The sequence below is a fragment of the Gymnogyps californianus genome, chromosome Z (assembly GCF_018139145.2).
Source record: "Gymnogyps californianus isolate 813 chromosome Z, ASM1813914v2, whole genome shotgun sequence".
Classification (NCBI taxonomy): Eukaryota; Metazoa; Chordata; class Aves; order Accipitriformes; family Cathartidae; genus Gymnogyps; species Gymnogyps californianus.
The window spans coordinates 46,846,001-47,107,868 of record NC_059500.1 but is presented as its reverse complement, the minus strand read 5'-3'; the positions used below and the strand labels follow the sequence as shown (position 1 = coordinate 47,107,868).

Here is a 261,868-nt window from a genome sequence, read left to right as displayed (position 1 = left end):
CCTCACCCCGCTGGGAGGGGGGAGGGGGAAGCGGCTGCGTGGTGCTTAGTTGCTGACTGGGGTTAAACCACGACAGCAGGATATAAAATGCATAACATGGGACCAAATCTTTTCATTTAGTGGAAATGTTTATTACTTTTTGGAAAAACTGGCCTGAAGTGCATTATTGCATTAAAAACAAAATGGCCATGGAGATGTATCACTTTTGCGAAAATACAGCTGTGGAAGGTAAACACATAACGTATTACAATCAACATGAAATCAATAAAAAATGTATTTAGTTCAAGAAAAATATTAAATACTGCTACAGCTATTTCCATAAATTATGCACAAGTATTTTTTTCTAAACTGTAATCATTGTATGAGCTTAATCCTTCTACTGATTTAAACAGGTAAACTTCCTCACATTCATTGTATCTCCCAGACACACAAGTTCTTTCTTTCCTCTTGCAAAATAGTTTTTTATGTTTCCCTCTCAACAAAGAGCTGGAGATGCCATCCTGGGTGTCACAAACATTACAGAGGGGAAAAATAGAAGATGGTCTCTTCCAGATTTCTTACAAGGATAGAGCTGGTCTAGGTGTTTTATTCTCTTGTCTGTGTTAACAGATCAGTTGTCCACTCTTCCTCACAGAACAGTTACACTTGACTTAATCCATCAGGTTTTCAGGTTTTTTTGTTGGTTTTGGGTGTTTTGGTTTTTTTTAATAACAACAAATTGTTCTTCCTCACTCAGCCAGTTTCTTGATTATTGCACTGAGCAAAGCATAGTAGTAACATTGCATGATTCAGGACACAGTCTCCTCTAATCACCTGTCTTTATTGCTTAATTCAGAAACAAACAATTCATTAAAAGTAATGACTGGAAGAGGTAACTGAGTGATATGAAGCTGCAGCACAGATTGCTTATTTCTCTGCCTGTGGTTGAAGCACAGATCACTGTAACCTAGGATAAAAAGAGGAAATAAGTTTACAAAGCACAGCTGTATTTCCAAGTAGACCTAACACATCATTATTCTAGAAAGATTATCTGATCTTTGATTCCATGCAAGAAAGGAATGACTTAAAAGGTCATCTAGCTATATATGTATTCATTACAGGAGTGTAAGACTAGAGCTAAGCATATGCACAATTTTATGTCTTTCTGACACCTTTAAAATGCCACAAATTGCTTCCCTAATGGAAGTTTTTCATTTTATTTTATAATGCAACAGAAGAATGAAATGAATATTCGCTACCCCTTATGACATGAGTTCTTTTATCTCAGGCACCAAGGCAAGAGGTAAGTCTAAGTTCAGCCTACGTATATGCTGGGAAATGGAGCAGTGTGAGGGAACATCCCTGCAGAATATCAGAGGCTTTTGGCCTCTGATAACTATCCCATGTTAAATCACTTCATATAACCTTACACCAGCTTTCTCAAATCAAAATAACTAGTTCCTCTCAACATTTCATCTACTCTAGCTATCAGGTTTTTTTCTCCTTTAATTCATTCAAAACACACTGATTTTAACAAGTCAACATGCCACAAAGGAGTCCAAATGGGTTCAGCTTGTCACTGCACAAGATATCTTCCTCCCCAGCTAGTTTTACACTACTCATGTTAAAAGAAAATAGTTTTTCTCCATTATGCTTTCCATCACAGCTATAACTTGCCAGTCCTCTCCTTTATACATCTAAATTATTTCTTTGTTACTACTTTTTTAAAGCAAAAACTTCAAATATAGGCAAGATTGGATTCTCTGTTTTTATCCTAAGACCATGTGGCTGGCCACGTGCAGGCCTTGTGCTGTGATTGACAAAGGCAGGAGCAGCCAAAAGTGCCCATGCACTGGTCAGAAATGGGATAGTACAGGTTTAATACCATAGCTGGAACCACTCCACATGGGTGGATAAAGCTAAGAAATCTATATAGTTTTTTGACTACAAAACCTGCCATGAAGACAAATACCTTATACAGTTTTAAATGATTAAAGCAGTTAATTTAACTCATATGCTACGATTTCATTCACAATCACTATTACAGTCTGCATTAAGAAGTTAAGCTTTAACTTAGCCATGTGACCTTCCCATCTCAGCAGACCATTTCTTGGCATCCTGTTGACCTGTCCCAATCCAAGTTACTGTTTTATCTTATGCTGAGTAATTCACTGAAACCATTTGTGCAGTACATGCTTGCTTTTGCAAAGTATTGTTTCAAGAAGTACAATTTTACAAATAAGGTTATTAACTAATAGTTAAAAAACCCCTAAGTGGTACAAATTCAGTTTACCGGAAAAGAAATTAACAGAGCAGTCCTCAATGAAGTAGCAGCAAAGGGGTATTATCATAACCTACTCTTTAGAAGCACAGACGTAAAAAAGTTACTATTTCCATTTATGTCACTAAAGGTTTGTTACCTTAATTATAAAAACATATAAGAACATTGTCAGGACTTTTTTTTTCTGCTTAAAAAGGAGCAAGACCTGCAGTTCTTTTTGTAGGAAACTAAATTATCTCGGAGTATATTTACTTTCTTGTCTTGACAACTTGGAGATGAGCACACACTGGGGCTGTCTTTTTGCCCTCACCGAGGCTGTTACAGCTGGTGATGTGAACGGTCAAAACCACTGTGCATAGACAGGTTCTTTGGATGCTTTGCTGGAAATATCACATGATCTATCAGGTTGAATGGGCATTTACTCTGAAAGAGTGCTCAGACTTTAAACTCTTGAATACACATAGCATTCATTTTTTAATAAGTGAATTCCTAAAGAATTAGCAGACTATTCTGAGTGGCAACTGCCTTCTTAAAATGAAGGATCTCTCACATTCATTTTATAATGAGAAAAACCACAGGTGCTCAAGCTAAAAATGCTTTTCAAACCCTTCTGTTTATCTCAAAAAGCCAGATATTTTCAAAGATAGGTTTGCGTGGGAATAGTGATTTTTATGAAATCTAAACAGTATAAAGGCAGCCTTGGGGAACACCATGACAAAGGTCATAAAAAATACTTGAGCATATAAAATAAAAAAGGGAAAAATTAAATGCATATAAATATAGTCCTGAAAATGAACATAAAATATGAGGCAAATACATAAGGAAATGGGCAAATATGTAAGGCTTTTGTAGTTTTACAATTACAGAGACAAGCAGGAGGAGCTGGCTCACACTATTTTGGCAGGTCAGGACAGGCAGGGGTTGGTAGCATGCATTCAAAGGCCAGGGTTGGATTTCTCCCTTCTCTGGCATCACAAGGGTGACCAACACAGGATGGTGTCCCCTGAGAAAAAAGGTCCAAGGCAGCTGAATGGGGTAGTCTGCTCCTGGAGGTGGAGGGCAGGGCTGGAGGAGTAAGAAGAGGCCAGTGCAGAGACAGGCTGCTGAGCTGGGAGGTGGGAGAGGAAAGGGAACAAGCTGCAGCCTCACAGACATTTTAAAGGGGCCATGTTCAGGAGATGGGAAAGTGAGCTCCCTTTGGGGGACTCATGTCCCACTCTCCCCCAGCTGCTCCACTGCCCAAGGGGGCGAGAAGCTTCAGGCTGTCCTTGTTGACTTTGCTCTGCTGGAAGCAAAGGCAGAGTGGTGCCACGAGGCAGCTGTGGTGGAGAACGGCAGGGCTGGAGCAAGGGGCCATGCTGCTGCCTCCCGCAGTTGCAGGGTTGAGCAGGGAGGGTCAGGGCACCAGGGTGGACCTATGGCACTGAGGGTGCTCTTCCTGTCTGCTCCAGCAGTTTGGCATGGGGCCATCTTCCTTTTCTGATTTCTGTGCCCTCCTGTCTGATGCCTTGCAGGGTGTGTGCAGATCTGTCAGCTGTGAGTAGAAGGGATGCAGTTTTGCAAACTGGCCTTGGTTTTTGCCAGTGTCCTCCTTCCCCTGGCACAGTCATCATGGGGAAGGGGGGGGGGGGGGGGGGGGGGGGGGGGCGGGGGGGAGGAGAAGAGTTTTCTTTCTACCAGGAGGTAGCAGGAGATTGCATGCTAGTAGTAATGGGCACAAATGGGTGAGGAAAGATGAAAGGGCGAGTGTGATGGTTCCTCTTCTTGTCTTAGTGAAGTCTCGCCTTGAGATGCAATGAATACAAGAGGTGCAGGAACAAAAGGCCTTGTTAAAGTCTTCATGCTGTTCCCGTGTGGGTGATCTCTTTCCTCTTTGTGGCATTTCTTGTCATATTCCTTGCAGCTAACCTGGGGAAAGTAATCTGGAGAGTGTCCAGCACAGTTCCCATGAGCTGAGAGCAGTCTTGTGGAGCCATTGAGGCTGCCCAGAGAACTGTTGGTTGTTGACAACCTGGGTGAATGAGGAGAGATCTCCAGGGATGCTCCTCCATGGGTCTTTCACAGCAAGGGCTCTCCAGCTGCATCAGGCATCTTGTTTTTCCTGCTTCTGGTGCTGTGGAGTTGCGCCTTCTGGTGTGGGATTTGCTTGGCCTGCACTGTGGCCACCCATGGCTCCTGGCTCCCTATCCCTGAAGAAGCAGCCCCGCTCCTATTCTGCATGGGGAGAAAGATAGTCGGTCCTGTATAATGTTGTAGTCATTCTTTATGTTATCTAACAGGGAAATCATCATCTTGTCAGTATTGACCTAGTAACAAATGAACTATATGTGTTATGTTTTGCAGGACATTGCTCCTTCACAGCATTGCATTCTTCCACAGGTGGGATAAGAGGTTGAGAAGGTGAGTGGAATATTCTGGGGTTCAGGTCAGCTCAGAGAGCTGCAAGGAGCGGTGTGAAGTCCAGCTGGCAGAAAGAAATTAGTGGCATCCCTTGGGGATTAGTACAAGAACAAATACTCTTTAATGTCTTCCCCTTTGCAGGCAGTGTGGCACTACACCTTTTCTGCTTAAACAGCGGTGAACACAGTGTGGGGCCCCATTTGCTTCCCTCAACAGGCTGGAGAAATGGGCTGACAGGAACCTCAGGGCATTGATTTGACAAAAGCCAATGCCAAGTCCTGCCCCTGGAACACATAAAGCTGTGCAGCAGGACAGGCTGGGCTGACCAGCTGGAAGAAGCTCTGGAGAAAAGGTCCAGGGTCCTCTGGACAATATGGTCATGAGGCAGTGGTGCACCTGGGCAGCAAAGAAGGTCCCCACACACTGGACTGCATGAGCAAGGGTGCAGCCAGAAGCCCAGGGAAGTGATCCTGCCCTGTGGTTTGGCACTGGTGAGACCACTCTTGGAACAGCATTCCTAGTTTGGGCTCCCACCACAGGACAGACACTGATGCATGGGTGCGAGTCCAGTGGAAGGTCACCATGATTGCAGAGGGATGCAGGGCATACGTGGAGAGGTAGAGGATGTTGGGTACCTGCTACTTCTCTTCCTCACTCCCTGCAGGATCATGAACTCCAGAAGAAAGCCTGGGCACTACAGCTTAGGTGGGCCCTGACTATCACCTCCCCAGTCACTTCTGCCTCAGGGGAAGCAGCAGGTCCAGCCCTGCCCAACCCCTGCATGGCCTAGCCAGCACCAGTGCTAAGATGTCAGCCCTGACCTCAATGCCTTGCCCTGCCTTCCAGCACTTATCAGGGAGGTCACTCTTCCAAGGTGACCCATGCTCCAGTATGTGGACTGCTTCCTCCTTCAGGTGCTTCAGGAAGGCTTGTGCTTGCCATCACTCTCATCAGCTGCCCTGCTAGACTCCCTGCAGGGGACCTCACCCCTCCTGGTCCCTCCTCCAGACTGAGACCCCCAGGTGTTCACAGCCAGCTTCTCACCCCTGCACCAGAAGATCCCCACATGACCGAGCACCACCATCTTCAGTGTGCAGGGGATTTTGTCCTGGGGCCCTGGGGCAGCCCCAGCCCCAGTGCCCCACAGCAGGGCACCATGGGGCCCTTGAGACTTCTCCCCCACCAGTCCACCTTCCCTTGCTGCTTGAGGTCCTGTGGCCTGCAGCCAGGCAGCCGAGCTATGTATGGGGGTGAGTGTGGATGGCTATCAGTGTTTCCCCACAAATCCTGCACGTTCCTCCCCCAACTATCCTAATTCCTCTGTAAATCTTCTCTGCCTATGAAGGTAATATGGGTAGTCAGTATTTGGGGCCACAACAGCCTTGTGTGTGCAAGAGGCAGGTTGCTCCATGACGAGGTGATGCCCCAGGCTCAGAATCTCTCTGCAGGCTCATGGCATAACACTGACACAGGAGGGGGTGTCAGAGTTCCTTACATCCTTCTGCAAGCCCAGGACAAGACACAATGATGCCAGGCAGGTCCAGCAGACTCCACATCTCCCTGTGAGCTCAGGTCAGGACAGCTCGTGCTAGTAGGAGATCATCCCAGCTCCAGGTAACTCTGGAGAGGAAGGGCAGGGCACTTTCTCCAGTGGGGGACCAGCAGCAGCTTTGTCTTTCTGCAAGCTCAGGACAGAAGTCTTTGGGAGCAGAGGAGATCCACCAAGCTCAGACCAAAAGAAAACACAGTACCTCTGCTATTTGGGGCCATTACCACTCAGCCTGTCAGAGACCAGAAGGCATTTTCCCAGCATTCACACACAGACAACATCCTCCCGTCAGAAGCTCAAAAGGGCCTCAATAAACCCAAGAATCTTCCTGACCAAGAGGCAACAGCAGAGCCCAGGCCCTGATGCAGGGCGAAGCTGTTCCCATGGATTAAGCAAGGGTCAAGACAAACGCATGGCCCCTCGCTTCCCCTGGGGTGTGTTTCTCAAGTGCCCACAGCCCAGCGGCTTGGGATCTCAGCAACAGCCCAGGACAGTCACCATTTCTACCTGGCCTAAAGCCCCAGTGAGCACCAAGCATGTCGAAGTGTGCCTACAGCATGCTGCAGTACAGCTGCAATCATGGACATCCACACCATTCGCCACAGTCTCAGGGTGTTCTCCCTGGCCTGTAAGATACCTTTGTTTTCATGCTCCAAAGCCAGTGTTTACATTACAACTTAGTGAACAGAGGATGCTGGGATAATGTGTATTTTCGGGAAGGCTGGGGGTGGTTATTGAAACCAACCCCAACAACTGAACGCATTACCTCCTCCCTCACTGATTACTTCTCCCATCTTTTCTCAGAGAACATTCAAATAAAATTAGCCACTGGCCAGAAATTAAATGGCAGACTCCTCAACTCTAATTAGCTTCTTCAAACATGTAAATTGCAGAAAAGGCTGCTGGGCATATGGGGCAAAGACTAGCAGTGTACAGGCAGCATTTTAGTGACAGGCAGTCCAATTGGCTCCCCCTGCTCCCCACAGAAAACAGAAAGAGACCTCTGACAGCGCTGAGGGAAGTTGGGTGTCAGGGAGACTGCCCCTTTTCTCCCACAGCTCCCCAGTGTTTGCCTGCCCCCTTAGTGCTCCAGCCTGCATGCCACAATGTGCCACCATGGGACCCACCACTGGCCCTGGCCATGCAGCCACAGTCAGCAGGAATGGAACTGTGCCGGCACAGAGGTGTGCTGGGGAGAGGCATGGTCTGGCCGACAAGCACTGCCCCTGCACCAGGACCCCACTTCTCGGCCTCGCTCAGGCCAGCTGGGCATGGTCTGGCCGACAAGCACTGCCCCTGCACCAGGACCCCACTTCTCAGCCTTGCTTAGGCCAGCTGAGCCTTGCCCTTGGTGTCAGTGAGCGCTGCATACCACAACAGTCCTCTTGGCCTTGGTGAGATGGGCCAGTTGAACTGCTGCTGCTGCTCCAGGTGTGCTTGCTTTCTGGCTCAGGCACATGCAGAAAAACAGCCCAGGCTCCACAGCAACAGTGTTTCTCAGGCCCACCACCATCTGCTTTGCAGAGAGGCCTCTGGTCTCATGGAGCAGCGCCCAGTCATGTTGGGTTTAACCAGCAGCAGATCAGAACTAGTCCTCAGTGATTGTGAGCGCGTGATCCAGGCTCTGAAGAGTAAGGAGAGGCCACTTTCGTCTTCAGAGATTTCCTCGTCACCGCCCAGTTAAAGTAAGAGTATAAAACCACAGCTGCCTTTCCTCCTGACCGCTGGCCCTGAGACCTGGGGAAGTGATACCCTAGTATTTGTCTGAGGCCTTTGTGATACAGATGTTGGATAGAGCAATGCCCATGAATATGCTATGTTAATGGTCAGCAACCAGGATAGTACCAGTCAGCACGTACCCAAGGTAGTGCTTGTGGCTGGTTTGTGCCACTGGAAACTCTAGGCCCCCATTCCTCAGTCTCTGCCCCAGTGAAATGACTCTGCTGGGGAGGATTTGCTGGGAAGCCTCTGAGGAGGCAGCCTCAAAGTCAGCTTTCGTCGTTCCTCTCTGCAGACATGACACAACATTGCACCCTCAGCAATGGCTCGGTTTGGGCGAGCTGCAGGTTGTGAGCCATGGAAAGGAGGTGGCTAGGGATGAAGAGGAGGAGGAGGAGGAACTGAGCACAGAGTGCCTGAATTCCCTCATCCTCACCTAGCCCACCAGCTTCTGTGTTGCCACTTTCCAGTGAGTCTTGGTGCCACATCCCACAGCAGGGTTGGGTGGTCCAGTAAGGTGCTCAATGCCTGTCCTTTCTGAGGTCTGGCAGGCTCAGGTCAGGGAGTGGGACGTGAAAGGAGAGGTTTCTGAACATGACCATTGTACAGCCTATGACAGCTGGAACAACAGGGACTGGGTGCACAGAGGAGTGTTTCTGTGTGCTCCATCCCCTGGACAAAGTGATGCCTTTTGGTCATCAAAAACTATATGTCTGCTTTCACTTGGCAAACTTTACAACCAGTTAAACGTCTGTCACCCCCTCCCTGTTAGCACTTCAGTCCTCCTGAACAGCAGGCAAGGACACATCTGGAAGAGCTGGGTTGTCCACAAAATCCAGAGAGTTGTGGTGTTCCCAGCAGTGCTTGTCTATGACTGGGCCTCCCAACAGCTGTAGAAATCCAGGTTCCATCAACCCTGCCAGAGCAGGCAGCTTCCGGGTTATGTGCCAAGCAAACTTGCATTAGTCTGTTAACAGAACGCAGCTCTTCTCTGCCTTCTCTTCACCCCTAAATCTCATCGTGCCTGCCTAAGGAGACTGCTGGGGAAGAGCATGAAGTGAGTTTCCCACGGGTTTGCCAGAGATCAGGAGCAGAAGAAGAGGGACAGAACAGGAGACAAAAGAAAAATGCCAAATTTTTCTAAGCCTGAATCATGGCATTTCGCTTCACTGTGGATTTAGCCAGGAGTCCCAGCCAGCTCAAACCCGGTCACCAAAGCAGGCTCCTGCAGGTTTGCAAGGAGCTCTCACTGCTTAAAGTCAGAAGAATTCACCTTCAAGATCACTGCCAGCAGGTGCACAGACTGGCCTTCTAGGACAACATCACCTCCTTTGTATACAGCCTCCTTCAGCTGCCTGTGTGTCCCCTTGCTGGCAGCTAGCCTGAATATCCCCTTTGTTGATGGTCTTTTCATGTACAATATCGTAAGGATATTCTGCAGGAAACATGGGTGGGAATGAGAGGATAGTGGCTTTGGTGAAGATACACCTTCTGGCAGGTGGACTTTTCCTCAAAGGCTGAAGTAGGTTTGGATGGGGAGATGCTCTGCTTTCACTGGGTGGAATCCAGTTGCTGCTCCAAGTAGATAACATTGGGAGGAGCCTGATTTTGCCCAATCCACACTTGTGTTGGACTGGTGAACCCCACTCATTTCCCTGAGTCAGTCCTGCTTCCCTACAAGCGAAACAAGGTATAGGTCAAGACTTCACCTTCAGGTCAATCTGGTAAGAAATGTGAAGAGCAGCAAGAAAGGTTTCTAAAAGTACATAAATGGCAAAAGAAAGACTAGGGAAAATATGGGTCTGCTGCTGAATGGTGCATGGGACCCGGTGACAAATGACACAGAAAAGGCCAAGGTACTCAATGCCTTCCCTCCTCAGTGTTTACTGGTAAGACCAGCTTTCAGGAATCCCAGGTCCCTGAGACCCTAGGGAAAGTTTGGAGCAAGGAAGGCTTACCCTCAGTGGATAAGGACCAGGTTAGGGAGCACTTAAACAAGCTGGGCATACATGAAGTCTGCGGGGACGAGTGCTGAGGGAGCTGGGTGATGTCATTGCCAAGACCACTCTCAATTATCTTTGAATGGTCATGGCAACTGGGATACGTTCCTGAGGACTGGACGAAAGCAGGTGTCACTCCTATCATCAAGAAAGCAAGAAGAAAGATCTGGGGAACTCCAGACTGGTCAGCCTCACCTCAGTCCCTGGGAACGTGATGGAGCAACCCTGGAAACCATTTCTAAACACATGAAGGACAAGAAGGTGAACAGGAGTCTTCACTGTGATTCAGGAAGGAAATAATCATGCTTAACCAACATGATAGCCTTCTACAATGAGGTGACTTGCTTGGCATCTGAGGGGAGAGTGGATCCACCAGTGGATGTTATTTACCTCAACTTCAGTAAGGCTTTTGACACTGTATCCCTGAACATCTTCATAGACAAGCTGTAAAAGTATGTTAGATAAGTGGACAGAAAAGTTTATTGAATAATGCCTGAACAACACGGCCCAGAAACTTGTGATCAATGGAGAAAAGTCCAGATGGAGGCCAGTCAATGATGGTTTCTCCAAGGCTTAAAACTGACACCAATTTTATTCAAACTCTTGGTGAATGACCTGAATGGAAACTAAGCATCCCCTTCTGCTGTCAGAGGCAGAATGGTGTCTCTGTACAACACAGAGGGATTCTTCCTGGCCATGCTGACCCTGCCCCAAACATAGGGTGACAGGCAGCCTCTTCTCCTCAGCCCTTGCTGGCTCATTTAACACCAGGCCCCAGCGTACCCGGGGGCGGCAGGAGGGAACGGGAGGATCTCAGGCATCATTCCTGAGAAAGCTGTCCGCCCTGTGGTCAGGTGCTAGCAGCCTGTGAACGCTCGCCCTCCCGTTTTGATTCAAGCTCCTGGCAAAACCTTGTCGGGCGGAGTCATGCCCACAGCAGGGCAGCCTCCAGTTGCCTCTGCAGTGCAGTCGTGCCAGCATCATCTCCTCCAGCTCTGCTGCAGAGGAGCTCTGTGGGTGCATCCCAGAGGACTTTGCAGAGCAAAGCAGCATTGAACTTACTCTCATTTTCTCGAGAGCTGTGCCTGCAGCGTGCAGGCCCTTGCTGGGTCGCGCCCTGGGCCGCTTGAGAATGGGTGAACCTGGGGGAGGAAAAAGACAGAGCCCTGTTGTGCACTGTCTCCATGCCATGCGATCTGAGGCAGGCGGGAGCTGGCCAGCGCAAAGGCCCTGACTGGAAGACAGGCCTTGGGAAGGCTCCCAGGAGATGGCCCCACCGTGGCGGGAAAGGGAAGCAGCAGCAAGGCAGCCCAGGGCACGGCCACTCAGGCAAAAGCTCCGAACTGATCCCTGGCAGAAGCGCTCCTCCCACGGGCACACAGGCACCAGGACAGCGCGAGCTGCTTCCAGCCAGGCAGTCGTGGCCCATGTGGCTGAGCAAGGCCCTGACTTCACAGGGGCCTGGGCCCACGTGGTGTGAGGTCATGGCTGTGACATCACAAACGGGGCCACGAGGGGGCAGGAGATGGGCAGAGACCCTGCAGTTTTCCTCGCGCAGCCCATCCGCAGCCACCCCGGGCCCTGATCCCGGGGAGTGCTGGGGTTCAGCTGAGGGGCAGCACTGGCTCCCCTGGGAGCTCCCCTGGGAGCCAGTGCATCCGAGCCCCCGAGCCTTGTTGGGCCCTGTGCCAGGTGCCGCACATTGTGTCCCCTGGGCAGGGCTCAGCACTCCTAGAGAGCCCCCAGGAAACAGGAACGGAGGGTGGATGGAGGTTTTGCTCTTGCCTGATCCAACAGCTGCTTCAGGCAGCGTTTCTGCTCTTTGAATCTTCTCCTCTGCAAAGAAGAAGGGAAACTATGCATTCCTTTGTGCTGTCCGAGGTGGAATGGTGCCTCTGTGTAAGGCAGAGGGCTTTTTCCCAGCCATGCTGACCCTGCCTTAATGTCTGTCCCCCTGTACTGGGTCTGGCTGCGATGGAGTTGACTTTCCTCCTAGCAGCCCATACAGTGCCGTGTTTTGCATCTGTGGCTAAAAGAGCATTGATGACACACCGTTGTTTCAGCTACTGCTGAACAATGCTTACGGAGCATCAAGCTGTCTCTGTTTCTCACTCTGGCCCCTCGAGTGAAGAGGCTGGGGGTGGTCAAGAGCTTGGGAGGGGACAGAGCCAGGACAGCCGACCCGAATTGACCAAAGGGCTATTCCAGGCTGTGTAGCGTCATGCTCAGCGATAAAGACCGGCGCTGTGGTCTTTGCAAAGTAGCCGTTGCTGGGAGACTGGCTGGGCATCAGCGTGCCTAAGGAAGGTGGTGAGCGACCGCTGTTGCATGCCTTGGGTTTCTTCCCTCTTTCCTTCACCTATTAAAGTGCTTATATCCCGACGCACAAGTTTTCTCCTCTTATCTTCTTGCCAGGGCTCCGAGCAGAGCCCCTGGAGACCAGGACGGCCTGGGAAGTCCAAGTGACATTTTTTGGTGGAGCAGTGGGCTGCCAAGAGGGACATTAGCCGGTGCTCAGTGCAAAAGGGAGGCCCGTCGCTAGAGGCGAGCAGCTGGTAGTGCTGAAGTGGCCCCGTAGAGAGCTGCTGGCGGAGCTGCCCAGACAGGAGAAGTCCGAGCAGTCGGCTGGTAGGCACCACCTGTAATTCACATCACCAAGAGATCCTGCGATAGTGCTCAGGGCCCCACAGCTACGCCCCATTTCCCCTCCCTGCTGTGGCAAGCACGAAGACCAGGTTCCACGGGCTGCGGGAAGACCCCTCCACCCACCCCCCTGCACGGTGCCCCTGAGAAGCCCAACTTCAGCTGGGCTCTACTTCCCAAGTGATGGCCAGGTCTGGCACTGGCTGCCCCCCATACCTACATACGTGGGTCCACAGGCCATCTGGGGGGCTGTGCCACCTGTGCCAAGGCACTTTGTCCCTTGGGTGATTCCACCAGCACCACCCAACACCCTCGTGCCTGCCAGGTGCCCTCGTGCTGCCACCAGCCCCCCATGGCTGTCCTGGCCCCTACTTCCTTCTCCTGGTCCCCCAGGTTCCCAGAGGCTCCCAGGGGTTTCCAAGCTCCCCACACCTGGGACGCCCACCGCCCCAGCCCCCCCTGCCCCTGGGGACCCCTGGGGACCCCTGGGGACCCCTGACACCTCCAGAGACCTCCTGTCCTGGCTTCCCTGGCTGCTTCCAGCTGCCATCAGGCACCGGTGCCCCCTTCCCAGGCACGTGCACTCCCCTGATGGCTGCTCCTAGCCCATCGCACATTGCACAGGCCTTCACATGCCTGCGCCCTTCCACAAAGCCCCCACGGCTGGGCCGGAGCATCAGGGGTGCCATGTCCCTGGCAGGCCAGAGGGCTGTGCCAGCGGAGGCACCATGGGCATGGGGGGGGAGGGTGGGGAGAGCTGAGCCAGGATCCCCCCAGGGGTCTGGCTGTTCCTCGTGGGAGGGTCCTACACGTGGGTCTGCCACACCAGTGCATGCAGGGACCGGATGCCTGGCGGACACTGCCCTGAGCCGGTCACAGCCGGATCCAGCTGCTTCGGCAACGGACAAAACCGGCCCGCCACGCCAGACTCAACCAATCTGAGCAGCTTGTTGCACCTCTGAACCAATCAGAGGAGTTTCTCCCTGGTTATGCAAGGAATTCCTCATGGGCGGCATGTTGAACACCCCGCCCCCCCCCCCGCCCCCCCCCCCAGGTCTCCACACACCCACGTAGCCTTTGAGAGGGCCTGGGAAATGACATTGCTCTGCTCCACACTAGCTGCCACATTCCTCTGCTTGGGGTTTTTTTTTGGTTTTTTCATTTTTTATTTTTACGGTAGAAGGTCTCCTCATGCCTGGCCGATGGCATTCATTCCCATCATCTTCCCATGAACCTGCACTCGATAAATGCAGGTGTAGCCTGACCTTCCCCAGTTGCTCTGTATGACAAGTCTGATAAACTGAAAGGCTCTGGGAAGATCATTCTGCAAAGAAAACATGGCAAAAAAGACACGTCACTCCTGGAGCGTAAGGACCGGCGGGAGGCCCCGCGCATCTTCCTCTGCCAGCCTGGCCCTTGCTCCGGGAGGCGCAGCTCCCGCCCTGGCTGAGGGGACGGCTTCTCTCTCCTTCCCTTCTCCCACCAGGACCCCTGTGCCTCTGCAGAGCAAACGCCCAGCCTCAGAGAGTGGGCCGGGCTGCTGTGGAAACCTGAGGCTTTCTGGCCCGGCGGGAAATGGAGCCTGGGAAAAGTCCTGCTGCTGGGGCGAGGTGCTGGGTGTCCTCCCTGCCGCCGCCTGCCCAGCTCAGGCTCGGTCCCTGTCCCGCCACCCCTTCCCTTCGCTGCGGCCTCTGTGCTGGCAGAGTGGCCAGGGAATGCTCCTGCGCATGGGGTGTGGCAGCACCCAGCAGCTCCTTCTCCTGCCTCCCCAGCAGAGCCCAGGCCCAGGGTTGCCGGCCACCCTGCAACTACGTGGGGTGGCAAGGCCGTGGCTGGCTCTGCCAGAAGCAGCAGGCATAGGCGGGGAGCTCTGGGGACCCGCACGCCCGTGGGGCCGACCTGGGTCTCCCTCTGCTTTTGCTGCCCTTGCTTGGTGCTGCTCAGCCCTCCAAACCCTGCCACGTCTCTCTTGGCCAGGGTTGGGCCCGTGCCCCGGGACGGACCGTCCGCACTCCTTCTGCCACTGACTTGCTGGCAAACCTGTGCTTCTGCCCTGGCCTCTTGCCCACACACTCTTCCCGTACCTGCAGAGGGAAGGTCTGGGTCGGCTCTTTCTCTATGTCGTAGCTGAACGTCCCCAGCAGAGTTTCCCCTTCTCCGTCCTCATCCACTCCCTTGGAGAGAAAGCATAGGGGAGCAGGTCAGGCTCAACTCAGCCATGAGGAAACACACATGCCAGATCGGGCCCGCGACCCACCCCGTCTCCAGCGCAGTCTGGTGCAGGATGGGGTGCAGCTAGAGCTGTTAGGCCAAAACGCACTGAGCAAGTCTTAAGATGGGATGACACCACCCTGCACGTCCCCTGAAATGTCCCCTCAGGGCACAGCAGTGCTCGGGAGAGACCAGCACATGAATCTGAGCAGATGCGCAGAGACTAGCAAGTCCCCCTTACGGCTTTTCCCCAGCACCAGGTCCCAGTCCCAAGTGCCTGGCAGAGACTTACAGAGACGGTGAAATCTCGGGGGGCGCTGCTGATGTCCCCGAGTGCAGAGGACTTCTTCAAGGGGTGCTGCACAGTGATCGTGGTTGGTCGGACTCGTGCGGGCAACCTAATGACCACCTGGCTCCGAGACGCTTGGAAAGGCCAGCAGTATCCGGGGGAAATGTCCAGCTGAAAGCAGAGGGCAACGGCAATGGTTGGTGAGGGCATGACACGGCCTGCGCTGCTACCAGTGCAGCCAGAAGCACTGGCGGCACAGTGCCTGCGGGCTGTATTTGTGCTCAAAATGAGTGGCGTGTTGGGAAACGGACAGAAGTGCCCGGACGTCTTGCCGGCTGGGGAAAGAGGACTCGCTGAATTCCCCAGGAGAGGAAAATATCCATCATGAAACATCTGATACCCCGCACCTGAGTCAGGCCTATGAAGAAAGCTCTCTCTTTGCCCAGCAGCTCTGCATCTTCCCCTACCCCCGCCTCGCCCCATCTAAAAAGGGACGATCAGAGCTGGGGGAGGCAACTGGGGTCGACAGAATCATAGAATCATTTAGGTTGGAAAAGACCCTCAAGGCCATCGAGTCCAACTGTAAACCTAACGCTGCCAAGTCCACACCTAAAGCACGTCCCTAAGTGCCACATCTACATGTCTTTTAAATATCCCTGGGGATGGTCACTCAGCCACTTCCCTGGGCAGCCTGTTCCAGTGCTTGACGACCCTTTCGGTGAAGAAATGTTTCCTAATATGCAATTGAAACCTCCCCTGGCATAACCTGAGGCCGTTTCCTCTCGTCCTATCACTTGTTACTTGGGGGAAGAGACTGACAGCCACCTCGCTACAACCTCCTTTCAGGTAGTTGTAGAGAGCAATAAGGTCTCCCCTCAGCGTCCTTTTCTCCACACTAAACAACCCCACTTCTCTCAGCTGCCCCTCACAGGACTTGTTCTCTAGACCCTTCACCAGCTTCGTTGCTCTTCTTTGGATGCGCTCCAGCACTTCAATGTCTTTCTTGTGGTGAGGGGCCCTAAACTGAACACACACGATTCAAGGTGCGGCCTCACCAGTGCCTAGTACAAAGGGACGATCCCTTCCCTAGTCCTGCTGGCTGCACTATTTCTGATACAAGCCAGGATGCTGTTGGACCCAAGTCCAGGAAGCGGCACTTGGCCTTGCTGAATCTCATACAGTTGGCCTCGGCCCATCGATCTAGCCCGTCCAGATCCCTCTGCAGAGCCTTTCTACCCTCAAGCAGATCAACACTCCCGCCCAACTTGGTGTCGTCTGAAAACTCACTGAGGGTGCACTCCATCCCCTCATCCAAATCACCCAGATCAGAGAAGCTCCTTCACCCAGCAGTGACCGGGGAGGGTGGGCAGGATGCAGCAGCTCAGCTCAGCTCAGTTCAGCTCGGCTCAGCTCCTGGGGGAAGCTGCTGGTTTCTAGCGAGCCAAGCCCCATGTGAGACCTCAGGCGTCTGGCACCTGACCAGTGCCATGGGCTTCAGCAACACCACTGGCCTGAGGGGAGACGCCTCGGGGCTTGCCCTCAACCTTACCCGGGGGAAGAAAACCAGCACTGATGGTTTCTGCTACCGTACCTGCACAAAAGTATCCAGAGGGTTCAGATCACAAAGGAACCAGAACACGCTGCAGGGCCATGCATAGCTCCTGGGTGATCTCTGCAGGTCGATGGCAGCCCCTGAAGGGAGAAGAGAGCAGCTGACTGTCAGAGGCCCCAAGCTTGGAGGGCCTGGTGGCTGTAGGGTATTTCTAAGGCTGCCTGCCAGTCCTGCGCCCAGCCCCGTGCCCTCGGAGGTAAGGCAGGCGGGGAGGGGATCCCCGTGCACGGATCCCCATGCCCAGTGAGAGCATCTCTCTCACAGCCGCACACGGAGAAGGTCTGTGGGCGCTGGGAGACTGCAAGCCCCCGTGGAAGGGCAGGGGGCCCACGCTGAGGCCCCGCTGCATGGAGAGCAAAGGATGACCCGACCACTCGCTTTCAGTCCCCAGGAAACCTCAGCGGAGAGGGGGAGCACAGAAATGCTGGCAGGGGCATGCCAGGGGCACCTGTGAGGGGCCCAAGGGCAGGACTGGGGTGAGCCCAAGGGAGCCGCTCTGCCACAGGTGCGCTGTTGGGCCCTGTGATTTCCTCTCATCTCCCCCTGCCTCGGAGAGCAGAGTCTGCAGCGCGGCCTCCTTTTGGGAGTGCTAAGCAGGAGCCCAGCGCAACGAGACCTGCCTGCCCGCATCCTTACCTGCACTTTTCACAGCCCAGGAAGACATCTGGATGTTCTCTTCTGAAGGCATCGCAGACATTGCCATTCTCATGTCCTGAAGTTCCTGGGAAAGACAGAAATGAACACGGGAGACGACCACGTCAGCGACCGTTCAGTGTGACCATGGAGTCCTGGCACAGAGCAAAGGAAGGAGCCCGTGTCAGAAAGCACAAGACAAGGCTTGTCCAAACAGCTGCCAGGCTCAAAGCCTTCTGATGAGAAGAGCGAGGGCTCGGCAAGAGCATTTGTGTCCACAGCCGTAGTGCAGGTGTGGGTCTGGGCCCCACAGCCTCGTCTCCGCCTCCACCCTGTCTAGCTCAGCCTGGAGACGAGCTCAGCCCTGCCTGGGAGGGCACTTGTGTCTCCGTGCTCCCTGGGGCCAGGCCAGAACTACCAGGGGCCCCAGCGCACCGGGAGAAGGATTTTGGCAGTCCTCCACTGCCAGACATGGCCCAGTTAAACTGGGCCAGAGGAAGGGGCTTTATAGCGGAGAAGCTCAACCAGAAACCCCCGGTAAGGGATGGGTGGGTGGAGTGAGCGGGAAAACCCCACCAGCAGCCCCAGGAAAGCACCCTGTGTGGGGCCCTGCTTATCCCAGCCCTCTTTCCCAAAGCGCAGGATTACCTTCTTCACACGGCTCATCTCTGCAGCCAGGCACGCCACCTCCTTCCTCAGCTGTTGCACCTCCTGGGTTTGTTCTTCCAGCAGAGCGAGCGAGTTCCTGCAGACGCCAGGAAAGCAGATCTTGTCAGGGAGCTGCTCAGCCCCTCCCAGAGCCTCCAAGCTCGGAGACGAGCAGAGACACAGGTGCTTGAGCCCCTCTCTTCTTTCCCTGCTTTGCGAGTGCTTCCCTTCACCTCCAGCTTTAGCAAAAGGCAAAGAGAGAGGGAAAGGCACGAGCCCTGGACGCTACGCATGGGGGTGCAAACAGCACGAGGCCGGCTCCCACTAGCCCACCAAATGAGCTGCGGGCCAGGAGAGGGCTCTTACCGCACGGACTTCAGCTCGCCCACAGGCTGCTCCAGCAGCACCTGAAAGGGAAAGGCTCTCTGCTTGAGTCCCAGAGCTGCCGGGGCTTTCCAGAGCCAGCGGCTCTAGGAAGGCACAGCAGAAGCTGCTGCTGCTTCTTTGGGTCACGGCCTGGAGACGGAGGATTCGGCGATTTACCCAACCGCCGTCAGCAGTGCTCCTCTGCAGGACTTTCCCGTCCCACAACAACAGTCACTGACCTGTGGCACCTCCTTTGCCCACAGCATCCACACGGGCACCAAGGTCCCGAAGTAGGCACCAGCTGTAATTCACATCACCGAGAGAGAGTTACTTTACTAGCGTTTCTAATGCTCCCCGTAGTCACGCTGTCTCCTCCCACACCAGGGTGGCGAGAGGTTCGCCGAGAGGTTCGCTCCCTGCTGCGGTGCGCACCAACACCTGGCTCCACGGGCTGCGAGAAAGCCACCTCTCTGTCCCTCCCCCTGCATGGCACTGCCGAGGAGCCTCACTTCAGCTGGGCTCCGCTTCCCAAGCAATGCCCAGCTCTGGCCCTGGCTGTCACCGTCTCCGCTTCCTCCAGCACACCTCCGAGCAGGGGGCTACCGGAGCAGCCGTGGCACAGCAGCGCAGGAGCTGGGCCTGTCCCTGGCATGGGCTTGCAACCTGGCGCTCGTTTCCGTGAGAGAGAAAGACCGTCTCCAACCTCCCCTTCACAGCTGCACCGGCTGTTCTCTCCCGCTGCCTCTGCCCGTCTGCCTCTCTCACACACACGCCCCGATCACGCCAGCCAGGCTGAAAGTACATACAGCCTCCCCTCACAGGCTTGCAGGCTAAGCAAGTGATTCCCTTGGGCCGTGGCAGCTTCTGCAGAGCCTGTCCACAAAGGAGAGCTGCACAAGAGGAGGGACCTCTGTCCAAAAGGGTCCTACTGGCTGCGCTTCCTAACGCTGTGCGTGTGTGCAGCGGCCCTTGACCTGGCTGGCATCTGCGTGTAGGCAGCTCCCTGAGCTGCAGAAGCGGGAGGTTGGAAGGTGCCCACAGGCGTTCCAGCGCCTCTCCCTCACGCTGAAGCTGGCACCCTGCGCCTCTGTGCTACCACAAGCAGCGGCTGAATACTCACCAATAGCGGCTACGAAGATGAGGCACAGGATCATAAAGAGCCCGCTCCTCTTCTGGGTGATCTCTTTCCTGAAAAAGAGGGAGTCGTGGCGTTACCAGGGCTCAGGGACTGGGGCAGACCCCTGTACGGGGGCATTTTCACTTGCCAGCTGAGAAGCACCGATTCTGGAGGTCAGCTGCTGACAGAAAGCTGACAGAGCAGCCCCTTTCAAAAGGAACACGGTTTCTGTCTGCACCCTTCAACACTGCAGGCAGAACTTGCCAAAAGAAGCACTCCAAGATCACCTTCAGACACGGAGTTAAAATGATGCGGGCAAGTAAGCAGACCTAGCAAGGGAAAGCCGCTCTTTGGCAGCCTCTGCTGCACGCTTGCCTTCCCTTTCGCTAAGGCGGCAGACCTGGCTGCACTTGAGATGAAACACCTCTTGTTTTGGGCTGTTTCCACAGTGCTAGGCAGAGCAGCAAGCATTTACTGTCCCTCTCCTGCCACCCCCAAGGATCCGGCCCCTCTCCCCCCAGCCAGAGGCTGCTCAAGGCCACGGCAAAGCCTTCTCCTGCAGAGACTCGGCCCTGACCCTGAGCGCTCCACTACGCCCAAGGTACCTCCCTGGTGGCCGAGGTTTCGGCCACTGACACGCGCGCCGAGTGGGGCTGCCAAGGGATTTTGCTCTCGTTGCTTTCCAAGCAGCTGCCCCAGCCCTGGCAGCACCTGACCTGCTGCCAGCAGCAGCCACGCTCTCTTGGTCCGGAGCACTGCCAGCCTCCCCCTGACCCACCGGCACCCCTCTCCAGGTCTACATCAGACACGTGCTGTACTCACATGGTGGAGATGCAGGTGCTGAGGTATCCCTGAAGGGACACCAGGGCCAGCGCCAGACCGCCGGAAACGATCAAGACCAAGCCTGGCAAAGAAACCAAAGAAAAGCCTGAGGACCCTTCTTGAGGACACCCGTTGGGACGCATGTCAGACCCTGCGGGGAGGTGGGTGCTGGTCCCACGCCCTCCCTCCCCAGGGCCGTGGCAAGGGCACGGCCAGGGTTTTGCCCTGGAGAGGGGGCAGCTGGGTGCACTCTGGGAGCGAAGGACGGACGGACGGGCAGGATCCCCTCGTACGCACGGCACTGATGGCTCGTCCAGAGAATGAGGGTGGCACGAGGCTTTGGCCTCTGGGCTCCCACCATATGGGTATACCCCATGGTTGCTAGAGGATCCCACAAGGACGTGGAAATGGTAGCCAGTTCTGTCGCAGTCGCGTAGCTGAGATGGCCCCAGGCGTTCCTTGGAGCAGGATGATGCTGGCTCTGCAGGGCTGTCAGGCCCGGCCCCAAACATGGGGTGACAGGCAGCCTCTTCTCCTCAGCCCTCGCTGGCTCATTTAACACCAGGCCCCAGCGTACCCAGGGGTGGCAGGAGGGAAAGGGAGGATCTCAGGCATCATTCCTGAGAAAGCTGTCCGCCCTGTGGCCAGGTGCTAGCAGCCTGTGAACGCTCGCCCTCCCGTTTTGATTCAAGCTCCTGGCAAAACCTTGTCGGGCGGAGTCATGCCCACAGCAGGGCAGCCTCCAGTTGCCTCTGCAGTGCAGTCGTGCCAGCATCATCTCCTCCAGCTCTGCTGCAGAGGAGCTCTGTGGGTGCATCCCAGAGGACTTTGCAGAGCAAAGCAGCATTGAACTTACTCTCATTTTCTCGAGAGCTGTGCCTGCAGCGTGCAGGCCCTTGCTGGGTCGCGCCCTGGGCCGCTTGAGAATGGGTGAACCTGGGGGAGGAAAAAGACAGAGCCCTGTTGTGCACTGTCTCCATGCCACGTGATCTGAGGCAGGCGGGAGCTGCCAGCGCAGAGGCCGTGGCCAGAAGACAGGCCTTGGGAAGGCTCCCAGGAGATGGCCCCGCCGTGGCGGGAAAGGGAAGCAACAGCAAGGCAGCCCAGCCGCTTCCACCCTGTCGTCCTCTGCCCACTGGGCCCTGCCGCACCAACCTGCCCTTGGGCAGGCATCCCAGCGGCCCGTGTCGTTTCGGGAGAGGGCACAGGCTGCCCTCCTCCAAAGACCCCCACCTCTTCCCGAGGCCCCTGCAGCACAAGGGCCAGAGCCCTCCCAAAACTCCCCTGAGGCTGCTGTCCCCGGCAGAGACCCGGCAAGGAGAGGGCTGGGAGCTCTCCCACGGCTCTGCTAGAGGCTGCCCAGACACACCTGCACAGTGCCTGCGGCAGGCACCCGGAGACGGCTTGTGCAGGAGAGCAGCAGGGATATCCCGAGTCCCCTGGCCAGGACCCCGAGCCGGCGCCAGCAGCAGCACTGCAGGGGTTGGCCCCCAGGGTCAGAGGGGCTTTCAGCGAGTTTCCCAAGCCCCACGGCTGCTGCTCTGCGTATGGCCGTTGTTAGATTCCCCACCGCGTCCCCCGCCAGCCCCACGTTGGGCTCTGCCTGGGCTACCCCCCAGCTGAGGCCCCCAGAAGGAACAAATCCCCCCTATACATACCGATTCTCCGTGCCGCTGCCAGCTCTCCTGCTTGACGGGGCTCTCGGTGCCCCTCGTGATTTTGGGGAAGCCTTTCTCTGCCTCATGTTGGGGAGAAAGCAAGCTCTCTGGCAATCTTACGGTCCCTCCTTCAGCCCTAGGAGATTTGCCTGCCCAGGGCACGGCCACTCAGCCAAAAGCTCCGAACCGATCCCTGGCAGAAGCGCTCCTGCCACGGGCACACAGGCACCAGGACAGCGCGAGCTGCTTCCAGCCAGGCAGTCGTGGCCCAGAGTGCCATGTGGCTGAGCAAGGCCCTGACCTCACAGGGGCCTGGGCCCACGTGGTGTGAGGTCATGGCTGTGACATCACAAACGGGGCCACGAGGGGGCGGGAGATGGGCAGAGACCCTGCAGTTTTCCTCGCGCAGCCCATCCGCAGCCACCCGGGCCCTGATCCCGGGAGTGCTGGGGTTCAGCTGAGGGCAGCACTGGCTCCCCTGGGAGCTCCCCTGGGAGCCAGTGCATCTGAGCCCCCGAGCCTTGTTGGGCCCTGTGCCGGGTGCCGCACATTGTGTCCCCTGGGCAGGGCTCAGCACTCCTAGAGAGCCCCAGGAAACGGGAACGGAGGGTGGATGGAGGTTTTGCTCTTGCCTGATCCAACAGCTGCTTCAGGCAGCGTTTCCGCTCTTTGAATCTTCTCCTCTGCAAAGAAGAAGGGAAACTATGCATTCCTTTGTGCTGTCCGAGGTGGAATGGTGCCCCTGTGTAAGGCAGAGGGCTTTTTCCCAGCCATGCTGACCCTGCCTTAACGTCTGTCCCCCTGTACTGGGTCTGGCTGCGATGGAGTTGACTTTCCTCCTAGCAGCCCATACAGTGCCGTGTTTTGCATCTGTGGCTACAAGAGCATTGATGACACACCGTTGTTTCAGCTACTGCTGAACAATGCTTACGGAGCATCAAGCTGTCTCTGTTTCTCACTCTGGCCCCTCGAGTGAAGAGGCTGGGAGATGACGGAGCCAGGACAGCTGACCCGAATTGACCAAAGGGCTATTCCAGGCTGTGTAGCGTCATGCTCAGCGATAAAGACCGGCGCTGTGGTCTTTGCAAAGTAGCCGTTGCTGGGAGACTGGCTGGGCATCAGCGTGCCTAAGGAAGGTGGTGAGCGACCGCTGTTGCATGCCTTGGGTTTCTTCCCTCTTTCCTTCACCTATTAAAGTGCTTATATCCCGACGCACAAGTTTTCTCCTCTTATCTTCTTGCCAGAGCCCCTGGAGACCAGGACGGCCTGGGAAGTCCAAGTGACATTTTTTGGTGGAGCAGTGGGCTGCCAAGAGGGACATTAGCCGGTGCTCAGTGCAAAAGGGAGGCCCGTCGCTAGAGGCGAGCAGCTGGTAGTGCTGAAGTGGCCCCGTAGAGAGCTGCTGGCGGAGCTGCCCAGACAGGAGAAGTCCGAGCAGTCGGCTGGTAGGCACCACCTGTAATTCACATCACCAAGAGATCCTGCGATAGTGCTCAGGGCCCCACAGCTACGCCCCATTTCCCCTCCCTGCTGTGGCAAGCACGAAGACCAGGTTCCACGGGCTGCGGGAAGACCCCTCCACCCACCCCCTGCACGGTGCCCTGAGAAGCCCAACTTCAGCTGGGCTCTACTTCCCAAGTGATGGCCAGGTCTGGCACTGGCTGCCCCCCATACCTACATACGTGGGTCCACAGGCCATCTGGGGGGGCTGTGCCACCTGTGCCAAGGCACTTTGTCCCTTGGGTGATTCCACCAGCACCACCCAACACCCCTCGTGCCTGCCAGGTGCCCTCGTGCTGCCACCAGCCCCCCATGGCTGTCCTGGCCCCTACTTCCTTCTCCTGGTCCCCCAGGTTCCCAGAGGCTCCCAGGGTTTCCAAGCTCCCCACACCTGGGACGCCCACCGCCCCAGCCCCCCCTGCCCCTGGGGACCCCTGGGGACCCCTGGGGACCCCTGACACCTCCAGAGACCTCCTGTCCTGGCTTCCCTGGCTGCTTCCAGCTGCCATCAGGCACCGGTGCCCCCTTCCCAGGCACGTGCACTCCCTGATGCTGCTCCTAGCCCATCGCACATTGCACAGGCCTTCACATGCCTGCGCCCTTCCACAAAGCCCCCACGGCTGGGCCGGAGCATCAGGGGTGCCATGTCCCTGGCAGGCCAGAGGGCTGTGCCAGCGGAGGCACCATGGGCATGGGGGGAGGGTGGGAGAGCTGAGCCAGGATCCCCCCAGGGGTCTGGCTGTTCCTCGTGGAGGGTCCTACACGTGGGTCTGCCACACCAGTGCATGCAGGGACCGGATGCCTGGCGGACACTGCCCTGAGCCGGTCACAGCCGGATCCAGCTGCTTCGGCAACGGACAAAACCAGCCCGCCACGCCAGACACAACCAATCTGAGCAGCTTGTTGCACCTCTGAACCAATCAGAGGAGTTTCTCCCTGGTTATGCAAGGAATTCCTCATGGGCGGTATGTTGAACACCCGCCCCCCCCCCCCCCCCCCCCCCCCAGGTCTCCACACACCCACGTAGCCTTTGAGAGGGCCTGGGAAATGACATTGCTCTGCTCCACACTAGCTGCCACATTCCTCTGCTTGGGGTTTTTTTTTGGTTTTTCATTTTTTATTTTTACGGTAGAAGGTCTCCTCATGCCTGGCCGATGGCATTCATTCCCATCATCTTCCCATGAACCTGCACTCGATAAATGCAGGTGTAGCCTGACCTTCCCCAGTTGCTCTGTATGACAAGTCTGATAAACTGAAAGGCTCTGGGAAGATCATTCTGCAAAGAAAACATGGCAAAAAAGACACGTCACTCCTGGAGCGTAAGGACCGGCGGGAGGCCCCGCGCATCTTCCTCTGCCAGCCTGGCCCTTGCTCCGGGAGGCGCAGCTCCCGCCCTGGCTGAGGGGACGGCTTCTCTCTCCTTCCCTTCTCCCACCCAGGACCCCTGTGCCTCTGCAGAGCAAACGCCCAGCCTCAGAGAGTGGGCCGGGCTGCTGTGGAAACCTGAGGCTTTCTGGCCCGGCGGGAAATGGAGCCTGGGAAAAGTCCTGCTGCTGGGGCGAGGTGCTGGGTGTCCTCCCTGCCGCCGCCTGCCCAGCTCAGGCTCGGTCCCTGTCCCGCCACCCCTTCCCTTCGCTGCGGCCTCTGTGCTGGCAGAGTGGCCAGGGAACGCTCCTGCGCATGGGCAGCACCCAGCAGCTCCTTCTCCTGCCTCCCCAGCAGAGCCCAGGCCCGGGGATGCCGGCCACCCTGCAACTACATGGGGTGGCAAGGCCGTGGCTGGCTCTGCCAGAAGCAGCGGGCATAGGCGGGGAGCTCTGGGGACCCGCATGGCTGTGGGGCCGACCTGGGTCTCCCTCTGCTTTTGCTGCCCTTGCTTGGTGCTGCTCAGCCCTCCAAACCCTGCCACGTCTCTCTTGGCCAGGGTTGGGCCCGTGCCCCGGGACGGACCGTCCGCACTCCTTCTGCCACTGACTTGCTGGCAAACCTGTGCTTCTGCCCTGGCCTCTTGCCCACACACTCTTCCCGTACCTGCAGAGGGAAGGTCTGGGTCGGCTCTTTCTCTATGTCGTAGCTGAACGTCCCCAGCAGAGTTTCCCCTTCTCCGTCCTCATCCACTCCCTTGGAGAGAAAGCATAGGGGAGCAGGTCAGGCTCAACTCAGCCATGAGGAAACACGCATGCCGGATCCGGGCCCGCGACCCACCCCGTCTCCAGTGCAGTCTGGCGCAGGATGGGGTGCAGCTAGAGCTGTTAGGCCAAAACGCACTGAGCAAGTCTTAAGACGGGATGACACCACCCTGCACGTCCCCTGAAATGTCCCCTCAGGGCACAGCAGTGCTCGGGAGAGACCAGCACATGAATCTGAGCAGATGCGCAGAGACTAGCAAGTCCCCCTTACGGCTTTTCCCCAGCACCAGGTCCCAGTCCCAAGTGCCTGGCAGAGACTTACAGAGACGGTGAAATCTCGGGGGGCGCTGCTGATGTCCCCGAGTGCAGAGGACTTCTTCAAGGGGTGCTGCACAGTGATCGTGGTTGGTCGGACTCGTGCGGGCAACCTAATGACCACCTGGCTCCGAGACGCTTGGAAAGGCAGCAGTATCCGGGGGAAATGTCCAGCTGAAAGCAGAGGACAACGGCAATGGTTGGTGAGGGCATGACACGGCCTGCGCTGCTACCAGTGCAGCCAGAAGCACTGGCGGCACAGTGCCTGCGGGCTGTATTTGTGCTCAAAATGAGTGGCGTGTTGGGAAACGGACAGAAGTGCCCGGACGTCTTGCCGGCTGGGGAAAGAGGACTCGCTGAATTCCCCAGAGGAGGAAAATATCCATCATGAAACATCTGATACCCCGCACCTGAGTCAGGCCTATGAAGAAAGCTCTCTCTTGCCCAGCAGCTCTGCATCTTCCCTACCCCCGCCTCCCCATCTAAAAAGGGACGATCAGAGCTGGGGGAGGCAACTGGGGTCGCGACAGAATCATAGAATCATTTAGGTTGGAAAAGACCCTCAAGGCCATCGAGTCCAACTGTAAACCTAACGCTGCCAAGTCCACACCTAAAGCACGTCCCTAAGTGCCACATCTACATGTCTTTTAAATATCCCCGGGGATGGTCACTCAGCCACTTCCCTGGGCAGCCTGTTCCAGCGCTTGACGACCCTTTCGGTGAAGAAATGTTTCCTAATGTGCAATCGAAACCTCCCCTGGCACAACCTGAGGCCGTTTCCTCTCGTCCTATCACTTGTTACTTGGGGGAAGAGACTGACAGCCACCTCGCTACATCCTCCTTTCAGGTAGTTGAGAGAGCAATAAGGTCTCCCCTCAGCGTCCTTTTCTCCACACTAAACAACCCCACTTCTCTCAGCTGCCCCTCACAGGACTTGTTCTCTAGACCCTTCACCAGCTTCGTTGCTCTTCTTTGGATGCGCTCCAGCACTTCAATGTCTTTCTTGTGGTGAGGGGCCCAAAACTGAACACACACGATTCAAGGTGCGGCCTCACCAGTGCCTAGTACAAAGGGACGATCCCTTCCCTAGTCCTGCTGGCCACCCTATTTCTGATACAAGCCAGGATGCTGTTGGACCCAAGTCCAGGAAGCGGCACTTGGCCTTGCTGAATCTCATACAGTTGGCCTCGGCCCATCGATCTAGCCCGTCCAGATCCCTCTGCAGAGCCTTTCTACCCTCAAGCAGATCAACACTCCCGCCCAACTTGGTGTCGTCTGAAAACTCACTGAGGGTGCACTCCATCCCCTCATCCAAATCACCCAGATCAGAGAAGCTCCTTCACCCAGCAGTGACCGGGGAGGGTGGGCAGGATGCAGCAGCTCAGCTCAGCTCAGCTCAGTTCAGCTCGGCTCAGCTCCTGGGGGAAGCTGCTGGTTTCTAGCGAGCCAAGCCCCATGTGAGACCTCAGGTGTCTGGCACCTGACCAGTGCCATGGGCTTCAAGCAACACCACTGGCCTGAGGGAGACGCCTCGGGGCTTGCCCTCAACCTTACCCGGGGGAAGAAAACCAGCACTGATGGTTTCTGCTACCGTACCTGCACAAAAGTATCCAGAGGGTTCAGATCACAAAGGAACCAGAACACGCTGCAGGGCCATGCATAGCTCCTGGGTGATCTCTGCAGGTCGATGGCAGCCCCTGAAGGGAGAAGAGAGCAGCTGACTGTCAGAGGCCCCAAGCTTGGAGGGCCTGGTGGCTGTAGGGTATTTCTAAGGCTGCCTGCCAGTCCTGCGCCCAGCCCCGTGCCCTCGGAGGTAAGGCAGGCGGGGAGGGGATCCCCGTGCACGGATCCCCATGCCCAGTGAGAGCATCTCTCTCACAGCCGCACACGGAGAAGGTCTGTGGGCGCTGGGAGACTGCAAGCCCCCGTGGAAGGGCAGGGGGCCCACGCTGAGGCCCCGCTGCATGGAGAGCAAAGGATGACCCGACCACTCGCTTTCAGTCCCAGGAAACCTCAGCGGAGAGGGGGAGCACAGAAATGCTGGCAGGGGCATGCCAGGGGCACCTGTGAGGGGCCCAAGGGCAGGACTGGGGTGAGCCCAAGGGAGCCGCTCTGCCACAGGTGCGCTGTTGGGCCCTGTGATTTCCTCTCATCTCCCCTGCCTCGGAGAGCAGAGTCTGCAGCGCGGCCTCCTTTTGGGAGTGCTAAGCAGGAGCCCAGCGCAACGAGACCTGCCTGCCCGCATCCTTACCTGCACTTTTCACAGCCCAGGAAGACATCTGGACGTTCTCTTCTGAAGCATCGCAGACATTGCCATTCTCATGTCCTGAAGTTCCTGGGAAAGACAGAAATGAAACGGGAGACGACCACGTCAGCGACCGTTCAGTGTGACCATGGAGTCCTGGCACAGAGCAAAGGAAGGAGCCCGTGTCAGAAAGCGCAAGACAAGGCTTGTCCAAACAGCTGCCAGGCTCAAAGCCTTCTGATGAGAAGAGCGAGGGCTCGGCAAGAGCATTTGTGTCCACAGCCGTAGTGCAGGCGTGGGTCTGGGCCCCACAGCCTCGTCTCCGCCTCCACCCTGTCTAGCTCAGCCTGGAGACGGGGCTTCAGCCTTGCCAGGGCCTGCTCCTGGGAGGGCACTTGTGTCTCCGTGCTCCCTGGGGCCAGGCCAGAACTACCAGGGGCCCCAGTGCACCGGGAGAAGGATTTTGGCAGTCCTCCACTGCCAGACGTGGCCCAGTTAAACTGGACCAGAGGAAGGGGCTTTATAGCGGAGAAGCTCAACCAGCAACCCCCGGTAAGGGATGGGTGGGTGGAGTGAGCGGGAAAACCCCAAGCAGCCCCAGGAAAGCACCCTGTGTGGGGCCCTGCTTATCCCTGCCCTCTTTCCCAAAGCGCAGGATCACCTTCTTCACACGGCTCATCTCTGCAACCAGGCACGCCACCTCCTTCCTCAGCTGTTGCACCTCCTGGGTTTGTTCTTCCAGCAGAGCGAGCGAGTTCCTGCAGACGCCAGGAAAGCAGATCTTGTCAGGGAGCTGCTCAGCCCCTCCCAGAGCCTCCAAGCTCGGAGACGAGCAGAGACACAGGTGCTCGAGCCCCTCTCTTCTTTCCCTGCTTTGCGAGTTCCTCCAGCAGCAAAAGGCAAAGAGAGAGGGAAAGGCACGAGCCCTGGACGCTACGCAGGGGGTGCAAACAGCACGAGGCCGGCTCCCACTAGCCCACCAAATGAGCTGCGGGCCAGGAGAGGGCTCTTACCGCACGGACTTCAGCTCGCCCACAGGCTGCTCCAGCAGCACCTGAAAGGGAAGGGCTCTCTGCTTGAGTCCCAGAGCTGCCGGGCTTTCCAGAGCCAGCGGCTCTAGGAAGGCACAGCAGAAGCTGCTGCTGCTTCTTTGGGTCACGGCCTGGAGACGGAGGATTCGGCGATTTACCCAACCGCCGTCAGCAGTGCTCCTCTGCAGGACTTTCCCGTCCCACAACAACAGTCACTGACCTGTGGCACCTCCTTTGCCCACAGCATCCACACGGCAGCAGGTCCGACAGTAGGCACCAGTAATTCACATCACCGAGAGAGAGTTACTTTACTAGCGTTTCTAATGCTCCCGTAGTCACGCTGTCTCCTCCCACACCAGGGTGGCGAGAGGTTCGCTCCCTGCTGCGGTGCGCACCAACACCTGGCTCCACGGGCTGCGAGAAAGCCACCTCTCTGTCCCTCCCCCTGCACGGCACCGCCGAGGAGCCTCACTTCAGCTGGGCTCCGCTTCCCAAGCAATGCCCAGCTCTGGCCCTGGCTGTCACCGTCTCCGCTTCCTCCAGCACACCTCCGAGCAGGGGCTACCGGAGCAGCCGTGGCACAGCAGCGCAGGAGGCCTGTCCCTGGCATGGGCTTGCAACCTGGTGCTCGTTTCCGTGAGAGAGAAAGACCGTCTCCAACCTCCCCTTCACAGCTGCACGGCTGTTCTCTCCGCTGCCTCTGCCCGTCTGCCTCTCTCACACACCCCCGATCACGCCAGCCAGGCTGAAATACATACAGCCTCCCTCACAGGCTTGCAGGCTAAGCAAGTGATTCCCTTGGGCCGTGGCAGCTTCTGCAGAGCCTGTCCACAAAGGAGAGCTGCACAAGAGGAGACCTCTGTCCAAAAGGGTCCTACTGGCTGCGCTTCCTAACGCTGTGCGTGTGTGCAGCGCCTTGACCTGGCTGGCCATCTGCGTGTAGGCAGCTCCCTGAGCTGCAGAAGGGAGGTTGGAAGGTGCCCACAGGCGTTCCAGCGCCTCTCCCTCACGCTGAAGCTGGCACCCTCGCCTCTGTGCTACACAAGCAGCGGCTGAATACTCACCAATAGCGGCTACGAAGATGAGGCACAGGATCATAAAGAGCCCGCTCCTCTTCTGGGTGATCTCTTTCCTGAAAAAGAGGGAGTCGTGGCGTTACCAGGCTCAGGACTGGGGCAGACCCCTGTACGGGGGCATTTTCACTTGCCAGCTGAGAAGCACCGATTCTGGAGGTCAGCTGCTGACAGAAAGCTGACAGAGCAGCCCCTTTCAAAAGGAACACGGTTTCTGTCTGCACCCTTCAACACTGCAGGCAGAACTTGCCAAAAGAAGCACTCCAAGATCACCTTCAGACACGGAGTTAAAATGATGCGGGCAAGTAAGCAGACCTAGCAAGGGAAAGCCGCTCTTGGCAGCCTCTGCTGCACGCTGCTCCCTTTCGCTAGCGGCAGACCTGGCTGCACTTGAGAGAACACCTCTGTTTGGGCTGTTCCACAGTGCTAGCAAGAGCAGCAAGCATTTACTGTCCCTCTCCTGCCACCCCAACGCCCCTCTCCCCCACAGAGGCTGCTCAAGGCCACGGCAACAAAGCCTTCTCCTGCAGAGACTCGGCCCTGACCCTGAGCGCTCCACTACGCCCAAGTACCTCCCTGGTGGCCGAGGTTCGGCCACTGAACACGCGCGCCGAGTGGGGCTGCCGAGGGATTTTGCTCTCGTTGCTTTCCAGGCAGCTGCCCCAGCCCTGGCAGCACCTGACCTGCTGCCAGCAGCAGCCACGCTTTCCTGGTCCGGAGCACCGCCAGCCTCCCCCTGACCCACCGGCACCCCTCTCCATGTCTACATCAGACATGTGCTGTACTCACACAGTGGAGATGCAGGTGCTGAGGTATCCCTGAAGGGACACCAGGGCCAGCGCCAGACCACCAGAAGGCTCCCAGCCCACCTCCCTCCTCTGCCCACCGGGCCCAGCTGCACCAACCTGCCCTTGGGCAGGCATCCCAGCGGCCCCGTGTCGTTTTGGGAGAGGGCACAGGCTGCCCTCCTCCAAAGACCCCCACCTCTTCCCGAGACCCCTGCAGCACAAGGGCCAGAGCCCTCCCAAAACTCCCCTGAGGCTGCTGTCCCTGGCAGAGACCCGGCAAGGAGAGGGCTGGGAGCTCTCCCACGGCTCTGCTAGAGGCTGCCCAGACACACCTGCACAGTGCCTGCGGCAGGCACCCGGAGACGGCTTGTGCAGGAGAGCAGCAGGGATATCCCGAGTCCCCTGGCCAGGACCCCGAGCCGGCGCCAGCAGCAGCACTGCAGGGGTTGGCCCACAGGGTCAGAGGGGCTTTCAGAGAGTTTCCCAAGCCCCACGGCTGCTGCTCTGCATATGGCCGTTGTTAGATTCCCCGCCGCGTCCCCCGCCAGCCCCGCGTTGGGCTCTGCCTGGGCTACCCCCCAGCTGAGGCCCCCAGAAGGAACAAATCCCCCCTATACATACCGATTCTCCGTGCCACTGCCAGCTCTCCTCCTTGACAGGGCTCTCGGTGCCCCTCGTGATTTTGGGGGAGCCTTTCTCCGCCTCATGTTGGGGAGAAAGCAAGCTCTCTGGCAATCTTACGGTCCCTCCTTCAGCCCTAGGAGATTTGCCTGCCCAGGGCACGGCCACTCAGCCAAAAGCTCCGAACCGATCCCTGGCAGAAGCGCTCCTGCCACGGGCACACAGGCACCAGGACAGCGCGAGCTGCTTCCAGCCAGGCAGTCGTGGCCCAGAGTGCCATGTGGCTGAGCAAGGCCCTGACCTCACAGGGGCCTGGGCCCGCGTGGTGTGAGGTCATGGCTGTGACATCACAAACGGGGCCACGAGGGGGCGGGAGATGGGCAGAGACCCTGCAGTTTTCCTCGCGCAGCCCATCCGCAGCCACCCCGGGCCCTGAACCAGCAGTAGCCCAAAATTCATGTGATTCATAAAAAAACTGTGTTAGACAAGACAGTATCAATATAGTGTGCTCTGGTACATCTGGATAAAAGAAGTGATGGGCCTGGAGCCTCTATGTGGGGAAAACAGCACCATGATATCCTTGTAGTAGATACCTCAGGAAAACATTTTTTACTATTAAATCTTTGTCTGACTTTGAACGAGTTGGAGTCTAATTGTAGAAGATGGGAAACCTTGCAGAATTTTTAAGAAATCATCCAAATTCTTTTCCACTGGGATATGTATTTATAATATAACTGAGGGACTACAATTAGCTTTCACTCTATTTATGCACAATTATCATGGTTTAACCCCAGCCAGCAACTAATTACCACGCAGCTGCTTTCTCAGTCCTCCCCGCTCCCTTCCAGTGGGATGGGGGGGAGAATTGGGGAAAAAAGGTAAAAGTCGTGGGTTGTGATAAGAATGGTTTAATAACTAAAGTCAAATATAATACTAACAATTATAATAATGAAATATAATAGTAGTAATAATAATAGTAATGAAAAGGAATATAACAAAAAAAAAAAGGGGGAAAGAAAAAGAAGGTAAAAAAGAAACAAAACTGAAGGGAAAAAACCCCAGTGATGCACAATGCTGTTGCTCACCACCCACTGACTGATGTCCGAGCAGCGATCTGCCCCTCCCAGCCAACTCCCCCCAGTTTATATACTGGGCATGTCATTCTATGGTATGGAATATCTCTTCGGTTAGTTTGGGTCAGCTGTCCTGGCTATGCTCCCTCCCAGCTTCTTGTACACCTGCTTGCTGGCAGAGCATGGGAAACTGAAAAATTCTTGACTTAGGATAAGCACTACTTAGCAACAACTAAAACATCAGTGTGTTATCAACAGTATTCTCACACTAAATCCAAAACACAGCACTGTACCAGCTAGTAAGCAGAAAATTAACTCTATCCCAGCCGAAACCAGGATAATATCCACCCCTTATTCTATACTATTTACACCATGTCCAGATCCCATAGTTTCTCATACATTTCCAATTAATCACCACCACTTTTTCTGCCTTTTAATATATACACACAGATATCATTCCCGCAGTCTATGGGCCATCTCTATCCAATGTCTGTTGAGTTCATTCAGTCCATGACTTTGGGCTCCATCTGTCATAACAGTCTGTCTGGGCAGGAGGGATGATGCAAAGTCTGCTCAGTCAGCAGAACAGGATTGGGCTTCAGTGTGGTGAGGCGGGCGGGTGACATTGGGCGCAGCAGGAGGATGGTGTGTAGTGTTGGATTGTCGCATGCTGAAGTCAGTCCTGGTTCCATAACTACTGCACTTTGCTCAGTTTTATCAAAGTTCATTTTTCATTAATCTAAGTAATTCTTACTGTAATACCATTAATATAGCATATAACAACTATAATAGTGATGACATACAGTGGCAGGATTATATAGCAATCAACATCATACAATTTAATCTATTGGCTGTTCTCACCTAAAATCAAATCCACTTGAGGCACACATCGGACTTCCCCATCCTTCCGCATCACCCACCAAGTGCACCCAGGTCCTTGACCAAAAGCAGTCTCAAAATGGGTTTGCCTTTGCCTGAGGCAGGAGTAACCCAGACTGTCTTCCCTAGCATATTTTTCATGTGCACTACAGGAAATTTATCCCCTTCTACAGTACGTAAAAGTTCTGATTGGGCAGGGCCAGCTCGATTGGCAGATCCTCTAGTGTTGGCTAACCAGGTGGCCTTTGCTAAATGTGTATCCCAATGTTAAAGGTCCCACCACCCATTGCTTTCAATGTAGTCTTTAACAATCCATTGTATCGCTCCATTTTCCCAGAGGCTGATGCATGATAGGGGATGTGATATACCCACTCAATGCCATGCTCTTTAGCCCAGGTGTCTATGAGGTTGTTTCGGAAATAAGTCCCGTTGTTTGACTCAATTCTTTCTGGGGTGCCATGTTGCCATAAGACTTGCTTCTCAAGGCCCAGGATAGTGTTGCGGGTGGTGGCATGGGGCACAGGATATGTTTCCAGCCATCCGGTGGTTGCTTCCACCATTGTAAGCACATGGCGCTGGCCTTGGCAGGTTTGTGGGAGTGTGATATAGTCAATCTGCCAGGCCTCCCTATATTTGTAATTCAGCCATCATCCTCCATACCAAAGAGGCTTTAACTGCTTGGCTTGCTTGATTGCACTGCATGTTTCACATTCATGGATAACCTGTCCAATAGTGTCCATGGTCAGGTCCACCCCTCGATCATGAGCCCATCTATATGTTGCGTCTCTTCCTTGATGACCTGAGGTGTCATGGGCCCACCGAGCCATGAATAATTCATCCTTATGTTGCCAGTCCAGATCCACCTGAGCTACTTCAATCTTAGCAGCCTTGTCTACCTGTTGGTTGTTTTGATGTTCTTCAGTGGCCAGACTCTTGGGTATGTGGGCATCTACATGACGTACTTTCACAACCAGGTTCTCTAGCCGGGCAGCAATATCTTGCCACAATGTGGAAGCCCAGATGGGTTTACCTCTGCGTTGCCAGTTACTCTGCTTCCGTTGCTGCAGCCATCCCCACAGGGCATTTGCCACCATCCATGAGGCAGTATAGAGAGCACTGGCCACTTCTCTCGTTCAACAATGTCTAAAGCCAGCTGGATGGCTTTCACCTCTGCAAACTGACTTGATTCACCTTCTCCTTCGGCAGTTTCTGCAACTTGTTGTATAGGACTCCACACAGCCGCCTTCCACCTCCGATGCTTTCCTACAATGCAACAGGACCCATCAGTAAACAGGGCATATTGCCTCTCATTTTCCGGCAGTTTATTATACAGCCGGGCCTCTTCAGCACGTGTCACCTCCTCCTCTGGTGATATTCCAAAATCTGTGCCTTCTGGCCAGTCCGTGATCAATTCCAAAATTCCTGGGTGACTGGGATTTCCTGTTCGAGTTCGTTGTGTGATCAGTGCAACCCACTTACTCCATGTAGCATCAGTTGCATGATGTGTAGAGGGGACCTTCCCTTTGAACATCCAGCCCAGCACTGGCAGTTGGGGTGCTAATAGGAGCTGTGTTTCAGTACCAACTGCTTCTGAGGCAGCTTGAACTCCTTCATATGCTGCTAATATCTCCTTTTCAGTTGGAGTATAGCGGGCCTCAGATCCTCAATATCCCCGACTCCAAAACCCTAGAAGTTGACCTCCGGTCTCCCCTGGTGCTTTCTGCCAGAGACTCCAGGTAGGGCCATTCTCCCCGGCTGCAGTGTAGAGCACATTTTTAACATCTGGTCCTGCCCGGACTGGCCCAAGGGCTACTGCATGAACAATCTTCCGTTTAATCTGTTCAAAGGCTTGTTGTTGCTCAGGGCCCCATTTAAAATCGTTCTTCTTCCAAGTCACTTGATCAAGAGGGCTTACAATCAGGCTGTAATTTGGAATATGCATTCTCCAAAAAACCAAAACGCCTACGAAAGCTTGCGTTTCCTGTTTACTAGTTGGTGGAGACATAGCTGCTATTTTGTTGATCACATCCATTGGGATCTGACGAGTCCATCTGGCCATTTTATTCCTAAAAACTGAATCTCCTGTGCAGGTCCCTTCACCTTACTTTGTTTTATAGCAAAACTGGCCTTCAGAAGGATTTGGATTATTTTCTTCCCTTTCTCAAAAACAACTTCTGCTGTGTTGCCACATACGATGATGTCATCAATGTATTGCAGGTGTTCTGGAGCTTCACCTTTTTCCAGTGCATTCTGGATTAGTCCATGGCAAATGGTGGGGCTGTGTTTCCACCCCTGGGGCAGTTGATTCCAGGTGTACTGGATGCTCCTCCAAGTGAAAGCGAACTGTGGCCAGCACTCTGCTGCCAAAGGGATTGAGAAAAATGCATTAGCGATATCAATTGTGGCGTACCACTTGGCTGCCTTTGACTCCAGTTCATATTGAAGTTCTAGCCTGTCTGGCACAGCAGCACTTAGCGGCGGTGTGACTTCATTCAGGCCACAATAGTCTACTGTTAGTCTCCATTCTCCATTAGACTTTCGCACTGGCCAAATGGGGCTGTTAAAGGGTGAGTGAGTCCTGCTGATCAGCCCTTGGCTCTCTGGTCAACGATTCAGCGTGTGGATGGGAATCAGGGAGTCTTGGTTGGTGCAATATTGCTGCCAGTGCACCGTTGTGGTAGTGATTGGCACTTGTTGTTCTTCAACCCTCAGCAACCCCACAACAGAATGGTCCTCTGAGAGACCAGGCAAGGTGGACTACTGTTCAGTTTCCTCTGTCTCCAAGGCAGCAATACCAAAGGCCCACTGGTACCCTTTTGGGTCCTTGAAATACCCTCTCCTGAGGTAGTCTATGCCAAGGATGCACGGAGCCTCTGGGCCAGTCACAATGGGGTGTTTTTGCCACTCATTCCCAGTTAGGCTTATTTCAGCCTCCAATAGAGTTAGCTGTTGAGATCCCCCTGTCACCCCAGAAATACGAATAGGTTCTACCCCTTTATAGCTTGATGGCATTAGGGTACATGCCATCGTCCAGGTCATAATAAACCATCTCCTGCATGGCTAATTCCCTCAGGTACTGGATACCTTTCTCCATGGTAGTCCACTTGCTTGGATGACATACATCTTCCTTGAAGGGATACCTTGCCCTCACGCCTGACAGAAGTCACCTCCAGAGGCTAAGGGCTTGTGTCTTTTTTCCAATCGCTTTGTCAATGCCCCCTTCCCTAGAAAGGGATCCCAGTTGCTTGCCTCCCCTACCCTCTAATTCCAAGCTACTGGCTCTGTTATCCCAGCATCAGAGCAGCCAGGTGATAATGTGCTCGCCTGGATGACAACGGCTGAAGTCTTTTCACATATCTCGCAGCTCACTCAAGGATAGGGATCAGGTGATTTTCTCTGCTTCTGACTCTTCCTCCTGTTCTTGTGATGACCCTGGTTCACCTTCATCCTTCGCTAAGTGAGTCAATTTTTTTGAGTATTCTTCTGTACAGGGGCAACTGATACGGGCATGGGTTGGTCCTCTGGTTCAGCTGCAGTGCCTGTCACGGGGGTTGGAGTAACTGTAGTGCCTGTTGCGAGGGTCGGAGTGGCTGCAGTACCTGTTGCTGGCACTGGAGTGGCTGCAGTGCCTGTCGCTGGGGTCAGAGTGGCTGCAGTGCCTGTCGCTGGGGTCAGAGTGGCTGTAGCGCCTGTAGCCAGGGTTGAAGTGGCTGCAGTGCCTGTTGTTGGAGTTGAAGTGGCTGCAGTGCCTGTCATTTTGTTGTCAGATCCAGAGACCTTCTCTTCCCCTTGAGGGTACTGAATAGTGTCGAACAGGGCTCGGTAGGCATGGGCCAGGCCCCAGCACATTGCAGTGATTTGTGTCTCCCTGGAATTGTCGGGCTGACAGCATACTTTTTCCAAACATTGTACTAGTTTTTCAGGATTCTGCACTTGTTCAAGGGTGAAATTCCAAAATACTGGAGGTACCACCGTCCTAGGCATTTGCCCATGCTGCCCTACACACCCTGCCACTCATGACTCTCCAGCCTTGCAGCAGATCTCTGGGTGATCCTCTTAAATAGTTGTTTAACACTGAACAAGACCTGAACCACATTCAGGAACATGCTAGTTCCTAGCAATAGGACCATGTTAGTTTAACATTCCAAGGATATTCAAAATTTTCAGAATTCTCAAGCACTACTGTAATTAGCCTGGAGGAGAAGGGGAAGGTGAGGGAAGGTGTCTCCCCCATTGATTGGCTCTCCAAGGAGAAAAGGTAAAGGGTGTAATTATTCATAGTTTCCGCTAGATAGCTCCCGAGGTACGGAGATAATGGCAATGCTGAGTACAAATACTGGATTAGTCCCATGACCGATAATTTTATCGTACCATAAACCAGTGTTACATAGTACAGCAAAGCGAAAACCTTAATCCACCTCCCATGGGTGATAAGCAGCAGCACAGGGACTATATATGGCAAGTAAGGTGATACATAACACAACTCTAAGAACGAGTGCCACAACTCTAAGAGCCAATAAATCAACATTGTGACCAGCGACTATTAAACTAATACAATGAATACTTATAACAAATTCGTGTTAACACGCTCTGCTCAGATCTGTCGTTATCTCAACCCTTTGGGCCCCACATTGGGCGCCAAAAAGGACTGTTGTGGTTTAACCCCAGCCAGCAGCTAAGCAACACGTAGCTGCTCCCTCGCACCGCCCCCCGCCCCCTTCCAGTGGGATGGGGGGAGAATTGGGGAAAAAAGGTAAAACTCGTGGGTTGAGATAAGAATCATTTAACGACTAAAGTAAAATGTAATACTAACAATAATAATAATGAAATATAATAATAATAATAATAATAATAATAATAATAGTAATGAAAAGGAATATAACAAAAAAAAAGGGGAAAAAAGAAAAAAAAAAGAAAAAACCCAGTAATGCACGATGCAATTGTTCACCACCCACTGACCGATGCTCGAGCAGCGATTCGCCCCTCCCAGCCAATTCTCCCCTGTTTATATACTGGGCATGATGTTCTGTGGTATGGAATGTCCCTTTGGCTAGTTTGGGTCAGCTGCCCCGGCTATGCTCCCTCCCAGCTTCTTGCACACCTGCTTGCTGGCAGAGCATGGGAAACTGAAAAATCCTTGGCTTAAGATAAGCGCTGCTTCACAACAACTAAAACATCAGTGTGTTATCAACATTACTCTCACACTAAATCCAAAACACAGCACTGTAGCAGCTACTAAGAAGAAAATTAACTCTGTCCCAGCCAAAACCAGGACAACAATATAACTGGAAGCCTAGTTGTCTACCAGGCCATAATCCCTTACACTATGCTACCTGGAATCTTTTGTGTGGTCCCTCTGTTGATCTTGATAAAATCCCCATTCTAACATTAAGTCAAGGCCACAGATTAGGGTACAGAAACTGAGGACACTTGTCCTTCTGTATTTCTGCAAATCCCACAGTTAGTAAACTCCCTCCTTCAGAAATGGGAAAACAATCCCCCAAAATGTTTGTATTCTTACCCTCAACTTATGTAACCACTAAACAACCATGCAACCGTGAAATAAACATAGCTAAAATACATCAATGGTGCTCTCTGTAGGCAAATTCAGTTTTACTGGCCTGGGAAAATTCAAGCTCACTACTACCTTGAAGTAGGTCAGGGACCTTGGAACTGTTTTGGGATCAGTAGAAACAGCAGGAGCAACCCTGAATACCATAGAACTTGAAGTTGTCTGGAGTTAGTCAGGCTTGGACAACTTAGCAGCCAAACCATACAAAGCCAAGTGACCACTAAAGCTGCTTATCATTAGAACCATGTTAAAACTTTCAGAGTAACTATCCAGCCTTTGCAAAAAGTGAAAATATCCTAAAGGCTTTTACCAACAACACTGCCTCTGCTATTGCATGTACTAAAATGCAAATCTTTGCTGTTTCACAGTAGGAACAATAAACACTATGGGTTAAATCTGAAAAGTTCTGCAGTTCTATCAAATTCATATTCTGAATGGTGTCCTGAATGTAAACCGCTATTTAAAAAAATTATGTCCTCCATACATACATGCTCTATACCCCAAGATACACTGGAACACCCTCTTTATGAATATGTACCTGTTCCATTAGTCTTAAGAAACCGCATTCAGGCTCCTCGAAGTCTAGCTCACTGACTAACCAAATGACAATCATCTCAGTGATTCTCTTTGATCACTAAAGAGTGCCAACAATGGGGACAAAAGAAATGGATGTGCACCCAGTGAAACACCTTTCTAGATTCCTGTCCTCAAGGAGTCTAGGATGCCTCTGGAGTCACAGAGGCATCTCAGAATGCATGAACTGGGTTTCCTTTCAGATGAAACTAAATCATACAAAGATAATGCTTCAACTGCTAACAGGTATTCAGTTCATGGGACCAGACTAGGGATAGTCCATGGTTAAAATGGTGCTGAAATACATCAGGTATCATCAGGTCCCCATAATCTGCTGTTTCACTCACTATTTAGTTCAGTGTAATAGGTTCTGTTCCTGTTGGAGCATATTACTGGCTATTGTAGACATATCATAAGGGAGCTTCATTTTCAGCTGACACTATCTTGAATCAAGAAACCAAGGACAAGATAACTGCTCCCATAACCCTCTAAATTAACAGTTGTAACCAAGTCAAATAATAACTTTTTAAGATTTTCATTATTTGAACATCCCTGTAAAAAGCACAGACCATAATCTTGTAATGTGCTTTGCATAGAACAAGCTATTTCACTGCAATACCTGTATCTTGAAGTTTTATAAGCATCCATAGTGATTTCAAGGCAATTTCTAGAGAAGCCTTGTACACTCTTAAGATGAGTTACATATGGTTTTCCTCAGTTACTGCAATGCACACATCCGAAAAAATAAAAGATTGCTTTTAAGTTCTTGAGATGCAGTCTAGACATTGTAAAATTAACATTCATATCAGATGTAATTCATCAGAATACACGTCTGAAGCTACTATAAAGCTTTTGGAAGGGATAAAGTGCCATGTGTTTATCTATCAGGAAATAGAGCAAGCTCTTATCAAAAGTAAGAATGATACATGGCAGAATTTATTCCCTACTAAGGTTTCTCCTTCCTTCTTTTCAACAGTTTTGTGGAGCTTGGGAGTATGTTATGTACTGAGCCCCTGTACCTAAAAAATAAATCAGTGCTACCTGCTCTGATGTCTCTTAACTTGGCACCTGAACCTTCAAAGGCAGCGTAAACATACTGTTTGCATGACTAGCCTCTGATCTCTGGCTGGTAATCAGAAGTTAAGTGTTTGCAGGTGGCTATGTGGTTGCACCAGCTATTTTAGCTTTTTAATGATGAGTTATACCAAACATGTCAAATTGAAACAGGGCAAACTTAGTTTTTGTTTTCCTGTAATAGTGCCTGTCCTGGTTTCGGCTGGGATAGAGTTAATTTTCTTCTTAGTACCGGCTACTGAGAAGAAAAATTAACTCTATCCCAGCTGAAACCAGGACAATGCCACATCAGATAAGCATTATTTTCTTTTTAACACTAAAACCCCACATCCCTCTTTTTAAGTGATGCAAGAAGCCCAAGGAAGTTTTAAGTGTCTTAATTTTGTCTGCAAAATAGTATGAGCAGTTATTAAAATAAAATCCAATTTAAATAAACATTCCACTGTCTTGAAAAGTAGGTGGACCTCTGTTTTTCCCTACATGTTTTAGTATCTTTGAGACAGCAGAGGCCTTTGGAAGTCCACTGCTACAGTGAGTTCAGATTATTTATGATTTCTTAATCTGTTTGGCTAGCCCAAGTAAATCAGTTGTGTGCTGAGGAGCTCCAGAAAGATTTGGAATCTTTACTGGGATCTAGTGGAGATCACACAGCTGGAATACAGTCTTTTAGCTCAGCATTAGACTGTTTATCTATTTTTTTAAAAAAAGTAATCATTATTTGAAGCCACAAAAAGTATCAATCCACAGATAAAATGCTGCTGACATGCCTAGAACAAGTACGTGTGGTTAGACTCATGGCAAAAAAACCAAAACCAAAACCAATCCAACAACTTGTTTGATGAAAAATCCCTGCATCCACACAGTTTATACTTCTGCTTCTGACTACTCTTCATGATAGTTAGCTCAGAAGTCAACACAACCTTCTACAGGCAGTAGTTGCAGGTAAGCAATGACAGAGTGCACAAATATGCAAGTGTTAAATCACATAGAAAGACGGAACATTTGTCAGCAATCAGATAACCTAACTAGTAGGAAGCTGGATAGAGTCAAGCGTTATAGCAAAACAAAGTCACGTTTCTCTGAAGTCACTGGCTTTGTATCTTGAAGGATTTACCATGTTCTAATTCATCACCTGACCCTTCTTATCCCTTTTATTTTGATGGATTTCTGGTATTTTAGAGCAACTGCTGAGATAAAAATGTCCTTGAAAATAAGCATGTATACTCTGAAAGGGCTTAGATTTTCTAGGTTAGGTTTTGACACAGCAAAGGATAGTAAGGATAGACAGAATTTAAATACCTGACTACAAGACTCTTGTAGTCTGAGGCCCATAATAATATTCACCACAATACTTGTGGAAATGCTACTGCTTTTCCCTAGCTGGGCACAGTTGCGCTGACAGACTTGGCAGCATCTTATAATGCTTCTGCACTAAATTCCATATCCTGGAATGAAACAAGGTTGAAATCCTCTGGTAAAATTACTGCCTACAAACATGTTCAAGGGGAACTAGCAAAGCAAATTCGGTGCCGGTTAAAGAAGTGCAATTCCATTGTTTGTTTTTTTATACCAGCAGTGAACTTATGCATGTCAAACAGCACAAGAACAGGGCCAGCTCATAAAAAAGAAGTTTGACTCTATTGAACATAAGTCATAAATTGTAACTGCTAACTAGTACAAAAGCCAATAAATTAGGACAATAGAAAAAGACCTGTTTTGTCTTCAGCATTATATCGAGGAAAAGACAAAGCTGATCATTCCAAGACCAATGTCTATTCTGTGGATGCTGAGATTTGTTTCCCTTGGGACTCAGAGGGAAAGGAGGATACATTAGCAATATTGCATAGACTTTCAGCACCCTACAGAACACTTGAACATTCTTCCAGAGTTCAGACACCCTGATACGGCAATGAGTGTGAAAGCTGAACATTTCTCCCTTTAAACTCCTTTGTTAGACTGTGAAGGAGTAGTACTTTCTCTGCATTACATGGCACCTTAAAAAGTCTTCTGAAGTGAGGGAATCAACATCTATCCCTAAAAATTTGGTTGAGCAAAATAAAGCCACAGTACTAGAATTGTTTACAGACTGGATTACAGACTCAGGAACTGGTTGGGAGAAATGGCTCAGTCTTCGCTTCCGATTTATTCCCTCATCAACTTTGAGTCAACCCACCAGTCTACTACCAACCCTCTGGACCACTCTTTCTCCGTAGGGATAAAAAGAAAAAATATGCAATCCCAAATTATTTTCTCTCGCTCTTACACCAAAGAAAGCAAACAGATGAGCTTCACATCAACACTTAGTTTTATGTGTCACCTCCACTGCAGAGTTGCTCTGAAAGTGTATTTCCTGATGTTTGTAGAGCTACTCAGGAGCAAGCAGATATTAAGGCATAGCAGCTTGATTGGGAAGCACTGCATTTCAGCAGATGCTTCCCTCTAGATTATTTCCCTAGAGATAACCGAGGCATTCAAGTGCACTGAGGATTTTGTTTTAAATTATGAAATTAAACAAATATATACTTTTAAATACTATTTGTTGACTGGGATAAAGGGTAGGGTATCCACATAATGAATACCAAGGAGAAAAAAAACCCACAGAATCATTACACACTAAATAAGAACTGTCCATGAAATGAATGAGTCAAGGATCTTGCGTTGTGGTGGGGAAAATCACACTGAAGAACTGATGATCATGACGCTTATTTTAGCTTATTACACAACCAAACTATAAACTACACTCTAATATAGGCAGTACTTAATAATTTCAAAGATAATAGTTGTGATACTGAAGTACAGATGAACCCACATCTGAAAACATATAGCTGGAACAGAAAAAGTTTTAATGCTAACATTCTCTCCAGCTGAATGTAAAAAAGGCTTAATGAAAGTAATACATCAATATTTTTATATCTATTTTTATATAATCTGAATGTATATTTCTGTATTTTGATATATTTCTATTCACTTATATTTCTATATATTTATATCAATTTTTGTATTTATATCTTTAACATCTTTATCAGTGATCTGGATGAGGGGACGGAGTGCACCCTCAGTAAGTTTGCAGATGACACCAAGTTGGGCAGGAGTGTTGATCTGCTTGAGGGTAGAAAGGCTCTGCAGAGGGATCTGGACGGGCTGGATCGATGGGCCGAGGCCAACTGTATGAGATTCAGCAAGGCCAAGTGCCGCTTCCTGGACTTGGGTCCAACAGCATCCTGGCTTGTATCAGAAATAGGGTGGCCAGCAGGACTAGGGAAGGGATCGTCCCTTTGTACTAGGCACTGGTGAGGCCGCACCTTGAATCGCGTGTGTTCAGTTTTGGGCCCCTCACCACAAGAAAGACATTGAAGTGCTGGAGCGCATCCAAAGAAGAGCAACGAAGCTGGTGAAGGGTCTGGAGAACAAGTCCTGTGAGGGGCAGCTGAGAGAAGTGGGGTTGTTTAGTGTGGAGAAAAGGACGCTGAGGGGAGACCTTATTGCTCTCTACAACTACCTGAAAGGAGGTTGTAGCGAGGTGGCTGTCAGTCTCTTCCCCCAAGTAACAAGTGATAGGACGAGAGGAAACGGCCTCAGGTTGTGCCAGGGGAGGTTTCAATTGCATATTAGGAAACATTTCTTCACCGAAAGGGTCGTCAAGCACTGGAACAGGCTGCCCAGGGAAGTGGCTGAGTGATCATCCCCGGGGATATTTAAAAGACATATAGATGTGGCACTTAGGGACGTGCTTTAGGTGTGGACTTGGCAGCGTTAGGTTTACAGTTGGACTCGATGATCTTGAGGGTCTTTTCCAACCTAAATGATTCTATTCTATGATTCTATTCTATGGTGAGCAGCACAAGTTTCCTCACCTGAGATACATCTACTCCTTTGCTTCAACAAGAAAATTCTACTGTTTTTGGTTTCAGAGTGCATTAGAAAACCATCTTTTCTATCGCATGAGCAAAAATAAATTTCTCTATGACCCTTTCAGAAATTTTTATTCTATATAGCAGAATTAAGAATAAAGGGCAGGAATGGGGAGGCAGAAATTAATACTCTAAAAGGTAAGTCTCTTGCAGGTAGCCCATAGTTCTGCATCAGTTTTCTTTTAAATCACAACAAATTTTGAAACGATGTTCAGAACACTGGGAAGCAACATCAACAGTGACATTTCCCAGTTACTTGAACAGCAGAAGATGAGACCCTGAACTGAACGGTGTACTGCTCTAAGTATACTCATGAAAGTCAGAGACTCTAGAAGACTAATACCATTCAAAAGAAAAATAAGATACACAATGTTTGTCTAGAATATATCCTTTATTATTTGCAGTCTGTGTAAATTTTAATACATGATTGAATTTCTACATCATTTTCTCTGTTTAAGCACATCCTGGTCTTTTCCAACAACCCAGTCACAATTGCACCTTTATTATCTACAGTCAGTATTTATGAAATATTGCATATGCATCTATGAACTTAGAAAAATAACATGCAAGGGAAATTGTTACCATGAAACTGATAAAAAAAAAGGTAGGTAAAACAGTCAATCCCCTTTTAGTGTGTTATGGCTTTGCACCAAGTATCAGAAGTCAAAACAAACCGTTTAAGATGGTTCTTGTTAAAGGCACTTACTGTTCTTCAAATACACTTTCAAATTTAGTTCTATTGCATTAAGAAGCGTATCTCTTGGATGATACTTGCATAACACAGCAGAATAGTCCAAAAAGGCAGCATTAATAGAAGGGAAAAAAGGTGGTTTATGTTAAAATATGAAAATACTAAGAATTAACACAAACTTTCAGGATTTGGTCCTTATAAAACAGGCAACAGCATTCAGGCAATAGTGATTTCTTTTCTTAGATGCTAACAAAATAATATCCCCAAAAATGAACTCTTCCAGTTCCAGCGTATAGATATGTCTAAGTCGAGTAGCGTACCCTCTAACACCACCCCCAATAAAAATATAGCTTTTCAAGACTAACTACTGCTCCACTTTGGCTGTGAAGGAAGAAACCTCACTCAAAAGAGCATTACACATGCACATACTAGCAAGCCTACAATTCTGTGTCTCTGTATCTGGATGGCTGTCCATAATACCCCTTCTTAGAGTGGTCTGATAGCTGCCGACGGTACTCCTCCTCCTCCTCTGCATCGCTGCCGTAGCTGCCACGGTTCTCTAGGTAAGGTCTAATAGGAGGTTTCTGGGGTTCTGGAGGTCTGGAGCTAACACAGCAAGACAGGGAAAGAGAGAGAGAGAGAATGTTTACTTCCATTCTGAAAAGCTGAAAAATAATTATACTTAGTATTGGCTTTATAGCCACGTACAACCTAGAAAGGCACATGGAGCAAATGAAACCCCTTCTAGCCCATAAAAAATTGCATGGCCATGGTAAGCCTATCTGGAGAGGCATCTTATTTCCATCAAGCTGGAGCCTGATGTTCAGATTTGATCTACTCAACCTAACTGGAAGAATGCCAAATTTAAAATTATTAAACACCCCAGTGCACACCACACACACATCAAGACCTTTACAGCACTTTACTCCCTGAACAGAGAGGTTTTCAGCCATTCCTGCTACCCCAACTGCCATTTTCCTCAATTATTTTTGCACCAGATTCTTTCTATGCCTGCTGCTTCTTTTGCATCCCCAGTTTTCTGTCTCAAAGTCTGAAGACTTACGTGACATTTCTTAAATTGACAGCCTTCTCTCCTCACTCAAGGCTCTCACTAGGGCTCCTACCCTTAAAAGTGGGCAGAAATAACCCACACATTTGCTTTCTATACACTGTGGTGCTACCCATTCAATCTGACACTAAGCAGATACACAGAAATAAAATCTGCCAAGGAAGGGCATTTTCTCAGTTTCAAAAGCCACAATTTTTGCAATCCACACTGTACAAAACTAAGATGTTATCCTCTTTCCATATTGCCCCAATGCTTGAACAGTCCCTCTAGGCCAATCATTAACATTCCTGTAAAAAGGGAACAGCACTGATTGCTGTATGTAAGCAAACCCTCTGCATATGTGGTTAAAGATTACTTTTCACTACTTCTAAAAAGCTTCCAAGGCTATATAAAAAAGTATGCTTTTCTGAACCCACCAAGAAAACTTGAAAATAATCACTTCAGGTTTTCCATTTTTGCATTTTAGATTATATACTATGATATCAAAGGATTTGATTCATTAGGAAAAAAAAAAAGTCCCATTTCTATTGGCTATTACTAAGTGGCAAGAAAAACTTAGAAGTCCTGCACAGCAGAAAACAAAATCCATCATACAGTGCGTTAGCTCTTGCATAGGTGACATATTTCAAGTCATAGAAATATGCAGTGTGTAGGGTAAGATGACACAATGGTCAACAAGTCCAGAACTCACTGAATTTTAATGAAAGACTACTACTTTCATGAGACTTGATGGGTGACCTCAGGTAAGTTTCATCCTCAGTTTCCCTACTCACACAATACACCTGTAACTGAATAAGCATTTAAGTAATTAAGTGTTACTAAGTAATTAAAACAGCAATTACTTCTTAGGATAGACTAACAGTCATCAAGTATCTAGCACTGGAAGAATGGACATCAGAGGACATGAATGCAGAAAAGCTTCTGAGTAATACTGACTGGGGCAAAAAACTGGCTCTACAAATATTTCAGGAAAAGAATATAGTGTTTCCTCCTAGGTAACCCACATACTATGAATGAACTAAAACAAAAAATACCCTGACAACCAAGAAGAGTTCACGGAAATTTCACCCCACCTTTACAGTAATCTTTGAGGCACAACAACAAAGCGATATACCAAGGCAGGGTTATTTGCATGAATAAAAAACTGGCAAGATCAGTTTTCCTCCCGCTGGCAAAGTAAACAATCAAGACAGAATGCTTTAAACTGGATACACCTTACCTCATAGGCTGGGGCCAGTTCTGTTCTGACTTCTGTGTTTTGACAGGGACAGCATAAATATCCGGGTGCTTCTGGGCTATTTCAAGCTTTAAAAGAAAGTAGGAGAAAATAACTGTCCTTTTTAAGTCTATCCATTAGGGATCCTAAACTGTAGATCTAGCAGGTCACAGCTACATCTGAAACAATTAAAGCACAAACTGATAACTGATCTTACTCATATTCCCACAATTATATAATCTTTCGCTAGAGTAGTAATTCAAAGTGCACGTGAAAACAATGGATTGCCAAAAGCAACAGGATTATTAGAAGTCAGCTTTCTATAGTTACAATAGAAAGCCTTAAAATATGTCCTCTTTTATATCGAAATCCACACAATGGTATGTCTGTATGTGTGGTTTCCCAAACTTCTCCCCCCAAAAGCAACACAATGCAAGGACATGATTTTCATTTTCAGGATGCAGGCTGTTCTATATGCGGGAAAGCACAGCAGGGGGAGAATGCATCTCTTCATACCCTGGCATTCTGGGCCTCTTGTAGCTCTTGCATTCTTTGCATCCTCGCCTTATGATCCATCTCCTCAAATATTTTTACTTTCCTCAATACAGATTTTGGAGTATTTTCTTGTTCGCTTCCTTCCTCTTCCAACTTTGCCTCCTCCTCCTCCTCTGCAGGTGGGGCTGCTGGCTGAGAGTTTCTCAGGATGGGACGCGCAAAGGCAGGTTTCACAGAAACAGTTGGTGGTGCTGCTTTAGCTGATACAGTTGAAGCCTCACTGCTGACAGCAATGTTACTTGATTTGGAGTCATAGTTCTTGGGGGAGTCATATAGATCCTCTTTGTTTTGTAACTTTCCCTGTAAGTATGAAACATGCAGACAAAGTTTACATCAGCAACTTCATAATTTTAATTTCAAATGAAGGCTTTTATCTGAAATTAATCATTTTGCCTATGTATTTACCAGTGTCAATCTTCATCCAAAATAACACTTGAAAGGTACTTGAACTGCTGCAACATTTTGGCCATATGCTCATACACTACACATCAACCTATAGAAGACTAGCACATTTACATTTGTTTCTCTCATTTGTTAGGAATTACCAGAACTACAACGTGTGTTAGGGGACAGCACAGAGAAAACTGACCTCCCAGATGATTTGTCAGTACTACCTAATGTAGAATATTACTACCAGGAGTTTAGAAGTGCACAGGACCCAAGTCTGTTTTCTATTCCATCTTTATTTTCCTTACTCATGTCCTACTCTGCCCAATCTCCATTGTCAAGGCATACCTGAATGTATTTTGAATACATGCAGTATGTGCGGGCACCCGTCCTCATATAGAAAGGACTTTGGGGTCAGGGGAAATCAGGAATTGCTAAACTAGAATTTGGTGTCCAAACATCGGTAATTTTTTTTCCCTGCATCATTCCTGAGCAAGGTTTGAATAAACAGTTAACATCAATTTCTAGTGATGGAGGCTGATTTCAGAGGTGGTAGGTTCTGGTTTTGTGCTTCACAATAATGGCCATTAGATATGCTTTTCCTGATGATTAGCCTACATTTGTTCTTGCTGAGCTAAAAAAGTGCCTTTCAATTTGTTAGCAGACACAAAAAGGAGTCTACTTTCTTATTCCATATAGAGATCACACATATTTGAAGAGAACTGTTATCCTTTAAGTTTTCTCTCTGCTTGATCCTGCAACACCTTCAGTCATTCCTTCTCTCCATTTACAATGTTTTCTAGTCTCTGATCATTCCTATTGCTCTTCCTAATGTGCCACCCTGGAGAGTTCTCCAGAAAGAGGAACTTTGTATTCAGATTTGTTTCTAAAAGTTTACCTTGGGTGGTTCAGGCTTGAATGCTGGAGGTGGACTCGGTTCTCTAAGGATCTCCCTGCTACCAGCTTTTCTCAACTGAGCCCTTGGTTCTGGACTAAATTTTTTTAAACTCTATGAAAGAAAATAAGAGATAAAATCACTGCAGTATCCAGTAATTCAATCATTTTTTCTCTCTCTGAAGTTTACTATTTAGGGAACAGTAACCAGGAGTCAAATGACTGTCAGCAACCTGACCACAATCACTGCAGATGTAACTGCAAAGTTCAAGGTGATGAGACATCATCAGGAAACCTATAGAGTTAGGCAGAAAAGCAGAGCTATTATTATTTTTGCTCTACACAGTGTAGCTCTGGAACACTATCAGACGTAAGATAAAGCTGCAGTTTAAAAAATGTCATTTTTAAGCCGTACATACAGGGCTTTCAGAAAGTCCAAAGTACAGTCTTGTTGAAAATCCAATCATCTCACCTCCTCATGATGCACAGGTTCAGAGGACCGGCTAACAGATGAAATCCTTGGTTCATCCAAGGGCTCATCAAGTTCATTGTCAGTGTATGCACCTCCTTCTCCATCTGTATCCTCTAGGTCACTGATCAGCCGACTGTCACAACTCAAATAGTCAGCACCCATTGCAGTAAGGTAAGACATACGATCATCTGCATCATCTTCCATGCCATCCATCTAGAGAAAAGTCAGTAAGAATTAAGGAACAAAGATTAATATGTAAGAATTAGAGTCTAGTTAGGTCTCAACATCATGCCAAACAACTCCTTAAGAATGACTTTGCAGAACTGAAAGAAACTCTAATGCAGAATCATAAAGGGAAGTCCTGTAAAAGTTTATCGCATTAGTGATGAAAGCTCCCAAGTATAACAGAAAGAACAATAATAAGTAATTTTTTGTTACCAAGACAGACATCAACTGACTACTTGTCTAACCTATCCAGCATTGGCAAACAAAATTTTGAACAATTTTTACTGGCAAGATATTTATCTTGAGACATCTGTATAGCTTAGTACAGTACAGACTGACTGCTTACCTTTCCTTCTGATACCCATACTGCTTCTCCTTGCTGTTGCTGAATTGTATCTTTCAGACTACCATACCAGCTATCGTTGGCTGAATTCAAATTGATAGTGGCTGTAAAAATTGAAGGAAAAAGTCTATATACACAGCAAATGCAATGTGATCCTTTATCCAGTCTTTGCTGTTCAACACCTTTGTTTTAATTATGTGAGAATGTTAAATAGCCATTTCATTTAGATCATTGACAGAAGCATGGTATTTTTATTTTATTGTTTGTCCATTCCCCAAGCTTATTAAATCGCTTATCTTTTAAGGACAGTACACCGATTCACAATTTCTTTTGTATTAGAATTTGGCAGAACAAAGAACTTTGAAAAAAGTCAAGGAAGGATTGCTCATGACCATATCTTCACACCCTTTTAGTTCCAGCCTGCATGAGTTAACATGCAGAGTACTAAGTGAATGTCTCAAGACTCACACAGTCACATCCACTACTCTCTTGGTAAGCAGGTTAGACACACATTCTTCCTTACCTGTAAAGAGGTGGGAACAAGTTTTCTTCAGTTTGTTTGCTTGCTCATAAAGTTTTCTTGAGCTCTTGTTAGATGTGGAACATAGCCTTTGTCTCATGGTTTTCACACCCTGCTTACTGTCTGGGTTAAAGAAGACCACAATTGGAAACCACTGGGTATAATTTAACAGGTCCACTGCTTTAGGAGTCACATCCAACAGAGCATGTTTATCCTGTTAACAAGAAAGCAGTCAGCGTGCTGCTTGTGGGGAACAAGAGGAGGTGGCTTGAACATGGTATCCTAGGAAAACCAGGATATTTTTGTCAAATAAGACCACAACTTGTTGGATTTTTTCCCCCCAGTTGTATCACATTCAGAAGCCATAGCAGGCAGCCTTTTTCTTTCAGCTCCATTTTTCTGAACTGCTTTTGCCTGAATGTCCACATTCTTACGTTAACTAACTCTCATGTTAAGTAAAACGCACTTATTCCACTTTTTTTTTTTTTTGTTAAATAGGCAGTGAAAGTTAACTAGCTTTTCTCTCTACCTGCCCCTACCACAGCTTCCACTACCACAACTATTCTGGGTGCTATCTGTGATCTTTTATCTACACTTACTAGCTGAGGCAAATTTCACTTTTTTCATTTAATACATTCCTTCTTAGCTACTTCTAGTGCAAAGACGAATGGGATTTTCAGATGTGTGCTTCAGTGGGGCCTGAGCTCTGAACAGACTTCTGTGTGACATTCTAACCTCTCTGGCATCAATTTTATTGGGCTCAGGGCAATAAGCTGCAGAGTACATTCTTTTTGCCTAAGTTTTTAGGCTTCTTGATTACCACCTATTTACTTGATCTCGAAACAGTATTATAAAAAGAGTCAATGCAGTCTCAGTAGATGCCACTTAGCAATCATAGTCACTTCCTGTTCAGTTCAATAGTAATAACTCTGAAGCAATCTAAAACGCTGTTTCTGATGACAGTAAGAGCAAGTAGAGCACTGCATGACACTAAAGCCTCCATGGCAAATTCAGAAAGCATACAGTAAAGCACAGATGCCCCTCTGTTCAAATTTAGAATGGACTAAGGAAGGAGAATTTAATTTCTAATATCAGGTTCACCCTTCCATTTGGAGGAGAGCTATCAAAATTATAAAAATTGTTGCTGAACAATTTCGAAACAGCCCTATCATTAAGCCAAGTCTGCTTATTGCAGAAATAGATGCAGTGAAGACTTGAGGACTCTGCAAGTTTTAGGAGCGAACAAATCAAACAATATGCCTTTGAGTGTAAGCAATTTTCACAGAGAAATACTCTACCTGCTCAATGATTTGCCTCACAGTGTTCAAGCGCACCACCCCAGTTGACTTCTCTGAACCTGCATCTCTGGTTCTGTCTCTGCAAAGACAACATTTCAGCTTATCTAGAGTGGCCAGGCAGCTGTGATTATTAAGTTATCCATTCCCTCAGTTAAGGATGATAAGGAAGCTAGGAGGACAACTTACTTGCTGTCTGGTACAGGTGAGGCAAATCATTTGACAACTTCTCCATAGCGACATCTGCAATAGGGCCAAATATCACCACAGGTCTCTTAAAACCAGCTGAAAGAAAAATATTTGGAGAAAAGATAAGTCTGATAAGACTGGTTTTATACGTAAGTGAAGTGGCACGACAAGATCCTCAATTACTATGCAAGGTTATGAATAAGTTGAAGATATTAAAAAATAGATTTTAAAAATTTTATTTCTCAAAAGTTTGTGCAACAGCATAACTCATACAGAAAGCTATTTTTATCAGCTGAGAAAGCAAGAGATTGTTTTAATTTAACAGCTTCCTTATTCCATCTAATGAAGATGTATTGAGAGGATTCTACATTCTGAAAACATACAGCAGATCTTCAGTAATCTTTCCATCCAGCAAAACAGCATGAACCTTGACCCAGTGGGTTTTGTGTGAATAAAAATACAAATGCTAAACCAGCTGCAGGGCAGCTTGAAGAAGCAAATAAATGCAAAGTTCTGTTATGCTTACATCAAAACAAGTGCAAACACAGTCCTCATAAGTTAATGGGGGAATGTCATTCTATTGCTCAGTCTTCATCTTGACATCTGGGAGCTCCTTTAAAATACTTTCTACTATTTGTATTGTTCCACAATACTCCCATGTGTGAACACCCAGAAAATCATCTTGACTTGCTCAACATCACTAGTAATATAGCTAGTTTAGAGTCACAGAGACGGACCACATTAACCTTGATTACATTTGGATAATCTGTTGAAAATACTTGGGTTTTATTTGCTCAAGGTAATGTTAAAGTGGTATTTATGAGCAAGCTAAAGATTGTGATTGATCTCAGGCATATGGATTGTACTTTCAGAGCTAGCCAAGGGGAAGCTGAGGAAACAAGAAAACCCCGCTTGTTTCTTCCTTTTTTAATTTTAAACCTTGAAATTGGCACGTGCAATTTGGAGGCAAAGGAGAACAGCAGCAGTTTAAAAACATAAAAAGCTTTTTTCTTAGAGTAGTTAATAGCATCCAGAAATCTGCATTCTGAGAAAAACGTTATCCCTTCCTGTTGCTCAAATTTAAGATTGAACCCAAGTTGTTCGAAATCACTTACTTAGCTGACCAAACATTTGGACGCTAAACCAGACAGCAATAAATGGGCAGCGGGCTCACAGCAGTGTCACTTACCCTCACGCAACTGAACTCGCTCATAAGCTGGGAATTTTGTGCTCACAGATACAATAGCGGTCAGATCTTCACGACTCTTCCTCAGATTCTTCTTCACTCCAGATCGCTGGCCACGTGTTCTCCAGAAGTCTGCCCTATCGCTTGAGCCATCTTTTTGGGCATTCTGAACACTGGCCATCTGTTCAGCTCTGACAGAGAAAGCACAGAGTTCATTTGTACAGAACTAGTCAAAGAGGGCAAAGGTGTTTTCACTGAATAACAACGGATTTTGAATTTGCAACAGGTAATTTGCCAGACAGACAGCCATGAGTGGAGGAAAGAACAGAGAAGTCCAGGTTCTTTTGCCTTGGAGCAGAGCGTCAGAACTATGTTCTCACTTGCCACAGCTACAAGATTGCTGGGCAGGAATCAGTCCTCAGGTCTTAAACTGATAACTCACACAAGCATAAATAAAAGAATGCAACTGCAAAGAGGTGGTGAGAGAGTGCAACTCAGAACTGAAGGCCTAAGAAATTACTGTCACTATTCTCTTCTCCATTAGGCCTTAGAAGTTAAGTCACTACAGCATAGAAACAAAGGCTGGTTTGGTCAGATCAAATAACAGAGAGGACAGAATGTACTAACCAGGAAAGAGGCAGGGAGTCACATAAGAAGCATATTTCAGGAACTTCTGTACAATGCAGTTGTGAGCTTTTTTCCTCCATCTTAAAGTCACAACCAAGCTTATGAACTTAAAAGCTACAGTCTAAAAATACCCTGGTTTTTTTCCTGATTAATTTTAATACTTTTACTCATTGTGCGTATTTGAACATTTACTATTGCCTTACATGAATTTTGACTAGGAAAGCATATTTAAGCAAAACACATTGCTGTGGTTCACTCAGTATTTCACACAAAAATAAGGACTACAGCTACCAAGAAATATTAGCCTTGAAATAAATTCTTGAAACATCTTCTGTAAGGATATACAAAAGAAATTAAAGCACTGAAGTTCTTTTAAAAGATTAATCATCAGAGTATTCTTGCACACAGAGTCATGAGCGTCCTAAGGTGTAGAGACTTTTTGTTGGTTTTTTTTTTTGTTTGATTTGATTTGCTTGGGGACGGGGTGGGGTGGAAGGAGAAGAAAGGGGGGAAAAAGGCAAAAAAGGCAAAAAATAGGATCCTCCACCCATTTTCTAGAAGAGGAACTGAAGCAGCTAATGGTCGAAGCTTGGCTGATTGCTGAGACAGGCGCTCTAGGTCTGTCGCAAATACCAGATCTAGTACGTAGGTAACACCATCCTCTCCTCACATAATGCCATGGTTCTAAAATCTACAGTTTTACAGGCACAATTGTTGTGAAAGTAAAGACAAAACAATTTATTCATTCTTGTAAGGGGAAAAAAGAAAGGAAGAAAAGTATGACATAGGAAGCAAAAATAATTTGGGGGGGGGGGGGGGGGGGGGGGGGGGGGGGGGGGGAAACTTACTTCTAACAATGGGTAAAGACAGGATGCCACCTTACCTGCTCTTATTTGGAATGAGGCCCTTTTCCAACTCATTTCCAATTCTCACAGCCAGCCAGTTTCCCAGTTTGCCATCATACAGTGTATCAACTACTCTAAAGATCTCCCCTCTGGTGAATGCTAGGCTTTGTGGTGACTCTTTTTCACACTCAAAGTGGCTCCTGATGAAGAATGAATCTCCTCTGCCACAGGCCATGATGTCTCTGTAGACTAAAACAGGAATTCCCCTTTAGTTTATATTTTTTTACACTTGAAAGAAAGATTAAGGTGTCATTCTGGAGAACAGTTTTGAAATTCTTCCCCTCCACTCAAAAAGATGCAAAAAACCAGCCTTCGCGTCCACTGCCCTACACACACATTATCAAGAGCGTTCTATACTTGTACACGTACAACCCTTACAGCTCTGAGGGAAGGAGGTACTTGCACCTTTCCAAAGCAAAAGGCAGCTCTGGTACTTCAATATTAGAGCAGGCCGTGTCTCCAAAAGGAAAGCAATAGGCTTTGCTCGCTCCTCAGTTCATCAACAGAACTGTCCATTTGCTGCTATCTGAATCCCTTATGACTGCCAAGGCACAGCAGCAAAGGAATGCTAACAGCAGATCTTGGGCCAGCTGCTGCTACAGACAGAAGAGCAGAAGGAACAAGCAGTATATTGCCACTCTTCAGGATTAAGAAGAGATGCTATTTGCTAATAATGAAAGAGATGGAGAAGTGCTCTGAAAAACATATCACACGTGCACATCTGTATGACCCTCGTGGTATGCAATACAGCTATCTTCTAAACTACTGAAAAGGAGGGTAACTAAAATGCTATCAAGAGTAAGCACAAGAGAGGTTATTTGTGGTTTCACTGACAAAACAGAGCTTAAAGGCTTCACGAATATACACACATTTTTTTCAAAGAACCTACCTTCATATTTGCTTTGAGCCAAAATTGTCACTGTTTCACCTTTGGGAATTTCTAAGAGATACAAAACAGCATCTTCCCGAACAATGCCTCTGAAGTCTTGAGTGTTCACCTATATACAAAAAAAAAAAAAAAAAAAAAAATTACACCTGAAAAATCAACAATAAAAGGAATAACCAAAGATTTTTGTTTCACCTAAAAAATCTTAAATATTCTCTTCCCTTATTATTTTTTTTTAAGTCAATATGGATGTCTGTTGCCATAAGGAGTATTTTATTCCAGCCATTAAAAGTAATCTTTCTGAAATAACAAGGTCCTGGATGTGCACTGCTAGATTGTTTCTTCTACTTCAACAGGCTCCAAAAGGCCTTCAAAATCAAGGTTATCACAAGTGAAATGAGGCAGAAGAGAAAATTACATTAGCTTCCTATTTGAATTTGCAGAAAAAAAGGAAAATGTAAGAGGACAAAATGGCATAGATCATATAATTCAGAAACTGGAAAAATAAATCACTGTTACCCAAGGAAATTGGAGAAAGATGAAAGAAGAAAAAAATATGCCGGCCTCAGTTTTTTTCCCCCTCCAAGACTAGGAAGAAGCATTGTACAGAAAATTTATTCTCCCATCTTGGTGCATTTTTCTTGATTAATATTTCTCCTACCTACCCCTTCCACAGAATCTTAAACAAACTAAAGCTTGATACACAATTCTCCTTCAAAAACTCATTTCAGTAAGATTCCTCCACTACACATACACACTTCCAAAGCAATAACTTGACTTCCTAAGATCATAATTTCTTCCATATTTCCACTAAGAAGCAAACCAAAAAATACAAAAGTGATTTGCATTTCAGGGACACATTCTTATACTCATACCTTAAGAATCTGATCTCCTTCCTGCAGTCCCTCCTGATCAGCTGAGGTGCCTTCTTGAATTCCAGCAATAAATATCCCTACATCATTTCCACCAGCCAGTCGTAGACCCACGCTGTCCCCTTTCTTGAATCTCACCATTTTCGTATTAGGACTACAAGAATTACAGGCAGAAAAAGGAAGTAAGGACAGATGCTAGGCATATGACAATAACAGATTGTCAAGAGAAAAAAACTGCAACCCTTTCAACAAAATCGTATTAATAATATTCTTAGCCCTTTTCTTCCACTACATAGGCTATATTTACTGAGGTAACTCTTCAGTAAGGGAAGGAAGCAGAGAATTTGCATTTTTCAGAGTGGAAACTGAACTAGGAAGAGCAACTAAGTGGCGTACACAGACTTGACAGAGCAGGAAAACAACGCCCTGTTCCTGAAGTCCCAAAACAGTTCCCTAACTATTGGATCCTCTCTCAGATAAGCAGCTGTGTTTTTTGTGAAAACAGCCTGAGTTATAAGTAATCATACTTACTGTTTTTTCCTCTATAGCTTGAGAGCTGTCATATGAATTAGATTTGTACCTATTTTCTTTGAAGTTTAACGTTTGTTAGACAGAAGTCTTCAAGTTTTCTTGTAATGAGAAATATTTCCAAGTATACTCTACTGGTGTGTTAACAATCAGTCCTTTCATATTGCAGTGGGAGAGGCTACTGGACTAGGTTCAGCTTTTTTGCTGTCAGAAAAGCTGTATGCCTGCCTGACCTTCCAACACAGAGGACAGTACTTATCTGTCAGCCTTTCTCGGTAATACCCTAAGCCTGTATTATACACTCCCTTCACCAAAATAATCACTTGATTAATTTGCACATCAGTGACAACACATGCAGGGTCCAACCCAGAAAAGATCTGAGAAGAGAATCCATTTGAGAAAATACTCCAAGCTACAGAATATCTTCAAAACCTTATCTTCAGGCTTCTCCTTACAATATCAGTGCTTCTCTCCCTTCAACTTCTGTATTTGGAAACTCTCAAAAGAAAACATGTAAGTTGATTTCCTGTTAACAGATTTTGCAGCTTTTAGGATCTTAATTGTTAAAGAATCAATAGTACCAGGTTCCATCTGATCACTTATAAAAATCATCACCACCACCCCACCACCCCCCCAATAAACTTTGTAAGCAATATTTTGTTCATTTCTAAGCAGAGACTAGAACTGCGATATGGACTGCACAGGCTTGGATTTGAAGAAAAGACACAAATTTCTGTACAGAAGCTTCCAGCTTGTACAGAAACACACATATGTTTGGCTTTGTCTTACAACAAGTCTGTTCACAAATTAAATAGAGGACATTCTCTTCATATCTTAATATTTCAGGGAAGGGGAGGGTTGTCTTTTGTGTACGTATAAAATAACAGAAGAGCTGCAAAATACATTTCCATAGAATTGCACGGGATAGAATGGCCCTCTGCTCAAAGCAGGCTGTTTAGGGCCTTGACCAGTTATGTTTCTGAGTACCTCTGGTGGTGGAGATACCACAACCTACAATGGAAAGCTGTTCCAGTGGTTAACCACCCTCATAATAAGAAGTTTTCTTCTTTGTATCAAGTCAGGATTTCCTATGTTCCAGCTTGTGTCCCTTGCTCTTCGTCCTGCTGCTGTACCCCTCTGAGAAGAGTATGGCTCTGTTTTCTCTACACCCACTACCCATTAGGCTGTTGCAGACAGCAATAAGATGTCCCTTCAATCCTCTCTTCTCCAGTCTTAACAAAACCCAGTTTTCTTGGTCTTCTCTCACACATCATACGCTGCAGCCACCGACTCCCTAGACTCGCTCCAGTGTGTAAATGTCTTTCTTGTCCTGGAGAGCCCCAAAATGGACACAGTACTCCAAATACTATCTCAAAGTGCTAAATAGAGCAGAATAAAAATATACCATACCCAGAAGCACAAGGTGTTCTATACCTTCCATGTAGAAGGCAATTCTGTATCTTTCAGGCAGATACTTCTAAAACTAAGTTTAACTGAAATATGGTCAGTTAGAAGCCATGTCATCTCTTCTTGGCATTAAGCTATAAAGGGAGTATCACTCCAAATGGGCAAAACCCCCCAAAACCCATGCAACCAAGAACCAGGTACAGGTCACTGGAAGAACACTGAGTGCAAGAGAACATGGCAAGTGCCACCTTACCCATATATTGCTTCATCTTCAGGACTGGGTTTAAGAATCGTTCTTGTAACTGCTTTTGGTTGAGACACTATATGTAAAAGCCAACAGAAGTTACTGAGCTATTAAAAAAGTTATAAATGGCAGCAATTTTTAGCTATCAGATCACAATCAAACCCGTCCATGCCAAAGACTAATACAGACTTAAATGTCAAGCATCTCTTTGACTAGAATTGATTTACTTCTCTTTTTTTTTTAATTCTTGAAAAAGAACAAAAAGGTCAAGGGAAGGATACACAACTCTTTCAGGCAAGCCAGATCAGACTTCAGGAATAGCTTCATTTGGCTGTTTAACGCAATAGGCTATGGTAGATGCTCTAGGAGAGTACTTGCTTTTTGAGGTGGTAATTCTAATAAGCAACTGTCTTCAAATAATCCCAGGTGCTTCTTCTCTCTCTGCACCACAAAGCAAAGACTCTTCTCTGTGTGTCAGGATGCAGTTGACATGAAGAGTATACTAGATATGTCAACATCATTGGGGGAGTAGACATTCTGTGGCCAGGGGGAAAAAAGCAACCAAAAACTTGAAACTCTGACCTGCTGGGTCATCTTGGTACTTCAGTTCTTTCTTTGTGTCTACAACTGTAACAGCAGGAGTAGCAATGTCACCCGTCGATTTGAATGGTGTAGGCATTGCTCCCATCCTGGACATCCTACTGGATGGATCATCTTTTGCACTAAAAGAAAGAAGAATAAAATACGTGTAGTGAAATCAGATAAGAATGCCATGTATTTTAAGAACTTCTTTGACAAGCATTAAAAAAAAAGGACTAGAAAAGACCATTTCTTACTTTGGTTTCTCTTTCAGCTTTTCATTGGATGAATGCGAATCTAGGTCAGAATGATGTAATCTGTCATCTTGAGGGGAGAATGATCTGTTTGACTCTATTTCAGAAATGTCTGTAAAGAGAGCAGCAAATCAAGAAATGCAGAATTTGTTTAAATTATCTGCACGTCTGATCACCACATTTATTTACAAAGCTATCACATATAAGATATGCTGAAGCTTTAAGCCTACTCCCATTCCAAGTTGGATTTGACTAGGGTTCAAAAAGTGCTCTAGGCCTTTTAGTGCTTCTACCCCCCATCCCCCCCCAAATATTTCAGGAAGGTTTCACATAACCTTTAGGAAACACACTCACATCACACACAACTACTTTGAGCATACCATAGACTCATTAACTAGTGTCAGCAGCCTTTTATTTGAGGTCTCATGGAGGTTCCCAAACAGAAGACCACCTTCACATTAACAGTCCTCACATCATTGCTTTTCAGTGACAAAAGAAACAGAGTAGCCCTCGGACTTGAACCGTATCTCAGTCTTCACAGTAAAACCTACAAAAAGTTGCACCCAGTATTCTGACACCAGAGAAGCAAATACCTTGCACTACATCATGTAACATCCTGCTCCCTCAAACATCCTGAGCCCTTCCCAAAGCAAGATTATGTTTAGAGATACAGCTCATACACTGTGAGACATCATTTGTACAGAATAGATACCGGAAATAGAAACCAGTTGTCCAGGGGCATTTAATTTCCTCTTGTCCTGACATTTTTTCCCTCCCACTGAATGCCGTCATGAATGTTAATGCCCTCAGAAGGACAGACCAGTCCAATCCACTTGTTTTTAAAACTGAAGTCTTTTATTAAAGCAACTGACTTGCTTGTTCTGAGAAGTAAGATTGATTTTGCCAGACCAAAATTGCTTCTTCTATCTCTGCCCCTGCCCAAAATGTAATTATATGATTACTACAAAATTCTTCTTTCACCTAAAGGAAGTGGGCTTGATACTTAATTGGCTATTACTTAGATTTGTTTGGGTTTCGTTTGGTGTTTTGTTTTGTTTTTTTTAAAGAACCTAGTACCACTCTACCACAGCAAAACACTATAAGTTCCATTCTGTCCCTGCACAGAGTCCAGAACTTTTTAATCCACATTAAACCTCACCATCCATTTCTGAGTCACTGTCGTTCAATGAAGGAATGTTGAGCAGTGTCTGCTTTCTGTCCCTGAGGACAACCAGCTGGAGCTTCCCCCGTGACTTCTCAATCAATTTTCGGGCATCAGCTAAAGACATGTTCTCTGTCACTGTACCATTGATCTGGACATAAAAAGGCAACAATAACACTACAAGTAAACAAACAAGTCCATATTGTGCTCAAGTTTAATAATGAACTTGACTATAACATGACTTACTCCAGAGTAACCACTATAACAAGTTCCTGCTAAACTGCCAGTAGTATAACCAGAACAGACCTTGAGAATGATATCCCCTTCATGAAGGTTGCCATCTTTGGTTGCTAGGCCAGTACGGGTCATTTCTTTTATGAAGATCTGACTTCCAAGCCGGAGACCATATTCTGGAATCAGGGAAATAATCCACTGTAGCTTAGAAGATGAGTGAGAATGCATTTTTTTAAAACTACATAGTGTACATGCAGCACAGCCCATTACACCATGAGAAAAGAAAAAGAAAAAAAAATGTGGACCTAGTAAACCCACTTAACCCTAGGCTAACTCTCCTATTTCTGTGCTGTCACCACAGTAAGAACAAACAGCAGTCCAAAACCAATCACAGATGGATGATTAGTCTGCACCTTCAACGGCAAAACAATGCCTTCATTCTGGAGGTGCTTATTAACATGCTGGACTAGATTCTCCCTCTGTATCCTATTTTGCATGGTGTAGAGAGGGAAAAGGGTCAAAAAGCACTAATAGAAGAGCTGGGTTTTTTACCAGTTGCTGCATGCTGACCCTGTCCTATCTGTACCCCAGAAAGTGTGTCAGTTGTTTCAGGCAAAGGATTTTTTTTTTCCTTCCCCCCTCTGGCCCTTTTTTCCCTTTGATACAAGTTACTTAGATCAGTATATTTACTACTTAAAAAGAAAGGCAACACTCTTAAAACATGCACATCCTACGATGACAGAACAGGAAAGAAAGCTATCTGCTTTAAAAAATCACCACATTTGAGTGAGTCTGCAAAGTACCCATATGAATGGCAGAAATTATTATGGAATTACTAGCTACACATAAAACTTAACAAAGACACTTCAAATTTCTCCTTATTTGTATACCTGCCTGTATTATCTTTACAAGTGGAAAGATTATATGCGGGGAAGAAGAGGAAGGAGGGAAAGGGATCCTTGCCAGAGTCAATGAAAAAAGAGGTTAGCTCCTGCATACAAAGTTTACATGAGCAGAAAATTCTTACAAATCACAACAGGGCAGATTAGGAAAAAAACCAACCACCCACAAAACCCCCACAAACAATTCACTATACCCCCCCCAAAAAACCCCAAACAGAAAAGAATGCACAACCTAATCTCAGATATGCTTTATAGCACGAGAGTCTTCATTTCACAGCACACGGAAGATCAGGCTTTTGGCTTTCATTTACACACTCCAATACTCAGCAAGGAAAGGCCATTTCAGCTGTTGCTATTTCAGTATTCTTTAACTACATTCTGAAGTATTCAGAACCAAACAATCCTTGGAACTAATTTAATTATACTGAAGGGAAGAAGTAAGTGCACTATAAAAGGTAAATAAAGTCTTTTCTTCACCCTTTGTGGCTGACCCATTTGTAGATGTGCCAAGTGCAATCTGAATCATGATCAGATCCATGTTTCCCACCAGAACCAGAAGAATAGGGCAGAGAAAATGGAAAACCAAAGGACACAGTGGTTTGAAAAGACTGAAACAATGTAGGTGAACAGTTCTTTGTTCAAAGGTAAAGTTCAAGGTGCTGGGGGAAAAAGCACCCCAAACCAGCCAGGAAGAATGAAAGCACAACTTAAGCGATCAGTTAGAAAACTCAACATTTAACCTGTAAAAGCAGAGAATATCCAGCTCCTCTCCCTCCCCCACCAAAATAACATGCTGTATTAAAAGTCAATTCCTCTCCTCCCCTACTATACCTACCTTCATTATGTCTGCCTTTTGTTAAGAGAACACTGATTGGTCCATTCTGATCCTGTGGTCCTATGTACTCAGGTTGATGCTGTATTTCAGGCGAAGGACTTCGGGAACAAAGCCTGTCCCGACTTCGACTCCTCGCTTCCCTCCCGTATCTAGGATCAGGTTGAGATCCATGACTATAGCTGGGTGGGCTGTAGTCTCCTCTGTAGTCCCGTTCATAGCCACCATCCCTGTCAATGCTCCTTCCCCTGCTCCTATCTCTTCTATAGTCTCGATCCAAGCTCCTGTCAACGCTCCTACCACGACTTCGATCACGGCTGTAGCTGTATTCCCTATCACGGTCTCTGCTTCGGTTACGCCCTCTGTCTTGTTCATCTCTATAGCTCTGATCCAGGCTGTTTCCCCAGCTTTGGCTGCGCCCTCCATTACCACTATGCCAGCTTCTGTCGCTATAGCCACTTCGAGCACTTTTGCCATCAAATTCTGCATGGTCATCCATTACATCTAAAGCTCTGTCCTCGTAGTCAAGGGAGGGGCTTCTCTTCAATGCAGCAGCCTGCACTCTTCTTGGTCTTTTCACTACCTGTTCAGTGCAATACGAAACAAACAAACAAAAAACCCTCCAATGGTCAGAATGTGAAATTCAACAGATGAATATTCTTCACACTTCAAACAGAGGTTGGGAATTAAAAAAAAAAAAAAAAAAAAAAAAGAACAATGTTCTATTTCTAGAACCAGTAAATTAGATTATTTAGATGTGCAGAAGAAATACTTACTAATTGGGAGGATAAAGAACAGTAGGAGCATTGGAAAAAAAAAATCAGATCAGCAACCACATTGTTTTACCTCTGCAAGAGTGTGAGTAATGAATACTTTTTTCTTTTTCTAGATGACTTCTACAAAATGTGACAAGCCCCCAAAAGAGAGAGTTGTAGATGCCTCTCTCAACTAATGAAAGCCAATCTGGACAGCAAATTCTTGGACAAGGTCTGTGTATGCAGGACATCATTTGCCTCACATAACTTTTGTTTTTTGCAACTACCACTCATTATTCAGTAAAATTAAAGACTGAGGACATACATTTTATTTCCAGTTTTTCAACCGGATAACTTTGTGACACTTGTTTAATTTCCATTTGTTTCACCTGTAGAAACTATGTCTTTGCTTTGTTTTATTTACTTTGTACATTCCATTGGGCAAAGGTTTGCTTTGCTTTATGCATTTATAGTATGCTTCATGGAAGAAAACCAAAATCTTGACTGGTTACACAGGTACATACCACTGTAGAGTGAATACATTTGTAATCTACTTACAATGGTGGCCACTTTTCCACTTTTCCTAAGCTGCTGGACTGCAAAAGAATGTGGAACATTTTCCATTGGGGTCCCATTAACTATGACCACCCGGTCATTTTCTCTGGAAGAGAGGGGAGAGGGGGGAACAAAAACCAAAGGATTTAAGAGGAGTCTTCACAAAAACAATTTGCTTAAAAACTGTGTTTGTTATACAAACACTAAAATACCTGAATACCAGAAGAAGCTTTCAGTATGTTTAAAAATTAGACTTAGGGTTCCAGTGGGTGTCTTTGTACATGTACTATGTCCAGCTTAAGTACCTTGCCATAATGTCAAAGATTATGTTGTTTTTTAAAGAATATTTGCAATGACAATTAGGACTTTTATTCTTTTTTTTTATTTTTAGTTCTTTCAGAACTCCTAGTCTTTCACACCTAGTGCTAGATTTTTTTCACACCAACGTAAGAATTTCAAGAGAGCTTCAAACTGCTGCAGTCATAGCAGTATTCAGACAAATCTTGACAAGTACCACTCTCGTACACTTTTCTGAAAGACTGGTATTCAGGTCCCATCTACTCTGAAGAAAGATGACTGAGGGGAAAAAAAACCAACCAAACTGTAATACACAAAAAGTCCTCCCTGCCCTAAACCACAGGCCAAAAAGATTACTAACTTGTCTATTCAGACCTCCTGCATGTCAAATAGACCATGAAGACTTAACTCAGTCACCCCCAGGAGACAGCCCTGTAACACATGATTAATTAAAAACCTTATCTTCCAGAAAGGCATTTCAGCATAAAAAGTACAGGAGATTAAAAAAAAAAAAAAATCTACCACTCCTCTTATTAGTTTATTCTGGTGACTACTCAGTTACTAACCTTACAGTCAGAGCATTAGCTCAACCAATTACTGGCTACCATGCTGTTTTCTGCTAGATAAGAGATCTTTAGTATCCATTATTTCCTCTTCACTGTAATCAAGTCACATCACAATCTGCTTTTTAAATAAGAAGATTACATACTTTAAGCCTCATTTTGTAAGGCACTTTCTCTAACTCCTGAATTATTTTTGTGCCCCTTTTCATACCCTTCCAATTCCGTTTACTGAATGAGTATGCCAGAACAGTATGCTATACTCCAGCATCAGTTTCATCTGGGCTTTATGTGAGAGTTAAAATAGCCCTCTTCACAGTCCATACATCCAACAACAGTATCAAACAATGTGGTAACACTACATCAAGAGCTCCCACCTATTTATGCTCACTCTACCCTAAAAAGGATTGCAGGATTGCAATTCCCCCACACTCTGAAGGTTAGGCCTATATTCCTTGGTTTGTTGGAGGAACAGCTTTGCATTCAGTTTTCTTTAGAATGTGTTGTGTCTGAGTGGGCCCAAATTGCTTGCTATTGCCTTGTCATTACCAGTTTACCTAGGATCTTAGGTAATTTGTGGACATGATTTTATCCCCAAATCACAGGTGATTATGGAACAGGATGGATGATAGTGGTGTTGTGCAGGGATCACTGCTATGAAATGAAGGTTTATGTTGAGAATGGTTTGTTACCTGCTTCACAATGATCTTTTTATCCAGTCCTTCAATAACTACTCCCATGTCAGCCTTTTTACTATCTCAGCAAAAATTCATGTTTGGCAAAATGGCCAGAACCTACTCTTTTGAATTACTATTACTGTACAACTTCGGCATTCTTCCAAATTGTCTAGTCCTCATCAGGTATTTCAGATCAAAGTATGAAAAACTGATGAGCAGTGGGCTAGAAACTGTTTCTCTCAGCCTACAGACTTAAAATTACTTGTCCATTATAGATGCTGCCTCACCAAGGATGATGTTACCAGGAGGACTACTGAAACACTTTATTTCCATATTTTTTTCTTTCAAATATAAAATAAATATTTAGCAAATACTTCTCTTTCTCTTCCTTTCCCCCATTATTGCTCCTGACACCTTAGGAGTGAAGACTGTTCTTTGGGCTGGCTTAAGCCATTCTCTTGAAAACTAATGATTGATCACTAAATATATTTCCTGGAGGAAGAACAGGGAGAATGTTTTAAGATACTAAGTATTTCTACTTTAAAAGAAATGAAATCTTACGAGAAACATACTGAACTATAAAAGCTTTTCAACACCACTGAAATTTAATTTCTTACAAAATAGCAAATAAACACACCTCCAGGTGGAGTCTGTTTGTTTTTTGGGTTTGGTTTTGTTTTTTTTTTTTTTTATAATTTAAAACAGACATCTAGGTTTTCAAGAGGGCATCAAATATTGACTGGATTAAATCACCAGGATTTCAACCAAGCCTGTCTGAAGGTTGATTTATTCTGCAGCCATGCCCCTCAAAATATGCCAGACACAGAAATAAGAAATCGCTTACTGAAGTAATCCATCTGCTGGACCACCCGGGAGAACATCTGAAATGACTATTGATGTTTCACCATTTTCAAAATGAGGGTTATCTCTGCCGCCAGAAACTGCAATCCCAAATCCTCGTTTTGAATCCTTTACAACAACAAAAAAACAACAAAACTCAATTCCATCCATAGGAATTTTGATAGGGAGAAAGAAGAGTAACATGAATGTTCTTGTGACAGCACTCTACCTAGATATTATTTAAAATACGATAGTTGCATGCAAAGAGTTGCAGAAATACACAGCACCTCTAGATTTAAAAAGGAATGCGTTTACAAATCCATGTAACAAGACAACATGTTCCCGTGTTCCAAAACCTCAGTCTACAGCCTTGTGATGGTTAGTAATTACACAAAGGACTCACTAACTTAGCCTGCATTTTGCTCTACCATCCCACTGGTTATTTGCACCAAATTTATTGTTAGATACATCTATTTTGTTAGTGATGCATGGGAAACTGGAACAGCTTTTCCAGGATCTCATCTTCATTATGATTGCTATCTAGTTTTTGTAATAACTATTTACTCCTCAATCAAACTAAAAAAGATCATGGCTGATTACAAAAAGCAAGCAGTGAACTTGTGAATTCTCTACAGTTATCCTCTCTCACAATCAACTATTTTAAATATGCAATTCATATTAAACCTGTCATCATAGAAATATCAGATCCATAAAACCCCTAAGATGGCATTCATAAAATCAGGGAAATACTTAATAAGGTGCAAAGGAAGCATGTCTAAAACACTACACCTGAGAACTGTTAGCGTAACTAAACTGCAGACAAGAAGGTGTGCACAAAACCACACATTTTGTTAAACACACAGGCTTAATTTTATCAGCTATTTAACATACACCTCCCATCACTATAAAATACAAATTATGCTACATTTAAACAAAATGTTTTAACATAGTGGCAAAGTAATACAACAAATACAAGTGGTGCCTTTCCCCCAACTCACACTCAGTGTGTGTAGTTCATCACATGCCAGTTTGTGTTCCACTAATGTCAATATTTAGTGGTTATTTCTTTGAGGAGGAAAAAAGCAATGTTTTTTTCAATTTTTTTTTTTAAACAGCACTTCACTTGCTGCACCTTAGTTTTACAGGAATTAGTTTGATGCTTCAAGCCAAAACAATACAGCATTCAAAATAATGGTAAAATTCACTGGTAGTGGCCGATGCAGCAAGTCCAATAGCCCTTTGCCACTTCAGTAGTATAAGCCTGTCTCTGAGGCAAAGAAGTAATGCTCATTTACACAATATTCAAGATCTGAAAAGCTGGAAATTACAGGGACTAAGGTCTGCTTCTGCAATGTTTCTCCTGTCTACCTCTGTAACCTGAAAAACAATCCTCTCCCAACAATTCAGCATATAAAACAGGTTCTGTAGGAAAGATCGCTATTTTAACTCAGGTCATCAAGTTGAGTTCATTGCAGAACATGTGAAAAAACATAAGCGGTGCAGGCTGCTCACTGAACCCAGGTCATCAGAACAGCTGGGAAGACCACCACCACCGCTGCCAAAGCCCACATCCTGTACCATGGTGTGGCAGGCTAGCCATTAGAGAACTCAGAAACAAGTGGTCCACTTTCTTTAACTCAAAATGACTTTACATAATGAGATACTGCCTCTTTTCTTAGAAGAATTGTTAAAAGTGATATCTATAGTCCATGTATATTAGAAATTTTGATGACAGTAGTTTTCCACTAGATTCTTCCCTGGTAGATATTAAAATATGAAAAAAAAAAAATCAGTGGAATCATGTTCAGTGATTATTATAAAGCTTGGATATTAACCACAACTGCTTGACAGAACCATCTGCTTTGTTTGTAAGGTTATTCAATGATGAATTTAGCTATGTGGCTGGCATGTGGTATATTATGCTGTCATTACAAAGACTAAACAGTAGCAAATATAGCACTTAAATTGTTAATTTAATTTACTCTTAACATTAAAGAGTCACGCTATTGTATAAGTAACTAGCAATTAAGCTTTAAAATGAAAAACATATCTGATTTGGACAACAAATTAATCCTATTCTAGACTCAGATATGCTAATAGCATCTATTGTAAAACATATTTAGACTAAACCAGTGCTTGAATATTTGAAAACTAAAAATATAACAGGCACTCACTCACCTTTTGTAAGGTCACAGTGTACTGTTCCCATATCAGCTCTTCCATGCCTGGGGCCTGTTGCACACAGAAACCAATTAGTAAAACACAAAGCATACAACTATCTAAATTAAAATGTGAAATACCCCATTAAAACACAGGTATAAAAATAACATGCATATTCTAATAATTTGGTAGAGTTAGTATGAAATGTATGTATTTCAATTAATGATTATTTTTCTTTAAAAAAGGCAAAAAATATTAATAGGTCTGGGGTCATAGAATCCCTTCACATTTCACCAATTTAACAGCTCATTCTGATTTTCTGGAAAAGTCTCATTCAGCAAAAGCATTTAATTCAGATCACACTAGCATTATATAGCCCCAACTCAAATAACACACAAAATACTTAAGGAAGACTTCTCCATTCCAGTATGCAATAAGATTAGCAGTTGAAACTGAGGTTTTCAAAATGAACTAGCCTCCAGATCTTTTGCTTCTTGTTCATATGGATTTAACAAAATGTTTCATCCACTATGAATTACGTAACTGAGTATTTAGGTTCCCTGCAAGAAATTAAATTTTACAGGAAAACACAGTGTATCACTATATAGCACTGGTATATCCATTTCTGTAACACTTCTCAGAAACATTTTTTTTCTACTTTTCCAGTTAAAACTGATCCTGAACTGATCAGTTTATCTTACATGATATAACCTGAAATCTTTCCAACATCACAGCTTAAAATATAATACAGAACAATCACCCAGCTGTGATGCATCATATAGTACACAGCCAGCCCCTTCAGTGCCTGCCCTGTAAAACGAGGAGAAAAATGAGCCACAATATTTGACGCACTGCAAACATTTCAAAATGCAAAGCATCCATTGTAGAAGAAAAATCCAGGCATTGCATGAGTACATGCATGTACATACTCAAGCCATAGGTTAATTTGTTTTTACTGCTAAAAGTGGTCTTTTTGGGAAGCTAAGAGTTTGCTCAGAAAACAGAAGTTCAGACAGAAGCTCAGTTTTGACTTAACGGTCTTTTTAAAGGCATTAAAGGGATTAGTAGCAACTAAACTCCAAAACAATAGACAGAGAAGTATCACAAGAAGGGTATGCCTGTACTTTAAAGCATCCCCCGTATTTCCAGAGTAAAAGTCTTCTGGCAGTACACAACTGTTTAGCAAGTTATGGATTCTGTTTCTTGAATGCAAAGAACCCCATGATGTATTCTTCCAGTGGATTCTGAGCACCCCAAAGAGGAACTAGGTTTACATTTTCCATTGCACATTCACTGTACTGAAAAACAAACTTAAAACATTAAGTCCTGCTCAGAGTTCCTGTGGAAATACAGAAAACATTCAGCATTCTTACCAGGAATTTTACAACACTGAAGTGTTAAATTTCCACTGTTCTCCCAGAAAATGAACAATGCTCTCCAGTTTCCAGAACCTTTTGGGTCTAATTAATTTAAAATAGCTGGAGGAGATGATAGCTTATATTAAAAACAGTACAAGTAAGTATTTCTAAATTTCTACTCGTCTAGATCACACAAGAATGAGTGGCATTTATAACTGTTAGTATTAAGACATATATGTTGTGGATTACTCTGCTGAAGCACGTGGTGAAATTATTTTATCTGATGTTCCCATTTAACCAGCTGGCATGTCTAACCCTTCAACTAGCTGACCCTGAACTATCTCACTACATATATTCCCTTACACAGAGAACCTTCCATAAGTACCAAACTTCTCCTTAACTAAGTGCTTTTTCTGAGCTGCTGTGACACTGCAGTAAATAGAAGTGACTAGACTTGCTCGTCTGACATGTATGAAAATGCGTAAACAGTTTACCTACTACTGACCCTTGGCTACACCATCACTGTCCTGCTTTTCTATATGATATTTTTAAGCTCTGCAGAAAACCAGTCTGTGCTAAAGAAGGGCCTCAGTGTCATTTAAATTCCAGTTGACTTCACCGAAGAAAGTTTTAGAAGTGAAAGACAGTATCAAACGATGGGTAAAATTTAAAGGACAAGCAGGTGGGTTCAAATTTTGTAGAAGCAGGGGAGATGGAAAATCTTTTTCATCCTTCTTACCGTATAAAAGCCTCAACAACTTACCCTTGTAACAAGAACATCACTTAAATTCAGTTTGCACTGTATGCAGTTTTTACCAATACTACCTCCCAGCCTAGAATACTGAGTCCAGCTCTACACAGGCAAAATAGCAAGGCAGGCAGGATGCAATCAACAAAAGCTTAATACCCGTGGGGACAAAGAGTAGCATAGTTGCTTTACTCTTCCAGAAACTCCTACACCAGGTCTTTCAACACACTACCTACTAAAGGAAGGCCTGAGAAATGACTGCTTATTCAGTACACCACCGCAGAAAAAGGACTGAGGAAAGCACAGTAAAGATACTGGGGATGGATTTATGGGTATGAAACAGGTAAGCTTACAGGAATTTCCTTCCAGAAAACTAGGCCTCCCGTGAGCAGTGGCACAAGTAAAACCTTGTGCACAATTGGAGAGACGCATTGTGTAGTAAATCAAAGCACCGTAAACTAACAGGGTTAAGTTTATTTTGCTCTGACAAATAAGTCTCATGGTATCTGGTCACAAAAATAACTAATAAGAATGGAAGAGAAACTACTGCCTACAGACACTACTATTAAGGCCTTGCAAGAAGTCGAGCCTATAATATCATCTCATCTGTGCCTAGAAAAAGTTCCTCATAGTATCAGTGACTGTTTTGGGTACTTTCTGTGTAAATTTTGTCGGTTTATTTTTACCTTGAAACTGTTACTGAACATTAAACAAAAGGTAATTAAATAATTCACTTTTAAATTTTTAAGTATTTGTTAAAGTAATACATTTTTAGAAACTGTTCCTTGGGAAACTCTCTCCCATCTGCTGTATGCTATATGAGTGAAGGAAAGTACACTAGGTACCTGCAAAGCTGATTTTGTGCAACGTAATTACCAAGACAACAAGACTAGTTCTGCCATACTGATAAAGCTATGCAGGCTTTGTAACACAGTTCAGAAAACTGAATGGTCACCTTGGAAGCCCATAAGGCACAAAACACATCTGTACTCCCTCAAATCTCTAAGCAATAATCTCTTTAACATTATAAAATGTACTGCTGCTTGCCATTGCCATGATGCTAACCCATACTGACAGATTAATGGAGAAGACAAGACTGAGAGGGAGGGAGAGACTACAAATGTTGTAAAACATCAGTTGAGGACTTGCTCAAAACTAAGATTGAAGTCTCCACCACAATCGCAAAACTCCTGTATTCCATGTCTAATAATATGACTCTCCTGTGAATCCATCAAGTGATAGGTTACAAAAAGCCTCCACCACCTTGCTAATTTCTTCATCTGTAAGGAAAAACAAAGGGATCCTGTGCATCCCTTATAGGATCGAAATTTCACTGCAAGATTGCACACCAAAACACTGCAGAGAGAAAGGCAGCCAAAATGGTGAAGAACCCCACCTCCAGTTACTAATAGTAACTGTTTTGCAAGTCTACCCAGGTTTCACACAGATAGCAGGCTACCTGCAGTAAATGCAAATTACTGTAATTAGCTAGTCTAAATTCATTAGTGACTAAAGTCAGTCCATTTCTAATTAGAACACTGTAGTCAGGATTTGCGTAAATCTGCCTAATGCTCATATACCAAAATGGCAGGTGCTTTCTACATACCCAAAATAGACTGCTTAACAGAATCTTTGGCAGGAAACTAGTCAAAGTGCTAAAATCATCTCTGTGCTACGAACAGGCAGCTGTTGTAACTCTCACTGACAGTCATCAGAGATTTATGCAATTGCTTGCTACTGAGAGATCACCAAAGACAACTTCATTCACACTGAAAGAAGAACAAAACCAGAAGACCTGCCACAACAGTTATCTGGCTATAAAAGTGAGTTGGAGAGGGGAGGGATATACGAGGGGAGGGGGGAAGAAAAGACCTGGAGCAAGATGCAACGAAAAGCAACTCACGTGCCCTTTCAAAATCCCCAACTTTTTGACTGCATGTGACCACATTCTCTGCAGAGCTTGAGCTGTCTTCATTGTTGCAGGATATAATCTGTGAGGGGACGCCGCACATCCCCGTCTTTTCATCTGTTTCCACCACTCAACACGGTTATGTAATTCTAATACAATAGTGGCCTACATACTCGACCAAATCCTGCCGTCAGTTTCACACAGAAACACATCAAAACCACAGTAGGGAAATCTACCAGGAGTTTAACTCTCACTTTAAGAGACCCCAGGAAAAAGGACTACTGTAATCTTACGGTTTTTTAAAAAAATTAAGTGTCAGAAACAGATCGATATGTAGCAAGTTATTCTTCTTCCAAGCACATACGGGTTCACCCCACCAGGAACCTACTTGAAACTTTAAAGAAAAAAGGCTTAAGAAGCACAGTGCAGATTATTTGAAAATTCATATTCTGACTATAATATTTTATAGTCGAAATTACCACTTGACTCCATTATCTTGAGTAACACTGTGGTTTAGCAGCCTCTATCAAGTCTTAACAATTTAACTGCTGAATCCAGGAAGTCCTTATGCAGAAATAACTGTATACATGTGAGTAACTTCTTCAACTGCACGTGTAAAATTACATATAAACACTTACAGAACTGTGGACTTGGCTCCAGCAAGCAAAAAGGGAAAGAGGAACGAAATTATAATAGCCACAAATAACAGACACTCCCTCTGCCCTCAAACATTTGGTAAGATATTTGAAAGAATGATAAGCTAATCATACAGCCAAACAGAAGACTTTATTGGAAAACATGTCAAGCTATCAGTTCCATCTATGCTGCATGAATGCTGTGAAATTTAAGCCTTAAGCGAACTTTTCCCCTAGACTTAATGTAAGTAAGTTTCACAGGCAGTGAACAGATAGGAACACATGCCAGGTTCAGTACACAATGCTAACCAAAACCTCCATCTGTAGAGTGCATTTTTCATTAGTGGAACGATTTTAACTGCTGAAGAGTAAGAATTCAGGCAGCAGTGGAAAATGTGGAGGGTTTTGGGGTGGGGTGGGGGTGTGTTAGGTTTTTCCATTTAAAATCAAGACTGAATTCAACGTCCTGTGTTTTCACTGTGACCCCATCTCTGCACTAGCCAGCAGAACTAAGATGAACACAGGCTTGCACCTTCAGTGCTGAGGGTGAACACCGTTCAGCTTGCACCAAGGGGGTCCAGGAGAAGCGCACTGACACCAGCCTCTGACTGGGGCTTCCCACTTCCAGAGCACACCTGTGGATGTAAGTAGTTTAAGACTGTCATTAGAGTTTGGTCAAAATAGTTTAGAATCTCCATCAATATTTCTAAAGAAAAAACTCACTCCTCTGAACAGACTCACATTCACAGCTTCCAAAGCGGTGTTTTAAATTTATTTATTTTTACAAAAACAGCAGGAAGCAGAAACAAATGTAAGGATGTATTTGGGACCTCTCTAGCCTTGTCTGAGCTCTCCTGCTTTTGTCCTCCTTGCCCTGACAAACCTTCAACAGCACTCCAAATAGAGAAGTATCACCAAAAAGACTGTAATGACATGGAGAACAAAAATGGCAAAACATTGTCCATGAGCTGTAGTGGTTATAACAGCAAGGACTCTTCTTCCTTGGTTTTGGACTGTCTTTTCTTTAAAGGAAAATGACAAAGACAGATGGATTGAATCCACCAAAATTTAAAACGAACCTGAAAAGAAATTTAAAAAAAATAATCAGGAAGTCTAGGAATGTTACTGCAGATTTTCTTGCACAGTCAGAACAGGAGCTGTGAAGAGACGGATGAGTTAACAGAAGGATTTTGCATCTGGATATTTAATTTTGGAGGAAAACAATTTCTCCAGGATAGGAATTCCTCTATTCAGTTTTTTAAAGTGAGATAGTTTAAAAAAAAAAAAAAAAAAAGATTTTTTTTCCAACAAACAAGCACTGTCCCAGACACTGTCTTTTCACCTTACCTGCGTGCCTCTTTACAAAGGGTAAAGGAAACTAAAGCCTAACTTCACCCCCAGCACAAGATTACAGACGCAATTACAAGCCTTTCACATTTCACATCTGTTACCTACAGGCATTTAAAACTGAAACTCTTTTTGAAAGCAAGCTCAACTCCAACGAGACACACACCCCCTGGTTCTTTGTGGGAGTCTATCCAGACAATAAAATGTTTGTGAATCATGTGGGGAAAAATAAATTGAAAACTAAGCATGACGATCTGTTCTGTAAACTGAGACTGTGAAAAGAAAAGCAGAGCTCCCAGAAAACTCAACAGAGCAACCTCAGAATGTCACAACAAAGCCTTACAGCAGAAGGCAGTATCTCTCCACTCACCCAGGTGAAGAAAGAGCTTCCATACCTCAGCATGGTCTCCCCAGCAGAAAAGGTCACTGGAAGTCTTACACCTAGCACTGCCTGTTTTGATCGCTTCCTCTCTAGCCAGCGAAGAAAAAGGGTGTTTCCTCACATATAATCTAGACAAGTCTGTGTAAGTAAGCAGAAGGGAAACCTGAAATGGTCTTGTTGGCTCTGTTATGGAACTGACACAAAAAAGGTCCTTTCCCGCCCCCTTCATCTGCTACCATGGACTTAAGCATAAAAACCTTGAAAGCTGAGTCCAGGTTTTCCCTAAAGACAGACTCCTATACTGAAGATGATCAAGGACTTCAAGTTTAACTGAAAGTTACCCACCTGTAAAGGATGGGGACAGAGGCTCTTCTAGCCACTGATATGAGCAGCCAAGTGGAGGGACCCCAGAGCTGCATCAAGATGTCAGCAGCATACCTGGTCTCAAAGACCAGATACGTTATCAGAGGATTCAGAAACTGCCCTCACATGTCACCTGCCTGCATAAAGGCAACTATGACAGACAAAATGGGATGGCCCTAGGTTTACAGGCATTCAAAGACACTGATCCACTTCAATTTCTGGAGGATCCCCAACAGATCCCCTCCATAGACAGTGGAGGCTTAGTGAAATGAGAAGCAATCTGTACATCAGTGTGTGGTGTGAAGGTCCACACCTCCTCTTTCTCAGCTGTAGGCCATAGCCTACTAGGCTATTAAAGATGACTATGAAAAGATGATCATGTAACACAAGCTGCACATTCAGAACCTGCCAAGTATTCTTAACATAGTGAAAAATGACTGAAGAGGAACAGGACCTTTACCAGGCCCTTCCCCTGCAGTAAGGAAGGATGCTCGAGCCACTTCGAAGTAAGAAGGCTCCGACTGAAGTGTGTTCATGAAGTATCTGCATATGGTATGGCAGCTCTTTGATTAGGATCTAGGAGAATGAGAAAAACTATTTACCCATGGATCTTTTACAGTACAGCCAACATCTCACAAAAGAGGAGGTACCTCGTTTTCTACCAATAAATGCTCTAATTCAGAGAAGCATTTCCTACTTTTTGTGTAGGAAATACTCCTGCACCAATATAGCAAAAGAGCAACAGATCGTCCTGATGAAACAGGTTCCCAGAATGATGAATGGCTCAGATTAAAGGAAGAGAAGTGATAAAAAATGGTTTGCAAAAGATATCCACTAGGAGTAACATGCAATTGCTCTTCAACAAGGCAGAAACTCCTTTGTTGTTTTTTTTTCCTCCTAGGGTCATGAAGGAGAAACGCATATAAGGGACAACTCCATGTTAAGAGATCATCAGTTCTACTTTAATATTCGAGTAAAATCAGGACAGTTGTTAACATCAAGATGATATTATCAGGATGCAGGAAGTTTGGGGGAAAAAGAGAAGTCACATACTGTACAGGTAAGTTACCTCTGCACTGGAATGACAACTTTTGAAGGAGAAAAAAAAATTTCATGTAGAAGTGAGCTGTGCAGACAATTCTTTCCTCCCCTTCCCTCCAATGGAGAATTATCAGTTCAATATAGCCTTTGCTTTCTCCCAAATTACTTGACAAGAACAGATACCTTGCTAACAGAGCAAAGGTATTTTGCTTGTAACAAGCACATTCATCAGCAGCCTCGTCTAGTGGAAGGTGTCCCTGCCCCATGGCAGGGGGGTTGGAACTAGATGATCTTTAAGGTCCCTTCCAACCCAAACCATTCTACGATTCTATGATGTATTATCAGACTTTGTGCAAGAAACATTTTTTTCCAAAATGCATTTAGAAGCAGTAATCTCAAGATAAGGGTTGTCTAAAAAGACCTATTTAAAGAAAATACAAACTGAGCATAACGTTTCTAATCATTTGTTCTTCAGGGATTTGATAAGTTGAATGTCATTACACAGAACCACAAACAACTGTTTTTAATGCAAAAGAAGTGAGGATGTCAAAAACTTTTCTTAATCATATTTCACTTAAAAGTTACACTATTCACTTGCTATAATTTGCAAATTCTATCTACAACAGCACTGGCAAATGCTACATAACTACAACATGCCTATTCCAGGCATTCAAAGACCAATCTTCTTAAGTTGCCTGAACACTTTTAAAACCAGCAAATGAGAACTATTTACTAGACAATAATTAAGGTTTTTTTTGTTTTACTTCTTTCAGGAACAGTTTGAATCCAGCACGACAGCAACACCCACAGTCATTACTGAACACTGTGCTCAGCCCTATTTCACTACGAATTTTGCTTCCAGTTAGCAAAACTACTCCTTCTTAAAAAATACCCAGTGCCAAAGCTGTCAGCTGCAGAGCCAAGAGCATAATTCAGGCTTCTTGACTTCAAGTCAAGTGGCCTATCCACTGAAACATGTTATGCAAGGAAGCAAACACACAGATTTCCTCCATTTCTGTCGAACAGAAGTCTCACACCAAAACAGCCCCTGTAACAGGAAAACAGGGATCAACCTTCCGCCAGTGTGGGAATTTTAGCCACAATTTTAGCTAACAGATGGGGAAAAATTCCAGGGTGGCAGAATTTGCATTCATTTCTACCTCTCGTTGCACTATGACCTCTAAATGCCTTCCAGACTGCAAACTGAACTAGAATCCAGTCCTATGCAGAACTGAGGAGATGAAGGGCAACAGCACTGTTCACCAGACTGTTGAGAATATTAATCGACAAACATATCCAGGTCTCATTCGCACTGTAGCCCTGTTACTAACATTCACGGCATAATGCCCCAGATTTTCTAGTGCACAAAAATTGTTTAAAAAATAAGCAAAAGGAGATGGAAAAAAATTTGCACACACACACAGAAGATCTCCGCTGATCTGGAGCTTTGACAAGTTGTGTGCTTTTTAATTCAAAATACATCACTTAATCCAGCTCATCGCATGCTAATGACAAAACGATGCTGAAATGTAAAGAAGGATATCACACAATCTGCCCATAATACCAGTCCCTGCACTAGCATTCTTTGAATGGTTCACAGTGATGAAATAGCATTCCCAGTTGAAAGCGGCTTTGCAGAAATTTGCCCAAGCACAGGAAAAAACACATCAAAATAGAGGCATGGGATTTGAGTTTTTCAAATATTTAATTATTCTGCAATCCCAAAAAAATAAAGGGAATAACAAGTAACCTGAACACTGAAAAGAAGCCAGTAAAGAATGTGGCATTAGGCGTCCTTTTGCTGGATTAGTGAGTAAAGCACATAATCTCTGAACAGTTTTATTTGTTTCAACTCTGTATTAAAGAAACACCTAAATAAAACTGGGGAGGCTATACGTATAAATATCTGAGTAAGGCATACACTACTCTCTTTGGGGGGGTGGGGGTGTAGAAATCAACTGTTTTTCAGGGAGATTTTTTATCTGTCCATGCCAGTAAGACACTGCCTAGGAAAACTGTGTTTCCTATATATTTAAAGCCAAACATTTACCAATTATATGGAACACTTCCAGAATGCAGGACAAGCACTTTGAAAGGAAGAAAGGAGAGAATCAAGATTTTCTTAAAACATTTTGAGTTCAAGTCACTATTCATCTTAGAAATAGCTAATAAAAAACCAAGGTGTTTTTTGTTTGTTTGTTTGCTTGCTTTCTAGATGCTGCTTTCTTCTCAGGCTCATTAAAGTTTCCTTCCCTCTAGAAACAAGCACCTTTGGAAGGTTCACAGAAGACCAACACCCCTTTTCATCTTTGCAATGCAGGTTTCTCTTCCCAAACACACATCTACCTCACAGGCTGGGTATGGTTTCACAAGATACGAACTAAACAACAACTTCCTTTTGACCATAACAATTTCCACACTCCTCCTGCTCATTTACATGCAGCCCCTTGACTCACTCTATGCATTCTGCTGTTTAGCTCTTCAAAGCAAGCCACAACAGCTTCCTAAAGTATCAAAAAGCTGCTCATCTTTTCCCACTGGATTACTCTACCGCCATTTCTGTGAGCTGAACTGGCTTGCCAAGGAACAGCTCAATACCAGGAGATGAAGCAGAAGGAATGTTAGAACTCTGAACCTAAGATCAACTCAGCCACCAGATGAAGCTTCACCTTCGAGGATGCACCAGGGCCGGAAAGCTAGATTTCATTAAAGGGACAGATTAAAGATATAATCATAGAACCATTTAGGTTGGAAAAGACCCTCAAGATCATCAAGTCCAACCGTAGACGTAACACTGCCAAGTCCACACCTAAAGCACCACTGCCAAGTCCACACCTAAAGCACGTCCCTAAGTGCCACATCTACATGTCTTTTAAATACCCCCGGGGATGGTCACTCAGCCACTTCCCTGGGCAGCCTGTTCCAGTGCTTGACGACCCTTTCGGTGAAGAAATGTTTCCTAATGTGCAATCGAAACCTCCCCTGGCACAACCTGAGGCCATTTCCTCTCATCCTATCACTTGTTACTTGGGGGAAGAGACCAACACCCACCTCGCTACAACCTCCTTTCAGGTAGTTGAGAGAGCAATAAGGTCTCCCCTCAGCTTCCTTTTCTCCACACTAAACAACCCCACTTCTCTCAGCTGCCCCTCACAGGACTTGTTCTCCAGACCCTTCACCAGCTTCGTTGCTCTTCTCTGGATGCGCTCCAGCACTTCAATGTCTTTCTTGTGGTGAGGGGCCCAAAACTGAACACACCCGATTCAGGGTGCGGCCTCACCAGTGCCTAGTACAAAGGGACGATCCCTTCCCTAGTCCTGCTGGCTGCACTATTTCTGATACTACTTCTGCTATTGGCCTTCTTGGCCACCTGGGCACATCGCCGGCTCATACGGAGGCAGCTGTAGACCAACACCCCCAGGTCCTTTTCTGCCGGGCAGCTTTCCAGCCACTCTTCCCCAAGCCTGTAGCGTTGCATAGGGTTGTTTTAACCCAAGTGCAGGACCCGGCACTTAGCCTTGTTGAATCTCATACAATTGGCCTCCGCTCATCGATCCAGCCTGTCCAGATCCCTCTGCAGAGCCTTTCTACCCTCAAGCAGATCAACACTCCTGCCCAACTTGGTGTCGTCTGCAAACTTAGTGAGGGTGCACTCGATCCCCTGGTCCAGATCATTGATAAAGATAGTAAACAGAACCGGCCCCGATACTGAGCCCTGGGGAATACCTCTTGTGACTGGCTGCCAACTGGATTTAACTCCATTCACCACAACTCTTTGGGCCTGGCCATCCAGCCAGGAGCAGGGAAATAAAAGCAACACAGAAAAAACTTTTAATGGAAAAGACAGGAAAATGAAAATTCCTGAGTGGCTTTAAGGGTACTGAAGACTATAAGAAAATGTAGTCTCTCCTGCTTTTTAATCTATCTTTGATAAAACAACAGATTACTACCCCCATGCATATACTTTACCCTAGCATATCCTAGCCATTAACAGGTTGTGTACCTTGTCTGTCTGCCCACATTCTAGAAGAAACATTTATGAAGGCTTTGCAGGTATTAATGTAATACTAGGATATAATCTGATACATAAGTATATTAAGATATATTAATAAAAAATATATTTTTATACACATATATACACACATTAAAATATATCTACCCCTGTAGCGCAGATGAATAGAAAGCAAGCCTGCTTCTTTTTCCCCTCATGCTGCACATTAAAAAGGCATACAAGCACCAGGAGCTGCATTTCCATCTAAGTGCTGAATTTGCAGGGCACTTAGTCTAGAGCAGACCAGCGAAACAAGTAGGAAATCTCATATTCCAGAGTAAACCCACCAAGTTTTTGACAAATTCTTTTTGCACGATGCAGACAATCCATGCAAGCCAGCAAAACTCAAGAGCCGAGATTCAAGGTGTACAACTCACAACTAACCCAGAGAGACACTAGGTGGTGCAGTGATGCTGCAACCGAGGCACACACTGCTTCCCTGCCCCATAAAAAAGTGTTAAATACAGCATTTCTTTCGAGTTTTAGAAATACAACTTCAGGCTATTGCTTTGGCACACAGCATGGTATTATTGTTCTGAAGAACTAGACTCAGCATTACACAATATCTTCATTTATTTGTTTCTCACACAGGTTGGCATTTGAGTGATTTTCATAAATATAATTTGTATGAGTTAAAAAATTCTGAGAAAGACCTAACAAAATCCTATTTCAAACCTTTCCTTTCAGACTAAAAATTACAGGAAATGTGATGTTAAAACAAGGTTAGGTGTTTTTTGTTTTGTTTCTTCAATCTCAAGCACATATCCTATCACCAGTCAGACTGTTTTGGTTTTTTTTTAAATTCCAGCTTTATTAAGTTTAAGTGCCTTTCCACCACAATTATTTCAAGAATTAATTGCACTGTTTATACAAAGGAAATAAACATATTCCCCAAGCAGTTTTATGTTCTGAAAAGAGAGAAACATCTGGTACTCCAAAGATAAACCAAGCATATTACTCATCAGTCACACCAAAACACCATGGAAATGGGTAGCTGAAAAATTCTAAACAAGATTTTGAACCAATACTACATGACAGTTGCACCTAAAGTTACAAATGCTACATTTTAGCACTAACAATAAAAAGGAGAATTACAGTTACATTTTTGGAGTGAAGCTTTTTCTTCCAGGCTACTTTTAACCCGAACATAAGAAGTTAACTTTCAAGTACCACGAAGTCCTTTAAGGTCCCAATTTTGCTGACGTAACAGCATAATTTCTCGTTACACCAGAAAAGTCAAGCAACACACAGACACTGGAATTTTCTAAAATTCATTCACTTGTATTTCACAGTACTTGTGATCTCTGCCAGTAAGAACAATAGTTAATCATTTCAATTCAGTACCCAGAAATTACTTAGGATGTGGTGCCTTTTTAAAACTATGATGCTTATTGAACAACTATCTTTTCAACAACTGCCTGTTCCCTCTGTAACTACTGGAAGGGGGTAAATGCAAAAGCAGCCACCTGAACTGCTCTGATGGTATGCTACCAGGAGCAGGTCCTCATTTACCATTATCCAGGGTGGGGATGGGGAATGGTGAGAAGGCAAAAAGCGGTATTTACCCAGCAAAGCGTAACAAATTCAGAATATGAAACTCAACATCAATTTACAACCTTTGCATGCTATACAAATTAAAAATATACATGCAAAACTTCTAAACTTTTCAGGGATGAGGTGGAGGACACGAACGGAGTAGTTTACACTTGTTACAGCTGAATTCTACTGAGCTTAGACGCATACATATGCATCATTAAAAAACAGTACAATATCCCATTACAAACTAAACAAAAGCCTATTCAAGACAGGGAGGAAAAAAAAAAACCTGATTGTATCCAAAACACATCTGCAAGATACACAGGTCTTACCTACTGAAAACCTAAAACTCATAAAAATGTAGCTTAGATCTATTTCAGGAGCAAGTTCCCTCCACTATCTTTTGCCCAACAGTTCTGTCATTACCCTGGTGAAATTACGCTGCAATTGTTCCAGTGCTTCCCCCAACAGGAAGCAACCGATTGTTCAAAATTCATGAGAGAACAGCTTCAATTGAAATACAACATTGCCATTTTGGAGTAGAAAACAGATCCCATTAAAAAAAAAAAAAGGCAAAAATATTTTAAATTATTTTATTTTTTAGAAAACAATTTCTGCCTCTTGAGAGATAAAAAAAAAATGATAGTTCCCAGAGTGTTATCAAAGTTTTCTTCCTTTTCACACATTGCTTCACAGAGGAAAGCCAGAAGCTGTTTTTCCCAAGTGTTCTGGGATGTGCAGCATCAGTCCAGCACAGGAGCCTTGGAAACGCTACTTTACTCTTCCGTAGGTGTTGAAAGGCTTCTAAAGAAAAGAACAAATCTCACTTCTTGGGGAACGGCATGTGCCCAATCTTGCAATAAAGTAGATTTCCTCACCACCTCTTTTTCAAAAACACAGCAAGACTTCAGGAGGTAAAAACCCGGAAGCCAAGCAATTTCAGTTGAAGATCAAAATTAATCTAGGTAAAAGGCTGATAGATCAATTATACTTGTGTATGTAGCATACGTATATATACACTGGAAAGTGAAGAGAGTTTATTTGCTGTTTCATTTTCCAAAGGGTTTTCCTAGACTTTCACCTTGTCACACAGACTAAGGTGCCGATAAGTTTTTTTGTATACACTACAAGAAGGTAACACTACTGAAGAGCCACTAAACTTTCAGTTCACCTAATCAACAGCAGCTTTAAAGGCTATCTCTGACTTAACCACCCCCATTCACTTTAACTGGAAAACCTAACGCATTTCTTTCCAGTCACACTGTTTCTGTACCTTCTGCTCCTTAAGATGCCCATGCAAATGAAGTCTGAGAATCAAAGTACTCGAGCGGTTTGTGCATAAGCTAAGTTCCAGTGGACCACTTTTTGCTTGGCATCATAAAAAAAATGTTTGTTCTGATGTACCTGCAGTATCAGGATTTGATGGGGACATAAACTCACTAGGTGTGCATAATCAATTCCATTATGCTAGATAAACTAATAAAAAAAAGTTGTTAGGTGTGAAAAATGTAAGTGCCGCTGCCATTCCTTAAGTGTCTCATTTCAGAATCAGTTATTGTCTGCAGCCAAAGCATAGCTTTTACTCTTGTAGCATCTTAAAATAAAAAATTGAAAGAAAAAACTAAAGCACCATATGCATTATACGGTCCAAAGCACTGATTACAATTTTATTCAACTTCAGTGATACACCTTCTACTGCTACTGTTTTTGAATGCTTCAGCTTCCTGTACCCATATTCAAATAGCAAACCAAGCAGTAGAAGTGACCAACTCTAGCATCAAGTGACTACTGGTGAGAAACTGCATTTCTGCTATTCCATGGTCCTTACAGACTCTCTGATTGCATAAACTTTGTTATTCAACAACTACTGCTCCCGAATCTGAGAAAAACAAGCTGGCTACCTGTCTACTGCTTCCTGTAACTGTTTTTTAAAAGGCCAATTCATTGCTGGGATACAATCCAATCAGGTCAGCATTTATATTTAATCATCCAGTCATAATGCAAGACAATTCAAACAATGGTACAATTGTTAGTTTCTGAGCTTAGTCCCAAACCAAACTAGATTTTCTTTCCCTGTTAAGGTTTCCAGTTTCCTTTGTTCTAACTCTATTAATACAAGAATGATATGCTGTATTCTTGGAAGCATTTAACTTTTGTTTGAACATTCCTGTGGCAGTAAGGTTACATATTGTCACATTAGCTTTCTTCTTGGCTGATGGAAATAAACCTGAATATGTGTCCTGGTTTCGGCTGGGATAGAGTTAATTTTCTGCTTACTAGCTGGTACAGTGCTGTGTTTTGGATTTCATGTGAGAATAATGTTGATAACACACTGATGTTTTAGTTGTTGCCAAGTAGCACTTATCCTAAGTTAAGGCCTTTTCAGTTTCCCATGCTCTGCCAGCAAGCAGGTGTACAAGAAGCTGGGAGGGAGCATAGCCAGGACAGCTGACCCGAACCAGCCAAAGGGATATTCCATACCATGGAATGTCATGCCCAGTATATAAACAGGGGGGAGTTGGCCGGGAAGGGCGGATCGCTGCTCGGGCATCAGTCAGTGGGTGGTGAGCAACTGCATTGTGCATCACTTGTCTTTTCTTGGGTCTAATTTCTCTCTTTTTGTTATATTACTTTTCATTACCATTAATATTTTTTATTATTATTATTGTTAGTATTATATTTTATTTTACTTTAATTATTAAACTGTTCTTATCTCAACCCACGAGTTTTACTTTTTTTCCGATTCTCCTCCCCATCCCACTGGGAGGGGGGAGGAGTGAGAGAGCGGCTGCATGGTGCTTAGTTGCTGGCTGGGGTTAAACCATGACAATATGGTTCTGCATAATGCATAAATTTTAATGGTACCTTTGACCACATCTAAGACTAAAACCCCGTAAAATTCACACAATACGATGCATTTCATAGAACTATCAATGCCATATCGCAAACCTCACAAAACATAAACATCAAACAGAAGGTCTAACTGATACACAAGATAGATAAATAAAAGCTTCAAATGCATTTAAACTTCTGTAACAGTAAGAACCTAATTCAAATTTCTGTTAAAAAATAAGTTAAAAATTGACAATTCAAAAGATATCAAATCTCTATAAAATTAAGCTGTTTTGAGCTTGAAGTCCTATGTTCAGCATCATTCAGATACATGCCACAACAAACAGCTTGATTTATTAGCCAACTCTTAGCTGTTTTCTACTCACACTGGTCATACCTCTCTGCATTCCTTTCCTTCTGTCACCATACTCCTGCCTTCAAGGTCTTAAGCAACTCACCTCTCCCTCTCAAGATGTCTCAACAGCCTACTCAGTCATGCCAGAAAGCATTGTTGAAGTTCACCCCTAAACTTTAACGTGTCTTGCACATACCTAAAATGAAAGCAAAATGTATTGCAAAAGGGAGTTCAGTAATTTCTCTGTCATCCATACAGTAGGATGCATGGATGCAAATGCAAGTCTGTGGATTGCATTTGAAGCATTTAGGTCCATAAGTCTTATACTGATACTCCTCCCAGTACATTTGGAAGAAGGGGAAACAAGCAAACAAACAAACAAAAAAAATCACCAAGCCCCTCCCCACATCTCACTTACCATGAGAAAGTGGATTAAGCCAGCTGCACCTGCTTCAGTAAAACACAGTCAGAATCCCTTTGCACATAGCAAAGTTTCCTCCTCAGGGCCTCCAAAGGAGTATAATTGCTTTTTCAAACAATAAAACTAAGCGTAAATGCTCCCCACGGCCCTGAATTTTTCTGGGACAGTGTCACCAGCAACTTATCATCCAATATAAAGTTGTGTTACACTGAAACTCACCATGTACCTGATGACACTGATAAAACACCTTGAGGTAAGAAAACAACAGAAGGGCAGATGAGAGCGGTAAAATTCAAGTATTTTCCATTCCTTCTCCTCAATCCTTTTCCAAGGTTGGATGTGAAGCTGAAGTATACCATGCAGTTATGTACTAGCGTGTGCCTTTGCTAACGTCCAAACATGTTACAAAGGACATTTCAAACACCCCCCAACTTACGCAGAAATTATACCTACCAACAGTGTTAATGACAGCAGTTAACCAATAACCAATAAATCAACACAAGGGGCAAGGGGCTGAAGTCAGCTGCCCCTTTTCTTTAGTATCAAAATAGTAACTTTCACTTCGCTCATTCATTCCCAAAGCACTAATCCGAGTTTATCTGCAGCCATTCTTGCTTCACTTGAAAGGATTCCAGCAGAACAATTTGAAACTAGAACCCTCGATGCAATCTTTCTACCAAGTCAACACTTCTCATGCATGCAACGTCAATGTAAGGAACTTCAGGATTCGCTCCAACCATTAAATGAAACCAAACTGACACATCCCTATGAAATAGGGCCATTTCCACTGAACTGCAAACTGAAGTACACAAAGAATAAGCTGACCAGAACAAGATCGGCGACTGACAAAAAATTGTATTCCTCCTTTTGCAACTATTAGTCACTTTCATAAACCACATGAGACTTTGAAAAGAACTGGGAAAGAAAAACCAAGAGAATCCTTTTGCATATGTGGCTAAAAGGAAATTAAACATCTCGGAATCATTAAGGTTTAGAAATGCTTCCATTAAGTTACCACCCAGAGCCAAGCTCACTTTGGTAGCAACTGAAAGTTCACTCTCAAGTGAGATTCGGAACAGAAAGTTTTCTTCTTGTGGTCTGAGCCACATAAAAGAGCATTATACACTTCAAGGACCTTCTGACACACAAAGCAGAAGCAAATCATGACAAAGTGTTCTGCTTTTTTCCCATATGAAAGAAAAAGAAGTTATGTACCTGTCTATAGACAACAAGCCTTACAAAAAGGTAAAAAAAAAAGTAATCCCTTTTCAAATCATTGTGATCCAAGAGTTTTAGTCCATCCTTATTGCTGCAGAAGGCATTAGGAACATATCTACTGGCTTCTACAAGGTAAAGCAGGAAAGGAAAGCTTGGAAAAGAATGGAAAATTAAGTCAAATTATTACAGCAGGCAGAGAAGTTAATGGATGAAATTTAATTAATGAAATTCTCTAGTTCAACACCATAGCAACATTAAAATTAAGAAGGCATCATAATAACCTGTCAAACAAGTCACAGAAAATGACAAAACATACTCAACGCATCCCCATATGTCAGACTAGATTGTAAGTATTTCACATACACCGAAGGGACAGCAAAGACTGATGTACCAACAGTACTCTGGTACAGGGCTTTTCACATTTTACCAATAGCTTGACAAATGTGTCTGAGGCACATGACTGAAGATCGCCCCACCTTCTTCCCCCATCTTAACCTATCCTTAAACTTTTTTGGTGCACTGGGCACTGCGCACAAATAGCTAGGGAAGCATAATTGCCAAAGGGGAATTGAGTGCACAGCAGCTACTGGAAATGCCAGTATGCAAATGCCATCTGCAATCAACACTATGTCTTTATAAGTCTGACCCCACGGTTTTTGCAACCTGACCTACTGTAACGCATCATACCAAGATAAAGCACATACAAATATTTGTCAACTGTCAGCAACTGAAAGGGAGTTCCTGCCAAAGTACTGGGTCAGGAACAACATCCCTACTTTGGCACTAAACTGCAAGACTTTCAGGAAACTTTAAGTGCTAGAAAATAAAAATTTATAGCCAAACTGTAACCATTATGTAGTCCACAGACAAAACAATGCAAGTACAATTCTACAAAGAAACAGGAGTTCTGATGGCATCATCTAAGGAGCACGCACACACATGCTACCAATCAGCCATGCTACCGTCACTTCAGTTGCTTTAAAAATGTATCGACTTAACTGTATGAACAGAATAACCAAAACCATTGACCACTTTTCATTTCTGGAATAAAAATTACTTAGGAAAACAAAGCAATCAAAAAAGTAAATTGTTTTTCATCCTGTTCTGCAACTCTTCAAAAAGCTTCTGAAACACTGCCTGGACAGAAGAATCCTCAGCCCTGGCCACTAGAAGAAACCCACATTATTCAGCAGATTTTTGCAGTGCTGGAACATAGAAAGAAGAGCAACCAGTGCCAAGCGCTGACCCTGGCAGCAAGCTGCTCAGTTCAGTCACAGGCCAACAATTTGCCTCTCACAGCTTTGTTTGTGGAGCCTGGAATGACAGTCTAGCTGGACATCCTGCATTCTCTCCGAAAAGCTTATACTGACTAAGAATCATAAGGGGTGAGTGTTCAAAATGCTTTCCCATCACAGAATAGGCATGCATGTGCAAGCGAAAGATATGGCAGGCTGAGTACATACATTATTAAATAATAAATAAATAATGGATAAGTGTATCATTTCTTGTAGCTGTGTAAGGAAGCCGTTAGATCACAGCTGGTTTTTTGCAGGATTTTTTTCTTTTTTGATATTGTGGCTTTTTAACAAGAATCACTTATCCAAAATTCAGTTGTAAAACACTAAGGCAGTATTGTTAATCAGATCTAGAGACTCCAGCAGCAGAATATGTAAAAAGATATTGCTCTCTGATTATTTAATAGGGCATAACACAAGGCACAAACACCCAGAAAGCTGCTGACAAGCATCTGTCTGCTTAGTTAACTGCTACCACTGTAGGCCTTGAAGGAGCATTTTCATCTTTATTGTATTTTTAAGTTACTGGATAGAGATGCCTGGAGGGTTCATGAAGGCATCTCTCCTGCTGTTTAGTAAGTTAGATGATGTTTTATTCTTACATAGCATCAAGAATAATTGCATGTATGTATTAGTTTCCACTGTACATTCCAGCTAAGATGCATTCAGGAACATAATTCTGCCTTAAGGCTGGTATTTGCAGTACATGTCTGTCTTATCAGCACAGATCACACAAAATTGTTGGCGAGTTCTTCATTTTGACAGTAAGAAATACATTCCAAATACTGTTTTAAAATACAAAGTGATTTTAAGTTCATTTGCAGTTTTAACACAGTCATGAATTACATTATACTATTTGGCTCATAAACCCTATACAGTTCAGGTCATTCATAAAAGAGATTCCTGCAGCATCAATGACATCAGCTTCCTAAGAAAATACTGCAACTTACCACTTTGTTACACCAAGGACTCAAAAAACGCTTCCAATGTCAGTTGAATCCTCATTTGTCTTATAGTTCTAATAGTCACAAGCTGTGAAGAACAGAATTCCTAGTATACTCATAAATTTTATATTGTTTGCATAGCTTCATTAAGAAAAACAAAGAGGAAACTAGCAATCATAGCTGTAGTACCTCTGCAGATTATTTTTCTGTCTTTTTCTACAAAATAATGAACAAACTGTTGTTTTTATAAAAGAAACCGAATTGTGGCCTTATTAATAACTGTAATATAAGGAAAATAACCATTGCAGGAGCCACACTGACAACTTGTCCCTACTTAAGCTCAGTACGCGAGAAACATGAGCTCTCGCAGTCTCAAACAACAGGCAGGAGGAAAGATCAGCCAAAGCTCCCTTTTTGCTGACAGAGAAGCTGCCACCGAATTCATAGCCAACACAGCCTAATTCCACGCTGCATGGACTCACAGCTGCAAAACAAAAAGACGCTGCATCCAAACCATTTAATTCCTATTTCTCTACATGAAAGGCAGACCCTGAAACAGTTTGACGAAACCCCATACACTCAGTAGAGACCTGACAACCCACACTTTTTATCAAGCCAACGGAAGTGTTGTCATTAACTTCAAAAGGGCAAGGATTCCACCAATATTGATAAAAGCAGGTCCAAAAAATGTTGCTATTTGAAACAAATGGGAGGAGACTGACAGCACGGTCTACCAGTACACCATTTGCTGAAATGCACTGCAAAGTCTCCTACTTCAGGAACCATTCCATACTATTATGATTTTTGTTTAAATGAAGTATTTAAGCAATAGCCATCTAGAGTGTACATCTAAAGTGTACATCTGTAAACACAAGCTCTGTAACTACTATAGCTCACACATGCAGAGTCAGGCTTTCCATCCATCTCAGGTCAACACATTTAAACCTCATCCCCAAGAGACCTCTGCAAGGCAAGTCACAAACACATTGCATGGATATTTACGCTTCTCTCACCAGAACCATCAGCAAATGATTACACCTACTTACTAAATGTACTGCAGCAACAGACGTGTCAGATACAATGGGATCTGTGTCAAAGAGCTTACAAGACAGATTCAGAAGAGATGAAACAGACAAGTACAGGAGATGATGAAGATAACAGAACAAGAAGGGTGGAGTAAGAGTGGGATAGTTATCCAGATCAACTGCACAACCTTTGCGATTTATTAAAAAAAAAACAAACAACAAACCAACCCAAAACGACCACAAAAAAACCCCACAAACGAACAAGCAAACAAAACAAACAAACAAAAAAACCAACCCAAAACCACACACACTCTGGAAATAATCACATAAAAGAAAGTATCAACTGGTAGCTCACTGATGGCTAATAAATACCGGTAACGTGCAATATGCGATACTGGCTCACACACACAGACTCCGTACACAAAAAGGACACTTACAGTACTCATTATTCTACAAGTCACAGAACAAACTATGAGGCACAAATAAGTTCTGTTTATGGCTTCCATCCACGTTTTAGCGGGGGCGGGGGAGATGACTAGAGATAAACTAAGTTTCCTGCACGCTGGCATGCACACCACACTGCCTCTCCAGTCCTGACAGATAATGCTTGCTACTCCTAGGTGCTTCGTAGCTATATTGATTACAGAAGTTCAGCAACAGGTGAAGGAAAAAAGTTTTCCCATAAAAACTGAACAGTCTTTTTAAAAAAAAAAAAAAAAAAAAGCAGGGAGAGAGGGAGAAGAGGATCTTCTTTTTCAAACTTGGGAGTTTGCTTCTCCATAGAAACAGGGGTATTTTCGGTTAAGACACTGACCTGCATCCTGAGCACAACCACTTTAAAATACAAAATTATGTTTTGTCTTCTGGCGTTCCAGACGCGTTACAAAGAGGCAAGTCCGCGCACCCGGGAGCTGAACGCCCCTCTGCTCCTGCCTGCCGGCCTGAAGCTCCCCGCTCCGAGTTAACTGAAAAAACACGGGATTTCCACCGTCCTTCGGCTCCAGCAGTGTCACTGGCCAGCCGGAGGCGGTGGGGAAGAACGGAGCAAACCCGAAGCCCGCAGCAACCGAGTCCTCCTCCTACGAGCGGCTTCTCCGCCTGAAGGGCGAGCGGTCCCGGCCTGGCTCGGAGGCGCCGCCGCGGCCACAGGTACATTAAGCGGATTTGAAACGCACGTTAACACCTGTAAGTCTTACATACACGCACACGCTCCTCAAACGGTGCCTCAGATGCAACCCCCCCCGCTCACCCCCCCCCTCCTCCGCACACCTCACAGCCCCCGCCCCGCGGCCCCATGGCGGGAGCCGGCCCAGCCGCGGAGCCCCTCCTCTGCCCCCTGCCGCGGCGGGGTCCTGGCCGGGGGGACACTACCACAGCCGGGGCGGGGGATGCCGGCGGGCGAGCCCGGCAGGAGGAGGAGCGCGGTGGGCGACGGGGAGGCTACCGACCTGCTCCGCCCCCCCTGCCGGCTCCCGTGGTTCGCTCCCGGCGGAGCCCTGCGTCGCTCCCATAGTAACATCGCCGGCCCTGCCGCGCCGCCGGCCGCTGCCGCCCGCGGCCCCGGGCGCTAGCCGTCAAATCCGCCAGCCTCGGGCATGCTTCTCCCCCGCCTCGACCCCGCTGCCCGGGAAGGGCCGGAGGAAACCGGTCAGGCCGCTGGTCGGCGGGAGCGGCGCGGGCGAGGGGCTGCGCCGGAGGCCCGAGCGGCGCGTCGGCGGGGGCGGCCGGAGCCCGCCAGGGACAAAGCCGGCACTGAGGAGCCCGCCACAGAGCGACTTTGTACTGGCCGGGGCCCGGCCGCCCTCCGCCGCCAGCCAATCAAGCCTGCAAACGCCCCGGGGAGGCAAAGAAACATTTTCATTCTCCCTGGGAAGAAAAGAATTGTTATTCTCCATTTACAAAAATATTTCTTGTATTCTTGCCCTTGGCAGTGGCCAGTAGCTGACGCCTCTCACAGGGTAAACAGGAGAGATGGGCCCCGTGGTCCAAGCCCGGACAGCATTTCTGACATGAGGCTTTCAGACGGTATCCACAGCCCTGTTTTGTCAAACAGAAACGCACCAGTCATTTCTACCTTTTCTGTTTGTGTGTTTTTAGGCGGACACAGATTTGAAAGTGTGTCGTCCCCTCCCCCCCCATGGCTTCCCCAAGCCTGCAGCCTCGGCCAGGTTTCCTTCCCACCACCTAACAGCCCTTCCACATCAGTCTCAAAGTCAACACTGGTGCTCTTAATTCAGAGGCTGAATTGCTTCGTTTTGAGGCTGTAATTACATATTTTAAAAAAGCATGTTCTTGAGGTAACAGTATTCTCAAGAGCTTGCAGGACTGGTCACTAAAAGCACTAAGGAGGAGAAGACTGGCAGAAGTTCAATCACACTTGTATTCAGAAATAAAGATTTCTTTCCCAGTGCTACTGTCTTCCTGGAGTTACATTATTTTGGGTGGATGAGTCAATACTTGAATCAACTCTTGGAAGGAAGAAATTAAGAATGAGGACAAACTGTAAGGAAAGAGCTTTCTTAAGCCAACACTTTAAAAAAAAGAATGCAAACAGCATGTTACTTTGTATGGCCTACCCTCAAATTTGGAGGGAAAAAGGTAGGAAAATGCCAAAGCATGAACTTGGCTCTTCTTTCATCTGCTCCCTCCTCTCAGTTTTACAAGGGAGTGATACCATCCCACGTTTGTTGCAACACTAGCAGTCCGGTATACAACGCAAGGTCAAGACCACTTGGAAAAATGAAGCGCAGGGGGCCAGGCTCCTCACACACATGGCGTTCTGTGATAGCATCTGGCATCAAGAATTTCTCCATGAGCCACAGCAGGGCAAGGCAAAACAGCTGCCACTCTCCGCACATCTCTGCAATGTGGAGGCAACTTTCCAAAGAGCTAGCACTGGCTGGCAACATCAGCATAAGATATTACGCCATGGCATCAGCAGAGAAAGCCACTGTCCAATACTTACCTCCTTGAAATGACAAGACACAATGAAAACAACATGAGCTGGTTTTCGCTTTGATAGGATATGATAGGATTTTGCTGCAGATAACCACATAGCTTTAGATGCAAGATCAATTTTTGGTTTTAGCCAGATGGCAAGTACTTTTTCAAAGAGAGCAGTTGTCAAAGTGGGACAGGGAAAGGAGAAGCCATTAGATCCCTGTGACTGCAGTCTCTCAACACATGTAACAAGTTTGCGGCAGCATGAAGTAGAACACCAGCCTCCTGCAGCCGCCTCCCTCCACGCAGGCTCTGGCAGAAGATGAAGAGCTAGCACTCAATTCCCCCACTAGATACAGCCTATTGGGGAGTGCAGGCAGTGCCAGTCAGAGCAAAGTAAGGGTCTGCCTATCCTGTCCAAGGCCAAGGAGGATTACTTCTTGTTCCAGACAAAAGCTGTGGCTTGGCCTAAAGTCCGCTTTTGGCATGTTCTGTGACTTTATCAAAGCCACATGGTGTTACCACTCATAGTGGTGTTATCAGGCTATACCTCCCTGAGCTGTAGGGCAGCAACCAAGGTTAACACACTTAGCTACCCTGAGGTAAGTGCAACACAGATGCAGGAACGGACCACAGTTACGCAAGCAAAATAGGCCCATTTTCAATCCCTTACCACAAATCATCACCTGGGAAGGGCCTATCAGTTTGTCTCCATTCAGTTTCCTGCAATAACAGATGGGAAACAATCCATGTAGGCTTATCAAAATATTTCCCATGTTTGTCCATAAAATTTCACTTGTAAGAGTACAGAGGACACCTATCTTGTCCTGCTTTCTTATTTCTTTTCTCAAACCAAACAGCTACTCTGCCACAATGGGCAGATAAATCATCCCATACTAGCCTGCAAATGTGAGCAGTAAGTGACCTCTAGCACTCATGCTCACGCTAGAGCTTGGCCAAGTGCCCAGATGGCCATACTGATGGCATAGACTGATGTAACTATCAACATAATCACAATTTACAAGTTACTTATCCTGCAATACAACCACAGAGAACAGACTTTCAGGCCTTCCTGGGTACTTTCTGCCCTTTGACTGAGCTATCCTCCCAAGGTGGATACACAGGTAGGCCTTACAACAGGAGGATGATGCCACCTAAACCAAAAATGGAAGGATACAAGATACCAGTGTAATCAGCGACAAGAGCTGCAGGAACTCCTCGGGCACCACAAGTTCCTGCCTCCCGTGGCAAGAAAAGGGAGAACAGGTACTCAAAGGACCCAATTCACCTAACAGCTATTCCACAGGAGGCCGAAGGAAAATAAAACCAAACCCCTAAATTGGAGCTCAAAGAAGCCCATCTTTAAGTGTATCATTAGACATAACTTCTCCTCCTGACTCAGCTTCTCTTAAACGCCACAAGACCCTGCATTGTGGATCACAAGCGACTACACAGAATACCTACAAACTAGCCAAAACTGACCTGGGACAGCAGCACAAGCAGAAGAGGGGCAGGAGACCCAGCAAAATGGTCTGTTCTGTCTATGCAGGTCTCCACACACTCCAGAGCATTTGGAGGCACGGCTGCATGCACTTTTCATTCATTGTCTCCCTTTGAAACAGGAGGCACAGGTACAGTTGTAGTCAGTCCTCGAAGGGATACCACATCATGAAGAGTAAAAGCTGGGTACCAACACCATGTCAAAAATCACACAAATTGGGCTATAAACGTGCAGCTCTGTCCTCTGCAGTGTTTAGGACCAGCTGTTCTGCATGTGCAATAACTGTACAAAGCAGTATCACGTGGAGGGGATATCATGAAATGTTATGTAGGTGTGTAGAGATTTTAAAATTAACTTCCATGTAAAGATTAATTGGTGTTAACTCTATGAGAAACATGCAAATAACTTCTGGTTCACCACATTTCCCATTGAGATTTTTAGTTTACGTAACCAAGGCAGACATTGTTTGCCTACAATCAGATTGAATCTATGGTCTGTGTAGCACTAATTTAGAGAGATCGCTTGCTGTAGCTTGAGTCATGCAAAACCTAGGACATATTCCATAAATTATCTAATGCTATTGTAAATGAAGCAGTTGTGCTGCTTCCAGCATCAGCAGAGGGAACACTCATTTAACACTACAGGATGTAAATTTAAAACAAGCAGCTGCCTCTCACAGTTACTCCTGCCAACCAAGTAAGGCTATTCAGCAACTTACCTGCAGCAACCAAGATTGGTTACCATGCTGTGATTCAGGTTCTCTCTGCCTCCCCACCACCATCAAGCCTTTTAACTGGCCCCTCTGACAATCAGTTCTTTTTCTTTTTTTTAAATGTGAAAGTTCAACACTTAGTAGTGCTGCTAGACAGCACGGCAAACAGGCAACCTCCTTAAAGAACTGGGAACTGATTTCAGCAAGAGATATTGGGAATGTAGGCTGGTAGTCCAGTTGTTAAACTGCCTGAACAGAGATGTCAGTTTTGCTTTTGTTTTTAAGCAAGTGCTCATGATCCTCTGATGAAAGGCACTGTAGGAGTTTCTAAAAATAGCATGTTGCCAAACAGCCTTTCCCCCTTCCCTTCCAGGCAATCTCTTTAGACTGCTGTTTGTCATCAGCCTGCAAAATCACGCAAATCAGTCAGCCCAGTCCTACTTAAATGATTCATAAATCCAATTACATCTGCTTCTTTATATAGTAAACTGGGCCCTAACAGATTCAACCTTCAAGATTAGAGGATGTGTAGGTAGGTGACCTCTGACTCTTGAACTGCTCAGGAGCTATGTATGGTTCAAACACGCAGCTCTACACTGGGGTTGTCAGATGTATGGCACAGTAATCTTAATCTCTGTCTTGGGGGGGACTGGAGAAGAGAAGCCATGAATACTATCTCCACTTGTTACCATGTGTAGAAGTGAATCCAATGGAGGGCCACCAAGATGGTGGCAGCTGAAGCACTGGCCCTGCCAGAGGAGGCTGTGGCAGCTGGGCTTGTTCAGCCTGGAGGAAGGATGGCTTCGGGACACCTAACAGCAGCCCATTGGCGCTGACGAGAGGAGATTGAGGAGATGCAGCCAGGTTCTTAACAGTGGTGCGTGGTGGGAGGATAGGAAACGATGGGCAAAAGCTCAAACAAGAAAGGTTCAGATGGATATAAGGAGAAAAAATTTTCCCCATGAGGGCAGCCAAGTCATGGACCCAGGGCACAGAGAGGTTGTACCATCTTTGTCCTTGGAGGTTTTCAAACCCCAACTGGGTAAAGTCCCAAGCAACCTGTTCTGATCTCACAGCTGACCCTGTTTTTGCAAAAGGTTGGAAACCTAGAAACCTCCTGAGGTCTCCTTCCACCTGAATTAGCCTATCATTCCTGGGTTACTGCATGACTCAAGTGACAGCTTAAAGCAGAGTGACATGTTCATTATCCTGCCCCTTGTCTCCACTTCCGAAGTACAGCTTGTGATTATGCAGCATAAAGACTTTGGCATGCAGCTTGCAGGGTCCAGTACGTTGGCCGTCCCTGGGCTAGGGTGAGGATGCACAGCTATACACACTTTCCAGGTTTCAAAGCAGCAATTCTAAGGCTGTTATTTTAGAAAGCACAGATGTCCCTGGAAGAAACACAGAGCCCAACATAAACAGCATTGCACACTTCATACATACTTTTTCTGGGGTAATCAACAGCACAAAATCCTCTGTGGCTCACCCGGCCACCTATTTTGACGTTCTCATGGTAAGGTTTTTTTTTTTTTTTTTTTTAAACCTAGACATACAGATTTACCTAGACGCTTCAAATCAACAAAATTTAAAACATGCAGATAATGATTTAGAGCAAGCACTGTTCTAAGCCAATTATAAACTCAATTTCAAGTTCACAAAAAATGAAAAAAATTTGTGACAAACACTGGTTTATGCTGAACAACTAGGAACAGCACTAGACACATTAACAGTATGAAATACAGTAATATTTTTCTCAACAATTTTGAAATATTAGTCATCAGTTCTACTAGATCTCACATCAGTGTGATGTGATCTACTAGATCTCACATCAGTGTGATGTCATCTACTAGATCTCACATCAGTGTGATGTCATCTACTAGATCTCACATCAGTGTGATTTTTTTTGATGTCATCTACTAGATCTCACATCAGTGTGATGTCATCTACTAGATCTCACATCAGTGTGATGTCATCTACTAGATCTCACATCAGTGTGATGTCATCTACTAGATCTCACATCAGTGTGATGTCATCTACTAGATCTCACATCAGTGTGATGTCATCTACTAGATCTCACATCATCTCACATCATTCTGTGAAAAAACAGCAGAAGACTGCTTGTTTTGTTTGTTGCTACATCTTTGCAAAGAATATGCAAATTAGAAAATACAGATGTATAGCACGTTTCACAGGATAGATAAAAAGCATCATGAGAATATGTAAAGGTGTTTGATAATAGTCAATAAAAAATGATAGTGGGGAGAATGAAGAAATACAGTCTATTCTAAACACATTTTCATCTGTGCAATGTTTTGAACTACACTGCAGTGTCTTGAAAATTACACTGGTAAGTAAGGCAAGCAAATGAAATAGCGTGACCTATTGCTAGAAAAGTGAAACGGGGACTTAACGGTGACTCTACCTGACACCCCCCCCCCCCCCCCCAACACTTCCTCTACAGACTATGCAAATTGAAGTAACTTTCTTCGGCATAAGCACTTTGACCTATATTCATTTAAGACGCTACAAAAGCTAGTACTGTTATTCTAAAGAATTAAATAACGAAGTAGTTTAAACACATTCAAACCACACAAGTGTGTACTGTTTTTCTCCTCAAACACCGTACAAAAGTGCGTATCAACACTTGAAAGGAAATCTCTTCCCCACCCCCAACTTGTTCATTTTAAACAGAAGGCACCACATTGAGCACATTGTTTGAACATTCATTTTGCTTACATCTCATTTCCTTCCTCTCTTCTCCATGCTTCTTGATTACTCCTTGCAAGGCTGTGAAACAATCCTCTGCTTTTAGCAATTTATCTGCCTTCCCTCACTAGAAGTCAAGCCCTACAACATCAAAAACTTTACCATGGTAATCAACTGTTACAGCTCAAATTAATTAAGACAACACAATAAAGAAAACAAAGATCCCATTCTCATGGAGATCATTATACTTACTAAGAATCTGCAGAACGCACAAGATGTTAACATACACAAAACTTTGTTAATTTTTTTTCTGATACAGAGGTTAATTTAAAAAACAAAGCTCCAGACAGCAATTCTTCAGCCAAGTTAGTCCTTTAGAGCACTAAAACTATGCTTCAAAGCTCTGCCTCTCCCCATCCTATTTATACTGGCAAACCTCCTGCTGACGATCTCATTAAGAAACAAAGCAGTTCTGCAGCCCTATTCAGTAACAGCAAGGTCCCAGCTAGGGTACTGTGCTCACTTTTGGGTGCTGTTTTTCAGGAAGGACTGAAATGAGCTGGTGAGAGTCCACGGGAGAACAGTGAGAACAATCATCAGGGAGAAAGCAGATGGACACAGCCACCCCAGTCAGTGTTCACCCCTGAACACTTGCCAGTTCCACAACTCCTGGGAGCCCATGGGCAAGGTGGCTGCAAGGATGCAGCTTCTGAGGCATCCTTCTCTAGTGGATACATGGTTCTGGAGTTTCTTTCGCCCAGGAGCTGGGCTTGCAAGTATCCACATTCCCTGGTGTAAGGTTTGCATACCGTACCATATCCTTCAAAGTTTTTTATTTTGAGGAAAATGCTAGAGTCCGCTGGAGACCTCAACTGGGACATTCCTGCCTAGCTACACCTCACTGATATTCTCGTATCGTATTTCCCCTCCCTACAGTGCCCTAAGTGAACAGGGCTTGCTTGTTTTCTTATATAATGCCAACTTTAATTTTTTTTCTTCTTTTCATCATGTCTTTAGAGTCTTATTAACTAGCATCCTCTCTCCTCACTCCCAGAACATTAAACTAACGGGTGAGTAGCTTTGGTTAAGTGTATCACAAATTAGAAAGACACAACAACTGATATTCACATTTCCAAGTAAATTACTAAAGCAGCAATAGCTATTCATCTCTCAAGAATGAAAGATAAGTCAATTACAGTTTTGCAACACACCAGCATAAAATTCGCTCTCTTAAAATTGTCATCTGTTAAGGACTTAAAAAAACAAGCTAAGCATGTTTGATCAACACATAAAACTAAGGACACATTTTATATTCTCTCTGGAAGCACTTGAGAAAAGGTTTCAAAAGCAAGGTTAAGATGCCAAAAGGATCATATTTACCTTAATGATGTACTATAAGAAAATATGCAGCAAAACAACTCTCCCTGTGTGTGGCTATTCTGTTTCCCAGGACTCTACTGAGTCACTAGGCAATTCTCATTAATATTACCCTCTGTGCTTGAAGTAATTTATTTATCCCTAAATCCATGCTAAATATTTATATTTGCTGAAGACATCACCATAGATTAAATCCATTCTTTACCAATGTTTAGCTAAGAGATGAACTAGTACAGGCCTGTGCATTATTATTTGCATAACTTTAGCAGACTATTGAGTGCATTGCAGAAGTCTCTCCTGTTCGGGAGGCCTGTTGCACATTATCAAGCTTTCAGCAAATGTGTGTGTGCTCATTCTAAGTTGCTTTGGGAATCCAAAAGAACTACTTCTGATTTCAACATGTTACTCTATTAAGTACAGTTTCTTAAAACCTTTTAAAAACATAGCTAAAAGAATGAACATTATAGGTAGCACATGACAAGAATCCGTCGTTTTAAACTATTGGCCAGTTCTAACTGATGCAACTTGACTAGTACCTTGTGAGGAATGATGATTTTTGAGTGTCTCTGTCTACTTGCTGTGAGATGCTTTGGGCTTGATGTACAGCTGTGCTCCCAGTCCCACTCACAAGGAGATGGCAGTGCAGTAGTTTGCTCCCTGAAAAACAAAGTCTCATGTAAGTCATGCACAATCACAAAAGAGTGACTGTGAAGCCTGGGACACTGAAGTGCTAGAGATAAAGAGGATATAAAATACATTTCCTTTGTTAGTTTAGCATGCTTTAGCTTCCCTGGCAATCAAGTGGAAACAATGCTTGAATAAAGGAGATACTCGGTAGTATTTACACTTGCAGCAACACTGCAAACTTCAATTGAAGCACTGTCTCTCATCAGGCATCCACGCAAGCCTGCACACAAGGCAGCAAAGCATTTTTGCAAACTAAATAGGGTATAGACAGGAAGCGTGCTTATATTCCCTTTGTTGCACTGGTCCTCTCCACAAGGCATTTGGGCTTTTTGTTTTAATTTAGTCTTAGTCCGATAGCTTAGCTTGCGCAAGATTGTACAAAGTTAAGCTAGTAAGAGCATTGTATCTTGAACATAACCTCAGTAAGAACAATCCGATACATGCGCTCCAGTGACTTCAGTTGGTAACTTAAGAACTCCAGTTGCAAATGATAGAAAAGAAACAATTCCCAATGTCATTTTCTACTCCTTCTCCTGCTCAATAGGCCTCAGCTACCGCTCTTCTGCACAAGCAGTATGTTAGCTTCCATTCAGCATCCCTGTCAGAACACTCCTCCTCTCCCCCACCCCTTGTCCTAGCCCTTGATTATCCTGTGTAGGAAAACAGAAAATGAATGGTTTAACTAAGATGAAGGAGGAACTTTTGACAGAAATAGAAACAGAAGCCAGTGGTTAGGGTTTGTTGGTTGGGTTTTGTTTTTAGAAGAGAACCAACACACATCTTGATCATCTTAATTCCTCTCAAAGAGCATCTTTCCAAAGTGTTCCATCTTCAAAGAAGGATATAGACAGACTTCCCTAGAAGAGTATCTTATCCATACTCGTAACAGGTTTGGGTTTGGGTTTTTTTCTCTCCAATGTATATGGCTTTTTTTAATTCTGGTTAATACTCCATTAGCTATTTCTAGATAGCAGGACAGCCATAAGAAAGAGATACTGAAAGAATTCTGCAGAACTTCCTCAATTATCTACAAGCCTACCCCACATTTTATTGATGTGTCTTGTGTGTGGCATCCACTTTTCCTGAGCACAATCATAGTGAGGTTGCAGGTTCAAAAGAGCAAACTTAAAACTTCTAAGATATTTTAAAAATATATTTGATCTCAGATTAACTTCTTAAAAACTTCAAAAATGCAAGCACCTGCCAGACATCACATTGTGAAACTAGAAGGTCCTTTTCCCTCTCACTGATTCTTCCAGCATAAAAGCACCTTTCTAAAAGTAATAAACTACTGTTTTAAATCAAGGCATGATTTTGGAAGTCACAGAACAAAAGGATGCTTAATATGGGTTTCCATGATCACCAAAGAGCAGCAAGAGCCATGCTATGCATTATGAACAAACATCAGCTTTATTGTTCCAGGCCGTGCACAGAATGCTAATCTGGAGGCTGCAGGAAAGTTACACAAGCAAGCTAAACCCAAACTACCACTGCTATCATCATTTTGCCTCTGCGTGAAGATGCCAAGTTATAAATATCGATCTGTCGCAGAAATCGCATCACTATTCCAAGCAAAAATGGAGGTAGAAAAACATACTTTATAATGCCTTTGATATGAAAATGTAAATGAATGCCTTAGCAAAATAACATATTTGCCTTTCCCACTTTCTTTTGCACCTTAATCTGCGTTTTTAATCAGGATTTTCACAACTTTCAAGTGATGGCGTGGAGCTGGCATCACACTCTAATGCTGGGGGTTTTTTTTTAGGAGATGATTAAGAGAAATAAAGGAAGTATTTGAGTTAAGCATGCACCTGAATTTGTGCAGTGAGGAGATGACAGATGAGGATCTCTATATCCTACATTCAGTATTAGGTTTTTGGAAACTGTCTCGTGTTATTTCTCCCCCCCCCCACTTTTAAAACACCTTTTTTATATGAATGTGACAGGGTACCTCTAGAAGTTGAGTGATAAACTGATGTTAGCAAAGTGAGTTATTAATTTGCTTATTCCAGTTGTACAGAATAAGTAGTCTGCAGCTACAAGAAGAAAAGCGCTTTTTTCTTCAACTCACAGTTTAGTTTGCCACAATTGCTGGTTACCAACCTTTAGTTCCCTGAAAGTTCTAATGAAAACATAAAAGGGATCCCTATTACAGTCCAATGACAACAGCTTTTCTGCTTTTGTGAAACTGTTGGAATGGCAAATCCAAACATAATCCAAATACATCTTAACCAGTTTGGAATTCCAAGTGTGTACAACAATTGCATTAAGCAAACCTCTCCCTGAAAGGAAGGAGATGCCCGATTAAGAATGTTGGAAATAAAAACAAACATTAACAGGGTAATGTCTTTTGCACTTTGATACTAACACTCAGTAGTAGATGAAAGCCAAGCAGACCCAGTTGCAAAATAAAAAATAATGGATACTACTTTTAGCAAGTTTCATTTTTAGATGGCTTGTTTCAAGCTGTGATTCTGGCCAAACAAACCTACTTGAAAACAAAGAGGAATTCTGCAGGAATGTACCATCGCTTTCCAGCACACCTCCTCAAAGTATCAAGAGCAATCATGTACCGTTTTATCAACATGTGAAGGGTGGCTGCAAAATTCAAAGAGATTGGCATGTAAATAACTTACATGAAACAATCAAAGGAAGTCACAGTCTAGGATACTCCACTGTCCTGTGTCCAAATACATTGTACTAAGAACCCCTTTTAATGGGCAGAATTTTAACAAAGAGCCTACAAGCACTCTTTAACATGATACCAGAAACTCAGGACCAACTTGAAGAGTACTTGTGTTGATAAGAGGCTGGGAACTGTTGGCATCAGCTATTTTCCAGACTAGTTTTTGTGGTTTTGGTGATACAACTGAAAAAAAAAATCATATGGTACACTGTATTTTAATTGCTTTTACTGTTGGTGCCACCATTAGAGGAGTGCTCTTGTGAAAAAATTATAGGATAAATCTGAGTTCAGTTACAGCCAAACAGTCACAGTTTTACTCCAAGCTTTTCGTCAAAGTCTTGCTTATACAAAACTATTCCAAACCAGCAGAAACACATTAATTGCTCTTGAACAAAAGCCTTTCACATTTTGCACTCCTCTGCAATGTCTGAAACAAGGTGACAGCATTCTAATGCATAACAAAAATACGAGAGACTAGAAGCACTGTGAAGACACCCATCCATCGATGCTACTCATATAGGGGCAGGTGGGAGAGAATCACAATCCCCTTTCACACCCACCATAACTTTTTCAGGGAAACAGTTATGAACAGAAAAAATTTTCCGAAGCCTAATACTCAAGTTGTGTGGTACAAGAAAGCACTCTGGATTGTTTTTAACAAAACCAGAATGCTCAGTATGTCACATTTTGAACATTAATAGCCTTAACTGACTTTTAATAACTAAAACTCTCCTTTAGGGAAACATTCCTAAATATGATGAACTCCTGCTTCCTAGCAGAGAAGGGAAGTTGCACACACAGAGAAAAGCATTTTTCTTTTCCACTTTCAGAAGCTGCTACTTCTCTCATGGATAAACTTAGAATATGTTTATTTTTAAATGAGGGGGAGGGGAATGCACACATACACACATCAGGTTAGTAGTAAGCAATAAACACAAAACAACCATTTCATTTTCATTCTGATTAGTATACACCTGTTTATTCTTTCCGTTCTTCAGCAAACTCCTAATGTAGAAATAACACCTTCTCCTACTTACTCTACTAGCCAAAGACAAGAAGTACACAGAAATCTCTAACGAAACCACAAAGTTTAATCACAACTGCAGAAGATACACTGTTTGGAAGGTACAAGAAAAAAGATTTCCTGTTTTATGAATGACTCTCCTCTTTTCTGATAACAAGTTTTAAAATTGCATGATTCAAGGTGAACACAGGTTTTCCCATACTTACTTACTGATTGCTTTTTAACACTTACCCTGGATGTTGCCACAGATTTGCATGTCTACCCTCAGGAAGCAGCTCCCTCTTGTTAAGGGGAGTAATACCTATCGCTGCTTCTAAAATAGTTCTGTATTTCTTGTACCGCATCCTACCTCTCTCAAGAGTTCCACCACTCTAAGTTATCATCCAAATGCAGACGCTGCAACTGAAGTCATGCCTCTTCACTTATCTGAACTGCTGCTTTTTAAAACATGCTTCAAGTTTGAAGCATAAAAATAATGCTTTTTCCCCTCTCCCAGGCTTGGAGAGTTAGCAGGAGAGAGAAACCAAAGAAAAACTCCTACCAGATTCCCCGGAAACGTCATTGTTACATAATTCGATCTTTGAATAAGACACTAATGAAAATGACTGAAGAGACAATCACGGTTCTAAGCCTGGCCGGATAATGTACACTCTCCAATTGACTAATCCTTTGCTAAATCTCTGCTGTCTATAATCTTTCAAGTACTAATGGAGCACTAGGTAACTTCTCTGTCAAATCCATCCAGGGAATAAGAGAGATCTGCATAGAAAACTTCAGATTGTTTCAGACACTGTGACAGCCAAAAATAGCTTTTGCTACAACTTTTCTCCTCAGCACCAGAAAGCTCTGTACATTGGAAGCGTTAGAAGGGATTTATCCCATCTGCTTAGAAAAGGCACGGAGCAACGTTTCCTTACGTGGCTTGTATGGAATTAAGCAAGCTAGAGACTCCCATTATGATACCTACTAGTCATTCAAACATGCCTCGCATAATGCCAGAAGCCACTTTCCATGTCAAAATTGTTCTAGCCATGAGGTAAGTAACTGTGCGTGCCAAAGACCTCAGGTACTAACTACAAAGGTGGAGACAGATGTACACGTTCAAGTAACAGTGACATTCTGGAAACGCTGCAGTACTGTCAAATTGCAGTATTAAAAGAGACGTACTTGATTGCAAAAAGAATAACTAAGGAAATGTTGTAATGCTACTTAGATACTAAGATAGTAAGATATAAATGTTTTATATATAATTATCTATATAAATACTATGTACTTACGCAGTAATATAAAAATGTAAAAAGAACAGATCAGACAGAAAGACTGAAGACTTCAGCCACAACTCCCTCTGTAAATTGTGCATTTTAGTTATTCCCTAGTATTATTACACGTCTGTATTTGTGTTGGTGTGACTTCGTATTGCACGCTACTTATTTGGAAACTGTTAAGATGAAAACCGCTAGTTTTCATTAGTTATACTGCAAGTTTTCATTAGTTATACTGCAAAATATTCAGCTCTTAACAACAAGATTTGTATAACCATTGCCAGGTCCTGTGTTACTTAAATCCTGTGTTACCTGTATTTGGTGTTTAATATTCAGTCACATTTGCAGGTTATGTTAACATATGCACACACTGAACTACCTCAAGTTATTACTAAATAGTAATCCGTGGGACTGATCTTAGAAGAGCAAAATAAAATCAAGCATCTTTTAGATTCAGGGAGTACCACTACAAACAACTGTCAGAGGGAAAAATTTAGTTTTCACCTACCTAGTTGCATGCTGATATGTAAGGAATATGCAGTCTGAAAATTTGTGATGTTAAGAAAATTAATATATTAAAAACACAAAAATGAAATTAAGCAAAAAATTACATCTCCAGGTCCAAAAAAACCACTTAACTACAACTTCAAACATCTGTATACAAAGTATTAAGAAGCTTAGGAAAGCGAAGTACTACTAGAAGTCTGCAAGCACAGCTAACGCCATTAAGCCTGCACACATCCTGACTTCTGATAGCTTTGGCAGCAATATTGCAAAGTCAGTACTGACTAGGAAAAGACAAGACAAGAAGTGGGCAGTTTTTTGGCTATTCCAGTTTTTAAGAATCTTCTGACTGTACTAGTCCATGACAAAATTCAATTTTACTTAAACGCAGCAACATTTTGATAAAATCCAGTATTCCCTCAAAGTCAGTTTTGTTAGCAACATCAGTATTACCACAATTTCTCCTATGAAGTTTTGGTACTTCTTCCTGTCCCCTCCCCTTAACACTTTTTTAACCCTAAATTTTCCCCTTATAGATCTAAGAAACAGTTCTTACAAAAACTTCCCCAAAGTACTTTTCAAAGCCAGAGTCCTATGCAAAGTCTAAAAAGCATTTAGTGCAGCTCTGGTCTTTTGTTTCTTTGGGCAAAGCCTATTAATTCTGACTACAACAGGCGCCCCACAACTAGCCCTTGTACACAGAGAAGCCAAGCTCACACAATCAGCACAACTTACTCCCAAGTACTGCTAAATGGTTCATGAAATCTCCAGGGAGATTTACCTAGAGGGAGTAAGACTGACTCACAGTTTATTAACTTCCTTCAACTTTATTTGAAAACAGAAATTCAAAGCTGCTGGTACATCCATTGTTAGTGAAGGATGGCTTTTGCAGAGCAAACAAAAGGTCTAAAACATACCTTCATCCATTGTTTTCTGTTGGGGAGTTACCATCCACTCCCCTTCTTCTGGCTTTGTATTTTTTCAGGAAAAATGAACACCAAGTTTTATTGGAAAGAACATAGCAGAACTTTCCTAACTGGGAACATGCAAGTGAACAAACATAATCTAAGAATTAAGCTGTTAAGAAAAATACTTGTGTCAACTTCAGGAACTCATGTTCCTCAGACAAATCCAAAAACATAACAGTAAGAAACCGCCTCACAGTTCAGCTAAAAAGATTCTTTGCTTATTCACTATATTTGCATTCTCTCCTAACCTTCTCCCTACAGATCTCTCACATTAATTACTAATTAGTTTACAAAGCAAAGAAAACACAATAACATGCATTTCTAGCAAACTGATATAGTGCATTGTGACAACAAACCAAAAGGCTTGGAGCACTTATCATAGCCTTACCAAGCTACACTGGCTATAGGGAAAGAGGACTCCATGAAAACTGTCAGCTTTTCTTTCTGTTCCAAAGTTCCCTACTCTTTTCTGTGCTTCCTTAGCTGAAACAGGGAAAAAAACCCACCAATGTTTCAGTCTTGGGGCAGTGATTTCAATCCGGCTGAAATTCTACAGATGACTTTTGCAAAAGCAGTTCTGAAGTTTGCTTCTTTTCATTCACACTGTAAAAACTGTGGACTCAATTGCAGTGGATGGTTTGGAAAGTAAGACGTATTTCCGGGAATGGGGAAAGAATGACAGAAGCTCTGTCAGCGTTAAAGAAACATTTATGAGATCAAAGCAAAAGCTTCCTTTTGCTCTAATCCTTGACAGATGAAAACAGAGTCATACTCCCTTAATTAGATGTAGGGCATACTTCATGTAAACCGATGACAGAAGCATGATCACATCTTCAGTCACTTCAGACCCAACTACAAAGGAGACAGCCATTGCCCAACGTAGCCACAAATTACTTTCCATCTTTGGAAACAGACAAAATCCTTTTCTTTCTTGTCTCTCAACAAAAATCTCTGTAACACATACAGCCCGAAGAATTCTCTTATGAAGAGAGCAAAGAAACAAAGGTCTTTTCCTACATGGTTTTTCTCGGGTGACAAGAATAACTATGACAGACAATTGTTAACTCCCAGAACATACATGTGTTTTGTTTGGGCCATATAGCTAAGAAATAGCTGGAAAAATAATCAACGCGTATGTAGAGCTTGTTCTGTTGAAACAATCTTGAGGTAAAGGAGCATCAAGGATCAGACTGGGGGCATGGGGTGGGAATGGTTTCATGGAAAGAGAAGAGGAGGACCTGGAAACTTCTTTCACACAGCCTTCATGGATTGCAGTTGCTTTTGGCCCCTCCTTAGAGATAGTCTCTTGCCTCAACAGTCCATATGTTCCTGGAGATTCTCAGAATCAGCTTATACAAAGTTGTGCTAAGGAGGCTAGAGACACCAGCAGTCAAATCTGCTGGCTATTAAGCAGAGCTAGATGATGAAGCAGATGTTAGAATAGAGAGAGCAAGCCCGACTACAGACAGCCTGGCTGTTAACAGTGACATGCAGGAGAGATTTATGAGTTTTCTGTAATATCTCTTTAAAAAAAGACTAATGAGGCAAAGCAAATAACAAATAGCTTGAACAAATATGTGAAACGTTGGTTTAGATGAAGCTGAACGCTGTTGAGTTCAGGCTTGGTTTATCGATACAATGCAGGCTGATGTTAAAGAATTAGTTTGATATGATAGAGTAATGACAACAAAATGCTTTTGGGAGAGGTATTATTGAGTCAATCTGAGGAAAAATCCAAAGTGGTCCAAAATATCTGAACTCATGCCTAGCTGTCCTCGTTTCAGCTGGGATAGAGTTAATTTTCCTCTTAGTAGCTGGTACAGTGCTGTGTTTTGGATTTCGTGTGAGAACAATGTTGATAACACTCTGATGTTTTAATTGTTGCTAAGCAGCGCTTATCTTAAGTTAAGGATTTTTCAGTTTCTCATGCTCTGCCAGCAAGCAGGTGCGCAAGAAGCTGGGAGGAGGCATAGCCGGGGCAGCTGACCCGAACCAGCCAAAGGGGTATTCCATACCACAGAACATCATGCTCAGTATATAAACAGGGGGGAGTTGGCCAGGGTGGGGAGATCGCTGCTCGGGCATCAGCCAGCAGGTGGTGAGCAACAGCATTGTGCATCACTGTTTTTTTCCTTGAGTTTTAGTTGGGCTTTTTTTCCCCTTTTTTTTGTTATATTCCTTTTCATCACTATTATTATTATATTTCATTATTACTATTGCTAGTATTGTATTTTACTTTAGTTATTAAACTGTTCTTATCTCAGCCCACAAGTTTTACCTTCTTTCCTGATTCTCTTCCCCATCCCACTGGGAGGGGGCAGGAGTGAGGGAGCAGCTGCGTGCTGCTTAGTTGCTGGCTGGGTTTAAAACACGACACTAGCTTAATGAAAACATACCCACACCTAACTAGACATCCTAAATCTGACATTTCACATGTATATAGACCACACCCAAGATAATCTGCATACCTTTAAGAAATAAAAAGAAATTTCTCAAAAATAGTTCTGGATTGCTGGTGCAAAACAGAAGCAAAGACAACAGCATGGAAAGGGAGCAGGCATTGGGAAAAATCAGAACAAAAGGCGATTAATATTTTTCCGTGCGCACTTCTTATTGGCCCTACTATTGCATCACACAGTATTTTTGTCTGTCATTTTCACGTTAGACGTGAAAATACAACACTAACGAGTTTCATTTTCTTCCTAGATTAGGAACCATCATTACCTGAGGTTCCAACACTCAGATACACAATGACAATGCTGACCTGAACTCAGGAAGACTTGTGCGGCTCATGTTTCCTAAAAACAAAGCCTGCAGCTGATGAATACACACCATGGTAGATGCCGTACAAGATATCAGACCAGAGCTCCCACAGCTCACTCCGTCATTACTAGGTGTGGATCATAAACATCCTAAATACGTTCACAACTGCGAGGGTCATCTAATGCTGGACAAAAAAGAGTTGCCACAGTCTGCATTCTCATTTGAAACAGAAATCTACAATATTCCCCAGCAATCATCTGATTTAAAAGAAAACAAAACCAAACAATAACAACTAAAAACCAACCCAAACATTAATAGTTTAAATTGTGAAATGACCTGGAGTGGTCTTCGCTGCTGCATGAAGCTGTTTAATTCCCATACTGCAGTCAGTACCTGTGTTAATTATGTAATATTTAAGTAAAAAATAACCTCAGCCCTCTAGTGTTAAATGCAGACTTTGTTTGGCAAAAAAAAAACCCCAAAGCCCCCTAGTACTGGTAAAAGACCATTAAAGGGCAACAGAAGGCTCCAAAGACTCTGGGGACAAGAAGTAAGCACACTTTACAAGGGAGCAGACATAAGGATCTAACACAGTGCTGCTCTTTCTGAGGAAGAGGATAGGTTCAGACAATTGAGAAAAGCACCCCGTGGTTGAACAGCTCTATTTTGACAAAAGCATCTGGAAGAGAAATCTGTGTAGAAATTAAATCTGAGTACTTCTCTGCGGATTCCCAAACAACTTAGAGTAATTGGTCATGGGACTGAAACCAAACCTTTAACTGTGAAAGATGACATGCACTGGTGTGCATATGTCAGCATGGCCATGCAAAACCAGTCATACCTACAAAGACTGCAGCACCGAAGTGGGTAACTCACTATTTGCAAACATTCTTCACTATGGCAAGATCCATATATTAGAATACAGGCCTAAAAATTATGCCCTATATCCTTATTGCCATAAATGTTTGTTTTACAAATAGATTGTCTCATTTTTGAAGAGTCTTCTAAAGTTCACAGAAATTCACTGCAATTGGGGATTAAGATTCACAGGCCTCATGCAGCTGACATCAAATATCAATTGTCAGATTTAATAAACTCATTTTTTCCCAGCAATTAATATTTTCATACGTGTTTGAAAACAAACCAGGCTTGAAAATCTCTAACCTCAACAAACTGTAGCTGTTACACCATGTCAGCGCTTTCTTTCCCCTGTTACTAGAATGACTGGTTCCAGGACTACTACAATCGGATGGAACTGATGCAGCCAAGGCATGATGCAAGTTACACCATCCTTGAGAATGTAAATACTGTTATTTCAGCAATTAAAGGAGAACAGTCTTGTAACAAGAGATTTCCTTTACCCTACAAGGAAGTTCTGGAGACAGACAATGTTGGTAACTGTTTAAAACACACACACAAATGCTATCATCTAGATTTGCTTCAAGTTAAATGCAGCTTTGAGGTAGTCCTGGAATATTAGGCCATTCCCCAGTTGAGGATTACTATGATCCAGGAACCTTCTGATGCTTTTTAGCATCTAGGTTTTATAAAGGTACAACACATCCCATTGTGAACCATGTCAGTGCCTAAACATTATTTTAATCAGAAAGATTTCCTGGTTCTCCTGAGAAGACACTGAACCAGGAAAGGGGGGATTAAGCAATCAAAAAAGTATCAGACACTTAATGGCTTTGATGCTTCATTCTGAAGAGCTCTGTTGAGATTACAGTTCATGCAAAGTATTGGGATCATCCTAACCCCACTGCGTAATTCCCAGTACTCATCGTTAGTCTCACACAAACCCAGTGTAGTGACACTGAACACAGCAGCAGTTACTGATCTTGTGATACAGGGCAATGGAGAACGCAAGTTAGACGCAGTTTCTCCAATCCATAGTGACTTCCTTTTGCAAAGGGAAGAGGAGTCACTGCCACTACTTTAATGCAATGTTTAGGGCACAAGAAGATGTTTGCATATAACAGTCTGGAAGCAATTACAACAGTAAACTCACCTAAAAGTCAAATACATGCAGAAAGCTTCCTCAGAAGCCTGATGAAAGCCCTCACAAGCACTAGGTTATACTAAGTATAAATCTTACTGATCAGGTCTAAACGGCACACGCATGCTTACTACGTGCAAAGTATTCCAAAGTCTCTTCAAGCAGCTGGATGATCTACCAATGAATATCAATTTACACAAGCAAACTTCCCACGCTTTCCAGTACCTGATCCTTGCCATGCAGACCTCATGGATCGTGACAAGGGTAATTGCTTGGAAGAGCTTACAGATGGATCCTTAGACTATGAATGCTTCAGAAACAAAAGCAGCAATTTTATCAGTCATAGCACATGTTTGTTTTTCTTTTCTCTGAACCACAGCTAAATCACAGTCCTAAACCGTTAAAAGAAAACTTTGCTGAACAGAAGAAACGGTAAGTCCTTTTAATTTGTTTCAAACCATCCCACCTTGATAATTACATCCAAAGGTTAAAACAAAGGAGACCTTTCGTGGCCTCTGCTGGAGCACAGCTGTGGGGCTGAGAGCTTTCAAATACTGTCCTAGCTGTTGGATTCAACACCAGTTTATAAATCGAAGCTAGGGAGCAGATTCTTCAGAGATGCCAGCTGTTTTAAGTGAGTAACTATTAGAAAGCAACATCAGAGGTATAAAAGTTTTCAGATAACCAATCTGAAAGATGAGTATATGACTCTTACACAAGTATGTTCAGACAGCATGTACTTTTTCATCCTGGAAAAATACGCAGAAGAAACAGGTTTTAAGTAGGGGGAAAGAAAGGGCTGAGTTGTCTAATAAAGCAAGCGCATGCCACTGGTAGATCAACCCTGACGCTCCACGATGCAAATCTAATGCACCTGGGTTCCAGCACCACAAACAAGGCCGATGCCAAGGCACTTTAACAGGGCAATCAAGCATTTGGCTGTTGGAACTGCCTGTTCCTTTGTTTTACAGTTCCCTGTTAACTTGAAACTTCCCCTGACCCAGTTAGCCAAAGCCCAAGGCACGGCTGGAATCCACTCGGGATGTGCCAACATAAAGATTTCAGGAATTCTGTGCGTAACAAAAGCAGCCCAAGCCCCCGCCGTCGGGGGTGCGCGCCTGTCGGGGGACCCGCCCCTCCTAAGGCGAAAAAACCCGGGTAAACAAAAACCCTGATTCATCGGTGACATCCCTCCCACTTCCCACGTAGTATCGCACTCTCCCGGCAAGTACTTAGCACGGAAAAAGTCACCGAGAGCCGCTTAATCCCGTTAGGGAAAAGCCGATCCCCGACCCGACCCGGCTGTTCGCGCACCCCAGGTGCGCGGCCGCGGCAGCGGCGCCAGGCCGGGGCGGGGGGGGGGGGGGGGGGGGGGTGTCCCCCGCGGCGGGAGCGCAGCCCCCGCCTCGGCTCCGCGGACAAAGGCGGCAAAGTGCGCCTGAGGAACGAAAGGGGGGGGGAGGGGGGAGAAAGGGGGGAGAAAACCCCAGAGCACACAAAGGAGGGAGAAGTCGCACAGCTCTTCCCCGCAGCGCGGCCCCTGGAGCGGGGAGCGGAGGCAGCAGCGGCGCCGGACGGGGGGCGACGAGGGGCGGCGGAGCGCCGCACCTGCCCGAGGAGAGGGGAGCGGCGGGGAGGCGCGGAGCCGGGGGCAGCCCAGCCTGCCCCGCGCGGGGATACTCGCCTGCTCGCGGAGGTAGCCGCGGTGCGGCGGCGGCGTCCAGCAGCGGGAGCAGAGGTGCCGGCCGGCGGCCCAGCGCTAGGACTGCGTGCCCTGCCCTGCCCTCAACCCTGCCCCGCCGCCCCGGAGCGGGCTGCGACGGCCGCGCCGAATCCGAGTGCGGGGCCGAGGTCGGGTCTGGGTTCTCACCGAGTCGGGCGATTTCCTGCGGGCGGGGGCGGCGCGGCCGCGCCGGGGCGGGCTCCCGCCGCAGGTGCCGGCCTCGCCTCCAGGTGGGGAGGCGGCGGAGGGGAGGGCAGGGGCGGGAAGAGGAGGGCGGCGGCGGCCGCCGGACGGGGCGGGCACCGGGCAGCACGGCCCCCTCCCGCCGCCCGCCCCTCGAGCCCCTCCGCAGGCGGGGCTCCACCTGCGGTCGCCGCCGCCCCGCCACCTCCCCAGCTCAGGGCTGACTTCGCCTCGCTGCCCCCCGGCCCACGCTCACACACACACACACACACACACACATGCTCGCTCTCTCACACACGGGGCGGCGGGCGGGGGAACAGGAAATACCGGTTGCAGCCTGGTACTCCGCGCCGCTGAGTCACCGCGGCGGGGCCGCCGCGGCCGCCTCGCCCCCCCGGCTTTTCTCAGCCCGTCCCGTCTCCCGGGAGGGGGGCCTCGACTCTGCCCCCCCGCCTACCGTCGCTGCCCGGCATTGCCCGAAGCGGCGCCGGGGCGGAGAGCCGACCTGCGGGCAGCTGCAGCAGCGCCCGCGGCCGGTGCCGGCTGCTGGAGGGCCGGGGCGGCGGAGCGCTTTGGCCGCTGTTGCTCTCAGGGTGCACTGTCACCCAGCCCTGCATTTGTGTGTTTTTTTCCGTTTACATCAGCGTTTTGTTACGAACTTAGGATCATCACTTATCTGAACTTTCCTAACTGGAAGAACTCTGAAACAGCTTTTAAAACCACGGTGCAGTGTTCCACATATGCTTCTGAATCTCCTTTTTTCCTGCCTTTTATCGCAGAAGAGCTATGGCCAACTTCCCTCCACTTTACTGGTGTGCTCTGGCAGCTTTGAGGACCTGGGTGTTCACATCATCACTCATAGCTGAAACACCCAAGATTAGCAGAAGGCAGAGCAGCTCCATTTCCAGGCCAGAACACGCAGCGTCACTCTGCAGGTCCTACCAATACTGTTCCTGAAACCTTAAGGGAACTGCCAAAAGGGAACTGCACTTCAGGCTGGCATTCCACAGGTATCAGCTTTCCGGCATCACTGATGTCCTGCAGCCGAAATGAGAAAGGCAAGGCCAAACAACCCTGACAGGATTCTTTGGAGTCGTATTTCTTCTGCGTTGTAAAGCACTAAATGTCACCAAGAATTCCTTATCTGCTCTCTTGGGCAGTTAAACCCTATGCAAGCCCCTCTAAAATTAAATGGTATACTCCCCTGGTATCAGGCCTATGAAACAAAATCTACTTACAAGTTTTCCGGTTTGTTGTTAGTTGCCGGTGAGAAAGGGCAGATGATTTTTCAACAGATGCTAAATATTCTAGATTCCCACAGCATTCCTAATTCAGATGGGTTTCTTCCTCATTAGGTGCAGATGATGTTTGTGCAGTATGCCTCATACAGAAATTAAGATAAAGAAGGCAAACAGTGTTCTCCATGAAAGTGCTGGACTTTGGAAGGAGGCACCAGAAGAGCCTATTTTATTGACAGCAAGTACGAAACTGCATTCAGACGTTGTATTGAAAAAGCCTGCTTGTAGCTATAGTTAATAATTACCATGTGTGTGCATACAGTAGTCTTCAAGAGACCGTTGCAGTCTAAAAGCCCCAAACAGGAAAACTGAGGGGAAAAAAAAAAAAGACTAACTCAGTAACTTGACGTTTTCTGTCGGCAATAGACAGGCTCAGCGAACAGTACATAATACAATATTGCATTCAGGCAGAATCAAGGCATGAGGAGTAGAAATGTAGTCTTCCAGGTATGTGTCAGGTTATTTGGTTTACACTGTGCTGGGTGTCTGTTTCCTTAATGAATGTTTAAAAACTTCATCTGTTAGTTCTTTAAATGTTTTCCTTTTTCTGAAGCTACTTTTGTAATAGTGGCCTTGCAATGGTTGGTTATGGTTCTAAAATGCTGTGAAGAGGAGTAATACTACTGACATATTTAATGTATTCCTAATTTTTTTTAGTAGAACAGTAGAGAACATTGATGGCTAGCAGAAGAGCCTACATCTGGAAACTAACAATGCTTACAAAATTACTCATTGTAATACTGATCACTTAGCATAATTACCATGAGACAAACAATTTTTAAAACAATTCAGCAAATTGGAGAGGGCAGCAACGTTATATGGCTTGTTTTAAACATCTATTGTTTCCTTATCTAAACTTGTCTGTCCTTCCTTAACCTGAATTCCAAAAAAAGTTTGTAATGAATAACTGTTTAAAAAACGTTATTTGTTCATAGCTCTGTGTATTCTACCCCCAGCCTCCACTGGCTATCTCCTTTGGTAGAGGTCATGAATCTTGCCTTTGTTCTATGACTGCCAACAGTACAATTTACATAAAAGACAATTTGGGACAGAGGGGGACGTAACTCCGAACAACTTCTTCTTATCTTTAAACAGGAGTTCCAAAAAAAAAAACCCCACCCAAAAAAACCCAACAAACCCAACAAAACCTCAATAGCAAAATGGACTGGAACATGTTTGATTGGTTACAATTATAAATAGTGGTGTGCAGTAAATTTAAAATACCATCCCCTAAGGGGCCACAACATGATGCAGCTTGCCCCTCGTCTTTCCTTGCCCTGCCAACGACATCAGCCCTTGGGCAAAGTTAATCTCTTCCTGATAGCCTTTGCTTCTGCCGCTCCCATGCTTCCTTTTCTATTTTGAATGCTCTTCCAGGTATTCTGGCGAGCCTCCGCCTTCCTTCCCAGGACTCCCACACATTCCAGAGCTAGTTAGCACAATCACGGAGTTCAACCATGAACCAGAAGCTAAAAGTAATTAAACACAAACCTCCCTGCGAATCCCCCTTCCCTTATTCGGCTACCACCTCTTCAGAACGGGTCTTTATCCCATTTATTGAAGCTGATAAAAGACTTTGGGAATTTTAAGGAAACAAGACAGGATGATTTTATCACATGGAGCAGTCTTGCAGGGAAGAGGTAATGTTTCTTAAGAATTACCACAAGTGGAAAGGAAAATGAACCAACCAGACAAGCATTTAGGCACATAACTCCTGTCAAACAAATGTAGTATTTTGTGACCAATACAGACCACAAGCAGGTGCTGTAAGCTGGACTACATGAATCAATCGAGACTTCCAAAGAACTCACTGGCACACAGGAAACAGTGAATTTTAGCAAGGTTAGACATGCTAGGACTTTCAGACTGTAGGCCAGAAGCAGAAAAATACAATCATCAGGAAGAGCGATTAGCTATTGGTGGAAACTCTGATATACCTGAAAAACCCAACACACCCCACTTTCTCTGCTGAGTCTGAGCATCCAGTACAGCTACAAATGCCAATACTTGTCCTTCAAAACTACTCTATACGTTTTCCTTCACTGAAGATGGAGCAACTGTCTTGTGGGAAAAATGCTGCCAGTAACGCGATGGTTCTTATCGATACTGTCCGTAGTATCAAAGGATTTTTCTTCAGCTATTTCTTTTGGGAGAGGTGAAGCAAGAAACTATCGACCTGATGTCAGGTGTGTAACCATAGAACCATCTGCTTATTCAAGTGAGTTATGGAAGTAAAAAATAGTATGGAAGAGTTATTTGTCACGGGGCAATATGCAGAATCTGACATTAGGATCGGAGCTCGTCCTGTGCCTCCACTGTACGAACATGACGGCTGACGGAGTCCTTGCCCTTACTTACAATTTGATGCAAGTATTAGAGCAAAAAATGAGTCACGTCCTGTGATTCATTTTGTACACCAAGATAAAACTCATTCTAACTTGCTGACGCTATTTATCTTCACCAGTTAGATTAAATCCATGTTACTCAGATACCTAAACCCAGGAAATTGTTTGCATAAATAGCAGTAGCATTAAGGATGAAGGGAAAGGCACATCAAATGCAAAAGCTGAAGTGCTCTTATAAAATCCATTCCGACTGGCCAAATTTTGAACAGAATCTTTCCAGTGTTTTAAGAAACACAAAGAATTAAAAACAATATGCATGGCTGCGGTCTTTAGCTTTATCATCATAGCCTGAAATCACACCTTTACATAATGAATTAAGAATTCTACATGCAACTTTATTTTGGTATAAACATTTGCACGAGACATAAGGGAATGGAGAATGAACCTCCAAATCTGAATCAGATGCATGTTAGTGAATATGTTGCATGCAAATTACTTAAGAAAATAATTTTTGGAAAAGTCAATCAGAAAAATTACACAAGCTATACGTGATCAGGCAAAGGAAGAACCAGGAGGAAGTATCCTTGATTCAAGTATCAAGTCATTAACATCTATACAAATGTGTTTAAATAGCTATTTGAACTACTAGGAGACTGAGCTAAATACTATCATTTTGCATATGCTGTAAATTATTTTCAGTGTTCCAAATTCAAAACAGTAAAAAGATGTTCTATTTTTAGCTTTCCTTTCTTAAAAAAAGCATCTTTTACTCTTGTACTCATATGAGTTGGTAGTCACTGTATTTACCTCATCCAGTAGAGCTGAAATTTCAGGTAATTGTCATATTTTTTTATTTTGATTGCAAAACATGCAAACAGCATGCACAATTAACCAAGAGCTGCTTCCAGTTAAATGTTACTCTCTATTTAATGGTGGGAAATAGCAGGTAACAACACTTATACTTTAAATGCAAATACTGGGCAACAATACTATAGCTATTGTTTTTCAGTGACAAAATTAATCACATCTGTAATAATTCTAGCTAGCCAGAGAATCATGCCAAACTAACCACAAGCATCAGAGGAACCAAGAAGAAAAACAGTTTGCACTGAACATCTTTTCATACATTGATAAACCATTTATAGGAGTATGGTATAACTGTTGCCTCAAGTATTAGGCAACAACTTTGTGCTTCCGTTTTATAGGCAATTAAAAACCACCAGTGGTAATACAACAGTGCAAGTGTTGAAGTGTTCTTCTGGCAGTTCACAATTTCTTTTAAAGCTTCTTGGTTTAAGATCTGGAGTATATAATTTATTTCATTCTCATTTTTTAACAGCCTGAAAAAGACAGCTTCATCAGCGTAAGTACCATACTCAATTCTAAGAAGCAAAAAGGCAAAAGCTTCTGCATCAGCATGGTACTAAGGGGAGCCTTGTTGTATTATGGTGAAAAAAAAAATAATCTAAGCCCACTTAAGAAATGCAGCAGAACAAAACTAGTGCACATTTTTGCTACCATTAGAGGATCTTAATTTTGCTCAACTAAAAAAAAAAAGGTCAATAAATTACGCATTTTTACTCTTTGAAGAACAAAAGGGAACAGAAAGAGAAATCCACAGTAACAGAATGAAGTGTTTGCAGAGATACTGCTGCACGGCTTAAACATCACATACCAGCCTTTCCAGTTCCACACAGACCTCTAAGTAATTTAAAGTTTAGCTCAAAAAAAATCCTAATGTGAAAGAAACCAGAATTTAGAATTTGGAGAAAAGAGCAAGTTCTGCAATACTGAGAGAAAAACTCTTATTACATGCATTACACAAAATTAAAAGTTTCTACCTGCCACAGTCATTTCATTTATGACATGTTCAATTTGACTGTGATGTGTTAATCACTCACAATAGCCACAAGTTATAATGCAATGCATTCACAGTACCACAACTTATGTCAATGCGATTCACAGGCATTTCTTGGTTTGGGTGAATGTCTCACCAAAAGAAGTTTAGCATTTGTGTGCTGGTCAGAAGTCACCAGGTGGGTCAGTCCTTACATCCAAACAAGACTACAGACAGTAAGAATTCATGACTTACTTCTGCAGTAAGAAAGTAAGAAATGCAGTGACAGGAAGGGCGACCTCAACCACCTGTGCTACATGGACACACATTCAAGCAGTGACACAGAAACCCAAAGACTGAGTACTAGAGAAAAATATATTATTTTCGTTTTTGTTGCATAACATAGTGATGTCAAGAAAAACAACAACAGAATTAAGCTCAGGTACTTCAGAAACCAAGGAAAGGCTTGGCTTGTGGTTAAAGTCTTTAAACTTCCACGAGGTAGAATACCATCCATCAAGTATCTTCTTTCCCAGAATATATTAAGCAGGACAAATCCAATTTAGTTTTTAACGCTGTTGAAAATTCTTTTGATAGTAGTTCATGAAGGGATACTCTGTCATGAGAATACACCCAATTCCGTCCAGTCCAGTCATACCGCTTGGGCCCACTAGAAAACAAAACACACACTGTGTAAGTACAGATTATTCATGGGGAGCTGCTGGAAGCCTGTATTTATAATGTACCCCAGAGAGCGCCCAGGAAAAGGAACAGACAGTGTGGAGAAGGACTGGTGGGCAGCCTGGGGAAGTGGAGCAGAAAAGGCCAGATCTGCCAGGAACTGCTGAGCCATCCAACAGATCTATCTGAAAGGTGACAAGATGTATCAGTCACTCCCAGCGGACACAAGCTCCTTCCCTTCTTGCTTTTGGCACTGATTTCCCCAATTTCTTCCCTTACCCCCTTCCTCCCTCACCCGTATAATTTTCTTCCATACAAATATTACAAGGGATATTTGTATAATGCTGAATTAATGCTATTGATTAGTTCTTGCAGCAGTCACATGCAGATATTCTAAGCACAGCAGAACACAGATCACCATTCTCACTTTCTTTGTAGATGCAACAAAAGAATTTACCAGCTGAAAGCAAATATATTGGCATGTGGGAGATTTATATTTAAAATGCTATTTTCCTCTGAGCTATCATATAGTTGTTAGCTTGATTTTTCAGGCCTAAATTAAGTATGAAGAAAGAAACTTGAACACCCAGGTTCCATTCCAGACCTTTCTATCCACCCAGTTCTTCACATCTGAAACAGGACTGAAAGGCACTCACTACTGTTAACATCAGCTAGAGAAACTAAGAAAAGAGAAAGGAATAAAACGGTCGTCTGGGATAAACAGACAAATCATCAGTCTTATCCTTGAACGCACAGGACAAAATGCCTTGGAACTCAGACAATCCACGCACAAAGTCTGCTAGAAAACAGACTATCCTATATATACACAAGAACAATCTGCAGGTTCTCTACAAACATAAACACTAACCTGAACCTTGAATATCCTGAATTACTTGCAATATTCAAATGGAGAACTTTCCAACCACTAATGAAACTATGAGAAGTCACAAATGCAAACACAAATCAAAGTCACTTCCACTGAAATCTCACTTGCTGTATGTGAACTGGTAACTATTTGGGATCGAGATTATGTGCTCCAGTTACTTTACTATGCATTTCTCACTTCTTTATCTTTGCAGCACAAGCGTATGTTTATACTGTCCTGCACCTAGAGAATGACAGAATGGGATGCAGCCATTCATGAAAATCAGGCTGAGACAGGCCATTTAACCAACAATGACAAAGCAAAGAAATGCATAAGTTATTCAAACTGTTTCTAAATGTTACATGGTAAGTATCAGTAATACAGTTAGCATATGAAACATCTACACAGTTCTCTGAATCTCCAAAATGCTGTACAAATGTGACTTTTTTCATTTAAATTAATAATTTAAGCAAGGATCTTGTGAATTCTATAAAATGCCTACAAAGTTAAATATAGACTAAATATATTTCTCATGGGAAGTCTACATACATTTTTAAACAGTAAGAGAGAAGATTTAAAATATCACATTAAGTTATTACTAAGAGATGCTGTGTAAGGTTGAAAAGTCTTTTCAGTCAAAGGAGCTACATGAAATTACTGCAATCACACTGCTGGCAGGTTGCACCCACACCCTCACCCCCTTTTTTTAAATTGTCAACTAAGTAAGGCTTTACAAACACAAGCTTAAGTTCACTTCAGTGTATAGATGCATGATAGCAAACAAGGTAAAAAAAAATTCAAGAAAATGTCTCTCTCTCACATCTTAAGAATTTGTCTCCCTTGGGATGCGTTCTTAAGGACTCAAGATTCTACATTTACTGTACAAATTTCCCAAATATAACATTCAATGCAAGTGATCACTGGCAGTAACATTTGCTTCTTTCACTTCCTCGTATATTGCATTTAAGAAGTATGTCACTCCAGATCATACAGTATTTGCTGGAGTTGCTTTTCACAAGTTAGGAAGTAAGTGAACATGTAGCATCATATTTCAGGAAATACCACTATTTACCATGATGCCAGTTAAGGAAGCAAAAAACTTAATGTTTGTCGGTGAATCATTTTTCATCACAGATGATGAAAAATACTGTCAGAGGATTTTCAAGTTTATCTCTTTCCTTGTGTATTTTTATTCACTACCAGAACAATCAAAAAAAAAAAAAAAAAAGAAAATTTTAACATTTTTTCACAAATTCCATATTCTGGAGCATGTATGTCTTAGCTTAACTAGAGCTGGCTCCAAACAGATAGGAATTCTCTGAATTTTGGTTTTCATAAATAGGTGAAACCTTTGTGTCAGTGACACAAAAATCTTATAGTCATCTTAAGCAGAATCAATGTTCAGAAATTATGCTTGTTGCAAAATACACTGAATGAATAAATTCTGACACACAGCCTGCATCTGTCTAAACAAAAAGGTTCGTTAGCTTGCTAGCCCTTTGCCTTAGCAAGTCATGTACCTGTTAAGTAAATTATTTAATTAATAAAAGGATTCTGGGATAGGAGAGGAGTTAGTAGAAAAAAATTGCTCACCTAGTATGCTGTGCACCAGCCAGTACATAAGTACACTACAGCAAAGTTAGAATTTTCTTTAGGTAAAATTTATGTCTATTAAAATTGTTTCTCTTAAAATCTTAAATTCCATTGTGGTTTTTTTTTTTCCCCCTGACACAAACCCTACTACAGAATTCTACTACTGCAAAACCATTCCTGGTTTTGCAATCAATGCATTCTTTCTGAACAACATTCAAGAGGTACGCCTGCATAGTTACTGGAGTGCTCATACTTTCCAGCTAGCTGGTTCCTTCACCAGTAACACTGACCAACTCCCTCAGTTCTTTGCCTGGGACAGTGGCAGAGAATACAATTTTTCGGGGGAGACAGCTACAACATTTTCCCACATATCTGGCTGCTCTCCTTGCTGAAACCAACGAGAAAACCTGGAATGGATCACAACACAGCATTAGAGAAGGCAGAGGGAACAGCTAGCCAAGGCTCCCGAAACGTGCAGATGCTTGACAAAAACAACCAGTGGGAGAGCACATAAACATATAAAGCAGGAAATCCCACAAGCTTAAAGGGGAAGGAGCCACCCTGTCTAAATACAAAGAGAGGTTTAGATCATAACATCATCATCACTCTTTTTCCAACAGAAGCTTGGGTTTTTCTTTTTAATCATAGCTGTTTATTTCTTCTATGAGTAGGCTATACTCCTGTAGACAGTGGTTTTGGACTGGAACAGGGTATGAAAATTCTGTATTACACATTTCCTGGATTAATTTAGGTATGTCAGTATACTGCACTGTGCCTCAAACCTCTATAACAAATTATTATTGAACATTTAGATTATATCATGTTTCGAGAATATACTGAGTAAAAGGGTTACTTATGAAAAGGATATTACATAGTCTGTGCCGTGCTATAAAAAAGGGGAAGTACATTTCCACCCAGTCTGCAGACATTACATAACTAACTTACACATAACTTACCTAGTGGGTGAGGACAGCCAAATCTGCCGGTTTGGTGTTTGCTTATTGATTACATATGTTCCCATGTCTCCACCTAATTTAACTGTTAGAACTCCACTCTTAAAACGCAAAGAAAATAAGTGAGAAATTAAAAATTTGCATCCTGTTACTTGACAACAATTACGTCATCTGCAGTATATAAACTTAGATATCTGTATCACATTCCCAACTATTTCCCAAACAATAATAGCTTGGGAGAATGATCATTAGGTATCAAAAACTTGTGTTAATACCTAGGGCAACCTGCATATCTTTGAGTCTGATCTAGACTTTAGACCTTCTGGTTAGAGTTTGATTTAGTGTATTTGCACCATTCACAATGGCACTACTTAAATAATACTCTTGAGCTTTGACCTGTCATCTTGGAAGGACTGCTAGTTCATTTTGCAACTATTAAAACATCATCCAGTAACAACTTTTTCTATTCATGAACAATGCAGAACTGGTGTGGTTCAAAGTCAAGAAGCTTTATGTGTCATCGCTAGATTCCTGAGCCATGCAATTTTACCTAACTTTTCTTAAGTAACTGTAACAGTTTCCCAGTGAATAAACACAATTCTTTCTCCAATAATTCTGATGAAGTGCCTAGATCCTGAATCACACCTCAAAAATGTTCCACTTCTAAACTCCATGAGGTTTGGTTTGTTTTAGTTATGCCAGCTTTAGACCATCATCTAGTGAGCATTTATTTTCTCTTTCTTACTCACATTTCTTACTGACATGATACACATTTCTCTGACATTTTCACAAGTGCGTTTGAAAAACATACCTAACTGACAAAAATATTTCTGTCCTAACTTTAAAAGAACAACACTACTTGGACTAGAGTTAACCTACAGCTGATCTGAATTACGCTAATTAAAAAGGGTATCTCTACAGAATACAGTTTGATGATTCAGGTAATAGGTTAGTCACATTTAATCTACAGTTTCTCAAATACTTCATGACCTATAGCATGATAAAGCTTCTTTCCAGGAATCATACTTTTCATGGTTTAGTCAGAAGATACTACTAGAGCTACGATCATTGCTAGAGCTATTTGCTATGTGTAAACACTTACTGTGGGGATAAATACTTTCATTCATGAGTACCTCCTGCCTGCAAACTTATTCTATAGCACAGGCAGCAGCTTAGAGCTTCCTTCCCCTACAAAGTAACTCAGTGTTACTGGTTTCTGACATATCTCAAGGATCATCAGCCATGAAATAATACACTCAAGGTCTGACTTTTTTACCTTAGTTTCCATGCTGTTTCTGTGCTTGATAAGCGATTTATATCTGTGATCAATAAAATAAAAATAAAAGGCTCCCCTGGTTAATATTGCCATCAGGTTGTCCTGCCACTTACGTTAATTGGATATTGGTTTAGTGCAAAGAAGGAAAAGAACAAGCTACTTCTCTGGTTGTCAGAATTCAAACTTTTCTGTATCTCAGCAGTCTTAGATCTGTAGAGATACAGCAGAATAAGAGTAGGTTGGGGGATTACGCCTGAATAGCGATATAAAGGTTTCACTATTCTTCTACGTGCTCTTTAGTGCTGTATTAAGTATTCAGCATGATGTTACGCTGTATGCTACAGAAACACTGTAAGTAAATAGGTTTCCAAAGAGTTAACAAAAAATTTGTACTCTTGCTTACATTGTGTGTCAGCTGTTGGAGAGTGTTGTTGCTCTGTCATTGCAAATTAAATAAACGTTAACTTCTAACACTGCGTTTAGAACATTTTCCCATACACTTTGCAATACTTTTGAAATACTAGAAAATACAACTTGAGTTTTTAAGAATTTAAATTGCAAGATATTTTTACCATATTTTAAGGAATACTACTGTACGTGGTTTGTACTACTGGATGAATGTTTGTTAGCTCCTAGTAACCAGAATATTCTTCGAAAGAGATTTTTTCCCTGGACACAAAGATATACATTGCATGAAGAAATCAAATTTGTAACAGTTCACGGGCATAACAGACCTTTATCACGTTCGCCACCTTGTGGCTTGCTATGGCACTAGCCTTGTTTGTTTGGAATTAACTTTGGTAAACTTGGGACTATTTAACCTTTCGCTCTTAACAGAAACGACAACATATTATTATGTCATCATAAAGTCTATGCAACAAAGGAGTACTGGTAGAAATTACGATGGATGTAAAAATAATTCCTTTTGAGCCTCACAGTGAGTCAATGTCAAACACAATTCACTCTACAGTGGCTGGAGATAAAATTCTGACATAAGATGACTCATCACCTTCATGTAATGAAGTGTCTAAGAACATTAAAGAGGTAAATTATAATCTTTTTGCTAATTTTTGTCCTAAGCTCTTCAAAATCAGGCTAATAGGTGCTGATATGCTAAAACATACTGAATAGTAATAGTTAAACAATTCTTTGCTTTTCACCAGAAAAGCAATTAGCTATAATATTAAGTACATGCTTAATTAAAGCAACAAATAGTATTTGCTAAGGGCAACAACAGAATCCTGCTAACAATACATTATTTCCTATCCTAGCTGTAAGAAATAAAGAATGAACAGTATGATGACAAAGTTACACAGGAGGTAGTCCGAGAACTACGAAGTCTTCTGGTTTTGGTTTTGTTTTTTTTTTTGCACAGTGCAACCCAAACCATCTGCTTCAATGTCCCTGAGCATAAAACCTTAACTGACAGGGCTAATAGAAAGCAACCTCCTTGTGGTAAGACATGAAGAGGGAGCAGCAGTTATGTGACCTCAGAAAAATAGACCTGTGTTGCAGACAGCAGTGTAGAGAGAAACTGCACTCTCCTCCAAGTCATGTAGAGGGCTGTAACATAAAAAACACTTCAGGAATTGTATATAAAAATAATAAATTCCCTACACAAATAGAATGGACATTTTTCATCTGAGTCTGTCACCCCTGTAAAAGAATTTGAGTGGCTGACCTATTAAAGGCTCCGATTATCAGGCTAGCAGTCACCCAATGTCTCCCGTGACAGTAGCCTTCTCCCCATGTATGCTCTGGTCTCACTTTTGTAACCACCTATCTAAACATTGCATCCTCTTGTTGCTTCTCTCCAACACAGGCTGTCATCAGTAAAGCCAGGACAAACGTACTCTACCTGGTCAAGACAAATGCTGCTTCTCAGTATTCAGGGCAATCAAAGAAACTGCTCTACCAGTTACACGTGATGTATATGTACTATGGCACGTAGGCCTGTCCTAGTATTCACCAGGACAGACGTGACTGCTGATGTCAGAAGTCTATGTGTGTTTAGAAAAATTTACAGACCACTGTGAAATTAGAAACCAGTTTCTATCTCCTCGTCTGCTCATTCGTTATTCTATGTCTTTCTCTGTACACCAAACATTTTAAATCCTGAAATCATACAACAGCATGTGTTACTTTTTACCAGAACAGTTGCTCCAGTCAGTATAAACAGGCATATTTTAACAATAAAGCTGTAAAAACTCACTGTATTTTAAGTGTTTGCACTAAGGTGACTAATTTAAAATTCTCCTTCAAAGAAAAAAAAAAAATCTACAATAATGACAGTGGTAATAAGATGTTTAAAACTTACCCCTAAAGAGACATCATAATCTTCTGGGGTAAAAGGCTTATCTGTCAGGTCCTCAAAGAAATCTGCTAAGGAGTCCAGTGTTTCTTCAGCCAGTTTTTCATAAGTGGTCTCATCTAAAGAGCTACAAATGACATACAAGCCCATAATTAGGAGGAAAACCACGGAAGACAGTATTTTCCCTATAATAAAGACATACCAAGACCATGACCTTGGAGGAAACAGTAACCATGAAATGATCATATAAAATGAGCAGTCATTTTTCTTAAGGTAATGTAGGTAACAATCCACCTTATAAATGGAGGTGGAATTTTGAAATTTTGGTAGCAGAGATCTCTTAACTGCACAATATGTACTTCTTTCCTTAGATATACTGACCGCTGTGTACCAAGAGGACAGAGTTAGATTTCAAAATAAGGAATTTTCATAAAAGGACTCTGTGCAAGAATTACTTAGTTTTGAACTTTACAAATAGAGACAAGCATCTTCTGTTTAGAAGCATGTCATTTGACTAAGAAACTCACTGTAGCTGTAAGTAGTTTAGAAACATCAATATCACATCATGTCTACATACAGCATTTGACTTCTCAGCTGGAATTACCAACGCAGCCCGGTAATTAGATGTTATTTAAAGTGTGCTTATGAACTAATACATACAATTACTTTCTTCTTCAGAGAGTTTTAAAGCACCCTTGTAGCCATTACGTAAGGCTTACAGCACTTGTGAGACTGCTTCTGTTATCCTCTTTAAATAAGTAGAAAAAGTTAGTGGGAACAAAGTGTAGATCAGTTTAATTAACTAAATGTAATTAAATCATGTTTTTCCATCCATATCAGTGTCAACTTTTAGCTGAGTGTGTAGGTGGGTATCTCTAGCAACAGACAATTCAGTGAAATCATTTCAGTTTTTGCTAATGGGTATGGCAATACAACCGTTACTGTGAACTATGGTGACTCAGTATCTTTCAGCTGATGACAGAGAACGTAATTTTTTTAAAAAGTTTCTTGCTAGACAGTTACTGAAATACACTCTATGCCACTTATGCGAGGGACACCACAGAAACACCTGGGGGCGTGGAGAATGGAAAGCCTTAGGATTAGGCAGGATTCATGCACTGGTTCAGGGTGCAGTTCAGGTACTTAATGGTAAGAGCCATTTTAGACATCCGCACAATCCTTCATTGGGCCTCCAACTGCTGCATCAGAAGGGGAGAAGTCTCTGACAGGTACTGTGTCACATCCTTTCAGCGCAAGCAGAGATTTCATGTACCATGACATACGTGAAACGGTGCTACACACCTATGTTTAGGTATATGAATTATTTCCTGACTTCCCAATTCACCCAAAATGCTTTTCACTAAAACTGTACTTTTCCTTTACATCATCATATCAATATTACATCAGTTTGATAGTCTTACCATGTCTAGAAATTATTTTAAAATGCAGAGACAATATTTTCATATAAATATCTCAAAATAAAATTTACCTTGTGTCATTCAGAGTTCCTGCACTTCTTAAATTCATGAACCGAACAGTCTTGCTCTTCACATCTGAAGAATGTTGTAATTGCTGTTGAAAGTAAGCATAAGTAAAATGGAATTAAAAGTTAAAACATGAAGAATTATAAATTAGATATTTGTCACATAAATTAAATAGATCCTTGAAGACCTTTCCCTCCCCCTCCGCCCAAGTAAAATACTCATATTCTATATCACAGAGCTAATATGGAAAGAATTATGCAGCTTTAGTCCTTGGATGATTGAGGCAATCTAGAATATCCTTGTCTTCTGATACAAACTCATGAAAAAAACCCCAATTTTATTCTTAGAATAGTGACCTAGGAAAGAGGAGAACTGTTTTCTTTCCTATTGCTCTACCACAGAATTACTGAGCAACTTCAGACAACTGGCTTAGGCCAAGATTTTCACAAGTATCCACTACTCAGACGCTTCATTATCAACAACATGTGTCCCTCTGTTAGAAGCCATGAATATATTAAACTGAAATAAACAGAAGCCCTGAATCCTCCTCACTTACAAAAGAGCTAACATCACACTTCACATTCCAGATCTCTTCCGTAAAACAAGCTGTTTCACTTCTAATTTCTCTTCTGTTTAAAGAAAAGCTTTAAAAAACAAATCAAAATTACAGAAAAGCTGTATCAACATACTGGCAATGTAAGACAAGGGAGCAAAATGGGCAAACCCTTTGAGGGGAAGCAATACATCAACATGGATAAAAATAAAGTTGATCCCCTCGTCTAACACACTAGCAGAAGCACTTACGCTATCCACCAAGAAAGGAAGACAGCATGCTTGCCATTTTGTTCTTAACCTTGGCTATGAAGGTATATATTTCTGGATGAATGGTAAGATAGCATTTTTGATTACTTTTTGTGTACTTGCACAAGGTTTTGAAAACTAACAGACTGAGCTGAAAAGCAAGTGACATTTAAAAAGGAACTATGACAGCCCCTCTTCAAGCACACACGAGAGCAAAACACAAAAACGTCTCTCTCCACATGGTTTGACATCTATGCTCAGGCATTACAGATGAACTGGTCTGTTAGTCCAAAGCCATGACACGGACATAAAGGACAGAGAACAGCAAACTCCTTGTACCATCACAATGATGTATGTTGACAAAATACACACTGATGCCTACGTGTTTTTGACTGTACCCTTCAGCATTTCTTTAATACACACTTAGGATCAAAAGCTGCAAGACCATAAATGCGTTCATGTTCTGGCCAGACTGAGAGGCTGTTAACTCCATTCCTGTGCTCATACTCAATTTATGACTTGAGGCTGCCAACACGGTGCTACCATACAGTTGGTATCACCCCTCCACATACCAAACCCAGTGCTAAGGGTGGCCACCATGCACCTTCTGCAATTGGAAAAGGGTAGCAAACAAGCACATAGCTTTGGAGTACAGCAAAGGCTGGGTTCCCCGCTGGGCAGCCCTCGCTGCTGCCGTCCCTGGAGCGCAGCACGGCTGTACTTGCAAGGGCTGGGAACCACCGAGGCCACTGGCCCCACACTTTTGCGCTCCTGCGTTTCCCACAGGGGGAAGGCCGATGCGCGCTCTGGCGAGGACAGCCGCTACCGGGGCGCCGCTCAGCCCTCGCACGGCGGTCGGCCCCGCCGCCAGCTTCAGAGCCGCTCGCACGGGGGCGGCGCGGCCGGGGAGCGGAGCGGCCTTCCCCCAGCCAAAGAGGGAGGACGCGCCTCGCTGCCGCCCGGGGAGCCCTGGCTGGCACCGCGGGCCTGGCGGAGGCCGGCTAAGGGCCCGCGGCCGGCTGAGGAAGCCCCACCGGCCGCCCTTCCCTCCCCGCCGCCAGGGCCCGCCCGCAGCGGGAGCCCGGCCCGAGGCTGCCCCGCCCGCCCGCGGGCAGCGGCGGCGCGGCCGGCTCGCCTCCTCCCTCCCGGCGGCGCAGGCCGCGCCTCGCCGCCCGCCCGCTCGCCTCACGCTCACCGTCCGGCCGCAGCCGGCGGCGGCTGTCCCCGCCAGCGGGGCGCCCCCAGGGCCTCCGCTCCGCCGCCGCGCCGCCGCCGCCCGCCGCGCGGCGCGCACCGCGCCGGCCGCCCCCGGCCGCCACATGTCACCGCCGCTCGCTACGGAAGCAGCCAGGGAGGAACCAGCGCGCCGCGGCGGCGGCGAACTAAAGGCGGCGCGGCCGCTACCGCCCTCCGCTGGCGCCGCGGGGAGCAGCGCCGGGCCGGGCCGCCTCGGGGCTGGTCTCGGCCAGCTCCCGGTGCGAGGGAGCGGGGCGGCTGCTGGGGAGGCCCAGCAAGCGCCTGCCAAGGCGGGGGCAAAGGGCCGGTGCCGAGGGGAGGCAGGGCGCGGAGCAACCCCTCTCCCCGCCCCGCCCCCGGCAGGCCCGAGGGGCAGAGCCCTTTCCCCTTGCCGGCCGGAGGTGGGACGCGCAGGCGGGGCGGGTCCTTCCCGGGCCTTGGCGGGTCAGGGGACTGGCGAGGTGTTTGTGAGGGGCACCGCCCGTGCGGACGGGGTGCGGGGCACCGGCCGCCGCCGGCGGCCGGGCCTTTCGCCCTGCGCCTGTGTAAGCGTGCCCGAGGCGGCGTCCCGGGAGCCGGCGTGTGTCGCCGGGGGGAGGGCCGGCGGTGGAGCCAAGCGCATGACCCGGCAGAACGCGCGCGGGCGCTGTCGCACCACCCTGCACGCGCGCCTGAAGGAGAGAAGCAGAGCGTCCTGCCCCCCGCCCCCCAGTCCCTGCTGACTTCAGCCAGACCGAATTAAATCCAAGTGTTTTGCTGCTGAGACAACAAAGCTGTACTGGAGTCCGGTACGGTCTTTCTCCACGACGTGCCCTTTCCAGGAGATGGTGCTTTCCCCATCGGTCCGGTAGAGGGGAGGGTGTCTTTCCCCCAGCACATGCAGCGTTCAACACAAACATCGTGCAGGAAGGCTGTACTTAGGGAAGAGAGGTGCTGGGTCCCGGTGTACTGCTCAGACTTTTTTGCGTACTTAGGAGAACTTGGGGATCTCGAATCTGACTGGTATCATAAAGACAAGTAGCTGCGACGGTCACTTGGTAACATGGCTGCTCCTGCTGTGCACCTTCACCTCAGCTACCGTTCTCAGACCAGGGAATACTTGCTTGTGGGTGAATCTCTGTAGGTACCTGTTCAGGCAAAGCTATCTTGCCGGGTAGATTTACAAGGAGCTGGAGCCTGGAAAGGACAGAAATTACAAGCAACACTACCCACCCCCCTTCATCGCTTAAAAAAAAAAAAAAAAAGCCCAGGCAGGGCAAAGGAAAGTTGCTATTTATTTCTGCCTTGCAAGGACTAGTGATTCTAACATACAGGCAGTTCCTATGCACCACAGGTGCTGACAGCAGTCTAATGTCAGCAGCCTGAGCTACAAAGCAGAATACTTTGAAAGTGTGTTGTAATCGCAGTCATTTCCTAAGCTGCATGGTAAGAATCCACTTCCTGTAGTTGTGCTGTTCTACAGTTCTTGTCCTCTTCTCTGGCAAATTTTCAAAGTACAGTATCTACAGCTTTTCCAGACCTAAGCAGTAATAGAGAGGGATTCCCCCTTTCTTGACAATTTAGGACAAGAACTGTAGGACACACTGACAGTAGAGAGAGGGAGCAATGGGACAAGGACCAGGGCTAGTATCTTGGGTTCAAACTTTACAACAGGCCAGCTGGACAATGGATTCACACCCCAAAACCGGAGTAGCTGCAACTCACTCAAAAAAACTGTTGACATTCCAATTCCCATTAACTGCAGTTAATCAATTCCAGGTAACTGCACTGATGTGAGCAGCTAGTATGGACCACTTGAGATGACAGTCACTGGTTTGTCCAGGAGCTATTTTGGCTGTGTGAATACCTGAGTCCATGGAAAGGTGTATTATTACAGAATATAGCATCCACTCAGGGACCCATTGCAGGACAGTGTTTTCTGTGACAGCAAGTATTCTGATCCATTACCTCCAGTAGGTAAAATGTTACCCCGAGTCAGTAAAGGGAAATAAAGCACATCACTTATCACACCTGACATACATTTGATAGAACTTCTGATGGTGTGCTTCAAGAAGCAGTGAAGAAAGAGAAGGGAATTTATGTAGGTGACTGGCCAAGCTCCTACTGAGTTATTTAAATGCTGGTGATACTGTACTATTAATGATATGTGAAGATGTCAAGAGTCTCAGCTAGACATCTTTTATTGTTACTTAAACTGAAAAAATAAAATAGGCTTACCAGGGAGATGAAAGATAAGAAACAATTCTGATGAAAAAGTTTCTAAAAAAACCCATTTTCTGTGGGAAGGCAGACAAATTTCATTTCAGATCCTTCCATAGGACAGGACTGAAAGATGCAACAGTTGCAAGTAAAATCATAAATATGTAAAGCATACAAGTATTAAGAAGCTTACCACTGGCAACTGTGTGATGCATTTTTACATTTCTAAAACTCTCACTCAAGCAGGTGGCATCTTGCAATGCTTTAAGGAGTCAGTTGTCAAGTTTCTCACCAAGATTTATATTATTTTTTTCTTTAAGCTGAAATTATTTTCTACCACACGAGGGGCAAAAGCCCAGACAATTAAAGTCGGTTGTGCAAATTTCAACTGAGACTTTGACATGTGTTAGAGTTCTCTGTACCAAACCGTATTATCTAGCTTAGTCAGCCTCTTGTCTCTTTCCAGCAGAGTCCTGTGTGTTTCTTTGTTACCAGTATCTTCCCTCAGACCTTGTAGGGGACTGTGTTCTTGTTGCATTTTGTAAGGGAAGTTTTTATACATCAAGCAGATACAAGATACTCTCTAGTTCCTTGAAGACCAACCCACATTCTTATCACTTCTGGAAAAAACTAGTTATGTTTTTGCAGCTATAATGGTCTACATACTGAGATAAGACCTGTAGGGAGAAACAACTTTTATCAGACCACAGAATACATTAGTAAAGCAAACAACTCCTTTTTCATACCTTGGTGGGGAGAGAGGAAAGCAGCTGCAAGAATGGAGGAATGCCTGTTCTTTTACGTAGCATTTGATCTAGTAAGATGGTGCTTGTTTACATACCTTGCCATTCCTATAAAAAGAGCGTCAGGGTATTTTCTGGTATTATCCAGGTAGTTCCACAGTGATTTTTCTCTAATCTTCCAAGGTCATATGCAACTCTCAATACAAAATGCTCATTTCTCATTTCTGTTAATGACAAATCAATGAATTAGTGTAGAGTAAATATTTTCTCTGGTATTAGCAATCTCACTTACCGAATCTTTTAAAAAATTGTCAACAATGTTCAAGTCAATGAACTTTACAGGACGCTACTACCAGCAACGATCCTTCACACAATTTCAAAAGGGCCTGAGTTAGGGGTTAGCAATTTTAACAATGTTTTCTTGATGTTTTTCATCTTGATCCTCGTCCCTTAGGTTAACACTGTTCATACCACAGCACTTTGGTATCAATATCTTTTTAGGCTGGTGTAAAATAACTGCGAAGCAGTTCCAGATGAAAAATCGCGGCAGGGTCAGGCCCCATGCCTTCAGTCTGGAAAGAGCTGTTATCTTTCTTGTTGCAAGCAAATGCATGCACCACTGGAAATGGGTCAGCAGATGGCTTCTACCAAGAATAGGTGGAGTGCAGTATTGATTACTCTTTTATCATCGTCTGGTGTTAAGGGTTTGGGAAAATAGCATTGAGTTATATGAGATTAAATTGCCTGAAGTATAAGCAAAGTCAACAAGAAAAGAGATCTTGGGATAGGTGTTAGTATTTTCAAACCATTGAATTCTAGTACAAGGACATGAAGTTTTGTTGTTTTTTCTTAAACTGAGGGCAACTATTACACGCTACTACCAAAGGCAAAACTCGCCCTCTGAATGCCATATGAGTAAGTCACAGGGTCAGATATACAAATTTGGAGTTATTCCCTACCTTTCTCTAAGCACACATCGACCTGTGCTTTTTACTTCCGGGCAGCTTGCAGGGCCAGAGTATTCAGATACCACTGCACACAGCCCATGTCTGTGACCTAATTCTTCAAATTTTGCTCCCTGTGGTGAGTTCCATCTGTTTAGACCTGGAGAAATAGACCACTACATTACTTGAATACCCTAGGGAGCTGATTATGCCTTCTGTATATATTTTATTTTTACTTGACATGCACTGCCTCCTCAGCTTTATAGATACGTTTAAAAGTCTTTAAATTTTCATCGAAGTGCTACCAATGCAAAATACCAATACAAGATGAAGAGAAACGAAGTACTTAGGCATGAAACATACACATTCTTACAAGCTCCTGTACTCTTTGATGTTTGAAGCTTTATACCATTTCATGCATTAGAGAAAGAAACGGGTTCCAAGTTGTTGATCATTAACATTGCTTAGCTGTAATCCCTCTTCCCTCTCAGTGGAACCAGGTAGTCACACAGACAAAAAAAAAAAAACCAAAACAAAAAACCAAAAAAGACTTGTAAGTCCACATGCTTTGCAGAAGGTTTTCCCAGTAGGCTCAATAATCTATACAGGATTTCCTTTTGCAAGTGTTAAATGACTGTTTCTATTTATAAATGACTGTGTTAAAGGGATTGTACACAAAGGATGGCTCAGTCTCTGAATCGTTTAGTATAGACATTCTGGTTTTGGACAGAATTGTTGCAGTTAAATTGTGTGTCCTCTGGGGTACTCCTAAGGACAAATGATTCAGACACTACCGTCTGCTAGGTAATTGGGGAAAAAAGTGACCTGTATGTGCTTTATGAAGGTTAATCTGGCACTTAAACTAAGAAATTTCATGTTTTTCCCCCAAAAAGACAGAAATACCTACTTTGCGTAGACACGTTCTAAATATGCTGTACACTGTGCATGAAGGAACAGACACTTCACACAGATGTACAAAATGTTTTTGTTTTGGTAAAAAAACCCAAACAAACCACACCAAAACCTTACATGCAAAATTCTTCAGAGGTACAAAGCATAATTCTAGGAATTAAAGTGCCGAATTCTGGTTTTGCCAATCCAGCAGATTTGCTACACTTACTCCTAGAAGAAATGTTACTACCAATAACTTTCCTAAACTTTCAAAGTGACACCTGTGTAGTTTTTAAATACACCATCGCATTGAAGCATGAAATCTTGGATCGATGGTCACTGGTGTTTGGGATTACCTCTCTGCTGCTAGAGAAATTAAGGAAACCAGAAGAGTTTCTACAGTTATCTTAAAATGATTGCCCATACCGAAAAACTAGAAATGCTTTTATGAAGCAATGCCTGTTGATTATGTTCCTTTGCCTTTTCTGCTCTAATTTCAGGATTCCCCTCTTCATTATAGAGCTGGTAGAAGATAAAGACAGATGCCATGTTATAGAGTGGCTGTCATATCTCTTGAGATGCCTCTTAAGACCATCTCATGAAGGTAGAGAAATACCAGAACAGTAAGTCCTGTACAGATCAAGAGCAGGTTGACAGCTGTGATAGTCTTGAGAACAAAATATTTTATTCATCAATAAAACTATAGTTTACAGTAGTATTTACTAAATAAATTATATAATTTCTCTTTTACAAGAAATAAACTAAAATCAAAAATATTTCAAAGACAATATATGTACACAACATAAGGCCTTGTTATAAATAACATTTTTTTCTCCTTTTCACAAACAGTGAAAATATCTTTAGAGGCTCATTTTCATATAGTATGTGCAGAGGTTTACCCTAACCCTTGTATGACATCAATTCCAATTTCCACTGATGTGGACCTAAGTGATTAGAACTGAAGGGTCTAAACAAATGAAATTAATTTTATTCACCACTGTGCTTATTTTTAAACAGGTAAAGGAGATAATAGATTTTGCTTGTGCATAGTTACAGAATGCATGCAAATGAAACCACTAGAGAGCCGATAAGAAAATATCACTTTAAAGTCCAAAAAAGGTGATTGGCAATACAGTAGAAAGCAGCCTGAATACACAGTTCTTCACAGTTCAGCAAGCAACAGCAGATGATAGCAGAGTGTGGAATGTTTCACGTCATTTTTGCCAAGTCCGTCAATCCTTTCTATGGTTCAAAGATCCTGACACTTCTTAGAGTAAGTTCAGTTGATTATTACTCTTTGTCTATTAGGCTCAGCAAATTCCTCCATCTTAAATCAGGAGTGCAGAAAGTGCTCTTCATTAACCACGGTCACTTCTCTTAGTTTTACTCTTCGTGTATTCTTTGTTACTGGAAATACAGAAATGACAAGGAAAGTCAAGAGTTATGTTTATTTGTTTTCTTACAGAATTATAAACAGGTAACACCTTTCTTCCCCTAAACAGGCTGCAGCACAGTTTGGCAGTGATTCTTGTCTTATCTTGCCTCCTATCAAAAGCATTGGGTCTCTTCTCTCATCCAAGAGCTAACCCCTATGGTTTTGCAGACATTGCAGTACACTTATATTGAAATTACATGAAACAGAACCACTTGCTGCTGCAAAATGCTGAACACTCTGGACATCAGAGAAGACAGTCCAAACTGAGAGCACTCAACAGTTCACAACAGCTTTTATTACCTTGCAGAACTGACTGGGGCCTTCATTACTTAAAAGTGTTAGGGGAAAAACAGCAGTCTTCGTATGTCACATATAAAAGTGCTGTTAGCTTCCGCATCATACCCTTCCCGAGTTGAAAAATCATACCTGTCCAACAACTTCCAGGCACAACTAATCTTCTAGTCAATATCATAGCAATCATTCTAGTTCACAAAAAATATTACTTAATAATGTTAATGAAGTAATGCTTCCACAGAAGCAGCAATTACATAATACAAATAGTTGATCCCTTCTTAGCATATCTCTATGGAGTCAGAGAGGAATTGAAGAGAAACTGTTCTTTGCTGAACACCTTATTATTACAACTCAAACGAAGGATAAACTGACAGCTGAACAAAATATCGCAGTAAATTGAATGCATCTCAGCTAATGTATCCAACATGGAGCAGGCCACAATACCAAACCAAAGACATCTGTAGTGACCTTACTCTAAAACCTTATCAAGAAACATAATGAAGGCCTAAGTTCCCATTTATTAAACAGATTTTTAAGGTCATCTTTAAATTGTACTTTTTGATACAAGCATTTAACTAACCTTTAAATAGTTCAACAACAATCTAATCTTGACTATGAACAACAACAAAAAAATCTCCGAAGGCATTTTTAAAGCTTATCTTAGAAAAAGGTAACCACTAGATTTAAATCAATATTTTAGTTATGACTTCTAGCACTAGACCTTGAACCTTGAAGAATGATATTTCAATATCGTTCTGTGGCAACCTTTAAACCTGTTACTTATCGTGCACCAGTGTTAGGGTGTTCATAATCACTGATGCTAGCGAGCACAGTGCTAATTTCTCAGAGGCTGTTCTCTCTAGATAGCTGTGGTCTGGCAATGAAAGTCTATCTACTGCCATATCAGCACCTGAATGTGCTAAGGGAGTAAAGTAGTATGTACTTATAGGATGCAGAACAATTTAATCCGCAAAGTGAAATTGTTGGACAAGTGAGTAAAATTAAAGAAATTGATATTTTAAAAAGAATATGACAGAAGACTAACAAGGATTTTTTAAATTTTTTTTTTTAAGAATCAGTTTGGCAAAAAAAGTTGAAAAATGCTAGTACTGATAAACAAAATAATGTTTTATGAAGCCAAGGTAAATTAGTCAAAATTTTCACTAGCACCATCTAGTTTCTGGCTGAAAGCTCAGATCTGAATGACTGCAAGTCCATTTTTGACAGATGTAATGGTCACTCAACACAACTTCAGACCCTCTGGCCTTATCACTACTTTTCACTCTCTAAGGAGTCTAGCAATATTGCTGATGCTAGATTTATGCTATTCCACTAATTCTGTAATGCAGTTATGACTAGCTTATTCTTGTTCCCTTTCCTCTGATCCTTCCAAAGCATTTCAGAGGGATGAGTGATGGAAAAAATACCATCAAAGTTTGCACAACAGAGTTGGAGAAAACAGACCTGACAGAAACTCATAGCAACTGCTAACTGCATGAGTCAGTCACAGAAATCCTGTTCATGGTACTGATGCCATTTTAAGGAGGTGGGATTTTCAGATGTTCATCTTTGTGTCACGTACAGTCCAGATTTCTGCATATTATTCTGGAAAAAACTGTCTATTTTAAGGCGCAGGACATGATCCTCTAAGCAACTCTGTAACCACTTATTGTGCTTTAACCCCAGCCAGCAACTAAGCACCACGCAGCCGCTCGCTCACTCCCCCCTACCCAGTGGGATGGGGGAGAGAATAGGAAAAAAAAACCCTCATGGGTTGAGATAAAGACAGTTTAATAGGACAGAAAGGAATGAAAAATAATGATAACGATAATAACAATAATAATATGACAATAGTAATACTGAAAGAATTAGACTATACAAAGCAAGTGATGCACAATGCAATTGCTCACCACTTGCCGATTGATGCCCAGTTAGTTCCCGAGCCGTGATCCGCCCCTCCCAGCCAACTCCCCCCAGTTTATATACTGGGCATGACATCATATGGTATGGAATATTCCTTTGGCCAGTTTGGGTCAGCTGTCCTGGCTATGTCCCCTCCCAGCTTCTTGTGCCCCTCCAGCCTTTTTGCTGGCTGGGCATGAGAAGCTGAAAAATCCTTGACTTAGTGTAAACACTACTTTGCAACAACTAAAAATGTCAGTGTGTTATCAACATTATTCTCATACTAAATCCAAAACACAGCACTATACCAGCTACTAGGAAGAAAATTAACTCTACCCCAGACGAAACCAGGACACCACTGCACAACCTTCAGGGTTACTTTGATTGCAGATATAAGAAACATTATTTTGTGATAGAGACTGAGTTTGGCCGTAGCAATTGGGTCCAAAATGATAAATAATGGACAAATGACACTACAGGATGCATTCCTGTAATCACTGTCTGAGATGTCTCACACTGGGTATATAATGGATTTACAATGTTTGAGCCTACTTGAGGCTTTTTGTATTGAAGCATTTTTGTGCTCCAGTTCTCTTTTCATGGATTTGTTTTTGAGCTTATATGGTGCATTAAAAGCCCTGGGCATGAGAACATGCAGTTTAGTGACAGTATGTGCTGGCATTTTCGCACTTGGCTTACTCAGGTAATGTATTACTTGTAATCTGAAATGGTACCTTTAAAATCTAATCAAGCACATAATTGCCGTGTCTGATTTGCATGCAAGGGTGAGTGAAATGTTCCTGTTATGTTGCTTCCTACATAACGTTGCTTCTGCAAGAACACCTCTGCCAAACTACATTCAAGTGCTTGGTTGTTGTTTCACCTAGTCCTGGTTTCGGCTGGGACAGAGTTAACTCTCTTCTTAGTAGCTGGTACAGTGCTGTGTTTTGGATTTAGTGTGAGAATAATGGTGATAACACTCTGATGTTTTAGTTGTTGCTAAGTAGCGCTTATCTTAAGCCAAGGACTTTTCAGTTTCCCATGCTCTGCCAGCAAGCAGGTGTGCAAGAAGCTGGGAGGGAGCAGAGCCGGGGCAGCTGACCTGAACTAGCCAAAGGGATATTCCATACCATGGAACGTCATGCCCAGTACATAAACAGCGGGGAGTGGGCCAGGAGGGCTGGATCACGGCTCTGGCATCCATCAGTGGGTGGTGAGCAATTGCATTGTGCACCACTGGCTTCCCGCCGCCCCCCCCCCCCCCCTTTTTTTTGGTTATATTTCTTTTCATTACTATTATTATATTTCATTGTTATTATTGTTAATATTATATTTTACTTTAGTTATTAAACTGTTCTTATCTCAACCCACAAGTTCTGCCTTCTTTCCCGATTCTCCTCCCCATCCCACCGGGAGCGGGGGGGGACAGACACAGGGAGTGAGGGAGCAGCTGTGTGGTGCTTGGCTGCTGACTGGGGTTAAACCACAACACACCTCACACCAGGTTTCAGTTTTATGAGAGACATAGGCCTCTTTCTCCTCTCCTTTTTAAGATGATGCATGGATGGATACAGGGATAAGATAAATAACAGAGGAAAGGAGCAGTTACCTCACTGCATAAAACGAGTCGGTTTGCCCCCTTTAGCCTTAATTAAACAGGATTCTACTTTGCGGAAAAAGTGCTTGATTGGTTCCAGAATGTGCACGCACATTTTAAAGATTATTCTGCTCTCAGGGGAAAGAAAGGATGTCTGTAAGTGAGGAGGCCTGAATTCCCTTCTCATAGTCCCAGAATTAATGTTCAATCTACCATGTTTTTCCATCAGTATCTTCAGAGGAAATGGTGAGGGAGAGAAACTGAAGCCTCCAGAAAGACAGCAACATATCAAAATTTGAGATACGCAGCACAGTGTGACTGTACGCTTTTTAGCTTGTTTTTACATGTGTCCTGCCTGGGAACTGCTTTAATTTTACCCGCACTTGTTATTACTCCACAACACCACCCTGAAGAAAACTACAACATGATTAGAATTGAATCAAAAGTTATGAAAGACCGAGAAGCAAAATATTTCTGAATGAAAAACAAACACCTCATCAAGGAGTTACGGTGGAAATACAATCCCCTAGCCAAAGTTGTATCTGACTAGGATGCTTCATTCAATCAGAGCCAGGTGGGAATTTTCTTCTCTGAAAGAAGAGTTTATACTAGAAGAGAGAGCTCAGAGTGCTAAACTGAAAATAGCTGAAGGGGTGAAAATATTTGTAAGAGAAAATAACTGTGAAGATGAGGAGTTAGACAGTAACCTGGCAGTCAGAAGGGTCTGAATATGAACTAGGAAATGCTGAAAGAAACAGGCTTTAATACAGAACTATGGGAGTGAGAACAGAAGAAAAGAGGAAGAGCGCTGAAGAGTAAGAAGAGCCAGTCAGTTTTGACAGTTTCTAAACAGGCATTTTATAGACCAATATTTGTAAATCTGCTTATCTATGCATCTACAGCAGCTTTGAAATACAAAATTAATCTCCAGCGATGTTTTAAGACTTCATAATGTTATAATAAAATTGGCATTTGGACATAAACCACAACATAAGTAATTCTAAATGTCATAATATTATCTATGCAATTCATCTGACACAAATCATAGCTACACTAACCAGACTCTAAATATGCTGGGCTTGCTCATCACTACAGTTATTCCATTTTTTTATTTTACTGAAGCCGTTATCAATCCTTTGCAACTATATCTTCAGTGGTAGTGACTTCTAAATTATATACAAATTTTGTGAGCCCTTCCTTCAACAACAGGAGGCAATGCTGTATTTCCACCTAAAAATTTCTGTACCACCTAAGAACCTTCCATTATAGTTAAATATACAGAAGTATTCTTCAAGCAAAGTAGTTCATTAATGAAATCCTATAGGCAGGGCATATATTTATTTATTTAAATCCCATATTTACCACCAGACGACTTAAGATGTACAGCATCACAACAGAGCAAACTTCAAAGTTTGTCGCTGTGCTATTTACATGCATGTTCTTGTTCCATTGTAAGTGTAAAGGAAATCAAGCCTACTTGCAGTGAACCAATTAAAGTAATTCTTAAGCCTTACTACTCTGATTTTACTGATATTGTAGTTTGTCAAAATAGTGTGTCAGCTACCTTTATAGGTCATTTCAGGGGTAGGCTAAGAAAACACAGTGGAGTAGTTCATAATTGCACATGTTGCTCTTTCAGGGACAGAAAGCTCAATCAAAGAATTTGGGACTTCACTACAGAACAGAAGGAACAAGGTGACTTTAAGTTATTCCTTACTTTCTAAGTGAAATGATCACTTTTAAGGTCCTCCATTTTAGGTACCAGTCCTTAGTAAGACTGGACTAAGGTCTTCAGGATCAGTTGCACTTGCTGATGTCTCTTAAGAAACTTTTGCAGGATTGGGCTTATATTTCCTACTAATCAAATTCCATAGAACACAGTAGACTTTTGTGTTCAACAGCGTTTGCTAACATTAAATGCTTTTTTGCTTATGTATCAGCTGATGGTGCCTGAACTGACACCAATAAACAGGGCTTCAGGGGAATTTTAAAAAGAGACTAAGTTTACTTCCAGAGGAAGAAGGAAACACTGTTTTACTCTGTTGTTTTATTGTATTGCTACATCAAAGTGCTAAATAGAAGAGTGTTACCTTCTCTGTTACTGGCTTATGTACAGGACACCTTCTGGTTATCTCAGATGGCATCTTTTACTTCTAGGTATCTGATCTATCATTGTATTACATATTCATAAAAGCAAGAATCCTTTAATGTTTTAATTCTCTGCAGAGAAATATTTACATATCTGCCTCTATCTTTCTGCAATCTATAACTAAAAATTAAAATTATTTTTATAGAATATTCACTATTTGTTTCCCACTGTATGGTACTAGAATATGTGGAAATAATTTAGATTGGCTTATACTTACTGCTCAGTGCAGATCATGGTTAGTCATATTTTATTCGTAAAAGCTAGATTTCTTAAGTTATTATCTGGGTGAAAAGATTTAAGAGAAAATAAACCAATGGAATTTTAAATTAAACTTGGATTTGAGGACGTTCCTAACAGTGCTGCTTAAGAGTGGCAGATGCACAAAATGCTGGTTTGCTGAACCTGGTCTTTGTTCCGAACTGAGGAACTCCAGGCCCAGACCAGCCCTTCAGTTGCAAACTGAAGATGTCTCTGTACCTGTGTCCTGGAATAAAAATTCTTGCTGTTACCAGGTAAATTCTCAATTTTGATGTCAGCTGCACAGTGTAAGTCTGCATGGTGTTCCCTTAATATAACACCCCAAAACCAATGCTCTTACCTGTAAGACGAATTTTTTTTTTTCACAATCTCTGCTCCACCACACCTTACTTGGCTGTCTGAATTTGGCTGAACAACACTGTTCAGCCAAATGCCATTTTTAAGCTGTTTTTTAAATTAAGTTAATGCAATGTCATTTTACTACAATGTCTTTTTTTTTTCATTCACGGGATCAAAAATTCATAGCTCTTAATTTACTAGAGGACTAAAATTTGTCCAGGAAATTTAGCATTTCAAAGCAGGAGGCAAAGACATCAAAGGTTTAGTGGAGTGACTGAAATTAAGCAAGTTATTTTTCATTATAATATCTAGCAAGTAAGACTACAGCAGGTTGCCTTGCAGTAGAAACACAGACAAGGATTATTAACTACGGGATTAAAATCTGGGAATGCCATTCAAAGCTACATTTTCTCCTCATGCTTTTAAAATGTCAAAACTTATCTTGTAACCTTTTCAATTGAGGCTTAAATCAGCTAATGCAAACATCATTGATTTGCTTTATTTTTGAGACATACATTCGAAATGACTGACCTGTTCCTAGTGTTCTCAAAAACATGCATCTTTCCCTTCTAGCCTGCATCTGATCATCCTCCTATGAAAATAAAACTGCCTTCTGCTCAGCAGCAGTGAATCAAACTGGTAACACACATCGCTGATCCTTTAGTATCAGACTTTCCCAACCAGAGGCTAACTGTTGTTTCAGGGTCTGCTGAAGGATATTGGGGGGCCTTAGGAAGTAAAACATTAGTGCACAAAACAGTATCTTATTCCTCTTTCTTCCACAAACACCTCAGCATACATACAGGGGTACATGTGATTAACTTACAGCTCACTTCCACAGCAATCTCAAAATAGTTAAGGAGGCATCACTACAGTGAGTGGGACAGGACCAAGAAGGCAGGGGTAAGTAATTTCTCAAGATGAGTTTGCCGCTTAAGAAGTAACATGTGCTTAGCCACAGTATCCAATTTCCTCGAAGCTGTCAGCCGTTGCATGCCTAGACACTTGAGGTATGTGCCACTATCTTGTCTTGATTATTGAATTTCGAGTTTGGATTTTTCAGGGTGCAGAGAAAGGGTGCTGCTAGGTCGAAAAAGCACCTATGATTCTTTCCACTTAAGACCTATTTATTCTGCCAGACCTTTGCTCAGGGGAATAAACACTGGGTGTTTGTGTAACATCCAGAGTTGGGCCTTATTTATTTTTCTGTTGATATTGATCAGTGGAATATACATACACTCACTACAGCTTCCCAGACATAATAGTAATGAATGTTTTACAAGCTGAAAACTAACTAAAGAGATCACCATCACACCTGAAACTCTTAACGACAGCTTTACAGAAGGTATTACCTATGCCTGTCACTAGATTTTCAGAGCATTCCACCATCCACCCTATAGACTTCAAACTTTAAAAAAAGCACTTGATAGTGCTGAGCAGTGTTAGTGATAAACAAGATTGTTATATTATAAATGCAATTTAAAAGTTATAAACAAGAAATGGTTTCTCTGTTAAGTGGGGCCAAGAGAACCACAGAACAGCCCAGGTTGGAAGGGACCTCAAGAGATCATCTGGTCCAACCTTTCATGGGAAAGGGAGCCTAAATGAGATTACCTAGCACCCTGTCCCATTGCATCTTGAAAACCTCCAGCAACAGGGACTCTACCACGTCCCTGGGGAGGTTGTTCCAGTGGTTGATTGTTCTCACTGTAAAAACAGTTCTTTCTTATATCAAGATGAAACCTCTCCCAATGCAACTTGTATGCGTTGCCCCTTGTGAAGAGAGAGCCTCCATCCTCTTTGTAGTCATCCTTTAAGTAGTGGAAAACTGTGATGAGGTCCCTCCTGAAACTTCTCTTCTACAGGCTGAAAAGACCTAACTCCTTCAGCCTTTCCTCATATGCAGGTTCCCCAGGTCTTTGATAATCTTTGTGGCCCTCCTTTGGACCTTCTCCAGTTTGTCCACGTCTTTTTTTGAATTGTGGGGACCAGAACTGGACACAGTACTCCGTGTGCAGCCTGACAAGCGCTGAGTAGAGTGGGATGATCACATCTCTATCTCTGCTAGTAATACCCCTGCGGATGCAGCTCAGGATCCAATTTGCCTTGATTGCTGCAGCGTCACACTGCTGACTCATGTTCAGCTTGTTGTCCACCAGGACCCCCAGGTCCCTCTCAGCAAGGCTGCTCCCCAGCCACACAGATCTGAGCCTGTGCTGGGCTCTTTGATTATGTCATCCCAGATGCAGGACTTTGCACTTGTCTTTGTTAAACTTCACACAGTTCTTGCTAGCCCACTCTTCCAGCCTGTCCAGGTCTCTCTGAAAGATGGCTCTCCCTTCTGACGTGTCCACCTCACCAGCCAGTTTAGTGACATCAGCAAACTTGGTGAGGGTGCTTTCAGTCCCATCGTCCAGATCATTTATGAAGGTGTTGAACAGCATGGGGCCCAGCATTGATCCCTGGGGGACCCTGCTTGTGACAGGCTGCCAGCCCGAGTAAAAACTGTTGATCACCACCCTCTGAGCGCAGCCTGTGAGACAATTTCCTGCCCATCTCACAGACCACCCATCCAATCTGTATCTTGCCAATTTGTCCAGGAGAAGGCTGTGGGAAACAGTGTTGAACGCTTTGCTGAAGTCCAGGTAAGCAACATCCGCTGCTCTGTCCATGTCAACAGAAGATGTTATTTTGCTGTAGAAGGTGATAAGGTGTCCTGGTTTCAGCTGGGGTAGAGTTAATTTTCTTCCTAGTAGCTAGTATAGTGTTATGTTTTGGACTTAGTGTAAGAATAATGTTAACACACTGATGTTTTTAGTTGTTGCTAAGTAGTGTTTATACTAAAAGTCAAGGATTTTTCAGCTTCTCATGCCCAGCCAGCAAGAAGGCTGGAGGGGCACAAGAAGCTGGGAGGGGACATAGCCAGGACAGCTGACCCAAACTGGCCAAAGGAATATTCCATACCATATGACATCATGCCCAGTATATAAACTGGGGGGAGTTGGCTGGGAGGGGTGGATCACTGCTGGGGAACTGACTGGGCATCAATCAGCGAGTGGTGAGCAATTGCATTGTGCATCACTTGTTTTGTATAGTCTAATTCTTTTAGTATTATTATTGTAATTTTATTGTTGTTATTATTATTATTATTATCATTACCATTATTTTTCATTCCTTTCTGTCCTATTAAATGGTCTTTATCTCAACCTACGAGTTTTACTTTTTTTTTTCGATTCTCTCCCCCATCCCACTGGGTGGGGGGGAGTGAACAAGCAGCTGCGTGGTGCTTAGCTGCTGGCTGGGGTTAAACCACAACATCAGGTTAGCCTGGCATGATTTGCCTTTGGTAAATCTGTGCTGGATTTTCCCAATTACCTGCTTCATTTGTTTTGTAACAGTTTCTAGGAGGACTTGTTCCACCACTTTCCCAGGGACTGAAGTAAGGCTAATGGGTCTCTAGTTTCCTGGGTCCTCTTTTGGGCCATTCTTGTAGATGGGTATAAGATTTGCCCTCTTCCACTCATCAGGGACACCCTCTGATTGCCACAACTTTTCAGAGATTATAGGCAGTGGACTTGCAACAATGTCAGCCACTGCTGTTAACACCCTGGGGTGGATTCCCTCTGGGCCCATCGATTTGAGTTGAGCCCTTGCAGAGGGCCGCTACTGGTGGGTCAACACATGCATTGTTGTAGCTGCTTGATCCTGTGATCTGGGGTCCAGCTACGCCAGTAGAGATAGAGGCAAAGAAGATACTGAGAACCTCTGCCTTGTCAGTATTATTAGTAACTCATTTCCCTGCCTTGTTTAGTAAAGGGCCTACGTCTTCGCTGTGCTTCTGCTTAACTGCTCACTATCTGAAGAACCCTTTCTTCTTCTTGACATCTCTGGCCAATTTCAGTTCTAGAGGAGCCTTAACCTTCCTGTCTGTATCTCTGCATGCCCTAGCAAGGTTCTTGTAGTCCTCAATGGGTATTTGGCCACCTTTCCATAGCTGGTATGTTTCTTTTTTGCTTCTAAGCACATCCAAAAGCTCATTGTTAAGCCCGGGTGGTCTCTTTTTCTGCCTTCTTCCTTTCCCTTTGTAGGCAATGGACTGTTCTTGTGCTTCCAGGAGGCTGTTCTTTAAAAATTCCCAGCGCTTAAAAGCTCCTTTGCCCTCCATGCATGCTTCCCATGGAATCCCTCACATCTGGGCTCTGAGCATATTGAAGCTGGCTCTTCTAAAATGAAGGGCCTTTGCCCTACTACTGGTCTTCAGTGTGCTCAGCAGATTCTTAAACTCCACAATGTTGTGATTGCTGTATCCAAGGGTTCGTTGGTAGTTACATTGTCAAGTACGTCTTTTCAGTTTGTGAGCAGTAAATCTAGCAATACACTGTTCCTAGTCAGCGTGTCCAGCACCTGTAGCAGGAAGCAGTCACCACGCATTCCCTCTGCATTCCGGGAATCTCATGGACAACTTGTGCACCGCTGTGTTGTTCTCCCAACAAATGTCTGGGTAATCAAAGTCACTCCTGAGGACCAGGTTCTGTTGGCCCAGGACTTCCCTGAGCAGCCAAAGTAAGGTTTCATCAGCCTCATCATCCTGGTTGGAAGGTCAGTAACAGATACCTAACGTAAGATCCTCCTTGGTGATGAACCATCTAATCTTCATCCAAAGGCCTTTGATAGAACTTTTGCAGTCTCCATAGCTTACCTCCATACACTCAAATTTCTCTTTTTTTAATGACATGCAACTCCACCTCCTCTTCCTCTCTTCCCAAAAGAGTTTGTAGCCATGCATTGTGGTCTTCCAGTCATGTGAGTTTTCCCACCAAGTTTCTGCAATTCCTATCACATCATAACTCTCAGACTGGGCGTGGAGCTCCAGTTCCTCCTCTTTGCTGCCCAGACTATGTGTGTTGGTATACATGCACTTGAGGTGGTTGGACTTAGGGTTCTTGCCTTTTTAAGGGGTTGGGTAGCGTTCCCCACTGCTCTAGTAGGTGTGCTCATCCACCCTGTTGCTTATGAATATGTAAGTGTCACAGCTCTGGATCCTACCCTCCAAGTTCATTGGTTTAAAGCACAGTTCACTAAGTCAGCCAATCCACTAGCAAGGTTAGGCTGCATGTGATTACTCATTTGTCATTTTCCCATAACATTTCAGGATTTCTGAGTCCCTCTTAACACACAATTCACGTCAACATCATATCAGCAACAAGCCCAATTAACACAAGTCCTACAGGAAAAGGCTGATTTAATGGACTACTTGAGGCCACAGTTAACAAAGTCAATTCTACATCTAACTGGCCACTGGTACTTACTACTGTCTAGTTTCAGTGGAGGCAGGATAGACAACAACTCCTCTAAGTGTGCTGGACTATTAAATTAGTAGCTATTAAGTAGGTACTGCATATACTCAAGCGTTGCTGGCTAAAAAGAAGAAAAAAATAATCAGTGGTACAGCCTACAGAGAAACAGCATGGGGATCAGACACAAACATGTTTCATCTGAACATAAGAAAAATTTTTTCAGGATGATCAATCAATCACTGGAATAACCTCTGCAGGGATGTGGTAGAGTCCCCATCGCTGGAGGTTTTCAAGATGTGATGGGATAGGGTGCTAGACAATCCACAAAAGGTTGGACCAGATGATCTCTCGAGGTCCCTTCCAACTTGGACTGTTCTATGACACTATGATACTCTGGATCTCTTAAGACAAAAATCAGGAAACTCTAGAGATAAGAAAAATAAAGAATGCAGTGAACTTTATCTAAAAAGGAAACAACCATGCCTGTGTGAAACATTTATTAGAAACCTAATGAACAGACTTTCCTTTTTGACCCTTCCTCTCTAGTACAATTCTTGCCACAAGTGTCACAGAGATTTATTTACGAAAATAGAGGGAAAATATTACTAGGATAATCGCAAAAGGGTTTAATTTGTGCTTTAGGAAAACAAACCTTTGGAAAAAAAAGCCAAGTTTAACATACTTCCCTCATATATTTATACTGAGATTTTCAAAACAGCATAAAAGGGTTAGATGCACAAAACTTCACTCAGTTGGAACTGGAGTTGGGTGCCCACTGCCTTTATGTCTCTGGAATGTGAGCTGTAGATACCAAGATAATTTTTAAAACACAGGTGTTACGAAGACAACCAAATATGTAGACTTGAGCTTATCTTTCAGCAGTCAGATAAACTGCTCACTAGGAACCAAAACAACAAAGAAAAGATATATTTTTAATCATATTCCAGCCACCACAACAGGATAACCCTTCAGAGCAGAAAGGGGAGCTGTTAATGTACTTCATATTGAGCTCTACTTCACTGGCTTCAAAGTCACTGATGTAAACACAGAACTTTCCTCTCTGAGAAAATTTAATTTCTACATTGTGGAATATTCAGCATGAAGAGGAAAGATTTTTGTTTTCTTTTTTCTTTTCCTCCTATGGAAAACAAATAATAGGAACACCCCCCCCCCCCCCCCCCATTAGAGAAAAACTGAAAGGCATTTTGGCATACTTCATTATTAACACAATAGTTAATAGGCACACGATTCTTTAAGGATTTGCTTTGGCAAAGTACTTAAGCATATGTCTCATATAAGAAATACCTCAATGAACCTCTGGATCTTGAAGTTAAGCATGTATTTTAGTCACTTACTGAGCCTGAGTCAAAGGAATTACAGGGGAAAAAGCCCATCAGAAACAGTCTGGCAACTTACTAAGTAGACATCCAAAACTGAAGCATTATCATTTTCCATTTCCAGTGTGCTCTGTTCTGAAGTCAAATAGATGGCACTGTCTTCTAAAGTGAATGTTGAACTTGAAGGCAACCCTTTACTGCAAAGAAAAAGGAGACTACAGTCAACCAGAAATACAAGTTACAGAAAGCTCAGTCATAGCTGAAAATTTTAAAATACACTTCTCTCTTAAACGTGAAAGCTTCAAATACTTGAAAAGAGGGAATGTAAATGGACAAATATAGATGTGTTGACAATGGCTAGATAATTGGCAGCTCATATTTGACTAACGTACACAAACCACAGTTTCTATTTTTGCATTACCTAAAATTTTATCAGGAAGTAGTACTGTTCCTGAACTCTAATATGTATTTAAAGAATGAAACTATGTCACAGTATATGTGGGATAATTTCATTAATTTCAAAGTAAGTTACTGCCACATTACACATGGTGTAAATTTTGATAGCGTTTCTTAATTCAAAATAGGGAAAAAAGATTCAGTAATTAGGCACAGTAGCATTGGACTTTCTCATGCAGATACAGGATCATCTGCAGCCAACAGTTCAGAAGGTAAAGTGGGAGAAGAACAAGAGTGTACTGTAGTAAGTACAGCTCTGCAAGGAATTGGTATTTACAGAGCAGGTGCACTTTATTATTTCATTCATAGATATGATTTTTTGTTCTCTGCTATCCAGAAAGAATGTGAAACTGCAAATGCATCAGCACAGGAATCTTATTTTGTTTTGTAAACACACTTGGAACCACAAAGCTGAAACTCTGAAAGGTGTTTTAATGGAGTTAGGTGCCCACTATCCCCCATCCTCACTAGCTGCCAGAAACTAACAGACTCCAGGCTACCTTGAAAACTCAACTGTCAGTTTTGCAGAGACATATTTTAGAAGTCCTTATCTATTTACACACAAGGTGAAAAGCAAACAATTCTGCATTATAACTGGGTATGAAAACATGGTTACAGCCATCAGTCCAGAAATGACTGATTTCCCCCTCCCTCTGCAGTACTTTGTAATTTAAGTATGTTTCAGATGGGGTATAATTTCAGAAAGGGCAAAGCTAGCATGCAAAGCAGAAAACAAATTCAAATGCTCAACAAAATAATGAATCATCAGTCACCCTCATGTCATACTAGTATTAAGTGCACAGCATTAGATTTGCCACGTTACAATATTCCTTTTATTATATAGTGTATTAGGCATCTTTTCAATAGCAAGACTATTTCTTTTGTCCCAAGGGTGACCCAGCTCCCACTGACTTAGTAGCATTTTTCTCACACCCGTTACTTGTATTCTATTAAACAACATTTCAGTCACATCAGTTTTCTGCCAATGCCTCATTTTACTGAAGGGGGGAGGGCAGACGGGAAGGGAAAAAACAGGCTGTTGCCAAATGTTAAGACTATGTTCTATCATCTCCCACTAAATAAGCTCTGGCATGAAAGACACTACTCTTGGCAAAAGGGGAAGGGGGAGGGTCGCGGAGAAAGTCACTTTTGCTTGCAGAATTTTGATCTCCGCTGTAGCACAGTTTGGGCCTCTGAATGTGCAAAGGCCCATATATGAAAACCACGTGACATGAGATGAATCTGCAGTGAGCAGCTACTACTGCTATAAAAATATGCAAACCCAGTGGTCAACCCTTCCTTCTGGAAAATAGTGCTCTGCATTAGTAACTGTAAAGCAAGTTGGGCAGGCTGTGGTGTATACTTGGCCTTCATTCCTGCATCAGGTTAGGTTTAAAAGCAAAAAAAATTGAAATAGTTATTCCTTTCATATACATATCAGGCCACATCACTGCCATCTTTATTGCTGTTATTTTTAACTTCTTTCACTTCCAGAAAACCTCTGGAACCTGTACTCAAGACAAGGTGAGGATTCTGCAATTCACACCTGTGGCATTTTATTTTATATCCTTCATGTATCAGAAGACTAAGACCTAGTCCTCCTATTATTTCAGTTTAATTCACTGGCTTACTGTGATACTTTTCTTCCTCTCTTCTCTACTTTTCCATTAGAAGGCACTGTGCTGCTTTTGCTCGTTGTTTAATTATAATCTATGTTGCTTCACAGCCTGCTGTGGATAGCAAACAACAGCAATGTGGGTTTGGCACTCGGTCTTGGGATTATTAAACTACTGGTTTTACCTATAACATAGAATAAAGACAATGCCATCTCCCCTTTGGAGTGTGCCTCTTGTTTGTTTTTCCTACCTGTTACAGAAATACACTATACAGTCAGGCAGAAAATGAGGGTTGAAACAAAAACAGCATGTTAAGAGGGTCAAAGAGAAGCTCCTATAAACGTCACAATTTGGTTATTTAGTAGTGAACTTCCTAAAAAAGAGATTTAATATATAGAAACAAATAATATATAATATATATATTAACATACAGAAAGAAAAGGGACAAAAGGGGCAGAAGAAAGTACAAAGATACAGTAATCTTACATACAGAAAACCAGCAGTGACTAAAGTCCCTTGAACAAAATCAGGCATGAAAGAAGGGAATGAAACAACAGAGATGTCAGTCCACCTTCTTTCTTACAATCAAAGATCCACAACTTATTTGAGATAGCAATCTCCTTGCTGCTGTGACTTTCACACTGAATAATTAGAGATAAACTCTGCAAGTAAGGCAGATTCATCTCCTGCATGAAGAATTTTTTATTAAAAGGACAAGTGTAGGAAAACTGTTGCAAGACAGAGCCTTCTTTCATATACCTTAAGTTCAATAACTGGAGGCTTTTCTCTATTTAAAAGAACATGAACTGTCCACTTTGGGAAGCTAATCTGTAATGTGTATAAAGGAGAATGTGGAAATTCCAAGTCACTGCCATGTTAATTTGCATCTGGAGCCCATGCTGGTGTCAGTATGAAAGCAACTGCTTTTGCCAGGAGCTGAACTCTGCTGCAACTGCAGTATACTGCTTATGTGCAATAATGTAATAACACCTTCTTAGTTACAGCTGCTTAGTTAGAAATCATTTTCATGGCAGAATATGACAATCATTTCGTTTGTTGTACTTGCGTTGCAATGACAGCATGAAGAACATGCATCCCAACTGGCTAAGTGACTATGAACTACATGAAGATATGCATAAGAACAAGATTTCCAATTTTTGTATGAAAAGGAGGAAAAGCAAGAAGCTTTTTTTTTTTTAAGGTCTCATCCTTAGTGTTCATGTGGATCCTATTTTAAGAAGCACTAAATATTTTGTCCTTACGCTGAAGTTAGGAGAGAAGCCATACTTTGACCTTCTAAATCAGCACACTTCAACACATTTAATCAAAAACCAAGCTCAAGTTCTCTTCCTCTTGAGTACAAAATAAAATAAAACCTTCATTTGCCAAAGTCCTCCTAAAATGCTCTCTTGGACATGAGATACAAAAAAATCCTTACTCAAATTAGCTCAAAAAGTTAAAGATAGTAAGGGATTGCTACTTGCAAATATGAAAAATGGGGTGTTGGGCACAAGATCTTCAGTAGGAACAATTAAATTGGACTGATTTTCTGCAGATTTGTAGAACAGCATAACTTCTACACATTTTAATCTAAGGATATGTAATATCCTATTCAGTTTCTAAGGAATAAAGGAAAAAAATTACACTTTGTCAAGGAACTAGCATAACCAGGCAGGAATATCTAAAATAATAATAATAAAATAAAATAGTAGTAGTAGTAGTAGTAGTAGTAATAATAATACTAAAAAAATAATCAAAAGACTGGTGTCCTTCAAACCCTGCCAGATTTTAATTACTATTTCTGTCCTTCATATTTCATTTATACTAAACTGAAGTGACAGTTTTAGAAATAAAAGACTTCTGTTTTCTTCATGGAAAAACAAATACGCCTCATCATAATGTGTCTACTTGCAAGGCAGCCTGCAGGACAGGTAGAACTCATCAGCCTCCTTTCCAAGTCACTGCACAGCCTTTGAAGAATGGCAGAAACAGTGCCAGGTGGTAACAACCGACCGAAGCAGAAGTTTGAGCTGTATTTCGGTTTTAGTTGTTTGGGTTTTTTTTTCCTCCTGCGGTGTGAATAGGAATATAGTTATCAGCTTCTTTCAGATAGTGCCAAAATACAACAGCCATGAATCAGAATGAGCCACTGTGTCTCCCCCATTGTGAAGAGCTGTAATAAAAAAGGCTTTGATGTCTACCTTTGAATGTCAAATATGCTTTCCCGTAGCATATGCCGCAGAATATTGATTCTCTAAATAGGAGCGCATTTGCAATGTCCAATGTGTTTGAAAACTCATATAAGCTTTCGAAAAAATTATCAGCTCATTGCATCAGGAGTTTTGATCTTTAAAATCTCTGTATATAGAAGTTAGTCAGAAAAACGTCTTGTAGGATAACTGAGCAGTAAAACTATTGTTCTAAGGTATAACTCAATACCAACTGTTGCAGAAAATCTGTCCTGCATACATATAAATTTGAACAAGGACAACAGGTATTCATGGACCTGTTGAACCAAATGCATTAATTAGTCTAATGTTTACAATGTAGAAATATTATATCGCCTCTAAAACCCAAGCTTGCATTTCATTTTTATAAATTACATGTGTGTCTGAAACAAACAAAAAAAAGTAGGTCAAACATAGTAAAATTCCCTTGTAGTATTTCACTAACACTGTTGACAAACATCACAACTACAGACCTGAGAAAACAACAGATATAACTGATCTTCTAAATGCTGCTTCAAGTCAAGGAGTCTGACAGTGAGTCTGTGCTACTAACACTCACACTAATGGCAAACCATGACATGTGGATCAGTAAACATCACAGTAACCACATCAATTTCACGACATCAACAAACCTATACACCTTTGCAGGTGCCAATTAAAATCATGAGACCTGTCATTTTTGTACCTGACATACATATGAGTTGAAAAGAGATGGTGTAAGCAATCAGAATTTAGGAACTCAGTCTAGATTACAAAATACTGACTAATAACAGCTAAATCCACTGAGAAGTATACACATCAATGTGTATCAGCCCCTTGGTGGGATCTACACTTGAAGTCTGTTCTGACAAGCTGCTCTGGATCCTCCTCACCAGAAAAAATTAAAGTAATGAAATTAGTCTTGCAAGGATGAGTATGGAATATGAAAAGCAGCACGCAGAGGGACAAATGCAGACAAGGAAACATTTGCTTATGTATTAAATAACTACTATTACCATTGCAGTTTCACATGCACATCTGTGTATTTAACTCAAGAATAATTTTAAACTTCAAGTTAAAAAAAAGTACAGGTTTTCTTTCTATTTATCAACAACCAAGTTGTTTCCAGAAACATTGGCTAAGTAATTTATAAAACTTCTTTTTTCTGTGAAGGAAAACACTTATGATCTTTTTAGGGCTCTATTAAAACAAATTACAACAAAAAGTGCTGCAAACAGGGCATCAAGAGCTGAATGGGATTAGATCCAATTAATTTAGTAAGCACAGACGGAGGCATTCCTACTTCAGTACATATGCACAGATCTTCACAAGAAAGCTCACAGCAACATAAGGGGCTGCTTTTAAAATGTACCAAAAAGAAAAAAAAAAACACCCCAACACACTGTTCAGACTGCAATGCCAAATTATGTCACTCTGTTCATCTAGCATAAGGAGGCAAAGGATCCCATCAAATTAGGATACATGAAAACGATAACTCTTTAAAGTGATGTTGATGAAGTTTATGGTAATTCTGCAGACTGGCTTATGATATGGTAGTATGTTTCAAGGGAAGATAGTACAGAGAACCAAAGTATGAAGCAACCTTGTGTATTTCAAGATACTGCAATTCGGTGCAGATTATGGGAAGGCTCACTGCTTTCAGATACATAGTGCTGTTTTTACAGTTACAAGTGAGATTTAAAAAAAAAATCCATAAAAAAGTCATATATATATATTTGCCGATGAAGGACACATTCTTGAGCTAATATTCCTTCCAAAGGGCTACCAATGTCAGTTCCCTAACAATTGCTAATCCCAATTACCTGACGGTAAGGTCAGGTAACGTCACAAGTACCAGCAGAACCTCAGATCTACATTGGCCTGCTGCAAACAGAACATCAGTTTCTCAAGAGGTTTTTGTTCTTCTGAATGGGTGGAGCCACTTGGTGAACATTTTGCCAAAAGAAGGGTCCCTCAGTCATGAAAGTAAAATAAACCTTGGAACAGAGCAAAGTCTTCTCACTCTGCTTTGAGGCTGCCTGCCTATATAGCACTAGAATTGAGGAAAGACTCAAAAGCAGGAGGTGACATCTCTTGTTATTCACCAGAACTTTTATCAGAAACTTCTAGACAGTACCTTTGATCAAAAAATAAACAGGTATGATGTAAACAGGGTACTATATTTATTTACTGCTCTCTCTTCTATTAATTATTATGTTTGCTTAATATCCCGATGAGTTACACAGCAGTGGTACTCTTTCTAGAGACGTTCTGAGAGGATGAACTTTTGTAACAGGAAATACAGTCATCTATGAAATCACAGAGGCTACTTTTCTGAAAAAATTATGTAGCTTTTACATATCAATATATATCTATAGGCTTGGAGCAGGAACAGGTGAAATTACAGGGTCACCCAAGGCTAATTACAAAACACCACACAGGATCACTTGCTCAATGCAGACTGAGGAATTTCCATTCACAGGACTAGTCCTTAGTCCTTTGTTAGGTCCTTCTTCCACTGTCAGGGACACTGACCTTTGCCTTTCGGGACAGCACTGATCGTCTCCAGGGACAGAACCTCTGCTTTACAAAATACTTGCCTATCTTACAAACTTCCATTAAGGAAATACTCCTGCTAGGTCTTCTAAAAAAATACCTTTGTTACTGCTTTCTTGCCACCCTTCACAGCTAAATTATTGAAAATTTTTCAGAATCTCCAATAAGGGCAAATATACTATAGCAAAATATGAAGTCTCTAGTTTTGCCACAGTTACTAATCATTTCTATTTGAGGTTTCTAGCCTGCATTTTATACACAAGCCTCAGAATATCGGTGGGCAAGCAAATAGTTTACATCTGAGCATCTGTCAGCTCTCCTTGCTTTGCTGGAGTAGTTAGTGTCTGTTCTGAATTCTTACTTGCTATATGGTATTTAATATTGAAAATAAATACCTACATGAAGAAAATACTTACTATTTTAAGAGTAGTTTCACACACTTAAATAATACATCAGTAGAGCAGCATTATAACCACACAGACTCCTTAAAACTAATTTTTTCCAGACTCATACATTATTAAGCATTCTCTAATATCTCAATGAGTAAAAGATTAAGTGTAAATGGCTCAGAAAAATTTAAATGGAGAAAAAACTGTATTTCTTTTTCAGGAAATCTAGATGCCTCACTGATCCCTTGCTACTGATACTAACCACTCGGTACTTGATACTAAGGACTGACAATCCTTAACCATTAACACTGAGTTCCAGGATTACTCAGTACTCCTCCGGTTATGAAAGTAACTCATATTACAACCTAAACTTCAGTGAAAAGCTAGTAGGAAAAGCAAATTTCAGATTAATCTTTCTTAAGACTATGAACTCCACAAGATAGAGATCATCATACTAGGTATTTGTATGAGGCTTAAACCATTGAAATTCAGACATGCTTTAGTAAATTAATGAAACTGGTGCATCATCGAGGTTTGCTTTACACTTCACATTTGAAGGCAGAGACTGAAATTTTGTATTTTGATATGTGTCCAGCACAAGCATTTACATGCCAAGAAAGATTCTCTCTTCTATTCCCACAAACACTTCATAAACCAACTACAATAAACCCAAATACTAACTTCTGACACCACCGGAGAGGGGGGAATTCTGTTCACTTAGATGGCATTGTTTTCTTCTAATGCCACCCTATACCATTAAGAAAATACCAAACTGTAAGATTAAATGAAATATATATTAGTCTTTTGTCCAACAATGCTTTTTTGATGCTTCTTCGATGCGTCTTCAGGACTGCAGATAGCAGTGTTATGCTCTTTAAACCAGTATTCTTCAAACTGCTTTTCTGCTAAGTTTCTTGCCTGTTAAGCTTGTCACAGTATTGTTGTTCCAACAGAGCATAATGGATAAGCAAATAAACATAAATTATTTGATTAAGTACCCCTGAACACTTCTAGACATTATGCATTAGGATTTAGATAAGTTATTAACTACTACAGCTGTAATCCTATAATAGGAAGAAAAAAAAAGAATGACAGTACACCTTAAAGCATACAAAGGTCTTCAGATACAACAAAATATAGCTTCTACCAGTACATTAATGAGATTTACAAATGACAGCCTTTTTTCAAATTAAATAATGGAGTTGAAACTGACATGTACATGGAACTTCTGCATAAAAGAGTAAAAAAAGAAATCTTGTAATTAATCTCTTAACAGCAACACACATGCTGTCAGCAGCTGGTAACTAAAAGTTCAAATTTCTGCAACAGCATCATTGTAGCTGCATTGATCGCCAGCTTTAATGCAGACTTCTGGTAAGGCAAAGATGAATTGCAGGGGGCGGGCACAGGAGAGAACAAGAGAAATCCCTATATACACAGTGTATCAGAAAGAACACTTCAGTGGAACAGAGGTTTTGTACAATTTCAGCAGTGCACTGAGTTCTCATCCTTAATTTTTAGATTGAAAAGGAAAAAAAAAAATCAAGCAAAACCCCCCATTTTTACAGTTACTTTCTCCCATTCAGTAATGATCAGCCACAATGAGTGTGCTCAACTGTGCTGTTGCCCTCCTCTTGCTAAAGCAGTCTATTTTACCTTGGTTCTTAATTAAAAAAAGAAAAAAAGAAGCAAAAGTAATTCCATCACAGGAGAACTGGGAAAGCCTTGTTTTTCTTTAAGCCACAATTCCAAGTTGCTTCAATCATAGTCAAATTTTCTTTCTTTCCCATGGGGATTCCCCCAGTGTCTCAGTGCATCTGTTCCTAGCATTAGAGCATTCAAGTCTTTTTCCTCCACCTAGCTGCTTATTTTCATGAAGCTTGCATGAATTTAATCCACTTTGAATCAGATTCAGACAAATCTGTCTAAGCTTCAGAAGCTAAGGGTGGTGGGTGGACAGACAGAACATTTAAACTTAACACACAAAAGTTCATTTACATAGAAAACCAGACCGGCAAAAGGTGTGATTAAGTACTCCTTATAACAGAAAGACTAATACCTACAAATCCCTTTCACTGAAAAAACAGCAGAAGACTTTACTTCTATTTTCTAAGCTGTCTTTGAAAAGGTTGTTTGATAGAATGTCAAGTCATGGGACATTTCAGTTCAAAGTTTGGATGTTTCAGGAAGTTTTGACTGTGCAAGAAAAAAAAAACCCACAACCCCTCAAAGCCTTCCAAAATTTCAAGTGGTCTGCACCAAAAAACAGCAATGCAAAGGTAAGGCAAACAAACAACTGAAAAATATACACAAAAGCAGAAAGAAGAGGAAAGAGAAGGCCAAAGTCCATACTACATACATATCTTACAGAAAGGAGGTACAGAATGCATAAAGAGAAACAAGAATCAGATTTCATATAGACTATTTTCTTAGGCTTAAACGTGTCAGAAGAATTCAGCAGTCCTCCTTATATAACCTGGAGTATCTTGGCATTGCTCTAAAGACAGAGAGGTGAAGTACCCCTTTACGCCTCATGGGATTTTATTTGGGTTTGTGACTGGAAGCCATGAGACCCACCGAAAGATACATTGGAAAGAGACTTTCTGTTTTATCTCGAAACTCTGGTTTAAAACATTTCCAGAAGCACCTGTAATGGCATTAACTTCCTTCAGCTCTTTGCAATTGTAAAAGCAATGTCAACTGAGACAACAGCCATACTGCTCAGAACATTCAGATTTGTCATCTTTAATTTAATTCATCAGTACTCGTTAGGAAAACTTTACCTAGAGGGGGAAAATAATCTGTTATAATTTCTGCTATAAAAATAATCCCTGATACAATATGTATTACATTTCCTAAGATAAAGCAAATAAACCCTTTCAAAGAAGTGTATTTGGACCCAAAATTGAACGTACAGTCTAGTGGAAAACAGACCTTTTAGGTACTGAAATATCTCTGCACCAAATTTAAATCTACTTGAGTAGGAGTGGAAAATCTTGGGAAATTTTAACAGAAGCAATAAATTGTCAGTTCTGTTCTCTTACTGAATGAATACTTGACATTGCTTATGACAGAACCACTTGACTGAGAAACAGCTTCATAGAACAGAAACCAGCTGTCTTCTGACAAACAAGAAAGCCTACATTTGCTGAATAACATATGTCACGTTTGTCCATTTTTTCCTTTTTACTTCCCTTTTTTAGATAAAGTTCCTTTTGTGCTGAAAAATACAGCCATTTTCCCCTCCCCACTACTCCTTCATTCACTACTTTTACCAGTTCCTCTTCACACTGCCTGGGTAACACCTTGAGTTTCCACTAACTCTTCAAGGACTGAGGAATAACTTCGTGAAAAATCATCAGCTAGCAGTCTGGAAAAACACTCCTAATAAGCTGTATGTTTATGATTGCTGCTCAGTCTCTCTTTTTTGCTTTAATCACAAGTCCCTAAATGCTGCTCTGCATTATCTACCAATTAGGTACGCTAGTTCTAATCTGTACCAAGCCAGGTCTACATAAACCCTCCTCACATGACGCAGCCTCAGGAGCGGGCTCCAGCTCAGCAAGTCACCTCTGTCTGCTTAACCACACTGGCAGCCATTCCTCGCTTCCTACCATGAGTGCTGAGCACCCTCAAGGAGAGATGGTGCTGAGCTCCTTTCTCATATAAAATGCCATTTCCCTCTCCTTGGAGAACAATTACATTCATGGTTGACAGAAACAGAGGGTAATTCCAAAAAAACAAAGTTAAAAATACAGTGTGTGCTTCTAGGTATCCAAAAGTATTACTACTCTCTTTTTAATACGGCAAGTAACTGCATCTGTCTTCTCACTGGTATGGGCACATAGTGCTTGTTAGCATTAATAGGAGTCAAGAAGCTGTACAGATACTGTATTATTACTATGCACGCAGGATCATCTCCCTTTTTTACCCTAAACCAGAGATTTCTGACCGGTTACAAGGAAAGTCGTATACGCTCTACTTTGGGCCAGGACACTTTGAAGAAGGAGGAAAAAGCCTGACGAAGACGATGCGAAACTGTTATTAAATAACTTGAAGCAGAATGTCATAGTCAATTACATATTTAAAGACTGAAAGCAAGCTCGCATTTGTAAACAAATCATTCATTCAGGCTTTGTTTCAAAGACTGCTCCAGGCTTTCCGCTTATCAGCAACAAATGATGAGTCCTGTATCACATTTGTAATACTCAAAAGCAGAACTCCAGTGAGAAAAATCTAAGATAACTACAACTCAATGCATCATTGTAGCATGTTTTTTTTGGTGTTTTTATTTCCCTGCCAGCTTTTCTCAGGGGAGGACTGAAGTTCCTCCAATGTACCATAAAAACATAAATAAAACTTCCGCTGGATATATTATTCAGTGTCATGAAGAAGGAAGGACCTCCCTGCACTGATGCAGAAAGCAGAGGTGGGTACAAAACTGCAAGTGCCCAGAATCATCTTGGGGAAATTAGTTTAATACTGAGCATGCTTAGCAGCTTGCTTAAATCCTAAAAGAAAGCTGCCAGCTATGACAGGGAAGCTAATCCTTGTGAATCATGCATACTGAGAACGTGACATGAACCAGTAACTTGGTCAGGAGAGAAAATTGCCATCAAGCTCTAGCTGAAGAGGATACATCTAGACCAGCAAGGACGTTAGTTGGTCAACCCCCATGGCAGATCTCTTGGGTATGGGGCAAGGTCTTTTGTTTTGACACAAGACATGGAGAGCCACACATCTATGAATGCTGGTGCAAGGTCCGCTGTGTTAGAGAACATGTCCTGTTGTACTGATGAATTGAAAGTATGCAAACCAGGACTGCAGACACTACCGTTCCAATCTGATTTTGTAAGGTAAGGATGTGTAGGGTGATTGCATAACTGACGACATGTACTACATTTTAGGTTATTTCATTGACTGAAACACAACTGGAAAGTAAACAAGTCTAAACAAACAAACAAAGTGTAGATCTGCTAAAAACCTTATTTATTTTAGAATTATTTTGGAATATCTTTACAGGAAAGTATCATGGACTTACTCATAGCTTTTCTCTACATTTAATTTATGGAGAGTAAAGAGTATTTGAAATGTTTTATTTGCAATAAATCTGAACTCTTTATCCACACAACTCTGCAGTTCTCCTTTGCTGACTGATGCTAATACAAAGTAGTTCTGTAGTTTTATTTGATGCTTAAAGCAAATAAAAAAAACCCCAAACAGTACTCTATAACCTTATTTCTAGCAAAGCTAAAACTTGGTAAAAGATCATGGAATATTGAAGGCCTACAGCTAACCTTTTCACAAACTGGACAAGACTGACAGAAGTGGAATTGAAGGAGCTCTGTTTCTCCTAATGTGTATTCATTAGTAATTTTATTTCCTAAAGCTTGTGTAGATGCATTTTGGGACAACTTGTGATGGTTCTGTAATTAAAACTTCATCCCAAACCATACCTCATTCCAAATTTTTATAGCAAAACATCAGACCTATGGAAGATGCCACATCAGTGAGATTTATTTCAACTTAATGAAAATGGAAGCTGCAAATATCACTTTGATCAAGTAACTCTGCAAGCAGTCATTCTGCTTCTTATGAAAATGCAGTTGGTCAAATTTTCATAGGAAGTAAAATCCTACTGCTTGAAGATTGCTTTTAAAATAACTTGATCATTTTGGACAACATGCAGTTTAAAGTAAAGAACTACATCTCAGCACATGAGTAAGGATATCAAATATAGACATCATGTAGTCCAGGATTCCAAATTATTCCAAACAAAATTCAAGATACTTGAGTTCACAGTGGTTACCTGTCTTGACAAAAACAGACAAAGAAATGGCTATACTGCAGTACAACACGTGGTAAAGAGATCCACAACCAGGCAAGACGACAACACAGCACACTTCAGGTGCACAAGGTAGAGTACAGCAAGATGTACTAGCATAAGCATGGTATTGGACAGTCATGGCTAAAGTATATTCAAACACAACTCAAATCACATTCAAGCTAGCTCACAAGCATCTGCACAACTTTTCTTGAGACTTTTCTGTTTTTATCCTTCCGGGGTTAAAATTAGACAGGCTGTAATCACACTCATGGGTGAAGTTTCATAGAAATTCACTTCAGAAAATGGTCATTTTGAAAGAACTTAAAGCAGACCATTCAGCACTGTACATTCAGAATAAAGACCAACTTGAAAGTACATCACCTTTTCCTGGCACATCACAGTTTTCTGCAGCTGTTTTAGGCTACAGCCAAGTTACAACAAGTATTTCCTACCCTGATCTTAATGTAGTATGGTTTATGGCACAGACTAAGGCCTAAACAAGTTTTTAATACCCAGTTTAGTGTTGGAACGTGACAAAAAATCCAAAGTATACTGTAACATTTTTGCTGTGTTTATGCTTTCTATTTTGTGACCCCAATCATAATACATATAATAACAAACAAATACATAACAAATCCTATGGGCTTATGGCACCCCTCCTTCACTGGAGAGGTTCAAGACTGAGCCATAGAGACACTTGCCCCTTCTGCTTTTTCTTTGCAGAGCCCCCTTCCATTGCATACATGGTCAGACTTTCAGCAAAACAGTCGGGAATCCTCTACTACATATACAGCCTTTACCTGCTAGAATAGAGCATAGGTTGATCACGTTGATAATGCTCCTCTACATTCAAGGAAGAAGAAGAAATTGTGGTTGCCAAGGAAGCCGCTTCAAACAGAGATGGAGTGCTCGGCACTAGGTCCGGCCGGTGGCGTGAACCTAGTACTGCATACACAAAAATAAAGAACAACATTAAGAAATTTCGTTTCAAATCAAATCAAAGAATCTTTATGCAAGTGTATGGACTCACGTAGTGCTCTCAACAGCTTCTTGAAGCTTCTTAATATGTTTGAATTGATGAGATTGTAATATTCACGTGCCCGTACCCACACTCTTTTGCGTTACAGGGCGAATTTCAGCTGCTAGCCAGTACATTCAGCGGAATACAGAGCAACCCCAAGGTCAAATATTAAACAGCAGTATGAATAGCTGATGAATTCTTCTAAGTTCTGGGACTGGTCTCACACAACCAGGGCTCAGTTTTCAGATGGGATCAGGCAGCTGGTTCTCCTTTGAGCCTGGCTGCAGATGAGCTCTGGAAGGGGCAAAGTCTGTATCTCTTCAAAAAGACTCTGGGAACAATGAACTGAGCTTCAAAACACTTCATGTGACATGTTTGTTTAAAAGTCAGTGAAAAGAATAGCCGTGGCTCTGGCCTTAATCCGCTACCTGGGCTGGATAAATTTTTTTAGGATGCCTTGAAATCCAAAAGATTAACATCATACTATAACCTTGATTCTGACTTCCTCTTGCTCCTGAAGGTCCATTCTGCCAAATATGACTAACAACTCACTCCATGAGAACAACCTGACTCTGAAGTTTTGAAAGATCAGCCAGATTGGAAGCTTTCTAGTTATAGGGCTTCTAGAGCTTATACTACATTCTTTTAAAAACATTGTTTAGGCTGTTGATTGGAAAGACAGTACCTTCTTCATCAAGGCTAGCATAGCTTTGTCCTTCAGCAAGAATGCCATGCTTTTCATCCTTCCACTCCTGGCTAACCGCACACACTATTTCTTGTGATGTTGCCTTTAGGGCTGTGATGGAATTGCACCGCTTCTTTGAAGGTGAAGACTTTAAAGCTGCATTATCAAATGAACACAGGTGTTGAATGATGTCATCATATCTCCCTGCACATCTTTAACAGCATATAGAAAAGCAAGCCATTTATAAAGCTAGAGTTTCTGAATACAGACAAAGAACACATCCAGATACAAACCCACTTATCAAATATTATATTAAAACTAGAGCCAAAGGCATTATTATTTCATCTATGAGTGAAGTACTTTTGTCTTTTTCTGGGGTTTCTTACTGCTCGTAGGACAACAAAAAAAATCAAGTCAGTTAACCAACTTTGACATCACTGAGTTACAAATCTCCTATGGAGTATCAACCCATGTAATCAGAGACAGAATGATACAGAAAAAAACCAGAAGACAGGAAAACTGAAAAGACATTTGGAATATTCTGAGAGGTTATGATCATTTCCTTGAGCTATGAACTACTGCTATATAATTACGTATGTGCTACTGCAGAATTTCCACTTCAGTGACGTGTGTCAAACATCATCTTTGGGTAAAATGAACACTTCCAAAATGTCAATGGCTTTTACACTCAGGTATGAGCATCCCCTTTATAATTCTTACCAAGGCCTGCCTACTTAAAATGGCATTTTGGACGAAACTCTAGGATCTGACTGCTGCCACTACTACTGAACCACGACCCCCATTTGTAGTTCTTCTCCAGAAGGATGCCAGCCTGTTGATTTAGTGTTTTTCAGCTGCCACCTGCTGACCTCCATGCATTGGCTGCAGGCTACTTCAGATGCACTGCAATAGTTCATACTGTGCTCTACTACAAAATTCAAATTAAAAGCATCAAAGCCACTTGGCTAAAGACTGAAGAAGAAAATCAGATGCATAGCTCCCCATATTGTTACAAAATAACATAGTAGATAGCTGCTGAGCTAGCCTCTGCCCAAGGCCGAATCTGCTTATTATGTTTTTATTGTTATTTACAGAGGCTTGTTCTGTGCACTAGGGGAAAAAGCACAGATTCAGAACAGGGCTTAAGAGTTTAAACTGAAACGTCTAACTTGAAGTTTACAAACAACGTTCCTGAAGGCAGGAACACTCCCAATTCTTTATTTTACAAAAGAATGATAATGCATTTGAACCATTAATCCGTATAAAAGTAGATTAATAGCCTTGTATGTAGAGCAGATCAATAAGAGTGGGATATTAAGACAGGTTAATAGCCTGGAAAAATGAGACGGACAAATTAATATTAGAGAGAAAATTAGGCATGATGTCCTTAATTGTACATTGTAGCTTTCAAATACAGAACAGGTTGTGTCTTGTGGTGACATAAATCTAGCAGTCAGAATTAGAAAGAACTGAAAAAAGACCCAAATATTCAGGAAACATATGGTTGCATGAGACATTTATTTTGTCCAACAGACAGAAGTATCAAGTTGTCTACTCCTTACTCTCTATCAGTGCAAACGAGTTCCTTTGAGTATTGTCTCAGACACCAGAGCTCCCACCAGTTCTCTGGCAAAATTATTCCAAGGTTTAAGAGATCTGAGTCTCAGGAGGCTCCTTCCTCCTTTCAGCTGAATTTTCCTCCATATTTTGTCATATTACATCACATTCTTTTATTTTGATATTAATAATTCTTTTCTGAAGGATTTAACATTTAACACCTTAAGCTGTTAATTTGTGCTAGTATTTGTAGTCATTCTTGATTCACTTAAATCTCATTTAATTCTATCCTTAATTTGTATTGTGCTCTACCTCTATCCACATAGACTTGTTTCTCACTCCAGATAACTAATGACAATGTTAAGAGACCAGCATAACGCTGGTCAAAAAGGTATTTACAAAACACCTTCTATCAGTTTGATACAATGCCATATGCTCAATACTCCTTCTGTAGTATTTGAGCCAAATGTCCATTCCACATTTTGACATTCAACTCCAAACCAAATACAGTTCCACGAGTAGGATTATCAAACTGCTAACTAGGATGCATTTTAGAGTATAAGTTCCTCTACAAACTACATAGTTCTAGCCAGTCAATTTGTATTTATTTGTCAAGAACTCTCCTTTATACAAAGCCTTGAAACTCACAAAACAGTTTCCTAGAGGCTAAGCAGAAACATCCCTTCTCTTACAAAAAAAAAAAAAAAGTGCAATTTCAGCACCTCCACAGATTTAAAAAATAATTTGGCAGTAAAGCAGTAAGTTAGCATGGATGCATACTATTTAAACCAGCCGATCTGTATGTCTTATAGTAAGGTTTTATACCACTTGCCATAATTGTTGAAAAAACCCTCATTGCTCAGATAGCCAGAACAGCTTTTCCCCAAAGAGCAGCCTGGGCCACAGTGAACCCCAAGCACTCATCTTTGCCTTGCTTGTATATTTATTAGGTCTTCCCTACAGCCTCCCTCACTGCACACACACTGCATGCATCTCAGCAGTTGTCATCATCCTTCTCTGCACTTGCGATGTTTCAGACTGAATTTCCTTTCAGTAGCATGACCGACTCAGAGCAATTATCCATCAGTTCATTAATATTTGTAAGACTCTCCAGAAGTCTTACTTTCCTGAATAGCTGTCACAACATATCATGCATATAGGGAATCACTAATTACAGTTAATTCAAATTCTCTCTTTTTCTTCTAAAGACTCCTTCACTCTACTTAAAATATCTCATTTCTTTTTTTTTTTTGGTTCAGCTACTCTGAGCTTTCTCCTTTCATCAGTCTATCCTATTATTTTTCTTCTTATTTAGTAATTTCACAAAGTACTTATCACCTACACTTCTGATTTCTTGTTGCTCTTATTTATCAGTTTTCCCTCTTCTTTCTTGCTCTTTGAGACCTAATCATGTATGTTGTTCTAATCTGCCATGTCTCTAACATTGGTTTTCGTGGACAAAGTCAGAGTTTCACAAGCTCACGCCAAATAATTTGATTCTTTCCAAAACCAGTTGGATACTGGTGTTCAGAAAAGTGACATTATCTTTAGACAAAATGCACAGTAACAAAGGCCAGTACAGTCTGAAAAATATTGACTTCCAGTGGTAGAAATTTTAGTGAAAATAAAACCTCCTCTGAACTTTTGATGGAAGAAGCCTGTAAGAAGACGAGTCTCTGAACTAACTTTTTTTTTTTAAATTGTGCAATAAGAATATACTTATCACATCTGGAGAAACTATAATTCAAGGCAGATATGAACATATGAACTTATGTTCAAGATGTATATTCTCAAATGATAGCTAATTTTCCTGTTAATTTTCAAAGTCAGGCTAAATGCAGCAAGTCTGAAAATAAATCCGTTCCTTAATACTTGCAAATTCTGTTCTTTTGCTTCATAGCTGTACCCAGATTATGATAATTGTCTATACTGCTCACTCCATGGGACTAACGCAACATTAATTTGTTCTTTTCAGTTTGGAATCAAAAAACAAAATGTGACAGCTATTTCTCCAATATTTTTGCTGAAATCTAACTTCATATGCCTACGTGGTAGTTACTGCAGTGTTTGGACTCTTTGGAAGGTACAGTGCACTGGTTTTGGCTGGGACAGAGATGATTTTCTTCGTAGTAGCTCTGTGGTGCTATGTCTTGGATTTGTGACGAAAACAGTGTTGATGATAGCACACCAAGGTTTTAGTTATTGCTGAGCAGTGCTTACACAGCATCAAGGCCTTCTCACACTGCCCTGCCAGTGAGGAGGCTGGGGTTGCACAAGAAGTTGGGAGGAGACACAGCTGGGACAGCTGACCCCAACTGACCAGAGGGATATCCCAGACCATATGACGTCATGCTGCGCAATAAAAGATGGAATAAACAGGAGCAAGGGGGAAACATTCATGGTTATGGCATTTGTCTTCCCAAGTAACCATTACATATGATGAAGCCCTGCTTTCCTGGAGATGGCTAAACAACTGCCTGCTGATGGGTAGTGGATGAATTCCTTACTTTGCTTTGCTTGCACATGCAAATTTTGCTTTCTCTATTAAACTGTCTTTATCTCAACCCAAGCGTTTTCTCACTTTTACCCTTCCGATTCTCTCCCCCATCCCGCTGGGGAGGGAGGAACTGATCGTCTGTGTGGGGCTCAGCTGCGCACTGGGGTTAAACCACAACATACAGGAAGAACTCACTATGTAGGATCAATTTACCCTCCATCCCCAACACCTTGAGGACCTACAGTTTCAGGGTCTACTTTAATTTATAGAAATCAATTCATTTTATTTGAGAGAAGTGACAATCAATAGTTAAATTATTGCTGCAAGACTTAAACTTAAGCCTTTGGACAACTCTTGGTAGCGATGTCCCTCTGTAGTGATGGTGGGTTTCTCTTGGCTTTTTTCCTTTCCTCTGTGTATTGGGTTTGTGTGGCAAGGTTTTGGTAGTGGGGGGGCTACAGGGGTGCTTCTGGAGAAGCTGCTAGAAGCTTCTCCCATGTCTGATAAAGCCAATGCCAGCTGGCTCCAAGACAGACCTGCCGCTGGCCAAGGCCGAGCCAATCAGCAACAGTGGCAGCACCTCTGTGATAGCATATTTAAGAAGAGGGAAAAACTGCTGCACGACAGCAGCTGGAAGAGAGGACTGAGAAGATGTGAGAGACACAACTCCGCAGACACCAAGGTCAGTGAAGAAGGAGGGGGAGGAGGTGCTCCAGGCGCTGGAGCAGAGATACCCCAGCAGCCTGTGGGGAAGACCATGGTGAGGCAGGCTGTCCCCCTGCAGCCCATGGAGGTCCACGGTGGAGCAGATATCCACCTGCAGCCCATGGAGGACCCCACACCGGAGCAGGTGGATGCCTGAAGGAGGCTGTGACTCTGTGGGAAGCCCACGCTGGAGCAGGCTCCTGGCAGGACCTGCGGACCCATGGAGAGAGGAGCCCACACTGGAGCAGGTTTGCTGGCAGGACTTGTGACCCCGTGGGGGACCCATGCTGGAGCAGTTTGTTCCTGAAGGACTGCACCCCATGGAAAGGACCCATGCTGCAGCAGTTCGTGAAGAACTGCAGCCAGTGGAAAGGACCCACTTTGGAGAAGTTCATGGAGGACTGTCTCCCATGGGAGGGACCCCACACTGGAGCAGGGGAAGAGAGTGAGGAGGAAGGAGCAGCAGAGACAACGTGTGATGAACTGACCGCAACCCCCATTCCCTGTCCCCCTGCGCCGCTCGGGGGCAGGAAGTAGAGAATTTGGGAGTGAAGTTGAGCCTGGGAAGAAGGGAGGGGTGAGGGGAAGGTGTTTTAAGATTTGGTTTTATTTCTCATTATCCTACTCTGATTTGATTGGTAGTAACTTAAATTAATTTCCCTGAGTTCAGTCTGTTTTGCCCACGATTGGTAATTGCTGAGTGATCTCCCTGTCCTTATCTCGACCCACGAGCCTTTCATTATATTTTTCTCCCCCTGTCCATTTGTGGATGGGGAGTGATAGAACGGCTTGGTGGGCACCTGGCATCCAGCCAGAGTCAACCCACCACACCCTGTAAGTAGCTAATAGTGATACGTATCTTACCCTTGAGAATGAATTAAAAGATGAAGGAAGGAGAAATGGAAGGGAAAACTAGAAACAGGTGATAGTGACACAGACAAAAGACTTTATTAAAATCCAACTTCTGATTTTTCTCCTTGATAAAGCACAGAAGAAATCCATATCAAAGTGAAGAATGCCTATCTTTTCAAACATGCTGGAGGTGGTATGTAAACAATCTTTACTTTTGCAAATTAAATAAATTAAAATCAATGGGGGTATTCCTATAAATAACAGATGAAGGACTGGACACATCATTAGATCATGAAATTTATCTTTGTATCAATGCTAATATAAGGGAACCTGTTTACCTTCAGATGCCCCTGATGTGACAAAAAATACACAGCAAATAATTCTCTGTAATTTTACTATTAGAGTACAATTGCATTAGCTCCAGTGAAGAAACTCAACTTCTGGCAATGTTAAGTGCTAGATGATGTTGAAGAAAGGATTCTTTTATTGCCAAGACAGGAGCATTACAAAGTAATGATTATAAAAATAACTAAAAGAGTAAAAGTCACAATTTTCTTACCTTGAACTTTCTTGAAAACTCTTGTACTCATAAACTTTAAAAATCTGTCTGCATAAAAACTTGGTCGGTGAACTGAAACAGTGTCCTACAAGATTGAAAAAGGTCTCAGTCTCATTTTCCCTAAGTAAATCACAAGTAAATTGTCAAGAGAGAAGCTGGATACCGCAGGTAAACTACATCATACATTTCGGGCATACTCAAACCAAGTGAATCCTAACAAGTTTTTCCTTTTTAAAGATTAATTCTTCAAGAATTTTTATTTAGGTATTTCTTTTATGAAATTATGAGTTATGAATTATACAGCCATTCTCGGCAAAATCTTCCTAGCATTTGAAGTGCTTTTTTTCACATCCTGTACATTTTTCAGTTACAGATTCATCAATGTCCTACTAAGTGGCCATTGCCTTGTGTAAGTTGTAAGGACAAGCTGATCATTTTAGTGGCTTTTTGAAAGATCAACAAATAAAATCAGAGCATGCATTGGGAAATGGACCTAAAAGATTTCAGCAACAGCCCAAACCATGTGGTGATGGTAGACTTCAAATATACTGGAGCTAGCTCTTTCCTGCTCAACATATGTCAAAGTTCCATTAGCTAAAATATCAGCAGTTAAAAAAAAAATAATAAAATCTACTTACCCCATCATAAACAAGAGCTTTCCAAGAATGTTCCAGCTTCTTCATTAACCTAAGCATATAAAAACAAAATCAGAACTGCTTTATAAAATTTCCACATTTGTAAGTAATTTCAGAACAGCTTATTCAATAAAAACTTGAAATTCAACTTACCTATAAGACTGGAGAATATCAATAATACCCATGAATAGAAGCAGCTTTTCTCCTTTATGGCTTTTAGCTGGAATACCTCCCATTCTGAGAGAAACAACAAAAACGTAGTTAGATTATCTTTTAAGACATCTCTGATCATCAGTTAGCAGGAGAACTGTACCCACTTGCAAACTCAAAGAAATAGGCACAACATTAAAGCTAGATGGCACAGTGCAAAGTCAGTCAAGTGTGGGTCACAGTGTACAGTGCTAAGTGTTTTAGCAATTTTAAACTGCAAACCTAAAGTATCTGGGATCCACTGGTAAATATCCATTATAGACAAAGAGTATTTTACAATAACTTTTAGATAGAATTGAAAACATCTAGATTATCTGAAAATTGGAAAAGTATACATCAGTTTATTACTAAGGAAAATAAATAATTTTGCCTAAAGGAGAATTTTGTCACTTTATTGACCACACGTAACAGAACTGTAGAGACCCTGCACATTACTCTAAGTCTGAAAATGTTATTTTGTATATTTTTCACTAAAAATTATGTATGTGCTTTCCCAAAATTTCTTTACAGACAGATTAGTGACAGAAAAAGTAACAGTATCAAACCGGAAGCCTGACTGCCTGGATCTCCACTTGGTTCAGAGCATTTACTCAGCCATGACCTTAGAGAACAAGGTGCTCATCCTAAGACCCTCTCTTCCTACCCCACTACCTACTAAAAAGGGTCCATTGTTTTTAGAACCAGAAACTGAAATCCAATTTTCAGTTTGTCAGCTTCTGTTGACACTACAAAAAACCACTACAAAACCAGAAGAAAAAGAGACTGAAGATGCAAAACATGCAATACTTCCAAATCTTTTCTAACAGTTTGAGAAACAAATAAGAGACACCTGAAACAGCTACCAAAGACACAGTTGAGAGTATATTCCCCATTCCGCCACTAAAGCACAATAGTCCCTTCCCCCAACAAAACAGGGCTACCATCTACTCAGCCTTTTTTTTTTGGGGGGTGGGGTGGGGGGGGTGGGCAGTTTTTTTATTGTTCTAGGCACAAAGGAAACCATGTAAGAGCAAGTGGAGTTTAAATTACTGTAAAACCCCGTTACCATAAAATCCAGCTCAAATTAACTGTCAGAAATTCAGAAGTCTTAAGTGGTTTACAAAACCATATTCTGTCAGCTTTTCCTGGAAGCTATGACTGTAAATTCAATCCAGTACAAGCAGCAGTTATTGCTGCTGGGTATCCATTCTCATCCTCATGCTTGTATGGCCTTACAATGAACCACAGCAGAAGACTGACCTAGGGGTCTTTTTTCTAAGACCTGGGCTTATTTTCATCCACTTCAGTGAGGTTTGCCACACTACCAGTTATGTCAATACGAGAGAGGAGACAGTGCAAGGGGCCAAGGAAGGACTCAACTGCTGCAGCAGGCTGTCAGCAGCGGTACTACACTGCTCAGGATCTGGGCAGCACTACCTTAGCTCAAGTGATGTGGGAGCCCAGGGTGGGTTTCTATACATAATAACCACAGGGACTTTCTTGGATGACCTATATAATCAGCTTTGGCTTTTAGTTAAAAAACAAAACCAAAAACCAACACCCCCCAAAACTGCCCGTGAAACACCTCTGCCACCATACAAAAGCATTCACCATCTTCTGTGTGAATGTGAGTAATGCTGTAAAAACTGAGTGAAATTCAGCTCTGTCTAATTTATATTCTAGAGCTCTGAACATCCGGAAACTCTCTATAAATGCTAAATATCATAATTCTCCCATATGTTTGCTGTAGGTTTAAGCGCATGTTTCTCTATCATAGTTGTATTTACCTAGACAGTTCCCTTGAGAACCAGGAGAAGAGTAAATCCTTAATTTTAAATTAAACCCTCGTTATAAGGAAGGACTGATTATATAGAATAAGAATGGTGAACATAATGCTCTCATTAACGCTGAATTTATCAAAGGAAACAACAGAATAACTGTAGTTTATATACTTAAATGTCTACTGCAGTTTTTGCTAGATAGAAAAATAAGAGGAAAGCAGCAGTTCTTAATCTCAGGAAATATCGCACATGGGTATGACTGCACTTCAGTGGTTGATGATACAGTTCTAAATTGAGTATACTACTTTGAGATTAAAATAACCACTGTAGGAATATCCATTTCAACATTAATAAATAGTTTTTGCTTATGGCTCATCAGGCTGCTTCCAGTTAAAATTAGATTATACCTGGGACTCTTGTAATAGCTGTCTCATAACATCTCTTTTATAAATGAATGCACTTGTGCATACATAAGTCACTCTGAACTAACCAAATTTGCTATCATATATTTAAAGATGACCAATCTACTAATCAACGTTTTAATTTCCTGCTCTGCAGCAGTTCTTGATGGTCCAGCTTTTGGAAAAAAGAAAAAGACTTAATCTTTCAATTCCTGAAATGCAGTGTACTCTTGAATGTTTTGCCTCTTAATGTCAAGTGGCACAGGCTGAAGAAACAGAATGTGCAAGTCTTAACAGTAACCTTAAGAGCAGGTTATGGCACTTACGTGTTTGTTGTCTCTGTGGTGACAGAGTCCCCCGACTTCCCAGGGCCCTGTATAGACTCCATGGCTGTGGAATAGAGAACTTTCTGCCCTCCAGGACGTTTTGTGTCCGATGCACTCTGGGAACTCTCTCCCTCTTTTTCCTTCATGTTACTGTTCAGTATGTGGATTCCCAGTAGCAGACTGTAATCCATGATCTTAAAACTTTCTAGAACCTATCAACAAAGAAGAAATGGCTGTACTGAAACAAAAAAAGACTATCACACAATATGAATTACATAGCATCATTTTGAAAATCTTAGTAAAAATAGGCCTTCAAAGCACAAGTTTCTCTTATTAGGAAAATGTGTGAAATTGTAATTAAACAAAAATCTTTTACTACCGCACATAAGCCAAAGCGCTAGTTATCTAATTAGCTCAATGCTCTTGTTACAAGTGGGAAAGAAAGATGCATAGTTGAAATGTAACCCAATGTTATTTTGTAGTCAAGGAAGATATGTTCAGTCACCACCTTTTTAATTTACAGAAAATAATCAATTAATAGTTCCACCATATACTTACGACCTACAGACATTTTTTAAATTACCTCTAAGGCATGTTCCAGACTTTACTGAGCATTTTTGCCTGGACTACTCTCTACCTCCCCTCCACCTCCTGCTTGTAACTGAGAAAGGACTCCTGGAGAACTTTCAAATGTCAAAAAAAGCCTTTGCTACCACCCTCTCATTAACAGCTGATGGGATTTGGGTACGAAAATCATGCATATCTCTCTTTATTAGGCTAAATATGGCCTATTTAAACTGTAAAGGCAGTTTTATTTCTGAAGCATGACTTCAACCAACCAGCCTGCTCCTCCAGCTCTACCAACCATTTTTGCCACTGTCGCGGGCAAGTTCCCTTTCTTCCTTCATGCACATGTACTGTTGTAAGTTTCTAGTCAGTTACATCATTATGAAGTCTGGCATACTGCCATTAAAAGGAAATACAGTTCAAGTCAATATGCAAATGTGAACTAAAATAAGCTGTGATCACATCTAGTAATATAACCAAACTGTTAGCAGACAGCAACTGTGTTACATATACTTACATAACAGCAGTGCTAAGTGGAGGGAGAAAAACTAGTAGCAACCAGGAAGGATATGCTGTGCCACTCACCTCTCTACCTCATGCAGCTCAGCAATGATTCATGACACATTTTGCACACAATGCCCTAAGATAATGGTGTAATTTTTGGCATGGAATCAAGAGGCAATAGTACATCTTTTTACGTGAACAAGAACAAAATGTGATTTTGCAGAGATGACAAATAAAGAGTAGTATCTCCAAGTATGTGATTTTGATGAAGACTATCAAAGTATAAATATTTTTACACAAAACATCGAGATGGCTTGTGAACTCTATGACACATTTTGCAAATCCAAAATGAGATTTGTTGGCAATCACCAGGAAAGGTCTAGTGGTCTGTGAAATTGTATGAGGAGGAAAAAGGGAGTCTACTACTTAACACATCCCCAGAGATAATTTTAACTCCAATGTCCAAGTATTTAGGCAAAGAGGTAGGAAAGCTCTGTTCCACTCCATCTGTATTTCTTATGCACTCATTATATTAAGTAGAAGCCAAACGTACAATACAGCTGAATTCTTTTCAATCTCTGGCATTTATCTTCCACAAGGAACATGGTGTCTTAACTTTAGCACCATTGTAAGCATTTAAAGTGAAGAAACAAAGCATAACACACTGTAATCTAAGTGCAGAAAGGCATAGCCTTATTCTGATTTCCACACACAAAGGTGGAATTTAGAAGGCATGGTAGGTTTGATCGTGCTCAGAGTAATCCTGCACAGAGGTGGGTTAGTTCAAATGCAACAAGAAAAAGGCTGCTAACGTATGGCCCTCAGTACCCCGCATCATCCTCTGATGACAGAACTCACACAGCATTTCAGGACACAACAAAAAAGCATATTCTAAATTACCATACAACAAAATAATGAAATTTTTTTGCGCTTTGTGTGGGAATGTTGGTGGCTAATAACTTCCTGTTTTATGATCATGAATTGCAAAAATAGCGTGGCTAACAGGTACAAAGGCAGAGACACTTGGTGCCAAGTAAGTGCTAGAATTTTCTTTACTGCTTGCTTATTGCTACTCTGTACTCAGACTTTCTCAAAAAGAGATTACTATATAGTGTATTCATTAAAAATATGTAATCAGTGGATGTTTGTCACCAAATACTGAAAGTAGATTCTGGGTAGGCTGAAAAAAAAAAAAAAAAAAAGCAATTCGTCCTCTATAAAAATACTTTACTTAGTAGTATAGCCAGCAACACTGTTTATGCAAAGCCAGATTACAGCACCTAGTCAGGCTTGGAAAAAGCATTGCCACTTTTATTTTACAGTTATAAACATAACTGCTGACAGCTCTGCCTTCAACTTATTCTTTACCACCTTTTGAATTAGGTTACATTAGACACATTATGATTTAACTGCACTGATTACATAACCTACGTCTAGGATTGGATGTAGCCTCAGGGAAGGCTGTGGTATAATGTGCTGCTGCTTCTTCCACAGGGACCTCTTATGTGGTAAAATTAATCTTTCTGACTGCATCAATTCACCACTGTCACTTAAACCCATACTACTTGTACTATACAATGGACTAAAAATCTCTTTGCCTATTTATGACTTTGTCCTAGGATTACTGGAAAACATCATAAAAACAAGTAGCTATTTTGTTATTCCAGTTCATCATGAAACTGAAACACCTGCACATCCAATGGATTAACTGCAGTACATATTATTACAAACAGCATATAGCATATGAACTCTAGCCCTTGTCCCGCGGACACCCTATTCGTGGTCCTACTCAGAGGCAGGATTGTCCAGTCTACAAAGTGTCTCCAGGATATCGTAATATGATCTGCGCCTCTGCCTGCCTGCTGGTTTGATACGCAGTTCTGATTACCTCGCCTTAGAAACTGGATAACCAAACCAGCCACTCCTTATGCAAATACACATCTTTTGACCAGATCTAAGCATGTTCCACTCCCCTGTTTGTTTCTAAGGAAAATTCTGATAAGAAATAATTAACCAGAATAACAAGGAAGAATCTCAAACATCAGCATTCAACAAAAACTTACTTCGTGTCAAACTTTTCAGTCTGTATTAAGACAGAAATTTTACTTCAGTCAGTGGGATTTCCAGCTGAATATATCTGAAGAGTTCTCACATATGTAACATCCTTAATACTTAAATTATCAAATCATGATTATTTTTAAATGTGTAAGTAACAATTTGCACACCCAGTTGTACAAATTAATCTGGTTTGCCAAGGAAATTGGCAAACAGTTACAGAATGCAGCACATCAAGCTATTTCTGAACATGCAGCATCCTATGAAAACACAAAAAGGCATAAGCCTTCTCCTGGGTGGAGGGTTGCTTGCAAGGATGATTTTAGATGGAACTGCTTTTGAGAAGCAGCAGCAAGTTTTTGCTACAAAGGTACCAAAATGAGATCCTAACCTAATGAAAAAACACTCAAACAAATCACAGTATTAAAGGCCTATATTCATAGCAAAATCAGAAAGCCCTGTAAAACACCCGATGTCATCCATGTGAGATCACTAGAAATTGACATTAACTCCCAGAAATACAATCCTTGTGTAGTTAAAGTGAGAGAAATTCAATCTTTACTTATGTAACCACTCTGAAATGCACCTTGCTAGCAAAATGGCACTGGAAGATTTCAGCAAGAATATTCTTATTTGTTAGTACACAGCATGATTAAATGTTGCATTTCATAATGACAAGTAAACGTTCAGTTCATTAACTCGACATTAAATTATTTATCTCATTTGTATTTATATATGTGTTATTTCACTAGCTACACAGATTCTATCAACACGATGTTGCCACTTGGTCACCAAGTACTGCTTGCAAGGCTGGCTTTAGCTGCTCTGACAACTTCCAGATGGCAAGCGTCACTCATCCCCTTCTAGCCTTAAGCACTATTTGGCTTTCATATCACATAAAAAAACCCGGTGAAAAATATGTTGTTTTGGAAGATGGAAAAATAACTCCCTGAATCAGGTTTTCTTTTCTCTGAGCTAATCAGATGTTAAAGCATTCTGTGAATCATAGACATGGTTACACTCACCTATCTCAGCCAGCGAATAATAGAGCAAAGCAAGTATTTCTGCCATGGAATTTCATTTTTATTTTAGATGCAGCCAGCCCAAGCTGTGTACTGTCTGACAGAAAATCTGCATTCATGTTGCTGATCTTGCAAAACAACTCAAGTCAGCAAGTCATTCTCATAAAAGAATCAAGGAAAACACTACTCAAAAAAATATAATTTCACAAGCTTATGAAATGCAAAAACTAAAAGAATAAACCCTGCAAGCAAGCATTTCCTCTCCTACAAGCATTTTGGAAAAGGGGCATAGGAACTAACGTAACAGAAAGAAGACCAATTTTACACTGACTCAATAATTACTCTCCAACATAAGGAGATACATAAAAATCCCACAAAATAAAGGACTATCTTGCAAAATAAGCATTTCTTAGAAACAAGTGCACAAACATCAAATGCCTAGTGATAAGTCTGGTTTAGAAACAAATCTATCCCAAGAAAATAAATCACCAACCCCCCCAAAGCGTATGTGGAGTCACTTCCCATTTCAACAGAATTCTTGAAACATATTGTTAACTAACACTCCCAAAAATTACAATCTGTTTCTGATTTTCAAAGTAGAAGTAAAGAAAAATTTGGAATTTCAATTGACACTACAGGAGTGGTAATATATGAAGATACAAGAGATCTGCAGTATCACTCCATGTCCATTTTCCTCAAACTACCATTTCTCACAGAGGGCTTTCATCTAAGATTAGCACATTCTCCACCACCATGCCATCTATTATTTCTGACCTATGCTGCAGTTCAATACTCCTTCAAGTTGTGCCAACACTACTCTTTGTAAGGACATGCTGTAGAATGGATCACTGAAATTATCTGGGTTAAAGAATAGTCTGTGTAGGCCCTTTGAGGTAGAAAAAAGACAAGAAAACCAACAACCCACCAGCACTACTAAGGGTTTTGAAAAATCCAGTGAATAAATTTGATCATACAAGGTCTCTGTCACAGTTGCTTCAGCACAGAACAGATATGCTGTTTTGTGCCATAAAGCTTGAGACTTTTGCAGCAACTGGCTAAAACAGCAGTGATGAAAATAATACCCAGACCTGAAATCTATGAGATATGACCCTCTTTGTCTTCAACTTTGAATTTCCTTGTCTTTACAGGCTTCTTTGCTAGTCAGGCCATTAACGCCACTTTTAAAATGTGATTTCCTTAGAAAAGTCCATAGTGTTCTTTGCTAATATAATAAAGGAAAAATGCAGACTCTAAAAAACCATTCAATTCTCACTAGTAAAAACATTTTGAAATTATTTTGTTGTTCTTAAAAACCGCATGACCACAATTGGATTGTCTTTGCTTCTGTAACAGATATTTTGCAATATCTGTTATCAATATATATCAATCTGTTAACTGTTCTAAAGTTAACTTACAAATGAAAAATGGGTAACCACACATTTTTGTTTAGAACATTCCTCAACACTTGCATGAAATTCTTATAAATGTAGAGAGCACTCCTAACGAACTATGCCTTTTGCTTTTCCAGTAACAGGATCATTTCCAAACATTGCTACTGAATGTCTGAAAAAGGAAAAAACCAAAACAGAAATCGTAACAGTATTGCATCAAACTAAATAAAAATAGTTCTGGTAAAGTGCAACTTTGGAATAAATAAGCTCAATTTCCATTTAAAATTATCAGAAGGGAAATCCCATAATACAAAAAGCTGAATTCTGTTGTTTGGTTTCTAATTCTACTTAAAAGTCTTAGCAGCAATGCATTTTGTCCTTCATGTCTTGAAAAATTTTAAGCAATGAGAAAGGAAAAAAACCCCATGACTTGAACTCCTACTCTGAACACCAGGCAAAAAACAATGTTCACAAACTTTAATCCTCCAGATAGTCTGGAGATATTAGCTAAATAATCCTGACAATACTCCTTGAGGCATCTAATCATTCCCCTAATTTTCTAATGCAAAAATACACTATAAAAAGTAAGTGTTCCGCCACAGAGGGAACAACACCAAGTCAATCTTAATCCATCAGGAAAGGTTTTTGTTTCCTCATCTGCAGTAAGACATGCCTTAAGGAAAGAGGTGAAGAAGGAAACAGTAAAGATGATTTGAATCTCACTTAGTAATAGCTGTATTTACAGAGAGAAGAAGAAACTTATTTTTCCACCTTCATGAATTCAGAAGAGATATCCCCAGCAAGAAATCATAAAACATGCATACTTTGCCAACTTGTAGGTCATTAGCACTTCAGCTGATAGCTCGAAAAATAATCTTCCTATTGAGACAGAACAACTAATTACTTACTGCAAGACAAAATTCCCTAGTTTTACAGTGAGTTGCCTTGTCTGTGTAAAACAACATTTGTTAATGTAGTTTTAAATGTGACAGGTGTCACAGGATCCCTAAGGTCACCCGGTTAACTGAGAAGAACTAGTTTTGAGTTTATAGGTCAGCTCTTATATATGCTTCATTAAGAAAAAAGTCATCCTTAAGTAACAAATGAAGATCACTAGTGCTTTTATAAACTCTGGCTCACTTTTTCCCCACTTTTTTAAATAGGTGGGGAGTAAATCTTAACTTCATTTTTTAGAACATCATGTCTTTGCAATTTCGCTGGGGAATTTTATCTCAAATTTCAGGATAAATAAATACTGCTTGATTTGCATACATAGTTATTTAATCTCTGATATTTATATACATGAAAAAGTGTTATGCAAGAGGAGGGAGAAATACTGGGAATTGACCACTGACTGACAAAAAGAGGTTCTCTGAGTGCGTACAGGTAAACATCTTACTAAGTAGGCATTAACAACAAAGTAAAGAGCAAGAGGAACAATACTTGGAAAATTTTTTTCCATTTGCCCAGTTAATAGAGCTAACTGCATTTACATGCACTCCTCCTTTTAGCCATTTTCATTTATTTTCTCTTGGATTCAACAGCAGATGGGAAGGGAAAAACACAACCAGGCTATTTTTAATAGAATACCCCAAATTCCTGCATATGACTAGTTGACATTCAAGAACATACTGTATCTGTGTGAGCGTGTGAAGCAAAGATTTACAAATACAGAATCCTGTGATCATCTATTCTCGTGAAATTCATGCTTCTTGTTTAAAGTTATACTAACATGCTTTGTTAGGTAACTAGATGAGAAAGTTTGTAGAGTAATATCTCTGTATAACCATGACACTGTCAGTTTTAAAAGGGACTTCCTTCTTTTTTTCTTTTAATAAAGTTACCAGTTCTTCTGTGCTTTAAGGGATTACAGGGAAGATATTAAGAGTGTTTTCATAATCAAACCACTGGATCATATTCTGAAGAGATGTGCTGGTGTACCTTTCCTACAGTAATTTGTGACATGTACCTCTATAAAACTCTATTTTCATTTTTAACATGGGACGCCCAAAAACCAAACTTTGTTACTTGTGTGTTTGGACTGTGAATTCCTTGTACCAGACAGTAAGTGTCTCCCCCATGCTTTCTGCCCAGAACAGAGGTGATTTGTATTTATTAAACTGCTTCAGAGCTCCAGTAAAGATCAAATAATAATGGATGCCTAGCTTTACCTCAATTCCATATCAACTATGAAAAATAGAATACTACTATTAATTCACTTCTAGCTTTTCTTATACAGACTGGTGTTAATGTTACTTGTACCTAACACATCACTTAGTGCCATAGCTTATCCTTTGCCCCACATAAGTATTCCTCCACATTGAAACAATTTCAGCAGGATTAGGTGTTTATAATGAAACACAACAGCAGCTAAGTTTGACACGGAACTTAATTTTCTGCACCTTTAGGAAAAAAAAAATATCCCCAAAGGCACTTTAAACTCTTTAATGTCTTTACTGACTTTGTTTTTACTTAGCACTTGCTTATGTGCCATAAAGCTTTTAATTCTTCATCTTATTCATGAGCAGAACAGTTTGTTAATATTTGTAAGACTAATTTTATTTGGAAATTGGAAAATCTGCTCTATTCTCTAATAATTCATAATTTTATATAATGATCAGAATAGCTAATAACATGATCACTAAAAATAATTGACAGCTATTGAAACTACTTTCCAGTACTCTCAGTATTTACCATTATACAAAATACAGGCACATTGGCTTTACAAATTAAAGCACTCTGAAGTGAATAAGGCTTCAAAGCAAAGATTTTTAGGAAAGCTATTCAGGCAAATGAAATTATTTATTTTTAGTACCGTTTGCCTGTAGTGTCTCCGCCCCGCCCCCCACCCCAGTAACTATAATAGTGCCTGCTGGCAAGGATAGGATCGCTATAATAAGTCTCAGCAATAGTCTGGAATTTGAAAGCTAGTTCAAATTTCAATTCAGTGCATTGTACATATGATAAACTCAGGAATACTACATCTTTAGGAACACTGTAATGTTACAGTCCTTGGTTTAGCTAAGGTGCAAAAAGTGCAAAATGGTCTGTGAGCAGAGCTTTCAGACCCTGTCACCTTGAGTGTGAACATAACAGACCCTGTCACCTTGAGTGTGAACATAACAAGCAGGGGAGGCAGGAGCTGGAAAACACTATCAATCTGTACCTGTCCCAAAGCAGACAATCTGGAGTGGCTACTGGAGGCACCAGCTCACGACAGATCACCACAAGCCACTCAGCTCCACCCTCTAACCAGGTAGATCATGCATCTCCTCATCAGAGCTGCAGGAAGGTATGACAGACAAGAACTGATACTCCAGCAGTGGTCCACCACTGCCGTACCCACTACTACCTTTCCCTGGGGAGGGAGCTCTGTGTCAGCTGACAAGATGTTCTGTGTCAGCTGAAGAGATGTATCAGGAGGCCAGCTCACCTAAGCAAGGAAGCCAAAGCACAGCTTGAATGTGAAAAGGCAGCATATAGGATGGGGGAGGACAGACAGGCTACAAAGGAGGAATTGAGAAATATTGCCTGGGCATGTAGGGATAGCAATTATTGTCAAGGAAGCCAAAGCTCAGATAGAGTTGAGACTTGCAAGGGATGTCAAGGGCACAAAGAAGAGCTTCTACTGCTATATTAGTGGTAAAAGGCTGACCAAGGAATATGTGGGCCCATTGCTGAATGGGGCAGGTGATACAGTGACAGCAGACAGATCACAGCAGGTCCCCACGGCCTTTCTTTGTCATCACCAGCAAGTTCTGTCAGGTCTCTGCACTTAGTGACGGAACTTAAGGACAACAGGGGCTACCAGCTGGGGATGTTTATATTAAAGAAGAAGGAAAAAAAACCATTGCTTACTGATTCTGACTGCAAATATAAACAATGAAAATATAATCCAAATTTAAGCAACACAGAAGAGAACTTCCTAGTCCTGAAATACTGGCAAGATCAAAAATTTCCTTTCTTTAATGAATTTTTAATTCCAGTGCCCACACTAACTTTCTCACTTTGGAGCAAAAGGAAAAAGAGATGACAAGCTTTGAAGCCCTAAAAATCTAGGTCAGTTATCACTCATGCTACGCAGCCATCCAAATACCACATGGGCAGAAAAAAGCAGTGGCAAAACTGATGTCCTTTTCCCGAAATGGATTGAGTATCTCTGTTCTTTCCAAAGGCAGTAGTACAAGGCAGGTAGTCAGAGCCAACCTCATTTGTTGAGCAAATTCAGCTATGTGAAAGATAACACTGTCTGCTCCCTTTGTTTTACAACAGAGAGTAAGACTTATTTGAATAGGAAAAAAAAAGCCAGTTAATTTTTTTATATACATATAACATTCAGTGTGTATATATATATCTACAGACACATACTATAGTGTGTATATGTATGTATTTATGTATACACACTGATTATTTAAAGATAATTTTCTTCTTTTCTTGTAAGAATATTAAGATTTAGCTGGGCCTTTAAGAACTCCAGACTAACTTTAGAGTTGTTAATCTAAGATTACACACTGAAAAACCTGATGTTTAGTTCAGCACTGAAATAACATGTAGCAAGAATTTATCTGTACTTTCAAGGAACCAGTAAGAGTCCCCTTCATATGTAACAATTAAATGATTGATTCTTGTTTTTACTTTTCAGTCCAGTTCCCTCTTTTAGATTCCAGTTATTATTTTCTATACAATAGATCCCCCCAGGCTTTGACTGGGTAAGTAACCTTTGACAAGTGGGGGGATGCACAAAAGGGCATCCAGATCCCCAGATGTGACATACTGATGCATTCTGCATTATCACACATGGCAGGAGCTCAGGAAACACTCACTGCAAGAGGCTACAGAAAGAACAATGTGTGGTGTTAGATAAATCTCTCACACTGAATATGCAGCTGAACATTAGGTCACTCAGCTTTACAAACCAAGCACAAGGCATTGCAGACTTTTGTGATAATTAAACAAAAAGTACTATTCATGTGCAAAAACAACGCTTTCCATCGCACCACAGGTGGCAGCGAACAACAAACTCTGATGTTCAGGATGCCTCCGCTATGTATGTGATGAGTTCAGTCTACCCATTCAGCTGTTTTATTATGAAACTCCTAGGATTCCCCTCAGACAAAGCCAATCTTTTCTTTCCACAACCCCTGTGAATCTTGTGAAACTCTGAGACACCTGGATAACTCCCCTTTTTCTGACTTTATATTTTCTTACCTTTGCTACAGAAAAAACTCCATTTTACAACAATTCTCCCTGTCCACAAGAGGCACTGATTCCATTCACCAAGGTCCTCTCAAAGGACCATGGCAGATATCCTTCTCCTGCCTTGAAAATGTTATGTGGACATTAAGCACTACCTTTCAGCTGAGGAAGAAATTACTTTGCTCCGGAAATAAGACTGCTGCCACTAGACATGCCTCCCTCATTCAGTTTCCTAGCTCTTGTTAACCTACAAAGAGGCAGACTTACTGAAGCAGTACTAAGCTTGCAGCTCTACAGGCAGTTTATCATATGTAACAATGGTACCACAGGGCTAATGTTGCCTCAGAAAAAAAATCATTAAAATTTCCAAATTAATGGAAAGCAAGAACAAGAATAAAAAAAACCCTCTACTGGACTACCTTCCTATATTAGTCTGTATTTCCACAATGTAATCCTGGATGTACAGACAAATGGGGGGACAGCCCTGCAGAAAGGGATCTCGGGGTTGTGCTGGATGGTAAGCTCAATGAGTCAGCAATGTGCCCTGGGCCAAAATGGCCAACCATATCCTGTGGTGTGTTAAGCACAGTATAGCCAACTGGCTGAAAGAAGTGGTTGTCCCACTATACTCAGCATTGGTGCGGCCTCATCTCAAGTACTGTGTGCAGTTTTAGGCTCCACAATGTAAGAAGGATATAAAAATACTATAATGTGTCCAAAGGAGAGCAACAAAGATGGTGAAAGGACTAGAGGGCATGACTTGTGAGAGGCGGATGAGGATATTAGGTTTGTTTAGCTTAGAGGAGACTGAGAGGTGACCGCATTGCTGTCTACAACTTCCTCATGAGGGGAGCAGAAAGGGTGGTGCTGATCTCTGGTGCCTGGTGATAGGATACAATGGAATGGTTTCACGTTGCATCGGGGAAGTTCAGATTGGATATTACGAAAAAGTTCTTCAGTGAGAGGGTGGTTAACCACTGGAACAAGTTCCCCAGGGAAGTGGTCATGGCCCCAAGCCTGTTGGTGTTCAAGAAATATTTGGACAACACTCTTAGATATACGGGTTAACTTTTAGGTTGCCCTGTGTGGAGTCAGGAGTTGGACTCAATGACTCTTGTGGATCCCTTCCAGCTCAGGATATTCCATTCTGTGATTCTATGACCTCAGATCCCAACAGCTTAACTGAAATACAGGCTTCATCAGTGCTTTGACATCCATAGTTTTTCCTAATTAAACTGCACGGAAAAGGAATGGAGGTTAAACGACACACAGAGCCACATCCTGCTCTCTGTTTTGCTGAGGTAAATCTAGAACAGGTGTGAACGCAGAAGTTTAAATAGTCAATAATTTTTACTCACTCGACAATCCCGCTGTAGTGTTTTCATTAGTGCGCTGTGTGTTTCAGAGTCAAAATACAACCCTTCGTGCCTGTCTTGCAAGAAATCCAAGTCTTTGAATGTAGGGTTGGACTTCTCCCTCTCTTTTCTTGATGCTCTCCGTTTGTATGTGGAACCTTTCAAGTCATATGTGAAATGCATTTTCAAGGCTCGTGGCAAAACATTGTTCATTACAACAATTCTAATGTTAATCCCTCCTGACTGAACGCAGTACAGCCCATAAAATTTGGGTAGAAGAGTCCTTGGATTCTGGTTCAGATTCTAAAACAAAAGAGAAATTGTTAAATATGCCTATTTTCAATAAAATTCCATGTGTAAGAAAGGTTTTTTTAATTAAAGGACATTAACAAACATCAAGAAAACTGTGCGTGTTTTCTTACTCAGTATAGTTTCTTTGACCAGTTGATTTTCTTTGCGGGTCTGTATTTCAGAAAGCTAGCATAAACACTGCCTTTTTGCCAGGAACTTATATAGGCCAAGAGCAGAGTAGTAACCACATTTATGCCAGGTTTCTCTTTCTCAAATCCCATGAAAGAGCAGACTAGGTCAAACCTAGCATCCCGAAGATTTAATTTATTTATTCTGACCTGAACAACCTTTGCATTCCACCTGCTGGAAGGAGTTTGGGTCAAATGTAGTTCTCATTACCTTGACTTGGATTCCGAAAAACAGAACCCTTGTCTCCACGAGGCTTTTCACATTGAGGGTTAGTGCCAAATGACCAAGTTGTCTCCACAGGAGTGTGAGGTCATAACAGAACCACGACTGACCATCAGAACAGGAAAGTGTGAAATAATCTAAATTCCACAACAGGCAAAAAATTAACTAGGAGAGGATAAGAGAGGTGAGAGCAAAAATCCTCCTTCTGAATACAACTACTCTCAGTTTTTGGCATGAAAAGCAAGAAAGGGAAAAACTACTTCAAGTCTTACATGATTACTAAGTCACAACATACGACTACGGGAAGAAAGTACTTTCACAGGAAATAATCACAGTGATTAAAGTTTTACACTTTGGAAACCCTTGCACATGGTAGCAGTGGGAATAAAGTTCCCAGAAAAAAAGTAAAGTGGCCTTATATTTACTTGTAGTAACTCAAACTTATGCTGAGCTGATTATCATAATTAGAAACAACAACAAAAAAAGCACCTGCCACCATTGCGCTTTTTGATGCTGTCAGTGCATAATTTTTTTTAAATGAACAGTGAATCCATGTTACTTTAGTGTAATAATGACAATATTCCTCATTTTTAGTACAAGTGAGAGGGTAACTTTTCAAGTGTTTACTTAAGAAAGCAAAGAAAGCAAAGAGAGTCAGTCACAGGTCTAATACTCCTAAGTCCTGCATACCACCCAGAAGAATCTCTGTTCATATGTATGAGTTGCTTTTGTTTAAAAAAAAACAAAGGAGAATGAAGTTTTACTTACTTTGGATCAACGGTTTCCCTTTGAAACAACACAATCGACTTAGCATTAGCCCTCATAAAGCTCCATTTAAAAATTAAGTTTTGAACAAATTATATGGATAAAAATATTTTTTACATCATTGTTTTAATACATGAGAAATGGCAACTAGAAGTAGTCTAGAAACAAAAGTGAAACTGACCGGTCTAGTTCTTTGTCCACTCTGAGTGAAATGCAGAGGGTAGACAAACACAAAATGGAGAAAAAAAGTTGAATTAGAAATTTAGAAACCTTTTTTTGTTACTAGCTTATTAGAAACAAAGTTTGGTATCAAATCAGAAGATGACATTCAGCTTCATCTTGAATGCTGAAAGAACAGCAATTATTATCTTAAACATATTCTTGACTTATATCTATTCTTTCTGATGGGTGTGTGGGGTACAAAGTTGAAAGACAGGTAAAAAATGTCAAAAATATTACGAAAAATACAGATAAAGCCATTGAAAGATTACAAGACAACAACTGAAACGGAATCTTCAGAAGTGTGACATGAAACAGAAAAAATACAGGTAAAATACAGTCTTCAATTACTTACCATATAATAACCCGGCAAGAGCTTCTGAAGAAACTCAGCCTCTTTGTGTTGAACTGTTTTGATGATGAACTCGTCACCACTAGTTACAAAAAATAAGGACCCACTGGCACCTGGGTTGGATAATTCAATTAAAGGCTCACTGCAGATTGAGTACTGGAAGAGACAAAAATTGTTTTTCACTGCCAATGCATGCATTACTCAAGCGCAAGTTTAATACAGAGAACTGCAGTTTGAATAGGCACAGGAGAATCATGTAGCTTATTCTTTGGTCTTCAAACGCAGCAACTCTACTACTGTACGGCAAGCTGGGTCACAGTAATTTGGCTGAGATTTGGCAGGGCGCTTGTTACACTCCACTCTGCCCTTGTTACACTCCACTGTGCCCAGGACACGCTGCACAGCCGTGGAACAGCAGTTGGGAGCCGAGTGTACGGTCCCTCTTCGTGTCCAACTCCACCAGCCGAACTTTCGCTGGAGTGAAGCGAGTGGTTGAGGTGGAGAGAGTCCATCCCAACACCATCAGCATTGCAAATTCTTGACTCAGAAGCCTTAAGATGACATTTTCACTGCAACTGTTTGCTTTTCAGAGCCATTTATGAAACAGGTACAGGAAGACGCTAGACAAACACACTGGGAGTAGAGGTTTCTCACTATAGACAAATAGGCAAGTCCTCTTCTGTGAAATTGGGATTGAAACCATTAGAATAATAATCTCAGTATAGCTGCTAATGTAGTTTTCTGATTGAAAACTTCTTGAAACTGAAAAACTAAATACCAGTAAGTAGGAAAAATTGGGTTTTGGAGGACCATTATTGTGGATGCTTAGACAGGCTTTCTCTTCCACGGGGAGACAGTAATAATTATGATCACACTAAGGAGGAAAAAGACACCGAGGAGTATTCCTTACTAGTAGAACCAAATCTCACACAGAGGCTAATGTACGTTTATTAAATCTCCATTAATTCACACTTCATGCTTCATTCAAACTAAATGGAGAGGAGACATTAAGCTCAAAACCACAGAAACATGTTTATATTAAACTCGAGAGCTTGTTTAAAATACAGTATCATTAAACTTTCATTCACACACTCTTTTCCTTTGTTATATATCATCAGTTTTACACACTTGGAGATCTACCGTACAGTCCAATACTTTAAGGCTTCAGTCTTTGAAAGAAACAAAATTACACAGGATGCGAACTGTGAGCAGTGTAAGCACCAGGGAATTATTCTTAGCAGTGCTGTATGTCTTCTGGTCTTCTCAGAACAAAAGGAATAACTGTTTCAGTAACAAAAATTTCTTGTTTATTGGGTCATTGCCTGAGATGTGTTGAGCAATTCCACAGGAAAAAAGTTTTGTTTGTTGAAACCAGCTTTCATTAAATTCAACTGGAGTCTTACCATTGATTTCAGCAGGTGGTGATTGCAAAGAAAAGTGATACAAGAAAATCTAATAGATGTGTTCTTCTGTGAGCACTTGAACTAAAGAAGCATGCTTCCTATGGACTCAAACCACTGCCTTAATGCATTTTCTTATCCTGGCTCCAACTGAGGCTTTTCCCACGCTTGCAATTTTTACGAGACTTTTGCATGCTATAAAAATCTTTCCTGTTTCTCTCCCTGCTTCACCAGTTCACTCAGTTCCACTTAATACGGGAGACCTTTCTTATTAATCCTATAGTTGCAACTGTCTACACATAGAAGAGCAATACTGGTCTGTAACACTACAGACCTTCAGAGCAAATCAGCAGTTGTATTGCAACCCCTGCATTTTTCTTGCCAAAATATATAAAGCTTCATGAGTAACTGTCATTGTTGCAAGCATTTGAAACCAATTACCCTAAACATTAAAGCTCAGTAAAACAGTATAGCATAAGCACAAGTTATTAACCTACACTGTGTGTTGGTCATTTTACAGTTGAGTTCATTCCTGTAAAATAAAAGTCTACCCACCAAGTGCTGCTACACAAAGAGCCCAGCTAATTTTGACTGGACACTTATGAAAGCCAAATCAAAACTGAAAAGTAAGAAAATCCCCAAGCCCCTGACAACTAAGTACTTTATGATCAAGAAGTTTCCCTGCAAAATGCCAGTACCCCATGAGGTTTCCAGTGACAATTTAGTTCTACCAGCTGTTCAAATGTATTTACCCTCATTATCCAGCCTGACTCCTACAGTGTATTACTGCTCAACCTCCTTGGAAAAGGTGAAACTATAAATCTTTGGGCTTTGTCATTGCAAATTAACAGTGTAAAATCACATAAGCTTGCTGTAATTTCTCCTCTTTTTACTTTACTTTCCCTTCAGCCACAGCTGGACCATCACTTCACATATTTTTACAATAAAGTGTTTTAGATACTGAATTGGAATTACGGTCACTACATGACAGATCCAGATTTCACAGAAACAAGAGGGACTGCTCAGGCAGAACCCTGACACATGCTATTGGGAGCAAACTCTTAACCAGATGTTTTGGTCATAACCAATTGGGAAAAGGGTCCCAAACTAAAAACAGTTTTATTTTATGATCATAGTACTGCTCTGATCACATCTGCCTCTGGACTGCAAGGGACTGCAACCTGCTGTGATTGCAAAGTGATGCCCATTTAGAATCAGAAACAACAGAAATGGATTCTAACACGCTTGCAGAGCAAGTATAACCCTAACAGAGGCATGCATCAGTTACAACACCACACACTGAAATCCCAACTATATTTCATAAAAATACCTGTTTGTTGAAGGAAGTCTGCTTTTGCATTTTCAAGCAAAGAAGGTGCACTTAATCTTGAAACTAGCTTTTCTAGTTGCCCCTTTCCCTTGGAAACATACCACTAGTGTCTTTTGCTGTGCCAAGAGGAAAAACAATCTGCAACAAGTTGCCTTTACTGGGAATTTCCCTCAGGGTTCAGTCATGCTGTCGCTGAGTGTCACAAATCTCTTATCAACAGCAAGCAGTTCTTCTATAATCTTTAATTTATGCTACTGCAAATGCTTCCTTAGTTGGAACAGAAGTTGCAGGTGACAATAGCTTTACTGTAGGAAGTACAGTCTTTTTAGCAGCTGGCAACACGGCCCACATACTTTGTCTTTTGCCAAGTCCATAAAAGGAGTTAAACAACATATTACATAATGACTCCACTGTCCCACACGACATCTAACTTGGAGAGACATGGATTTGACAGGTGGACCACTCGGTGGATAAGTAATTGGCTGGATGGCTGCACTCAAAGAGTTGCGGTCAACAGCTCGATGTTTAAGTGGAGACCAGTGACGAGTGGCGTTCCTCAGGGGTCGGTATTAGGACTGGTGCTGTTTAACATCTTTGTCAGTGACAGGGACAGTGGGATTGAGTGCACCCTCAGCAAGGTTGCTGATGACAGCAAGCTGTGTGGTGCGGTCGACATGCTGGAGGGAAGGGATGCCATCCAGAGGGACCCTCACAGGCTAGAGAGGTGGGCCCGTGCAAACCTCATGAAGTTCAACAAGACCAAGTGCAAGGTCCTGCACGTGGGTCGGGGCAATCCCAAGCACAAATACAGGCTGGGCAATAAGTGGACTGTGAGCAGCCCTGTGGAGAAGGACTTGGGGGTGTTGGTTGACGAGAAGCTCAACATGACCTGGCAATGTGCGTTTGCAGCCTGCAAAGCCAACCGTATCCTGGGCTGCATCAAAAGAAGCGGGACCAGCAGGTCGAGGGAGGTGATTTTCCCCCTCTACTCCGCTCTCGTGAGACCCCACCTGGAGTAGTGCATTCAGCTCTGGGGCCCCCAACATAAGAAGGACATGAACCTGTTCGAGTGAGTCCAGAGGAGGGCCACGAAGATGATCAGAGGGCTGGAGCACCTCTCCTATGAAGACAGGCTGAGAGAGTTGGGGTTGTTCAGCCTGGAGAAAAGAAGGCTCCGGGGAGACCTTATAGTAGCCTTCCAGTACCTCAAAGGGGCCTACAAGAAAGCTGGAGAGGGGCTTTTTACAAGGGCGTGTAGTGATAGGACAAGGGGGAATGGCTTTAAGCTGAAAGAGGGTAGATTTAGATTAGATATAAGGAAGAAGTTCTTCATTATAAGGGTGGTGAGGCACTGGAACAGGCTGTGGATGCCCCATCCCTGGAAGTGTTCAAGGCCAGGTTGGATGGGGCTTTAAGCAACCTGGTCTAGTGGAAGGCATCCCTGCCCATGGCAGAGGGGTTGGAACTAGATGATCTTTAAGGTCCCTTCCAACCCAAACCTTTCTATGATTCTATGATTTATAAAACTCCAACACAACTGCACTTCCCTGCTACTAACATTTATAATTCAAAGGAATGATCTGTTTTATATATAACTATTGTCATGAGGGCTAGTAATACAAAATCCATACATAGTACTAAAGAACTAAAAATCAGACTCTTGCATTCAACCTAAATAAAAGCAAAATCAGCTAAATGTTGATTTTAGGCTCACTGTCCAAGAAAGAAAAAAAACCCTTATAACACACTTGAACACAACAGAAGTCAGTGAAGTAATATATTAAATAATGTTTCAGCACCATTTAATCAATTTTTCTTTTTTATTCACTCAAGCTCTTTCAAATTCTTTAGGTTTTAAAGAAACGTCTAACAATAATGGAACAAAAAGATCTAAAAAACTCATTCAAAAGAAGTTAACAATAAAACTCTGACACACAAAATTGCTAATTTGTACTGGGATTCTGATTTGTTGGGTGGTCCGGCATGAGACAAACTAGACATGAGGCAAACATCTACGAAACTACCCAGCTCTGCTTTCACACTACCCTTCCAAAAGCAGAACTACAGGAGAAGTAAAATAGTGGATCCTCATCCCTGGCAGTGCACAAAGTGGTTCTACCGAGTAAAGCCTGCCTTTATGATGGCAGCAAATGCATCACTTTTTTGTCACGTAAACAGTTGAATACTGAGAAGGAATAGGTCTTCAAGCTATAAAATACAGAGAACAAAGGAGATACTCTAAAACGCTTCTTCTTTAGCCCACCACCCACTTCTCTCAAGGCTAGATGGGAGCATTTGCAGACAAACACTTATTTAATGAAGTGAATAAATAATGCAAATAACACAAGAGCACTTTATTAGAATTCAATTGGTAGAAGTCACACAAGTACTGTTTAAAACTTCTCTAGAAACAATGACCTGAATGAGCAGTAATACTCAAGTTACTCTAGTCAATTAACAAGGCAGGTTTTTACAGGAATCGTCTCAAAGGTGAACAATGAAAATTTTTGTACAACACTAAAAATATTCACTAGTTATAAACCACTCCACTCACAAAATTTACTACCCTTTTGGGCACCATTAAAGCATCCTCTTCGGTCACTATGAAAACAGTATATATTATAATCATTTGTAACTCAAAGGAAAACTGCAAGCTCTTACCAAGTAATCATCAGGCTTGATACCAAAAAGTTCTCTGAAATAGCGGAAGGCAAGAGGTGCATACGTCTTAAATCTGAAGTCAGGGTAATGATGAGCAGGGGTGAGATTGCTCCCTTCACTGAAAACAAAAGCAAAAATAAACCAAACCCAATTATTACTGAGCAATTTTTAGCACCTTCCTTCTTGCAGCTAGTTTTACTGTAAAGCTGCCTAACTCAACCATTGGCCTTCTGAGACAAGAGTCATAAATGCAAATAAACCTCCCTATCACCATTAATCAGAATACTGCCAGCAAATTCCTTTCTCCCACCTTAAAGAAAATTACTATTTTCACCACCCATATCCATCTGCGTAAAGACTGAGTTTAAACTAATGCTACAATTTCTGATACCACTCCAAGGTAAGCCAGACTAATAGCTTACTGACACAGGAAGGGTCACAACCACCTCATGTAAGCTCTTGCAAAAACTTTGGAAGTCAATGCAGCAAAACAACTTCACACTAGCTTGGTGACCTGAATTTGTTTGCAGGGGAATCAGATGGATACTAACAACAGCACAACACAGAGGGCAGAGCCATGCAGCCAGAGCAGTGGGAAGGAAGCAGGACTACATCCAGCAAACATCAATTGGCTCAGCCTTATTTATGAAATGGCATCCTCAGCATTAGTCTCTTATGCAGGCTAACTGCAGTTATGGTATCTCTTTCTTTCTTGCTAGTACAGTCCAGAATCGGGAAGCCACTCCGGCTTTGCTTACCTTAAAGTGGTTTTCTGTTTGTCTGCCTGTCACATCATGTATTTTACCCCATCTCAATCTAAACCAGCACTAACTTACGTGCTCAGCTGGTTAAACAGGAACACAGGGTACAGATCCTTTGGGGAATTCTGGAAAATGGTATGCAGTTATATGCAAGATACAGATTCAAACTAGAAGAGGCACAGATAAAAGACTACTAGGGTGACTAGCCTGGAAGACAGTCTTTCTTAAAGGAAAAAAAGTCATTGTAGCCTCTTTAGCTCTTTTCCTTGTTTTATATTTACCATCTCACTGTATTTTTAGGCTGTAGTTGTATGAGTCTTGAGATGAATACTACATGATTTAAGCTAAAGAAAAAGGTCAGCAGCAAATGCTGCCAGCAGAAAAGAAATATATAAAAATTGCCTGTGGATTCATTTATGATGGAAACTAAAAGAAGGCTTTTAAGCAGAAGAGTGAAGTTCTACACTACGATTTCAACACAAACAAGAACAGCTTTAAGACAAAGTTTGGTCAGTCTCCAAATGGTTTGATAAATAGATGGAGTACAAAATCCAAGACTTGACACTGTGGCCAAAATCAGCTCTTCCAGCACTTCTTTACTCATTTACCCTAACTAAATTATTCAGAAATGCAGCATGTACCTCTACACTTCGCAATAAGAATATCCAAAGTACACAAAAAAGAAAGAAAAAGAAAAGCTAGGAATTCACACAGATACGAAAAGGAATAAACTCTAAGCAACTTTCCTGCAAAGACTAAATTAAATATCATGAAAATATTTAAGAGCTTCGATTCTATACAATTAATGCTTGTCATATGAACTTGTCACCTTCCATTAATAACAATCTGATGACAGACGTCTACCCAACCCACCTAGCTCCCCCTGCGTGCATACCGCCAAAACCCAACAGAACTGAACTGCTGCTAATTAAACAGTGTGAGCTGGTGAACAAGCTTTCTCAGGCTCCAGAAATGCATATACTTTAGACTCCTGAATAGGAGACGAAAGGAGGGAAAAAACAACCTGATTTCTGTCTGGAAATCACAAATAAAAAGATGGTTGTGGATGACCAAGGATACATACAAAGACATTAGAATACTGCTGCTTCTTGGAGTGCTAAACCATGCAGTTTACAGCTAGTGAAGGCTGCCTAGTCCTAATGAACTCACCTGATCACTTCATAGTCTACCATATCACAACTCCAAGGTGTTGTGGTTTAACCCCAGCCAGCAACTAAGCACCACGCAGCTGCTCGTTCACTCCCCCCCACCCAGTGGGATGGGGGAGAGAATCAGGAAAAAAAAAGTAAAACTCGCAGGTTGAGATAAAGACCGTTTAATAGGACAGAAAGGAAGGAAAATAATGATAATAATAATAATAGTAATAATAATAATAAAATGACAATAATACTACTAAAAGAATTAGAATATACAAAACAAAGGATGCACAATGCAATTGCTCACCACTCGCCGACCAATGCCCGGTTAGTTCCCGAGCAGCGATCCACCCCTCCCAGCTAACTCCCCCCCAGTTTATATACTGGGCATGACATCATATGGTATGGAATATTCCTTTGGCCAGTTTGGGTCAGCTGTCCTGGCTGTGTTCCCTCCCAGCTTCTTGTGCCCCTCCAGCCTTCTTGCTGGCTGGGCATGAGAAGCTGAAAAATCCTTGACTTAGTATAAACACAACTTAGCAACAACTAAAAACATCAGTGTGTTATCAACATTATTTTCCTACTAAATCCAAAACACTGCACTATACCAGCTACTAGGAAGAAAATTAACTCTATCCCAGCCGAAACCAGGACACAAGGTATTAAAATCAAATCCACATGTATTTTATTGTTCCATTATACAATAAAAAATGGAAATCAGGAGGATACTAGGCTGAAGATGGTAGTTTTTCTTTACAGTTAAGACTGGCTAAGGCTTTTTCTTCTAAGGTCTTTCAGCTGCTCAGAACACTGTTAGTCTTGTCTGACATTAAGTTTTATATAGCTGGATGCGTCGCATTGAATTTTTGTGCAATATGAGGATGCTACAGGGGTAATATATAGCTACACTGAGAACCTGGGGGCATACTTGTAAATGCATGTAATCGTTGTAAGGTGCGGACAAGAACAGAACAGAGTGTTCCCTGCTGAAGCATCACATCATTGTCAGGGAAGATTAATGATCTAAACAAGTCCTACCTTTCAGTACATAAATACCTTTATAAATCTGCTTCCTGCACCCATAACTCAAAAGTTTCTTTTGTGAAAGCGTGGCAATAAATAGATCACATGCCCTTACTATACCAGAACATGTACTGTTGTTGGAACTTAACCAGGCTGAAATGAAGACAGGAGGTTTGCTATGATAATACCATGGGTCTAAGCTATTTCATAAGTGCATATGGAGTAAAATGACCAACACTGGGTCTGCAGGTGGACAGTAATGCTTACTAAGTGGAGATTTATTCCACTTAATAACTGCAAAACAGAGTAATTATTTTGGAACAGCATCTACACAGAGGGCAATTCCATGTATTTAGATCACATGAGCTTACTTTATTACAGATATGACAGTTAATTTCACTATGCAGACAAGTTTCCTTATTCTTTGTAAAATCATCCTAAAAAATCTCTTTTACTAAAGGTCTGCAGAGCTTTTTATCATACCCTACCATTTCTGTTAAACATATCAATCAGTTTCAGCTTCACTGCCTAATAGAATAGTTTACAAGATCCCAATAGTAAGCTTTTCTGTGATGCAAGAAGCAAGCCTGACACCAATTTAAGATTTCTCTGTTACCCCTCTGGAAGAAAGTTTGTAAGGTTTTCTTGTTGCTACTTTTAACAGAAAAAGCACCCTCACTTCCAGTCATTTCCTACAGTAATGGAAAACCTTCAAATTCCTTGTGGCTGAGTATGTCCTTGCTCTTACCTGAAAAGTACAGTTTCCACTGTACAGAACGCTTGACGCAAATACATCTCCATCTTATTTAGACATTATTCACCTTCCACTCTATTAGCTCTGGAGAGAGTGTATTTTGTGGTTTCTCCCCACATTTTCTTGGCGCCTTTTACATGTGCATTTCACTCTGGCTGGATTAAAATGTATGCACAAAGCACTCCGTATAACCATTTTTAATCCGGCTAGGGAGTTTCATGGGGATGATTATGTCTTTGAAGTTGAACAAGAAAAATACCCGTGATCTGTTGACAAAAAATTTAATCTGCAAAATGGAGCTTTGGACGTAATAGAAATGTACTCTATTAAAAAAAGGAGGTAATCGTATAATTTTCCTCTCAGATAGTTTAGGGCACAGGTCCACCAGAAAAAAAAAGAAAAGGAAAAATAAAGGCTTTTAATATCAGCTTTGATTCTGGCAATCCTAAGGAATTCAAGTCTCTGTATGCGAGTTATGACAAACAATATATGCTTTGGAAAGATTAGGAAGCAATTGTAACTTATGAGGTATTTTAATAACCTCAGCTGTAAGACCACACAAAAGCAAAAGATTGGTAGGTAGAATAAAAAAAGAGAGATTAAGCTTACTATGCAAGTTTGCTTTAATACTTAAATTTTAGATTTTTTTTTAAACAAAGCACACCTAGAAATGACAGTATGTGCATCTTAACCTGTCTGTTAGCAAACGCTGAGGGTTGATTTAAAGTGTAGCTGGTGCAATATCAAACTAAAAATGAACTAAAACTGATATTTTTAATGGCTAACCCCGTGGCTTGCAAAAATTTTGCTAAACAAGACACGCAGATATGTTTCTTGGCAGCTTTTCTTTACTATGGCGTCACCCTGGTAGGACGTACTCAGGAGATAGCACACCTATCTGAAGGGGCAGAGAAGGCTAGCTGCATCTCTTGGTAGCGAGCCTTCATCACAGAGCAATGTTAATAGGCTCTGATGCAGCTGTTCACAAAAGAAATAGTCAAGCTGTAGTCATGGGCTCATGTATACCCTTCTTGGATGCATTGTAAAAAGAGTGAAGAGGAGGAACACCTCAGTTCTCTCATGTGAAAGCAACTCTTTTTTAAACCTTAAAATCAAAATAAAACATCTAAAATTAAATGCTCCCAATATTAAAAACTAAGAGTATCCAATCTCAGCTTCACTGTTCTTGGATAAAGCTGCTTCTTTACAATACATCAAAATGTCTACAAACTGTATCCAATAAATACATACTGACGGATCAGGTAGTGCTTTGGTGTATTCATTTCCTATATATCATTTCAGGAAAGCAATTGTTTCCCACGTGATAGAAGTACGTATTATGGCTACCTGTACAAATAGGTCTGTGTTTGGTTTTTTCGTACTGTGGGATAAAGTCCAGTGGTAATATCCTTGCTTCTCATGGTATGCTCTCCTACACTTTTGATTACTATACGCTATCCTAAGCAGTCCCCTGCAAGGCAGCTTTGAAATACAACTGTGAATAGCAAATATCTTCAAAACAAGTCAAGCCAATCCTATCTATGTTACAGCTGAATATATAGACATTTTCTTATGATCATACGACCATTTCACAACCAACTGGAGATGCCATTAAAGCAAGGGATCTCAGAGTACTTTAAAAATAGTTTAAGTATGTCTACATAACCACGCAAGTATCCAGGTTATCACAGGTTTACCAAGAATTTGACAGTAACAGAAGTAGCTAAGACCAGTAATTCATAATGAACATGTTTTTCCTTTTGTTGCTACAGTATCCGCATTTCAAATACTATTTGTTTTGCAAACAGAAACTAGTTCCTCCTAACTGTGTTATCACTCTACTCACAAACCATAAAAAGTGTGTCAGAACTTCGGTCATCCTGTGCATCTCTGCAACCAAAGCACCAAAGAAGAGCAGCAGCGCTTTACCAAAAGCTTCAGGACACTTTCTTATCTGTCTTGTAAAACTGCCCAACTGGAAACAAACACAGTGGCATAAGATACACAACAACTAAGCATTAGCGTGAACATTTGAGTACTATTCACACCGAGCCTGCAGAGCATTCTATACTACTTTAATTACAAAGACACTACTTAGCCCATCAGGTAACCTATGATACAGGTTTGGTACAAAGATATTTCCAAGGGCAAATGTCAGTCTTCCTCATTTTTCTAAATCAGTCCTCAAAAACATACCAGAAAACAGTACACTTCAGTTTTAGATGTGGAGTAAAACCCAGACTGGTTAAAACATGTCCAAGGTTTTACTTTTCTTAGTACTTTTGATTACTTATTTGGGCTATCACTCAAATGTTATCATAATACAATATTAAGCTTTTGACATTAAATAACAGAAAGCACTGAATAATCTTTCATTAGCATCACAAGAAAGCAATTTGTAATTGAACCAGTTCGCTGTACAGATGACCATAGCTGCAGGGTGCATACAGGTCAACAGCATCTAAGAGACTTACTAGCTAAATTAGAAACCATAGCAAGTGTTCTCAATATGCAGGGTCTAGACCCTGAAAATAAAGTGTACTAGTAAGGGAAGTGCACAAGACTGATTAACAGCTTGCTGCAAAAAGGTGAAAGTCACAGCTGTGCTTAGCAGCAGCCTCCATCTAAGAAAACAAAAAGAGATGGAGCCTGAAACATATTGCCTTGCTCCAAATGCTCTGCATTTCTGAAGCTGCATATCACTGACTAGCCAAAGCTAGCTGACAGAATGGAGCAGCTTCTGTTTGGCTCATCAAGCATCACTGTAGAAAACATGCCTACTTAGTATGTTTCTGCTGGAAGAGCTTAGCAAGCTGCACACATTGCCGTCTCACAGGCAGCTGCAGGGCCCCATGGCCCAGCAACGAGCTTGAGCTACCACGGCCTGACACAGCTAGGCTTATTAGGTCAGCAGTGAGCCTTTCTAACCATGGCTGCATTACTTGGAGCCAGCCCACACTTGAATCAAACAGCTGTCAAAACATTGCTGTAGCCACATTGCACAATGACTGATTTGGAGACAAAATGTGCCACCAAGAAATGAACTGGTTCCAACCAAGGAAGTCAGGGGCACAGAGCATAACGCAGGAAGGGGACAATATGCCCCACACAGCTGAGTCATAGGACAGAGCATAGAGAGCACAGGCAGGATGCACAACCTTCCCACTGAACCCTCCAGCCACTGCTGCAGCAGTACCAGCCCAGGTAAGCAACTCCGTTGCTGGATTTCCAAAGGAGCATTTAAAAGCCAGAAGAGAGGTTACCTGGGGTAGTTCCCCCTGTCGTTTCACCCTGTTCAGGGAGCTGGGCAGAGACTTCAGACACTGCATCTTCAGAATCAATTGGGTCACTGTAGACTGCATTTCTTTCTCAGTCCAAGGAGCAGATTTGCATAGCACCATTTAAACTCAATCTGGATGGTGGTTCTCAATGAACTCCTCTACAGCAGCCCCTAGTAATACCTCACTTAGTTCCCAAAAACAACACGTTATAAACTCCTGGGCAGCCCAAAGAGAAAGGGATGAAGGGGATGCCACAATGCAAAGCAGAAAGGGACAAAGGCAGTTTTCCACCCCCTCCACCACTACAATATACAAATCAAAGCAAACACCTTTGCAATTCAAATCCACCCACTGTACAGAGATACCTATACTTCACTCAAAGTCACTTCCCAAAATAAACACCTAAATGAATCTGGGCTAAACTGACCAATTGAACCCAGTTACAAAGTAAGTCTGGACCAGGCATAACCTGCCATCCATGGATTTACTCCTGATTTACACCAGTAGCTCCCACAATAAGAAGGGCAGTTACATCTAGGTCTGAACTGACCACTTTTCTTCCCTGGCATTTTTTCTCCCTCCTTCATGAATCCTGAACACTGCTGGAAGTGTTTTGCTATGGTTACCGAAGCTGAGGTACAGGTGGTACTGAGGTTTACTTCAGGGGCTGAGAGATACGCAGAGACTACTTATTTTCTGCAACTGATAAAATTTATAAACAACTGTTGACTATTGTCCCCTAAGAGTAAAAGGGCACAGATAGCACTATTTTGCTCGCTGGCATGCAGGCTGCCATTTCATTGCGTTTCCACTACCTCAGGTCTATTTTATCACCACCACCATAACAGTGCTCCTGTTGCTGTCAAAGCAGCAGGTGTGCCTATGACTCTGCAAAACAACTGTCCTCTTACCTTGCTGCCAGACCCAGATGAGGCAAGGTGGATGCAGGGAAAACATGGGAGGAAGGTGGAGCAGGACAGCTTGCAAAGAGGCAGGCTGCTGTGAACTGGCCACAACGAAGGGGAAGTTCAGCTAACAGCCTGCTTGGAGTTGCAGCTGAATTATGCGTACCCAAAGCAAGTGGAAAAATGCGGCTCCGTGCTTGGTAAGCACCTGCTTTCAGCACCACAGTTGCTGCACTGTCAGGTTCTCCTCCAGCTGCAGACATCTGGCAAAAAGCTTACCTAACCTCAGCTTCCTCCGGGGTGCTTCCAGGTGGAGGAAGCCCACTGGACCTGCTGGTGTAACTAATTTCAACTAATTGCTTTCAATGCAGACCAATCCAAAGCGGGGGTGGGGGGGGAAGTCATTAATGACTTTGAACAATACTCCCTTCACATGTAGGTATTGTCCTAAGAAAAAGTGAGGAGCACCTGAGGTGCACCTTGGGAGCGCAGTCCTATCCGAAAAGAACATGCAACCTTAGCTTTTTACCTCTGAAGTAATGAAGTCAGAACTATGGATATGACTCAGGAGCGATCCACATAATGCCATCATGAAAGACTCAGTGTCCCAACACCCTCAACCAGCAAGAAAGAAGCCTGTATCATTATGTGCAATCCTAAATTATTACAATTTATGCAAATTAATACCACTTTGGTTTGAAATCATTTTAGATAAATGAATGTGCATGTTACATTGAGACACAGGAAGGACTTGAAATTTGACATTTCTGTGCCCTAGTGTAAGAAATCAAGTGTCATGGTTTTAAGAGATTGCTATGGATAACCAATTTTTAGTTTCACAGAGAATGTTATCAGCAAGTGCTCTTTATAGAGAGGCTGTCCTGGTTTCGGCTGGGATAGAGTTAATTTTCTTCCTAGTAGCTGGTACAGTGTGGTTTGGATTTAGTGTGAGAATAATGTTGATAACACACTGATGTTTTAGTTGTTGCTAAGCAGCGCTTATCCTAAGGTAAGGATTTTGCCGTTTCCCATGCTCTGCCAGCAAGCAGGTGTACAAGAAGCTGGAAGGGAGCATAGTCAGGACAGCTGACCCAAACTAGCCAAAGGGATATTCCATACCATAGAACATCATGCCCAGTATATAAACAGGGAGGAGTTGGCCGGGAGGGGTGGAACACTGCTCGGGCATCAGTCAGCGGGTGGTGAGCAACTGCACTGTGCATCACTTGTCTTTTCCTGGGGCTTATTCCTCTTCTTTTTTGTTATCTTCCTTTTCATTACAATTATTATTATTATATTTTATTATTATTATTGTTAGTATTATATTTTATTTTACTTTAGTTATTAAACTGCTCTTATCTCAACCCATGAGTTTTACTTTTTTTTTCCCCCTGATCCTCCTCCCCACCCCACTGGGAGGAGGGAGGGGTGAGCAGCTGCGTGGTGCTTGGTTGCTGGCTGGGGTTAAACCACTACAGAGGCTCTTTGTTACAATCAAGATGACCCACTACGTTATATACTCCTGCTTACTAGATAGCTATGCAAAAAAAAAGCTATGCTGCTCTGGCCATTACTTTCATTTGTCTAATTTTCCTCATATGATTTATTTATTTATTTATAGGAAACTGTCCAGAAAGGTACAAAGCTTTTATAATAAATTTTATGTTAGTGCAAACAGGCTATCCCTTCTGCTTTTGTTTTCTTTTTAAGCCAAAAAGGGATCTCTCCTAGCTCTCCCTTAAAACCAAACCAAAACAGGGAAATCTGGTTTCTGAGTGTACGTGCATGTAAGTTTCACAGAAGAGAAGACATATGCAATGCTATGGACTACAAACCATTTTATTTTACTTGTTCCTTTAAAGCTATGTTAAAAAAGATAGAGATTAGATTTTTTTCCAAAACTGTGCTATGTAATAAAACAGTTTTAGAATGTACGTTTCATTTAATTTCCATGAACAACAAAGCTGGTATCACAGCCAAACAAACTACAGAAGCCTGCATCGCTGTCACAGTCACACATTTCACAAATATGATGGCTCACTCCCTCTCACTCCATTTTTCAGACCAATAAAAACTTCGTTACATGATATGCACATTTCTCAGCTGTAATTTGGATTTTTTTAAACAAACAAAACTTTGTGATTACAGTGTATGAAAAAACATGCACACAGTTAACTTCTCTATATTTACCTAACCTACAAGAGAAATACTACAAAACTGTGCACAAACCTTATAGTTAACACCAGAACAAGAATATGAATACCCTCAATTACTAGGAACTAAAGAATGTAATGTAAAAGCTTCATTTCACAGAAGACATAAATTTTCTTCTCCTTAAAGGATACCTCAGTTCAGAGGAAAACAGGAGTTGAATCAAGCAAATTTACATGAGGAGAGATCAACTTTGAAGTGCCTGCAATTATTTTGTACATTGTCAGTTTAACTTTGTCTTAGTGACGTCAGTAATTTTTAAGGATTGTAAATTATTAGAAACATGTTCATGTTTCTAATGAACATTAGTTCATGAAGTAGCATTCAAAACGCACATGAACAAAACTTTGAAAAACACACAGAAAGCATTCCCAAATTCAGGGAATACTGCATACATAGCGTGTCCTTACAGAAATGATGGGCACCACTGGTACTTAGCACTTCTAAGAACCCAGACAACACTGAACAGAGCGAGTCATCCTGGTTTTGAAATATATTTTTCCTAAACCTTCTTCGTCCATTCACAGCGTATGTAACTTGGAAGAGTTACATGGCACTGTACTTCAGCTTCTGAACCCCCAAAATGAGTATGACCTTGATTTCTCTCATCAGCATAACCATATTATTACAAATTCTATACCATCAACTTGGCAGTGATATAAGCTGAGGTGGCCAAATGCAAAGCAGTAATGGTGCACAACCTGTAGTCAGCTAGTAAGAGCTGAGCCTTGTCACAGGCTAAAGTCCTGGCTAGAATTTTATAGTGTAGTGTAAATTCTTCTATCAGTCTTAACACTGTAGGACTTGAATTTTCATAAATTTTGACAACACCTCAACAAAATGGCAAGTATTATTCTCAGTTTTTAGAAACTAAACTGAAACTAAACAAATGTGAATGTTGGACATAATACTTAATAGTATATAGATCCACAAATCAATTCCAATTGTAATTAACAGCTCCTTTAATTGAAAGTGTCACAATTACTTTCTTTCTCTAGAAGTGACAAGTCTCAAATCTTCAGTTGAAGTGTGATCTTCCCAGTTTTCTCCCTACCTTCTTTTTCAATGACAACACAAAGACAGGATAATTTTCAAGTTCTCATACACTAAACTTGCTCTAACCCTATTTCATTAGAACTGGAAAACAATCCTTGTTTGAAATATCTAGTTAGAGTTTCATTATGAAATCCTATTGAAAATAAATTGAATAGGCTTGTCCTTACCTCGGTAGGAAGACACTTTCCACTACATAGAAGTCTTGCATAAGAACATCTCTGTCCGGTTTTGATGTAAGGTTTCCTACTGTGTATCCTATTCCCAGCTGGATAGCACCTTTAATAGCTGAGGATGCAGTCTGCATAGAAAGTAAGAATTCAAGCATGAGTTTGCTAAAAATAGATTTCTGTTCTTTACCAGTAACATTATATGCTAAACTCTTAATCATTTTTGTAATAATGTCATGTCATCTTTACCTTCTAGACCTCAGAGAGACGACTGCTTTTCAATGAAGAGATTTAAAAGAAACACTATGTTGTAGCAAAAGCTACAAAAATCAATTCTCTCGTTGTACAGACTGAGACTTTTCAAATTGCCCAAAAAATTTAGACATTGGGTTCTAATTCATCATAGAATGACAGAATACTAGGTTGGAAGGGACCTCAAGGATCATCTAGTCCAACCTTTCTTGGCAAAAACACGGTCTAGACAAGGTGGCCCAGCACCCTGTCCAGCCAAATCTTAAAAGTGTCCAATGTTGGGGAATCCACCACTTCCCTGGGGAGATTATTCCTCTAGCTGATTGTTCTCATTGTGTCTCGTGTCCAATTGGAATCTCCCCAAGAGTAACTTGTACCCATTACCCCTCATCTTTTCCATGTGACTCCTTGTAAAAAGGGAGTCTCAATCTTCTTTGTAGCCACCCCTTCAATAAGGGAACATGGTGATAAGGTGTCCCCTAAGCCTTCTTTTCTCAAGGCTAAACAAACACAGTTGTCTCAGCCTTTCCTCATATGGCAGGCTTCCCAGTCCTTTAATCATCTTTGTGGCCCTTCTCTGGAACCTCTCCGGCCTGTCCACATCTTTTTTGTATAGCGGGGACCAAAACCAAACATAGTGGCCTGACAAACGCTGAGCAGAGTGGGATAATGACTTCTTTATCTCTGCTGGTGATGTCCTTGTTGATGCAACCCAGCATCCTGTTGGCTTTCTTTGCCACAGCATTGCGCTCTGTTCACTCATACATTCAGCTTGCTGTCCATCAGGACCCCCAGGTCCCTTTCCACAGAGCTGCTCCCCAGCCAGGTAGATCCCAGCCTGTGCTACACACCTGGATTATATTTTCCCAGGTTTTCCCAGACCTTACATTTGTCTTTGTTGAACTTCATAAGGTTCTTGTTAGCCCACTCTTCCAGCCTATCCAGGTCTTCCTGCAGGGTAGCTCTCCCTTCTGAAGTGTCCACTTCCCCACTCAGTTTGGTATCACTGGCAAACTTCATCAGGTTACACTTGATCCCATCATCCAGATCACTTATGAAGATATTAAACAGCACTGGGCCCAATATTGATCCCTGGGGGACCCCACTTGTGACAGGTTGCCAGTTTGAAAAGGAGCTATTTACCACCACCCTCTGGGTGCGTGCGGCCTGTCAGCCAGTTCCCCACTCACTGCACAGACCACTTGTCTAGACCCTAACAACGCATCAGTTTCTCTAGGAGGAGGCTGTGGGAGACCATATCGAAAGCCTTGGAGAAATCCAGGTAGACAATGTCCACTGCTTGCCCCACATCAATCGAGCAGGTTACTTTGTCGTAGAAGGCGATCAGGTTTGTCAAGCATGATTTGCCCTTGGTGAATCCATGCTGGCTTTTCCCAATCACATGCTTCATTTGACTTGTGATAGCCCCCAGGAGGATTCGTTCCATAACTTTCCCAGGGACTGAAGCAAGACTGATGAACCTATAACTTCCTGGATCCTCCTTTAAGCCCTTCTTATAGATGGGGGTGACATTAGCCTTCTGCCAGTCTTCTGGGACGTCCCCCGATCTCCACGACTTCTCCAAGATTATGGAGAGCGGCCTCACAACGACGTCAGCCAGCTCTCTTAACACTCTCGGGTGGATATTGTCAGGGACCATCGATTTATAGGGGTCAAGCTCCTGTAACAGTTCACATACCAACTCTTCCTTCATTGATGGTGGGTCTGCGTTTGCATCAACCTGTATTTTTGCTCCCAAGGCCTGGGGCCCAATAGTGCTGGCAAAGACAGAGGCGAAGGAAGTGTTGAGAACCTCTGCCTTTTCAGTGTTGCTGGTGACTAATTCACCTCTCCTGTTTAACAGCGGGCCAATATTTTCCTTCTGTTTCTGCTTGTTGTTTACGTACCTGAAGAACCCTTTCTTGTTGTTTTTGACATCTCTGGCCAATTTCAATTCAAGCTGAGCTTTTGCTTTTCTAACTGCATCTCTGCACACCCTGGCAATGCCCTTGTAGTCCTCAATGGTTATTCGTCCACTCTTCCATCTCTGGTACGCTTCTCTTTTGGTTTTGAGCAGACTCAGAAGCTCACAGTTAAGCCAAGGGGGTCTCTTGCTCCATCTGCTTCCCTTACCTTTAAAGGAGATGAACTGTTTTTGTGCTTCCAGGAGAGCATTCTTGAAAAAATCCCAGCACTTGCTAGCTCCTTTATCCTCCATGAAAGCTTTCCACGGAATCCCTCCCAATCGAGCTCTGAGTGAGCTGAAGTTTGCTCTTCTAAAATCCAAAACCTTTGTCTTAGTACTAACCTTCAGCGTGCTTAGCAGTATCCCAAACTCCACAATATTGTGATCACTGCAGCCAAGGTTATCTCTAACCAAGTTATTACAAAGCAAGTTTTCTTGGTTTGTGAGCAGCAAGTCCAGCAGTGCCTCATTCCTGGGTGGTGTCTATACTTTCAAGGTTCTCCTTAACACAGAGTGCAACTCCTCCTCCTCTTCTTCCCTGCCTGTCTTTACGAAACAGCCTATAGCCATCCATTGCGATCCTCTTAAGACATTTCCAATCTAACTGGACATTCAAACTGCTTCAGGAGTTTGAAACAGCATGCGTTATCTTCTGGACAAAACAGTCACAAATTCCAGGCAATTGTACATGCATGCCAAGGCATCACAATGCAGGCTAATGGTTTAAATGCAGATTCTGGATACAAATGTATGTATTAAGTTCTGCTTACCAGTCAATGCAAGAGGTGCATTAACTGGCGGGAATCCAGAGAGAAATGAAAATGATGAGGAAAGAAAAATCTCTATATAAAAATCTATACACATAGAGTGAAATTAGTTAAATTCAATGAACAGGGCTTGCAGGGGAGAGAAGGGTTCAAAAGGACAGTGACAAACTGTGATAGATACTGTATATACGTAAATTGAGACCATCTCTGAAACTTTCTCACACTGACTAGACAATCCTTCTGGATGGATTAGAAAAATGGAAGAACTGAGTCAAAATAAGAAATTAGTCAAGAAAGGAATTCTTAAGAAAAGATGGAAGGAGTGAATAAAGAAAACCATTGGGAAGGGAAAGAAGGCTATCAGGAAGGGAGTATCTTCCCTTGGCATGGTGTATTTTCACCAGTTTGAAGATACCATTTTGATGCCTGTTTTCAGGTTTTACCTCCCACTCACCAAACAAGCAAGAGACTGTATCAGTGGAAGCAGAGAACACTAGAAGTTTCACGGTCAGAACTACTTCAGCACTTGAATAAAAACATTTCAGGAGTGAGAATTACATAAGAAAGGGTTCAAGTACACAAAACTACTCTTGTTATAGTTCTCAGGACAGCATATGCTAGAGTGACTGTTTATTTTTACAAAAGAAATGACAGATGTGTAGCTCCTAAATAATTAAGACTGCACACCATGCAGAACTTGCACTTGCATAACAGTTTAGAACAGGCAATTTGGTGGGAACAAACAACACCACCATTCTTAGACTGCTACTTTGACTATTAGAAAGATTTGGCTTTGTGTCGTAAGAAGATTCACATTTTTCTTTCCTTGAAAGGCCTCTATTCATGAATGATTAATGCCCAACAAAAGCAGTAATTATGTAACTTTGATCAAACCAATACACATATAAACACAGTTTCTGCTTCATAGCTGGATGCCCATCTTGTTCACTGCCACAGCAAGGGACTATGTCTGAAAGAGCAGCAGATAGCATAGTACTGTGTTTTATTAATGAGAGAGGATAAGCCATTCAAAAAAAAAACAACCAAAAAACCAAACCCAACCAAAAAAATCCCCCAAACAAACAAACAAACAAAACTCCCAAACAAACAAACAAAAAAACCAAGGCAGGTAACCTATCAATGTGATCTCAAGAGGAGAACTCCGGATCACCTTTCAAGCTCATGAACTATTTCTGTAGGATTTCTGCAAATTCAAAAGACGACCTATAGTCTCTGGAAGGCAGAATGTAAGGCCGCCTTCTAGTACGGTGCAGACCTTACCTACAAGGTTACCTTATTGTTAATTTCCACTCCTATTCAAGAGTGCCATTAGTAATCACCCATCATTTCTGCAGCAATCACAGCAATGGATTTAACAGAAAAGCAATGTTATGAAATCATTCAGGATACTTTAACAACTGATTTAAAACAAATTGATAGCAGTTACAGCATGCTGAAGGCAACTGCTGGCCCAAAGTCAATTGTTTGTGAATCACTGTTATAAGTTAACCCCAACAAAGGCTGGTCACCCAATATCCCCTTAGCAAATGACCAGTTTTTGTTTTCACAAGCCTTAAAACGAAAACAAAACAAACCCTGGAATTTGTCTCAATACAAACACTTGTCTTGGTCTAACTTCTTTATTATTATTATTATTTTGTGATTAAGAATGGAATCCAAGGAAGAGATACGAAAGCTGCTCCTCAAGCCTTAGGGGAAATGTTCTTGATTCATCCATTTTATTACTACAAAAATGCATTTATTGGAATCTACAAATGCAAATGGAAAAACTGAACTCTCATGCATTTTTCCTTACTCAGGCACCTCTTTTAATGCCCATGAAGGCACCAAAATCTAGTTTCAAACCTAAGTCCCTTATTTCTTTCAATTCTTCTTGAATATTCTCCTGCTGTAGAGCAAACAATAAAATTCAGCAACCTTCTGTGCCATGAGTTCTCTCTTTGAGAGATTGAAACAAATTTTTCTTCTATTAGCCTCATGCAGAGGTTCAGAAAGTGGCCCTGAGTCCATGTATCACCTGTAACTGTACAGCTGACAATGTGCAGTGACTGTACAGTGACCCTTGGATCATTTAACCTATTATCAACACCTTCTGAAGCTCTAAGAAATGAAAGGATGAGAATAATCAGCAGGATAAACAACTTCAGCTGATGAATTTTACTCTATGAAACCAATTGGATTTGTAGCAAATGGTGTACACTATGACAAGTGTCTTTGCTACCTAAAGAGGCACAACAAAGCAAAAGTTTTACCATCCTCCTTCTGCTGATTAGGCTATTACTGTCTACTGCACAGACGCTTTGGTGGTTTTTGTACTGATAATGAGAACAGAAACCAATAAAAATGTTGCCAGTTTCAGACTGAACTACCTTTTATTGGCTATGATACTGTGGATCCTAATGTGCCAGGCCAGGATCTGTCCTCCTTGGGAACATATAACAGCATAAACTTGAACTGGTGTGGGCACACAACCTCATCTCTCTCAGACCAGCCAAGGTCTTACTGACTTACACTAATCTTCACTTCTCATGCTACTGTTGAGAAGGACAGACCTGCTCTTTCCTCTCCAGTCCCCAAAATCTATGCATTGCTACTCTTCCCACTGTGCCAGCAACAGTTTCTCTCTGTCCAGCCAACCAGTTACAAAAGAGGTGACAGAACTACAAGTTTTTGGCAGGATCAGTTCCCCGATTCACACAAGCACTAATGTCAGCCACCCAGCTGAATAAAAAAAAAAAAATAAATCACACCCTCACAGCATAAACCAAATTGGATAGGGCTTATGTTTGTCTTTCTCCTGGCTGCAGGAGGACAAGTGGAGTCTGAACTAGCAAAATGCCTACCTCCTCAAAATTAATGTGTGATCGCCTCCTGAACACATCTCAATGGACACTGAATTAATGCTCAGTGCCTTGTGCCATATGGCCAGCATGCTCTTGTCTTGGTAGTGGGACCCCTGGATTTCTTGCCAATCCACAACCAGAATCAGGTACAGTTTCTCCCCACTCTAGTTTTTCAACAAACGTTAGTTCAGGAGAGAAAAGCAAGCCTTTCACACAAATTCAGGTTAAACTGTACCTTATGTAGATACTGAGAAGGAAAGCGTGAAACTATATGATGAAGTATAATGTAAATTACAATTCCTGCAGCCATGCAACCTGAGAAATTGCCTATTCCCTGTATTACTGCCCCAGGGTGCCAGTATTCCAAAGCAGGTAGGGACATTTCTCTTCCACCTGCCACCAGTTGCCTGTTAAATGGGAACAGATCAGCAAAGAGAAAAGAGCTGCATTTCAGGAAGAGATGTACTGGGGATAAAGTGCTCCAGGAGAAGTCCCACAATTTCTAAACTGTTAAGACAAAAAGCCTCCCAGACAGACTCCGCTAGACCCAGTTCCACATTCAACGAATGAGATCACCCTACCTCTTTAGATTGCTCTATATCCCAGCAACAGATTAGCAAATAATAGAGGGATTTATTGTAATGACTTTGTTATTTTCACCTCAAGCTACAAAATTCCTTCACCGTATCTCATACTGCTTAGCTAATTCCACCTTTAGTATTCCCACAATTTTTATTTTAGTCAGTCTGCCTTGCTGTCAGCAATATGAACATAATCAAAATGAAACTTAATTGTTCCCCCTGTCTACCGCCTCTCCACAGTTTTATCCCTGCATATAAAAGCTTAAATTGTCTTCATTCTGATGAAACATACCTTTGCCTCCTTTTGTCAAAAGTAACTATATATTTTCTCTATATTTGTCATATGGCATTGCCAAAAGTCCTGTAGAGATAAATAATTATATGCGGAGTCATAAAGCATAATAACTGGTTACAGGATGAAAACAGAATATAATACAGAATACAGACAGTTAGGTATATGGAATATCTGCATCACCAATAAATATTCTAGCACTAGATGTGCTGTTTCATGAATTACTGTTCTCTACAGATGGGTCTTCCACTCACTCTACATCACTCCAAGCTGAAATTCTTTTTCAGAGTAGCAAAATAAATGAGAACTTAAATCCTTTCAAATCAGGTATTAAGTTTGCGCATGATCCCACGAACGTACTAAGTAGGATTTTAACATTGCTTTTCCTACAGATAATCGCTTTCAGGCTAGTTCTGTAAAATTTAAATTTGTTATTTTCATAAAAGAAAGGTGTTAATCAGAACTAAATAATGTATGTAAAGGGAGTTTACCTTCAGATAACAAAAAATCAACTGAACTGAAGCTATTTAACAACGGTGCAAATTAGGGACAAGGCTATTGAAAGGACTGGAAAAGCCTATCCTTTAAAAAAAAATGAAAAAATATCCAGGGATGACAAAAATATAGGTACTATAGTTCCGGAAAGTATATTATACATTGCTCAGTAATTATTTCCATTAGAGTGTGAAGGTTGTAAATGGCTGGCAAACCTAACTAACCATTGATGTGACGGTAAAGGATTGGTTCTGTGTACGTAGTGCACAAAGAATTCAGATATGGTAAACAGCTTTATTCTTTTAAACAAGTTTTCTTGTATTTTCTCCACGTATGTATGGGACTATTAATGACAGAAAACAAATCATTTAACAAACCATGAGCAGAGAGGAACTGAGAGGGATGCAGGCTTCATTTAATTTAATAGAAGTTCCCCTCTACTCTCATTCACGAAGTTATTTTCCCACTCTTCTTTTAACTCTCAGTTGTTCTTTGCTAAGTCTTTATGCATTCCTCACAAGCAGCTCGTGAAAAATGTAACTCTAACATTCTTGCCTTCTTTAAAAGTAGACATTCTAGGGACGTCCTTTAGGACTGCGTGGATGTAAACTTTGTCCTTGTTTATCTGTTCTCCCTTTTTATAACTCATTTTATCGCAGCTGAAGTTTGGCCTATGAACTTTCTGGGGCAAAGATGCTGATTCTTCCAGAAGACATCTGCCTTATTGCAGGTGCTATAAAGCAATGAAAAAAATATGAACTCTGCCTCAGCAACTCCACCTCACTATCCCTCTGGAAGGCAAGATGATGTTTGCTTTCTTTCACCTTCTGTACTACTGTCATTCAAACAGGTTTTAAAACCCACCTAATGAAATGGTAGAGATACCTAGTTATCACAGTTCTGTGTAAGAGATGGGGAGAAAAAGGCATCTGAGCAGAAGCCACCACTGATTAACACTGCTCTGCAGGCATGCTTCCCACAACGTAGCTGCCATTAGTTTATTTCTTTCTACTACTGTCTGTGGAGAAGCCTGCTCTCATCTCCCTCACCAGCCCACTCTGCTGCTTGGGAGGACTTAACGAACTGAACTGGTGTAGAATAGCTGCCTTCCTTCAGGCAGCTTTCTCAGTGAAGTTAAAAAAAAAAAAAAAAAAAAGAAATCCACAGGGTCTCACTTGGTCAGAATTATTAAAGCCACATGGGTTAGGCCAGATGTGAATTTTCTACTACAAGTAAGCATTTGTTCTTCAGTTATACTGGTTACCATAAGTACCAGGAATCCACACACACTATCACTCCCATGCAAACGCAGTTTATCTTTTCCAGACTCCTGAAAAGATACTAAGCCTCCATAAACTGTGTAAACCCTTAAGCCAAACCACCTGAGGAGAGTGCCTGTTGAAGAATAGTATGTCTTCTCCCAGCAACATTTAAAAAGAGCTCTCTTTGAACATTAGGAAGTTGCAATTAGATTCAAGATGTACGTGTGGTTATTGCCTAGTCCGTTGCTTCTGCACTAGGGCTCTCTCATCTTTGAGTGCCTGCTGTGCTTACAGTGCCATTGAAACAACACTTCTTGCAGCTGCTCCTGCTGAAGCTTCTGAAGGTGGCTAGCCCATCTCAGCATGCTCTCTGCAGCTGCCACATTTAAGCTATCAATTTCCTTTTACATTAAATCACAAACAGGGACATAAAAATAGAGTTACTAGAAAATCCCCCTGACTGAACTAGTTTTACTGTTTCTCCACAACTTGTAACCATGGGTCACTACAGCCACGGTACTCCTTCACTCTTCCTTCAGTTCACACTGTTTTTCTATCAAATATTTGCCCAGCTGCTGCAGGTCACATTTCATGAAGCTGGACTTCTGCCCATCACCCTCACCTCTAGATCTTGCTGCTGGGGGGGTGACGTCTGGGGGGGTGTGACTGGCTATTACTAAGTTGTTCTTTCTTCCCACAGAACAAAATTACCTTAGTGCCGCTACTCTGCTTTGCAAGAAGCAGTTGTTACCTCCAGAGGAAAACCCTACCCGATGTTTTTCTTACAATAAGGCAATCTATAACTCAAAATAAACAGAAAGACAGACAGGTATTTACTTGTACAATGCAGATGTAATTAAAAATGGTCCCATAGACCTAGAAAAATAAAGTCTGCAGCAAAGAGTAGAAATATCCAGGGTCTATCTCTTCTTTCAGAAAGCTGAAATGATACTGGTCTATGACGTGTTCTTCTGTCATTCTTTTTCTTTGCGCCCTAGAGTGATGCCTCAGTACAAACTAATGCAGCAATACATGCTGCTCTATATAGTGTTGGCTGTGCTTTCTAAATTATACATTATCAATAGCTGTGCTATTAAAATATAAACAGCAGACCTTATCTTTTTCTGGCATACTATGCTGAATGCTAGCATAAATGCTAGATCCTTAAACAAGTGCAACTGATAATATTCTTTTTTTTTTTCCTCTTTATATTACTGTTCAAAGTTGGTGAAAGTAGTTTTCTTGTAGTTCTTCGAATAATCTTAACAACTTTGTCAGGATGCTCTCCCAGGAAACAGTTAAGACATCCACACATTAGATTCTTCCAGCTCAACTGTTATCAGAATGATCTTCTGACCCAAGCTGAAACTGATCTCCCTTCATTTTCCAAAATTGGATTCAGGTGACTCCATGGCTTTCAATTCATTTTTCCTCTATTTCAAAACATTTATGCCAAAGTTTCAGGAGTAGCCATGAATCCAAGGGCTTTGGTTCTTCTCTCTACCTCTCTGAGAAAAAGAATTTGAGATCTGTAAGTTTGGTAGTAGCCATTGCTCCAGGCAAAGCCACGAAAGAAGTCATTTCAGTATCTTTGCAGACGTACAAAGTGCTCAAAAGCCTGCCATTGAAAACATAGGTCCCAGTGCACCAAAAACTCCAGTAGCTAAGTTTCAATGTCTGCAAGAATAAGTGCCCTACTTGCAGACATCAGACGCAGGGCATAAGCCAATGCCAAAAGTGACGTAGCAATGCTGCTTGCTTGTACATGTTTGCAAGCTCTAACAATAGGTAGCTGGTTTCGTTTATTCAGGCAAATTCCCTTTGCTCCTGGGCAAAGTGACTCACACTTATGATATGCAGTTTTGAACGGGTTGCGTAAAGTGCTTGTAATATGCTAAGCAGAAGAGCCGCAAGATATGTAATAATGAGAAACAAAGTCTAATTGTATACATGTGTGGCAGCCTTCAGACTACAAGGAGAGATTTTGGTAATCTAGTAGCAGGTTTCCACAATAAGCGCACTATATATATCTGCTTTGATTTCTGATGTGATTTTCTTCTACACACTTAATGTGCTTTGACAGTCCTGTCTATGCCCCATTCTTGCCACCATCCTAGTATTAAGCATCAGGATGCTACTGAAATCTGTTTTGTCAGGAAGCAGATTTAGGGACTACCGTGTGACTGATGACATCACAATGCAAAAGCTGCATGTGTATCAGCAGTTTCTCCCAACAAAGTCTGCAAAATATCAGGAGGAAATGGAAAAAAGTGGCTATTGCATACTCCAGATTTCAGTGACAAGACTGTGATGGATATCCAAGAGAAGCTACAGTCTGGTGACTGCATTTTGTTGCCAGGGTCCCTTGCTACTTTGCTTAGCATCTTCAAGCATGAAACGGAGCATATAACCACAGCCCCCACCTACCCCTCGCCCCTCGTTTCTCTCTTTCTGAAAAAAAACCCCATCCCCTGTCTCCCCCCCCCCCCCTTTGTTTCTTTCTGACAAAAAAACCAAACCAAAACCACCCAAACCAACCCAAAACCAACCCAACCAAGCAACAAAACCCCACCCTCAAAGTGGTGGCCACAGTTTGCATGATTTAAGATTTCTTTGATCTCAAAGTTATTTGAATCCTCTACCTTAAAAGCTGCATTGAACAGTATCTGTGAAGTTTCTCTTCCATTAACTAAGTTCTTCTATTAGAGTGACTGAATTTTTTTACGTGATATTCACACTGTAAACTTAGCAACTTGAGAAAACCCAGGGGGAGTTTCAGAGATTATAATGCTTGTAGCAAATGACTGCAGCTGAACAGCCAAACAGAGCCACCTTAAATAACACCATTTTAAAGAGAGGATATGCAAGGGAAGGTTGTGGTTTTCAAAAGAAACAAACACACAAACAGAAAGTTGTGTTCCATTATCTCTCAAGGACTTTGACTAAATAATATTAGCCCATTAAAAGCCAGAAGAACATTTATGTCAGATTGCAGTGGCAGGAAACCTAAAAGTTTAAAAAAAAAAAAAATCCAGCTGAATGAAGAAGCATGATTCGTAATAGAATCCATGCCACTGTCTTGGTCTAGCTATGCATTTCAGAGTCTGAAAGGATGTTGTAGCAATGCCCGTGCAAGGCCTTGCACAGGGTTTTAGTAATGTAAGACATTTTCTTGGAGCTTCAAGGTGTTTATATTCATACAGCTGGCAAGTCAGATTTTCTTCTGCCAGGTAAGTAGGCCAAAACTTGACTATTGTAGGAAATTGAAGAAATGCAGATTTAATTAATTCAGATAAAGATGTTACCTACCACTATTTTAGCTGAGCTGAACAAAATCGTAAAGAAAATATTGGAAGAATCTAAAGTCCCAGAAATGCAACTGATAGACCTACAGACTACTTATTATTCTGGAAAGCTTTATCCTGGATGAAGTCAGAGATGCTCTCCTGGAAAAAGTTCGTTTTTACCCAACTGAGGTGAACTTAAAAACAATGAAAAACAGTCATTACTACAGATGTTTGTAATATATGGATAGCTCTTATAACTAATCTACATAGATTCAGGACACTTTTGGAACATATTGCTACTGCACAGCAAAGATACTAGAAGTCAGAAATAAACTTTTCCATTATAAACAAGATTCCTTCTTCCCCCAGGATGAACAGGCAAGTAATCCTTTGGGGAACTCTCCCAAGGCCAAACTACGCTAAGAGTTACAGCAGGCCAAAATACACTGATGCATACACACAGAGAAAGGACAAGCACGTTTTGAGGATTGCCCGTGTTCACCAGGGAATGATTCAGATGCTTTTTCTTAGCATAGAGCTACAAACTAATTTATCACAGCTAACTAGTCCTCAGAGATGAGGTGCACTAGATGAGATCACCCTCAGCAGTGCACACCCTGACAGTATGAACAGTGCGCAAAAGGCAGAATTACAGAACAAAGAGGGAACAACGGAAGAGGGAGTGGATTAAGGAGTCTTTAGTTGCCACTCATTCTCCATCTGCTGCAGCAACTGAGTCCCCCATCACTAGGTACAACCGCAGCTGTACGTCCTTTCCACATCAGTCAGTCCAGTCCAGCTGCTACTCAAAGCAGTATCTACATTATCTGCTCTGGAGTCTTCAGAAGTAAGAGGGAGTGAATCACAGGGAAAAGAATGTGAAGGTTTTCTACATGCCCCAGCAGAAAATTGTTTTTCTTCAAACAGCCATTAGAAATAATTTGTTTTCTGATGGAAATGGGTTTTAGTAAGCCATCATTCATCTCTGTATTAATGGGATAGATTGTATTTGCTAAGGTAAGCAGTTTCATTTACACTAGATAAAAAACACCTTTATCTCCAAGACAAAAATACTAATTTTTTACACTTGCATAAAACAGATTGATTTAAAAAAATTCAAGTATTTGCAATTATTTTCTCTAATTTTCCCCCAGGTTTCTCTTATGAGACAATTTGCAGTTCTCAATAAGGGATATTTACATTTCCAGATCAAGCAACTAAAACATTGCTTAATATATATTGATTAGTTACGCTTATTTCTCATTGGATCTGGCACAAGGAAAATGCCGCTAAAGCCAAGACATTTATTTAATTTTCTCTTATGTGTCATTGGATTTTACATCACAAAGCAGACATTTTCCATGCATCAATTTTCCTGTTTGTATGTAATTTTTATATATATATATGACTAAAGCTGCACAGACATAATCTTTGCATGCTATTATGAAAGATGAACGGACACAAGATATAATCAAGCAAAATGCAAAATTGTTTAAAACAAAAGGCTATTTTGCTTTTTAGATTAGACTGAGGATTGCTCCCTCTCACCCCTCAACCCATGCAAGGAAAATGTAACCTTGCAGCAGGGCAGTATCAGTGCATCCCTTACCCCTAGAGATTTTATTTTGGGCACTATAGACATTCCAGCACGCATCTGAGTATCATGTACTTCTTGCCACAAAGTGACTGCAGATCCTGAATCAGCAAGCCCCTTTGCAACTGCTGGGAGAGGATAAAGAGGCACACCGGCATTTTACTCTGGGAGCAGATACAGAGCCCAAGGAAGGTTTTAAAGTTAAGACCAAACCACACAGCTCATCACAGAGTCTCATGTTGAGTTACTGAGTCCTCATGTGGAACCAGTGGGTCCCACCCACAACAGGAGACGATGGCAGGATGACATTAACTCTTCCTTCACTAATCTCTCTGCTTTGCAAGGGTGACCTTTTACCCGGGGTGGGGTTGAGACTGAAACTGTCATCACATTTCAGGATGATTATCTCCCAGAATTATCACTAGAAATCCCTTGCATTACCCACATAAAACTTGATATTGCAAAACTTTTCTAATGTCTGTGTTTCTGAACTATGTGCTAGTTATTCATTCTGCTTCCAGCTATAGTATTGCTCTGTTGAAACCCTCCATGCCCACATCTCATGACACAACTTCTTTGGCTACTAGACCTTTTCAGGGGAGCACATCACTGGTGAGAATATTCCAGGTCAAAGATACATACCAGTACCACAGGTCCCATGCCACACAGTCCTTCATAAACTTACTCAGTCCCATCTTAACAGCAGCTATACAGCTACGCTTGTGCTATACATTAGAGGTCAAAGCAGAGCAGAGTGAAAACTAGAATTCCCACAATTCAAGCCAAGGTACTGTCCTTTGTTTTTCTAAGCTGAACAGCACAAGCATCTTCACCTTTATTATGTTTTTTTAAAAAAAAAAAAAAAAAAAGAAGTGGAAGTGAAGCCTCTGAGCAGTGAGAACGGGTTAGCAAGCACAGTCTGACTTCAGAACTACATGAGTATCTTGCCTAAGTGTTTCCACTGTGATCAAGGGCAGTGGTAGATGGGAACAGGAACTGCCCAAGTAGCTGAAAAAGCATCAGCTGAGGAAACAAGCGCTTCCCCAGCCCAGATTTCTGGAGGAAGTGGCACAGGAAGTCACAGGACAGAACTGCAAGTCTTTTCCAGCCAAACAAACCAAGGGCAACAATGCATGACTGGAGAACTGTAAATGCAACACCTGTGTAAAAGAGTGAAGAAAACTGATGTGGGCAATAAAAGACAGGCGTGTCTTAACTGTAAACAAGACTTCAACAGAGTAAGATCTCCTTGTGAAAGTTACCTAAAAATAAGGAACTAAATGGGAAATGGCATGAAATCCCTCTGTCAAACACAGGTCCTGCCAGGCTCACCCGGTAACCAACTTTCTAGACATAGGCAGTTGATTTCTCTGGACTTCTGTAAAAAACATGGAACAATGTCACATGCAATATCTGAAGAAGGTGAGAATTAACAGAAAGTGCAAGGCTTGTAAGGAATTTGGCTTAAGAGGAGACAGACATTGTTAAAACTGAAAGCATCAGGCAAAGACATGCTACCAGTAAGCCCTGCATGGATAAATTGTGGGCTCAAAATTTATTAATTTTTTAATTAACATTATCACAAAAAGTAGGAGAATAATTATAATATTTGGTGATAGCAGTAAACTATGGGGCATATGCAACACAGGATCTTGAACACAGAACTAGTGAGGGTGTAATTATAAGAAAAGGAATTAAACTGGCATAAGATACAAGTACAGACAACTGGTGGTCCACGGTAAAGGGCAGAATTTGGAGATGATAGTCACTGTGATCTCCCAATGTGATGTGGTTGTGAAATCTAGGTTTTGTCAGAGATGTATTTCCAGTAAATACACAGAAGAATCTGTGCCATGGTGAGAAGTCTTTACAACGCTTCCTCTGGAATATTGTGAATTTAGAGTTGAACAGGAACAGCGAACAGCATGTAGGATGACTAAGGGGAATGGAAACTCACCTGTGGTGGGACTACCAGGATTTGTCTTCGCTAGTCTAGCAATATAAAACTGCAAAAGTGCCCACCTCAGGCACTGAACTTTTCTTCCTTTCTTGTACTAAATGTCAAGAACAATTTAGACTTCAATATTTTAAAGTCATAAGCTGGGAGACTGAACATAACCTATATCTAAAAAGAAAAAAAGCACCTTCTCAAACAGTATTTCCTTTCATTTCCGAGAAAATTATCTGGAATGTTAAGGCCATTCAGATGCTGAAAATGTAGCTGCCAACAAAAGGGGTGGGAAAAGAAATAGCAGCTTATTATCCTCCTTGACTTCACCAGTAGTGCTGTAGGCAACACTCAGAAATGAAAACCCCTAACCCATGATATATACTGTGGGAACATGTGGATCTCTGTGCTAGATTACAGAAAATAAGAAAAAAAATCACCACTTCTTTGAGGTGATCTGTCAAGAAAATGATCAAATCCGGCAGCTAACAATTTGGTTGTGTAAATATGTATAGAAAAATGTGCCTTTATAGCTCCCCTTAGTTATCAACAGTGCAAGGTGGACCTAAATAATGCTGGTCCCAGACAATCAGTGGCAGAAAAACAAAACCAAAACCAGTATCAGCTACTGTTACAACACCTAAATAGCCCTATGCTGCTACCATTCATGCATGCTCATACATTAAATATGTCCTCTCTTAAACAACATTTCTTTTTTGAAAAACAAAGCAAACAAAAAGTGTACTGTTTGGCAAAACACTGAGGAGGTGGTAGGAGGGTAGGTTTGTAGTCCAGACACATTGCATAAACATTCAAAGCATTTGGGAACTTACCGTACTAAATTTCTGACAACAGTGTTTATGCCCAGAGGTGTATTTGTTGCTAAGAGCAAAGATTTTCCATCAATCAGCAAGACTGTATACTTTAAAGCTGTACTGAACAAGCTTTCAAATAGTCAGCTCTGCAGTGGGTAGAAATGTCTTATGATCTCACAGAAGGAATAACGTACTTTCAAAAAATCCATGGAACATGTTTTGTTTGTTCTTGCGTTTAGTCAATTCTGAAATGTATTTCACTTACAGCAGGTCTGAACTACCAATATGAAGGGAAAAACATACAATGAAAAGGTTGTAAGTCTTATTTACCTTCTTATATGTTTTCTCTTCATTCGGCTTTCCAGCAGTAACATCTCCATTTTCAGTAACAGACGACATCTAACAACAGAAGCTTAAGTTACAAACAAAGGAGTTGCTTTAGAAAAGTAAGTGTTCAGAAAATATCATACAATTTGTTATCCATTTTTTGCTAAATTCAAACTTTTTAGAGGACAGCAAGTCACCAAGATCAGTGACATATCTAGGCTATTCCTAGAAGGATTTTCCAGGGAGACTAAAAGGACAGCACTGCCACAGGAATATGTCCAACATATGACTGATTCTACACAACCCTCTATTTCTTTTTCCCCACACCAGTATGCAGATTTGCAGGAAGACATTGCAGTGAAATCTTGCACCTCAGCAGACTGCATGAGACGATCTTGAAAGGTACAATGATGGGCAAAACTATGAAGCTTGTAAGCCAGATAATCAGTGGCATGTCTCACAGGTCCAAGGCCTTTGTCTGCATTGACACGCTGTATCTCCTCAAAGAAGCAAGGAGATACTTGACATTGCATCTTATGGCTGTAAAGCAATGCTAGCTCAAGAATAAACCACTAAGTTAGAGATCACTTGAGTCAGACACTCTAAGTGCGGCTGCCAAAGTGAATAAGACAAAAAGCTACAAGGACATGTTTTAAAATCTTTCTAGATTTTGCCAACACTTTCACAATGGAAGTATACATACCCTCACGAACAACAGGACAAGTCATCTGGAGCCGAAAGCGAAGATCAGGCCATTCATTAGTGGTGTTAGTGTTTTCTAGAACCTATTAAAAGAAAACTCTGTTATTACTATGCCATCACAAATTTACATCTTGCAGAATAGCTTTAGATTTCCCTTTTCTACTATTCTTCAGCCCAAGCAAGAATCCAGCTACGAGTGATGCTTTTCAAGACTCATCTCAAATAACGTGGTTACTAATGGGTCATTTAATCTACTTAGAAACTAGCAGTATTACACAGGATAGAATCAGTGCAGTCCCTTTGCCCCAGCTATTTCACTACTGTGGCACAAGCAACCCTACAATACAACATTTATGTAGAGCAGTAGACGTACATGCTCTGGAGTGTTGGGTAATTACATGCTCTCTTCCATGAGGACTTTAAAAATTAAATACTAAACCTTATAATCTCCACTCACTTGAGATAGCCCATATTTCAATTCCACCAAAGCCAGAAAGATAAGCAATAGGAGTGACAGTTTGGAGGACTGCACACTGAATAGTCGTAGATAACAAACTCATTTTGGAAGTTTTCCATAATGGTAGTTACTATCAGCATAATTTCTGCGAGTAGTCTTGTTGAGGTGAGCTATTTCATAGTTAAAACGGTTTGATTAAACATTTTAGAAAATATTACATAATCAGATAATATTTGATACCTCTTTGGAACCAGCTTTCCTCCCATATTCCACATCTGTTTTAAGCCACATCAGTAAAGCTATTCTTCAATTTAATTTCTCAACCACATCGGAAGAAAAAAAAAATCTCATTTGTCTTTAATCAGTACAAGTAGCATCTTGTATATAACTAAAAATTGATTTAAAAAAAAAAAAAAACATTCCCAGGCCTCATTCACTGAATTTAATTTTCCAGTAATCTGAAAAGTATATGTAACACCACTAAGAAACCTTTTCATAAAAGGCTTCAAAAAAGTATCTTCCTCCTCTTCAGAGAAGCAGACTATTAATTGCACCTGAGACGAAAAAAAAGGGGCAACAAGTAGAAACCTGGATTTTCTGAGAACAAAACAATGCCTCCTTAGCAAAAACTCTTCTAACGTTACATACCAGTATTTTCCTGCTGCAGCTAGCTACATTCTTCATTGTAGCCTTCACGCAATTAACGTATCTTAATCCATAACTCTTTTACTTGGATGTATATTAGCATCATCCTACACATCAAATGCCTACATAAACGCAACAATTCAGTTTTGATAGCTTTTAAAACTGAGTGTAGTTTATCTAGCTTAGCTACATTCACACATTTAATATTAATTAATACTGATCCATGCTTGTAACTCTATCAGTACACCAACACAGACATCAAGAACTTCTGTTAAAACAGCTTTTGTAGGAAAAGAAATGTCATTTTAATCACTAGTAGGAGGAAGACTGTTTAATCAACTGATCCCTGGGTAAAACTACCAAAACCCCCCAAATTTTTCTTCTCCACACATCCCCAAGACTATCAATATAAGATGTTCTACTACTCCCAAAACTTCCTAAAATGTGATCATACATACTCAACAAAAGCCAAATATGAATGCAACATGGGAACTTCCTTCCAGTAAGAAGTTAGCCGAAGAAAACACTCATGCCAGACACGGAAGAAAAGCCTGTTTGTTCCCAGCCTGGTCAGACAAATTATTCAGGAACACTTCACTCATGTGAAAATACACCCCTGTAATACTGCCAAGCATAGGAAAACAGACAATGAGATCCCAAGTTCAGTAACTACCAAGTACAAAAACCTCATACATCATGAAGAAGGTAAATTTTTCCTATCTGTGCCAGTTTATTTCATTCCTAGAGGCCCCCTGAACAGAATGATTTTGGTTCCTAATCTTTTGAGAAACAGAGCACACAGCTCTAACTTAACTGGGGTTGTGTTAAACATCTTTGAAGATCTTCGCTGTGACAACCATCTCCTATTCCATGCTAATAACTTTTTTGCAAAACAAGTATTACTTCATGTATTTTCTCCCTGCTCTGCAGCTACTGAAACGGTACAGGGTGCCTCCTCACGTGCTTTATATCGTTCATAGCAAGAGCTACTGTCTCAGTTCTGCTGAGGTTTAACAGTGCAAAGACAGGTCATAACTTACAGTCTTGGACCCACTTCCAGGCTAAGCTACAACTACTTATTTATCTATTACAATAGCAGGAAACTACTGTAACTAAAGCATTGGATCTCTGCATGTATCTGACAAAGGGCAGGCTCACAATACAGTAAGACGGGGGGGGGGGTAGTAGAGGAGAAAAACATTTAATCTCAAAATACTGTAGGTATTCAGTGAAAGACTGGGCTATAAAGATCTCCCGTTTAGCTTCTTAGACGCCACACATCCTACCTGATGACAAAAAAGAGAAACACTAAAGTCCAGTAGAAATTTAAAGAGTATTTTTCCCAAATGCTCTTGAAGAGTCAACATTTTGGTCGTGAGTCTTATTCACAGCAAAAACTAGCATGACATGTTCAGTTCCTGAGACACAAGTCTACAGCCTTCAATTCCAACTGTCTGCTCAGAATATCTCCTTGTCCTAAATGCAGACTTAAAAGAATCACACCTACTCAATATATGCTTCAACGTTTAAATGAAAAATCTGTGGTTTACAGTTTAGTTTCTCACACTGGAATTGTTGAATCGTACAGTTCTTAACTAACACAAACTGCAGTTTTCATGATTCTGGGGAAAAAGTGCCATATGCATTTTCCTCTAAAGCTACAGGGGTACCTTTTTAATTTCTCTGCCTAGTCAGAAGCCCGCTACCATCAGCACCACCCTGCCCACCGCGCAGCCAGAGTTTAGAGAACTGAGATGACAGACAGCAAATGTGAGCTTCCTACCCAGCTTCTCTTTTTTGCTCCTGAATTTTTAATTGCATTTTCCTTATATAGCAGAAATTCACCGTCTACTGACGGCATAAGGCATTCATTTTGCCAGATTATAAGTACCTATGTGTTTTTACACAACCTTAATTGCTTAGGCCCAGCTCACAGGAATAGGTACTGGTACTAACACTTAAATGGCCTTTCAGCTCAATTTCAAGCAAACTTCAGAATTCCCACCAACTTCAATGAAAGCCAACATCCATGACAAACACTGTCATTAGGTTCCTACAGGCCTCACGCATTTAATTCATCCAACCAAAAATTAGTTCCGCCTTCTTTCCATTATCAAGAAAACCGTGTTTGTTTGAAGAATGCATTCCTTAGCATCTTCAGATCATTTTCTTAAATAAATAATTTTTTAAAAAGCACTGATAAAACACGCTATTTAGGAATCACATTCCAAGTACAAGCCATGTAGCTTCTCATTACAACTGCCGCCTTGTCCTGGCTCATAGTTAAAATTTACTTTTTTTTCTCCTAGCTTTTGTGACAGACATCTCCACAGGTGTATTGCTGGCAGGCTTCTACAGTGGCTAGTACATTCAGAAAGAGAAACCTCATTTGAAAGAAAATGTACTGCTATCTTTTCACCTGGCATAATCTATCATTTTAAATATGAGGAGTAAAAAACAAACAAAAAGCCAAATTAAATGACACTTAAAATTTTCCAGTGGGCACAGGGAGAATACTAGAAGTTAAAGAATACAAGAAGCAATTATGCTTGTTTAAGACCAATAATATACAAATAAAATAGACTGTTTGGCGCACATTTTTCATCGTTAAGAGTCTGAAACACACAACTGGATTGTCAGGAAACACTTTTTTTTTTTTAAATTTAGTGAATGCACTGGGATGGAATATACAATTCTGGAATTAATCCAGAAATTTGGTTCTCATACTTCTGTGCATTTCAGATAACCTATTTATTAGAGATAGCCACTTTCTAATCCTTAAATAGTTCTCTTCCTCTAGTAAGACACAAAACCCCCAGAACGGGGCAGCTGGTTCCTCAGAAAAGCACACAGAATCTCATATTAAATTCATACCAAGGATATTAAGTGAGCACCAGACAAAAAATGGAGATTATCAGAATAATCATTTTATCCTTCCTAAGTAACTGGAAGTTTTCAATACAAGATTGCATTCTTGACAATGGCAGTTTGTCAGCACAAAATGTAAAGGTATTGCCAGGCATTTCTAATTCTATAAACAGCATTTATAGTGTATTCCATTAAAAAGAGTCATCAAGTTAAATTCCTTGGTAACCCTTGTCACTCCTCTGTTATGACTTTAAAGCAGCATCTTTTAATACAACTATGAAAATCACAGCCATTTCCTTTACTGCAAAACTCACTTTTAGTGGTAAATTTGCCTGGTCATACTTTTCCTTGTGATAGTTGTAAAAGTAGCTTGACAAGTTCCTCATTTCACTAAAAGGACTTGCAGATCCATATGGCAACTATGGTTTCCACCAAACCAGTTGAGGGACGGAGTCATACACTGCCAGATTTCAGCTCCGGTGTGAAACTGGAAATCTTCGCTACACGGCGATGCTGGAAGGGATGCTGGAACTTCTAAACCAAAAATGCTCCACAGCAGAAGAAATCCATCAACACATATTCATTAAGGAAAAACTAGTCTCTAAGTACTTGTCCTCTTGTGATCCTTCCCCCTTGCCCCGAGTTCTCCAAAACCATTCACGGTATTCTTGGAGCTACAGGACAGTAGCTCCAAGATGAAAAGGCACTAATAAAGCTAACTCCCCTACTTCCTTGGGATGATCAAGACTGAAGCTCATACCTTCTTAGGCACTGAACAAACTCCTCTCCCAGATGATGCATTTATAAAGTCTCCCTCTTGTCTGGATTCTCTGCCACCTAATACGATATGTACATCAGCATCCATTTTCACAATTAGATATGATCTCGCCTTGTCTATTTTTCCATGAAACTTGCTGGTACTCTGGACCACTGTGAAATTTGGTTGACAAATCTAGGTCAACCAAAACTGACAATAGCTTTGCCCTTCCCTCTCCAGTAGAATTTGAACAGTAGGACTGTTTATAAGATTATTTGCAAAGGAAGGGGCTTGGGACACACAAAACACACTCGCACACACATACAAATTGTATACATACGTTTTGTTTCCATAGGAAATCAAGTTAAAAATATCAGCATACTTCTGGGTGTCCCCGGGAACAGGAACTGAAGAAGGGACCTCAGAGGTTTTTTGCATTGCACTATTTTCAGAATGCTCAGGAGCCTGCTAAATTGTTAACACCAGGTGAAAAGTGTGATCTAAACTGTTTTTATTACATTTTAGCTTCTTTACAGAGCTTTTCTTTACTCTTTAAAATAATGCTAACTATAATTTTCATGATTTAATTGCACTCATTCTGAGGTGACCAGATAATGCAGAGTGGTGTTTAAGAACCTGCAAGCATTGCTAGGCAGTGTGCCAATAAGCAGATGTAAACAAGTGAAAGGAAGCATAATTTGGTGTAGTGCACAGAGTAAGAAAAGAGGCAATACATGAAACAGCCTACAGCTTTCTCAACAGTCATCACAAGTTAATCCCCCCTCCAAAAACCTTATGTCTCTTAATATCAGTGAACGTTCTTTGTACATGAGTGTCTGGACAGTTACATAGCCCTCAAGTAAAAACTGAGGTAATGTATGTGGCCACTCAGTTATAAGAAAATATATATGCAGTTCAGCTATTTATTTTTCTTTTTCCTCCCCCTCTTTTTTTTTCTTTTTTTAGTAATATCCCAGACACTAGTCTGTGGAATGGATTTGCTTCTTTATAGAAGACGTCATGTAGCCATCTAAGATCAAACATACCTGTATGTCCCCATACCTGACACATCCAAGGAGTAAAAGCTAGTATATATTTTTAAACCAATACATCCTGAGAATGAAGTCAATGTTTACATATTGCAACGCACTGGACAATCATTAGAAATTCTGAAAAAGCGTCAAATCTGAAAAACTCTTTTGTCCTTCATGAGTTTTCAAACTGGGAACTTAGATCTGCAAGTCTTTAATCTATCTGATTCTGGTAATGCCTGTTAGCCTATTTAACCTCTACTGTCAAATGCTGTAACTTCCGCTCTTCCCAGAAGTGCTGAAGGATCTCTTACATCTTTCCAGACACCAACTGTGAAAGTAGAGCAAACTTTTTACTGCATCGTAGATACCACTGATTTATCCTGCTAAAAAAAAATTAAAAAATAAAAATCTATCTTTTCTGCCTATCTGGCATTAAAAAAAAAAATACTGTATGAACTGTAAAGGAGAGGGGGAAAAGAGTGAAGGAAAAAAGAATGGTTAGGTCTGTTACCTTGGCAAGTTCCCCCCGCCACCAACTGGTTATGGCGGTTTTAAGAATGACTGAAAGTCAAACCTTCTGGGTGAAATTTGTGGTAATACGGTTGTTGCATTAGTGAAAACTAAAGAGGCTGGTCTTGCTAATTAATGCTAGGATGAACAATTTCAGAGTGAACACCTGCACCGAGCTAAAAAAAGCAGATCAGAAATTGCATAGCCTGTTATGCCCAGCAAAAAAAAAAATTATTTCTAAGACAATCTTGCTCATGTTGTCCAGTTTCAAGACCCGATTAGCCTATAAATCTAATTACTTTTTTTATTTTGCCTCAAAAATAAGAAGGAGATGGAGATCACAAGTAGTATGCAAAGTGACAAAATTCACATCTGAAGCAAAACAGAGAAAAATCTCTTCCTCCTTCTCATGGTCTTCATGATAACGTCAGGACAGCACAAAAGCTACAGAGAAAGCAGCAAGCAAAAAGCACCACAAAACTGCCATTCAGACTGTTCACCTAGTCTAAGTCATCTCAGCTGTTCATACCACCTTTATTTACCTAGCTTAGTAACACACATTACTTTCAATGCCCTGCCAGATCTTCTAGGCTCTCAGCAACTAACCCGAGTATAATGCTAAGATTCTGATACCATTCGATTTCTACAGTGACGCCCTATTTCCAGGAATACGGCACAGTATTTGAATTTTTTTTTTTTTTAAAGTGATAATAGCAGTACCTTTTTTTTTTTTTAGCTTGCAGGCTGAATTTGAAAAGTAATTTATCAGTGTTATTTATATTATAAACTATATATGTTTATATTGTAATGCTTTGATTTACTGCAGGAAATGTCAGATCATCTATCCTCCTCCTTTCGCTTTTAGAAAAGGAAAACAAATAAAAGGTGGAACTTCAGCAAATACCACCTCCATCAAAGTTTACAAATACTGAGAATACAGTTTGATTACCTGGGACATTTGACAACTTACAAGTGTCCTGCCCTCTTCCATTTAAAGTGGTATTCATAGTGCATTAAGCTGTTCTCTGAGGCAAAACAGGCTACTCTACAACTGTAATATCCAGTCACAGAAACAGCCACAACAATAGCACAAACTATAGTAACACATTTTATTTTCTGTAACAAATCACATTCTTTGTTTTGAAAATAACCTGCTGTGATTTTTCAGATAGAAATTTGCTTATAACAATGGAACTAAAACTGCAAATTTATTAAAGGAATCAAAGTTTAGAAGTCCTTGGCAACATAGCATACTGTGCTCCTCTGACAAAACACATCCCTTTCCATTTGTAACTTCTGTTTTTTAAATTCTGCATCTCACAGATAACTTGAAAGCCCTCTAGGAAGAAGTGGGTTTTTTCCCCCCTCTCCACGAATTTCCAAATTTGGAGCTTCATTCTGAGAGTCTTAAATCTATCTTACTCCTCTACTGACTGTTAGCCTATTTAACCTCTACTGTCAACTGCTGTCTCTTCTGGTCTTCCCAGAAGCACTGAAGGATCTCTTACGTCTTTCCAAACACCAACTGTAAAAGCAGAGCAAACTTTCTACTGTGTAGTAGATGGTGTTCATGTACTAAGAACTATGGGACTTTCCCAAATCACTGATCCCAGACCAGCAATCAGAATGAACAAGCATTTGATCCCTGACATAATTGACGTCACGTGTATTTTGCAGAAACTGCTAACAGGCCCTCCTTTTACCAAGTGAAATGGCCTCATTAATTTCTCATTATTTTCTAATAGACTGAAAGCATACAAAGAAGAAAGGCATATTTGTACATAGCCAAAGAAGACTTCCCAATCGCTACTTAGGTTTTCAGAATTGAGATTTCATGTGCCAACAACAGTAGCTTTTAGAAGACTAGTAATCCTTCTATAAAGCCAACTGGAGTTACAAATGAACAACAATTGTCACGACGGGGTTTTCTTTGAAACAAGTGAAAGGAGGAAACGTCTGCACGCTATATACAACTGTATGCAACAGAAGAAAACAGACGCTACAGTAGTATCACTGTGAAGGGCACAGGTAGAAGACATTGCAGAGTCCAGAATCAGAGCTCTCCTCCTTTACTTTGACAGCTTTGATATGGCAATGGTCCTAATGTTACTAACACATACCAGGCATTGCACTTTGAGATAACGCCATCACATAATGCATGCTGTCCAACAAAATACTGTAGCGTGTCAGGACAAATGGTTGATTAAGAAAGCAAAAAGCACAATCAGAGGGAAAGTTCTTCTACATTTGCCTTTGACAGTACATGCAAAATTGAATGACAGGGATCACATAAGACGGTGGTCATGATTTTTGGAAGGAAAGCGACGCAAGCTGCATTGCTCACATAATCAGTAGGTAAGATCCAAGGGGAATGAGGTCTCATACAAGGGGAAAAGGAGGTCAGTGGAAGTGTTACTTATTTTCTAAAGGAATCACACAAACACAAATGCAAACAATCCCACCTTGCTGGGTAGGGAATACATACGAAAGGGGAATTTGGTCAAAGCAACGACTTTAGTGATCTGAAAGTCCAGAAAGTATCATACGAAAAAATGGAAAATAAGTCAAATGGATAAGACTAAGTATAAAAAGCAGAAAAGCACAGAACAAATTACTATGACGAGAAATGTGTATGAAACAAGAACTTCACAACAGTTGTAATACCCTATTTTGAGACCTTTATCTTTTCTCTACTCATCCACCGTTTTCCACCTCAACAAAAGGTCAGCCATACTATATTTTTCTTCACCAACTCAAAATTGCTATGCAAACACAACTTTACAACAGGAGCACATAATGAAGAAAGATAACAGAAATTACTTGCTTAGAAGAACACTCCAAAAAAGATTGTTGAGTGGACAACACACAAAAGCTGTGGTTAAAATAATTCACGTGCACTAAAACAGATGGCATAATTTGTTCATCAGTTCTCCACAGGCAACTTGTAAGTGAAACACCGCTGGGAATTATTCAGCCCATTAACATATTAGCATGTAATCATTCACAATAAAGTTTGCAGAAGGATATGCTGTAGAAACACTGAGCTCAATGCTGGAGTGGATTATCATGATCTTCAAGTTCTCTATGCTTTCTTACCCTGGGTCCTGCAAGTATAAATTTTGTACATACAGCTTTTACTGAATGCTAGCTAAGTTAAGCTTTTCAGCAGCCAGGTTATCTAAGAAATTGAAGTCTTTAAAATCCCATTTTTGTCTCCATTTGAGGGCCCTTCCATACAGCCACAAAAAGATAGCTGAAGCGTGGAACAGACTACCATGGAGGATGTGATAGGTAATACCGGAGATTTTTTGACAGATTAGACAACTGTTTTAAATGTAGTTGGTACTGCCTTGAAGGAAGGGAAAGGTCTGGATACCCTGTCATGATTCCTCCTGGTTTCCATAGTATCACCATGTCCCACTCAGGCTGTATATCTGCAACAATTTCAGCTGATCCAAGCTGCTGCTGCTATGGTCCTGCCTTCCAAGCACACATTCACTAGCACCCTTATTACAGCACCAGTGCTCCTCAGGCCCCAGGAGAACTCACCTAGATAATTAAACTAACAAAAAAGTAACCTACCGAAGAATATTAATCATAATGGAACTCCTTACAACAGCAAGCACAGCTTTTACATGGACTCCCCTGAGAAGAAACTTGGAAGGGCATGAGGAGGGTGATGCAACACGTCAGACCTTTGGCCCATGTTGAATGAGAGATCGATTGTCTCAGTTGTTTCACTCACTCACATACTTTCACATAACCTCAGAGTTGCAAGGCCACTTGTGACAAAACCAGGAAGCAAGACTGAGAGACAGATGGAAAGAAGTGTTAGCAGCAGCGCCCAGTGGGCTGGGCAACAGCACCAGAACTAAGCTCAAGATTAGCTTGGGGGAAATATCTACAGTAACACATGGCTAAGGTTAGGTTCCCAAATATATATTTAAACAGCAACTTGTTTTTCAGGTGCCTGGCTTTTGTGAAAAATAAGGTCACTCAAGAACGGACATAGAAGACTGATGTAAGCACCAAATTTGAAAGTTATGTCTAAATTCAGATGAGAGACACTTTAACTTACTGTACTGAATAATAAAATCTATTACGACTAATTAAAAAAAAAACCCACTATTTTCCTTCAGGAAAGTTAAAACAGCAATTAGTAGAAGTTTTCTTTGGACCCCTCCAACTTAATTTTATTTAGGATATAACAGAAAGCTCACTTTATTCTTCAAAATTATTTAAAAAAAACTCTCTTGGACCATTCTCAGCACAGAACAACTCCTATATTACCAAAATTCGTTTGATTAGATTAAGAACTCTGTTTCCTATAGAGCAAAAGTTCCTCCAAGACCTTTCCCAAATCACTTGCAAAGCTATGGAAAGGGAGACCATTATCCTATTTTACAAAATGCCCTATAAAGCACAAAAGCTGGAATCTTCTTGATTTAAATGAGCTTTCTAACATGTTTCTTTTTAAACTACAGAGAAAGCTTCAAGGGAGAAAAAAATCATTTCAGAAGCCGCATCAGACGAGTAGTTCAAAAAACAGGAGTAATACAATAAAATGAAATTCTGAAACCAATTAAGGAAAGAACTGCTCAGCTTGTAAGGAAATAGCTTCTATTTGTTGTAACTGCTGTCTAAGTTGTCATCAAACTGAGACAGCCATTTTACAGCCACTAGAGTAGACCTGCACCACTAAGCGCACCAAAAGAACTGCTACTATTTTTAAAAAGTTATTCCATTCTCTGACCATGTGGCTGCTTAAATGTAAAGGTCACTACTGCCCTTATAAGGAACCATATACTTTTGTTCTCCAAATCAGTCTTCGATGGACAGACCAGAATGAGCAACTACTTTTTTGCCTGACAGCAGTCTGACAGTATGCTGAATTTGGCACTCATCTGAAATTATTAATATACTTATAGTATACTTTAAGAAACAAAATCACATCAGCATACATACCTATCCTACTGACATTAAGGAACATGAGGTATATCTTGGGAAGAAATGCGTACAGCTGTTTTAAGGTATGGAAACGTAGCCACAGCACTTTCAAATGGCAATACAAATGTTTTCAAATAAACATTTTTAAGTAGTTATTTACAGCCAAATGATAAAAGTGAATTGTTTTCCAACAGTCTTTCATTTGCCAAATCAAACTGAAAAACCTGTCCCTGAACATTTTTGGCAGCAAGAAAGTAAAATGAAGTCATTACTAAATATTTTTGCCAGTTCCGAAACACTCTGTTATTTTTTAGATGTGGTTTATACTGCACATTAATTGCACCAATGTGAACATTTTTGTATAAAAAAATGCAAGTTCAAAAACAAGATATAAGCACCACCACAGTCTTCCTCCCCAGGAAGTTCTCTGCAAATGGCTAGCTGGTTTTTTTTAAATACCCTAGCTGGAAATATTACGGGAAAATTCAAAAACTTAAGCTATCACTATAAGCAAAAGACACATCTGCACATAAATTAGCTTTTTCTATTAAAAAAAGATAGTGAACACAATGAGAATGGGACCTAAAACAAAAAGGAGACAGCTCTCCACCAGCAACAAGAGCAAGCAGTGGGTGAGCACTTTGTAGCAGAACCACACACAGCCTGACACCACTGAATTTTGAAGAGAATAAACTAGAACCTGTCAGCTCTTCCAAGGAAAATGAGTGCAAGTTCTCCCACAAATGAAAGAGGTCTCTGAATTCTTGAGAGGCCTGAACAAGAATCTCCTTCCTTCAGACAGAAGCCCTCTGAAACACTATCTACACCTCTCACTGCATCATTATAACTGGGTTAGAAGCATCATTATGACTAGGTTAGAAAAGGCATACAGTATTATCTGTAAGTCAGTTAATGGCCCACACCATGGTTTTCAAAAGGTAAAATACAGCTTTCAGCATTTAGAAAGAAAAAAAGCATTAATCACACTTTTTGCCGAATGCATACTGTTTTATTAATCATTAACTAGAAAGAGAACAAAATTCCAACACGATAAAATATAGTCACTGGCTAGGAATATTACAAAGTTTCCATAAACTAAAGTGAAAAAAAGTCAATTAAATCAATATGTTCTCACAGGAACAGAATGTTCTTACGATTTAAATTATAAAAGGTGATACTCCACTTTCTGATATGCCTTACCTGGCATTAATCAGCTGGAATGTCTGATAAAATAAATTAAATACCTTTTTCAGCCTATGATTTTACTGGTTACTGGGTTGTTATTTTTTTAGTCCAAGGTGACATAAATCAGTATGCTGAATGACACATATGTTTAAACACATTTATAGAAAATTGCCTTTCAATAGTTGCTGTTAGCAGTGTGAACTCACTACCCCCTGAACCTCTCGGTTTTGTCTTGTTTCCAGGAATAAGCAGCCTGACGATTAACTAGGTAACAGAAAAGGCATACTCATTAATATTTTGGACTAGCTACCTATGCTTTTACTTTACAGCGAATAAAGAGACTGGTCTTCAGTTTTGCTTGCAATACGATACTATTATAACAGGACTGAACTGCAGCCCTGCAGTAGTTACGAAGGACCACCACATAAAGGGCAAGAAAATAGTGAGACAAATCAGAGCCAGCCAGACTACCCTGCGTGCTTACCCCTCCTCATCATTCTAGCAGCAAGGATGGCCACAGGGCAGACAGAGACAGCCCCTTCATTGCAGGAGCAGGTGCAGCAGCAGGTCACAAAAATGGTGATGGTGGTGTGAGCAGTTTCCTTGCAGAGCACTGTATTATCCAAATGCTTGTAAGAGAAGGCCATTAGTTTAAGAAGCGGATCAAGAGATCAGCTAAAAATCTTTACTGAGGTGCTCTGGCTGGTGTGTTTGTGTGTGTGTGTGCAGGTTAGTGTATGCACATGCGAGAGTGACAGAGAGGAAGGCTAGACACTGTAAGGTGCCTCACAAGGCCAAACTGAAGGTGCTGTACCACATTAAAAACAGCTGCTGTTAACTAGCAGTGACTAACACTGGTCTGGCATAAAACCCAGAAAAACTGGACACTACCCATATCTCCCTTCAAAGCAAATCGCTTTCAGCGGAAAGCACTGGTTTGGAGATAAAGGTCTAAGCTTGCATTTTCGCTCAAGAGGATGAAGGAGTTGCTAGGGTGATGCTGAGTGAGGCTATGACAGACAAAGACACACAGCCTCAACCTAGCAGCTGATGGCAATCCACTCTCCCCTCACAGGGGAAAAGCAGAAGTCCCGCAATGCTTTTTGGTAGACACTTTACTTGGGAGTTTCTTCGAATCATGGAAGTAATAATGAGGTTTTCTAATTAAATAACCCTTGATTACTTAGTCTACCAAACAATTTGCCTGTGTTGGTACACCTGTCTCTGAATAACCTCTTGCATCAATGGGCCCAGCAGGTCCCAAACTCGGCCAGAGTGGTCTCTGCACAGATTTGGAAGGATCTCCTTCCATACCACCGAGTTTAAGGTAGCACAGGTACTCTGCATAACAAATACAGCTTCCAAGAGCTGACAGGTATCAAGGTAGGTGGATGGAAGAGGAATCTACAGGGGTATTTCATACCTGCATGGCATGTATCTCCGTGAGGGTGTGCACCTTTCTTTGCTCAGAAAGCAGCCAAGGCTATTGAAACTCCATCTCTCTGGGCTAGCCTTCACTTCGCTCATTTCCTTTACTGTGTTTACGTCCTCACAGCAGGAAGAAAACTAAAACTAGCTGAAAAGCATACTTTCTTTCACTTTGAAGACTTTCACACATAGAACAGACAGGAAGGGTGCAAGTGAACACAGTGAGCAATTTGGGATGGGGAACAAAGAAAAAAAGAGAAAAACAGGCAAGAAGGGGAGGGGGAGACTCAGCAAGAGATTGTGCACAGTTAAACTGGGAGGAAAGGAGGAATAGGAAGCAATAGTGAATGAAGAGCAAGGGAGCCAAAGTAGAAGGGAAATACATGTTAATAGGAAATACATGGACAGGAAAGGCTTTCTGCTTTGGTCTATTAAAAACAGACATTCAGTGCCATTAACTTTGAAGAGTCAAAAGGATACTCAGGGGAGGGGAAAAAATAAATTAAAGTCAATAAACAGCTGATAGTATAAAGTTATGTTGTAGGGAAGAGAGCAAAGAAAAAAAACTTGATTTTTATCCCCAGGACAATACAGGTATTTTTGTCCCAACACACAGAAAGGTCAGTTCACTGTGAAGCACAGACACATACATTTATCTCACAGAAAGGGCTTGAGATATTCACTCCTGCCCCATTTGCCTGTTGTCAGGCGACTACTACCTATACAAAATGGCATCAACCCATGGTCAAGATCAAGGAGACAGATCAAAACAAACCAACCAGCCAAACCCGAAGTGCAGTAGAGCTTAGCTGCAGAGGCAACCATTGTAACTTGCTCCTGCGCTGCAAAAAAGCTCGAAGGGATGTATCTGCAAAGGACCACTGGAGGGGGCCTGTGCAAACAAACTGGACTGGCTTGTGCAGAAGTCTGGTATGGGCCAGCAGACCTGAGCAGCTTGCTACAGTAAATCACAGTTGCTTGTATCAAGCTACTGTGAAAAGAAAGGATTGTCCTGCCTTGGCTTCATCACTTTCAGATATTTACCATGAACTATTATTAGGTGGACCACAAACTGCAGACAGAAATTTAGCCTTCACATTCAGTGAAAAATTGTATATATATATATATACACACACACTCTTTTTCATATTTTCCTCTACTACTTGGCACCAACCTGCAGCTGGTGTACCTGTGTGAGATGTGATTTTTATTACCCTTAACTGTGCACATCAGTGCATAACATTGTGATCCCAAACTCTTAAACAGGATTTGTAGTTACACCGCATGATAGGCACAGTGTTGTTATGAAAAATACTTGCAGTTCTAGACAGCCAGAACAGAGAAAAATCAGTCCTACACACCTCTCTCGACAAGTCTGGAGTCTTTATTAACTCTTCACATCTCTACTAACTATCAAGCCTCCTAATCTTCTTTCAGTAGGCAGCTGAGTATCACTGGCTTGAAGACAACCACTTTATATCCTTTTCTGCTGTCATTTCTTTAATTAAGAAAAAAACCCCAACAAACCAACCACCATATATATCTACCTTTTAGCCACTGCACAGTTTGATGCAACTCTGTGAGGAATACATCAAGTACATCAATATTGCAGATGGATCAGTCTAAACTATTACCCATATGCATGATTTTGGCTAAAACAAAAGCAATCATACAAAGAATTCTGGTACCAGGAAATCAGAGCAAAAGGAGATAACACTTCAGTTCTATAGCTTAATAACCAGATGAAACATTTACAAAAGCAAACAAATATACTGAAGAATTCAGCAAGATATTAAACACTACTTCTATTTTTTGCAGTACATGCTGTCAATATTGGGAAACATCCTCCTGCATGGTTATTTCAAATATATTGATCTTTAGGAAGAGATACTGGTAAAGCATATTTCAAAACCTTGTCAAGCAACTAAGGTTGCATTACTGCCCATATTTGTGATGACCTTCCAAATGGTGTTTTACCATGCAAAACAGAATTGGAAGTCTAGGTGCACAATGTTCTGTAGAAGAAAGTGACATTTGCATGCAGAAAAGAGCTTTTGCTTGCATATTCTCTGTGTGGGATAATTTGATGGTTATTCAAAAGGAACCTTTGAGCTAAGGGAAGCAGTCAAAGGAGCAAGATGTGAACCTGTACTTATTTTGCAAAGTTCTGTTACACTGTTCTTGCAAACTGAACTAAGACACGTTTCAGCTCCTTTCCTACCTGTGTTACCAGAGGCCAAAATTAGCCTCACAGGGATGAGAAGCACAATCACAATAAACCAGAAAAGGCTCAAATGAGTGAAGTTACTTCTGCAACATGTTTTTTGATAACCAAGAGCCTTTACCATGGACATCTAGGCCTCACACACCCTTTCTTTTCCTGTCATTATACCATGCAAAATAGATGACAGATTAAAGAGAACAGAGAATGTAAAGGTGGCATGCATAGTATTTTTCTTCTTCTAAGTCACATACAAGTTTAACAAGAGGCCCTGAGAGAGAAATACAGGATATCACTATTGTGATTTACCTGCATTTACATCTCATGGCCACAATTTCAACAAATAGCATTTGTGTGTGAATTTTGGTATAGCAGTTTACAGCCACAGAAGGTGCCCACCTCTTGCATTTTCGCACAGACCTCAGTCACAAGCTGTCTGTTGCAAGGCCGGAACACAAAGCACCACACTAAACATGCAGTGCCCGAGGCCTCTGTTCCTTGTCCCACAGAAGAGGAAACACCATGCAGAAGCCTGAATTCTTCTCACAGTGCCTCATCCTGGACACAATGGCATAATTCCTAACTACAAATATGTCATTCATCAGGTTTGTTCCTTCACGTGCTCACTGAAATTGTTACAAGGTGATTTTTCAGAGTGCTATTTCCTATTCAACATCTGGACTATCTTGTCATTTCAACTGATCCACACTCCTGCTAGATAATTTCTAGCTTAATCTCCAAATTCCACTGCTAAACTATAGTAATGCTCTCAGGATAACTTGAAACACATTTGTTTTACCCATTTCGCAGCTCTTTGTTATATAATTCTTACCAGGAAAACACGTATTTGATAATAAGGGAAAAAAATACAGCATGATTTTTCTCCTACCCCCAACACTCTGTGTCAAATGAAATTTGTTAATATTTTTGAACATGAACATAGTCCATAAATACATTCCAAGTAGGCTTTTTGCAGAATACACCATTTTATCAGTGTTAAATTTGAGATGAGAGTCCAAGAACTGCCTTTGCAGCTCATTAAATCAATGTCATTTTGACTGTATGCTGCAGTATGTGCAATCCTGTATGAGCAAACTTCACCACTACTTTCTTACACTCTAATTTTGTCACTGCACGCTTCTCCCAGTGCAGTTTCCTCCTATCGCTTGGCACCATGCATCATTATTTCCATGGGCCTGTAATATTTGCAAAAATGCAATGATAATGCCCAGACTGACTAAGTGAATGACGAACAGTCCACATCCACTCCCTTGAGGTGTTTTTCTGGACAACATTTATAAAATAACGAGGAACAAGTTCAAGTGTCACAAGAAGTGGCTCAAAAATAAGAGAAGCCATATAGTTTCTGAAGAAATGTGTTTTCCTTACTGTCTGCATCACTATGTCCTTAGTAAAATTACTCCGATGCTTAGCTGCTTGCAGAATCAGGCCCTGTTTAAAAAAAATAAAGCAGAAGTACGTATGTCACAAACTGAACAAAAACCTCACCTTTACTGCAATAGCTGAAATATCCACATAGAATCAGAACAGCAAAACTAATTCTAAGGAAACAATGAATAGGAAACTGCCCCCTCCTGAAATTCCACAGTTCAGAGTGGTCTAAAAGGGAAACTACTTGAATGCTTTTATTAGTTATAAGTCTAAAGACAAGCTTACATGTGAAACCTCCCTTTAATGAGAAATTCTCACATACTACGCCATCAACAATTGCATCTTCAGATAAGAAATAGGTCCATCTCTTACAGGAAAAGAGTCTGCATTTTAGTTAGATAGCCAAGAACCTGAAGCCCACAGGACAAAAAGGTATGTCTAATCTTGGAAGTACAGAGTCTCTGACATTGTTATTTCCTTTGCAGAAGCATGTCATAACACTGCTGACACTTTCCTTATTCTTCACCTCCAAAAAATGGAAATTATATACAAGCCACATTACTGCAAGGATCAGCTGTATTTTAAAAGTGCCATTATTGTTGCTATTGCCTGTTTTGACTTTTCTTCGGAAGAAACTGGACTGCTAAAATTGGAGTGCATTCTGAACAACCCAGAATCATTGAATTCATGGAGGGCACCTGATTTAATCACCCTGTTCTGCACCAGGACTTTGGCAGAATTGTGGTTTCACTCATTCAGACTCTTGTAAACATTTGTGTAGTATGGAATAGCTTCAAAAATATGATCAGAAACCTTTCCCCCCCCCTACTGTATGTGTATTTGTTAACTCTGTTGGTATGCTAGAGAACAATTGCCTTACCAGTTTTCCCCTCTTATTCTGATTTTTCAGATATCCATTTCCGCCTCGTCAATTCTTAAGATACGAGTTTCAGCTGGGTTACCACTTACCATGCCATAGACAAGAGCAGCAATGAAAAGGGCAGCACGCTACCTTTCAAGTTACAGAGTTTGAGGTAAATGCTGCAGAAGAGGTTTTATTTGTCTATTTGTATTAAGTGCTAATGGTCCATAAAAGATCAAATGCATGTTAATGCATTATTTTTTTCTAAGTGGAAAAATCTTGCAGTATATACAGGGTGCAATTTATCTGATTTCCCATTTCAAGGAATTTTGCAATAGTTGTGAAATTAAAATCAATCAAAACAAAGTGAGACACGTAGTTGAAGATTGCTTCGCTGTTCAACTGATGTCCTTGTTTCTAACATCTATTTGATGGGGCATAAGCATCAGCAACTAAAATTTTAGGAGATGCTGCTATGTCCCTGTACTCTTCAGAGAAATCAAGCCACTTAGACCGTATTTCAGAACACATTTTGCTAAGGATGTGTATTCAATCTGATTTTATTTGGACATACTTATATCAAAGTAACTGCACATCCTGGGGAATAGGTCATCAGTCACCCTTAAAAGGGTGATTTTAAGATTTATTTAGATTTAGATACATTTAAGATTCATTTAGAACTTGGAATGAGCTGTAATAAAAATATTGACTTGAAAATTTTGTTGCAGTCAGGAAAAAGGGATGGTTACAGCAAGTTTATGGCACCAAAAAAGTGTTGACATTCACAAAAAGGGTTAAGAGGAGAGGGGCACTGACAGGATTGGAAGTGTTCTGGAAGAATCAGGCCTAAACATAAAGAAAAAGTAGTTCTTGAGTTTTCTTTACAACAAAAAGCACTGTTACGATACCATGTAGTAGCTAATTATAGGCTGCCTAGAACAACAGTAGAATATTTACATTTCATCAAGATGCCCATTAAAAGAAAAGAAGGATGTCAAGTTTGAAGTTGTGAACTTTCCACAGGCTTCTGTTATTTTTCAATCCATAATGTATCACTTTGTTGGTAAATGCACATCTCAGTTTTGTTTCATTAGTTATTAAGAACACAATAAAGTAATACCAATTCAGTGTCTTCTAGTCTGACAAAATTCAGAACTCATTATTCTTTGTAAAAGTTACTTTTATTACATATTTATGTATACATAAATAAAACTAGCATTTATTCTCATATATATAGTGCTCCTCTTCTCACCCAATTTAGGGCATAAATAGTGAAAGTCCAATGTATTTCACATCTAACACAGGAGCCAGGCTACAGAGATCTCTGTAAATGTCATCCCAAACAAGTGTATTATGCAAATCTCAAGAGGCGAAGAAAACCACGAAGAAAACCACGAAGAAAACCACGAAGAAAACCACGAAGAAAACCACGAAGAAAACCACGAAGAAAACCACGAAGAAAACCACGAAGAAAACCACGAAGAAAACCACGAAGAAAACCACGAAGAAAACCACGAAGAAAAACATTCATCTCTGATGAATGGTATTTAAGGAAACACCTTGAGAAACAAAAGTGGAGCTACCTCACATGAAAACACTTTTTAAAATTATTTTTTGTTGAAATACAGTTTTTGAAGCTGCTTGTAGCACGGACTCAAAACAAAGTCCTGGAGTTAAATATGGTTTTCAACAGTTGAAAAAATATGAGGTCCTGGAGGCTGCATCTGCAATATGCCGTAGGTCGAGACAGGACTAACCTGTAACACTTTTTACAAGAGAGGTCAGCAAGAAGCACAGAGGAGGCATATTTAAACTGACAAAAGCAGCTCAGTTTCTTACAATCTTGTATGATAACAGTGTATTTTGAAGCTTTAATTGCACTTATTCCAATGATTTCCGGAGCTGAACATGCTTCCTGAAACACCATAAAGGAACAAGAATCTTCTTCCTGATTTTGTTCGTCACTGCTCACTGCCAGAATCCTATGCATTACCAGATACATACGTGTTTGCGGTCTGTCTGCATTGGGGGTTGGAACAGGACAGAGAGGGTTGAAGAGCAGCGAGAGGAAAGCAGGCTTTACTGAAAATAAACCAGCTTGTTATTCTCCCCACCCTTACAGTTTTCTTTAGTTTTTCATTAAATTGCCATATTATCTAACTTCACAGGTAGATGACAAGGATAAACTGTTAGTCTTCTCCAACTTATTGGCAATACAATTTGCAGACCAGCCAGCAGAGCAACAGGCAAGCATACCACTTGCTCAACTCCTTTGCTGGAAGGACAGAGAGGGGCAAGATGACCCTATAAACACTGCCCCCTCCCCAAGTATCCATACTTAATTCACAGACGAGAAGCGCACCACTTCAGAAAAGTTGTGGATTGTAAAGCAGGCTGGATTTGATGGAGGACATAACTGCCTTCTAAATTTTCACCATCCAAAAAGGAGACCAGACTGAACTCCCTGATGGGCTTTAGCCTTCCCCTTTCTGTTGTGAAAAACAGATTTTCACCAAACGTCAGCAGGAAACAAGTTACTGTGGGGTTTGGTTTCTAGCCATTCTCCTGGCCACTGACTAAAGGCAGCAGGAAACACAACTCTGCACATTTTCAAATGTTATAAAGGGTACACTACACTTGCTCACACTTAGCTGGCAGAAGACCTGGGAGACACTTCGTATCTTAATTCTTTTTTCCCCTAGCATAAACTCTTGGCTGAGCAACTAAAGGCTTAAACATCAGTGTTTGTAAGCACCTGGGGTACAGCTTTGACCACTTTGCTTGATAGCTAAGGACACCTGAAAAGAGACTGCTTATTGGTTTCATGCCTGCACAGCAAATCTCTATCAATGCTTCAACAGCGTGACTTGAAAGAGTATTTTTCAATTCCAGTGTCTGGGTTGCACAAGAAGTATGTAAGAATTCTAACTTGCTTACAAGAAGCTCTCTTGAGTTACAACTTCAAGGAGTCCCTATGTACCTTATAAAACATCTTCTAGATTTCCTTCTAGCAATTGGACAAGTAGCAAGAGACAGAGCCACCTATGTGGGTAACAGTACAGACACCTACAGCCTAAGCAACCTGTGAAGTTTCTACATTCAAAACTATGAAATCATGCAAGATGTGTTCAAGTTCTTACAGGGTCAAAATAAGACTGGGGGGGGAAAAGCCTCCTTAATCATTCCTACATTTTCAAAGAAACTGTGGCTTGAAATTACCTCTTTAGCAGCCCCTTTCCCCCTCCATAATGTAATTCAAGACAGAAAAAACTATACTGTAAGTATTCACAAACTTACTGTCATCACTTCCATTATTCTAGAAACAAACTTGAATTTAAGAATATTGCTATTTAAAGCAGACTTTTGAAAACATAGGAAAAGAGTATATGCTTTTCATCTCTGTAAAAGCATGTATTTAAGCCATAGGAAGGCATATTAGGCTGAAAGGAAGCACACAAAGTGTAAACCCTACCTGAGCCCAGAAAGGGCCTTCAGAAGTAAACTGAAGAATGTTTTTATACATGCATATACAATTCAAATACGTATATATATTATATATACTGTCTACATTATACAATGCATATTATACAATTTTGTTATCTTATGAAGATGTTATACACATGTATACTGTACATGTATATGCACACACAGATAAAGGGTTATAAAATACAAACAATTTTTTGCTAACATGCAGTGACAAACTGCAAAATATCCTCAACAGAACATAACATCAGAACTGTGAAATGGAAAAGTAATTTGTTCCCGTATAACTCTCTTATACTAAAAAGATAGCTTTTTACTGAAAAGCAGTATCTAAAATGTTAGGAAACTAACATTTTTTTACTACATAATGAAGATACATTCTTACATATGAGAAGATATGTTCTTACAATATCTGAAATACAAAGAATATCAAAGCAAATATATGACTATATTTATTAAAATCATTGCATAATATGAATTATGAATCAGTGAATAACAGGTCGCCTCATGATACTCATTTCCACATATCAGCTAGCTTTAATTCTTCAATAAAATGCAAAGTTACATCAGGTGTGCTCTATAACATTTGTGTTTGTAACTTTACATTTAATTTTAATGGTGAAGACACAGTATCCAGCAAACCTCATAGAAGTTATAAGAAAACCATCGAAGAATTTTATTTCTCCCCCTTCCAAGTTTGGAGGTGCTCCTGCAAATCCCACCCTCCAGTGTATTACTGACATACTACCGTTCTCACTTTGTAGATACATACCATATAGTATTTCTCAGAGTTTGCAAAGCACTTTCTAAATATCATTTACAGTTGATAAGTGGAAGCAACAAATTCACAAAATCTGTGTTTATACTGAGTATTTCTGAGGTCCCACAGAAAGACACTGACCCTCCATCTCCCTGTGTCAAGATGCTTCGTTTCAATTAGCAGAAATACCACCAAAACACCTAAGTCAAAAATTGTTTGCTCCCAACCTTTTCAGCCTCAGCTATGCTGCCTCTAAACGTAACAGTCCCCACTGTTTCAAATGTATTCTGCATAAAAACATAAGATAAACAACACTAAGTGAGCACTGCAAGCAAACACCAAAGTATTTAGTGGTTGCTACTGCAACAAAGTTTTAACCCAAGCAGTTACTAAATTCCAGTCAGAGGTTCATCACTAATATCCCTAAAGATTATTGCAAATGGAAAAATTAAGTCTCAATTTTCACTATGCCTACTTACCTCCTCAAACTACTTCATAAAAACATATATATTTCTAGCAGTTTTCATATAATTTGTGATACTTTAGCACAACATTACAGTGTTGCAAACACTGAGAAAAATGTTTACATTTCAACAAACAAGTTAAAATCCTGAAAGAAACTTACCTTCCCTGTAATTAGATCTGAAGTTTCAACTTAAATTCTTTCGGCTTTGAAGATCTATGTAAAAATCAAGACATTGCCCAATAGCAGCCAACAAAAATATGCTAAGGCATCTTTTGTTTCTAACTCAACTTTTATGAGCCACACTTCTCTTCATGCACTTTATCATCATTTGCAGGTAGAGCAAAGCAAAACTAAATTCTTCTACTAATGTCATGCTGTGACCAAAAAAAAACTCAAAACCAAGCAAACCACTTATAAATTACTTCCTACCACAGTCTGTTATTACACATCTAGCTTCAGCTGAAGGCAGCTGAAATTGCCACTGGCATTTTAACCTCCAGTTTAACCATTCCAAACAGACAATGTGTTCGTGTCCTTTCACATTTGCTATAGCTAATGATGCTATCCTGATATTGCACATTAAATCAGACATACACTGAACATTAAAAAGATAGATCAGGCTTGCATGGGCAAATAAATTGTAAGATTGAGGGAATTTCAGATCGTATTTGTTAGCTGCACAAATTCAACTCAAAGTTCTATAATATCTGTATGAATAACATATGAATAGAGCAGATAATTTCAGATTAAAATAAACTGAATGCAGTGATTTTAGATTTAAGCTCTTCCTTGAGCCTCTCCCAACCAAGGGGAAATCCCCTTGAGTTTTGCAAAGAGCTATGAACTGCTTGACACTAGTGTCTCCCACTGACTTCCAAGGCCTCTCTGATCACAAAGTCAGCCTGGCACAGGGATGCAGTCAGGTAAGATGATACAGGTAAGATTCAGCTCAAGTAAGAGCTGCGATAATGCCATACATGGAAAAAGTTTTAAAGAGATTGTATGTTAATTGCTGTGGTGTATATTTCTGAAATAAACCACTCCAGTGTTTTGGTAGCCTGCCTCAGAGCAAGGAAAAAAAAATAAATACATCAGTCTACAGTATCTCCCTTTTGAAAGGCAAATGTAGAATCAAAGTTAAGACTATAACTTGGCAATAAATGGTATTATTTAAAATAATTAAGTTAAGCAACTTAGCTTCCAATACCTAATTAGTACAGATGCCTTTTTTATTACTACAACTCTCACTAAATGCCTTAATTCAATAAAAATATGTTTGCTCATTAGCCATTCTTTTAAACAGAACTTTTAATTACTCAAACACAACCTGATGCGAGAAGAATGAAACATGCAAAGCTACACTTCGTTGTATAATATCACATTGTGACCAAAAAGATTAGGCAGTTGTTCAAACACAGGTGACTTTCACAATTCATTTATAAGTTAAACATAGAGCCAAACCAGCCAGAGATTATGTATGTGCATCAGTTCTTTATGGTAATATGTTACCATGTACCTCCGATGCGCATCTCCTCGCTATCAAGTCATCTGCATCAACACTGCATTGATGTCTCCCCTCTGACAGCTGTGTCCTGGGGCACGTCTGCCCAGACCATTGTGCCACAAGGCTGATTTAGGGCACGAGCAATGCTGCCATTAGGAAGACTGCTAGCAAGGGCCAGAGGGGTCTTTGCCCACATAAAAGAAATGTGGGCAAGTATGGAAAAGCTATGGCCAGGTCAAAGTCCCATTTCAATCTTTGTATCAGAGCACACACCTACCCCTAGCAGGGGCTTCCCTTGCTCGCTGAAAGAATACCCAGACTCAGATCTCACCACTTCAGCTGCTACATGTGTCAGAGGGAGAGGCTGTGGATGAGAAGCCTGTGCAGCAAACTAACAAAGGGAACACTAGCAATGGGACCACACGAAAGGGTCTTGATTAGGTTTCAACATTCTGTGGTCGCAGACCGTCACTTCATACCAAACTTGGAACTACGATTCAAGTGGTGAGATGCAAAGGGCAATTCTGAATGACAGGTAGTCTCTGCAATGTGTATGCACAAACTGGGAGGAGCCAAGGCGAGTGCTAAAGGTAACTGCACTTAGTAATCATGTAGATGTTCATGGCTGCTTACTAGTTAATAATCGACCTCCACATAAGGTTAAATAGCTGTTAAAAAATTATCATTCCTACATCACAGGTAAATAAATTCAAGCACCAAAAATATGAGGTAGGATCCTTCTATGATGCACAACTGCTTTGGTGCTGCATGAAAGTCACAGTCTGATCACAAACGCACTTAAACTACAGTGATCTCTCTTCAGCAGGTTCAAAGAAGAGTTCTGCAGCACACAACTACTGTAGGGATCCTTACACAACTTTTCCTCTGAAGAAACTAAGGTAAAGAGGGTACTGCTCTCTGACAGTCAACTTGACATGTCAATCTTCAGATGCATTTTCCACCCTGGGGAGTTCCTGTCGCCTCTGTGACATAAAGCACATGAAGCAGAAAGAAGCTGGGTAGGTTCAAACATTGAAAAGACTTGTCAAAATAAACTCAGAGGTCAATAACATGCAAGACATGCTCTGTTTGGGCTTTAGTACAACGGAGTTCAGATCCCAAAGAAATCCAGCTAAATCTAGAAACTGGAGCCCCCAGAGACAGAGCAGACCATGGCTCTTTTTTCCTTTCTAAACAACATTTCTAACTATGCAAATAGTAAGAAAATACTGTCAAGGTACATTGCTGAAACACAGAGATAACTATTTCCTTTCTTGGTGTTGCAAGGTATTCATCTTACAACACAAACAGCCTTCCCATAGCAAGCACAGTATCTTTTAAAATTAAGAGTGAGACAAGTGCATGTTACAGACCCCCCCCTTTACAACCAAGCCTATACAGAAAACAAAAAAGTGAGAGTACAAACTAGCAATGGAATAATTAATGATTTACTGGATTGCTATTGGAAAGAGGAAGTTAATTGATCAGTTCAGCTGCTAACAGAAGACAATAATTTCAATTTGAGAAACAGTAACTCTGAAGAGTGGTTCCAAATGTGTTTCTTCCTTTATCCTGAAGCTTTGTACGCTCTCTCTTGGCTAATTACAGCACAACAGGAAGGCCTGTGCTCACATAATAATAATAACCTAGTCTGCTGAGGTAAGGAGACACAAATGAGAAAAACGCTGCCTTCATTGCAGGCTGTATAGGCTGTAGGTGACTCAAAGTATTCATTCGCTGCTCAAAACCTCTGGTTTTGCTACTCTGCTACAAACAGCTAGGCAAATCACATAGACAGTCCTAGGTGGGATCTGTCTGTCTGCATTAACACTTCAGACTCCAACGTAAGTGTATGCAAAGCACATGACAAAAGTCATGCCTAGGTATATACCAACACACAACAAAAACTGGTATGTTCTCTAGCACAACAGTAAACTAAAGAAAGAGAAGCAATCTTGTAAACCCTAAACAAAGGCATGGGACAGCCTTACAAAATATCCAGTCTAGCTAGGCACTGGTATGTTTCTTGGCTATTTTGCATGAGAACACCACAGTACACTGAATATGCTGTTTAACATATGCAATTACAGTATTTCTTCACAGACAGGTCAAAATTAGTTGCCCATGTTCTACATAATTCCAGTCAGAGAGCTTGGGACTGAGCAAAGATGACAGTTTACAATACTCCAAGACTTAATTGAAGTTTTGAGCGCTAACAAGTAGGATGCTCCTCCTACTGCTGGAGTTTCTTTTTTCAAAAGCTGAAGCATAAGCCTTTGAATAAAACATCCTTAAGAATACATTTCAGATGTGAAGCAGTACATGAATCATCTTATCCTAAATATTTATAGTTATAAGCTACTAATTCTTTAGTCCTGGCTCTGAAAAACTATAGTTTGAAACAAACAAACAAACGAAATGTTAATTTAACAGTGAACACTTCAGCAGGTTTTTCTACACAAATGAAACAAAAGCAATTTGCCATTCACATTGCCATTTAAGATCCTTCTGAATTACTATGGATCATTTTATTGAAGAGGTCTGAAACTCTTCCTTCTCAGAATCAGTATCACTAAAACTTTTCCTAAATTCATTGTTTTGTCTAGTTACAACAGAATTTTAAAAGGTATCTTAAAATTACACAGGTATTTGTGTTTTAATTTTAGGTACTTTCAATATCTCATACTTGAATTCCATTATTTGCACACCAAGCAATAACATTCTATGTGTATTTTTATGCCTAGAAATCAGATGTCAAACTGCCTCTTTGACAATGTCATCTCTGCTTTCTGCATATGCTAAGAATCACCACATTGACATGACTGAAGATTAAAGTAGTCCCAGCAGCACTACATTTCTGTACACCACCACACATTTCAGCAAAAGTCTAACAACCAGAGAAAAAGTGATCATGAAAGACTATAATCCTTACTCATCCACATTCCCAGTAGTTTCAAACTATTTCTGGTATAAAGACCGGCAAAGCCTTGAAGCAAAGTAAGGTTCCAATTTAGATTTCTGTTGCCACTCAGAAATACATAATGTTCTTTCTGTCTGAAATACTTTAGTGTCCTACTGGAGTGATCTGTGAATAGCTGGCAAAAGGTTTATAGTGTAAACAAAACCTGATAACATGAAATGTACAAGTATCATTATTTAACAAGATGACTTGTTACATCATCATGTTTGTATTAAAAACAAAACCAGAAGCTGTGGACTCCCATGAAAAGGTTTTCTGTTTTCTAGCCAAAAACCTCTTCATAATACTTCCTTTGTTTCTGTGTTGAACAAAGTGACTGAACTTGGTGGGACATCTCTCCTCCCTCCCAGGACCTTCCACTACCACTCTGAATGTGAAAGCTTCTTTTCCTCAAAGTGTGTGCAAGGTTGAGTGGAGAATAAAGGACTAAAGTACCAGTCCCTCAAAGGCCTGCCTTCATGCACTGCGATATACCTTATATGATTATCCGTACTGACTTCCACATCACTCAAAATCAAGCAAAGACACCAGTTCTGGCAGAACCTGGGTACTCAAGTTTGACTTAAGGGTGTGCTCCTCCATGGAAGGTAAGCCACACGTGCCTTTTTCTTTCCAGACTACTTATCCAGAGCTCTGAGGTGTCTTACACAAGACCACTCAGAGCCACAGAAATATCACTTTATCTCTCTGCAGCCTGGTGACCAGGAGCTGGGTGGGCTGGGTAGGAGGCAATCTCCACACCACACAATTGAGGACCACCCCCTCTGCTCTCTGAACAGACTCACATAAAACATGTCGCAAAGAAAAATGGAAGAGATCCTAATCAGAGCCTGCATGCGTGGATCTGCTGATTATGCTTTGCACTATATGAATAGGGTAAAGGTGCAGTAATCTTTACCCTGACTCATAAGCCAAAAGACTACACTGCATGGCAACCTCTCCATCAGCCAAGAAAGTAAATTTTCACCCCTCCATCCTCAGATAAACCTCTCCTAATATGGTCAGCAGACACACTGGAGAAAAAAGGCTGAACAGAATTATTTATGGCCTTAATAATATTTTTTTAGAATTACGCATACAAAAATAGTTGTATATTCAAACAAATCAGTTCACAAGCCCTATCAAATCTGTAAGACATTAGAACAATAGAAGCACACGCTAAAGACAAAGATCTGTGACACATCTGACACATCCCTTACTGGAGCTCTGAATGTCAAACTTGACACTGAAGTAACTTTAAATAATAAAGTGATCCAAAAAACTTAACTCAGATAGCACTACTGAAAATAAAGTTCAGTGTTCCTACCTGAGATGGTTTTGGTTCTTTTCCAGAGGTTAAAAAGAAGTCATTGTCCTACTGTTATCAATGATTGGCAGACAAGCCAACCGCATACTACTGCACACGCGCACCTTCCTACTGAGGAGGAAGCACCAACAAGCCGCTTAATGCTAACTGCCACACTGTAAACCTGGACATGGTCTCATACAAAATTACCTTACTCTCAGGCAAAAAGCCTTGACACATTAAAACCGAGACTTAATTAGGTACAAAGGGAAAGAACATCTGCAGAACCTTTCAAGGCAGAAAGTTACCTTAGCAGTATCCAGGGAATCCCAGAATCTTTCCATTTAGTTCAGTCATCCTCTGAAGATTTTCATATATAGCCACAACATGAAGCCCATGAATTTCTAAACTCCTTTTTAATAATCCTACAACTTTACAGCTTAGGTTAGGGAAGGTACGTCACCATGAAGACTGCTAGCTTGACCCAAAAGAAATATTTTCTTTAATCTTCTGATCTGAGATAGGCAGCAGTGGTGGCTGCAATGGATTTTTACATTACTCAAATAAAAACTTGGCTGCTCCCCACTTCTCTGGGTCTTGAGTGCTTAGGATGGTTTACCAACAACTGAGTTTGCTGGGGGGGAAAAAAGCAAACAAAGAAAACATATTTCCCAAATTTTGTATGCCAACAGATTACAAATTGTCCTCCAAATCACTCAGAGACCAGCAGAAACCTTTAGTAAGTGAAAAAAAAATTAAGACCATTTGACACACAGCCTGTGACCCTACTGTTGCCTCAAAAATCACCAGTAATGAGCAAACCACAGTTTGAGACATGCTATCTCATGCAGTTAATCCTCTTCATGAACTGAAAAAATCAACCTTAGATTTGGGGAAGAAACAACAGTTTGTAATGAATCCAAGAGGAAACGCTTCTCGGCTCTTGTGGTCTTGTGGCTAATGGCAGGAGACTTCACAAGAGTTTGCGTAACTAAATAGGAGTGCCATTCCAGCACTGGGAAACCTTTCTACACATGCCAGTCAGCAAGAGCAGCAAACTAACACAGGACAGAGAACAGCACAGGCTACCAGCCCCAGCAGAGACCTGGGGCTCCCATCAGCTTGCCACCCTTGGTACCTCTCTGCTTCCCCAGCTGCTGCTGCTGGGACTAGCCATGCTGAGACCTGGAGAGTGACAGGCACACCTCTACTACAATTAAGCTATCATTTAGCTGCATGGATGTATCCTCCGGCATTTAGCTGACTCACACTGGTACCCAGGCCAAGAACTTCTTGTGAAAACAAACTCAGCAGGAGAAAAAAGCAAATTACTTTCCCAGATAGAGAGGCACAGAAAGGTGTGGGTACAAAACAGGCCAAGAAGAATCTGGCCCATTTGCTCCCTTTGCAGACATAGGTCTGACCACGGGCTTTGCTATAGCCCGTTGTGCTATAGCTCGTGGCAACAAGAGAAAAAGCCCTGATGGGCACAGAAAGTGAGATTTATACTATGATGCAGACTGGGGACACGGCAGGGGCAACAGTCATTGCAACCAAGCAACAAGTTTCTCTCTCTTGACTAGATTACAGGTCTCACTCTACTAATTGCACTTCTCTCTTGCCTCTCCACTGCCATTTACACACACCCACAGCACAACCCCAAAAATGGTCGTACCAGCAAATTGCACCAGTTAGAGAGTCAGTTGAAAAATAGCTGCCCTTCTCCACATCGATTTCTTTTGTTCTTGTAAAGTTATTTTTAACCCGGATCAGTTCAGTGATCAGATATTATCACAAAGCCTCACCAACAGTTGTGCAACCACAGTCAAAAAAGTGGCAAACTGCCATAACAGTTGTAGTATTTTTAAGTCGGCTTTGGTGCTGAAGGCAACATCCCATTAAACTGCACTGCTCATCAAGCTATAAACTTAAATGCTAGCAGTTTCCTTCAGTTCAAATGGCACGGCTATGTTTCTGGAGTTGTGAGCAAGATTTATTAATGGCATTTGTAAATTACAGCAATATTTCTACTATTGAATGGTATTCAATTTTTTAAGTATTTGTGTAATCGAACCATCTTGGTATTTGTGTCCATTATACTTAATATAATTCTGACCATAAACCAGCAGCTCTAGTCAAAACACACCAAGATAGGCTTTCCAATTTATATCTTCACGTGCCAGAAAACTGCCAACTCAGTAAGTTTGTACAGAGACACAATGAGCCAAGTGGAACCCAATTGCAGATCCCTGGTACTTTTTTCATAGGATGAGTTTTACGATTCACAGTGAATTGGTCTCCACTAAGAGAGGATAAAAATCATCTTATTAACACTGGGCCACGACCTGCAGGCATGCAGTTCTTGCACAGCACTGGATGAATCTTTCAGCCTCCGTGTCTCAGTTCCAGGGTGTGTAATATGGGTGTTCCCTGGCCTCAAAGAGACATTTTAAAAGGTACATCACTATCTATAGAATTTGAAATACTGCAGTAACAAGGATCACATAAAAAACAAAGGGTACCAAACACAGGGGGCTGGCCAGGTAGCATGCAGTCACCCAAGACATGAATCTTGAGCTAAAAGAGCTAGCAATAAAAATGCGCACAGTTGTTAAAATGTCCATTATCTGGCACCTGCTTTACTAGGCAGAAGCATCCTATGACTATGCACATACACAGCATGACACAAAATTTTACAAGTAATTTACTTCTTCACTGTGATGCGGATCATTGCCGTGACATACTGAAGAAACTAATGCTAGCTTACTATTACTTTTAGTTTTTAAAAATCTCATATTTCAAAATACAAAACACAAGCACTTGTGGACAATGGTGAAAATATACAAGGCACTTGCAACACCTACAACTTCCCCCCACTTCACTGATCACAAATAAAACAGCTAGTGTTACAGCAAGGAGGAAATAACAGTAAAATGGTAGATATTGTACCTCACAACAGGCTGATATGGTTTTCTAGTTCACGACTGGAGAATGAAGAGGGAAGGTAAAAGATGGGATTTCCAGCTCACTGAGGGAGGACTTGAAGTTTGTTCCTCACATAGAAGGAGAAAAAGCTCTTTCTGGACTGTACAAACGTGAAGAATAAGACAAGACGCATGACCTCATAACCACAGCAGGAATCTGCGATGACAAATCAGACACTTGATCTATTTAGGGAAAATAAAATTCAGAATATCAGTGGTGTAGGCCCACAACAAGCAGGTACAGTACAAAACGGATTCAAACACAAATTATACCTAGAAGATGAAGAATAGTCCAAGCTGTATCTAAAACTGGATGGCAGGGAAGGCATGAGAACCCTCTTCCCAATCCCTGCCTAGCACTGTCAGTAACACTTCATTTAGAACAGCATTTAATTGCATTTAACTTCTGCAGGGTTTGCTATTCAGTTCTAAGCAATACAGGGTTTTGAACATTACAACATATACCAAACTGCTCATCTATATGCTTCTAAGTGCACATTTTATTTCACCTGATTAGTGAAGTTTGCTTTTTAGCTTCCACAGTATGTAAATTTCAACTCCAGCACCATATAATTACCAGCAGTAACCAAAGTAACCACACTGCAACACCAACAAGTATATATTCTGCAATCATTGTGTAAGACAAATGCTTAGGCAGGCTCTCAGCAATTGTTAGCACAGTACCATATTGTGCAGGGTGCTGAAAACAGCACAGAAGCTGTGCCAGCTCTTATCTCCCCTTAAAACCAAACAGGAGCTGGGGGGAGAAGGAGAGGCAGCACCTTAGTAACAGCTGCCCAGGTCCTAAGGGAAGGCTGTTGCCAGCTTCTATCCTAAAGTAGCTGAGAACACCAATACACTTAACGTGCCTTGGTTACACAGACCATAAACACACAGAGTAGACACTGTACATATGGAGCTGCAAGAATCAGTACGTGCATTTTCAACACTATATGGACCACATTATGTGAGCCACAGAGAAAGTATTTTTTATTGTTTCTAGCCCATTCTGCTGGTGTCAAAAGTAGAAAAAGAAATCCCTTAGCTACGCACAGGCTAGATAAGAAACAAAACTGAAAAAAAAAAATCAACACCATTCCACAAACACACACTATTATGAAAAACCATGTACGCATATGCTTATTTTTAGGCACGTGTTTCAATTCTCCTGATATCAAGAAGACCTAAATACATAACTAAAGATTATAAACAGCCCTAAGCTAGTACCAACTGAACTCAGTGAAAGAAACCTGCTGCTGTTTTTAATGGTTTAAGGATCAATTCCTAAACTTAGAACATAATTTTCCACTCCCTGTTCTGTCTAATTGGGGGAGGGGAAGAATCCAGGAAAGAGATGAAATACAGTAAAATAAAAAGAGTGAAGAGGAACATTTTTACAATCATGTTTTATTTTTCCCTCAATATATTAATTACCAGAAACTGACCTTTAAAAGCAAAACAGATTTAAATGTTTGTGTTCGATTTTGGGTTTTGTGAATCAATTCTGAGATGGCTGCAAGGCAAAAAAGTACATTAAGGATGGGATAAAGTATCTGGGCAGAGGATGAGATGTGACAAATTAAGAATTATTTATGTTTTTTAGGTTCTGGAAGAGTCAGAGTAACAACTACAGTAGGCATTCATCAGACTATGTATTCTCTGCTTTGAAGATCAAAGAATTTTGAGAGACCATTTAATGAACTTCAATAAAAAGCATCTCTACCACAATAAACCATGGGATAAACATCCTATAAATTTACGTTGAGACACAAAAAACCCAGTGGTTGCTACAATATACATTCACTAATTCCCAAACTGCCAATGCTCCTTATGTTAGGTTCATTTTAAGAAGAGTTTCTGTGGTTTTAATTTTGATCTGAGCCCTCCTCCACCTTTACATTATCCAAATGTTAACTCAGAACATTTACATAAATACATAACTCTCTAATAAAATAGAAGGAACGAAACCACTGTTTCTTCACCTTAAGTAGTATCCTTGTAGAAGCAACATGAAACAAGTGTATTTACATTTCCTTTGGGAGAGCTAACATAACATCTGCACAAAGTTTTCCTAACGCAACAGCACGTACCACAGCTCCTTTTTAAAGAAGCAGCATTAAAAAGAAAAGGAAGGGGGCGGGGGGACGGGACCTAACCTCTGATCACCTAAGCAGTGTATTCGAAACATTGCTACTTTAGGAAAGCGACTTTATGGTACTAAGAGGTAAGTTAACTATTTAAAGAGTTTCCTGCTGTCGGACGCTATTCAGCAAAATCAGCATCTTGGACAGAAACGTCTCGGTCCACCCCTGCTCTCCCAGAGGCAGCAGCGGCATAAGCGAGAAGTCGCCCGGTGGCGCCCAACCCGACCTCCACGGCGATGGGCTGCGCGCACCTGAATCAAGTCGTTCAGTCGCAGCAGAGTTTAACACTGGAATAGCCAGGACTACCCCTCACAATTCCCTCACACGCTGTTGTGTCTGGGTTTTTTTTTTTCCTTAAAAAGCTACAATCCCACAATTAAGAGACTTAAAAGTCCGTGGAAGTTCACAGAAAAATCCCCCCAAAACAAACAAACACAAAAAGCCCAGAAATGAGACGCGTTCTCTGTCAGTCCTTCAGGCTGCAGCCGGCACGGCCTCGGGTGCAGGCGGGGCTCCCCAGCGGGGACAGGGACTAGCCGCGCCCGGCCCGGCTCGGCACCTGCCCGAGCCCAGCTCGGGGCGCCCACCGCCCCACAGCGCTCAGCCCCCCGACCCGCGCCGCCCAGCTTCCCCCACAGACCTGCTCCCTTGGGGGGGGGGGTATGGGGGGGGGGGGGGGGGAACGGACACACGGGACTCCACAGCCCTAAAAATGAAATCAGAAAAAAAACCGGACAGCACGCGCCGAAGCCCCCCGCGCCCCGCGGCGAGGCCGCCCACCCCACAGCGGGGGAAACACCAGGCAAGGAAAAACAGAGGCACTGCGCGTACGGATGTACCCGCCTCACCAGGCGGGTGCCCGCGGCCAGCCTGTGACGGCCTCCAGCGAGGCGCCCCCTGCCCGCCGGGAGGCCTCCCCCAGCCGCCGGCGCCCCGCCGAGCCCCCGGGGCCGGAGCGGGGGACCGGACTGCCGCCCCCGCCACCCCCGCCCCGCCCGAACAGCAGCACCGCGGCTCCCTCACCTCCAGCGCCGGTGTGTGGCGGCGTGAGGCGGGGCGGCGCGGCGCGGCGGGCCGCGGCCCAGGCCCCGCCCGGGGGCCGGCTCCTCCCGCCCGCCCCGGGGGCCGAGGCGGTGGGGACCGCCCCATGTGCGCCCTGCGTGTTTTCCCCACCCCACCCGCGGGCCGGCGTCCCCGTGGGCCTGGCTGCTCCCCTCGTCGCTTGCCGCCTCTTGCCCCGTGTTTGCGGGCGCTCTGGGCGCAGGAGGTTGTTTGGGGCACCGTGGGGGCCCAGGGCGGGTGAGCGGCTGGTGGTTGGGGGTCCCGGGTCCCCAGGAGACGCGGCTGCGAGGGGTCATGAAGGGCTGCGTGCTGCTTTGCTGTGCAAGGCCGTGGTGGCGCAGTGAAGTGTGACAGCACCTGTTGGCCCGTTTTTGTCAGGAGGGGCTCTGCCTCCGCGGCCAGCCGGCCGTTTGGGGCCGAGCCTGTCAGCCCGGACCGAAGGGTCAGCGTTTGGCTCACGCCCGCTTCCTTGCCTCTCGTTGCCTTTCTCCAGGATTGCGCTCGTTCATTGCATGTGAGCTCCGAGTACTGCTGCTCGCATAAAACTACTTTTGGGCTGGCCACCAGGAGGCACGTACGCTCTGAGCAGGAGCACGCAAGAACTGTCACTGCAGCATCTGCCTGGGCACCCCCATCTATGCTGAGAAGGCCAAAAATCCAAGTTGTTAATTCCCCCAACGTCATGTACTTCCCATGTTTAAGTTTTGCAGGCCCCATGGAGGTATTGAGGAGGAGGACAGTGAGGAAGGCTATAAATCAGTGTAGATGAATGAATGTGGAAAGGAAGCTGGGAGAACAAACGTGCAAAGATTTCCTGCTCAAGAAAATGGGGGGGTTAGGAGGACCTCATCCGCAACACTGCTGCATTCAAGGGAATGTCTCTTCTACAGGGGTCTGAGCTCTTCCCAGGGAGCAGTGCTCGGGCTGTACCTCTGAGGCGTGACCCAAGGCTGCACAGGTGGCCATGCCGGCTCGCTGCTCGAGAATGGTTACAAACCCTTAGTGTCTGCTCAGGACCTTTTTCTTCCTGGTAGAATAGACTACTCCCAAGCTACACAAGATGAGTGCGTAATAGCTGTGCATTTATAGCTGTAATTACTGATATCGGATACGCTGACTCATGCACGTTGAATTCCAAGTGCAGAAGGAACTATTGTATGTGTGCACATGTTAAAGAAAAGAAATCACACAGCATTTCAAGGTGCTACTTCCATTTTGTTCCATTTTGTTCAAGGTCCTTACTTCCCTCTATTTTTATCTGCCATGGTATTTATAACAAATTATAGCAGAGCAACTACATCATATGTTTACTCAAATTGATGTGCAATAGTCACACCACTTAAATGACGGTGGCTTCCCTAGGTCAGAGCTGCAAGAGAGATCTCTGGTAAACTAGCTACTGGTCTCATCCTCTGATGCTTCCATTTCTGCTTTTCACACCAGTAGTAGTACAGTGTCTTATATACACTGCAGTCAGATGTGCCATCTGGCTCAGCTCTGAATCTTTAGAGTGGATGACACTTTCTTAATGTATTCAAAATCTGCAGCATTAACTAGCTCGTGGTGATATGAGTATTTGGAAGATGACAGAGAATAATCTAATACTGTCAGGGGTTCTCAAAATTTTCTTTCAGGGCTTCTCAAAATTTCCTTTCAGATCTTTAAGGTGGACTGCTTCACATTATGTTTCACCTCAGCCAGCAAGACTGAACTATCTTACAGAACTCCTGCAAAGGAAGTTTTAAGAACTGCAGATAGCAGTGACACTGGTTGTATGCAGCAAACAGGCAACACCAAGTCCCAGGCCCAAGAAGAAGAGCAGATAGAACCTTTGATTCCTCTTCCTGCAAAAAAGCATCCTAAAGTAGGAGAGAGTTCTTTCCTTCTTTGTGCTGAACCAAACAGGTACCCGAATGTTTTTTTCCACTCATGCATGCACTCAGTAGCAGTGCTATATGATGTAAGAAAACGGTCAGTAAATGACAAGTTATGAATCTCAATGACTGTTTTCTTCTCCTCACAGTGCCAGGGTGGTAGCTAAGTGCCCTTGGGTCTGACAGCAGCATCCTGCACAGATATATGAAAACCAGCCTGATAAGAGTTGCCACTAGCTGTGGTAGCAGATTGCTCCTTACAATCTAATTTTCTGCAATTATCATTTTGGTAGATTGCCTTGCACTGAATTCCATGCTAACACTTTATGGGATTGATGGTGATGTTTATGTAGAGGACATTTATGTTCATGGCTTCAAAATATTAAAACATCTCACAGCCTATGTATTTCTTCCACAAAATATCTGAGATGAGAGAAGTACTATTATTTAGTTTTATAAATGGGTGACTGAAGACATATATTGACAATACACTGAAGTCAGACTCGTTCCAGATCAAAAGCACTGTGGCAGAGTGATGATCTGGTATAAACTCACTTTGCTGGTTCAGACTCCTTCAGACAGTTTATATGAATTAACTTTATGCTGATGAGTTTTTACCTTTCCTCCCTCAACAGCTTACATTCTTGACTGCGTGGGGAGAAGCGTAATTGTGTGCCATGCCTGAGCCAGAACAAGTTTATGCTACTGGGAGAGCCAGTGGTGCACAGGTCCAGGATGAATTCTTCTGGAACCATCAGTAGTTGCAGCTGGATCATTTTGCCAATGCAGAACATTTAACGTTTTTATTGCATCTTCACATTGTCAAAGCATTTGCATAAGGATGGCTGTATAGAGTGCTCAGTCACTGCAGGATACTTACGTGAGTTCCAGTTGTCTCTAACAGAGGAGTGAGATCAGATGATCAAAATAATTTTTTCTGTCTTGAAATCCATGAGCTAGTGCTAATCTGAGCTACTAAGTTCAGCATACAGAGTCCAGCATCACGCACAGATAGTATTTTAGGCCCACATTAGTAATTTCATTTATACATTCCTTTGGTTTTACATATCCAATAACCATGGACCAATTTACCATGGACCAATTTTTGAAGGGAAGTTGCACACAGGAAGATTTACTTTCCTCAGCATTCAAAAAAAAAAAAAAAAAAAAGAGGATTTCTAGAAATCTGAAAATGCAGAGTGAGGGGCAACTTAGAGCCTTCTGAGTAGCAATGGGTAACAAAGCCTTTTGCATCAAAAGCCTTCATCTAGATCATGACTTATTGTCCTGGTTTCGGCTAGGATAAAGTTAATTTTCTTCCTAGTAGCTGGTATAGTGCTGTGTTTTGGATTTAGTATGAGAATAACGTTGATAACACACTGATGTTTTTAGTTGTTGCTAAGTAGTGTTTATACTAAAAGTCAAGGATTTTTCAGCTTCTCATGCCCAGCCAGCAAGAAGGCCGGAGGGGCACAAGAAGCTGGGAGGGGACACAGCCAGGACAGCTAACCCAAACTGGCCAAAGGAATATTCCATACCATATGATGTCAGGCCCAATATATAAACTGGGAGAAGCTGGCCAGGAGGGGCGGATCGCTGCTCGGGAACTGACTGGGCATTGGTCGGCAAGTGGTGAGCAACTGCATTGTGCATCACTTGCTTTGTATAGTCCAATTCTTTTAGTAGTATGATTGTAATTTTTATTATTATTATTATTATCATCATCATCATTATCATTGCTTTTCTTCCTTTCTATCCTATTAAACTGTCTTTATCTCAGCCCACGAGGGTTTTTTTTTTTTATTCTCTCCCGCATCCCACTGGGCGGGGCGAGTGAGCGAGCAGCTGCATGGTGCTTAGTTGCCGGCTGGAGTTAAACCACAACACTTATGCAGGAGTTAAAACTTGACGTGCTGCTTCAAGACTGACAATTCTGTGATATGTTAATTTGGAGAGAGATTTTTTTTTCCCTAGAAATGTATAGAACTACAAAGGGTTCTATTTCTTCTCTTAATTAAATAAGCAATTTTCTTCCCTCTCCTATGTTCGTCTCCTACCATATCTTTGAAGAGTATGCAAGGTTACATTAAAAAAACCCCAAACTCTTCTCCAGTTCTACTGATTTGATCAGCTTCTGAAAATAATAAAAAAGGATATATATTAAAATAATATTAAGCATGCTCATTAAGGATGCACTTTACAGGAAATTAAAATTTATTGATCTCTTAATATTTGTGTGAATATTCAAGGGCAGTTTCTCCCTTCTGTCTAGTAATTGCAGATATCATAAACTTCTTATATTCTTACATACTGTCTAGGAGATGTGAGCTATGGCATATCAGCATGTCAACACTAAGCCTGAATTTTGTTTGCTGAAAAGAAGGGCAGGAGAGAAGGCCTTATGAAAGGGCCCTGAATGCTTTTAAGAAAGCAGACCTTTTTCATAGGGATTACCTGGATTTCTGATGAGTGCTTTCAAGAAAGCGTAAGTCTTTGGTATCTAAGAACTGATTGCTCATTTTTTTGCTGCTCCACAAGCAACGGAGATAACTGAGCAGAACTAGTCACTCAGCTATGCTCTAGAAATGAGAGAGCTCTTCATACAGATACTCACATAAGCCATGGTAGTTCAGACATTTGTCTACAAGTTCGCAAATCAGTCATCTTGATCCCTTCCTTAGAACAAAACTGCGGTCTTTGTATGGTTGATATTATTATTCTGAACAGAACAGATGTACTTTTCTGGAACCAATGAAATATGGGAAACTGTCTCCTCCCTGAATCACTTTCTGCAGTCCAGCCAAGTTTACAAATAAATTCAGCCTTTCTGGATTCCTCATCCATGACTGCGTCCTCTTAGCCACCCACATATCATTGCATTCGTCCTAGTTAGTGAACAGTTCTGCAATAAGCTGGGTTTCTTTGGTTGGTCTTGTAATTATGAGGCTGCAGATCATGCATATATGGTGCTGACAACATGTAGACAGGACTTCCAGTCTTGAATGTTGCCATTATTTCCTGTTTTTTTTGAAGACAATTACATAATCTAAGCCAGGTCCACAGGGGAAATTGCATGTAAGAGAAAAGAGGTAGTAAAAACTTTTCTAAAAGTGAAAGAGGGAGAAGCATCTGGGTGAGTTAAAATGCCAGCACTGCCAACCAGAAAGCATGCAAAGTTCT

The 261,868-nt window shown here is 42.1% G+C and overlaps 3 protein-coding genes across 6 annotated transcripts; all 3 read right to left on the bottom strand.

Moving 5' to 3' along the window:
• Window positions 1–45,092: 45,092 nt before the first annotated feature.
• TJP2 (tight junction protein 2) lies at window positions 45,093–100,385 on the bottom strand. Of its 4 annotated transcripts, none has more exons than XM_050912812.1 (23): window positions 100,265–100,385; window positions 69,048–69,101; window positions 66,874–66,998; window positions 64,499–64,601; window positions 63,189–63,768; window positions 61,524–61,627; window positions 61,215–61,368; window positions 60,059–60,167; window positions 59,805–59,944; window positions 59,232–59,298; window positions 57,047–57,197; window positions 56,175–56,283; window positions 55,264–55,474; window positions 53,757–53,944; window positions 52,561–52,663; window positions 52,382–52,454; window positions 51,087–51,297; window positions 50,567–50,667; window positions 49,996–50,208; window positions 49,528–49,638; window positions 48,204–48,542; window positions 47,691–47,776; window positions 45,093–46,008 (listed from the first exon to the last, which is right to left on the bottom strand). In XM_050912812.1, the coding sequence occupies exons 2-23, from the start codon at window positions 69,090–69,092 to the stop codon at window positions 45,840–45,842; spliced, it is 3,492 nt and encodes a 1,163-aa protein (XP_050768769.1). In that variant the 5' UTR covers window positions 69,093–69,101; window positions 100,265–100,385; the 3' UTR covers window positions 45,093–45,839. The 4 variants fall into 4 exon arrangements, with proteins under 4 accessions (XP_050768769.1, XP_050768770.1, XP_050768771.1 ...); XM_050912813.1 differs by lacking the exon at window positions 100,265–100,385 and adding an exon at window positions 73,039–73,110; XM_050912814.1 differs by lacking the exons at window positions 49,528–49,638; window positions 100,265–100,385 and adding an exon at window positions 73,039–73,110.
• Window positions 100,386–119,367: 18,982 nt separating this feature from the next.
• On the bottom strand, window positions 119,368–130,295 carry FXN (frataxin). The gene is made up of 5 exons (XM_050913702.1): window positions 130,170–130,295; window positions 128,179–128,261; window positions 126,696–126,816; window positions 123,106–123,203; window positions 119,368–119,680 (listed from the first exon to the last, which is right to left on the bottom strand). The coding sequence occupies exons 1-5, from the start codon at window positions 130,293–130,295 to the stop codon at window positions 119,527–119,529; spliced, it is 582 nt and encodes a 193-aa protein (XP_050769659.1). The 3' UTR covers window positions 119,368–119,526.
• A 5,363-nt stretch (window positions 130,296–135,658) lies between these two features.
• PIP5K1B (phosphatidylinositol-4-phosphate 5-kinase type 1 beta) lies at window positions 135,659–256,805 on the bottom strand. The gene is made up of 16 exons (XM_050913510.1): window positions 256,776–256,805; window positions 253,574–253,791; window positions 221,842–221,923; window positions 221,142–221,210; window positions 204,689–204,819; window positions 193,374–193,491; window positions 187,986–188,138; window positions 185,948–186,247; window positions 173,855–174,066; window positions 171,311–171,394; window positions 171,161–171,209; window positions 170,523–170,607; window positions 164,353–164,508; window positions 163,447–163,591; window positions 149,675–149,792; window positions 135,659–136,394 (listed from the first exon to the last, which is right to left on the bottom strand). The coding sequence occupies exons 4-16, from the start codon at window positions 221,208–221,210 to the stop codon at window positions 136,392–136,394; spliced, it is 1,623 nt and encodes a 540-aa protein (XP_050769467.1). The 5' UTR covers window positions 221,842–221,923; window positions 253,574–253,791; window positions 256,776–256,805; the 3' UTR covers window positions 135,659–136,391.
• Window positions 256,806–261,868: the final 5,063 nt, after the last annotated feature.

What these genes read in the sequence shown, in the direction of transcription:
- TJP2 (XM_050912813.1), bottom strand. Translation starts at nt 73,110, where the DNA reads ATGAAGACAGCTCAAGCTCTGCAGAGAATGTGGTCACATGCAGTCAAA. An exon ending in GCGAGTTCAGTTGCGTGAGG is followed by an intron (nt 52,664 to 53,756) that starts GTAAGTGACACT and finishes TTTTTCTTTCAG; the next exon opens with CTGGTTTTAAGAGACCTGTG. An exon ending in AACTGGCCCCAGCCTATGAG is followed by an intron (nt 46,009 to 47,690) that starts GTAAGGTGTATC and finishes TTGCTGTGTTAG; the next exon opens with CTCCAGACCTCCAGAACCCC.
- FXN (XM_050913702.1), bottom strand. Translation starts at nt 130,295, where the DNA reads ATGTGGCGGCCGGGGGCGGCCGGCGCGGTGCGCGCCGCGCGGCGGGCG. An exon ending in CCGCCGGCTGCGGCCGGACG is followed by an intron (nt 128,262 to 130,169) that starts GTGAGCGTGAGG and finishes TACTTTCAACAG; the next exon opens with CAATTACAACATTCTTCAGA. An exon ending in ATTATGATGTCTCTTTAGGG is followed by an intron (nt 123,204 to 126,695) that starts GTAAGTTTTAAA and finishes TTGCGTTTTAAG; the next exon opens with AGTGGAGTTCTAACAGTTAA.
- PIP5K1B (XM_050913510.1), bottom strand. Translation starts at nt 221,210, where the DNA reads ATGTCGTCTGTTACTGAAAATGGAGATGTTACTGCTGGAAAGCCGAAT. An exon ending in TCAAGCCTGATGATTACTTG is followed by an intron (nt 188,139 to 193,373) that starts GTAAGAGCTTGC and finishes TGTCTCTTCCAG; the next exon opens with TACTCAATCTGCAGTGAGCC. An exon ending in TGCTAGCCTTGATGAAGAAG is followed by an intron (nt 163,592 to 164,352) that starts GTACTGTCTTTC and finishes TTGTGTATGCAG; the next exon opens with TACTAGGTTCACGCCACCGG.